The 269,210-nt window shown below is 36.2% G+C and overlaps 3 protein-coding genes across 7 annotated transcripts; all 3 read left to right on the top strand.

Annotated features, from left to right (window-relative positions):
* The first annotated feature begins 26,263 nt into the window (after positions 1-26,263).
* Positions 26,264-27,101, top strand: LOC118004596 (proteolipid protein 2-like). Its single transcript, XM_034996011.1, has one exon. It carries the CDS (start codon positions 26,341-26,343, stop codon positions 26,749-26,751), a length of 411 nt encoding a protein of 136 aa, XP_034851902.1. The 5' UTR covers positions 26,264-26,340; the 3' UTR covers positions 26,752-27,101.
* A 12,446-nt stretch (positions 27,102-39,547) lies between these two features.
* On the top strand, positions 39,548-192,097 carry ROCK1 (Rho associated coiled-coil containing protein kinase 1). Of its 5 annotated transcripts, none has more exons than XM_034995979.1 (33): positions 39,548-40,510; positions 73,777-73,858; positions 94,695-94,795; positions 95,347-95,484; positions 98,245-98,420; positions 99,211-99,295; positions 100,557-100,701; positions 101,031-101,169; positions 103,179-103,270; positions 116,609-116,768; positions 120,735-120,795; positions 124,746-124,834; positions 127,255-127,303; positions 132,840-132,975; positions 134,115-134,206; positions 134,306-134,552; positions 144,467-144,573; positions 145,769-145,919; positions 151,476-151,636; positions 152,781-152,965; positions 154,730-154,799; positions 156,384-156,478; positions 163,320-163,485; positions 164,435-164,528; positions 164,947-165,035; positions 175,410-175,598; positions 176,684-176,843; positions 184,131-184,201; positions 184,406-184,494; positions 187,668-187,746; positions 188,119-188,380; positions 189,083-189,290; positions 190,543-192,097. In XM_034995979.1, the coding sequence occupies exons 1-33, from the start codon at positions 40,418-40,420 to the stop codon at positions 190,547-190,549; spliced, it is 4,068 nt and encodes a 1,355-aa protein (XP_034851870.1). In that variant the 5' UTR covers positions 39,548-40,417; the 3' UTR covers positions 190,550-192,097. The 5 variants fall into 5 exon arrangements, with proteins under 5 accessions (XP_034851870.1, XP_034851871.1, XP_034851872.1 ...); XM_034995980.1 differs by having other exon boundaries at positions 190,546-192,097; XM_034995981.1 differs by having other exon boundaries at positions 124,749-124,834.
* A 33,805-nt stretch (positions 192,098-225,902) lies between these two features.
* On the top strand, positions 225,903-267,253 carry USP14 (ubiquitin specific peptidase 14). Its single transcript, XM_034996086.1, has 15 exons — positions 225,903-226,064; positions 228,593-228,625; positions 239,103-239,207; positions 240,265-240,368; positions 247,042-247,100; positions 250,172-250,302; positions 251,498-251,578; positions 251,955-252,040; positions 254,030-254,144; positions 256,613-256,678; positions 256,835-256,927; positions 258,657-258,785; positions 265,115-265,175; positions 265,747-265,854; positions 266,501-267,253. The coding sequence occupies exons 1-15, from the start codon at positions 225,903-225,905 to the stop codon at positions 266,650-266,652; spliced, it is 1,485 nt and encodes a 494-aa protein (XP_034851977.1). The 3' UTR covers positions 266,653-267,253.
* The last annotated feature ends 1,957 nt before the right edge of the window (positions 267,254-269,210 follow it).

The following is a 269,210-nucleotide window of genomic DNA, read 5'->3' on the forward strand; positions in this document are numbered from 1 at the left end:
TGAGCCACACAGGAGCCCCAATAAATAAATCTTTAATAAAAACCCAATGCTCTAGTTCCATCCATGTTGTTGCAAATGGTAGGATTTCATTCTTTTTGATGACTGAGTAATATTCCACTATATATAGACACAAACACACACACACACACACACACACACCCTGCTTCTTTAGTCAGTCAGAGAAAGACAAATATCATATGATTTCACTCATAAGTGGAATTTAAGAAACAAAACAGATGAACATAGGGGAAGGGAAGGAAAAATAAAATAAGACAAAATCAGAGAGGGAGACAAACCATAAGAGACTCTTAATTGTAGGAAAAAAACTGAGGGTTGCTGAAGGGGAAAGGGGTGGGAGAATGGGGTAACTCGGTGATGGGCATTAAGGAGGGCACTTGATGAAATGAGCACTGGGTATTATATGCAACTGATGAATCACTAAACTCTACCTCTGAAACTAATAATATACTAATGTTAATTAATTGATTTTAAATTAAAAAAACTATTAGCCTTTAGGTTTTTTTTAATTTTGATATGTATATTATGCAAAATTTATTATAAAACTTTATCTACTTAATAATTCTATGGAGAGAGAAACCAAAAAATGGAATAAAGGCAAATTGATATAAAAATGAATTATAGTGTATTCCATATCTCATTATTTTAAGTCACAGTACATAGCATAATTAAGCCCTTGTAAATAAATGGGAAAATTGATTAAGTATTAACAAGTAAAATATAATTCAAACTAACTTTATTAAAATAGGCTAGAATATTCCCAGTTACCCAATTTTTTCCTGAATCTCAGTCTGGATCCTACTAAAATTTAGCGACTTTCCCATGGATTTTCCCCTTAAAACACATAAGGGAGAAAAAGACTAGAAATGCATAGGACAGAATAAGGCAAAGGAGTCTGGTGCAAGCCATGTTTATTCGGCTAGATACAAAGGATTGGTAATAAATGTGTGCTGAGTCTGAATACTGTTGACCGTGGCACAGAGGTGTTGGGAGTAGGATTCCTGGCACATGTGGGTCCAACAGGTAGCATTGCTAAAGCATAATACATTTGGGCCAGTTTCCATAAAATGGATCTTCCAAATTTCGTTTATCGACGTTCCTTTCAATTCTTCTCTCTAGCTTTATTAGCTAATATCATTCCTAGAGTTCTTTTTTTTTTTTAAGATTTTTATTTATTTATTTGAGAGAGAGAGAATGAGAGCACATGAGGGGGGGAGGGTCAGAGGGAGAAGCAGACTCCCTGCCGAGCAGGGAGCCCGATGCGGGACTCGATCCCGGGACTCCAGGATCATGACCTGAGCCGAAGGCAGTCGCTTAACCAACTGAGCCACCCAGGCGCCCACGTGTAGTCTTAATACCCTAATTAGCTGAGGACTGATTATACCTGAGGTATATTGTAACATACAAGGGAAATGAGAAGAATATGCAATCAAACAGTGGAAATCTCAAAAGACTTCATAAAAGGGGGATGGCTTTAGTATCAAGAGATGGAAGGAGACATTGCAGAGAAAGAGAACAGAACAAAGGAAACAGGCAGGAAAATGTAGAACAATAAATAGATCAGTGAAAGCACAGCTTGGGATCAAGGGGGAGATTATAAAAAGGGTTTTGAGCCTCAGGTTACAGGATTCAGATTTACTCTAAATGTGCGAAGGCCCAGGTCAACAACCTTTTCCTCTAAAGATCCAGATAACAGATACTTTAGGCTTTGCAGGCCAAGAGGCAAAATCAAGTGTAGTATGTAAGTACTTACACAACAAGAGAGAAAACAAATTCTCACAGTGAAATTCAAATATAATAATGATGATAAGAAGAAGAAGAATAGAGTACTTTCTGTAATATAGGGCTACAGTACAAAACTTTTTGGGGGATCACATTTTGGTTAATTGGGGTTCAGAGTTAGTGTGCCTTGCAACAAATACATTACAAACACTCACATGTAAAAACCATTCTTAGTTCACAAGCTGTACAAAAACAGGCAGCCGGATTTGATTCAGAGGCTATAGTTTGTTGACCTCTGCACTAGGGAACAATTTCATGTTTTTGAGAAGGGAAGGCAATCTGATTATAATGTTGGTTGCATGAGAATGAGACAAACTAAAGGCAGTAGAGTATAGGCAAGAGATCATAAGAACCTAGCTTACAATTCCATGGGCTTCGGTGGTCATGTTCAGGAAAGCAACTAAAGTGGATGGAGCAAGAAAGGATCTTGGGTCAAGTCAAAGTCAGATGGAGTAGCATTAACTACTCAGATGGATAAACCCTAATCCTAAGGAGAGGTTTACTCCCTTTTCTATACCTGACATGTGTGGGACCTCTTATTTGTAGTGGGGAAGGAGTCCAGATGCCCTTAGGCAAGTCTTGCCCCTGATTGAAGCAGAGTAAAAAAAACTAAGACAACCTCCGAAATAAAACATGTGAAAGATGAACTTACTGGGCAAGAAGGGATGCTCTTTGAATTCTATTTTCAGGCCCTGCAGAGACCCTTTAAAAGCTGGAGAATGATCATTTCTCTATGAAGTGTTTTTGTAGCTACAGTGAGTCATGATATCTTTGCAATCCATTGTGCTTGGTTATATAATCTTGTCAACTGTGTCAAACTCTCAGTTAGCCAATAGATATAATAATAATCAATAGCTTTTAATACCCACATATTGGAGATACGGTATCAAGTGAACATGCTTTCCAAAGAGTGGAAATTATGTGCTGTTGAAGTTTCATCTTGAACCTGAACCTCATTCACCTAGAATCCAAAGTGAATATATGTGCATGTTTTAAGGAGCAGTGTTTGGGCTGTGGAAGTCTGTTTACATGAAGAACCAAGACTCCTGCTTGGACAGTCAGTGTTGGGAGTGAGGGATAGTTCTGAATAAGGCAGTGTCTGTCAATTAAATTGTTCTCCAGCCCAGTTCCCACAGACTTATGCTTTAGTCATAGGGTACTGGGGAGACAATGAAGGAGGGTGTCAAAACTGAGTTAGGAGATTAAGAACCCTTGGAATTAGTGATTTCATCAGTAGAAGGAGACTTGCTCTTGACGTAGACCTTGGCACACTTGACTCAGGTATTTACCACCTTTGGGTAGATGTTGGCAGCAGAGTACTTGCATGCCCCTGAAAATGGGGGTCTCCGTAATTTTTGTGCCTAGGCACCGTCGTTGCAGCCCTGGTTAGCAATCATAGAGAGCAGTGGTAGCAATTTCGGTGACAATTAGATGCAAGCAGGAGGGGGAAAATGGTGAGTTCTGTTGGAAACCATCACGTGTAGGTTTGAAAAACTCATAAAAAGACAGTCACCCCAGGGGCGCCTGGGTGGCTCAGTTGGTTGAGCGACTGCCTTCGGCTCAGGTCATGATCCTGGAGTCCCAGGATCGAGTCCCGCATCGGGCTCCCTGCTCGGCGGGGAGCCTGCTTCTGCCTCTGACCCTCCTCCCTCTCATGATCTCTGTCTCTCATTCTCTCTGTCTCAAATAAATAAATTAAAAAAAAAAAAAAGGCAGTCACCCCATATGCACTTGTAGAATAAATCTTGGGGTGGCTTCAGAAACTGTGCATTGTTGCCTCACATCCTCTGTGGCACGTGGGGGGCTATACATATAAAAATGACTCAAACAACCACATAAATATTTTATTACATAATGAAGACTTAGATAGCGTATGGGTATGTGAATTCTCCTTCCACAAATCAAATTATATTTGGTGTATCGTATTTCTCCTGGAAAGCTACAGAGAAGTTGCAGACATACAGCTATGTTATTTCCCACTCAGTGTTTGCTTTATAATGAAGGAAAATAAGCTATTTCTTAAGGAACAGGTGTAGTGCTAGTTAGTCAAGAGAATAGCAAACAGCAATGGGCTGCTGCCCTGGAAACAGCCTGGTGTCCTAGCAACAAGCCCATTCATTTGCCTGGCCTGCCTTGTGGAGTTCTGTCAACACAGGTAAAGGGCTTACCTACAGCACTTAAGTGATAGCCTTTCTATTTCAGAGAAGAGCAAGGCCCATATACGTAAACCTGGTAGTGAAGGAGAAAACAGGTCATTCTGCTAAGCAGCCAGCGATTTGGAAGGTAAAAGAACAGCAATGTGGGAGTTAAATGTATTCACATTTACTTTTCTTCTAGATGGGCTGGAAGTAAGTTTCTTTAACTGTTGGCTCTCCTAAAGGAAGGATCAAAACTTTGGTGGAAGTAACTAATGCTATGACCTATGGCTCTGCTCTCGCTGCCTTCTTTGGGTTAAGAAGTGCAGAATTTTCCCAAAACTTTATTTGACCTCTGCCTCCATGAGTAGCCACAAGGAGTAGGAGAAAGAGGACCGGACATATCCTGGTGGTGATTTGAAAGTTACAGCTTCCATTTTTCCACTTATTTCAATTGTAATCTCTAAATTCTATGAGAATACTTGAGATTTTTGATTGGAAAATGTTCAAAATATCTCCTGAGACCCATAGGAAATTTCAAATGATTGGAACTAGCCATGGTATAGCATATAGGGTGAATTTTCTGAGGCCAGAGCAGAAACTCGATAGGATTTGTATCTGCACTGAGTGCAGAGTCTGATGCAGGGCTTGATCTCAGATCCCTGGGATCATGACCCGAAGGGAAATCAAGAGTCAGATGCTCTACTGACTGAGCCACCTAGGCACCCCACGAAATCAAATACTTAAATAAAACTTCTATTCCTTTAGAATGGCTCGACCCTTTTATTAGTTGATGTCTAGTCTAGTAAGTCATATACATACATACACAAAATATTTTTAAGTTTTTCATAACGAAATCACCAGAAGCAAAAAAAAAAATCATTTTAATAATGAATCTCAGGTCTTAGTTTAGTTTCTAAAGGAGGTTCAGTTTTTCATTTTGACTTAAAGTGATGATACAAAGTTCTAGGAATTGGTAAAAACTAGCACAGGAGAGTAATGAAACAAATCAGAAAAGTAGTTTAAAAATTCACGTGGATGCCCAAAAAATGTCTTTGGTAACTGTGGAGATAATTGTTTGTAACAAAGAACATGTTGAGTAACTATATTGTTATCATTATGACAACATAGGCTTTTAGAATGAAGCCTTACACAGAGGGAAATAATTTCCTACTTCCAAATTGGTGACCAACCAACCAATTTAGAGATTAAAACTACAAATGAATTTCAGTATTATATTTCAGTTGACTACATTTAATTAATCAGTAAAAGGAAAGCACAGATGAAAGAATTTTTTGTAGTATGATTGATAAGGAAAAAACAAATGATGCTGAGTGATGGTATGAGGCAACTTTCAGCAGAGCACATGGAGAAAGGAGGAAATAATCACAAATAATGCCCATCAATATAAAGACAGAGAGTCTTGAAGAAGACAACAAGAACGTTTTTGTTAAAAGTGAATACAGATATGTTGTACATCTGAAACTAATACAATATTGTATGTCAAGTATGCTTCAGTTAAAAAAGTGAATATAGAGAAAGTTATATATGTGTATGTTGCTGATGGCTTAAAGAAACACCCAAATATGTTTTATTTTAGCAATGCCTTTAATTAAGCATAACAACAAATTCAGTAGTTATGTCAACTTCTATTTTAGTAACATGTTTCAAGCAGATTACGAATCTCCTAGTAACCATGGAGTCACAGTTCTTCGTGAAAAAAAAAAAATTGTTTCTCTGCAGCAGTTTGCTCTGAAAGGCAATGTATTTGTAGAAACCAATTTTAACACCAAGAGGTACTATTTTGTAGGCAAAGTATGTGAACTTCGACTTGGAGTATGCTCCTTGAAGTGCATTTAATTTTCTAAAGGATGTTTTTCCACAAGGTTAAACAAAAGGTTTAACAAAAGTTTTAAAGTCCTGTTAAAGATTTCCTAAGAGTTCTCATCTCACTTGCTTCCATTTTACTTCTGCTTCTCTGTGGTCACTACTGCTGCGCAAGAAGCAATTTTGTAAGCATTTATATGGCTGTGAGCCATGTATGAGTCAATTAGATTGCCTATTTTTTAAATCTCTCTAACAGTTTATAGAACAGATTAACCCCTTCTCTCACACTGCATCAGGCCTGGATTCTGCCCTTTTGAGGAAGAATACATTAGACCAAAAAAAAAAAGCATCTCAATGAGATAAAAGCAGAAAGAGTATCAAACTCTTCTCTCTCTCCTCCTTTTAAAAATGACATACGAGGGGTACTTGGGTGGCTCAGATGGTTAAGCATCTGCCTTTGGCTCAGGTCATGATCTCCCGGTCCTGGGATCGAGCCCTGTGTCCGGCTCCCGGCTCAGCGGGAAGCCTGCTTTTCCCTCTGCCTCTCCCCCTGCTCATGCTCTCTCTCTGTATTTCTCTGTCTCAAATGAATAAATAAAATCTTTTAAAAAATGATACACAAACGCCTCTTGAGATCTATTTGAAACACATGTGCAATGCTTAGAAAAGAGTAATTCATTAGTAACAGGGCTCAACAGATTCCCCCATCCCTAAATAGCCCCACCCCAGTCCCTTATTCTTCTGTATTTGTTTGTTTTAGATTCATTAAGCCATGTTGTTTACCAAAATTGCAAATAACTTCCCATGAGAAACCCATTTTCTATGAATACGAGTCTCTGTAGATAGAAGAGAAAGTCAGCAATGTGAAACATAGTCTGTTCAGTATCACTCTAGGCCAGTATTCAACTGAGCTAAACATAATGGACTAATAAAAAGGGTAGCATGGATAATGCATATGAAAACAGGAGATAGAAAAAAATGTTTTTAATCGCCTCTGGGGCCAGAAGACTTGCCTTCCTTCCTCTTTTCTTCCTTCTGCCCTTCATTTCTATGTCTGATGAAGCTAATATTAACATTAGTTTGCCTTTCTTGAGCATAGGGCAGATGCCTAGGCCACTAGTGATGAGAAGTGGGCTCATATGTGCTGAAAAAGAATTCAACCTGGAATTTCTGCTTCATGTGTTTGCATCTTAAGAATTACTTGGTCTGGGGCGCCTGGGTGGCTCAGTTGGTTAAGCAACTGCCTTCGGCTCAGGTCATGATTCTGGAGTCCCGGGATCGAGTCCCACATCGGGCTCCCTGCTCAGCGGGGGGTCTGCTTCTCCCTCTGACCCTTCCCCTCTCATGCTCTCTGTCTCCCACTCTCTCTCTCAGATAAATAAATAAAATCTTAAAAAAAAAAAAAGAATTACTTGGTCTGTCTTGATAAGCTAATCAGATGCTACTTTATTCTACATATATATTCCGTACTAGACAATACAGCCCTTGGTGTTGGCCATCAGCTACATAGGACCAGGGACTGGACCTCTTTGTGCTCATCATTACAGCCCAAGAATCCAGCGGAGCATGGCACAACATAGGCTCTCAATAAATATTGAGGGATAAAGTGGCTTTGGCTTAGTTTTTCTAAACATTTACAAATGCTGAAACTATTTGCACTTACCCAAACACACCATGTTCTCCACATCTCCCGGTATTTTGACCCATGAATAACTCAGTGTAGAATTTCTTTTAATTAGCCTTTTACCTATAGGTTCCTGCCTAGTCCTCAGGTTTTAGATGGAAGAATAATGCTCTTGTGATGCTTGGGTGGACTCCTCTGTTTTGTGATGTTTCTTCCTACACACAGCACACAGCATCTTGTACATGCTGCTCTCTTCTGGCATTGGGATTGCTTATTGGCTTAAAAGCTTGCCCCTCTCTAAGCTGTGAATTCCTTAATGGAACATATCTTTCATCATTGTAACCTCAACCCTAGCATGGGTCTGATTTGTTGGGATTCAGGCAATGTCAATTCACTGAAAACCATTTCCTTTCACATCCCAAAAGGCAAAATCTGACACCTAATCAAGCAATTGGGATAAAATCTGATGCATCTCATAGTAGAAACATGATACAAAAAGGCCCCTAAGAGCACAAAGGAGGGAATGCTTATTCTTTCCTGGGTATTGGGATTAGGTTCTCCAGAGAAGGTAACATTTGACCTGTCCTTGGGATAATGAGAAGGAGTTCACCAACTGGATAATCTAGAAGATAGAATACTGTGAGCAAAGACATCAAGATGTAGAAGTCCAAAAAAAAAAAAAAAAAAAGATGTAGAAGTGCACAGCGTAGCATTGGAATTCTGCTTTCCAGCTAAGATGGAATAACAAGAACCAGATTTATCCTCTCATCTGGACCAACCGTAAAACCAGATAAAATATATGAAATGATGGTTTCAAGATATTATACACATGTAACAAAGGACAAAGATGCAAGGTGGAAAACAAGTAAAATGAGCCCTATGATTGTCCCACCTTACCCAGAGGCAGTTTCTGGGCCACGGCTCAGGCAGAAGGAACCTCGGCAGGACCAGCTTATCTCTCTGAGTCAGGACTCTCAGGAAACCAGGGTGCTTATTGTCTACAAGGAAAAGTACTGGAGCTTCAAAGAGAAAGAACCCCAAAGACTAAAGAGGTTTCCCCCTGGAGACTTCAGCTGAGTACTGATTAACATGTACATGTAAGAAACTACCTGAGGCTAGGGAAAGAACAATGAAAAGGTTTAAAAGAAATAATCCCTGGAGTTAATCCATTGATGGTTCCTGTACCTGTATCCAGAGTGGAAATCCTCGTAATTCACAGAATGTTGGCCAGAAAGGTTTTGCCTCAATAGTGGGACAAAATTAGCCATGGACTCAAAGCTGTTCTAGTCTCACCTACCCCAACTCAAAAGCAGGAACTGTGTATTAGTTTTCTATTGCTGTGTAACAAACTGACACAAATTTAGCAGTTGAAAGCAACACTAAATTTATCTCCCAGTTCCCATGGGTCAGGAGTCCTGGTACAGGTTAGCTGGTTCCTCTGTTCAAGGCCTTACTAGGCAGAAGTAAGGTGAGGATGTTGGCTGGGGCTATGTTTCTCATCTGAGGCTTGGAGTTCTCTTTCAAGATAATTCAGGTTATTGGCAGAATTCACTTCCTTGCAGCTGTAAGACAGAGATCCCGCTTTCTTGCTAGGTGTTGGTATAGGACCATTTTCAGTCCCCAAGGGCCCTCATAGGCAACAGACTAGTGGGAATGTGGTCTCTACTGTTTCATCATCTGTATCTCCTTTTAAAGTCTCCTCTGATTTGGTCAGGACCACCCTGGATGATGTCTCAATGCCTGGTGTGGTTCTAAATGTATGTAAAGGAAATATTTAAGATAATTACATTAAAAACGGGAGGGTAAAGGGATATAAAGATAAGCATGGTTTCTTTATTTGAACTGGTAAATTGTCAACAGCAGTAAACTGTGATAAGTTGTACATATATAAAACGTAATACCTAGAATGATGACTAAAAATCTACACAAAGAGATATATGCAAACATACCATATAAAACATAAAAACAGAATTATAAAAATTGATCAGGTAACCCATTAGAAAATAGAAAAAGGAACACAGAGAAGCAAAAAAGACATTAAACACAAAACAAAAAATAAAATGGCACACTTAAGTCCTAAAATAACGATTACATTGAATGTAAATGATCTAAAACACCAATCAAAACTCACTATGGAGCTAATATAACCAAGACAGTTTGGTATTGGTAGAAAAATAGACAAATGGGTCGATGGAATGGAATAGAAAGCCCAGAAACAGACTTACATAAATACAGTCAACAGATCTTTGACAAGGAACAAAGGCAATAAAATGGAGCAATGATTGTCTTTTCAATAAATGGTACTGCAACAACTGGACAGCCACACGCACACAAAAATGAATCAGGACACAGACCTTACACCCTTCAAAAAATGAACTCAAAAAGGATCTCATATAAATATAAAATGTAAAACAATAACTATAAAATTCCTAGAAGAGAACATAAGAGAAAATCCATGATCTTGGTATGGTAATGAGTTTTTACATACATCACCAAAGGCATGATCCATGAAATGAGTAATTGATAAGTTGGGCTTCATTGAAATGAAAAACTTCTACTCTGAGAAAGACAATGACAACAGAATGAGCAGACATGTCACAGAACTGGGAGAAAATATTTGCAAATACTTTGCAGAATATCTGATAAAGGACTCTTATCCAAAGTATACAAAGAATCCTTAAAACTCAACAGTAAGAAAGTGAACAATCCAATTTAAAAGTGAGCAAAAGGGCGCCTGGGTGGCTCAGTTGGTTGGGCGACTGCCTTCGGCTCAGGTCATGATCCTGGAGTCCTGGGATCGAGTCCCGCATCGGGCTCCCGGCTCGGCGGGGAGCCTGCTTCTCCCTCTGACCCTCCCCCCTCTCATGTGCTCTCTCTCTCATTCTCTCTCTCTCAAATAAATAAATAAAATCTTTAAAAATAAATAAATAAATAAATAAATAAAATAAAATAAAAGTGAGCAAAAGACCTAAACAGACACCTTACCAAAGAAGATACCCAAATGGCAAATAAGTATATGAAAGATGCCCAACAGCATATGTCAGTAGGGAACTGAAAATTGAAGAAACGATGAGATACCATCACACACCTGTTAGAAGGGCCGAAATGGGAAACACTGACAGCGTCAAATGCTGATGGAGAATATAGATCAACAGGGGCTCCCCTTCACTGCTGGTGGAACTTTGGAAGACTGTTGGCAGTTTCTTATAAAATTAAACCCACTCTTAACATATAAACCAGTAGTTGCACTCCTTGGTATTTACCCAAAGGACCTGAAAACTTACGTCCACACAAAAACCTGCACATAGATGTTTATAGCAGCTTTATTTATAATTGTCAAAACTTGGAAGCAGCCAGTATGTCTTTTAGTGGGTGAATAGATAAACTGTAGTACATCCAGGCAATGGAATATTATTCAGCACTTAAAAAGAGCTATATGGGCCCGTGGGTGGCTCAGTCAGTTAAGTGTCCCATTCTGGGTTTGGGTTCAGGGTCATGAGATCAAGGCCCAAGCAGGGCTCCGCACTTAGGATTCTTTCCCTTTCCCTCTCCCTCCCTTTCTGCTCCTCCCCTCATACCCACACAGGCACGCACACGCCCTCTCTCTCTCTCAAATATATAAATAAATAAAATCTTAAAAAAAAAGAGCTATTAAGCCATGGAAAGATATGGAGGAAAATTAAATGCATATTACTAAGTGAAAGAAGCCAAACCGAAAAGGCTACATACTACACTGTTCCAGCCATATGACATTCTGGAAAAGGCAAAACTATAGAGACAGTAAAAATGTCAGTGATGTCAGTGGTTATGGGGGAGAAAGGCATGAAGAGGCACAGCACAGAGGATTTGGAGGGCAGTGAAACTACTCAGTATGACACTATTATGGTGAATACATGTCATACATTTGTCCATACCCATAGAATGTAAAACACCAAGACTGAACCCTAATGTAGACTATGGACTTTGGATGATAATGATGCGTCATTGTTGGTTCATCAATTATAACAAATGTGCCACTTAGGTATGGGATGTTAAGTAGAAGAGCCTTTGCATTTCAGAAGCAGAGATATATGGGAACTTTCTGTACTTTCCATTCAACTTTGCTGAACCTAAAACTATTCTAAAAAATAAAGTCTATTAAAATTCTTTTCAAAAATGGAGATATTTAGAGGTGCCTGGGTGGCTCAATAGGGTAAGTGTCTGCCTTCAGCTCAAGTCATGATCTCGGGGTCCTGGGATAGAGCCCTGCATCACGCTCCCTGCTCAGCAGGGAGTTTGCTTCTCCCTCTCCCTCTGCCCCTCCTGACCTTGAGCACATGCTCTCTCTCTCTCAAATAAATAAATAAAATCCTTTTTTTTTAGACTTTTAAAAAAATTTATTTATTTGACACACAGAGAGAGAGAGATAGCGAGAGCAGGAACACAAGCAGGGGGAGTGGGAGAGGGAGAAGCAGGCTTCCTGCCGAGCAGGGAGCCCGATGTGGGGCTCGATCCCAGGACCCTGAGATCATGACCTGAGCCAAAGGCAGACGCTTAACGATTGAGCCACCCAGGCGCCCAAATAAAATCCTTAAAAATGGAGGTATTTAAAACTGCTCTTTGTGAGTTATTTAGTATGTTTTATAGCATGTCTAAACTTGATTTCTCAGCCCTCGAATGGTTTGGTTTTTCAAATTTTTTCATACTTTTATAACGTTAAAGGATACCATACTTTTTTTTAAAGATTTTATTTATTTATTTTTTAATTTTTTTATTTAAGAGAGAGAGAGAGAACAAGCAGGGGGGAGGAGCAGAGGGAGAGGGAGAAGCAGACACCCCATTGAGCAGGGAGCCCAACGCAGAGCTTGATCCCAGGACCCTGGGATCATGACCTAAGCCGAAGGCAGATGCTTAACCAACTGAACCACCCAGGCGCCCCAAGGATACCATACTTCTATTAAAATATCAGATAAGAATATTCCTTTGAGGCAAAAGAACACAAAAACATAAATATACTCACGAGATATGCAGTGTAACTTTACACACCATGTTTTTGAAAACCCTTAAAAATTATATAAATATTTGGTCCTTCATACTAGATACTAGAAAAAGGAAATTTTTTTTAGCTTCCTCTTTTAATACAACTGAAAATAGTACAGAGTCTTTACTTGTATATTAAGATAGACACACATACACAAATACATTTAAACACATGCAAATTCACAGACTATGAAGTCAGATACCTTGTTCAAATTATGTTTCTGTCTTATACTGGCTTCCTGACATGTATAAGTTAATTCATATTCTGAGGCTTAATGTCTTTATCTATAAAATGGAGATATGTCATAGGGCTATGATAATTAAAATGAGATAATCAGATAAAAGTCTAGAAATATACAAGGCACACAGTAAGGGCTTAATAAACATTGATAAATATAACAAATATTCATTAAAATTATAAATATTAACTGTTAATACGTTCATCTAACACATTTCTGATATTTTATTCCATGTAACTTATAAACTTTTAAAATAAATAGTATATCTTAGTGAAAAACCTGTATTTGTCTCCTTATGGAAAGGGTTAAAAGTACTTATAATTAAAATTTCTAATCTTTTGGAATGCTTCTATTTAGAAATCTGATCATTATATAGTAATAGTGAGAAACTGAATAATGAAATGAACAATCCACTTATAAATAATTCTTTTTTTATCTTTCACAAATGCCAATTCTTGGTCAATATGAATGCATTCTCCGTTTCCCAATTGCCTGTTCAGTGAAAAATGCATAAAACTCCAGTTTATTTAGAGTACAAGCAGTTGAGATAATCAAGTAATTGAAAAAATTTTACACTTCAAATTTGCAAAGAAAATCCCAATCAAAATTAATTCCAAACAGGCAAATTGATTTGGAAAACTTTTTTTTTTTTTTAAGATTTTATTTATTTATTTGACAGAAAGAGACACAGTGGGAGAGGGAACACATGCAGGGGAAGTGGGAGAGGGAGAAGCAGGCTTCCCGTGGAGCAGGGAGCCCGATGTGGGATTCCATCCCAGGACCCTGAGATCATGACCTGAGCCGAAGGCAGATGCTTAATGACTGAGCCACCCAGGGGCCCCTGATTTGGAAAACTTTTTAAAAAATTATTTTTATTTTTTTTGTAACTATATTCCTTAAGGCTGTATTGATTTCAATTTTTATTTTAAGTTTTTATTTAAATTTTAGTTAGTTAACATACAGTGTAATATTGGTTTCAGGAGTAGAATTTAGTGATTCATCACTTACATATAACACCCGGTGCTCATCATAAGTTAAAAAAATTTAGATTATGCTTTCAATAGTGTTCCTTATAGCTTCTATGAACAGAGTTCACATCAATACATGGTGTTCAAAAAGATGATGCTGAACCCACTAATTCTGAATAATGTAAACAATTCATTATAATTTGTGCTAAATATTTTAAAACATAATTTTTTGTACTTTAATTTTTTTCGTCAACCTCACCTATTTCAAAACCACATATACTACCTGTGCAGACTTTAAATCTATGTTTTGCAAGGGGGCGCCTGAGTGGCTTAGTTGGTTAAGCAGCAGACTCTTGATTTAGGCTCAGCTCATGATCTCAGGGTTCTGGGATTGAGCCCCACATCAGGGTTCGCGCTCTGTGCTCAGCAGGGAGTCTGCTGAAGATTCTCTCTCCCTCTCCCTCTGTCTAGCCCCCTGCTTGCACTCTCCTTCTTTCTCTCACTGTCTCTCAAACAAATAAATAAATCTTAAAAAACAACAACAACGACTATGCTTTGCAGGGTATAATAGGTGAAGAGGATTAAGAGGTAATAAATTAAGGAAGTCGTAAATTAAGGAAGTCATGGGGATATAATATACAGCATAAGGAATATAGTCAATAATATTTCAATAACTTTGTATGGTGACAGATAATAACTAGACTTATCATGGGGATCATTTTGTAACGTATAAAAACATTGAATCGCTATTTGTACACTTGAAACTAATGGGATATTGTATGTCAATTATGCTTCAATAGAAAAAAAAATACTATGCTTTTCAGAGACTAAAACGCTGGATTACACAGTAAGAATATATTCCAGCTGACCTTATCTGAAACAGAAGTTATATATATACATATCTTGAGCTGTAGTGATGATTGAATATGAATTCTGAGAACTTGAAGACTGGTATTTCAGGGTGATATATTTTAGAAATAGCTGAGGAAAGATTTTTAGCTTTTCAAATTTAGTCTTTAAAAGCTAAGATGTACCATGTATATTCATGGAAATATTTTGTTTTCCTAAAATACCTTTAAGTGAACATGGATTCATTGAAAATAATATGGACAGATTGAATCATCTTGTTGAAAATAGAAAGCAGAGGAATTGATATAAAGGATAAAGGACTTTTAAACATAATTTGCTTGTGGGATGCCTGGGTGGTGCAGCTGGTTAAGTGTGGGACCCTTGGTTTTGGCTCAGGTCATGATCTCAGGGTCGTGAGATCGAGTCCCATGTTGGGCTCCACACTCAGCGCTAAGTCGGCTTCAGATTCTCTCTCCCTCTCCCTCTGCCCCTCCCACTCATGCTCTCTCTCTCTCAAATATATAAATAAATCTTTAAAAAATAATAATTTACTTGCAATATATATAAGTCAAATCATTATGCTATATGCTCAAATATACAATGCTGTATATCAATTATATTTCAATAAAACTGAAAGAAAAAAATTTGCTGAAAGAAATATAAGCTAAATAAAGGCATCATCTTTCCCAGCTAAAACTAAATTATTAAGGTGATAAGTCTTATTGGTAGTATAAAAGCAGTATTAGTAACTAATATGAGAGTTTGACAGTTCATTAAATTATTTCTTATCGATTATCTTATTTGTTTCTCACAGCAACATCTGATGCAGGCATTATCATCATTCTCATATTCCAAGTGAAAAATTTTAGACTCAGAAAGGATACTAGGCAGTAAGAGTTGTTTTCTGGTCTGTAGTGATTTTTTTTTTTTTTTAAAGTCCCACGCTGGGGAAATCACAGTCATGTATAGGTGGCAAGGCGAAACTATTTCCTCTCCCATTGACACAGCAAGCTCTGATGGCCAATGCTGCCTTGTTAGGACTAAAAACAACCTAACAAAACTCTCCACTATTTTGAGATCCAGAAATAGATATCAAGTCAATCCTGACTCCCTCAGGAATTTAGGTTGGCATTTAAGGAGTGGGAGTGTGTGGACTCTGGCATTAGGGGTTACTCTGATGTTCAGTCCCTCTGATGTTTACTAGAACACAGTTTTGGGGAAAAGAGGACAAGAAAACAGGCTAGAGATCCCAAAATGTAAGAAAAAAAAAATGAAGTGTTCCATACAGAATTTTAATTCTTTCAAGCTATTATTTCAACTAACCACCATAGAATGCTTTCTAAAATTTTTCTCTTTTGCTAATGTGAGATTGCCTTGTATTTGGAGGGCATATGTTTCAGTCACTACACAGTTCTCAACTTGTTCTGAAAGCCAAATAGTTCTGTTTTTAGAAACATGTAAACTACGTAGTTATCTGACAAAATTAGATTAAGATATGTGACTGGGGAGTGTGAAATGGAGTACTTCCAGTTTGTGAATTTGGAGAGCTTATATTGAAAAAGATTTGGAAAAAGAAGTATTAGCATGGATAGAGACATTGCATAACTATAAATGGGTAACTCATCAAAAAGATGTGAACAATCCTAAATGTGTATGAACCTAAAAATAGGGCTTCAAAATATATGAAGCAGAAACTAACAGAACTAAAGGGAAAACTACATTTATACAGGGAGGTATCAGTACTTCTTTCTCAGAAATAAATAGAACAATTTAATAAAAAACCAATAGAGTATGAAAGAACAATACTTTCAATCAACTTGATCATATTTACATTTATAAAATACTCTGCCACCAGCAGAATACAAATTTTTTTCAAATGCACATGGTCTAAGATAGACCATAGTCTGGGCCATAAAGCAAATCTTAACAAATTTAAATAATTAAAACCATACTAGAATAGGCAAACTCATAGAGACAGAAAGTAGGATACAGCTGCAAGGGGCTGGGAGGAAGGAGGAGGTTTTTGTTTAATAAATGCAGAGTTTCTATTTGAAATAATTAAAAAGTTCTAGAAATAGATAGTGGTAATAGTTACACAGCATTGTGAATGTGTGGAAAGCCATTGAATTGTACACTTAAAAATGATTAAAATGGTAGATTTCATATTATGTATCTTTTACCACAATAGGTAATTGGAGAAAAATTATTAAACATATTAAAAAATATGTTATCTAACAGAACAAAATTAAACAAGAAAACAATAGAAAGATACCAGGAAAATCCTCAAATATTTAGAAATTAAACATTACATTTCTCTCTTTCTTATTTTTTTTATTTTATTATGTTATGTTAATCACCATACATTTCTAAATAAACCAGGTGCCAAAGAGGAAATTTCAAGAAGAGTTAGAAAATATTTTGAACTGAATGAAAATGTAGCATAAAAAAATTTGTGGAATGTAGCCAGTACTTAAAGGGAAATTTATAGAAGCAAAGCTTATGATTAGAAAAGAACAAAGGTGTAAAATCTATAGCCTAAGATTTCAACTTAAGAATCAAGAAAAAAAGGAGGGGTGGTGCCTGGGTGGCTCAGTCTTTCAAGCATCTGACTCTTGATTTGGGCTCCAGTCATGATCTCAGGGTTGCTTGGGATTCTCTCTCTCTCTCCCTCTCCCTCTATCCCTCCCCCACCTCTCAAAAAAAAAAAAAAAAGAATCTAGAAAAAGGGAAGCAAATTAAATGCAAACCTTGTAGAAGGAAGGAAATAATAAAGATAAGAATAGAAATCAATCCATTTGAAAACAGAAAAATAATAGAGAAAACAAAAAAATCCAAATGACCTTGAAAAGATCAATAGAATTGAGAAACATCTAGCCAAACTGACCAAGAAAAAAGAGAAGATACCAACTACCCTGATATTAAGAATGAAATAGGATTCATCACTACAAACACTACAAACATTATGAGGACAATAGGGGAATATGATGAAAAATTTGATTTCCAGAAACAAAATAACTTAGGTGAAACAAAACAGTTCTTTGAAAAACACAAATTAATAAAACTCCTTCAAGAGGAAATGGATAACCTAAATAATGGCTTAAAACTTCCAACAAACAAAACTCTAGTGAGTTATACCAAATATTTAAAAATATATCAATTCTACACAAACTCTACCAGAAAATGGTAGGGAAGGAACACTTCCCAACTTATTGTATGAGTCTAGCATTACCATGATAATAAAACAAGCAAAAAAGAAAAAGAGAGAAAGAAACATAATAGAAACATAGACACACAAAAAAAAAACCTTTAAAATTTTAGTAAATTGAATCCAGCAATATTTAGAAAGGATAACACCTCATGATAAATTTGGGGTTTAGCCAAGGAATGGAATATTGGTTTAACATTTACAAATCTGTGTAATTTACCATACCAACAGAATACAAAAGAAAAACCACATAATCATCTCAGGAGATGCAGAAAAAACATCTATACTTGAATTTTTAAAAAGCTTATCAAACGAAGAATAAAAAGAAACTTCCCCCATTTTAGTAGGAACACCTGTAACTAACATAATGGTGAAAGACTGACTGATTTTCTTTAAAATCAGGCACAAAAAAGGATGTCCACCCTCACTGCTTTTATCTAACACTGTACTTCAGGGCCAAACCAGTGCAATAAGACAAGGAAAAGAAATATTATAAACAGATTGAAAAGAAAGAAAACTCTCTCTATTAACTGACAACAAATAGAGAATCCCAAAGAATGTATAAGACAGCTACTGAAGATAATAAGTGAATTTAGGAAAGTCATAAGATTCAAGGTCAATATACAAAAATCAATTCTACTTCGATAAAGTAGCAAAAACTATTAGAAATTGAAATTTGAAAACTATATGATAGTGGGGCCCCTGGGTGGCTCAGTTGGTTAAGCGTCTTACTTTGGCTCATGTCATGATCTCAGGGTTCTGGGATCAGCCCCATCTTGGGGTCCCCCTCAGTGCAGAGTCTGCTTGTCCCTCTTCTTCTGCCCCTCCCCCCCTGCTCATGCTTGCTCACTCTCTCTCAAACAAAATCTTTTTTAAAAAAAGAAAACTATGATAGCATAAAAATATGAAATATTTAGGTATATGCTAGCAACATATATGCTAAAAATTATAAATCATTGATGTAAGAAATAAAAGAAGACCCAAATAAATGGAGAGTATACTATATTAATGGATTGGAAGGCTTTTTAGAATATCAGCTCTCCCCAAATTTATCTATACTTTTAATGTAATCTCCATTGAAATCTCAGCAGAATATTTTGCAGAAATTAGCAAATTGATTCTAAAAATTCATAAACAGAGGACTTACAATAGCCAGAACAACTTTGAAATGGGAAAACACACACACTACTTGATTTAAACTTACTATAAACCTATGGTTATCAAGACAGTGTAGTACTAGTAAAGGATAAACATAGAAATCCACTGAATAAAACAGAGTTTAGTGGGGCGCCTGGGTGGCTCAGTCGTTGAGTGTCTGCCTTTGGCTCAGGTCATGATGCCAGGGTCCTGGGATCCAGCCCCACATCGGGCTCCCTGCTCAGCGGGAAGCCTGCTTCTCCCTCTCCCACTCCCCCTGCTTGTGTTCCCTCTCTCGCTGTGTCTCTCTCTGTCAAATAAATAAATAAAATCTTAAAACAAAAAACAAAAAAACAGAGTTTAGTTTCATACAAATTGGCCAATTGGTTTTTGACAGGTTTGTCAAAGAACTCAGTGGTGAAAAATCAGTTTTTCAGCAACTGCGATCAAACGATTTGACACCCATATGCAAAACTAAAAGAGAATTATCTTTCTGTTGTTGATTTATAATATTTTATTATGTTCAATTAACATACTTTGTATTATTTTAATTTATTTGAATTTGTCAAGATTTGTTTTTGCTTTCAGGTATTTTATGTCAAGTCTCATTATTAGGTGTGTACCCATTTAGTATTGTTATGTCTTCTTGTTAAGTGACCATCTTATAAATCTTAATGTCCTTTTTAATCCTAATAATATTCCTTGTTCTGAAGATTACTTTGTCTGATATTAAAATAGCCACTCCAGGGGCACCTGGGTGGCTCAGTTGGTTAAGCATCTGCCTTCAGCTCTGGTCATGATCTCAGGGTCCTGGAATCAAGCCCTGCATCAGGCTCCCTACTCAGCGGGAAGTCTGCTTCTCCCTCTTCCTCTATCCCTCCCCCAACTCATGTGTGGGAGAGAGAATCTCTCCCTCTCAAATAAATAAATAAAATCTTTAAAAAAAAATAGCTACTCTGGCTTCCTTTTGATCATTGTTTGCATAATACATCTTTTCCATCCTTTTATTTTTAACCTGTTATTATATTTAAACTAGGTTTCTTGAGAAGAGCATGTAGATTTTTTTTATCCAATGTGACTACTTTGATCTTTTAATTGGTGTGTTTACCATATACATTTAATATAATTATTTAGTATAATTATAATATAATTGGTATGGTTGGTTTTAGGTCTACTATTTTGCTACATATTTTTTTGTTTGCCTTTTCCCTCTTTCCTGCCTTCTTTTGGATAGTTAAATGGTTCTACTATTATATTCTATTGTATATATTACATTTTGTTATTCTCTGTCTGTCTGTCTGTCTCTTTTTCTGGTTTTTCTAGGTAAGATTTTCTCAATATCAATACTATTGATATTTTGAATTAGATAATTATTCTGAACAGTGTAGGATGTTTAGCAACATTTCTGATCTCTATTCACCAGATGCCAGTCACACATTTCTCCCAGTTATGGCTGTCTCATGATGCCAGTTGTCCCCTGGTAGGCAAAACTACTGCAAGTTGAGAACCACTGCTCTTGTTAGTACAATGGAAATATTTAACATTTCAGAGTCTACTTAGAGTAATGTTTTAATTTTTAAGTAATATCTAGAAGTTTACAACCACATAAATCCCTTACTCTTCCCTTTATGTTACAGTTGTCATGTGTTTTAAATGAACATGCATTTATTTTTTAATTTAATTTTTAAAGATATATTTATATATTTTAGAGAGAGAGAGAGAGACAGGGGGAGGGAGCACGAAAGCAGGGGAGGGGCAGAGGGAGAGGGAGAGAGAGAATCTCCAGCAGACTCCCCACTGAGCATGGAGTCCAGCTCAGGGCTCCATCCCACAACACTGAGATCATGACCTGAGTCAAAATCAAGAGTTGGATGCCTAACTGACTGAGTCACCCAGCTGCCCCTAAATTAACATGCATTTAAAACCCCATCAGACAGGGGCATCTGGGTGGCTCAGTTGGTTGAGCATCTGCCTTCAGCTCATGGTCCTGGGATTGAGCCCCATGTCAGGCTCCCTGCTCAGTGGGAAGACTGCTTCTCCCTCTCCCTTCCCACTGCTTGTGCTCTCTCTCTCTCAAATAAATAAAAAAATAAAAATAAAACCCTATCAGACAATGTGAAAATTTTTCTTTCAATAATTACACATATTCTGGGGGTGCCTGGCTGGCTCAGTTAGTAGAATGTGCAACTCTTGATCTCAGGATCATGAGTTCAAGCCCCACATTGAGTGTGGAGCCTACTTAAAAAATGCAAAAAAACCAAAAAAAAACAAAAAACCCCACATATTTTAATTTACTTTAAAAAAAGTATTCTATATTTACCCAGATATTACCTTTTTTATTCTTCTTTTGTTCCTAAAGTTCTAGGTTTCATCTGGTGTTATTTTCCTTCAGTCTGAAGAACTTTATCATTTCTTTTATTGCCATGTGTTCTTTTAGTTTGTCTTCATCTGAGAAGATTTTTATGTCTCCTTCATTCCTGAAGGATAGTTTTGCTGGATATAGAATGCTGGGTTAACGGTTCTTTCCTATCATTTTTAAAATGTTTTACTGTCTTCTGGCCTCCATGGTTTCTGATGAGAAGTCCACCATCATTATTAACATCATTGTTCTCCTGTATTTGTCTTTTTTTCCTTAGCTACCTTTAAGATTTTTTTCTTTATGTTTGGTTTTCAGTAGTTTGATTATAATGTGTCTGGGTATGATTTTCTTTGAGTTTATTCTGTTTTATGTTAACTTCTTGAATATGCAAGTTAATGTCTCTCACCAAATTTAGGAAGTTTTCAGCCTGTTTCCTCAATTTTTTTTTCTGCATCAGTTTCTTTCTTTCTTTTTTTTAAATTTTATTTTATTATGTAATGTTAGTCACCATATAATACATCATTAAGTTTTTGATGTAGTGATCCACGATTCATTATTTTCATATAACACCCAGTGCTCCATGCAGTACGTGCCCTACTTAATACCCATCACTGGGCTAACCATCCCCCCACCCCCCTCCCCTCTAAAACCCTCAGTTTGCTTCTCCAAGTTCATAGTCTCTCATGGTTCATCTCCCCCTCTGATTTTCCCCCCTTCATTTTTCCCTTCCTTCTCCTAATGTCCACAATGCTATTCCTTATGTTCCACAAATAAGTGAAACCACATGATAATTGACTTTCTCTGCTTGACTTATTTCACTTAGCATAATCTCCTCCAGTCCCATCCATGTTGATGTAAAAGTTGGGTATTCATCCTTTCCGATGGCTGAGTAATATTCCATTGTATATATGGACCACATCTTCTTCATCCATTCATCTGTTGAAGGGCATCTCGGCTCTTTCCACAGTTTGGCTATCGCGGACATTGCTGCTATGAACATTGGGGTGCCCATATGGCCCTTCTTTTCACTACATCTGTGTCTTTGGGATAAATACCCAGTAGTGCAATTGCTGGGTCATAAGGTAGCTCTATTTTTAATTTTCTGAGGCACCTCCACACTGTTTTCCAAAGTGGCTGTACCAACCTGCATTCCCACCAACAGTGTAAGAGGGTTCCCCTTTCTCCACAACCTCTCCAACATTTGTTGTTTCTTGCCTTGTCATTTTTTGCCATTCTAACTGGTGTAAGGTGGTATCTTGGTGTGGTTTTGACTTGAATTTTCCTGATGGCTAATAATGATGAACATTTTTTCATGTGTCTGTTAGCCGTTTGTATGTCTTCTTTGGAGAAGTGTCTGTTCATGTCTTCTGCCTATTTTTTGACTTGATTATTTGTTTTCTGGGTGTTGAGTCTGAGAAGTTCTTTATAGATTTTGGATACCAGCCCTTTATCTGTAGTGTCATTTGCAAATATCTTCTCCCATTCTGTGGGTTGCCTCTTTGTTTTGTTGACTGTTTCCTTTGTTGTGCAGAAGCTTTTTATCTTGATGAAGTCCCAAAAGTTCATTTTTGCTTAGCCTTTGGAGATGTATCTTGAAAGAAGTTGCTGTGGCTGATGTCAAAGAGGTTACTGCCTATGTACTCCTCTAGGATTTTGATGGATTCCTATCTCACATACAGGTCTTTCATCCATTTTGAGTTTATCTTTGTGTATGGTGTTAGAGAATGGTCGAATATCATTCTTCTTCATGTGGCTGTCCAATTTTCCCAGCACCATTTATTGAAGAGACTGTCTTTTTTCCATTGCATATTTTTTCCTGCTTTGTCGAAGATTATTTGACCATAGAGTCGAGGGTCCATATCTGGGCTCTCTATTCTGTTCCATTGGTCTATATGTCTGTTTTTGTGCCAGTACCATTCTGTCTGGTGATCACTGCTTTGTAATATAGCTTGAAATCAGGCAACATGATACCCCCAGCTTTGTTTTTCTTTTTCAACATTTCCTTGGCGATTCGGGTCTTTTCTGATTCCATACAAATTTTAGGATTGTTTGTTCCAGCACTTTGAAAAATGTCATTGGAATTTTGATCGGGATGGCATTGAAGGTATAGATTGCTCTGGTTCGCATAGACATTTTAACAATGTTTATTCTTCCAATCCATGAGCATGGAATGTTTTTCCATCTTTTTGTGTCTTCAATTTCTTTCATGAGTGTTCTGTAGTTCCTAGAGTATAGATCTTTTACCTCTTTTGTTAGGTTTATTCCAAGGTATCTTATGGTTTTTGGTGCTATTGTAGACAGATCATCTAAGCGGAAAATCAACAAAGAAACGAGAGCTTTAAATGACACACTGGACCAGATGGACCTCATAGATATATACAGAACGTTCTACTCTAAAACAACAGAATACTCATTCTTCTCAAACACACACGGAACTTTCTCCAGAATAGACCACATACTGGGGGGTCACAAATCAGGTCTCAACTGATACCAAAAGGTTGAGATTATTCCCTGCATATTCTCAGACCATAATGCTTTAAAACTGGAACTTAATCACAAGAAAAAATTTGGAAGAAATTCAAACACTTGGAAGCTAAAAACCACTCTGCTCAAGAACGTTTGGGTCAAGCAGGAAATCAAAGAAGAACTTAAACAATTCATGGAAACCAATAAGAATGAAAACACATTGGTCCAAAACCTATGGGATACTGCAAAGATGGTCGTAAGGGAGAAATACATAGCCATCCAAACCTCGCTCAGAAAAATAGAAAAATCCCGAATTCACCATCTAACTCTACACCTTAAAGAACTAGAGAAAAAACAACAAACAATGCCTAAGCCACACATTAGAAGAAAAATAATTAAGATTAGAGCAGAGATCAATGAATTAGAAACCAGAAACACAGTAGATCAGATCAACGAAACTAGAAGCTGGTTCTTTCAAAGAATTAATAAGATCGATAAAGCACTGGCCAGACTTATCCAAAAGAAAAGAGAAAGACCCAAATTAATAAAATTATGAATGAAAGGGGAGAGATCACAACTAACACCAAGGAAATAGAAACAATTATTAGAAATTATTATCAACAACTATATGCCAATAAGCTGAGCAACTTGGATGAAATGGATGCCTTCCTGGAAACCTATAAACTCCCAAGACTGAAACAGGAAGAAATTGACAACCTGAATAGGCTGTTTCAAAAAATAGGAACAGAAGGATAACTTCCAAACTCATTCTATGAGTCCAGCATTACCTTAATCCCCAAACCAGGCAAAGACCCCATCAAAAAGGAGAATTTCAGACCGATATCCCTGATGAATATGGATTCCAAAATCCTCAACAAAATCCTAGCTAATAGGATCCAACAATACATTAAAAGGATCATCCACCACAACCAAGTGGGATTTATCCCTGGGATGCAAGTGTGGTTCAACATTTGCAAATCAATCAATGTGATAGAACACATTAATAAGAGGAGAGAGAAGAACCATATGGTCCTCTCAATTGATGCAGAAAAAGCATTTGACAAAATACAGCATCCTTCCCTGATTAAAACTCTTCAGAATATAGGGATAGAGGGAACATTCCTCAAGTTCATAAAATCCATGTATGAAAAACCCACAGCGAATATCATCTTCAATGGGGAAAAGCTGAGAGCCTTTCCCTTAAGATCAGGAACATGTCAAGGATGCCCACTCATGCCACTATTGCTCAACATAGTACTAGAAGTCCTAGCAACAGCAATCAGACAACAAAAAGAAATAAAAGGTATTCAAATTGGCAAAGAAGAAGTCAAACTCTCTCTTTTCGCAGATGACATGATACTTTATGTGGAAAACCCAAAAGACTCCACCCCCAAATTACTAGAACTCATCCAGCAATTCAGTAATGTGGCAGGATACAAAATCAATGCACAGAAATCAGTTGCTTTCTTAGACACTAACAATGCATCTGTAGAAAGAGAAATTAGAGAAATGATTCCATTTACAATAGCACCAAAAACCATAAGATATCTCTGCATCAGTTTCTTTTTTTTTTTTTAAGATTTTATTTATTAATTTGAGAGAGAATGAGATAGAGAGAGAGCATGAGAGGGGGGAGGGTTAGAGGGAGAAGCACACTCCCTGCTGAGCAAGGAGCCCCATGTGGGACTCGATCCTGGGACTCCAGGATCATGACCTGAGCCTAAGGCAGTCGCTTAACCAACTGAGCCATCCAGGCACCCCTGCATCAGTTTCTTTATAGGACTCCACTGTTACAAATAATAGACTTTTTTTTTTTTAAAAAAAGATTTTATTTATTTATTTGAGAGAGAATGAAAGACAGAGAGCACGAGAGGGAAGAGGGTCAGAGGGAGAAGCAGACCCCCTGCTGAGCAGGGAGCCCGATGTGGGACTCGATCCCGGGACTCCAGGATCATGACCTGAGCCGAAGGCAGTCGCTTAACCAACTGAGCCACCCAGGCGCCCCAACAAATGATAGACTTTTGATATAGTCCCACAACTCCCTGAAGTTCTATTCATCTTTTTTCAATTTTTTCCTCTTTGTTCTTCAGAATGAATGATTTCTATTAATCTACAAGTTCACTGACCCTTTTCTCTGTCATCTTCATTCTGCTATTGAGTTCAGCCAGTAAAATTTAAATTTCAGAGATTGGATGTTTTAAAACTATTTTGTTCTTTTTTTATAATTTAAATTTTTTGCTGAGTACTTTTATCTTTTTATACATTTTATTTAGTGTGTGTTCACCTTTACCTCATGGAGCTTATTATAGCATCTATTGTTTTAAAGTCTTTGTCTTATAATTTCAGCATCTGTGTCATCTTACGGTTTGCACCTGTTCATTGTCTTTTCACTGAAGAATTCCCAAAGAACCACATTTCTTGGCTCTTTGCTTATCAGGTAATTTTGGATTGTATTCTGGGCTTTTTGAATATTAAATTGAGTAGATATGAATCCTGTTAAAATTCTCTAAGGGATATTATTATTATTATTATCATCATCATCATCATCATCATCATTACTGTTTTAGCAGGTGGTCAACCCAGTTAGCTTCAGACTGCAAGTTTTTAAAACCACTTTTTAGACAGCAAGCAAAACGACTGGGTGTGCAGCATCCTGGAACCCTCCATCAAGTGTGCAGATCCTTTGTGTCTCCAGGAACTCCAGGCCTCGCCATGGTGGAGTCTGAGCGCCTCTCAGCCCGTGGCTGCTGGGCTGCCTTCACCAACTTCTTATGCACCAGAAAGGGAACTCTCCTATTTGCTGAGATTGTGTTGTGCCTGGTGATTCTAATCTGGTTCAGCCTCTCAACACCAGGATACTCCTCTCTGTCAGTGGTTGAGATGATCCTTGCTGAGATCTTCTTTGTCGTCTACATGTGTGACCTACCCACCAAGATACAATCCATCAACTGGCCTTGGACTGATTTCTTCCGATCCCTCATTGCAGTCACCCTCTACCTAATCACCTCCATTGTTGTCCTTGTCGAGAGAGGAAATCGCTCCATAATCATTGCAGGGGCACTGGGCCTCGTTGCTGTTTGCCTCTTTGGCTATGATGCCTACATCACCTACCCCTTGAGGTAATAAAGACATACAGCAGCCCTGACTGACTGTGCAGATGATCCATGTTGGTGGACTCCCTTTATTTCTCTCTGAGACCTGGTTGGAGGTTTAATTCTTAGTTCAATTCTCAAAGCTTTTGCTAGGCAGTTTTGGGTCTGTCCTCTGCACATGCAGCTCAAGAGTAAACTAGGGCCTGTATAGTTTCTTACACAGTATTAAGGCATTCTCTTAGCCTCACTTCCTGCCAGGTTTGCTCCTCTGCCCTCTGCCCCACAAAGGCCCCCTTTCCCAATTCTTCTATGCTGAAAGGTGAGGTTTCTTTTTAGAGTTTTACCTGCTCGTATCACTGCTGCTGAGCAGCTCTGCATGAGGAGCCTGCCCTTGGGGCAAAACCACAAAACAGAAGAGGGGAAAAAAACAGAACACTCATTCTCAAATGTGTTGCTTCTTCAAGTTTAGACTCCACTCCACAATCTGCCTGATTTCATTTACTTTTTTTAAATTTAATTTTATTATGTTATGTTAATCACCATACATTACATCATTAGTTTTTGATGTGGTGATCCATGATCCATTGTTTGCGTATAACACCCAGTGCTCCGTTCAATACGTGCCCTCTGTAATACCCATCACCAGGCTAACCCATCCTCCCCCCCCTCCCCTCTAGAACCCTCAGTTTGTTTCTCAGAGTCCGTAGTCTCTCATGGTTCATCTCCCCCTCAGATTTTCCCCCCTTCATTTTTCCCTTCCTACTTTCTTCTTCTTCTTCTTCTTCTTTTTTTTTTTTTTAACATATAATGTATTATTTGTTTCAGAGGTACAGGTCTGTGATTCATCAGTCTTACACAATTCATAGCGCTCACTATAGCACATACCTTCCCCAATGTCTATCACCCAGCCCCCCCATCCCTCCCACCCCCCACCACTCCAGCAACCCTCAGTTTGTTTCCTGAGATTATTTCATTTACTTTTAAGAGTCCTCGGGTCATTGTTTTTGTGTATTTTGTCCAGAGTTTTTAGTTGTAATCAGAGAGATAGGTCATAGTGTATGTACTCTAACTTGATCAGAACTGGAAGCCACATTTTGAGAGTAGATGTAAGAAAAAAATTTTAAAGGGTGTTTGTGTATTTTGTCCAGAGTTTTTAGTTGTAATCAGAGAGATAGGTCATAGTGGATGTACTCTTAACTTGATCAGAATTGGAAGTCACATTTTGAGAGTAGATGTAAGAAAAAAATTTTTAAAGGATGTTTAAAGGATATCTTAAAAAAGATATATAAAATTAATATAATGGAAGAGTAAGGTCTTAGAGATCATACAGCCCAGTGGAATTCCCTCAGTAATTGCCTGGGGTAGGAAGGGGGTAAGAGTGCTAAGTATAGACAACACCAATCAAGTGTATTCTTAAAATAACTGACCAAAGTCAGACCTCAAGCATTCTAGTTATGCTGAGATATCTTGATGCCCTTTCTCATACTCTTCTTCAGTGGGTAACTTGCACAAACATCCTTTAGTGATGTCTAGAATAGTGATTTAGAAATTATGCTATTCAGAGCTCTAGGCATTCCATGGAGCCCATTCAGGACCAAAAGTAGTGCAGAGAGGGTATACTCTCTGGTACCACTCCCTGCTTCAATTAGAGCGGTCCACTTTTTTTTTTTTTTTTTAAGATTTTATGTATTTATTTGAGAGAGAGAGAGAGCATGCACACACACGAGTGGGGGGGAGGGGCAAAGGGAGAGGGAGTAGCTCAGCTGGGAGCCTGATTTTGTGTGGGGCGGGGGGAGGGTTGATTCCAGGACCCCCAGATCATGACCTGAATGAAGGTGAACACTTAACCGACTGAGCCACCCATGTGCCCCTAGCGCAGTCCACTTTTATCTGTTTCTCTTATCGGACTATGTCATAACACGTCATAACAACTAAGATTTACATTGGTAAAAAAAAAAATTGCCAGTTTGCAGTAAAGATCCTGGGATTGATGAGCAGTCGGCCGTATGTGATGGTGCTTTCCAACTCTTCTCTGATACTTATAAAGTAGTTGGGATACTCTAGATAGGAAGTACTGAGGACTTGTCAGGGATTGCCCCGGGGGACTAGGGAAGGTTCAGGGCAGTAAAAGTGTTTCTGCTTCCCTAATTTAAAGTGGCGGTCTGAACCCTGGAAAATACAACATTAGCTGTCATGAGCTTTTGTGCTTCACTCCCTCACTGCCAGAGCAAACTAGCTTTGCTTGATGACTCTAAGTTGTCAAGCCAAAATGATACTGACCTATTTTATCCATTTGGAGAATATTTGCATTTCATGAGGCTCCTGACAAGGGCAAGTACTTAACACAAATAAATTGTTTTAATACTTTCATTTAAGGAATCAGGCTAGTGGGGGAAGAGACTCTTCCTTGAGTATCTTATAATACCCAGATTATATAAAGGAAGTTAAATGATCTTGGACCCACACTTTAGGGTTAGGATGATGGCTGAGTAATAATGGCATTTAATAGTTCTCCCAATTTCTATTAAATATTCACTAAGTAGTACCAAAAGATGAAAATGCACAACAAACTCCGAAATAAAGAATAAAAGTCAATCATAAAAGAGATTTCTGGAAATATTTCTATTATTAAGTTATCAATAGTGCCAAATTAAGAAACAGAATTGATATCTCAGGCATGCAGCATCTTCTGAATCAGGAAAGCACAGCCAGAAAATAGGTAGAAAGAACTCTGTGTCATAACTTCCCCATGATTCCCCTCATTGCTGCCCATAATTTGGGAACACAGAGCTTCACGAATGAGAAAGGTAGGCAGGCATGGCCTTCACTGTGTGGAAACAGATTTCTGAACAATCAGAGTGTCCCTTCCTTTCATAACAATCTCTCTTAATCCCGTTTCTACAATCCACAGCACATTATAGGCTAGGATAAAAAGAATGGGGCCTTGGTATATGTAGTCCTCTCAAAGGTGAAGAATTTCAGGTGAGGTAGAGGAACATTAAAAGTAGTGAAAACTGAGGGAGGGGTAAAGTTGTTATGCACCACTCAGTGTCATTAAAGAAGAGTAAATACAGTTAAGTTCTGTAGGTTAAACATCCTCTTTCTAATAATCAGGAAGTGATTCTATTTCATTTCAAAGGAACTACACAAGATAAATGCCTATTAAGCAATAAAAACTGGAATAAGCCTGTGCATATCAAATCACAGAATATTAGAGGAGAGTCAGTCAGTACCTAAGTTAGATGGTGAGGGACTAAACAGCAAAACTCTGCACTTTATCTTTTTTTCAAACTCTGAGTCTAGATATTTTTCTCCCAACTCCAAGTTGAAAAAAATAGGGAGGAAGAAAGTGCGATGTATGAAATGTATTTATGCCTGCAGTAAAAGACAAGAGAAAGAATCTGTTTTTAAAAAGTCTTCACCTTCATCTAATACTGATTTACTACAGGAACAGGAAGAAACATTAGAAAGCTTTAAAAAAAACTACATGTTCATTGACAGATGAATAGATGAACAAAATGTAGTATATATGTACAATGAGATATTATTTAGCCTTAAAAAGGAATGAAATTCTTATATATGGCACAATTAGATGAGCTTGAAGACATGCTAAGAGAAATAAGCCAGACACAAAAGAACAGATATTACATGATTCCATTTATATGAGGTATCTAGAATAGTCAACTTCACAGAGACAAAATATAGAATCGTAGTCACCAGGGGCTGAAGGGATGAGGGAATGAGAAGTAGGTATTTAATGGATACAGAATTTCAGTTTGAGAAGGTGAAAGTTCTGGAGATGGATGGATGGTTGAACGATAATGTGAATATACTTAATGTCACTTTACTGTACACTTAAAATGGTTAAAATGGTAAATTTTATGTTATATATATTTTACTACAATAAAAAAGTCACAAAAATCTTGAAAAACTAAAAAGTCAGTCACAAAAAAGTATATACAATATGATTCCATTTCTGTGAAATTCTGAAACATATAACCTAATCTAATGGTGATAGAACCAATCTATGGTGATAGAAATCAGAATATTAATTAACCTTGGTGAGGGATTTATAGGTAGGGAGAATAAGAAAATATCTGGGAGTGTTGAAAGTATTCTACAATTGATTGGGGTAATGTTCATATGAGTGTATTTATACGTACAAATCTACTGAGTTGTACACTTAAGGTTTGTGCATTTTAATAGATATGTTATATCTCAAATCCATGTCTATGAAATACAGGCTATTAAAAAAAAAAGAAAGCAGGCTAAATTGAAATGAGAACAGATTATGAAAAGAAAACAAGCTAGAAAAGGCTTTAAGGAACCCAAAATTTAGAAATGCAGCAACTCAAATAAAATCCATTCGGGAGGCAGTATATAGCAGACTTCTTGATGCAGAAAATCAGTGTTTCAGAATACAAACTTGAGAAGCTTTCCCAAAATGTAGGAAAAAAGAACAAAGAGAAATAAAGAGAGGTGAGGACAAAGATGAGATCCTAAGTATTACTGATAGATGTTCCTTTAAAAGAAGGTGAGGAGATAAACAGATCATGTGCAATAAACTAATATGTATGAAAATTTTACTGAGGTGAAAAAGACCCAAGTCTTTTAAAGAGTTCCCTTTTTTAGGAAAAAAAATGACAAGAAATCCACCTCTAGGATTATCCCAATGAAGTTTTTAAATTTCAGAAATACACAAAGAAGCATGCCTTGGTGGCTCAGTCTGTTAAGCGTCTGCCTTCAGCTCAGGTCATGATCCCAGGGTCCTGGGATGGAGCCCAAATCAGGCTCCTTGCTCAGCAGGAAGTCTGCTTCTCCCTCTCTCTCTGCCCCTCCCCCTGCTTGTGCTCTCGCGTGTGCTCTCTTTCTCACACTCGCTCTCAAATAAATAAATAAAATCTTAAAAAAAAATACACAAAGAATTCTACAAGAGCTAAGCAAGAAAATGTTGCCAATAAAGGAGCAAGACACAGGTTGGTCTTTTAATTTTCTCAGTAGCACTAAGTCTAAAAAAGATAATGGAGCAAATTTAATGAATTTTTAGAGTAAAAATTTGTGGACCCAAAAATATGCCTATCGATGTTTTCATTGATGTGTGAGGACAACAGATGTTCTTAGAGATATGCTAGATCTCATCTAAGTATTCTTCATTTTAAAATTATTTAAGGTTTTACTTTAGACCATCACTCAAAAATGAGTAAAAATTAAAATGTGAGAAAACAGATTCTCTACAAGGACTGGAAGCAAATATAGAAATTAAACATACAGGGCGCCTGGGTGGCTCAGTTGGTTAAGCGACTGCCTTCGGCTCAGGTCATGATCCTGGAGTCCCTGGATCGAGTCCCTGGATCAAGTCCCGCATTGGGCTCCCTGCTCAGCGGGGAGTCTGCTTCTCCCTCTGACCCTCCCCCCTCTCCTGCTCTCTGTCTCTCATTCTCTCTCTCTTAAATAAATAAATAAAATCTTTAAAAAAAAAAAGAAATTAAACATACAGATATAAATCTATTTGTTAACTGTAATTTAGTTACAAACCTGAATGTAATATTGTCAAACTTGAAAGAAAAGATTATAGTGTTTTTAAAAAAGAAGGGGGAAAGATAAAGTTGGGCAGAAAATGTGCTAAGTTTCTTGTCCAAATAGAAAGTTCTCAAAAGTTATAGTCTTATTCTTAAAATTTATAATCATAAAAATGCATATTCGACATTGTTTATGGTTTTTTAAAAAAAGATTTTATTTATTTGAGGGAGTCAGAGGGAGAGGGAGAAGCAGGCTCCCTGCCATGCAGGGAGCCCGATGCAGGACTCCATGTGGGGCTTAATTCCAGGACCCTGGGATCATGACCTGAGCCTAAGGCAGATGCTTAACCGACTGAGACACCCAGCCACCCCTCAACATTGTTTATGTTTAAGGATAACTATTAGTTTAAGGATAACTATCAACTATTCTTGATAACTATCAAGAAATCTTTATTCCAAAATCCAAATCATTGCAGAAGCAAAAGGAAAAATAAGCTCAAGGTTATATAGAAAAATATAGAAAGCAAAGACCATGGCTAAGTAGGAATTTTTAAAAAAAGAAAAAAAATAATGAAAACCACAGTACCTATGAGACCTTTTAAAAAAAAAATACTGAATGAAGAAACCATTTAACTGCAAGAAGAATCAAAATAAATAACTGAGGAGGCACTTGTGCATAAAAGTATTCATTACAGCATTGTTTGGAATAGCAAAAGGTTGGAACCAACTTAAATGTCCATTAGTAAGCTACTGTTTAAATAAATTGTTGTGCATGTAAAAAGTGAACTACACTATAGCTGTTAAAAAGAATGAGACAGTTTTATATTTACTGATACAGAACAGTCTCTAAGGTACATTGTCAAGACAGGGAGAAAAAACATGGTTTAGAGAAAAGTCTATGTGACAAATATAAATGATTGTGTACTTAGGGAAAGTGAATACAAGAAACTGAATGATTCCTTTTTGGGTTGAGGAATGAGTGGTTTGTGGACAGAGGTGGGAGGAAGAATTACTTTTCATTATGTATCATATTGTATCTTTTGGATTTATATGTCATATGCATGTATTAACTGCACAAAAAATAATTTTGTAAAATTTGCAGAATATGGATTAGGAACACGAACTACTTCTTGACCTCTGTAAGGACTTAAATTCACTATATGTGTATGATGTCGAAGTTGATATATTTGGCTTACATACAGGGAGAAGTAGAAAGAATCAGCTCAAGGACAGAGGAAAAAGAATAAAATAGACCCACAAGAAGCAGAGATGAGAACCATTTTGGCCTGGAAAGACTGAGAGAGTATTATTGGTTCCTCAGAGTTTCTCAACTCTTTTGTTCTGTTTTACTTTTTCATATTTTCCAAAATCTTAAAAATAAGTATGTACTATTTTTATAATGAAAAGAAAAACATGATTATTGCTTTTAAAGTCCTAGCCTAAGCCCTAGGGAGTGTATAAAACAGCAGTGACAAGAACACATAAACAAAAACAAATGTATAAATTCAACTAGCAGAGTATTTACACTGTCTGCAAAAAAGGGGGGGGGGCTAAAGTGCATGAAGTGTCATGGTTATTAAGAAAGAATATATAGAGTGTATATGGGTAATATTTATATGTTGATGGGTAGGTATGAGGAATCAGTACCTCTCTTCCAGTTACATAGATTTTAGGGAAGATGTTATATATCAGGAGGTCTTTGGATGATGGAAGGGAGATCAAAATAGTGCAATGTTGGAAGCAGACATTTTTCTCTTTTCAGGTATGGAAGTCTTTTTTTTTTTTTTTTTAAAGATTTTATTTATTTATTCATGAGAGAGAGAGAGAGGCAGAGGGAGAAGCAGGCTCCCAAGGAGCAGGGAGCCCGATGCGGGACTCGATTCCAGGACCCTGAGATCATGACCTGAGCCGAAGGCAGACGCTTAACCATCTGAGCCCAGGCGCCCTCAGGTATGGAAGTCTTAAAGTTGGGACTGAGATGGGTGATAAAAGTTGTGATGAATAAAAAAGGGAAGTAGATATTGGGTGATGAGCCTGTTGCTGCCAAAAAAGGCAATTCTTCAATGTAAGGGCCCTGAAGAGGAAGATGTAAGAACCTAAAAAGCAGTGGGTCAGAAAGCACACTAAGTCTTGGGACTTAGTGGAGTGGTACTGGGTAGGAGGGGGAAATTTGGATGGGAGGCTGTTGCAAAAAATGGGAAAGAGTATGTGACCATCTGTATGTATCTGTTATAATCTCCTTGATCTGGGCTTCCCTCTCTAACTGTGGTCATGCACCCACCATCTCAGGGGTTCCACAAACGTAACAGTCCTCATCCTTGGAAAAAATTGTACTATCAGTGGTTTGCATGCTTGGGCTTGTGAGTGTGGCATGTGAGTAGGGTCCCCGAGATGGCAATGACATAGAGCAGGAAAGTAAATTTTTTACACAAATCTGTTTCTTTCTATTTCTCCATTCTGTTTCTAGGGTCAATGCAAGTATTTTTGCAGTTGAATGGAATAGCAGCTTCTAAGAAATAAAAAACAGATGTTGGAGGAAGGCATTCAGGGTGAGTCAGGAGAAGCCCTCAAGGCACTCTGTGCTCACGGCTTGCCCTACACTTTTCCTTGCTTTAATCTTGATAGACGCTGAAATTCCCAACTATGCTTAGGCAGCACCAAGGCTGTAGTGGATCTAAAAATGACAAACTACACTGACTCCCAAGCCTGACTGTCCTGTGGAAAGAAAAGAATAGCTTGGCTGATCTCATAAAGAGTCCTCTCAAGTAAAGGAACATATTCTTCCTGATTCACTTCTCAGATCTAGAAAAAAATGTACATATATACTATTTTGGGGTAAATATTAATCATATAAAACCAAGCTCTTAAAACTGAACCTAAATTTTTATAACTGTCTGTTCATTAAAGTTGTTTAGGATCAAGTGAAGTGGTTCTATATTAAAAAATTTTAAGAAATGTTAGCTAAAGTTTCTATAGGAACTTAGCCACATCACATTCTTAAGACATTTGTGGTACGCATTTTGGAAATTACATGTACTTTATGGTACTGAATTACAATTGATATGTAATTTACAGTGTGTACCTGAATTTTTAGTATATTTTTTAGACAGAACAGACATGATTATGCACTAAATTGAGAAAATATAAAAGTACAGGTAAAAATGTGTTTTTAAAATTTTATTTTATGTTATTTTTAAAAAAGATTTTACTTATTTACTTGAGAGAGAGAGAGCAAATGAGGGAGAGAGTATGGGGGGGGGGGTGGAGCAGAGGGAAAGGGAGAAGCAGAATCCCCACTGAGCAGGGAGCCTGATGTGGGGCTCAATCCCAGGACCCTGGGATCATGACCTGAGCTGAAGGCAGACGCTTAACTGAGTGAGCCACCCAGGTGCCCTAAAAATGTGTTTATATGGGAGTATAACTTCATAATATTTTTTAAAATCTGGAAGCATTCCTTAATTTATTTAAAAAGCTTTTACATTTCTTTTGAATAAAGGTTTTGTTGAAGACAGTAAACATGAATTAATTTGTCATTCTTTTACAACACTCCATTATGGACAGCTTTCTTATATAGTGGGTAATACCAAAAAGTCTAAAAGGTACTCCTAAGGGGTGCCTGGGTGGCTCAGTCGTTAAGTGTCTGCCTTCGGCTCAGGTCATGATCCCAGCGTCCTGGGATCAAGCCCCGCATTGGGCTCCCTGCTCCGCGAGAAGCCTGCTTCTCCCTCTCCCACTCCTCCTGCTTGTGTTCCCTCTCTCACTGTGTCTCTCTCTGTCAAATAAATGAATAAAATCTTAAAAAAAAAAAAAAAAGGTACTCCCAATATATATCTATATACATATTTATAAATGATTTTTTTCCTGAAATCCAGCTGTTTGGGTTATTTATTGCTGAGAAACTACCCCAAAACTTGGTGGCTCAAAGTAGCGATCACTTTGTTATTTCTTCATGATTCTACTGTGTGGGCAGTGCTTGGATGTGGCATCATCTGGGTGTTTCAGAGGGCTAGGGTCTGCTGGAACGGCTTGACTTGGATCATAAGTCTGCAGTCTCTGTTCTCAGGGCCTGCTGGATTCCTCTGTTGTCCTCCATGTGATCTCTTCCTGTGGTTAGTAAACGTGGGTTTCCTCACACCATGGTGACCTCAGTTTAGTTGGATATCCCAGAGCACTAAACTGTTGGTTGCCAGGCAAACTGTCAAAGTTGGGCCCAATACTGGAACAGCGCCATTTTTGCTACATTCTATTGGTTAGAACAGCTCACAGGGCCCCAGCCTAGATTCAGTGTAGGAGGGAACTCCAGAGGCCATGCATACTGGGAGACATGGTTCACTGGGGGCCATCTTTGGAAGCTAGCTACCACATCAATGTTTATGAAAGAAATTCCATAAACATTAAACTGAGTCTATTTCCTACCAAATAACCAAATGCTTAGGAATGCTGAACTTAATTGTCTTTCACTATTCATAAGTCTACACCCAAATCTTTCTTATTTTTCCATGATCTTTCCCAAATATGCCTCATTCAAATTCTTTCAGCCCTGCAGTCTCTTCATTGGGTCCTAGCATGAGTCTCATCTAAATTAAATGTTTCCAGATGTTTGAATTCCCAAAACCAGAAAAATTAAGATATAGCTAACTTAATCTATGTATTTGCATAGAGTTGCTAACTCTAAGTTTTAAATTTCCAAGTAAGAACATTAAAAACTATACCATTTACTATTACTCTTGCTTCTAAGATGAAAGTACATTTAATTTTTTAAAAATGTAGTAAAGAGAATTTCAGACTGAAAGACAGTCTTAAATTAGAACTGCTTACTTTATGAAAACATGTAATAATATATCTTTATTCCCATTTTGATGCAGGTCAGGAAAACTCCACTAAGGAGTACCACTGGTTCTTGGACCCAGTGTTTGGAAACCTCTAGTAAAGCCACTGTTTTTGAACATTGTGAAGGTCCTTTTTATTCTGAACCTTGCTAAAATCATTTCACATCTTTCCCTAGGAACTATAATCATACTGATCACATCGCAAATTTTATAATTCCCTCTTTCACATAGAATCATTTAAATCTGTGCTAATGTAAATAATACAGTTGTGATATACTTATTGTACTAGGATTGGATAGTGTTAGCATACTCAGCTATTAAGAATGGGGACTCTGGAGTCTGACTCTGTTCCAATCTGGATCTGTCATGACCTTGAACAAGTAACATATCTTTCTGCACCTCAGTTTCCCCATCTATGATGTAGGTATAATCATAGCAGAATTCTTCTGAAGTTTTAATTGGATTCCATGTATAAAATGCATACAATAATGCCTAGCATATGGTAAATGCTCAGTATGTATAATTAATATTATATTCTTATTCATACAAATCAGTATTTTGCAATTGCACTTAGAATTTTAATATATACTTTAAGTGTGATCCCAAATATCCACAATGCTGTTGAGGAGATTAGCCATAACTAGACAATAGAATTTAAAAGTTGCAAAGGAACTTTAACGTCATATGATTCCACCTTATGACAGGTGAGGACTTCTTCATTTTAAAAAAATTGATATAGAGTCCATCTATCTTATGGTAAAAGACAACTTAGTAGTTGGGGGTTACAATCATCAGCTCAACCTTGCAAAAAATTAAAATATATAGGCCTCACATATATTTCCAGTAGCCTTGATTGGTTTTCAATTCCACTTATATTTATCAGTGCCACTCATGTATTGTCTTAGCTACCTGCACTTTTTCATGTGTGTCCAATGGAAAGCAACATAATGCTCACAGTTCTCTGAGAAACAACAAAATTCCGAAGAATACCTAAAAATGGTAATAAAAAAGGACAAGCAGAGTTTCGGAAATTTACTTTAGGGCAACTGCCAGATTTATTTTAAGCCCTATGCTTAAAAATAAATTTAATTCACATGACCAGCCTAAAATACTGGAGCCAAGAAAAGTCACTGCAAAAGCATTTAATAAAATACCTGAATTTTGTCTAGTTGTCGTCTTTGTTATGATTTTTGTGAAGACTTACTTCCTATCCTGATTTATACAGTGGTTTTTGTATCTAAATATTTCTCGTATATAATAAAGTGAAAATAGAAGAGACATTTTTCAAACAATATAACATTTTCCTAACCTCTGACTCACACCATGTGGTAGACGCAGAGCAATGTTTTTTACATAGGAAGACAATTGGTTCATCCGTAGCATTTTCCAGTGTGGGGAAACACATCCACGTTTTCTATTTCTAGCAATCTTTAATTTGACCTATGAGCAAAACTGAAGATTGATTAGAAATAAATTAAGGTAGATTTCCCACTGACAGCAATGAAGAACATTATCAGCAGATTGAGTAACAAGTCTTTCACCCTCTCACACCACAGTCAATGAAGCAATTGACTTAAGAGGAAATGCCCATAATTTTCATATTCTACATTGGTTCTGTTAAAATCACAATTTTAAGTTTCACTGAGCTTTCTGAAATCGAAACGGGCAGGATCACACATGAAGAAAACTACAATTGGAGTGATAACGGTGTGGACGAACTAGTATGAGTAACTTAAAAATATTGATTTTTTATGGGTTTTTTTTTTAAACAAATTGAACTTGATTTCTATGGACTATATCTTCCGGAATCAATATTTTAGTGCTCCCCTGACACACACGCTCGGCTTAGAGGAGAGTTGAGTACTGCATTGCTTCGTAATTTTCCCATGGAATCGCAGACGGTTTAAACATTGTGGCGCTCCCGGAGGGTCAACGATGAAGTACTACTGAAAACTACCCTCCGCTGGTGCTAAAATGCTGCTGCCTGCCGGCAAAAAGGCATCTCGCTTAGAAAAGAACCTATCTGCAAAATAACAATAACAAGCACCCTTTCTTTCTGGTCAGAAAGCTCCGGACGACTACAGCCCAGAGGAAGCAGAGTTGAGGCAGCTACTTAGGAAGCGACCAGAGACAGAAAGAGCTCCGCGCCCCCATTCGCCGACCCCTCGCCAAACCCGCCCCGACCTCCGCTCCAGCTCCAGAGAGCTACTTGGCTCCTCAGAGCCAGCCGGGGCGAGGCGGTGCCGGCCGCAGCACCCTGTCCCCTCCTCTCCGCTACCAGCCCTCCCCGTCCGCCGGCGAGGCCCCGTGCGCGCCCCGCCTTCCGCCCCGCCCCGCCCGGCCCGGCCCGGCCCGGCCCAGCCCAACCCTGCGGAGGCGATGGCGTGCGCGCGCGCGCGCGCGTGGCGCGGGACCGATTCTCCTTCCGAGCGGCCGCGCCCCGCATGCGCAGTCCGCGCCGGCGGTCTCCGTTTGTTTGAACAGGAAGGCGGACATATTAGTCCCTCACGGCCCCCCTCGCCCCACCCCCCCCAGGCATTCGCCGCCGCGACTCGCCCTCTCCCGAGCAGGGGACGCAGCCCCTCCCAGAAGCTCCCCCATCAGCAGCCGCCGGGACCCGACTCTCGTCTTCCTCACCGCCCGCTCTCCAGCCTTTTCTAAGTCTTCATCGGGCACCGACCTCGCCCTGCCCCGCCGGACAGCGCGGCAGCACCCCAGTAGCGACGGGACAAAATGGGAGAGTGAGGCTATCCCGCGGAGACCAGCTCTTAGCAGAGTCGGATCGGTGCGTCGGGCCGCGCCAAGGAAACCCGGGGATGCGGGGCTAGACCGCCTACAGCGCCTGTGAGCGGAACGGGTCGGGCCCGTGGCCCAAGCGGCGGCGGCAGCTGGCACAGCTCCGCACCCGCCCTTCGCTTTCGCCTTTCCTCTTCTCCCTCCCCTGCTGCCCGGAGCAGTCTCCACCCTGCTTCTCTTTTTCTCCCACCTCCTGCCCATCTCGGGACGGGGAACCCTCCATGGCGAAGGCGGCTGGGGCCCGCTAGGCTGAAGCACCTCGCCGGAGCAACGAGGCTGGTGGCGACAGCGCTGTCGGCTGTCGTGAGGGGCTGCCGGGTGGGATGCGACTTTGGGCGTCGGAGCGGCTGTGGGTCGCCGTTGCCCCCAGCCGGGGGTCTGGAAAGCGGAGATCCCCTCAGTGAGGGGGAGGAGGGGGAACCGGGCGCACCTGGTGACCCTGAGGTTCCGGCTTCTCCACCCCGCGGCCGCGAACCCACCGCCGGAGGAAGTTGGTTGAAATTGCTTTCCGCTGCTGGTGCTGGTACGAGGGTATTGTCACAGTAGCAGCAACATGTCGACTGGGGACAGTTTTGAGACTCGGTTTGAAAAAATCGACAACCTGCTGCGGGATCCCAAATCGGAAGTGAATTCAGATTGTTTGCTGGTGAGTAGCGCTGTTGTCTTTTGCTTGTCTGGGGTTCAGTGTGTATTTGCTTTTCCTCTTGCTTTCAGTCTAGTTATTTGCAAAAGAAAGTTTCAGGTGTGCATAATCTTGGAAAACACCAAAATCTGCTGTTTCTCCTGAAGAGTTTTTGGAGCACCACTAAAATCTCATGCCGTGGCCTTATTTATCTGTGGACTGGCCCTGTACTAACTAGTCTCTGAACTTTTAGCTCTGGCTCAGTTGACCATTATACAAAAGATACTTAGAAACCTCTACTGCAGGCATCACATAAAAAGTTATCACCTTAGTTATTTCTACATATATAGTTTGTTGAACGACGATCTTAGTAATATTAATCTTTTTGATCGGTTTGACAGTAATACTGGAAAGACTACTTTCCACTTAGAGCGATTTAGCTCCCAAGGGCTTAGTTTTTAGACTTGGAAGTGACAATGGAGAATCGATATTGAGGAAGTGATTTTTGAGCCAAAATGTCATAGGTGATTTGAGTGTGGGGGAACTTGTTGCTGGACTGTTAAGTGTAAGGACCTAAGATCACTGATAGGTCATCACATTATTAACTCTTTTACAGTATTGTAGATTACACAAGTACCATACAGATACTTTATCATAACTGCCTTTTTTGGTGCTGGTGTGCTTACCATTGTCACTTTTAAAACATTCTGAAGAAGTTTTATGAAATGAAAGGCCAAATTCTTAAAGATCTTTCATTGGTTACAGTTATCTGTAAATAATTAGTTTTTAAGTTTTGTCTGTTTTCCCTGATACTAATAGTTGCAAACTCTGTAAACGAGTTTCTCCTTTTACTTTACTGAGCAACTAAAAGTTATATAATAATTCTATTTTAGTCCAAACAAAACTGCATAATCTCTAAAGTTACAGGGAGTATGTATATGAATACTTATTTACAGCCTCCTCAGAGAATTAATGTTACATGTATACAATATTTGGGATTAAGATTTAAGTGAACAAAATAATGCCATTAAGAGAGGTAATATTTAAAAATCTCATGTTGAATCAGGAAAATCATGTAGATCATTTAAAATTAACATGCATTTTGTTACTCTAAATATCTGTGTATATTTTTAAATGTGTACTGTTTTACCAGAAAATTTCTCCCCAAAGCTTTCAGAATTACTTTTAGCATCCTTGACTGTGAAAGGAGAGTCTTGTGGGTTGTGTATTTGAAATGTCTCACCTACATTAGGGATGCTCTTCATACTGAGAAACAGCAAGGATGGTGGATGCTTAATACAATTTAAAACGTTTTATTGAATGAGAGAATGGGAAAGAATTTGAACACATCTTTCTACTAAGAATTTCTGTTACTTTTGATTCTGTTTTGATTTTTGATCTCCTAGTTCCATAAAGCAGCGGTATAGGGAGGGTTTAGTAGCTTTTTTTTTTTTTTTTTTTTTAGGTTGTATAGCCTCTTGCCTTAGTTTCATTGGTGGGAACCTCACAGATTTGTTGAAATGTGGAAGATAACAAAGAAATATAAGGCATGGAGACTCTTTACTTGAAAGTCCGATCTATTTAGGAAAACAAAGCAGAACACTTTACAGCCTGAAAAAAATGTGTGATAGATTTCAAATAATTGGTGTAGGTGATACATGCTCTTGGTTATTGAAAATAAGAGTGTGTTGAGAGGGCCGGAGTATGCTTATGACGAGTGGATAGGATTTAGATAGAGGGCATTCAGAGGAGTAGAGGGTAACATGAACAGAGGATGTGATTGGCTGTGACATATTTAGGGGAACAGGATAAAGTTGGAAACATAGATTGGGGCTAGAATGTGGAGGATTTGATTGCTGGGCTATAGAGTTTAGATTTTCTAAAGTATGTTGTGGCTATTAAATATTTGTAAACGAGACTGTGCCAGGATGAATGAAGATGAATCTGGTAGTTGTATGCAGGGTGGAGTGTGTAAGAAGAGATTGGGGATTTAACAAATTAATAGTGCAGAAATTATTGAAGCCCCAAATTGGGGCATTATAATGGGAAAGGAAGAATTGATGGCACTTGATTGGCAGGGTTGGGGAGAGGGGGGAACCAAAGTGAGAGAAAATACATGATGCTAAAAAATTTGAGGCTAGATTATAGGGAGACTGTTGAAAACAAGCAGTCAGGTTTGGAAATCTCTTGGGAAGAATAGGCAACAGATTAAGTTCGATTTCAGGTTGTGTTTCAAAGGATAGTGGTGGGACAACCACAAAGAAATGACCTGTAGACTGTTGGAGATAGGAAACTGAGCTCATAATTAAAGATGACAGTTTGGAAATCATTTGCACAGACGTGCAAGTTGAAACTGATAGAACGATAAAGGGTAAAAGATGAAAGTTGAACAAAGAGGAAGAGTCAAGAAAGTCGGCAATCAGAGCCTTTTCAGAGTTAGGACAGCCAGGTATCTTGGAGCCTAAGACTTGGGAAAGAACATTTCGAAAAATAGTCAACAGATTTTCCCCCCCCTTATATGTAGTCTTATAGTCTTGACCCTCTTTTCTGTTTGGTTTCATAATTATTGATAGCTGTTCAGATTTTATTACCATATTAATCTGAACTTGATAAAGATTGAATTTTTTCTTTGGAGACAAATCCTTTTTTCAGTTTTGTAGTGTGTAGCGTGATTTTTCTTTGCATGGTATTTTATGTTCATCGTTAAGTATTCATTCATTCTACCATTCAGAATGGCCTATCAGGTAACTTTGCTTTTTTTTCAGTGAGTCTGTTCTTACTCTTTCCTATCTGGACTTTGGACATCTCCTGTAGGGATGATACCCCTTCTAAGTTGGTTGCCTTTCTTTATTATTTTGGCCATTGTTGATTTATTTAATTGATACTTACTGAATATATATTAATGTGCCATGTGCAGCACTCAACTTCTAGGGTGTGTGTGTGTGTGTGATATCAAGAAATAAAATCAAGCATTTACTTGAGTAGATCCACTCTTCAGAAATGAAAGTTCCCAAAACTTTTGGTTTCACAAGAGTCTGCTGGCAGATCTCTCTCTTTTTTATAGATTTTATTTTATTTATTTGTTTGAGAGAGAGAGAAGGAGAACTTGCGAGCAGGGGGAGGGGCAAACGGAGGGAGGTAGAGAGAGAGAGAGAAGCTCAAGCGGGTTCCTTGCTGAGCGTGGAACCTGAGGTAGGGCTCGATCTCATGACCCTGAGATCATGACCCCACTGGCAGATGTTTTCTAAAGAATCCAACCCACAAAACAGCCTTTTGTGTTGAGCTCCTAATGATGAGTTTTAGTAGTTATAAAATAATGTAGCTGGAAGAAGCCTTGGTTAAGTGGCTATCCAACCTTTTCTCATATAATTTAAGAACTAGTTAAGTCTGTTTTTCATATTGCAAATATAAATGCTAAAATAGTCTGCAGATAATATTATGGTAACTATTCACTTATTTTCTAGATCATCCAAATCACTCAACCTTGGGTTTCTGTAAGTCACATTCTTTCCAGTGTCTTAATGGTTCCCTTACTGTCCATGTTATAGTTTATAGTGATTATCACGAGCTGTTTTCCTTTTCCCTGCCTTTATTTTAAGCTTAAAATTATTTTATCTGGGGCTTATTAACAATTTCTCAATAGTTTTGAGTACCTCTGAAAACAATAAGCTCTAGAGTTTAAGTCTAAATTTCCAGAGGAAAAAAGGCGTATGATTTGGAAATTAAAAAAGAAAAACAGGGGCACCTAGGTGGCTCCGTCGGTTAAGAGTCTGCGTTCGGCTCAGGTCATGATCCTGCGGTCCTGGGATCAAGCCCCACGTTGGGTTCCCTGCTCAGTGGGAGCCTGCTTCTCCCTCTCCTCTCGGCTTGTGCTCTCTCTGGCTATCTCTGTCTCTATCTGTCTCTCTCTCAAATAAATAAATAAAATCAAAAAAAAAAAAAAAGAAAAACAAAGGTAGTTGGGTGGGAGCATTAGGTATATATTTGTCTTGAAGGATGACATACATTTCTTGAAAATATAGCTGTCTTGGGACGCCTGGGTGGCTCAGTCGGTTAAGCGTCTGCCTTCAGCTCAGGTCGTGATCTCAGGGTCCTGGGATCGAGTCCCACGTCAGGCTCCTTGCTCAGCGGGGAGCCTGCTTCTCCCTCTGCCTGCCACTCCCCTTGCTGTGCTCTCTCTCTCTCTGACAAATAAATAAATGAGTTAAAAAAAAAATAGCTGTCTTGCCTTTAGCTTGTTTAGCATACTGCTTCAGGATGCCAGTTAAGAGCATAACCTTTTTTTCTAGTTTTGTGTAGCTGGTGGAGGTGTAGCAGTAGTGGGTAAAATGGAGGGAGGAAGGGAACCAATATTAGTTGAACAGTGCATAACTGAATTCTAACATTGCTGTCCCCTTTATACGTATTTGTTAACTGTCATTTTTCATTAGTCAGTTTTTCAGAATGTAGGAAGCATATGTAAATGAAGTTTCAGGTGTTCTGTTTTTTAGTTTTTCTTCCTTTAGATTCTCTTTTCTTGGACTTCTTAACCCAGTGCTTTCCCATTTTTTCATTGCTGACTTTTTTTTCTCTCAGTCTCAATCTTTGGTCTTGTACTTGGTACTTACCTTTTTATTCACTCTCTTGAAAATTCATCCATTTTTACACCTCCAACTACTGTCATCTCTATGCCCACAATATCCAAGTCTTTATTTTTTAGTCTTTTTTTTCTGGTTTTCAATCCTAAATATCAGGATGCATCTGCCTTTGGCTCAGGTCCTGATCCTAGGGTCCTGAGATAGAGTCCTGCATCAGGCTCTTTGCTCAGCGGGGAGCCTGCTTCTCCCTCTGCCTTCCGGTCACCCTGCTTATTCTCTCCCTCTCTCTCTCTGACAAATAAATAAGTAAAATCTTAAAAACAAAATCCTAAATATCTGACTGCTCACTAGGCATTTGTACTCGGATGTCATGTTATCACTTAAATTTCTCATATTCTAAAAATGAGCTTTCTTCCATATACTTCCTTGTCATTGACACCACTATTCTCCCTGTCACTAACCTGGAATTTTTGTTGTGAACTTTAACAATTCTGTGCCACATGTTGGGTTATTTCAACAGATTTTGGCTAGTGTTCCCGATTCAAGATTATTACTGTATAATTCCTCTGTGCATCCTACTAGTTGAATTGATCACATTTGGGGTTATATTAGTGAAATGAAAAGACCTGAAGTCATTAAATCTTTGAGCCTAAAATAGTATGCCTGCCAGTGTTCATAATTTATGGGTTAATGGGTGTTACCAGTCAATTGCATATCTGGTTAGTTTGGACTAGACTGTTTTGATGAAACCAAGTTGCAAGAATTTTTTTAAAAAACAAATTATTCCACTCATTCATTCAGTGAATCTTTTGTAGGCTCTAAACTTGGATTCAAATGTAGGCTCTGCCATGTACTTGCAAGATGATTTTAGGTGAGTTATTTTAACCTGTCAGTTTATTTCATCTTCAGAAAAGTGAGGGGATAATAGTACTAGATTGTTGTAAGGATTAAATAATACAGACAAAGCAATTATCACAGCATATGGCATTTAGTAAGCATTTGTTAATTGGTAATTATTATCTTTGTCATATTTATAGTATTCCTGTTGTATGCGAGTCACCGTTTAAGCTGGAGGTTGATATTTATTATCTTCTGTAAGTGCAGAATAATGATGGCACCTCAAGCCATGCCCATAAATTCATAATCCAGCAGTATTTTACTGAACTGTCTGAACCAGTTGTAACTAAAAACGGAGACATTTAGATGGGATTGAGTAGAATGGGGAGGGACTTTTGGAGACTATTTATTTAGTCATGATTTATAACATACGTACTTTGTGCCAGGGGTTTATAAGAAAGGCAGTTGGGAGCTGGTTTGCGGAGATTTAGTTGTTATCTTGTCCTGTTTCTGTATCTTTTGTACTTTCAGTATGTGTTCTGTAAATAGGCCCTCTTACACTAAAAGAACCCTGTGGGTGTATAGAGAGGTGGCTCAGAGTAACAGCTGAGACATGAATTGGGCCATTCATTAATCTCTTGAGTCAGAAATGTTTTTAATCTAGAAGAAGGAACCACATAAAAAAATTTGTAATGAACAAAGAGTAAATTCTCAGTTTTAGATTAGTTTTTGCATAACTTTACAGTTTAGTTTTATTTCATAATTGTAAGTTTTATGTGTATATATGGTAAAAACAAGAGAATCTGTTTTCATATTTAGCCAAAAACCCCACATGTCAGTAAATACTACATATGGAGTTCTATTGCTGAAGATAGTCAATTAGCTCTACTTCCCCATTCCTATCCTCACTAAAAAAGAGGTACATCCATTTAGTTTAAGTACAGAGCATAGCTAATGTGTGCCACACTCGTGTGTACAAGATAAACAGTGCTGCATTTCACAATGGAAAATATTTTTTGAAACATGCCATTTGCATGGTATAGTAAAACAAAACAAAAACCTCTGGATTGAAAATTGAGAGCATTGGCATAAACTTGTTTTGCTGTTAATTTCTCTCTGTGACCAAGTAAATCTTTTTTCTTATCTGGGCTTCAGTTTCCCCATTTGTAGAATGAAGAGTTGGTCTATACAGTTGCTGATGTCCCTTGTGTCTCTAAAAATTCTATGAGTCTTTGTTTATTATACTTCTGTAAAAACTTAAAAAGTTGTGTCATTGATTCATTACTTAATAGAATTTATTATTATTATTATTATTATTTTTTTTTTTTCACGTAAGCTGCTCGTTTATTACTTAATAGAATTTAAAAGTTAAATGGTGTTGGGGTAGAGATGTAAGAATAGGAACCATCTTTGGTAAGTGCTATTTTTGGAACTAGTTCTATATAGCCTTGGAAGATCATGCTAAACTAATTGTTAATTGTTATACTTGGCACTTTTTTATTTTTGCATTTGTGACTTGTGTCCGTAAGTGTAGAGGTTTGCATTTATTGAGCAGAGGAGGCAGTAGTTGAGTTACTCATTTGCATATCCATTAAAATGTATACATGTAGTTTACTTCTCTAATACACCTGGCCTCTCTGTTTGGGATTGTGAAATATAGGAGTACATTTTCATTGTAGTTTCTAAGCAGTTAGTGGGACATTAGATGTTCAAATTAATGTCCAAAGTTGATGTCTCAGAGGGTTTAGAGGTTGTCTTATACTTGTGTCTTATTTTAAAAGGTATGCTAACCTGTGCCCCCTCTTTATTCCTAGTTTATTTTTATTTTACTGTTTTATTCCCATACTTTATAGTCTTTATTCCATACTCCAAATTGACTTTTGGAAAGGAATTGAAATTTTATCTGAGAGGAACTCCTTTTGAAATAGTGGACCTCATTTAACTCTTCCTTTTTCTCTTTGCTGTTACTCATTCAACAAATGTTTATTTGGTGTGTACTGGGCACTCTGATAGGCACTGGGGACACCATGCTGAGTACAAACAAAAAGGGGTCTTGCTTTTGTAGAATTGGTAGTCTCAGGAAAAGGGTAAATTTTGAGCAGATAGGAATGGGGTAAGGCTCGAACGGGAGGTAAGAGATATGATCATGCCTTTCCTTTAAGGTTTGGGATATATTTAAAGACTTGTGGTAAAATAGTCTAAGTGTATAATTTTCAGCTATGTGTCTGTAGATTCTCTGTATCAGATTCACTTGAGGACTTGTTAAAAATGGAATCTGGGCCCATGCCCAGACAAACAAAATCAGAATTTTTTGGGATGAGTCCTAGGATTCTGCATGAGTTGGGATTCTTATTTTTGTTTTGTTTGATAATTTTGTAAATGAAAAATTTCAAACATACACAGAAGTAGGGAAAATAGTATAGTGAACCCCCATTACCCAGGTTCTGCAATTTTCAGGATTTTATCACGCTTGCTTCATCCATCACCCTTTTTCTTGCCAAAATATTTTATTTTTAAAAGATTTTATTTATTTATTTGACAGAGAGATAGCACAAGTAGGCAGAGGGGCAGGCAGAGGGAGAGGGAGAAACAGGCTCTCTGATGAGCAGGGAGCCCGATGTGGGGCTCTATCCCAGGACCCCGGGATCATGACCTGAGCCGAAGGCAGCCGCTTAACCGACTGAGCCACCCAGGCACCCCTCTTGCCAAAATATTTTAAAGTAAATTCCAGATATTATCATTTCACCCCTACATACTTCAGTAAGTATCTCTGAAAAAAACCAGAGAACATTTTCTTCATTAACACCATGGCCATTATCATGTCTAACAAAATTAAAAGCTTCTTGGTACCATTAATTCCCAGTTTTATTCATATTTACCTGGTGTATAAAACAGTGTGTTTTTTTACAGTTGCTTTTTTAGAATCTGGTTCCAGACAAAGTCTACGTGTTGCTTTTGTTTGTAAGGTCTTTTAAGTCTCTTTTTAGTATAGTGCAGTCTTCTCCCTGTATCTTATTTACCCTCACATTGTCTTGTTGAAAAAACTAGGTCATTGGTACTGTACGGTGTTTCACATTCTGGATTTTTGTTGTTGTTGTTTCCTTGTGAAATCATTTAATTTGCTCCTCTATCTTCCATATTTCCTGTAATTTGGTAGTTAGATCTAAAAGCTTGATTTAATTATAAATTTTTAGTCATAGATTATGTTTTCTTTTGCCTCACATCACGAGGCATATAATACCTGGCTAGCCCACCCTTAGTGATGCTAAGGTCAATCAGTGTGTTCAGGTGTTAATTGTCTGTAATAATTTCCTTTGTAAAATCCTTCATCATTCTTTCATCTAATGGTTCCATCCACTTATAATCTTCCATTGAATCAGTTATTTCATTAGGGATAGCAAAATAATGACTTTCTAATTCTGTCATTCCTTTCACATTTATTAACTATAATTCTTCTATTAAGAGAACTTAAGAATTTAAGAACTTTTACTCATCATCAATAGGGCTGTTTGCTCACCATGAAATACAGTTTATAAAATACAGAATGAATATTTCGGTTTTTCTCTTTAATTGCCACTTTTCCGAATAAGCTACTTTGGAGCCTTGGTGTGATAGATGTGGCACAAACTGAGGTATTTTAGAGAACTTTAAGGAAGGGACTATTTACAAAGTTATAGACAGTATTTAAGGAAATCAGTACAATCCCATCTGATTTGTATATGACTCTAATAATCTTTGATAGAGCTTCCTTGGGTTTGTTTGTTTTTTTTTGTGTAAAAGATGCCCAGGCTCATCTTGTACATTTCTTGCCCCAGCCTTGGAAGCCAGCCATTCCTTTCCTATTAGTTGGGAATGGTAGTCTGAGACCACAATAGGGATTCTAGGGTTATTCATTGTGGCTGGGTTGAAATTGCTTCTTGTTCTTGTTTAATGAATAGAACTATGAGTTTTTATTTTTGGAAAGAAGAAGAATATACTGATAATTCCAGTTTCAGTTTATCATCACTTTTTTTTTTTTAAGATTTTATTTGAGAGAGCGAGCGAGAAAGAGAGAGAGGGAGAGAGAAAGCATGAGCAGGGGGAGGGGCAGAGGGAGAAGCAGGCTCCCCGCTGAGCAGGGAGCGTGATGTGGGGCTCAATCCCAGGACTCTGGGATTATGACCCAAGTCAAAGGCAGATGCTTAACCAATGAGCCACCCAGGCGCCCAGTTTATCATCACTTTGAGTTTGTATTGCTTTTACAGGAAAAATCTTAGTTCTAACAACACTAACAGAAGTACACTTTTGTTTGATTTCTAAGAACGTGGGTATGATATAGTTAAAGAAAAACTGAGCTGAATGGGATGGGGTTGGAGGATCTGAAGCCTTGAATGTACTCATCTGATTGACTCTGTAAATAATAAATTGAAAAATTATATGGCCTTGTACAGATAATATCCACTTTCTGAACTTTGGTTTTCTTTAGAAGTATAATAAAAAATTCACTAATTGAAACCATCTCCAAATTAATTTGTCTTTAGATACAAATTTACATTTCCAGCTTTATCAAGAAATTCTGTTTTAGATATATATCTCCTATTTGTTCTTTCATTGATTGCTTAAATTTTACTACTTCTTCAGCAGTAGGTCAAAGAAAATGTTTCTCTGATTTTTATCATCCACTCTAAAAGTGTTTACTCATCTCAGCCTAATTGTATTTCCTTTGCTTATTTCTAGTAATCTGTAATCATAGAGGCAGTATTGCATAGTGGTTAAGAACATGCTCTGGAGTCAGACTGTCTGATTTTGAACCCTACCAGGTCAGCTATTTATTAGCCTTGTGGCTTTTTTTTGAGCGTAGTTGACACACAATGTTACATTAGTTTCAAGTGTACAACTTAGTGGTTATTAGGTAAAGTTCTTAGTTTTTTTTAAGACTCAAACACATCATCCTCAAATAAGATTAATCATAGACTCTTATAGGGCTGTTAGGAGTATTAAATATGATAATGCATGTAACCGTGCTTTGCATAGTTCCCAGCATTTAATGGATGTTAGCTATCATTATCATCATCATTGTCATCATTATATATCTTTGTAATTTGTTCTGGGAAAAAGGACTTTTGTGCTGACCAAGTGTGTTATTATCCACTCCCCCACACCACAGGCCAGCTTTTTATTTAGTCGTGTGATCTTGGGCAAGTTATCTAACTTCTTTGACCCTGAATATATTTAATCTGCCAAATGAGAATCATGATAATATATACTTCATAGATTTTAATTATGAGGATAAATGAAATAATTTATATGTAGGTGCCATAGTTTCATCCAGATGTTACTAGTTACTTTTTTCTTTACCTTTATGTTATAGATCTGATGAAGGTTCCACTGTATTTAGCAGTACTGCTTAGAAACTTGGAATAAGAGTAGAATGGGATTCTTCTTTTGAAATATGTTTTTTAAATCTTATCTTTGCTTTCTGTTATGACTGCCCTACCCAAGTCCAAATTTTTAACCCAACATTCTTGGATTAGTGGGACACCCTAGCAGTTTGCCGATATAATCCATATTGTGTCTTTCTTTTTCTTAACTTTAGTACTTTTTGTCATGTGGTCTTAGCTTACCTATTTACTTAGCCTTACTTCCTGTTACTCTCCAAGGTAGACTGGCCCAGGTGATTTTCTCAGTTTCTACAGCATGTTGCCTGCTTTTCCCTACCTTTGCTCTCACAGTTCCAGGCCCTATTTTTGTCTCAGATCTGAGTTTTCCTCTATATTCTCCTCACCAATTTCCTTTCTCATCTTTATATTCTAACATAAGTCACAACTGTGTTATACTTTTATTTTCTTTTTCGAAGGCTTACAGTATTTGTAATTGTCTCATGTAGTTTAGAACTTAATCACCACTGTCTTGTATGAGTCTGTCTTGAGTGTTGGTATTATTACCTCTCTAATGAGAATTCCTTGAGGGCTTATTATAATTTTGGACACTATTATTCAATTAATACTTGTCAGTTGTTGTGAATGATTATCGCCTCACCCTATACCCCCGTTCTTTCCCTCTGAATTAGTTAGGATTCTTGACAGTTATACATGATAGAACTCAACTTGAATTTTCCTAGGCAAAAAGAATTTATCGATTCAGGGAAACCTGATCTCAGAGATTCAGTTGAGCTTCAGTAAGAACTAGAACTTGGGCCTCCAATGCAAACAAGGTGCTCTCCCTGTATTTTCTTATTCTTTCTTTGTGTTATTCTCTCTCATTGTAGACTGGTTTTAGTCACTTGTGGAAAATATGGCTACCCAGAGCACTGGAGCTTTATATCTAACAGCTTCAGCTTCAGCCACTCTTTTCAAGTCTTTGAGTCTTAAATCCAGAGAGCTCTGGTGCAAAATGAGTCATTAGTGAGGCTTGGGTCAGGGTGCCAAGGAGGGTAGGATCACTTGAGAACTCTGAGAATGGAGAGGCAGTTTTCAGGAAAACAAGAGCAGTGGGACAGGGCAAACAATAAGAGATGTTCATTATTCCACCCCTTCCTCCTTTCTTCTTTTCTTTGACCTTGGATAAGTCAGTTAAACTTTTTTACAACAGCCATTTCCTCAAACTATAAAATGGGGTTAATAATAATTTACTTCATAAGGTAGTGGTGAACATTAAATGTGATGATCTGTAAAACAGAGTTTGAAATCTCACAAAAACAATACTGTAAGCTGATGATAAATGGCTGCCCCGTGGTCCCTTTTGCCCTCATGCCCTGTGCTCATCTGGCCTGGCCCCAAAGCTTTTTTGTCTGTAGGTGCTTATCTTGCCACTCCAGGTTGCTAATTGGCTTTTTGGCATTACCCTATTCAGGTGCATCCCCCATAGCTTCTACCATCTTTCTAGTAGAAGGAGGAAGTTATTAGCCTCACATAGTTTTTCTTGGATAGTTTTAGAATAAATTATTTATTATAACTAAATGAATTATGATTATAATCTAAATAAAAGCAGTGGGCTTATTTTGTAATTGTAGCATTCAAGCTCAGTCCCTGCCCCTTTCTTCCTTCTTGTAATAGTTGGAGAGTAGCCACTAGATTTAGTGAGTTGAAGGCTAAGGGCCTATAAAGATTTGTATTCCTTTTTACCTGTATTAACTAGGAGTCTTTTGATTATAAAGGACTGAAAACCCAAACCAAATTAGCTTAAGTGATAAAGAACATTTATTGACTCTGAATACTTTATAGGTAGATTCTAGCTTCAGGAATGTCTTTTTTTCAGGGCTTAAATGATGTTACTGGGTGCTGGTTTTCCAGATCTGCTTCCTTAGTATTGTCTTCTTTCTCAGATAGATAAATTATTGTGATTGTAGGATGATTGCCAGTTTAGCTTCCAAGTCGACTTGTTCAGGTACAGTCGAAAGAAAAAACCTTTTCTAACCTTCAAATAAAGTTTCTAACTGATTTGGCCAACTCAGGTCATGTGCCCATACTTGAACCAATCACAGTAGTGAGAAGAATGCTATGCTGATAGGTTTAGGCCTTCATCATGTGCGCCACTCTCAATACTGAGGGTGAGACAGCTTATACCAAGATTAATATTAGAGTTGCATGAGGAAGGGGTAGAAATTGGAGTTCAGTTACCACAAGAAAGGGAAATGACATCTGAGCAGTTCCAAACAACAAGTATCTACTACGTTAGGTAGAGACTCCTCATCAAGAGAATCCCAAGTAATGGTAATTTATTTTTTATATTTTTTGGAGATGAATTTTTTTTTTTTTACTGAATTGTTATCTGACACTAGAATTAGAATAAGTATTGCCAGCTAGTTTCCAAAGACTGCCAACTTAGTACTACAGCTGGGACAATATCTGATCCTTTAATGGAGGGATGCCTGTATGGTGCTTTGCCCTTTTTTCTTTTTTTTTTTTTTTAAGATTTTATTTATTTATTTATTTGTCAGAGAGAGAGAGAGCAAGCGAGTGAGCACAAGCAGGGAGAACAGCAGGCAGAGGCAGAAGCAGGCTCCCTGCTGAGCAAGGAATCTGATGTGGGACTCTATCCCAGGACCCTGGGATCAAGACCTGAGCCGAAGGCAGACACTTTACCAGGCGTCCCAGTGCTTGGCCTTTAATGATAAATCTTTGGGTGACACATTGAAAATTTTCCAAATGCCTGTTCATGAATCAAACACATCAAGACCAAATACAGATTCTTGTAGGCTTCACCATAGCCCTACTATATGAGAATTGGAGTTAGGAGATATAAGTATGCTGAAGTATGTATTCTTAACAGGGCCTAGGTGATTGCATAGCCAGGTTTGGGAAGGACTGAATTAATTGCCAGGTAGCTAGACATTATGCCTCCTGCATATATCTCATTTTGGAATCTGCTGTGAGGAAAACAAAATAAAGTAGGATTAGATGGAAAAACTCACCTCCCATTTAAGAAGTTCTTTTCTTTCTTTTTTTTTTTTTTTAAGATTTTATTTATTTGAGAGAAAGAGAGAGCGTGAGCAGAGGGAGGGGCAGAGGGAGAGGGAGAAGCAGACTCCCCATGGTGCAGGGAGCCCAACCCCGGGCTCAATCCCAGGACCCTGAGATCATGACCTGAGCTGAAGGCAGACGCTTAACTGAGCCACCCAGGCACCCCGATTTTCTCTTTTTTAAAAATAAGGTTTAAGAAAAAACAGGTTATATGAAAGAGAGTGAGCAGTTTCTGAAAAAGCTGGTTTTGTTTTGTTTGAGCTGATTTTTGGGCGGGGGGGAGGAGAGTCAAATTTGATAAAGAATCAAATAAAATGTTACCCTCAATCATCATTTTAACTCCCCAGTACCTTGTTCCTTTGCCTGCCAAAAGGAAAGGACCTGCTATTAGGGACTTATGAAGGAATTGTTTAGATGTGCAGAGGCTATAAAAGAATAGTTTACCATTTACAAAACAGAATTTTTATTTTGACAAATTCAAAAGAGATTATAAATTTCCTGTTCTTATGAGATTAAATTTTTTTTTCTAAATGAAAACACATTTTGATTTGTGAAAACACATTTGATTACTTAAATAGCTCTTGGGCTTCTGAGCTATTATATTTTAAGATCTTGATGCTTAACATGTAAGCTCCATGAGACCAGGTACCTGATTGTCTTGTTCACTGATGTGTCACTAGTTCTTGGAAGAGTGCCTGGCATATTTTAAGTTTTCAATAAATATTTATTTATTGTTGAATTACTAGAGAAGGTTTCTGTGATAAAAGCCAAGAATGACTGACATGATATTAAGAGATATGATATAATTGGTAATTTATTCAAATCTAAGCTATATCTGTTCTAGGGGGATAACATTTTAAAACTACAACTGGTCTGTATAAAGATATAGGTGGGTTTTCCCCCCTTGATACATGAATTTTGGATGAGGGACCAAAAGTCTGTAATAATCATTTTTATAAGACTTTACAAATTCATTATTTAATGTTTACAACAATCCCATGTGCTGGGTGAGGCATATATTATTCCCACTTTGTAAATGAAATTAAACCTTAGAAAAGGTAAATGAATTTGCTTAATGGCATATAGCCAGTAAGTGGCAGACTTTCTGATACTTAGTCTGTACTGTAGGGGAAACACCAGAGTTGTAAATAACCGTGACACAAAGAGAAGTGTTTTCATAGCCTTAGGAGGGTGCTTTGTACAGAAAATACACTAAGTGAAAAATATTTAAATTGACAGAAAAGTATGGGGATTGGTAAATAATGAAGTGGGGAAGATGAGGTGGGAAGTAGTAGGGGAAGGATCTTAATAAGTATTGACTGGGTTGGTGGGGAAAGTAAGTCCTATAATATTTTATCTTAGAAGCAGTGATCTGGAACTTGACTAGATGAGGGATAGGAGCCAGTTCTTTGATAGGACCTGCAATGGATTGCAAGATTCAAATAGCTGCCTGCTAAAATATATCTTTGTGCGATTTGACATGTTTGGAAAGTGAGTGTTGGCAATCTAAACTATGAAACATTGGTGATCTGAAGTAGAATAAAATGCATAGTTACAAGTAACACTATTGTGCATATGGTTAACAGTAGACAACAGTAATATTTTTGTGAATTGGTATGAAATAACATATGGGATGACTTTGGGAAAATGTTAAAAAGATTAATATCCCTGTATTTGGATTACTGTCCTGTAGAAGAACTGAACACTTTTCAGGGGCTGGGGATGGAATAGGGGAGGTACGAGAGAATATTTAGGGTGGTGGAAGTTTCTGTATCTTGATTGTGTTGATGGTGGTGGCAGTTATGCAACTGTGTCAAGATTCATAGAACTGTATGAAAAGGATGAATTTTACTTTACATACATTATACCTTGATAAAACTGAATTTTAAAAAAGGAAAAAAATACTTGGTGAAGGGATTAACCCATGTCAGAACTGAACATTTACTTGGTACTTTCAGTAATAAGATGGCCTTTGAAGATGAAGGATGTGTCTTTGTGTGGCTTTACTTATGTGTATGTATGTGTCATTGGGGAAGAACCTGTGCTAACTGGATTTTGAAGTATGATGGTTGGAAAACAGCTGATAATATTTGTGGCCAGTGATAAAATTAGAGCTTTTAGGTGAAAATTAGAATTTTGGAATAATTGTATCTGCCACCCTGACCTTGACAGCTTCCCAGTGCCTAAAGACTTTTTTGTGAGACTGGTGATGACATTAACAAATGTGATTTTTCAATATTGTATGATGAAATGTGTCAGTATTTGGAAGAGCTCATAATTCAGTGAGCCAGTATATTCTAAATGACCAATGCGTGATGTTATAAAATCATTTATGAGAAAAGATCTCAAAGTACAAGATAGACCAATACATTTTAATATTGCAAAGTGAGCGCAAAAGATTCCATATTGCAACTAACCTTTTAGAAACACCACTTGTCAAATTTGGTGTTGTAGCAAAGAATTTGCACAATTACCTGAAAATGCTATTAAAATACTCTTGGGGAGGCTGGCTGGTTCGGTTGGTAGAGCAGGACTCTTGATCCTCAGGGTTGTGAGTTTGAGCCCCATGTTGGGTGTGGAGATTACTTAAAGATAAAATCTTAAAAAAAACAAAAACAAAAAAACAACTTTACTTTTCCAGCTCATAGATACATGAAGTCAGATTTTCATACTTCAACCAAAACAATGTATTGCAACAGATTAAATGCAGTAGATGAGAGCTGTCTTCCAGTAAGCCAGACAAAAGAGATTTGTAAAAATGTAAAATAATGCTATTTTTCTTACCAATTAAAAGTTTTCACAAAAATGTTATTTATACGAACATGTAATGGATTTATTTTTAAAAATCCATTCTGACGATCTTTTAGTGCATGTTAAGTGTGTTAATATTCATAGTTAATGTAATAATAATAATAATAATTAATTACATTAATATGTTGGGGTTTAAGTCTTTCATTTTATAATTTGTTTTGTGCTTCTTCCCTTTGTTTCTGTTCCTGTTTTCTCCTTCTTGCCTTCTTTTGGGTTGTTTATACATTTTTTAGTATTCCATTTTATCTTTTGTGTTTTTGATTATATCTTTTGTGTAGTTTTTTTTAGTGGCTGCTGTTCTAGGGATTTCAGTATATGTACTTAACTTTCCACAGTCTACCTGGAGTCAGTATGCTACCACTTCATGTGTAGTATAAAAACTTTACCACTGTATAGGCCCCTTTACCCTCCTTTTTTTGTTGTAGTTGTCTTATGTTATTGCAGCTATAAACATTGAAAACCCCAACAGAAAATGTTAAATTTTTGCTTTCAGCAAACATTTTAAATAGCTAAATAGGAGAAGAACAGATATCTATCATTTCTATTGCTCTTCTTGCCTCATGTTCCAAGTTTCCTTCTATCATTTCCCTCTGTCTAAAGAACTTCCTTTAGGGCTTTGTTTTTCCCCCACGTGTAGCTCTTTTACAGCAGGCAGGTCAGCTGGCTATGAATTCTCTTATTTTTCTTCCTGTCAGATAGTTTCTGGTGGTAAATCTAGTTGTCCAGCTCATTCTTCTTCTGTAAGTAATGTGCCGTTTTCGTTTGGTTGTTCTCAAGGTATTTTCTTTTGTCTTCAGTTTTTCAGCAGTTTGATTATAATGTGTCTGGAAGTGGATTCATTTGGATTTATACTGTTGGTTTGTTGAGCTTGCTGAATTAGTAGGTTTATGTCTTTCTGTAAATACAGGAAGTTTTCAACCTTTGTTTCCTCAAATATTTTTCTGCACCATACTCTTTCTTCTGTTCTTTTGGGACTCTGATGACACAAATGTTCCCCCTTTTGGTGTCATCCCCCAGGTTCTAAAGGCTCTGTTCATTTAAAAAAAATTTCTTTTTCTCACTGTTGTTAAGGTTGGATAATGTATCTTCAAGTATAGGGAGTCATCTCCATGCTGCTATCAAGTTTATCAGGTGTGTTTTTTATTTTGGTTAGTATATTTTTCCATGCTTAAATTTCCATTTAGTTCTTTATTGACTACACTGTCTGTCTTTTCATTAATTCCAAGAGTATTTGCCTTTATTTTTTGGAGTGTTTTAATAATAGCTGCTTTAAAAATCTTTGTGAGATAATTTTAACCTGTGTGTTATTTTGGCATTGGTATCTGTTCAAAACTTTTTGTTTTGACACAATTACAGATTCATAGGAAGTTGCGGAGAGGTCCAGCACACTCTTCACCTAGCTTCCCCCGGTGGTTACATTTTACATAACTGTAGTACAGTATCAAAACCGGGAAACTGCAATTAATTCACAATTGATTCAATGTGTGTGTATAGCTTTGAATCATTTTTTCACGTGTGTGGATTTTTTTTTTTTTTTTAAGATTTTATTTATTTATTTGAGACAGAGAGAATGAGAGAGAGAGCACATGAGAGTGGGGAGGGTCAGAGGGAGAAGCAGACTCCCCGCTGAGCAGGGAGCCCGATGCGGGACTCGATCCAGGGACTCCAGGATCATGACCTGAGCCGAAGGCAGTCGCTTAACCAACTGAGCCACCCAGGCGCCCCGTGGATTTCTATAGCCACAACTGCAGTCAAGATACAGAACTATTCCATTACTGCAAAGATCTCCTTTTTGTTACCCCTGTATAGTCATTACACCCTCCCCCCCCCCACATCCCTAAACCCTGGCAACCATTAATCTGTTGCTTTAGAGATGGGGATCCCTAATTTTATTCTTTGACAAATGTTATTAGAATGAAATCATACGGTATTTTTTAATAACAGTATTATTCCACGGTATGGATATACTATGGTTTTTTTAGTTATTCACCTACTGAAAATATTTTTGTCGTTTCTCTTCTTTGGCTATTAGAGATAACGCAGTTATGAGCATTCATGTACAGGTTTTTGCATGGACAGTATTTTCATTTCTCTAGGATAAATGCCCATGAGGGCAAATGCCAGGTCATATAATACTTGCTTCAAAACAGTTTTTCGGAGTGGCCCTACTATTTTAAATAGCCACCTGCAGTGTATGAGAGTTCCAGTTTGTTTGCATCCTCATCAACATTGGAATTATAACTTTTTTCATGTAAGCTATTCCAGTGGGTGTGTAGTGATATCTCATAATGATTTTAATTTACATGTATTTCATGGCTAATGATGTATCTTTTCATGTGCTTATTTGCCACCAGTATATCCTCTTTGGTGAAATTCTGTTCATATTTTTTGCCCATTTCTTTTTTTTTAAGATTTTATTTATTAGAGAGAGCATGAGAGACAGAGAGAGCATGGGGGGGGAGGAGCAGAGGGAGAGGGAGAAGCAGACTCCCTGCTGAGCAGAGAGCCCACTACGGGACTCAATCCCAGGACCCTGGGATCATGATCTGAGCTGAAGGCAGATGCTTAACTGACTGAGCCACCCAGGCGCCCTCTTTTTCCCATTTCTAATCAGATTGTTTTTATTGTTGAGCTCTGAGAGTTCTTTACGTATTCTAGTATATGTGGTTTTCAGATTATTTTCCCCAGTATTTGACTTGTCTTTTTATCCTCTTACCTGAATCTTTTGCAGAGCAAAAGTTGTTAAATTTGGTCAAGTCCAGTTTATCAATTTTTTTTTTTAATGGGTCATGCTTTTTGTGTTCCATCTCAGAAGTCTTCAGTAAGTTGTGGGTCTCAAATATTTCACCCTGTTTTGTTTTTTTCCCCTAAAAACTTACTTTTTAATTCAAAAAGATACATACACTCCTATGTTTATTGCAGCATTATTTACAATAGCTAAAATATTGAAGTAACCCAAGTATCCATCAATGGATGGAGGGATGAAGAAGATGTGGGGTGTGTGTGTGTGTGTGTATGGTGTGTATTTGTGTGTATATATATATATGTATGTATATATATATGGTATATATGTTTATATGGTATATATACATATATCTCTCTATATACACGTATATCAGATGTATACGTACATATATACACGCACACACACATATATACATATATTTACCATATATACATATTTACCATACATATACACACACAGTGGAATATTATTCAGCCATAAAAAGAATGAAATCTTGCTGTTTTGCAACAACATGGATCTAGAGAGTATAATGCTGAGTGAAATAAGTCAGAGAAAGACAAATGCCATATGATTTCACTTATATGTGGAATGTAAGAAACAGAACAAATGAACAAAAAAACAAGAGACAAACCAAACAATAGACTTTTAACTAGAGAGAATAAACTGATGGTTACCAGAGGGGAGGTCGGTGGGGGGATGAGTGGAATAGGTGAAGGGGATTAAGAGTATGCTTATCATGATGAGCACTGAGGAATGTATAGAATTGTTGAATCATTGTATCGTACACCTGAAACTAATGTAACACCGTATATTAACTATACTGGAATTAAAATAAAACAAAGTGGAAAACACCTTACTGTTTATTGTTTAAATCAGTGATCCAGTTTGAGTTAGTTTTTGTATGAGGTATGAAATTTAGATTGAGGTTCATTTTTAGGGATATCCAGTTCTTCAGCAACATTTGTTGAAAAGGCTACTTTCCTCCATTGAATTGCTTTTATATCTTGTTAAAATCATTTGGCTATACTTGTCTGGGTCTATTTCTGGGTTTTCTGTTCTGTTGCATTGATCTATATGTCTGTCCTTCCATGAATAGCACATTGTTTTTATTATAGCTGTATAAGTCTTAAACTTTGATGTAGTTGTTCTTCCACATTATTCTAGAAATTGTTTTAGCTTTTCTAATAAAAAGAAAAAATTATAGAAAAATTTTGCCTATATCTACAAAAACTTGCTGGGATTTGATAGGAATTGTGTTAAACCTATGTGTCAACTTGGGGAGAATTGATGTCTTACTATACTGAATCTTCCAATCCGTGTCTCTCCAGATCTTTTTTCTTTCTTTCATCAGTGTGTTTTGGTTTTCAGCATAAGTCCTATACATGTTTTGTTAGATTTTTACCTGAATATTCCCTTTTTTATTTAAGTAAATGTAAATGGAGTTATATTTTTAGTTTTGGTTTCTTCATGTTCATTGTTAATGGATAGAAATACAGTTGATTTTTGCATGTTGATCTTATGTTTTATGACCTTGTAGAACTTACTTATTCTAGGTGTTTTTTGTTTTTGTTTTGTAGTATCTTGGGACTTCCTGCATAGGTAATCATATCATCTGTAAATATGGACACTGTTATTTTTTCCTTTCTGATCTGTATACCTTTTATTTCCCTTATTTGCTTTATTGAACTGGCTATGAATTTGAGTGCTATGTTCAATCAGAGTGGTGAGATAGGACATCCTTGCCTTGTTCTTGTTTTTGAGGGGAAACATAGTCTTTCACTATTAGGTATGATATTAGTTTTAAGGTTTTTTTGTAGATTTTTTTAATAACTTGAGGAATTTACTTTGATTCCTAGTTTTCTGAGAGTTTTTCTCATGAGTAGGTATTGGATTTTCTCCAGTACTTTTTCTGCATCTGTTGATACCAGATTTTTCTTTAGTTTGTTCATGTGAATTATATTGATTTAAATTTTTTAAAATTTTATAATTGACATATATCATGTTAATTTCAAGTGTATAGCATAATAATATTTGTATTGTGAAATCACATTAAATCTAGTTAACATTCACTACCACACATAGAATTTTTTTCTTACGCTTAGAACATTTAATTAAGATTTACTCTCTGAGCGGGCGCCTGGGTGGCTCAGTCGGTTGGGCGACTGCCTTCGGCTCAGGTCGTGATCCTGGAGTCCCGGGATCGAGTCCCGCATCGGGCTCCCTGCTCAGCGGGGAGTCTGCTTCTCCCTCTGACCCTCCTCCCTCTCATGTTCTCTGTCTTTCATTGTCTCTCTCGCAAATAAATAAATAAAATCTAAAAAAAAAAAAAAAAGATTTACTCTCTGAGCAACTTTCAAATATACAATACAATATTATTAATTGTGGTCACCATGCTGTATATTACATCCCCATCACTTATTTCATTACGGAATTTGTATTTTTTTTTTTTTTACCACCTTCACCCATTTTGTCCACCCCATCTCTTGCCTCTGGCAACCACTTATCTGTGGGGTTTTGTTTTTTAGATTCCACACATAATGTGAGATCATAAGATATTTGTCTTTCACTGAACTCATTTGACTTAGTGTAATGCCCTCAAGATCCATCCATGTTGTTGCAAATAGCAAGATTCCATTCTTTTTTATGGCTGAATAATATTCCTGTGTGTGTACTTTTCATTTTCTTTATCCACTCATTCATTGGTGGGCACTTAAGTTGCTTCCATGTCTTGGCTATTGTAAATAATGCTGGTTGATTTTTGAATATTCAGTAATTCTTATTTCTTTGGGATAAACCTTTGTTGGTTATGGTGTATAATTCTATATATTACTGAATTTTGTTAAAATTTTGTTAACTTTTGTGTCTATATTCATAAAAGATGTTGGTCTGTAGTTTTTTTCTTCATACGTTGTCTGATTTGGTATCAGGGTACTATTAGCTGCATAAAATGAGTTTGAAAGTATTCCTTCCTTTTTTTTTTTCTGCAGGAGACTGCGTAGAATTGGTGTTAATTCTTTAAACATTTGGTAGACTTCTCCAGTTTGAAACCATCTGGCCCTGGAGATTTCTCTTTTGGCTGCCGTTATATTATTGAAATTAATGATACTATTTAAATTATCTTATTGATACTGGGTTAGTTGTGGTAGTTTGTGCTTTTTAAGGAATTGTGCATTTTATTGAAGTCAGATTTATATGTAGAATTGTTCATAATATTTCCTTATTACCTTTTATATAGCTGCAGGATCTGTATGATAGTGCCTATTTCGTTTTTGGTATTGGTAATTTGTGTCTTTGTTGGTCTTGCTAGAGGGTTGTCTGATTGATCTTGTCAAAGAACTGGCTTTTGTTTAATTGAATTTTCACTTTTGTTTTTCTGTGTTCAATTTTATTGATTTTTGTTTTTATCTTTATTAAATGCTTCCTTTCTTTTATTTGCTTTAGGTTTTTTTGTGCTTTTCCGGTTTTTTGAGAAAGGAGCTCAGGTTATTCAAATTCATGCTTTTCTAATGTAAGTGTTTAGTGCTATACATTTCTTTTTCAGCACTGCTTTAGCTGTGTTCCACAAATTTTGGTATGTTGTACTTTTATTTTTATTTCCCTTGAGACTTTCTTTTTGACCATGGGTTATTTAGAAACATGTTACTTAGTTTGTAAGTGCTTTGGGGTTTCCCTACTATATTTCTATTCTTTGCTCTAGTTTGATATCATCTTGGTCAGAGAACACACTGTATGATTTTAATTCTTATAAATTTGTTGAGGATTGAGGTATGGCACAGGATTTGGCCTATCGTGGTAAGTTTTCTGTGAGCACTCATAAGGAATGTGTATTTTGCTGTTGTTGGGTGGGATATTCTGTAAATGTCAATTAGATCCTGTTGGTTCATTGGTGGTGTTGAGTTCTTCTTCTTGCTGATTTTCTGTCTAGTTCTAACAACTGCTGAGAGAGGAGTGTGGAAGTATCCAACTAAAATTGTAGATTTGTATATTTCTTTTCATTTCTATCCATTTTTGCTTCACATATTTTGTAGCTCTGTTGTCTAGAACATAATCATTTAAGTTTGCTATGCCTTCTTGATGGATTGACTCTTTTATCATCACGTAATTTCGCATTCTCTTCCCAGTAATTCTCTTTGCTCTGAAGTCTACTTTGTTTCGCAATAATATATCCATTCCAGCTTAGTTTTGATTACTGTTTGCATGGTATATTGTTTCTTATCCCTTTATTTTTAATCTACCTATATTGTTATATTTGAAGTAAGTTTCATTTCTGTAGATTGGTCATGTTTTGTTTATCAGCTCTGATAATCTGTCTTTTAACTTGAATTGTTGCTTCAGACTATTTACATTTAATATAATAGTTTTTTTAGGAGCCCAGTGTGGGGCTTGATCCCAGGACCATGAAATCATGACCTGAGCTGGAACCAAGAGTTGGCCGCTTAACCGGCTGAGCCACCCAGGTTCCCCCTTTTATCCCAGAGTGATCAAGATCTGGATGGAGTGCCTGGGTGGTTCAGTTGGTTAAGTGTCCAACTCTTGATCTCAGCTCAGGTCTTGATCTCAGGGTTGTGAGCTCAAGCCCTGTTTTGGGCTCCATGCTGGGCATGGAGCCTACTTAAAGAAAAAAAAACCTGATCTTATGAAAATTTTTATAGGAACTTTAAGAAGATAACATTAGCTGTTTTTTTTTTTTTTAAATATTGTTATACTGCTGCTAAGTAAAGAACATATGACATCTATTTATTTTTCCCCAAAGGGAAAAAAAAAACCCAGTCATTTGAAAGAGTACTTTGAAAAACAACACTTTCCCAAAGAAAGATCAAATCATATGAACTTTTTCATTTATTCGTACCATGAGAAAGTCTAGCTTCTGTTCATCCATACCTGTACACTTGTAAAGTGATAGGGAGGAAAATCCTTTTTGAAATTATCCATGAGTATTTTTCTGTGACTTACTAGGATATATCAGGTTCTTATAACAGCCCTGTGTAGTAGTTATTGTAGTTATCTTTGTTTTACAGATGAGAGCATTGAGGCTGTGAGGGGCTAATAACTTGCTAAGATCATGAGACTATTAAGTGTTCTAGATTAGCATATGACTCCATGTCCTTTTGAGAGGATACTATTTACGTAGAAGTATTTTTCTTTTTTTTTTTTAAAGATTTATTTATTTATTTGAGAGAGCGAGAATGAGAGAGAGTACATGAGAGGGGGGAGGGTCAGAGGGAGAAGCAGGCTCCTCGCTGAGCAGGGAACCCGATGCGGGACTCGATCCCGGGACTCCAGGATCATGACCTGAGCCGAAGGCAGTTGCTTAACCAACTGAGCCACCCAGGCGCCCAGTATTTTTCTTTTTTACAAGGTTAATGTCTCATCTTTGTTTCTTCATTCTGTACTCCCTAACATTTCTTGGACCCTCACTTAATTATTTATCTTCTATAAATCTATATCTCTTCTACCTACTAGTATTCCATCAAGTTTAGGTTCTAATCATGCAGGCTTCTAATCTGTCTCCTTTCTTTTGGCCATTATTTGTTCATTTTCCATTAACCTTTTTTTTTTTTTTTTTTTAAAGGGAGGGAGTGTGCACACTCACTGAGAGTGTGGGGGGTGGGGAGGGGCAGAGGGGAAGGGAGAGAGAATCTTGAGCAGGCTCCATGCCCAGTCTCAGAGCCCCGAGATCATGACCTGAGCCAAAATCAGTAGTCAGAGGCTTAACCAACTGAGCCACCCAGGTGCCCCTCCATTAATTTTTCTACCCACTAGAAGCTGGTTTATGCCATTCTATTAAAGATTGATAGTGACCTTTTCTTTTTAATTTTTCAAATAGTTTCATTGCAGTTTCTCCTCTGGGGCTAGATGGTCTATTGTACATTTCTACTATAATCTCTTGTCTCGGGTGTCTATGCGTATTGTAGTTGTTTTGCAGCTTTTATAAGCAATGCCCACTGCTTTTTTTTTGCCTGTGTTCCAAGTTATGCAAAACAGATGAGGTCCTTGCCTTAGTCTTTCAGGAATTCCCCAGACAGTTTATAACAGATATATACAGTAAGTTACCAATATGGCTTTACTGTGCTTCCTCTGATTCAAGATGGGGGAAGTGGGAACCAATCTGCTGCCTGCTCAAGACTAAGCTTGCCCCCATTTGGAGGAAGTGGGATAAGAGTGAGTAAAAATATCACAAAACTTTCTACCATTTGAAGATGGCTTTTACTTAATTGGACATTTGCTTGACTGCTCTAAACCTTTGATTGTTTTTCTAAGTTGCTGCAAAGTTCGTTCAGAGAGCTTCTGGGATTTTTTTGTTCTATTTTGTATCAGTGGGGAATGAGAGCTTGGAGTTTACTAATCCACCATTTTGTTGATGTTCAGTAGTGACTTTTTAAAAACAATTGTAGTAAAATATATAAGATGAAACTTAGCATTTAAATTATTTTTGAGTGTACACTTCAGTGGAATTAAGTATATTCACATTGCTGAGCAACCATCTAACCATCTTAAACCATATTTAATTACAAATTATTTGGCTTCTTTTGCTTTTTTCATTCTATTTGACATCTCTGTGGCATTTTACTCTGCTTTTAAGTTATAGAGTTATCTCAGCTTTCATGATGCCTTTCACCTCTCTGACTGCTTGTTAGCCATTTTTGCTCCACTTACCTCTCCGATGTTAATGTTCCCCAGGGTGATATTCTTTACTCTTTTTCCATTCTCCCATTGTTTATACTCACTGGGTAATTGCATCTGTTTTCATGGATTTAAGTGGGTTCTCATGACGTACAGATTTGTATCACAGCCCAGTTACTCTGTTGAACTCATACTCATTTTCAACTCCCATCTCATTAGCCATAAAATGGTATTCTACAGGAACCTCAAATTTTATATCTAGAATATTTATCTTTCCAAAAAATTGTTTCCAAAAAAAATTATATTATCTGCCTTGGTTAATGAAGTCACTACTCACCTAAAATAGAAGATATAAATAATTTTCTAATCACATAATCATTCTTAACCCTTCCTGTTTCTCTTTTGGTCACTCACCAGGTTCTTTTGTTTCTAATGCTCCATTCTTGTTGCTCCAATTTATTTTTTTATGATTTATAAAAATTTTTTAAAAGATTTTATGTATTTATCAGAGAGTGAGAACATGAGCGGGGTGAGGGACAATGAGAGAGAGAGAAGCAGGCTCCCCCCTGAGCTGGGAGCCCAGAGCGGGGCTAGATCCCAGAACCCCGTGATCATGACCTGAGCTGAAGGCAGATATTTAACCGACTGAGCCACCCAGGCTCCCCCTTGTTGCTCCAATTTAGTTCAGACTTTCATCTTCTTGTGCTTTTGTTACCATAGTGTTCTCCTAATTCCTAATTTCTATACCTGTCTCTTGCTTTTCAAATTTATCATCTTTATCCTTGCCAGGCTTTAGTAAAATAAAAACCAGTCATGTCACTCAACTCTCTTTCCCCCCAAAATTCCTGTGGTTCCAAATGGATATCAGAAGATAAATACTCAGATTCTTAGCCTGGTATGTTACACCTTTAATGCACATTCTGTAACCCATCTTCACAGCTTTGTCTCCTTCATTTCCTCCTTCTCACCCTTCTAGGACCAAAGCATCCTATTCTCATTTTCTGAATTCTCCTTGCCTTTCCTCTCTCCTAGATTGCCTTGCCTACCTCTATCTTATTCTTCCTTATTTGTTTTTAAGGATCAGCTCGAATTTCATCTCCTCCTTGAAGCCCAATTTCGTTAAACTGTCCTTTCTCTGTTCATGTAGTACCTAGTTACAACACTGAGGATGCTGTAATACTACTTTTTCTACCTAACCAATGAACTCCCAGATACAGGAAGTATTATTATTACTGTTGCTACTGTTATGTCTTTTTTCCTATAGAAGAGAAGGGAGACCTATAAATAATTACAGTATAACATACAACAATTCCTATAATAGGGAGCACATAGGAGGTCATCATTAACATTTTCTCAGGGTGTTGGGGAAAGAGTACAAAGTAAGCAACATTTGAGGCAATTTGAAGTACTGTTCACATTCCAGCTGGAGAAAAGAACAAGCGTAAAGGCAGTGGGGTAGAATGAGCACGACCTATTTAGGAAATAGCTGGCGCACACTGTGGCCCAGGACTAGATACTTGCATGTAGAGAAAATGAGGCTGGAAAGGTATAGCTGAAGACTGATTGGAAAGAGCCGTTGTATGTTTTATTAAGTATTTAGAATACATAATTTTTTTGCACTGTAGTTGTCCTAGGGAGTATTGGCATGTGTGTAGTAATGTCACACTAGTTAAACAGATTTTAATCATATTTAATATCAGAAGTTGTTAAAATTTTGAGGAAATTCTGTTTTCATTTTCATATCAGTGCTTAATTTTGAGAAATTCCTTCCCTCTTTACCTGGTGAAGAGATCAAAATATACCCAAACATTTTCTTTAAATGGTATATTGTCTGTTATCAAAACATCCTTTCCATCAAACAAATGGAAAGATACACCATGTTCATGGATTGGAAGAATTAGTATTGTTAAAGTGTTCACACTACCCAAAGCAATCTATAGATTCAGTGCAATCCCTTTCAAAATACCAATAGCACTTTTTTTTTTTTCAGAACTAGTACAAACAATCCAAAAATTTCTATGGAACCACTTAAGACCTCAAATTGCCAAAGCAGTCTTGAGGAAGAAAAACAAAGCTGGAGGTATTATAATCCCAGATTGCAAGGTATATACTACAAAACTGTAGTAATCGAAACAGTAAGAGTACTGGAACAAAAATAGATCAGTGGAACAGATAGAGAGCTCAGAAGTAAGGCTATGCCTGTATGGTCAGTTAATCAACAACTGAGGAGGCAAGAATATACAATGGGGAAAAGACAGTCTTCAATAAACGCTGCTGGGGAAACTGGACAGCTACATGCAAAAGAATGAAACTGGACTTTTCTTTACACTGTACACAAAAATAAACTCAAAATGGATTAAAGACCTAAATGTGAGACATGAAACTATAAAACTCCTAAAAGAAAATAGAGGCAGTAATCTCTGGGACATTGGCCTTAGAGCATATTTGTGGATATGTCTCCTCAGGCAGGGGAAATAAAGTAAAAATAAACTATTGGGACTACACCAAAATAAAAAGGAAAGGAAACCATCAACAAAACAAAAAGGCAGGCTAGTGAATGGGAGAAGACATTTGCAAATGATATATCCAATAAGGGGTTAATATCCAAAATATTATGGCTGTTAACTCCTTGTCAATTGTTTTTGCACTTGGAGGAATGTTAATTTCTGTTAAGATCCTGAGTTCTGGCACTAGAATATGGACTTTAGGAAGTGGAGAAGTCTTATTCATTATTTACAGAACTTTAGAGTGTTGAATAAAAGTCAGAATTCCTTCCCCCAATTTATGGTTGGAAATAGACATTCCTTGTGTAACTTATCCACTGCATGAAAATGGAAGCCTGCATCACTCTCCTCTACCACAGTGTCTTGACTCCCCATAGCCTCTGTTTTGTATATGCTTTAGATTACACTAGATACCTTTTTGTTCTTATTTCTCTGATAAAAGGCATATAAATTTTGCTTATGGACAATCCTGAAAAGCCATACACTATCTCATACTACTATAAAATTAAAAGTGTATGGTTATAGGTCTAGACACCTAGTCACCATATACAATTAGTGGAGACATCTAGTTTTCCATTAACAAATGTGTTATCGAATTCTGTGGCCAAGTGAAAGTCAGGTACCTGGTGTTAAAAAAAAAAAAAAATCATAGATGTGGATTACTGTGTTGGAGAAGGGTTTATAACATAGTGACCTAAGATTTACTCTTAAGAGTTTTTTAACTGCATGACTAAAATGTCTATATTTCTCTTTATGTCATTTCTAGCAATAGTGAGACTAATTTGTAAAACTTTCAAATGTCAGAGAAATAAAGGAAAGGGGGGAAGTGGGACCATTAAGGGTCACTTTACATAATTCACTCATTTAATTGTCACAAATCATTGTGAGTTGTAGGTAGTTATTATCCTCATTTTACAAAAGAGAAAACCTCAGGAAGGCTATTTGACTTGTCCTCCCAGTAGTAGCATGCAAATATACTATGTTTTTTTCTTTCAAAAAATGCTTTTGCTTTATATCCTCATGGTTGAATTCTTTTGGCCCATCTGGAATTCATTTTATTATTAAGCATGACTCAAAAATCATTCGTCTTCATGGTTTGTCCAGTTATACAAACATTTACCAAAGAGTGACACTTTTGTTAGTGACATCTTGCCCCTGTCGTTACTATTGAATGGGCAATTCTCTCACCCTTTCAGTGCAGCAAGTCCCTATAACTCATGCATTGGTTAATGCTATTTCAGTTCAGTGACATTTATTGAGCCCTTGTTATGTATTTTAGTTAGGATGCTTTTAAGTTATAAGAAATAGAAAATCCAATGCAATTGAATCAGACAGTTCATTATCTCAGGCATGGGTAGAGTGGCTCCAGAGTAGATTAATTAAGTGATTGAACAAACAATCATCAGGGACCCAGGTTCCTTCCATCCTTGGCTCTGTTGCCCTCATTGTGCTTAACTTTGTCATCTACCAACTTCTTTGAGGCTGCAAAATGGCTGCTGTTTTAGGTGTCATGCACAGACATGACAATTTCTCTTGAAAGGAAGATATTTCTTACATGTATCACTTTTTAAGAGAGAAGAAACTTTCCCCCAGAATCCTTCTGTAGGTTTTCCCCTCATGTCTCATGTGACAGATTATTACCATGTTCCTGTACTTAAAGTGAACACTGGCAAGACTAATGGGCCATGATGTTGGGTTTAGATTAGACTATTTAGAACCAACCTCCTGAAGCTGAGGAAAGTCTTCCCACTCCTTGAAAGCTCATGGAGGAAGTTGGGTGGCTTGAACAAAATTCACAGTTAAATTAGGAAGGTGGAAAGGGGAAATAATTGTTGAATTAGGAGAGCCAACAGTTTTATCTACTATATTATGAGTAAAATGGGATGATCAGTTCTGGGGCTTACCTTACTGAAGGCATTTGAAATCTAGCTTGAATATTGAAGTAAAAAATAAGACAGGGGAAACTGTTAGTTTTTATAGGTAGTTTAAGGAAGGTCATGCAGAAGAGGGAGTAGTGGTATAATAAAGAAAACAGATTTGAGTCCTAGCCAGTGTCCTTTCTAGTTATAATTAGAAGAATGACTTGTGGTTTTCCAATAATTTTTGAACAGTACAGCTTGAGTTTAAATAGACATATTTATTCTCAATTCCTACCTTCATTTTTAAGAGATTCAGGATTTTTTCAATCATGTTTTTATCATGGTCATGTTGTATCTTTACTAAACTAAGAGTTAGCATTTTGATTTTGATACAGCTTACTAGCCAGTATTGGGACAAGTCAGTTAATATTTCTGATTGCTACTTGATAGGTTGTTCAACAAGGTAATTTTTGAGGTTCTTTTGTGCCTAACATTTAGTAATTAAAAAAAAAAAACTTGAGTAAGATTGGAAGCAGTTGTTTTCGATTATTTACCAAAGAGAGCATGTGGGTAAAATTTAATATATCTTTCTCTTACTTTTTAAAAATAATTTAAGCTATTATTATTATTTTTTAAAGATTTTATTTATTATTTGAGAGAGAGAGATTGAGAGAATGAATAGGAGGAAGGGCAGAGGGAGAAGCAGACTCCCTACGAAGCAGGGAGCCCCGCATGGGGCCAGATCCCAGGACCCTGGGATCATGACCTGAGCTGAAGGCAGATGCTTAACCGCCTGAGCCACCCAGGTGCGCCCCAATTTAAGCTATTATAATTTAGTTCTGAATCTTTTAAAATTTGCAAGTGTCTTTGGAAGTAGATGTTTACTAGGAACTCCTAAAATAATAGTTATTGTAAAATATATATTGAGATTATATTCCAGACAACTTTAAGGTACCAAAATTTTGCCTAAAAATTTTCTTGTGTCGTCAGTAGTACTTGGACTACTCTATAGTCTAATTTTGGGGAGTGACCCGGTGCACTGAAACTTTTAAGAAAAATATTTCTTGAATAATGTAATGCCATTGCTGTTGAGCATAAATATCACTGGCTTGATGTACATTTTATGCCTACTAGTTCAGTCATTCTGAATAAGTTGTGGGAAAAAATGAGATATTAACTGTGGTGTCTGCCTTAAAGAACTTAAAGATCTTTTTTAAAAAAAATCATATTTATCTTTTCCTAGAAAATAGTGAGTTCACATATTTATTGGTTTGGTTTTCCCCTTTTTTTGAAGATTTATTTATTTATTTATTAGAGAGTGAGACAGAGAGCACGAGAGGGGAGAAGGGTAAGAGGGAGAAGCAGACTCCCCATTGAGCAGGGAGCCCGATGTGGGACTCCATCCTGGCATTACCTGAGCTGAAGGCAGTCGCTTAACCAACTGAGCCACCCAGCTGCCCTTGGTTTGGTTTTCCAGTTTAGAATAGAACAAGCATCAGCTGGTCTTTCTAAAAACCGTGTTTTCATAAAAAAGGTTCTCATCTTTTTTTCTGTACAAAGAATTACCAGAAATATTCAAATTTTTAGAAGATTCTAGGAAATATATCTTAAAGATAGATAAATTTGCATTAGTGGAGGAGCTTTTTCTTCAGATCTGCACAAACTGTGAATTTTGAAAAGCCAGTTACTGGGTGGGTTGGTCTCTTCAAGCAATCAACAGCATTAGTATTACCTATTTTTCCATGTTCAGTTTCCAACTCATGCAATGATATATATTATATATATATATATTTTTTAAGATTTTATTTATTTATTTGAGAGAGAGAGAGAACAAGCAGGGAGGAGGGGCAGAGGGAGAGAGGGAGAGAGGGAGGAGCTAACTCCCTGCTGAGCAGGGAACCCGATGTGGGACTCAGTCCCAGGACCCTGGGACATGACCTGAGCCAAAGGCAGGTGCCTGCAATTATGTATTTTAAAGCGTGTTTAAGTTTGACTCTGCTTTCTGGTTTCCTAGGGAAATATTTTAAATACTTGTATTCTAAAATAGCTGAGTGGTCACACTTACCCTCTGGCTTTAATTTTTCCTCCAACCTTTGGCGAACGTGACTGTACAGGGTCTGCAGAAGGTGTGTCTTCCTCTGCTGCTTCTGTTTTTATTCTTGGGCTCCGCTGAATTTCCCCAGCTAAATAAAATGAAGATTACTTGGGATTATCTGAATGTTCCTCCTCTCCTGCCACAAGATATAAATGGAATAGATGCATTCCTACTTCAACACTGATTGGTACACCTTCACATTGTCCTACACTTACTTAGATAATATTTAAAAATCCACTTAAAAGTAGAAACCCATGTTTGTCCTTTATTAATGGTTGTCCTATAAAGTGCTTCAAAGAAAGAAATAAAACCCTTATGAAACCCCAATGTGTTTTCATAATTAAAAAATGTATCTAAATGCAGAATTTATTTTATACTACACATATTTTAGGCACTGACATTTAGCTACTACCTTGTAAAATACTGATAGTCACAAATACAGGCCATTTGTTTTTGATGAGTGTGAAATAAAGATAAATGTAGTAGTCGGGGAATGAAAGGGCATGGAGGGAAAGGGCATGCATTGAAGTCATGTGTAGCCAATTTGCGGTGATTTTGCTGCTTCTCAGACTGGGCAATTTAGAAGGTGAAAAATCTATATATAAAATAAATAAAAACAGATTTTATCTTTTTGTGGCACCCATGTAACCTTGCAGAAGGTGTTAAGTGAATGCAAGATATATGAGAGAGGGCAGATTAAATGTTAAAGCATATGTTTTATTCTTTACTCATAAAAAAGAAAAGTGTTCATAGTGTGACCCCAAAAACTAACTGTTTTGTTTGTTTATTTGTTTAGGATGGATTGGATGCTTTGGTATATGATTTGGATTTTCCTGCCTTAAGAAAAAACAAAAATATTGACAACTTTTTAAGCAGATGTAAGTAATTTTTTGTGGAGGTTAATGACAGACTGTATATAACAAAATCTTGACTTAGAGAATTCAAGCCCATCTTTTTTTTTTCCTTCTTCTGTCTACTCTTTGGTTATTTCATCTAAAATTCCTACATAAAATGAGCAGGAAATTGAGGAGATAGGAAAGAAACAATATTAATTAGTTTATTAATTTGAGTGCCTTATAGGAGAATATTTTATAAAATATTTTGCAGAAAAGGGAATGAGAAGTAATGGCTAAAATAAGTATGTTAAAATAATAATATACATACATGCACATTGAATTTCAGTAGTGTTATATTTATCCTCTATTTTTCTTTTGTAAATCATTAGCTATTATATTTTAATACCTGCAGGTAAGAACAGCTTGCACATGAAAAGCCCTCCTACCATTGAGATAAGGAGAATTTTCTCCATGAAATCTGGCTTATATTTAGGCTTTACAGACTTTCTTTTCTAAAAACCTTTTTAGATTTTGATACTTAGATTTTATCACTTAAAATTTGATTAAAGAATTTATTAAGATAGTTTCAAACTTTTAATCTTAAAAAATGATAATAAAATTTAGATCATGAAATCTTTCCCACTCCATTTCTTTATTTCTGTTTCTAAACCATACATAGTGATAACATTTGAGTTGGGTTGGTTTTGTGTTACTCAATTTTGGTTGCATATGTCTTGTTAGAAAAGTTTATTTTTCTAGTATGATCTTTTTCCCTGTTGTATTTTTCGTTTTTACACTTTGAAATCTTGCCTTAGAATTTTACTGATCAATTTAATTTTTTTAAGTGTCTCTGTTTTTTATAAAAATATTTATTCAACCAAATTTTATTTTGGAATTGGTGCCAGAACCTGAATTGGGAACTTTTTAACTATAAATTTTCTTAATTTCTCACATCTTACTGAAATTACAGGAGAATTTTATCACTGCTTACATTAGTTTACCAACCTACTTAAAAATAGAGCAAAAGAACTAAAAAGGTGGAGAATCTTGACCATTTCTTATTTGATGAGAGGCAAAGAATAAATGCTCATTGGTACAGAGGAGGGGCTGTGTGATTCTGTAAAGTAGGCAGGAAAGATGGGAACACATGCTTTCTTAATTTATTACTCATTTTACTATGCAGCATTACTGCTTTCATAATATAAGTATGCCTTTATATTACATTTTAAAATAGGAATATCAATAGCCACAGTAGAAATAAGTAAAATAAAATGAAAGTATAAAGCCTAAAGTAAACTTTTAACTGAAAAATGTGTAAGTTTAGTCTAGTTTTTAAATTGGAGAAAAGTACAGAGAGTAACATAACAAAATTTTAGCAAATTATATCTAGCATTATGTAAAAATTGTGATGAAGGAGGGTTTATACCAAGATTGCATTGTAAAGTTAGTTCAAGGTTCAAAAATCAATTAGTGTAATTTATCACATTAACATATTAAAAAAGAAAATCCATAATACCATCTCAGGAGATAAGAAAAAGCATTTGATAAAATTCAGTATCCATTTTTGATTAAAAAATATATCTCTGCAAACTAGGAAATGAAGGAAACTTCCTTACAGTGATAAAGAGAATCTACAAAAAACCTACAGTTAGAGTGTATATAATTGTGTATGACTAAATGCTTTCCCCTTAAGATCAGGAAAAGGCGGGCCTGTCTTCTGTTATTACCACTTTCATTCAACATTGTCCTGGAAGTTCTAGACAGTGCAGTAAGGTAAAATAAAGAAAAATCATGTAGATTTAAAAAGGAAGAAGTAAAAAATTTTTTATTCAAACAGCATGCTTTTGTATAAACAAAAATGTTAAGATTCTACCCAAAAAGCTGTAAGAACTAGTTAAGTTCAACAAGACTGCAAATTAGAAGATTACTATGCGGAAAGCAATTGTATTTCTATATATTAGCGACAAGCAATTTGAAGTTGATGTAACAAATATAGCACCTAAACATTTACAACAGAAGCAAAAACATGACAAATTTAGGGATAAATTTGACAAAATATGTATAAGACTTGTATACTGAAAACCACATAATATTACTGAGAAATTACAGAAGACCTAAAAAAAAAAAAGTAGATATTCAATGTTCATGGATGGGACAATTCAATAATAAAATGTTAAGAGTCCCCATATTAACTTATAAATAGAATCTATGTATTCTCAGAACCTAAGCAGGGTTTTTTTTTTTTTTTTTGTATAAAGTGACTGGCAATTCTAAAATTCGTATGAAAATGTGAAGGATCTGGAATAGCCAAAGCAATTTTAGAAAGTAAGAGCAAAGCTGGAGAATTAACACTATAGGATTTTCAAGATCAAGACAGTATAATATTAATGAAAGAATAAACATAAATAAATGGAACAAAATAGAGAATCCAGAAATAGACCCATACATATGCAGTCAACTTATTTTCAGCAAAGGTGACAAGGTAATTCAGAATTCGAACCTTACTTCACACCATATACAAAAAGTAACTCAAAATTTTTCATAGACTAGACTTAAGAGCTAAAATAGCACTTCTAGAAGAAAACACAGAAAATATTTGTGACCGGTTAGGCAAGACTTTCTTAGATGGACACAAATAACACAAACTACTTTTAAAAGAAAATAGATTAGGTTTCATCAAAATTTAAAACTTTTCTCTTCAGAAGATATTGCTAGGAAAATGAAAATATGAGCCATAGACTGGGAGAAAATAGTTGCAAAACATGTGAAAGGGGAAAGAATAATCTTTTCAATAAATGGTGCTCAGACAACTGGATATCTATACGTAAAAGAATGAAGTTGGATTCCTACCTTACACCATATACAAAATTAATTCAGAGTGTAAGAACCAAACTATAAAACTCTTAGAAGAAAATGTTGGCATAAGTCTTTATGCTCTTGAATTAGTTTCTTAGATATAATACCTAAAGTACAAGCAACAAAAGAAAAATAAATAAAATGGACATCAAAACTAAAAACTTTTGTGCTTCAAAGGACACTGTCAAGAGAGTGAAAAGACAACCCACAGAATGGGAGAAAATGTTAGCATATCGTATACCTGATAAAGGATTGGTATATAGAATATATAAGTAAGTCTTACAAGTCAACAATAAAAAGATAACCCAATTTAAAAATGAACAAGTGATTTAAATAGACATTTCCCCAAAGAAGATACACAGCTGGCCAATATGCAGCATGTTTAGTCATTGGATACTTTCAAATTATGGCCACAATGAGATGCTATTACACATCTATTAAGATAACTAAAATTTTAAAAACTGACAGAATCAAGTATATGTGAAAATGTGGAGCAACTGAACTCTGGCACATTGCTGGGTGGTTTGTAAAATGGTAAGGCACTCTGGAAAACAGTTTGGTGTTTTTCTTATAAAGTTATACATGCTTTACTTTATGAACCAGGAATCCCACTTCTGGGTATTTATTCAAGAGAAACGAAAGCATGTGTCCACACAAAGACCTCTTTGAGAATGTTCAAGTGGCTTTATTCAAAATTGCTGTAAACTGGAAGCTACTTGAATGCCCATCCGTTGGTAGTGGATAAACAAATTGTGGTACATCCATATAATGGAATATTTAACAGTAAAAAGGAGTAAATTAACTGATATGTGCAACAGCATCAATAAATCTCAAAAGCATTGGGACTTGTAAGTGGAAAAAGCCAGGCACAAAAGGGTATATACTGTATGATTCTGTTTATATGACATAACATTCCCCTTCCACTCAAATTATATTTATGTAATACTTCACACAGAGTAATAGATCTTCATAGAATGATAGGATTTTATATTCTGCTAAAATTCAATTATATGGATATTTATAGCTTTCATTAGTAAGTACATTAGAATTTTTTTACTGAAGGTGAATGTTTGCTTTGAATTGCTTTTTCCTGACATACCAGATATAGTGATCTAAGGATACACCTGACATGGGATAAAATCTTTCTCTTTAGTAATTCAGCTGAAGTCTCACTAGAGTATAACAACTTTAAAGTATAGCAGTTTGAAATATTTTAAACTTCAGGCCTAACTGTATTACAGACTGTTAATTTTCATCTCTTCATGTTGAAGAATGTTTACAGACTGAAAGGGAAATGAGAATCTGTGACCATTTGACTGAATAATTAGTTAAATATAAAGATTTGCTTTTCTGGACTCCGGTCTATGATACCTGAATAATAAGGACTACAAAGAAAATGTTTATCATCCTCATGTAACTAATAAAGATTTTAAGGTGAATTTTAAGTAGGCGTTAGAGATCCAGATAAAATGGTGGGAGTTAGTCACATTTTAGAAGAAACCTGTTTGGGGGAGTGATTGGAAGGAGGAGAAAGGGAGAATTTGGGAACAGTGATTATGACTGTATATGTTTGTAAACCATTATGAATGTCACTGAAATTTGGGGTACAGGATTCATAATTATGTTAGTAGAAAAGCAAACTTATTAAACAAATATAACCAGTCTAAAAGAAGATAATAGAGGAGGGAAGAGTATTGTATGAGAAATTCCATGAACCTGAGAGTAAAAATGTGGTAGAGAGCATTTGTTTGGATAAAAAAATAAACCCTGAAATGGTATTTTATGGTAGCATACTATAGCTTTCCTTATAGATTACAAAAGTGGCATATTAGCTCTGGGAGTGATGGTGTAGCAGCTATCTACTTATAAAAGCATATTAACAGTTAACAGACTTTTTATTTGCTTTGCCAATTATTTATTGAGAAAATAATGAGAATAATTAGCTATTCTGAGTTTAATTGTGACCGAAAAGTCTGAATTGGTTAGCATTTGGGATTTGACAGAGACCTTGAGACAAAGCATTCAGTTCATTTTAGACCAGGTTTTCTCAGAAGTGGCACTGTTGGGGCGCCTGGGTGGCTCAGTCGTTAAGCATCTGCCTTCGGCTCAGGTCATGATCCCAGGGTCCTGGGATCGAGCCCCTCATCGGGCTCCCTGCTCTGTGGGAAGCCTGCTTCTCCCTCTCCCACTCCCCCTGCTTGTGTTCCCTCTCTCGCTGTGTCTCTCTCTGTCAAATAAATAAATAAAAAATCTTAAAAAAAAAAAAAAAAGAAGTGGCACTGTTGACATTTTGGATCAGATAACTCTGTTGTGGGGAGGGGCTGTCCTTTGCATTGTAGCATATTTAGTAGTATCCCTGGCCTCTACCTTCCAGATGCCAGTAGCATACTCTTCTTCCCTCTGTTGTGATAACCAAAAATGTCTTAAGACTTTGCCAAATGTCCCCTGGGCATAAAATTGCTCTCAGTTGAGAACTACTGCCTAAGACTTTATATTAATGAAGGAAAGAAATTCTGGGCACTGTCAGGCACGTGCTCCAAGCTTAGGAGATTTAATCAAATTTATTTAAAAGATAAATCATATTAGTAGTGGTTCCAGGTGAAGGCTGAATTTCAAAAAGGGGTAAATATAAGAAAGTTTTAGCTCAAGAAATCAGGGTTATTCCACAGAAGTTCTTAGCTCAGATTGAAACAACCATATCAAGTATGAGTATATATCCAGAGATAAATGTGAAAGAGTAGCATAAATCTATAAAAATTGGGTTAGGCCAAAAGCCTGTGATGAGCTGAGACTTGTGAGAAGTTCTTAGGACAACAAAAGGAACTTCCCCCACTCTTCCTTCTCCATTTAGAGTGATGGGTTGAAGATGTATGAGAAAGTGATAAATTTACTACACACCACCACCATTCATTCATTTTTGAGAGAGCTGGGGGTGATGGTGGGGAGGGGTGGTGGTGGGGAGGGGCGGAGGGGGAAAGAGAGAATCCCAAAGTGGGGCTCCATCCCACAACTGAGATCACGACCAGAGCAGAAACCAAGTGTTGGATGCCTAGCCAACTGAGCCACCCAGGCACCCCTGCGAGACCATTTGTTCTTGAAATATTTTTTTCATGTCCAGTCGCTAAAGACATGAAGAATAAGACAGTGTTTTTCTTTAAAATTGTAGATCTTACCATCTTGTGAAGGGAAATACAGGAGCAAATAGTAACTTTTATATATATATTTTCTATATATATGTACTTTTATAGTTGAACTTTGTAGAGAATGTAATGATACACAGATCTTGAGGTAGTAAAGAAAGCCTTAAGAAGGAAAGTAATATTTGAGTTGAATCTTAAAAGACCAGGCTAGATTTCTTTTTTTTTTTCTTTTGAAGATTTGTTTATTTGAGAGATCATGACCTGAGCCAGACCAAGAGCCTGCTGCCCAACTGACTGAGTGACCCAGGTGCCCCCAGGCTAGATTTCTTAATTGAGGAAGAACAATTCAGGCAGAGAGGGAATAGCATTTGTTAAGTCAGAGAGCAATCTAAAAGTATGATGTCTTTGAGGAACCAGGAATTTTATTTAAATTGAACTTGATTGATGATGAGTGGGAAGGGATAAGGAGGAGGACAGATGGCAGAAAAGACTGAAATGGCAGGTTGGGGCTTTTGGCTTAATGGATGGGATGATAAAGAATTACTTAGTAAAAATAAGACTACTTTTTTTGTTTTCATTGTTCTCATGATTTTTAAAAACTTAAAAGAATTGAAGTTCAGAGAAGGAGAAGAAATTTGAGCTCTTCAAATTACTTTACATTCCCAGATCTAGGCAGATTACACCCTAGAATATTGAATGAACATGCTGATGTGTTGAGGATCTTTAGAAAACCTTTGCAGAAGGAAACCGTCAACAAAACCAAAAGACAACTGACAGAATGGGAGAAGATACTTGCAAATGACATACCAGATAAAGGGCTAGTATCCAAAATCTATAAAGAACTTATCAAACTCAACACCCAAAGAACAAAGAATCTAATCAAGAAATGGGCAGAAGACATGAACAGATATTTCTGCAAAGAAGACATCCAAATGGCCAACAGACACATGAAAAAGTGCTCAACATCACTCGGAAATCCAAATCAAAACCTCAATGAGATACCACCTCACACCAGTCAGAATGGCTAAAATTAACAAGTCAGGAAACGACATATGTTGGCAAGGATGTGGAGAAAGGGGAACCCTCCTCCAGTGTTGGTGGGAATGCAAGCTGGTGCAGCCACTCTGGAAAACAGTATGGAGGTTCCTCAAAAAATTAAAAATAGAGCTCCCTACCACCCAGCAATTGCACTACTGGGTATTTACCCCAGAGACACAAATGTAGTGATCCGAAGGGGCACCTGCACCCCAATGTTCATAGCAGCAATGTCCATAATAGCCAAACTATGGAAAGAGCCTAGATGTCCATCAACAGATGAATGGATAAAGAAGATGTGGCATATATACACAATGGAATGTTATGCAGCCATCAAAAAAAAAAAAAAGAAATCTTACCATTTGCAGTGACATGGATGGAACTAGAGGGTATTATGCTAAGCGAAATAAGTCAATCAGAGAAAGACAATTATCATTTGATCTCACTGATATGTGGAATTTAAGAAACAAAACAGAGGATCATAGGGGAAGAGGGAAAAAAATGAAACAAGACGAAACCGTAAGAGACTCTTAATCATAGGAAACAAACTGAGGGTTGCTGGAGGGGAGGAGTGTGGAGGGATGGGTGGCTGGGTGATGGACATTGGGGAGGGTAGGTACTTTGGTGAGCGCTGTGAATTGTGTAAGACTGCTGAATCACAGACCTGTACCCCTGAAATAAATAATACATTATATGTTAATAATAATAATAAAAAAAAACCTTTACAGAATATTGGAGCTGCCAGAAAATTAAAGATAAACAAATGCTCTTATTATAAACTGAAGAAAAGACCCGTGAATGTAGATTTTGGTCAGTAGCAGTCTACAGACGGAGGCTTGAACTTTGTTTTCTATTACAGCTATTTTTGTTCATGCTTCATCATCTCCATTGATTGATCTTAGTAAGTCTTCTATCTACTCTCAGTTTATCTGTTTTTCCGCATTTACGGTTGGTTATCTACATTGCTGCCAGAGGATTCTTTTTCAACTGCAAATTGCTTAAGTCAAATCTCACTCCCAGCCTTTCATACAATTTGCTGTATAACCTTTCAAGTTACATTCTTACCTGTACTGCTACTCCTTTGTTTCCTTGTACCTCCACCATACGGCTTATACTTAGTTCCTAGAAAGTACTCTGATACCTTCTCCATAATACTTTTAGATGTTGTTTTCCTCTTTCTAAAATTCCTTCTAACCCCATCCAATTTAAAGGAGTCATCCTTTAAATTTCAAATAAGCATTCACTCTAGTTTCCTAGCCCCTGGAGCTAGGTCAGATGTACTGCTGCTGGGTATGTGCTTTCATGGCCTCTTGTGCACTTATCACAGTTAGGTAATATTTATTTGTGTGATTATTTGATTGGTCTCCATTCCTCTTCTCCTTTGCCCTCATCACTGGAATGGAAGTGTCATGAGACCAGGAGCACTTGTATTTGTGTTGTGAAACCTGGCTAAATATTAGGTACGCATTAAATATTTGTTAAATGTATTAGAGGTTGAATGCTGACTTGTTAGAGTTGATCTAGAAAGTATTCTTTTGTTAGTAGAGTTTGGATATGATCATTGTTTTTTTTTAATTTTTTTATTACCACATATTTCAAATGAATTAATATAACATATCTGTGTATCGGTGATCACAATTAAATTAGTAGTTAACATTTTGCTCTATTTGCTTCTGGTCTTTTGTTCAAAATAAGATGTTAAGTTACAGTCTACGCCTTGGGCCTCATGTCTTTCTCTTCCAGATGTAATCACTAGCCTAGAATTGATGATGTACATATTTAGTCCTTGTTAAACTGTCTCAGAATAGTGATTTCTAAAAAAGATAGCCACCCGCGTAAAATCATCAAATCAAGAACAAGCATACAGATAAATCAACGAATAAGCCACACTTGGCAAGAACAAAATAATTTCAGTTGAGATGTGGAAAATAAATTTTTTCCAAAGTTTCTTTTATCATTTTAAAGGGTAAATCATATTAAATCATTATATTAAAGAATTACATTTATCATTGTAAAAGGGTTGTATCTTAAAGTTTTTGTTTATTTTTCCAAGTAATTATATTTGGTAACCAATCATACAGTATTTTAATGTTTCATAAAATGGAGTTTAACCTTTTCTCCAGTGGATACTTTCTTAATCTCCTTCCCAAAATGAAATTTAATGGATTACAAACATTTAATTAGGTATTTGTTTTTATGTAAACAGGCAGTAATGGTCATTAGAAAGTTTATTCCTCTTTCCACTGTCTTGAAGTTTTAATGTCATTCCATGGCAGGTTTCAAAACATAAAATGCTTTTTCTCTATACTTTTAAAATCATAAAATCATGAAACCTTTTTACTTATTAAATGATTACTGTGATAGTTGAATGTTACTGTCATCTTTAAATTAGCTATTCGTTGGTTGGTGATTAAAATCAGTAAGCATTATCTTGTATTAAAAATGTGAAGGAGAGGGTGCCTGGGTGGCTCAGTGGGTTAAGCGACTGCCTTCGGCTCAGGTCATGATCCTGGAGTCCTGGGATTGAGTCCCGCATTGGGCTCCCTGCTCGGCAGGGAGTCTGCTTCTCCCTCTGACCCTCCCCCCTCTCATGCTCTCTCTATCTCATTCTCTCTCTCAAATAAATAAATAAAATCTTTAAAAAAAAATGTAAAGGAGAAATGTTATTTTCAGTTTAGCATATTCTGCTGATATCATCAAAGAATCCATTTACTTCCATCCAAGGAAGTAAAAACAACTTGACTGTGTTTGCCTTAGCTCCTTGTAGAATTACACAAAAGGTACATATTGCTCAATAGAAAAGGGAAGACTTTTTCTCACTTTAAATTAAGGTCATAATAATCATTCAAAGAAAACATCACAAGATTTTATGACTTGTAGAAAAGCTCTCATTTTAATGTTTGTGACTAGTTTCTCCTAAGAGTGTCTCATTACATACTGTAATATTGAAGATGCGTATTACGTTATCTCTAGTAAAACTAAAGATGGTTTTCACCTACTTGGAATATAAAGTTTGATGGTAGTTAGAGGTCTATACTTTTTCAGGAATTCTAAGGAGCAACAATTCTAAAAGCAGAATTTATGTACTACCTATATGTACTGTTCTACATTTAAAAAGGATAAATTTCGGGGTGCCTGGGTGGCTCAGTTAAGCGTCTGACTCTTGGTTTCAGCTCAGGTCGCAGTCTTAGGGTCATGGGATCAAGCCCTGTGTCAGGCTCCACCCTCAGCAGGAAGTCTGCTTGAAGATTCTCTCCCTCTGCCACTCCCCCACTCTTGCATGTGTGCTCGCTCTTTCTTTCTGTCTCTCAAATAAATAAATATAAAAAAAAAAAAAAAAAAAACCTCCACAGCTAAATATTAAGGTACATGTAGGAGTCTGCATAATGTGGGATATATTCCAGCCAGAAAGCATTGAAATGTAGTAAGGTTTTGGCAAGCTTGAGTTTTTTGCATATTAGGTCTATAAATGGCTTGCATAGTTTGGTAACTCTAGCACTTGAATGGTGAATGTATTTCCATTTCTGGAAGGTGGGGACAGGATTGTAGTCATAATATATTGGGATTAATTCTTCAACTGTATACTGAAGTATAAGAAAAATAGTACTTTCTTGAAGGACAGGAAGACCAGTAGATTATCATAGAAGGTGAAGAAGCATACTTTTTTATTATATGAAAATTTGATACAAGCTTAACATGACATGTCATTGGGGAGAAGGTAGATTTTTCAGTAATTTGTATTGGATGTCCATATGAGGGAAAACGAATTTCAGTCTGTACTTCATAACGTATTAGAAATGTAAAGACATAAGGTACTAGATGAAATTATATAGTCTTCAAGTTAGGGAATGTATTTTTTTAAAAGGAGGAATCTAGGACTAGCAACTGTCAAGGAAACATTGACAGATTTTTGCCTTTTCAAAACTATGTATACGGAAAGACAAATATATAAAGAACATTGACAAACTGAAAAAAATTATAATATATAAAAAACTTATATTTCTAATATAAGAAGAGACTTGTAATCAATAAGAAAAATAATTTTTTAAAATGGACAAAGTAGCTGAATATGTAGTATAAAAGGGAAAAGAAATAAATGACCAGTGAACAGTTAACAGTTGAACAAATGTGAACAAATGTATTAATATTTCAACAAATATGGGTTAAAATAAGAAAAAGACACCCCCCCATCTGAATGAGAAAGGTAATGTACCTTAATTTTAAAAACTTTCTGTAATGGTGGACACTCAGATTCCTTCCAGTTTTCCACTAGTATAAATAAGGCTGTGATGAACATTCTTGTGCATATAATGTGGTACATACTTGCTGCTTCTTTCTTTGGAGTGAATCCAGGAATTGCTGAGTCAAAAGTTGTATCCAGCTTACATTTTGATATATAGTGCCAAATGCAGTTTATCACAGAAGGTAGTATAAAAGTTGGGATTTTAAAATGAAGCCATAAAATTGAATAAATTATGCAGTATGACCTAGGATATTACAAAAGCTTGTTTGAAGTTATTACAAATAAAATACCACTGAATTAGATTTTTTAAATAGAAATGTTAAGTATCCTCTTTATTTATTTTTAAAATAAATCATATAAACTCATGGGGAAGTTGTAAGAATAGAGATTCCTGTGTATGCCGTTTACCCAGTTTTCCCTAATGTTAACATTTTATATAACATGGCACATTGACAGAACAATGTCAGTAATTTTAACAAATTAAAATTGGCCTATTACTGTTAACTAATTACATACTTTAGTTTTTCCATTAATTTCTTTTGGTTTTGGTTCCAGAATCCAATGTAGAATACTTCATTGTATTCAGTTGCCATTTCTCCTTAGTCTCCTCTAGTCTGATAGTTTCTCAGTCTTTGCTTTTTTTTTTTATGACCTTGACAGTTTTGAAGATTAGTGATCAGGTATTTTGTAGAATGTCCCACAGTTTGTGTTTGATGTTAGACTGGAGGATAGGTTTGTGATACCATGATTTATCAATGGTAATGTTAACTTTTATCACTTGGTTTAAAATAGTAGTCTGCCAGCCTTCTCTGCCAGAAAGTTACTGTTTTCCCTTCCATACCCTACCGTTTGGAATCTGATCAATAGTTCAGCCTACACTTACGGGCACGGGGATCAATAAGCTCCACTCCGGACTCAAAAAGTTTGTATATACTGTCTTTCACACAGCAGAAGTTTTTGATTTGATAGCCTAATTTATCAATTATTTCTGTTATGGATTATGCTTTTGATGCTCTATATTAAAATCATTGCCAAACCCAAGATTGATTTGTTAAATAGCTTTGTTGAGATATAATTTATGTACTATAAAATTCACCCATTTAAATTATATAATTCATTGGTTCTTTGTGTATATTTTTAGAGTTGTGCGGCCATTACCAGTCACTTTTAGAACATTTCATCACCTCATAAAGAAGCCCCATATGCATTAGCAGTCACTCCCATATTTCCCTAAGCTCCCCAGCCCTGGCGAATGATTAATCTATTTTATTCCAGTATAGATATGCAATAGATAATGGACATTACCTATAGATGGAATTATATGTGTGGTCTTTTGTGACTAACTTTTTGAAATTAGTATGATGTATTATTCAAGATTTATCTATATTGTAGCACATATTCTTTTTAATTGCCAAGTAATATTCCATTGTGTAGATATACTTACCACATTTTGTTTATCCATTCATCTCTTGATGGACATTCGTATTGTTTCTACTTTCTGGCTATCATGAATACTGCTGCGATGAACATTTGTGTGCAAGTTTTTATGTGGACATATGTTTTCATTTCTCTTGGGTTAATACCTAAAAGTGGAATTGCTAGGTCATATGGTAATTCTATGTTTAGCATTTTGAAAAATCCAAGATTGATTTTTAGATATATACTTTCATTGTTTTGGAGTAAATAAAAGTGACTGGCTTTTCTGTTGTTCCTGAATAGTTAAGAGCTGCATGTAGTTGATTTGTCTCCATTTATAAATAATATCATTAAATGTTTTTAATGTTTCAGTAAGTATCATTGAGCATGTATGTACATCAAGAACATATCCATGAATGAAGTGTGGTCTCTAGAAACATAGCTATATAAACAGTTTCAGTCCAGAGTGGTAGATGAAATAATAGAGAAATTATGTTTGAGAGGAGAGGAAGTTAGCCCATCTGCATGAGGAGATCAACAATGGCTGAAGAGGAGATACAGGATTAGATCTTGTTTGATAGTAAGTCGGTCAAATAACGTGGGGCAAGTCATTTTAGCCTGATGATCAATATCTGCAAAGGTATGGAGATTTGAAGCAGTATGGTAATGTGAGCAATTGCAAATAACTGGGCGTTGGTAGAGCATGTTGGGGAGAGTATCTAGAAATGAAAGACTGGAGAACCGGACAGTAACAAGGTCTAAAAGCCGTTTTATGCTATGTTAAGAATTTGGATTCCTCCCCCCTCCCCAATCAGTTTCTCAAACTGGATTCCTCTGTGTGTGTGTGTGTGTGTGTGTTGTGTGTACACTGGCAAAACATGGCACATCTTCCTGGAGTTTGAATTTTATTTGAAGATTTGGACATAAAATAATTTTTGCATTAAAACAGATTTTTATGGAATTGAATATTATATTGTAGATTTTCTAGATAAGTTTTACGTAATTTTAGAGCTTTTTAGGGATACTTTAAAAGTATACAAGGTATACTAGGTTTCCTTAGGCAAAGAGTAGCAGTATTTTGGTCAAACAGTGTATTGTGCATAGCTTTTATTACTATATTTCATCCTGACATTTAAAAAAACTTACTTAACAATTAGGATGTGTCTTACAGTCTGTGGTGGTACATAAAATTATGGCCACTTTATAATCTCAGGTTTTAGACTAGGCAGATACATCTTTTTCTCATGAGAAAGCAATAGTTATTATAGAAAATTTGAAATGTATAGAAAATGTGAGGAATAAAATAATCTGAAATCCCACCACACTCAGAAATGATTACAAGTATTATTTTGCTGTATTTCCTTATGGTCTTTTTTCTCTTCACACATACCAATATATATTTGTGTTTATATATTTGTACAGTTTATTCTGTTTATCTGCTCAACATTATATGTTGAATATCATTCTATGTGATTATTCTTTCTAATTTAAATTCAGTTAATTAACATATAATGTACTATTGGTTTCAGAGGTAGAGGTCAGTGATTCATCAGTCTTATATAATACCCAGTACTCATTACATCACATGCCCTCCTTAATGTCCATCACCCAGTTACCCGATCCCCCCACCCCCGCTCCCCTCCAGTAGCCTTCAGTTTGTTTCCTATGATTAAGAGTCTCTTATGGTTTGTCTCCCTTTCTGATTTCGTCTTGTTTTATTTTTTTTTAACACAATTTTAAATGTTGCCTAATACTCCCATTATATGTATGTAAAATTATTCAATCTGTAGAATTTACTGGATATGAATTGTGACTTTTTTTTTTAATGATTCTTAAGAAAAATTATCCATTTGATTTCTAGGAAGTTAGGTTGAAGAGTCTGTGTGATTGAAATCATTTTGAATTGTTGGTAACCCTGAAACTATAAATTATCAATCTTTCTCCCTCTTTTGCTAACTGATGATTATTTAGGGACTGATTAGCTAGTTAGTGGCCAGTCAAGACTTATGGTGTCTTTTTGTGACTCAATTTACCCATTTCATTTTTTGCTTACTGTGCTGTGGAGTAATATCTCACTTCTCTGAATCTTAGCTTTCTGTCAGCATCACGTAGCTCAACAAAGTAGACATTCAGAAATTGGTAAAATGGTCTATGGTTACGTAATCCTATTTATTGGTCTTAGAATTAATGAGGGCTTACCAAATTTATAATTTTGCATGAAACAAATTCTATAATGACAAAGAAGTTGTTACTTATTATGGGAAAAACATAGAACACTGTAAGAAGGATTGGAAGTTTTGAGAATTCTGCAGTTTTAGATAAGGTGACTAGTTTGGGACTCACTAAAAAATGATATTTGAGAAAATCGTTGAAGTACTTGAGAGAATTAGCCAAGCAGATGCTTGAGGGAAGGGAATGGCATACAGAGGAATAGCCAATGCGAAGACTTTGGGAAGAATATATCAGGCATGTTTGAGAGGCAGCAAGGAAGAAGCCATTGTGGCTGGAGAGGATTGAGCAAGAAGAATAGTAGGATGATGTCAGAGAAGTAAGGAAAGAGGCTAGGTCATGTAGAGTCTTGTAGGCCATTGTAAGATCTTTGACTTTTGCTCTGGCCGAGATGGCAAGACATTAGAGAGTTTTAAGCAGAGGAGTGACATGCTCTGACTTGTGTTTTTAAGAATATCACCTAGGGTTAAGAATAAAATATGGAGAGGCAAGGATAGACATCAGTTAAGAAGCGATCGTAGTAATCCTAGGAAGAGATGATAGTGGCTTGGTCCAGCATGTTAGCAGTGTAGAGAGTGAAAAGTTATCAGATTGGAGATAATATTTCAAAGGTAGAGCTAGCATATTTTCCTGAATAATAGGATGTGGTGTGTAAGGAAAAAAAAGGAGTCAAGCATGCTCCCTAGATTTTAGCAAAATTGAACTGTTAACAGAAATATGGAGATCATAGGTAGAGGTTTTGGGTGAAAACATCTCTTCAGTTTCATACACATTAAATTTGAGAGGTCTGTTACCCAAGTAGATATATTCTGTAAGCAATTGATTATATAAACCTGAAGCTTAAGAGAGAGATCTGGACTAGCCATAAAAATTGGTTGACATGTAGGTGGCTTTTAAAGGCCACCAAAGAAATAAAGGTAAACAGTGAAGAAAACACTATGAAAGATTAAGCCTTGAGATGCTCAGTGTTAAGAACTCTGGGAGAGGAGGAGCCAGCAAAGGCAACTGAGAAGTAACTATTGAGGTTGAAAAAATATCCTTAGCATTGTTGGAAGAATGTGGAAGTCAAGTAAAGAAAGTATACCAGCAGAGAGGGACCAAACTGTCAAAAGCTGCTGATAAGTCAAGATGAGAACTGAGAATTTGTCATTGGATTTAGCAACATGGTGGTAATTTGTGACTTTGACAAGCAGCTTTGATAGAAAGGTAGTGGCCAAATCCCTCCTAAATGGACTTAAAAGCAAATATGAAGAAAGATATAGAAACAGAGGATAGACAACATTTGAGGGATTTTGCTGTAGTGAAGTTGAGTAATGGGGCAGAAGAAGCTGGTGAGAGAAATGGGATGAAGAGGTATGTTTAAGATGAGAATGAAAGTAAGCATGATAGGATCTGGTTAGAAAAGGGGAAACTTAAAAATACAAGAGAAAGAGGGTAGTATTGCTGGAGCCATGTCCTTGAACTAGTGAAAAAGGATGTGACATCACTGGTGGAAAGATTGGTGTAAAATAGCAGTATTCTCCTGTAGTAGAAGGTGACCAAATATACCTGCACATTCTGGCAGGTGTGTGTGTGTGTGTGTGTGTGTGTGTGTTATATCTGTGGCAGTTTTCTTCTGATTGTTTTATTTGATTCCGGATGGTAACCAAAAATGTCTTAGCTATGAATGAGGATCAGTGGGAGAGCTGTGCAGGGTTTGAGAAGAGGGAAGAAAATGTACAGGACAAGAGCATTGAAGGAGAGAAGTTAAAGGTATTGAGAGGCCAGGATATTAGAAGTGTCGTCCATGGATATAATAAAATCCCTAAGAATTAAAACAGGTGAATATTGGAGAGGTCAGTAAGCCAGGAACTAAAATTTTCTGACAGTGAAATGTGATGACCCGCGAGTCAGTGGATTACAGCAATAATGAGAGGTAGTGAGAAATAGAACCTAATAACATGAAAATCAAAGCTGGCAGATTCAGGATGGGGCTATAGAGATAATAGTGGAGTTCACCTGTCCCACTTTCAGGGCCAGTGGTATAAGGCATATGAGTGAAGGTAAAGGTCACCACCTGAGAGCTGCAAGGGAAGCAGTGTCCTTTGTGGGGAGCTGGGTTTCAGTTAGAGCAGGGGTTGGCAGACTGCAGCCCACAGGCTAAATCAGGCCCACCACCTGTTTTTGTATGTCTTATGAACAAAGAATGTTTTTTATATTTTTAAAGTGATTGATGAAAGGTCAAAAGAAGAAAACTATGTCATGACGTGAAAATTATATGAAATTCAGATTTCAGTGTCCATAAATAAAGTTTTACTGGGACATTGCCACATTCATTCTTATGTATTGTCTTGGGACTGGTTTTGTGCTCCAGTGGCTGAATTGAGTAGTTGTGACAGAAATCATACATGACACTGTTATTGGTTCACACTGCTACTCAGCTAAATCAAGGTGGTACAGTTAAAACGGAACAGTGTTTCATGTGAATCACCATACCACAACATTTTATTTTTTATTTCCGGTGCATACCCGTTGTGTCAAAAAAAAAAAAAAAGAAGGAAAACCGAACTTTGAGTGTTGTCATTTTGAGGCACAGTGAACTGTGGATTATTTTGTGAAATTAAAAGGCAAAGCATTGTGTTTATTTTGCAGTGACATTGTTGCTGTGCTAAAATAATATATTTGATGTTACCAGAGTGAGTCCTCATCATAATATTCCCAACTCACAAGAAAGCAACAGTCAGAAAAAATAGAAAACTTGAAATGGAATATCTCATCACAGAATTTTCTTCACAAAAATAAAAAAGGAATGAGGCTGCGACCTTACATTAGTTTATGAGTGGCTTATTAGCCGAACAGGGAAAGCCATTCACTAATGGTGAGTGTTTGCAGCAGCAAAAAAAAAATATGTGGAGAGAAAAATTGCCTTAAGACTATTAGCTTTTTGGCAAGAACAGTTGCTCAAAGAATTGAGGTCATCGAGAGCAACATCAGTAGACAAAAAATAAGACAAACAACTTTGATTTTCCTTGACTCTTGTTTATTTGAGGAGTCAGTGCTGAGTTTGAAGTAACTAAAGAATTACCCTCTCTATGTGTAGTCTTCATGGAGCAAGTACAGGCAAGAATATTTTTAAAGCTTAACGAGGAGTCTGCTGAGGTGGGTTACAAGTGATAGTAGCTAAAATTATGTATGGTACAGAAAAAGGCTTAGTTGGACAAACTGACAAAGCTTATGAAAACACAAGATCTTTAAAGCCTGTAGTTATTTTGTATTACACATCAGCAGGTACTTTGTGGAAAATATTTGAATCTATCATGTTTTATTGAACCACAGTGTCAGTGGTACACACATCACTCACTCTCATGGACTTACATCATCAGTCCTGTAAATTTTTGTCAAATTGAAACTGAACATCCAGTTTATCTTAGTATAAAGTAAGTCGATGTCTTAGCAGTGGTGCTGTTAATTGTGTTTTTTTTAAGGACTGCTATGGACTAAATTGTGTGTTGACCCCTTAACCCCCCCATTTATATGTTGAAGCCGTAACTCCCAATGACTGTATTTGGAGATTGGGTCATAAGGAGGCAGTTAAGGTTACTGAGGTTATAAGGGTAAGGCTCTGATAAGATAGGATCAGTGTCCTTACCTTGTCACACACTAGGAAGAGGTCATGTGAACACACAGAGATAGCAGCTGCCCACAAGCCAAGAAGAGAGGCCTCACCAGAATCAAACATGCTGGTCCCCTGATCTTGGACTTACAGACTCTAGAACTGTGAAAAAAAAAAAATGAATATTGTTTAAACCACTCAGTCTATGGTATTTTGTATGGCAGCATGAGCTAAGACAGAGACCAAGATGAAGGTTTTTAGAGCCACTCCCAACTGTTACTGCATTTTCATTAAATACTGATTGACTTTGGAAGTTAGTTTTTGATAGTTTCTTAACCTAAAATTAAAAGGCAAAACAGCACTTAAATGCCATTCTTAATGTAATAAAGTCATTCTGACAACTAATGTTGTTTGAATCACATATCAAGCTGCTTTATACACTTCCTGTGCTGTTAGAAATTAAAGCAGGAAGCAAGATCATCATTCCCACATAAATTTGCAGCAGATATATTTTCTGGGCTCAAACAACAGACTTTTCAGCCTATTTATGGCTCTCAACCTCATATAACCAGAGCTAGGGATCCTTTCTCAACCTCACAGGCTATTATTATATAACACATCCTGGTTCAGGACTTTCTTAACTCTCATCTGGAATATTACAGTACTCTTAAAATTCTCCCCACCCCCAGTCTTGTCCTTATTGAGTTCATCTTTTTACATATTTCCCAGAGTGGTTTAGCTGAACTGTAAATTTGACTGTGTTGTTTATCTGCCTGATTTCTTTTCATGGTGTTTCTCGGTTCCCAGCAGATCCCACAGGACTCTCAGGGGCTGCTTTATGGAAGAGTATAAAGTAGATGAAACTCCAGCCCCTCTCTGATATCCTGACCACGGCACCACTACCCTCCTGAAGCAGAGCACTTTCTTTTCTATAAAATTGAGTTGCTTTAAATTTTATTGTGAGAAAATATTTTTTATGATTAAATACTAGTTTTATAACGACTTGCCTACATGCAAAGTTCAAGCTCCTTAACCAGTTTGGGACTCTTCAGCGTCTCCTCTGAACCTTACCACAAACTTGGTACTTCAGCAGCACAGAGCTGCCTGTATGTAGTTCCTCTGTGCCTTTGCTTATATTGCCCATCTGCCTATAGTGTTCTCTTTTCTTCTCCCCACCTGGCTAACTGCTGTGCTCCATTTTAGACTTGTTTTAGGTGTTACCATTTTCAGAAAGCCTTTTCTAGCCACCTCCTTCCCAGGCAGGTTTGGGTTAGGCGTCTTCCTTAGTTTTCTACAAACTCCTTAACCTCCTCATAGCTTTTTCTTTTCCTTTTTTTTTGTTTTTTGTTTTTGTACTTTTTTTTTCATTGTTTGTTTCTGTTTCATTTGCTAGAGTTTGAACTCCTTAAGAGGAGGAACTATGTTTTAAAGTTATCTTTATATATCTACAGTGATTCTATAGAGACTGCATGGTAGACACAAATAATTGTGCAGTATATTGATTATTGTCTGTATCTTTCTGATGCATCTTGCAATTGATATGTAACCTAAAATTAAGTGTACTTATGTTATCCTTGTGTAGAAATTTGCTTTCTTTTGCATGTGTTTATTGGTCATAATGTATATAAACACGAGTTTAAATGTGCTTTTAAAAAGAAAGACAAGAATATAATACAGAGTTTTTATTAGGAACTAGAACTTAAGTTTAATAGCTGTTCTGTATTTTGTACACTCTGAAATGTGAAGCTTTTCCATGTAATCTCATGCCAGTGTTGACCCATGTGGATTAAAATAGCCCTATTTTAATCTATGACCAAATTAGGAATTAGAATATCTGTCCAGTGGGGATTTGTAAATTATTGTAGTTTGTAGCATGACAGGTTTATATAAATAATTGCAGTGATTCCCACTGTGTGTTTTAAGTTAAAATCTAGGTTCAAATAGAGAAATGTATTGATATAAGTATATGATTTTTTTCAACGTTGGATATCTTCAATTATTTATATCTTCTTGGAGGGATTATCAAAACTGACTTGATAAAAAGAAAATTTTATTTCACTAATCTAAAACATATACCTATGATCCTTTAATTCAGATTTGCTCTGGACTTAACTGTTTGTCCTCCATGTGTATTAGTAGTATATTTTCTGAAATATCAAGTTAAATTTTAATAGCTAGAGTGAAGTCGTTCCAGAATTTATTTAAAACAATTCTTAATACATTGAACATTTCTCCTTTATAAGTGTATACTATGAAGTAATGCTTAATACTTTTTTTTTCAAGGACTTGAATGTAAAATAATAAAATAAACGGTGTTAGTTATAATGCTTCAATGATTTAAAATCACAAACTCTTCTTTTCATACAGATAAAGACACAATAAATAAAATTAGAGATTTACGAATGAAAGCTGAAGATTATGAAGTAGTGAAGGTGATTGGTAGAGGTGCATTTGGAGAAGTTCAATTGGTAGGTTATTTTAATGAGATTAAAAACAATAAAATTAAAAATCCATTTGTGTGTTTTACATGCATTATTTGGGATGATATTGTTTTTATAAAATTGTTGCTTTTAATTGCTCTAGATAGTCTTGCCATAGGATGTGAAAGCCTAGAGTCAAATTCAGCAGTAGTATGAAATACTTTCCTCAGGCATCCATGGATAGAGAAAAGGTTTCAAGTGTCAGAAGAGAAATTTTTACTTGTAATATTAGACTTCTAAAATGTTATGGAATCCTAAATTTTATAAATAGAAAGCAGCATGCATAACAGGGTGGAGAAAGGGGAGTGTGCTATTATATAGGGAGTAAAGATTCTTTTCTAACATTACTTGCCTTCTGGTAATTGAAGCCTTGACATTATCTAATTGGGATAAATCAGCAGAAGAGATGGAAGAAAAGCTAGAACAGTGATGTTATATTATTTAACAAGGTGTTAAAATCATTTGGTAAATTGTTCTGGTAAATGCTGAGCTTTAAATGTCAACAAAAGGTTCATTATTTTCTGTTTTCAATTTTAAAGGTAAGGCATAAATCCACTAGGAAGGTATATGCTATGAAGCTTCTCAGTAAATTTGAAATGATTAAGAGATCCGATTCTGCCTTTTTCTGGGAAGAAAGGGACATCATGGCTTTTGCTAACAGCCCTTGGGTCGTCCAGGTATGATTTTGCTACTGTTTCATTATTGCTGTAGTAGTTTGTAACTAAACATATTGGAGAAGCTTAGTTTGTTTTTTAGAACAGTAATAGGGAATTTATTGGCAATTACATAATTGTCTAATGTATTGTTACTTTTTTAAATCATAAAATTTAATTTTATTGAATTGTCTCTAGGAGGAAAGTAAGGCCAAAGCAAAATAATTATGTGTCTGTAGACTTTAAATATTAGAAAATTTAAATAATCTGGGACGCCTGGGTGGCTCAGTCGTTAAGCGTCTGCCTTCGGCTCATGTTATGATCCCAGGGTCCTGGGATTGAGCCCCACATCGGGCTCCCTTCTCCATGGGAAGCCTGCTTCTCCCTCTCCCACTCCCCTCTGCTTGTGTCTCTCTCTGTCAAATAAATAAGTAAAATATTAAAAAAAAAAGAGAGAGAAAGAAAAAGAAAATTTAAATACTCTGATTTGGGGGAAGTCATATATTATCTTCTATGTAGATACTTTAATATTGAAATTCAAGTTTTTTTCCCAAATATGAGACCTCTTATTCTATTTAACCATCTGTTCGTCTATTTGTGTCTCTTATTTTGTGGAGAGGAAGGAATGGGAAAATTAAGGAAGAGGTGAGTTAAGGTAGGCCTTCAAATAATATTGTGTTGGCTTTAGGTTTTTCAGTGGGAAGAAAAATACACTAGAAGTCAGTAGTTGTAAGTTCTAGTCTTAACTATCAAAAACCTATTGGTGAAGCTGTGGCCAAGTTATTTACATCTCTGGGCCTGAGTTTCCTTGCTGAAAAATGGGGAAGTTGGCTTAGATTGGTTATTTTCACCTGTGGAGAATACCTCAAGTGAAGTCATGGGGACAAGCAGGAATTTGAGGAGGTTATAATTCTGGGTTTTCTATTTCTGCCTCAACTAGAGTAGCTCCATATTTTTTGTGTCTTACGTATTGGGGTTATGTAAGAATGCATATGGGGGAAGTAAATCTTCTGGTTTAAAAAAAAAAACTACTGGGTTGACTAGACCATTTCTAAATTCTTAACATGAATTTTATGACTTATTAATTTACAATATATAATGAAGAGTATCCTAAATAAGCGCACTAGTAATTGGAATAAAAAGGATATGGAAAATGTTTGAGTGTTACGGATGACTTTTTATACTTGAAATATCTGCTCTGTTTTTATCAGCTATGTGGAGCAGGGATTTGGGGGCTTGGTATTATTGACATTTTGGGCCAGGTAGTCCTTTGTTTTGAGGGTTGTCCTGTGTATTATCAGATTTTCAGCAGCGTCCCTGGCTTCTACCCAGTTGATGCCACTAGCAGCTCTCCACAGCCTGCATACCATTTGTAACAACCAAAATTGTGTTTAGACATTGTTGAATGTTTACCTGGTAGTAGTGGGAGGGGGGTAGGTGGCCAGGGGACAATTGTTTCCTCTGGTTGAGAACCAGAGATACAGAAAATCTTCAGTGTTCTGTAGATAGTTAAAAGACATAAGACATAATTTTTAAATTTACAACTTAGTACTTGAAGCTTTGCTTTTCTTGATACATTGTCTATAAATATGGGAAACTGCCACCAAATCAACATTGTTTCTTTAGTTGTGGTGCCAGATGATAAATTGTATACTTTAATCTGGGCTAGCCATGAGATGCCACTTAGTTTCTTATCTGTCCCTAAAACATCTTTTTAAAATAACTAAATCTGTAACTAAAATCATTAAACACTGTTGAAAAAATGAAACAAAAAGATTTTAAGACAAATGACTGTGTAAATAAGGTACCATTTTTTCTAGGGCTTTATTTTAGTTTGATTCTGATCTTCTCATGTTACTTAAAATGTTCTTTTGTAAATTTGCTTTTTTTTTTTTTTAACTTTAACCCATGTCACATAATAAATACATTTATGCCTGCTATTCTTTCCAGTTTTCTGTCAATGGATTTCACTCTTCCTGCTTGACTCTAGTTGTTGCCCTCTTCCTGTTAGTTGTTACTGCTCCTCCTCCCATTGACTGCTATTACTTTCGGGGCATCTGTGGTGCCAGGTGCTTTCTACATTCACTAATCCTTTCAGCAACTCTGAAAGGCAGTTAATCCCTATTGGTATATCTCCAATTATAGATTAATTTATGCTTCTGTTGATTAGACATTTTTAAGCATTTGAAACTGCCACTACTAGGTCCAGACTGTGACCTAGCAGCAGGTATAAAAGTGAAACAAGGTATAGTCCCTTACATTTTTCTGGAAAGGATTATAGTGACAGGGACTTAGGGAGATTAAATAAATTGCCCAATCACATGGCTAATGGACAGCTGAGCCTGTAGTTCAGTTTTTCAAACTTCTTGAGATTTGTGGTATTGATATAAATTTAACAGTAGACCTCACAAGAGCACACATTATATCAGAGTCATATATTTCTTTGCTTAGGAGACTTGTATATTCTTTATTGGAACTACTGTAATTTTTAAAAATTCTCACTGTAAAAAATTGAGTTAGTGTAGCAATTAAATTGAATTAGTGTAGCAATGTATAGAAAAGAAAGTTTCCATCTAACTCAGAAATAATCACAGTTCCTTTTATATTCAGGGGCCTTTGTGATATTTATGTTTGTGTGTTTTGTTTTTTTTAACAGTGCTATAGTAACTACAATTTGATTATTTTAATTAAATCTTACATTAGTATTTTTGTCATTTTTTTAAAAGAAACCGTTTTTGCTTAATCTTACTGATTTTTTTTTGTATTTTTTTTGTATTTGTATAGCTTTTTTATGCATTCCAAGATGATCGTTATCTCTACATGGTGATGGAGTACATGCCTGGTGGAGATCTTGTAAACTTAATGAGCAACTATGATGTGCCTGAAAAATGGGCACGATTCTATACCGCAGAAGTAGTTCTTGCATTGGATGCAATCCATTCCATGGGTTTCATTCACAGGTAAAGATAAAAATGCTTTAAATTTTTTCATTTGTTGAAGGGGGAAGCTGAAAAGTACTTAAACGTTATTTGATTGGCATTTCCTACTCAAAATCCACCTATTCTCCTTCATGTGAGATAAGTGGTATTTCAGAATTTAAGACTTTGAAATTCATAGTTTTATTATGTCAGTTTAATGTTGATGTAAATGGTCCCTTAATCTGGTTATATACTTTTATTTGGTGTTCTGAACAATAAAAATTATAAGCTCTTTTCTGAGGTATGTCCTAGAGTTAAACACTTTTAATTTTTTTATATACAAATCAACTTGCTTTTAATTAATGAATAGATTATATTTATTTGTTAGAAGAACAATTTCATTTGTTTTACGAACATTACTTGAATCCAGTGCAGTTGCTGTGCTAATTAAGTGCCAGGGTTACAAAAATGAATGTGATTTAGACCCTGTCCTGGGGTTATTTATGTACTTAAGTTGAAAAGTGTGTTTCAGTTATGTTTTATGTGTATTATGTTTTTTATGGTTATTCTCTCTCAGATGGTTTGCTTTCCCCCTTGGAAGAATCAAACTCTTTTTAAAAGAAAAGGGAATATTAAATGTCTTTCTCTGAGGCATTAACATATAAAGGAGTTTCCCTGCTAAAGTTCAGTTTATAGATGTGGATAGAGAGAGCACATATGGATCAAAAATGGCCTTATCTACAATGAGTTAGGATATAGGGCCTAAAATAACTGCCTCATAGAATTTTTCTCAGTGTCTGGTTTTAGAAATACTCTTTTTTTTCTCCCTCAGAGATGTGAAACCTGATAACATGCTGCTGGATAAATCTGGACATTTGAAGTTAGCAGATTTTGGTACTTGTATGAAGATGAATAAGGTTAAATAATTTTTGCTAATTCAAGATAGCTGCTTTTTAGAAAATGCTTTAAGAATGTACTAACCACAGCTAGACTTGTAACAGAATTGATATGACCTGTCTTATTTGTTGAAATAGGTGCCATGATTTCAATGTTGATTAGTAACTTGTAAGTGATTTATATTTTTCTCTCTACCTAAGGTAAGTGTTGATTGCTGCACTTAGTAAATCCTTTATAACAACAATGTAATATACAGTACTATTAGTAACTAGGAATTGAACTAGTCACTAAATACTAAGACCAGTGTTAAAATTAGACTTTCATAAAAACTGGATTTCAGTGATGTGTGTATTTTTTAGTGTTTTACTTAGCCTTCTGTTAACATGTAGACGATCTTACTGCTTATTTTGGGAGTCAATCTTTAAAGATACTATCTGTCCTCATTATTTACAAAATAAATAACATATTTATAGCTGAAGTGGCAAGTATGCTAATTTGTTTCAGTTGAAACAGTTTATATTCTTGGAAACTTATCACAGAACAATAGCCAAAAAGTTGTATTATTTTAAAAGGAAAATTATTGCTTAGAAGGAAACATTATATGAAAACGTTTACGTGAACATTTAATTAATTATAATTCTATTGCATTAATACCAGCTACAATTAGTAATAGGTATGTATAGCTTTTGCATTTAGATTTAGGGATTTTTTTTTTTGGAGAGTTAAAATGCATATTAAATATATGTTCAGTATGCTCAGTACTATTACACCCTTTTCCATTACACATACTTCCCCATTTTATATTTGTACAGTTAATTCTTGTATGTTTTCTTTACAGTTTCAAGCATGGTTAGATTGAATGGCTATTTTAGTTAAAAAAAATTAAATCAGCATTTATATATTAATGTTATCAAATGATTCATCCTGTCCCTCAATCTGTTTGAATTGGCTTAAATACTTGTTCTCTGCAGTTATGATGAGGTCATTATACTGCCACAACTGGTTGGCAGTGTGTCTTTCTAATGAGTAATATTACAAAGTAAAAGTCACTGACGTATCCACACACACAAGCACACACACATATTTCAGATGTATTGTGTATATAATATGTATATGTGATTAGACTATGTGTTCATTTTTGTCAAGTTTGCATTAGGTTTTGATATATTTTATAGGCCAAAGACTGAGAGGTCTACAGGTTTTTTTGGAAAGTCCTTTTAAATCATTCAGAATTTATATTTGTATTCTAATTAAAAAGTTGACCTGCCACTCTTTTTTTAGGAAGGTATGGTACGATGTGATACAGCAGTTGGAACACCTGATTACATTTCCCCTGAAGTATTAAAATCTCAAGGTGGTGATGGCTATTATGGACGTGAATGTGACTGGTGGTCAGTTGGGGTCTTTTTATATGAAATGCTTGTAGGTGAGTAAAGGAGAATTTTGTATACCTCTAACATAGTTGTTCATCCTAAAACTTAGCCATTTGGCTTCTTCCAATAAGGTATTATATTGCATTAAGCAAAGTTAATTTTGTGTGTAGAAAACAAACTGATCCAAACCTAATTTGTGTGTTTTTAAAAGTTATTTAGAAGCCTAAGCAACTTTGTGATGTGTTATTTTTTTTTATATATTAAGTATATGTCTTTAATGCATATGTAGTAATCTTTAAACATGTAACATTGACTCTTTTCCTTTGAAACTGATTTTTTTAATGTATCTTACTTGCTTTTGTTTTTTCTATCAATTTTTCAGGTGATACACCCTTTTATGCAGATTCTCTGGTTGGAACTTACAGTAAGATTATGAACCATAAAAATTCACTTACTTTCCCTGATGATAATGATATATCAAAAGAAGCAAAAAATCTTATTTGTGCCTTCCTTACTGACAGGTAAATAATCTTAACATTGAACTTTAATTTATTCTAAGGAAATTCCCATTTTGCTGCTTAGTATTTGAGGTCTGTATCTCAGCTCCTATATTTGAACTGTTGGGATAAAAATATTACTAGTCCCCAAATCATTAATGATAATGAAATATAATATTTTGTGGTATTCTGGATGACTTTCTGGATCTCAAACCACTTGCCTTACCTAAGAAATTGGGGTAAATTCTTTTCTAATGGCTAGACCAGATGATTTTTTAAATTTCATTGTTGAATTTTTAACTTGGTTAAGTATAAAAATTATATTTTCTTGAGTCTGAAGGTTTTTTTTTTTTTTTAAACATGTAACATCTCTGAAATTAGAGTGCATCTTACAATGTCACGTATTAATTTAACTGGGAACATTTTTTTCCTAGTGATGGAAAAATGATGCATCTTCTAATTGATGCCATTTAAGTTAATTCAGTATTGTATAATTGAAATTTGCTAAGAGTAGAATTTAAATGTTCTTACCAAAAAGAAAGGTAAATAGGTGAGGTGATAGATGTGTTAATTCCCAATGGGAGAATCCTTTCACGATGTGTACATATGTCAAAACATCACTTTTTACGCTTTATATATCTCAAGATTTTGTCAATTATACCTCACTAGAGCTGGAAAAAAGATTTAATTATATATGATTATATTTTGTTGAAATTAAGTAAATAGTGCAGAGCTATATCCTACCTCCTTCCCTTTGGAAATGGTCATTGGTATGATGTCTTTCAGATTCAGTAAGCATTTTTATAAATGTATATGCATGTATATGTTTTAGAAACAAAAATGGTATATTATGTGTACCCTTATGGTTTACTTTTTAAATTTATTTTTTTAAATTTAAACATGAACCACATGGCTTACTAAGATTATGTTTAATATTTATGTTGTATATTGTTAATTTAAATATTAGGGAGGCCTAGTACCTTTAGATATGTTTCAGTGTCAGATTCACTTTAATTAATATAAATTTACCGTCCTTCATATATCCTTTAGAGCCTGAAATGTAGTCTTTCATATTTTTACATTTTAATATATACTTTATAAATATAAGTACTATGCTGTGTGTTAGGTGCTAGGGATATAGAAATGAAAAAGATACACAGCCACTGTTCTCCACTAACCACCTACTCCTTTGAGGGAAACAGACAAGTGAATGAGATGTTTATTGTACAGAGAGATAAGTACTCTGAGTTAAGTACTGTCTGTCTGCCATAGAACCATGGAGAGTTCCCTGATCCAGTCTGGGAGAGTCAATGAAAGCTTCTTCAAGAAGGTGTCACATTGTATCAAAAGCAATTTATCTTTTAACTCATGAAAAAATTTGGAATTCAGGTTGTTCTTGTTGTTTATAAGCACTAAAGTAGAAAACAGAAGTTGCTAAGTTCCCCTTTCCAAATCCACTAAAGGCACATTTTTAAACATTTTATCTCTATGCTCGTCTAAGAGGCCAGGAATCCCATTAAAACTCTCAGTTTTGTAGTAATGTCAAGAATTAGTTGTCATTGGTTTCTGATAGGTCAAAAATATTTATAGTGTATAAAGTAGAGATTTTAAATTTAGGATGTCTTTCTGAGTTTTTGTTAGCATTTGGTGTGAAATAAAGTTGTTGATTGCAAAAAATGTATAGCTACCACAGTGTTTAAGAGCTGTCAAGAAAATTCATTGTGTTTTATTCATTATGCTAATGAAACAAAGGGAGTGATTTATTAGGATTTTCATTGTCGATAGAAAAGTCATGGAGTATCAACAAGTCTGTTTTTCATATATATTTTTCTAAAAAGTCTTCAATATTCTATCTTCAACTTATTTTTTATTTAAGTGGAAAATTATCCTGAAAACCAATATAATTTCAAGGTGACATAGAACTATTTTTGTCATTATGCACAGACTTAGCATTATGCCCACAAATATATCTGGACAGGTTATAATAATAATATCTTAAGTGATTAATAACTTTTTTCTTTTCCTCTATTCAGAGAGGTGAGATTAGGGCGAAATGGTGTAGAAGAAATCAAACGACATCTCTTCTTCAAAAATGATCAATGGGCTTGGGAAACACTCAGAGACAGTAAGTTATTTTTTCTTGAACATTACAGTGGATATTTGAAAGTAGTTGTAGTAAATACAGTCTTTTGAAACTGCCTTGCTAATATATGTGTATATTTGATGAAAATCTAAAGTACACAGATGTGGTTATGGATATTATCCTACTCTAATTAAAGAGAGAATATTTCATAATACTGGGAAAGCTGTACTGCTACTTCTCTGATATCTCATTTGGGAGACCAAGATGAACTACCATATACGTGAGATGGAATTGGGCTCAGCAGTCATAATTTGATATTTGATCTTTGTTGAATTGCCTTTTGTCTTATATTTGGTATCTCAATGTGAAGAAAGTCAATAAATAAAGGATAATTAAGGGGCGCCTGGGTGGCTCAGTTAAGCGGCTGCCTTCAGCTCAGATCATGATCCCAGGGTCCTGGGATCGAACCCCGCATCGGGCTCCCTGCTCAGCGGGAAGCCTGCTTCTCCTCTGCCTGCCACTTCCCCTGCTTGTGCTCTCTCTCTCTGTCAAATAAATAAATAAAAAATATCTTTTAAAAAAAAGGGGAATTAAAATGTATTTCCTGTGAAGAGACAAGTTATTATCTTGTTTTTACTAAACAAAATATAAAATATAAGGTTCTATTATTGATAAATACCAGAATTTAATTATGAAAATACAGGAAATTACGGTATACTTGATTCCATCAGACTTGCAGTTTGCAATTCAGACATGAAAATATGTAGTATGCAAGAAGTTATTTTTAGTCCGTTTAGAACATTTCCCTATTTTATTTTATTTTTTTTTATTTTTTTATTTTTTTAAAGATTTTATTTATTTATTTGAGAGAGAGAATGAGAGACAGAGAGCACGAGAGGGGAGAGGGTCAGAGGGAGAAGCAGACCCCCCGCTGAGCAGGGAGCCTGATGTGGGACTCGATCCCAGGACTCCAGGATCATGACCTGAGCCGAAGGCAGTCGCTTAACCGACTGAGCCACCCAGGCGCCCCATTTCCCTATTTTAAAAAACAGTTAAAATCATGAGATGATTCACAGAAAACCTTGTTCAACACAGCTGAACCAAAATTACAATGGTACCGAATGTGCCCAACATCTTTGTGGATTTGGAAGGCCAAGAATTCATCTTTCTCCTGTTGCAGTCTCAGGATTTTTTTTTTCTGTTTTCACAGAAAGGATAGTGTATACCAGTTCCTAACTTCCTGCTGTAGCAACAGCAGTAAACCTTAATAATGGAAATGAATTCAGCCATGTGGTTTTAGAAATTAAGTAGGTAGTATTTATCTTAAGGACTGCCTATCTAGTTGAGACTGTGCAGGAAAGTTCAGGGAAAGAATCTTGTTAATTTTAAAGAAACAGATCGTAGTTTTCCCAATATTAGGGAAGTATCTTAGTTATCAAATATTTTTAAAAAAACAGGTATACTGCCTTCAGGTATAGCACATGTACTGTGTACAAGCTATACAATTGACTGAGAAGGGAGAAGAGGAAGTAAATTCTTGGGGAAATTAAGAAATTACACTGCTACAAAGAATGACATTGAATGACCTGCTATCTGGGAAAAGCTACAGGAACGGCTTGACCTGGAGAGAATTTATTAGCAGTTATACACTGGGAAATAGAGAACTTCCCTATAAATAAATGTGACATGATTGTTGTCTTCCCACTCCATGAGAAACCGTTGCAAAGACAGAGATGAGTAGAGTGAGATGATGAATGGTTGCACTGAAAAACTTTGTGGGGTTTTTTTTTTTTCAAGCTGTGCTCTTAGAAGTTGAAGAAAGCTGAAAACATACAAATATGAATATAATCTGAAGAAAATTTGAAAGGCTACTAAAGAAAATACAAAATATCTTTTGTATTGGTTTAAATTCTTTCTCAAAGTGAAGCAATGTATAAATAACTATAGAATAACCACAGAGTAAAGTACTCTCAAAAATAGGGAAGACGTATTTCCTTTTGTGTATTGAAAAACTAATAATAATTAGGAGAGGAGGTAACCTAGTTGTTGGTATTTTAGGGGTGGGAAGTGAATACTGAACACCTGCTATATATGCTGAGCACTGTTCTATTTCAGGCACTAGGAAAACATCAGTGATCAAACCAACAAAAGTTCTTTACCTTGCGGAGCTCATAGTCCAGTGGAATTGGGGAGTCCAAATCAATGGCATTTTATGATATTGTTATACCTCTTCGATGTAACTTTTTATTAATTTAAAAACGGGTAAAGTGAATTACTTTATTATTTTAAACCAACTTTTAAAGGATTTCTAGGGATGCCTGGGTGGCTCGGTCGGCTAAGCATTTGCCTTCAATTCAGGTCATGATACCAGGGTCCTGGGATTAAGTTCTGCTTCGGGCTCCTTGCTCAGCAGGGGGCCTGCTTCTCCCTCTGCCTGCTCTGCCTGCCACTCCCCCTGCTTGTGCTTTCTCTCTGTCTGACAAATAAATAAATAAATGAATAAAATCTTAAAAAAAAAAAAAAAGAATTTCTATGGGGCGCCTGGGTGGCTCAGTTGTTAAGTGGCTGCCTTCAGCTCAGGTCATGATCCCAGGGTCCTGGGATTGAGCCCCACATCTGGCTCCCTGCTCAGCGAGAAGCCTGCTTCTCCCTCCCCCACTCCCCCTGCTTGTGTTCCCTCTCTTGCTGTGTCTCTCTTTGTCAAATAAATAAAATCTTAAAAAAAAGAATTTCTATAAGGAGGTAATTTTATTAGTATTATTGATATTTCTTTTTAAAATTTATATTATCTATGATCTTGCTGTACTGTACTTAGATTTAACATACCTATAAACATTTTTATATCTTTTCCTAATCCTAATAGCTCCTATTTTGTGGTTATTGTTAAAAAAAGAAGAAAGAAAGAAAAAAATTGAAGTCTGTAGAACTTACTGTTCTCTTCTTCCCCTTTCCTCTTCCTACCCTTTCTTCACTTCCCACCCCTAAAATACCAAGAATACTTTTATTGTGAACTGACCTCTCTGACCTGCTAAGCTTTTAAAAATTATATAACAGTTATAATTCTTTTAAAATTTTTTTGACTCTCCAATTTTCTTTGGCAGAATTGTTTACCTTTTCCAAATAGTATTCTTTTGGTATTTTACCACTTACATGTCTATAAGCTACAATGGCAGTTAATCTTCACCATCTGTTCCTTGGTGGTGTGGGAGCAGTGTACAAAATAGCTTGATTTTTGGCAGAATTTCCATGAGCTTCCTGATCTTATTCACTCTTAATTTAGAGGCACAGACTATTAAGATTGTAAAATTACTTTTTTACTCACTTGAAATAGAATTGAAGAAATGACAGGCATGAGATTAGAGAAAGGAATTAAAGAAGGAATGAAAAGACCTAAATAACCTGCTATAGGTCACATTGCTAGTAAATGACAGTGTCAGGATTCAAATCTGTCTGACTCCAAAGCCTTAGATCTTCTGGAATACCATGTGCCATTTAAGTAATAGCATTCAGAATTATACAAAGTAGAATGTAGTGAATCAACATTCTTGGCAGTTAAATTTTGGGGAAAATAAAATGGTAACATTTGTTATATGTAACAGATACATTATTAATAATACTATGTTAAATATAATAATGTAATTTGCAAAACACTTTGCCATTCATGATCTCATTTGAGATAAGATATTGCCATTACCTAATCCACCTATAGCTGGTGGGAAAAGACACAAGATGATAACAGGAGTAACTGTCAGCTCATGTGGTAAGTTTTCCATTTATTTAAAAACAAACAAAATGCATTGTTTGTAAGCGCATATATGCTATTCCAGGTTCTGTGGATTAATTAAGTCTAGTGTCCTCTCTTTCAGAGTTGTACATTCTCATGGGAGAAATTATCAATGTAGGCTTCATGGATAAAGAATTGAGGGTCTAGCAAGTTTCAGGGTCATAAGAGTTTAGACTTTCCCAGTATTATGTTCGGGTCATGTTTTAAAAACAAACTTTAAGAAACTTATCTTTTTGTTTTGGTAAAGTATATATAACATAAAATTTACCATTTTAACCATTTTTAACTGTATAGCTCAGTGGCATTAAGCACCTTCACATTGTTGTGCAGCCATTACTACCATCCATCTCCAGAACATTCTTATCATCCCAAACTAAATTTGTTCACACATTAAACAATAACTCTCTGTTCTCCTTTAACCCCAGACCCCAGTAGCTACTATTCTACTTTCTGTCTCTATGAGTTTGTTCTGGTTACCTCAAATAAGTGTAATCATACAATATTTATCTTTTTGAGGTAGATGTATTTCATTTAGCTTGTCTTGAAGGTTCATCCATGTTATAGCACATATCAGAAATTTGTTCCATTTTAAGGCTGAATAATATTTCACTGCATATATACCACATTTTTCAAAAATCTGTTCACATATTGACAGACACTTGGAATGCTTGTACCTTTTAGCTATTGTGAATAATGCTTTTCTGATCACTGGTGTACAAATAAATGTTGGAGTCATTGCTTTCCATTGTTTTGAGTGAATTTTTGTATATGGTGTTAGGTAGAGTTTACATTCTTTTGCATGTGGATATCCAGTTTTCCTACTATCATTTGTTGAAAAAACTCCGTTTTCATTAAGTGGTCTTGCACCCTTCTCAAGTCACTTAACCACATATGTGAGGCTTTATTTCTGGGCTGTCTCTGATATACCATTGAGTTGTCTTTATGCAAGTACTACACTGTTTTGATTGCAATAAATTTGTAGTAGCCTTTGAAATCAGAAAGTGTGAATCTTTCAGCTTTCTGCTTTTCCGAGATTGTTTTGGCTGTTTGGGATCACTTGAGATTTCCGTATGAATTTTAAAGTGGGTTTTTCCATTGGGGTCTTGGTAATGATTGCATTGACTATGTTTCCAATGAGAATGCCTTTTGTTTCATATATGTGCCTAATTGCTCTGACTGGAATTTGTAATACTGTGTTGAATAGCAGTTGTGAGATGGAGTCCTTGTCTTGTTCTTGATCATAGCCGGAAAGCTTTCAGTCTTTCACTAGTTGAGTATGACATTGGCTGTGGGTTTTTTATTATGCCTTTTATCATGTCGAGGAAGTTCTCTTTTCCTTGTTGACTGAGTATTTTTATCATGAAAGGGTATTGAATTTTGTCAAATACTTTTCTGTGTTAATAGGGATGATCACATGGGTTTTCCTCCTAATTCTGGTAATATGATATATTACACTAATTGACTTTCATATGATGACCCACACTGGAATAAATCCCACTTGATCATAGCATGTAATCATTTAAATATGCTGCTACATTCAACTTGCTAGTATTTTCTTGAAGATTTTTGCATCTGGAGGTGTTGGGGTTTGGGGGGATGTGTGTGTGGTGTCTTGATCTGGCTTTGGTGTCTGAATAATTCTGGCCTCATGGAATGAATTTGTCTTCCTTCTATTTATTGGAAGAGTTTGAGAAGGATTGGCATTAAACCTCCTTCATATGTTTGGTAGAGTTCAACTGTGAAACAGTCTTTTCTTGGATTTTTTTTTTTTCTTTGTTGGGACATTTTTGATTATTGATTAAATCTCTTGTAGGTCTCTTCAGATTCTCTTTTTCAAATAAGTTTTGGTAGTTTGTGTGTTTCTAGGAACTTATTTAATCTAGGTTATCTAATATGTTGATGTACAATTGCTTGTAGTTTTTTCCTTTTAAAGATTTATTTTTTTTATTTTAGAGAGGAGAGAATGCAAGCGGGGGAGAAACGGAGGGGGAGAGGGAGAGAGAGAGAGAGAATCTCCAGCAGACCTCCCCCGCCCCCCCGCTTGAGCATGGAGCTTGATGCAGGGCTTGTTCTCATGACCCCAGCCAAAATCAAGAGTCAGACACTCAACTGACTGAGCCACTGAGGAGCCCCTGTAGTTTTTCCTTTTATTGTTTTTATTTGTAGAAAGTCGGTAGTTATATCCCTACTTTCATTTCTGATTTGTCCCCTCTTTTTCCCCTTAGTCTAGTAAAAGATTTGTCAATTTTGTTGATCTTTTTAAAGAACTAATTATTTCCCTCTCTCGCTGTGTCTTTCTCTGTCAAATAAATAAAATCTTTAAAAAAAAAGGGGAGGGGCGCCTGGGTGGCTCAGTCATTAAGTGTCTGCCTTCGGCTCAGGTCATGATCCCAGGGTCCTAGGATCGAGCCACACGTCGGGCTCCCTGCTCTGCGGGAAGCCTGCTTCTCCCTCTCCCTCTGCTTGTGTTCCCTCTCTCGCTGTGTCTCTCTCTGTCAAATAAATAAATAAAATCTTCAAAAAAAACCCCAAAACTAATTATTGGTTTTGTTAATTTCACTATTAATTTTCTATTCTGTATTTTATCTGTACTCTAATCTCTATTGTTTCTCTCCTTAACAGTAGCTCTGGGCTTAGTTTGCTCTTCTTTTTCTAGTTCCTTAGTATGTCAGCTGGGTTATTGATTTGAGATCTTTCTCTCTTTTTTTTTAATGCAGGCATTTACAACTAAAATTTTTCTGAGTACTGCTTTCATTGAATCCCCTAAGTTTTGGTTTTTGTTTTCATTTTCATTTGTCTCAAAGCATTTTCTCTAATCTCCCTTGTGATTTCTTCTTTGACTTATTGGTTTCTTTTAAGAGCATGTTGTTTTCACCACTTTGACATCGGCCAGAGCAACTTCTTACTAGAATACATCTCCAGAGGCAAGGGAAACAAAAGCAAAAATGAACTATTGGGACTTCATCAAGATAAAAACTTTATGCACATCGAATGAAACAATCAACAAAACTAAAAGGCAACTTTCAGAATGGGAGATGTTTGCAAATGACATGTCTGATAAAGTGTTAGTATCCAAAATCTATAAAGAACTTATCAAACTCAACACCCAAAAAAGAAATAATCTAGTTAAGAAATGGGCAGAAGACATGAATAGGCATTTTTCCAAAGAAGACATCGGATGGCTAACAGACACATGAAAAGATGCTCAGTATCACCATCATCAGGGAAATACAAATCAAAACTACAATGAGATACCACTTGACACCTGTCAGAATGGTAAAAATTAACAGCACACGAAACAACAGATATTGGTGAGGGTGTAGAGAAAGGGAAACCCTCTTATACTATCAGTGGGAATAATGCAAACTGGTGCAGCCACTCTGGAAAACAGTATGGAGGTTCCTCAAAAGGTTAAAAATAGAACTGTCCTATGATCCAGCAATTGCACTACTAGGTATTTACCCAAAATTTACAAAAATACTGATTCAAAGGGACACATGCACCCCGATGTTGATAGCATTATCAACAGTAGCCAAATTATGGGAACAGCCCAATGTTCATCAGCTGATGAATGGATAAAGAAGATGTGTGGTATATATATATGTAGTGGAATATTACTTAGCAAGAACAAAATCTTGCCATTTGCAATGACATAGATGGAGCTAGAGTGTATTATGCTAAGTGAAGTAAGTCAGATAAAGACAAATACCATACGGTTTAACTCATATGTGGAATTTAAGAAACAAAACAAAGAAAAATAGAGAGAACTATAGAGAACAAACAGATGCTTGCTGGAGCGGAGGTGGGTGGGGGGTGTTTAAATGGGTGATGGGCACTTGTGATGAGCACTGGGTGTTATATATAAGTGAATCACTAAATTCTACTTCTACAATTAATATTACACTATATGTTAACTAACTGGAATTTAAATAAAAACTTGAGACAAAGGAGTGTGTTATTTTCCAGGTATTTGTGAAACTTCCAATTTTCTTTCTATTATTGATATCTTGTTTTATTCCATCATGGGCTGGAGAAGATACTTTGTATGATTTCAGCCTCTTTAACTTTATTAAGTTGTTTTTTGGCCTAACATAAAGTTTGTCCTGGAGATTGTCTCATGTACAATATATGTATTCTGTTGGTGGTGGGTTGAGCTTTATATGTCTGTTACATCTAGTTGCTTTATGATATTTTCACATCCTGCATTTTCTTATTCATCTTTTGTTTAGATGTTCTGTTCATTTATTGAAGGTGGGTTATTGAAGACTCCAACCATTATTTTAGAACTATTTCTCCATTTATGTCATTTTTTATTATATATATTTTGGAGCTATGGTGTTCATGCATATATGTTTATAATTGTTCTGTCTTCTTGAGGAATTGACCCTTTTATCAATATCATCAATATGTCCTGTTTTTTGCTATTTTAATGGTCTTAAATGTCTATTTTGTCTGATACTAGTGTAGGTACCCCAGCTCTTTTTCCCATGGAATATCTTCTTTCATTCTTTAAATGTATTTATGTCTGTAGATCTAAAGTGAGTCTCTATATACTGCATTTAATTTGATCAATTTTATTAATCCATTCTTCCAGTCTCTACCTTTTAATTAGTGACTTTAATTCATTTAAATTTAAAGTGAATACTGTATGTAAAGACTTCTGCCATTGTTCTGTTTTCTGTATTTTTTCTTTCTGTTCCTCAGCTCCTGAGTTATTGCCACCTTTTTTGTTTACTGGATTATTTTATAGTGTACTGTTTTGATTCCCTCTTCAATTAGTTTTCTATATATTATTTAGTCATTTTCTTATAGTGATTACATTTAGTATTCTAAACTGATAACAATCTAGGTTGAATTGATACAATTTACTGTCAGAAGCATATGAAAACTGCTTCCAGGAATGCCTGGGTGGCTCAGTCGGTTAAGCATCTGCCTTTGGCTCAGGTCATCCCAGGTTCCTGGGATCGAGTTCTGCATTGGGCTCCTTGCTCAGTGGGAGCCTGCTTCTCCCTCTGCCTGCTCTGCCTGTCACTCACCCTGCTTGTGTTCGCTCTCTCTCTCTCTCACAAATAAATAAAATCTTAAAAAAAAAAAAGTTTCTCTACAAATCCATTTTCTTCCTTTATGTTGTTATTGTCACAAATTACATCTTTATATATTCTGTGCTCATTAACATAAATTTATAATTGTTTTATGCATATTTCTTTTAAGTCATATAGGGGGAAAAGTGGATTTATAAAGCAAAAATACATAATCTTGGCTCTTATATTTACCTGTGTAGTTACCTTTATTTCTTCACAAAGCTTTGAGTTAGTGTCTAGTGTCCTTTCATTTCAACCTTAAAAAACCCTAACAATTCTTGTAGTGTGACTAGCAACAGTCTCTAATCTTTCCTTTACCTGGGTAATCTCTTTAATTTTTCCTTCATTTTTGAAGAATGATTTTGCCGGATGTAGAATTCTTGCTGAACCGTTGTTTCAGCACTTCAAATACGTTGTTTCACTGCCTCTGGCCTTCAAAGTTTCTGCTTAGAAATAGGCTCTTAAGGAGAGCCTGGGTGGCTCAGTCAGTTAAGTATCTGACTCTTGATCTCAGTGCAGGTCTTGATCTCAGGGTCGTGAGTTCAAGCCCTGTGTTGGGCTCCATGCTGGGCGTGGATCCTATTTTATTAAAAAAAGAAATAGGCTTTTTTTTATTACTTATTTTTTAAATTTATTTTGCTTTTCTTTTCTTTTTTATTAACATGTATTATTTGTTTCAGGGGTACAAATCTGTGATTCATCAGTCTTACACAATTCACAGCGCTCACCATAGTACCTACCCTCCCCAGTGTCCATCACCCAGCCACCCCATCCCTCCCACCCCCTTTCACTTCAGAAACCTGCAGTTTGTTTCCTGGGATTAAGAGTCTCTTAGAGTTTGTCTCCCTCTCTGGTTTCATCTTGTTTCATTTTTCCCTCCCTTCCCCTATGATCCTCTGTCTTGTTTCTCAAATTCCTCTTATCAGTGAGATCATATGATACTTGTCTTTCTCTGATTGACTTATTTCGCTTAGCATAATACCCTCTGTTCCATCCACGTTGTTGCAAATGGCAAGATTTTTTTTTTTGATGGCTGCATAATATTCCATTGTATATGTATACACCACATCTTCTTTATCCATTCATCTGTTGATGGACATCTAGACTCTTTCCATAGTTTGGCTGTTGCAGCCACTCTGGAAAACAGTATGGAGGTTCCTCAAAAAGTTGAAAATAGAGCTACCCTATGACCCAGCAGTTGCACTACTGGGTATTTACCCCAAAGATACAAATGTACTGATCCGAAGGGGCACATGCACCCCAATGTTTATAGCAAGAACTAGGCTTTTAATCTTATCGATTCCTCGTATATGTATGACAAGTCACTTTTCTATTGCTTTCAAAATTATCTTTTTGTCTTTTCAAAGTTTATTATAACGTGTCATGGCGTGGATCTAAATTTTTCTTACTTGGAATTCATTGAGCTTCTTGGTTGTGTAGATTCATATGTTTCATCAGGTTGGTTAGTTTGGAGCCATTATTTCTTTAAATATTCTTTCTGCCCCTTACCCTACTTTCCTGGGACTTTCATACTGTGTATGTTGGTATGCATTATGGTGTCCCAAGAGTTTACGTTTTCATTCCGTTTTCTTTCTTTTCCTACGCTTGATAATATTAGTGGTCTTATTTAAATTCACTGGTTCCTCTGCCTGCTCAGATTTGCTGTTGAACCTTTTTAGTGCATTTGTAGTTTCAGCTATTGTACTTTTCAGTGCCAGAATTTCTATTTCGTTCCTTATTCTATCTCCTTATTGGTGTGTTGTATTTGTTAAGATACCATACTCCTGGTTTCCTTTAGTTCTTTGTCCGTAGTTTCCTTTAGCTCTCTGAGCACATTTAAGACTGTTTAAGGTCTGTTTAGAAAATCTAATGTCAGTGATATTTTCTGACATTTTCTTTATTCTCCATGAATAGTCCATACTTTTTCTGTTTCTTTACATGCTTTGTAATTTTTTTTTGAAAACCGGACATTTTGAACAGAATAGTGTAACTCTGGAAATCAGATTTCCCCCTTCCCAGGTTTGCTGTTGTTGCTTGTTATGGGCTTCAGTCATGCATTTGTTTAGTAACTCTTTCAAACTATTTTTACAAAATCTGTATTCCTTGTCATGTGTGATCACTGAAGTCTGTTTTCCATTATTATGTCATTGGTCAGCCAGTGACAATTCCCGAAATGCCAAAATTTAGTAGCTTCTTTCTTCATTAAACACTCCCCTGCTTGTTGTCGGTTTTTTCTTAGATTTCAGAGTTCTGAAAAAGTTGCTTCTGATAGTTTGTGCCAGCATAATGGCTACTTCGGTGAAAAGGTGGCTTCTTAGAGCTTCCTACTCTACCATTTTTTTTTTTTAATATCAGCTAGATTCCTTTTTATGGAACATGATTCCTGTATTACCAGTTATTTATGGAAAGGTAAATTTTTATAAGTGGATTACTCTATATATCAATGATAATTCTGTAAAGCTATCTTTATCCTTATTCTTATTTATTAGTTCTGACATGATTATGTGGTATTCTGTAAAACCTAAATGTCTTACTTTAAATGTAGACGAAGTATTATTTTTATAATTCGCCCAGGACTTCCCCTACTTGTATCTCAGAATTTAAACAGAATTTGTCTCATTTTAAAACTACTCTAAAATGGTATATAGTCTATAAAAAGACTAGATTCATCTGAAACAGCAGGAGAAAATTCACCAAACATGCTCTGTTTCCTTTTAAAATCGATCTTATATGATAATTTTAAAGTAGAGTTTTTTAGCCTGAACACTAGATCAGCTAAATCTTTTTTGTGTGGGCTGTTCTGAACTTTCTTGGATGTTTAGCAGTATCCCTGATCTTTACCCACTAGATACCAGTAGCACACCTCCCCCAGTTACGAGAGCCAAAAATGTATTCAATCATTGCCACATGTCCCCCAGGGGAGCAAAATTGTCTCAAAATTGAGAACCACTGTTTTAATAGAATTTATGCCAAGACCATAATTGATTTATTTGCTTCACAAGGAGAGACAACTTCCCCCCTCCTCCCCATCATTTTACAAATTAGGCAGTTAGTATTATTAGGAAGCTAGAACTGTCTAGTCAGGCAGTTCTCCTGGTCATTAAGAAAAGAGAACGGTGGAAAAGATCTTTTCTCATTCATTGTTAGTATTATAGCTTCTTTGGGTTAAATTGTTGTTTCATTCCCAAATTCATCAAATAATTCACTGTATCTGAGATGCACAACAATAGTCATTTCTTGTCTGGAAAACCCAGATGATTCAATAGAAAATCTATTCCTTTCTATAAGAGATTAATACCATGAAACCAGGTCAGTTATTTTTTGTTGCTCATCTTCATCTTTTTTTTTTTTGAGGCAATATGACATGATTGTATCTAAAATAATTATTAAATATTTTGTTGCTATTTTTGTTTTTTTTAACACTATATCTTTAAACTGAAACACATTTTTTCTAAATTTTGGATGACTCTCTGTAGCATATTCAAGCTTCAAAATAAGATACTAGTAGTATTACTCTCAAATGGTATTTTCTCCCGTATTATGAAGTTTTAAGCATTGCCATATATGGTTTTACTTAATTAAGTAAATATGAGCCTCACTCTCCATCAAGTTTATAACTCTTGAAAATTGTGTCCATGTTTTAAATCTCTGCCCTCTTTTCCTAACAGCCATTTCATAAATACCTCCCTGAGTCTTCGCTTAATGACTTGATTCAGGGAAGGTGGCTAGTCTGAAAATACAATTCAAAATACAGGGGCGCCTGGGTGGCTCAGTCGGTTAAGCGACTGCCTTCGGCTCAGGTCATGATCCCGGAGTCCTGGGATCGAGTCCCACATCGGGCTCCCTGCTCTGCAGGGAGCCTGCTTCTCCCTCTCCCACTCCCCCTGCTTGTGTTCCCTCTCTCGCTGTGTCTCTCTCTGTCAAATAAATAAATAAAATCTTTAAAAAAAAAATACATTGCTCCTTGTGACTTAATATTATAAAGATATTGAGCTGGGGGAGTGAATATAAACCATCTAGATTTTAGATGAATAAATATATTTCAATACCAAATTGTTCTATCCAGGGCTGTGAAGACATAAGCTTGATTTCTAGTTTGATATACAGCAGATTAACAAACAAAATATTGTATTTGAAACCAATCACCTTTGAATCTTTGAGTACAATTTAGTATGCTATGGTTTCTGAAAAGTCTTTTCTGTAGTCCTAACTGCTTTTGCATATTTTATATGATATATTCTAAAACAGACCTTAATACTTGTAATATTCAAATTAAACTTGAAGTATAGATGATAATTATAGGTGATTTTGAAGGTGGTGTTTCATAGAATTATAATGGTCAATATCAGTTGATTAATAATCCTAATAAAATTGACTAAAATAGGATTCAACCCATTTGGAATCTGTAGTTTGCAACTTACTTATATATAAGAAACATTTAGTAGTTTGTATGGAATCTTTGCTTTATTTTCATATTAAATTTGAAGCAACTACTAATTTTGTTTCCATTTTTAGCTGTAGCACCAGTTGTACCGGATTTAAGTAGTGACATCGATACAAGTAATTTTGATGACTTGGAAGAAGATAAAGGAGATGAAGAAACATTCCCCATACCTAAAGCTTTTGTTGGCAATCAGTTACCTTTTGTAGGATTTACGTATTATAGCAATCGTAGGTGAGTATGTTAAGTGTTGATTTTAGGGGTGGGTAATAATTTTGTTATGGTCTGTTATTTTCTTAGGGGTATCTAAAAATCCCTTCGAGAACATTTTTTTTTTTTTTAAGATTTTATTTATTTATTTGAGACAGAGAGAATGAGAGACAGAGATCATGAGAGGGAGGAGGGTCAGAGGGAGAAGCAGACTCCCTGCCGAGCAGGGAGCCCGATGCGGGACTCGATCCTGGGACTCCAGGATCATGACCTGAGCCGAAGGCAGTTGCTTAACCAACTGAGCCACCCAGGCGCCCGAGAACATTTAATGGTATATTAAGAGATATCTTAATATGCCATTTTTCAGTGATGCATGGTATTTGTGTTATTCCATATTTCATTTCTTTTAGACTCATCCATGATCAAGATACTGTGTTTCAGAAATTGTTTGCTGAGGGATGCACTATATGTGTTCAAGTTACAGCAATTAATAAATTAAAAGATTCTATCAATACTAATATTTTGGTTAATCTCATTACCCAAAGAGCTCTGGTTTTATAATACATTTTGGAAGAACAAAGAGTTTTCTAGCATTACCATCATTATATTGATGTTACAAAGGCCTATAACTTTTAGTAATGCAAAAATTAAGTGATTCCTCACCAAAAATCACTAAATGAGTTTACCATGTCTTACATCATGTAAGATCTTGTGACCTTGGGCAAATAACTTTAACCTTTTATGCCTCCATTTCCTCAAAAATAGGGATGATGATGATAATAATACTTGTCTCATAGGATTTTTGTAAGGGTTAATTAAATCAAAACAGTAGGACATTTAGAACATTAGCACTCAGTTAATGTTAGTTGTTATTAGTATGAGCTAATGTTAGCTTTAGTCTTCAAAAGACGAGATGTAAATAAAACGTTTAACATTATTTCAGTATGCTGAGCATTCATTCATTCATTCATTCATTCAACAAACATGTTTGCCAACTTATTTTTTGTCAGATAGATACTAAGCACCAAGGTGCAGGGAGAAAGATGAATAAAATATGGTTAGTACCTTCTTTTAAGATGTTCGTATCCTAGTGAGGAAATGGATATATTTTAAAGTGAAGCATTTTGTCATTATAGTCAAAACTTTTTTATAAGAGCCTATTCAGGTCAAGTTTAGAAAACAGGAATGCAATTTAATCCTGCCTTAGGAAATTTCTCCAATAATCCAGCTGTAAGACAGTACTGAATATTTTTTGTTGCAACAAATACTACAAGTAATACTTGACTATTGACTTTTAGTAAAGTCCAGTATTTTAATCCTTCCCCCCCCCAACACCCAGGAATATAATATTGTAGGTATTTTATATTGAAGTACACCGACAAGTTTCAAAGTGGTTTTTGCTAAAAAAATCTTTCCTTCCTTCCTTCTCTCCTTCCTTCCTTCCTTCTCTCCTTCCTTCCTTCCTTCCTTCCTATTTTTATCAGTTATTCCCTGGCTTGGTTTCTGAAGCACTTGAAATGTTGATATAAACAACTCACAATGTTTTTGGATTTTCTGTAGTTCATAGCAGTTAATGACTTTATTTAGGTTTATCTATACAAAAGTAATCTTGAATTAAACATATATACTATTTGTAGTACATTGTCTTGTACTTGATTATGTTCTCTGGTTTTTCCTTGAATCTATATGGTGCATATCCCAAACTAATTTCTAAGTTTCTCAAAAGTAGAAATTGCACTCTATTCTTCAGTACCACTGTCTTACTGAATAACATAGTGTTGTTTAGTAATTGCCTATTACGTGAATGGTTGAAGGTATGGTTGATCTTCAAGAATCAGCAAAATACGGATTGGTTTTATGATAATATGTAAGTATAATTTTGAGTTACTGGATGAAATAGAAAACTTCTGAAATTCTTGCTCCTGAAATCCAAACATACCTTCAATTACTAAGGTTAGAGATCTTTATTGCTGAAATACAGCTAAATGAAGAATGATTTTTAACAGTTTAAAGGTTAAACTTCTGGCTACATTTATAATAATCTAAAACCTCTCATAAAAAGTTACCTAAATTGGGGCGCCTGGGTGGCTCAGTCATTAAGCGTCTGCCTTCGGCTCAGGTCATGATCCCAGGGTCCTGGGATCGAGCCCCACATCGGGCTCCCTGCTTGGCGGAGAGCCTGCTTCTCCCTCTCCCACTCCCCCTGCTTGTGTTCCCTCTCTCACTGTCTCTCTCTCTCTGTCAAATAAATAAATAAAATCTTAAAAAAAAAAGTTACCTAAATGACCAGATTCTATATGAAAGCAGCAATATAATATATAAAATAACTTTGAAAGAAAAAAGAGGACAAAAAGTGGAAGAATGAATGGATATGTACAAGTGGTGTCCTTATATTTCCAATGCTGCATTCAGAGAAAGTCATATTATTAACTTTGCAGAGGCCAAATATTAACTTCAATTTATATAGCGTATTACAATTTAGAAGATATCTTAGGGATCAAATGGTCTGTTTTCCTATCTAATTCAGATTCCACTGGCATTGCTATATGCTTTTCTTTACATTACATGATGTGGAATCAATCTCACACTGAATTTCTGAGACATTCAGTAGTTAATGGAATGAAGATGTACTAAATCTAGAATTTGTCATTTGTTATATGGAACGTTTTCTCTACAAACCTGTTACTTAGTGCCTGTTACTGCCTCCTGATTATTTGATTCTCTAGTTGATCTGAATAATTTCCCAAGGAAAATATAAAAAGTGACATATTTTCCTGTTTTTGTTTTGTTTTGTTTCAGAGCACTGTTATATGTGTTTAATGGTACTTAAAGGAACTTCTGTTTTTTCACTATTAATAAAAATGTAATGACTTCATACGTAACGAATATGTAGCTGATGACAGCTGCCCTATAACAGCTATGAAGTGTGTAGTAGCTATTTGATACCTTTTTGAGGGTGTTCTTCTGATGAACCAAGGTGGTGACTGTAGTGGTGGCGATGGTGGCAGTATTAATAGTGGTGGTTGTAGCTTGTTAAAGGCAGTAGCAGAAGCGGTAGCAGAGGCAGCCATAGTACCTTACCTTCCTCTGACATTTGAGAGCTTAGGAAATTTTTTTCATATGGTCTGTTTAGATGTGTTTGATAATCTCATGATTCCTAAAGGTCACTACTATCTTATGTGTAATTGTAACTTTATACTGACTTTAAAGAAAGAACCCTGTAAGCCTTGGAGTCTCAAAAGATTAGCAGGCATCACCTCACCAGAACTTTAGGTTATGTTAACTCAACCACTTAAGGCAAAAACTCTTTTTTGCCCAGAAAGGCAATGTCATTTTGGCTGAAGAATAATTGGGGCAGAGAGAGAAGTTGTGCTCGTGTCTTTACAAGTCAACACTTCCTTATCCCCAGTCCCTAATCCAAAAATCTCTAAAAACTGGGGCGCCTGGGTCGCTCAGTCAGTTAAGTGTCTGACTCTTGATTTCAGCTCAGGTCATGATCTCAGGGTTGTGAGTTCAGGCCCCGTGTTGGGCTCCATGCTGGGCATGGAGCCTACTTAAAAAAATAAAAATAAAAAAATAAAACCATAAAGCTCTAAAAACTGAAAGCATTTTTCACTAAAATTTGTTTGGTGGCAAAAGCTGCCATAACGTGCTCTCATGGCTAAAAACCTAATCTGAACTAACTTGAGGCTATTTATGGTTTTTATTTATCCTACTTGGTATGAATATTCATATGTTTTGCTGCAGGAATAGTAAGGTATGATTACAGAGTGCTGCTTCTGACCTAACGGGGTTTTATTTAACATATGTATCACTTTTGTACTATGTTTCTAAAATAAAGAATTATGAACTTGCACTCAATTTTTAAAAAGCATAGCAAGTACAATACTGAACAAAAAAAATAAGCATGTAGTATATATTACAGGTTGTTATTGAATATTGAAGAGTCTTTTGTTTTTTTTTTACCTTTAAAAACTCTTTTCCTCTCAGATACTTATCTTCAGCAAATCCTAATGATAACCGAAGTAGCCCCAATGTGGATAAGAGCTTGGTAGGTATTTTCTTATTATTTTTTAAAAAGTTGTTTTATGGATGGTGTATTTTGTATACATGATATTAAGTAAACATGTGTTGCATCTGAATGTGTAGTTAGTGAACTTGAATTTTGATAACACTTTTTACTTACTGTCTCCTTCTAACTTGATTTCTTGCCTGAATATCAAGTGGAGTATTTTATGTGGAGGTAATTAGTAAACTATAAATTGCTACACATATTGACAGTGGCAGTCTTTCTGATCTTTGGAATTAGGCATTTATGATACATCAGTTTGTCAGTAAGGGTCTTGACAGGAAAACAGATAACACATTCAGAAGACTTAACTAAAGAGAGTTTTGTGTGTGTGATAAAATGTACATAACATAAAATTTAATTTTTAAGTGTACAGTTCAGTGTCATTAATCACCTTCACATTGTTATGTAACTACCACCATCTGTCTCCAGAACTTTTTCTTCATCCCAGACTAAAACTTTGTGCACATTAAACTCTCTATTCTACTCCCTGCAACTCTGAGTAACCACTATCTTACTTTCTCTGTCTCTATGAATTTGACTGTGCTAGGTACCTAATGTAAGTGGAATCATACAATTTTGACTTTTTGTGATTGACTTATTTCACTTAGCCATAATATCCTCAGGTTTTATTCATGTTGTAACGTGTATCAGAATCTGATTCCTTTTTAAGACTGAATATTCTAGTCTATGAATATATCACATTTTGTTCATTCATTAAGAGAGTTTAGTGAAAGGGCTATTTACAGTGCTATGAGCAGGGTCAAGGGGAGCAATAAATAAAGGGTGCAAAAGCACCCGTTGATTAACAACAGGGGGGAAGCTATTGTCCCCAGTCTGAAGGGACAAAGAGAGACAAGTATTGTTACCACAGCTCAGAAAAGCCTTACCATCATCAAAGAGGAACAGAATATAGAACACGGTCAGCACCACAGTATGGCAATAAAAGGGTGGGGAGAATAGTACTTTGTTTCTCCCACCTTCTGATTCCTGCTGGTGTCTCCCATATGTTAAAACGAACCCTAAAATCACAGGACAATAGAATCCAGGTAATGCAATCTGTAGATTGCAAGGCAAAAGTAGGGCAGAGGATGGATTTCATGGCTAGAAAGGGGAGGGAGCAAATGGAAGAATAAACAGTACAGTCAGCATCATCTAATTTGTCCACTGAAAATTACTGTTATAAGTAAATATTAGAGACAGGAGGCCTTTTTATTGTCCATATAGCTCATGTTCATGAGACAGGGGTTAAAAAAAAAAATCTTACTTAGACTTCAGAAGGTCCTTTTGGGTTGACCAGGACTTTTCTTAAAAATATTAGACGTAATTGGGGTGCTTGGCTGGCTCAGTTGGTAGAGTGTGAGACTCTCTATCTCAGGGTTGTGAGTTCAAGCCCTATGTTGGGCATAGAGCTTACTTTAAAAAATACTAGAAACAATTATTTGGCCGTCGTTGGAGCATTCTTTGAACTCTTGTACTGTAGCCTACAACATATTAGGGGGAGGGGAATAGGTAGCAATCATTTGTTAAAAGCTGATGTAATTCTTTCTCCTTGATACATTTATTCTTAAATTAAGAGAACATGCAATGTGAAGGGAGAGTGGAAAAAAGGAGAATGGACTGTGTGAGGACTTGTTAGCTGTTCTGACCATCTCTCTTTTAAATTCTCATCTCACCAGAGCTGTTTCCCAAGTTACATAGTTAACGGGCTCAGAAATCTTGAGAACCTTTGACCTAGGGAAGGTGACGATAAGGAGCTACTATAACCCACCTCCCACTGTATTACTTATCTGTAGGATTAGTGGTACATAGGACTTTAAAAAATATTTAGTGGAATCATGTTTTCTTTGGGCTGATCTCGTTCAGTGGTGATTGCCAGAAGTTCCTTTCACTGGCTGCTGCTACCTTTTATCTTTTCTCCAGGAAGATCACAGGGCGAGTAGACAACTTTGGTGTCTCCACTGTTTCTGTTAACGTAGAGATAAATAGAAAAGTCGACAAATTTAATTTTCAACTCTTCCTTTAAAGCCTTCCAGCAAAGATGCTAATGAACAGCTTTGCAATTGACAAATAGAATGAATAAATTTCATTCCTATCTTAATTTTCTTTTTTGCTGCAAATGACACTGATTAATCCCTCCTCCTTGGAACTTCCATAACTCTTTCATGTTCCCATTATTTCCTTCTGTTTTCTTCCCACCGCTTTAGATTTTATTTTCAATCCTTTGTGCAGGATCTCTTCCCCTTCTTCCCTCCCTCCCTCCCCTTTAGTTGTTAAATGTTTCTCAAGATGATTCTGATCTTTGCTTTCTGCTCATTTTCTATAGGTAATCTTGTTTATGTGCAGCTTGTTCCTCTAAATTCCAGACCTGCATCTCTCCTCTCTCTCTCTCTGACTGGATTTCTCTTCTTGTGCTTCTCAGTTCTTAACCTAGGCCAGAGCTAAATTCATAGTTCTCCTCTCTCCATCCCCTCCCCAGCAGTTCTTACTGTGTTCCCTATCTTTTGTATGGTAATCTGTTGCTCTCTTCTTTCTTTTTCCTTCCTGCCTGCCTGCCTTCCTTTTCTTTCTGCCTTTCTTTTTTTCTTATGTTGATTTTTTTTTAATAATCCTACTTTGGTCTTTCAAATTTTTGTATTATTGAAGTATAGTTGACATACAACGGTACATTAGTTCTAGGTATACAACATAATGACTTGACAATTCTATACATTACTCGATGCTCACTACAATAAGCGTAGTTACCAACTGTCACCATACATTGTTATTATAATGTTATTGACTATATTCCCTGTGCTGTACTTTATCATCTCTTATTTCTAATCAGTTGTTAGGTTATAAATTCTACCTTCTGACTGACACAGTTATCCATTTCCTCCTCTTTGTTCCTGTAGCCTCTGCCTCATATCAAACCTATATACTCTTTTGCCTGAACTGTCTCAAAAGCCTGTTAACTGGTTACTTTGATTAGAATTTGTCTACCCTCTACTCTGCTCACCTAACTGTTACTGAAGTGATGTACTATGTTGTTTCCTTTTTAAAATGCTTATAGGTTGGAGCACCTGGGTGGCTCAGTCGTTAAGCATCTGCCTTCGGCTCAGGTCATGATCCCAGGGCCCTGGGATCGAGCCCCGCATCGGGCTCCCTGCTCTGCAGGAAGCCTGCTTCTCCCTCTCCCTCTCCCACTCCCCCTGCTTGTGTTCTCTCTCTCGCTGTGTCTCTCTCTGTCAAATAAATAAATAAAATCTTTAAAAAAATAAAATAAAATGCTTATAGGTTAAAGTCCCTAACTACAATTTTTGCATACAAAAATCATGGTCTCACTCACCTTTTCAGATTTTATGAGACTCATTCTCTCTATTACGTTCTGTGCTCTTGATTTCTTCCCATTTACAAAATATATCATGTTTTCTTCTGCTTCTCTACTTTTGAACTCATTCATTCTGGCTAAAATGCATCTTTTCTACCACCTTCTCCACTTAGTAAATATCTTCATCTTGTAGGTCCAATCTCAAACATTACATTTTCCTGGCAGAATTCCCTTCTTCAGGACACCTCATATATAACCTTATCATCACCACATTATATTCTAATATTTGTGTGTATGTCTTTGGATTATTGTATGTTCTATTCCTCCTATTTCTATTCCTCTATGCCCCTCTATTTAATTCTTAGCTTCACGAGCACAGGGACCAAATCTTCTTAATTTTTTATATTACTAATGCCTACTATAGTGCCTGACACATTTCTAGGTGTTGAGAAAATGCTTATTAAGTTAATAGTAATTTCAGATAGAAAGAAAAAGGATAAGATTGAACCAGGTAACTCCCTCTTGAACAGATGTAGAATGGTAACATAAACTTGTTATTTTTAAGTTCTCTATGAACATTCTTAGTAGGATGAGTTTTGTTTTGTTTTGTTTTTAATTAAAGCAGGAAAATTTGCAAAAAACAATTTATAAGCTGGAAGAACAGCTGCATAATGAAATGCAATTAAAAGATGAAATGGAGCAGAAGTGCAGGTGAGAGTGTACTTTATATGTTTTTAACATTAAAAATTGTATAGCACATACTTATTTAAAAATTTGCCCTCTATAAAACACTTGAAAAGTAATTGGAAATGAGGTGGAGATACAAAGGTTGCTGCTTATACACATTCAATGAAGAACGTCTTGGCTAGAATTGGAAAGTAATATTCATGTTGGCGTTAGTTATAGACATATTGTCCTCAGAATATTTAAAGTGCATTTGCTTCTGGCAGTCTTTATTAAAAAACTATAATGCTGATTCACTTAATGCCTGATTTATTACTTTTCTCTGCCATTTTAATTAGCTGACTGAAAGGGCAAATTAGTTTACATTAAATAAAGTGCTTTCTAGGGTCACCTGGGTGGCTCAGTTGTTAAGCATCTGTCTTCGGCTCGGGTCATGGTCCCAAGGTCCTGGGATCGAGCCCCACATCGGGCTCCCTGTTCAGCAGGAAGCCTGCTTCTCCCTCTCCCACTCCCCCTCTCTAGCTGTGTCTCTGTCTGTCAGATAAATAAAATCTTTAAATAAGGTGCTTTCTAAAATGTAAATGTTATTAAATGTTAAAATTCATTAAATCTAATAAGAATCTGTATATTTATGAAATATATAATCAAAATTATTTGAAATAACCTAGCACAATGTTGAGTTATTTATTAACTACAAACAACTTTTATATTTTTGTGGGTGGTATTACAGAGGTAATGCAGAGATTAAGTATTCAACAAATGGAATTGGGAAAACTGGCAATTTTGTGATTGGGCCAAGGAGGAAACAAGTAAAAGTCTCATTTCATACCATTCCTGATAGATTAAATACTTAAGTATCTAATACAAACTTTTCTCAGAAAAACACATATAAGCAAATTTCTAGAATTTCTAAGTATGAAATACAGAAATAAGTGGAAGAAATGGAAATAAATATGTTGAGAAGTTTCTTCATCCAAAATTAAACTAGTGATAGTGGCAGTGTAGGGTATCGATTCGAGGAAGAAGTAGGAATGGTCAAAGTGGCCTGTAATGGTAGGAGAGTGTTGGGGAGAGAAGGGAAGCCTGAGATGGGGGGTGGTAAGGTTGACAGAATCTAGGTCTTAGAGGACTTTGTTTTTGACAAGCTAAGGAATTTGGAATGTATCCCAAAGATGATGGAAAAACCTTGAAAGTTATTAAACTAAGTAAACTGATAACATTTTCTTTTTAAAAAGAACTCTGGTTAGTTGGCAGCACTTCACATTTATTCAACTTAATGGAAATGAAGGAGGAAGATGAGTCAAGGATGATTCCTAGGTTATGTCCTTTCTTAGGGATACCTAGAGTAAAAACAAACTGGTATTATGGGTAAGGGTGTGGAGCAGAGGGAATAACATTTTGGGCATGCTGAGTGAGGTATTTGAAGCATCCATGTAAAACGTTGTACATGCAGATTTGAAGTTTAGGGTTGTGTTCAGAGCCAAAGAAAACAAATTGTGATGGAGATAATAAATACACTTTCAATTTATCTCAACTTTTTGACTAGGTTGTTCCATGATACATTTCCTCCCAGTTATATATGCCACCTTGCCATTCATTATTTAATCTTGTATAAAGTTTAAATAGCTAATTTTTGTTTATTATCAAGTATTGCATGAGTGATTCAGGGATCCTTAACCTGGAATCCATAGACCTCCTCCAGAGGGTGCATGGATGGAATTCAGGGTTCTTAAACTTGGATGAGAAAAAGTGAGTGTTTTCCATAACGTATAACGAAAATTCAGCATTTCCTTCCACTATGAACAAAAGCAATAATCTACATTTATTAGCAGTAGCTGTGAATTTTTTATTACTGATACCATAAATATTTTCATGTATTTTGGTTGTTATCTCTAAATATCATTTGTGCTCATCACTACTTTGAAATTACTACCGCTAGATCTTGTGGTTTAATGAGTTAATAAAGAAACACACATATTACTGAAACATACATTTTATTTATTTATTTATTCATTCATTCATTTATTTAAAGGAGAGAGAGCCTATGTGCGAGTGTGGGGGGTGGGGGTGGTCTTAAACAGGCTCCATGCCTAGTGCAGAGCCTGACACAGGGCTCAACCTCACAACCTTGAGATCATGACCTGAGGCAAAATCAAAAGTCAGATGCTTAACCAACTGAGCTACCCAGTTGCCCCCATACATTTTTAAAATTTAAGACTGAATTTTAATATATTTTTGGCTTGTTTTTAATCCTATATTTTATTTTACGTTTTAAAATATATTATTCTGAGAAAAGGCCATAGGCTTCACCAGACTGCCAAAGGAATCCACAGCACCAAAGATGTTAAGACATCTTAGTTAAATGGGAAAGTAAGGAATGTGGTGTTCCACCACTGGGCAATAAAAAATAAACATATTTCTAATCTATACTGCTTTTGTTTTTACAGAACTTCAAACATAAAACTAGACAAGATAATGAAAGAATTGGATGAAGAGGTACTTTTTGTTTTCTAATCAGAAGTTTCCTTTTTTGAGAGTTTTTTCTTTTTTCAGATTGTTTTGTTTTCTAAGAAAATTGCATTTAAACTTTATAGGTTGAAATAGAGAGTCAAAGAACTGTGATGAAGGCCTTACTTAGGAACTGCAGGTTTAAATGATACAGATTAGATTAGATTTTAGTTTCCTTTGTATATGTACTTTTATTCTAGAACCATGTTGAAATTTTAGTACATAAATTTCATTTCAGTGGTTCTTAACATTTGAGAAAGGAGCAAGAGAATCAAATGGGATCTGGAACTACAGCAGAAAAAGACAAATAGGAAAGAGGAAAGAGTACAATTTTAAATTGTAAAAAAAATCCTTTTTAAAAGGACTGACATTAACATAATGTTATGTGATGAAATGGGAAATGTATTGATTTTAGAATTACTCATGTTTTCCATGGTGACCTAGCAAGAAGTTTTTTGTTTTGTTTTTTTAAAGATTTTATTTATTTATTTGACAGAGAGAGACACAATGAGAGACGGAACACAAGCAGGGGGAGTGGGAGAGGGAGAAGCAGGCTTCCCATGGAGCAGGGAGCCTGATGTGGGGCTCGATCCCAGAACTCTGGGATCGTGACCTGAGCCGAAGGCAGATGCTTAACGACTGAGCCACCCAGGCACCCCACAGGAAGTTTTTACTAGGGAAACATATCATGATTCAGATGTTTGTTTGCAAATATATAATACATTGTCTTCCTTTTGATCAGCTTATACTGTCTTTCCACTATGTGTATGAAGAGTACCCTGAAAAGAAATATACTTTCTATAGCCTTATTGATTTCTTCCTTTTTTTTTTTTTTTTAGATTTAGTCTTTCTAGTGGTTTTTGTGCTGTCTTAATTTTCTCTGTTCTTAAGGAATAGTATTTGTCAATGTCTTGTTTTTTGTTTTTTTCATTTGTAGCTTTGGATATGCATATACATAAAATACATACAAATACATACATACATACACATGTAATACAAATATGTGTATTTCACCAACTTGCGATTGGTCAGTGTGTACTTAGCACTACTTATTTAGCTCAAAGTATGTAAGAAATCCATTTTGCAAATCCTCAGCTTTGGATATTTCATTTCTAAAAAACAGATAAAATTCTGGTATGCTAGATTAAAGTTAAGATCAATCCACTAAGAAGACGTAGCATTCATAAATTTGTATCCACCAAATAGCAGAGCTACAAAATATGTGAAATAAAAGCTGATAAAACTGAAAAGATAGACAAATCCACAATTACTGTTAGAGACTCCACTATCACTCTATAGACAGAAAATCTGCAAATATACAGAAGAACTCAACCACACCATCAACCAACAAGATTTTTTTTTTTTTTTTAAAGATTTTATTTATTTATTTGACAGAATGAGAGAGAGAGCACATGAGAGGGGGGAGGGTCAGAGGGAGAAGCAGACTCCCTGCCGAGCAGGGAGCCCGATGCGGGACTCGATCCCAGGACCCTGGGATCATGACCTGAGCCGAAGGCAGTCGCTTAACCAACTGAGCCACCCAGGCGCCCCCAACAAGATTTTTTTAACAGTTCTAGAACCCTGCACCCAACAACAGTAAAATACACATTCTTTTCAAGCACTCAAAGAATACATACCAACATAGAGCACATCCTGAACAAACTTCTACAAATTAAAAAAAAAATTTAAATCATAGAGTGTGTTCTCTGACCAAAATGTAATCAAACTAGAATGACTAACAGATATAGGGCAAATCTGCAAACATATGGAAACTAAACAACACAGTTCTAAATAATCCATAGGTCAAAGAGTAAGTCTTAAGGGGAGTGAAAGAATATGTTGGAATGTTAATTATGTCTCATAAAGTTTTTTTTTTAAGATTTATTTGTTTATTAGAGAAAGCATGAGCAGGAGGAGGGGCAGAAGGAGAGGGAGAGAAGCAGACTGAGCCACCCAGGTGCCCCCTCATAAAGTTATGTTAAAGAGTTATGGCTTATAAAAAGAATGAAATCTTGCCATTTGCAACACCATACATGGTCTCAGAGGGTTTTTATGCTAAGTGAAATAAGGCAGACAGAGAAAGACAGATACTATATAATTTCACTTGTATGTGGAATCTAGAAAACAAAACAAAAAAACAGACTCTTAAATACAGAGAACAAACTGATGGTTGCTGGAGATATGGGTGAAGTAGTAGGTGAAGAGGATTAAGAGGTACAAACTTCCAGTTATAAAATAAATAAATCATGAAGATAAAATGTATGGCATAGGGAATATAGCCAGTAATATTGTAATAATGTGTATGGTGACTACACTTACATTGAGAACTGTCAAATTGCTGTGTTGTACACCTGAAACTAACATAACATTGTGTGTCAACTATACCTCAATAATAAAATAAGTTATGGTTCTTCATCTTTAAAAAAATACTTGAACAATAAAAATAAAACATCAAAATTTGTGGGATGCAGCTGACATAGAGTCCCTACAGATAATCAAAAGGATTATAAAGGAATACTACAAACAATCCTAAACATGTAAGTGTGAAATTTAGGTAAAATGGACTAGTTCCTCCAAAAGTACAAACTACCACAACTCAGACAATGTGAAATAGATTATTTGAATAGCCCTATATAACTATTGAAGTGAATTCATAATTTAAAAGTTTCCCAAAAAGTAGGGGTGCCTGGGTGGCTCAGTGGTTAAGCAGCCAACTCTTGGTTTTGGCTTATGTCATAAACTCATCATGGGTTGTGGGATTGAGCTTCACGTGGGGCTCTATGCTCAGTGGGGAGTCTGCTTGAAGATTCTCTCCTTCTGCCTCTCCCCCTACCAGGTCGCACGTGTGCACGCTCTTTCTCTCTCTCTCTCTCAAATAAGTCTTTAAAAAAAAATAAAAATAAAAAAGTTTCCCCAAAACTAATCTCCAGAACCAGGTGGTGTTATTAGAGAGTTTGACCAAATGTTTTAAGGAGAATTAATACCATTTCTACACTATCTGTTCCAGGATATATAAAAGAAGGGAACACTCCCCAGTGAGTTTTATGAAACTAGAATTACCCAGATAACCAAATCTCACCAAGAGAGTACTCCAAAGAAAACCACAGATTGGTATCCCTCATTTACAGCCTACTGATTTTTTTTTTTTTAAAGATTTTATTTATTTATTTGAGAGAGAGCACATGAGAGGGGGGAGGGTCAGAGGGAGAAGCAGACTCCCTGCTGAGCAGGGAGCCCGATGTGGGACTTGATCCAGGGACTCCAGGATCATGACCTGAGCCGAAGGCAGTCGCCTAACCAACTGAGCCACCCAGGCGCCCCAGCCTACTGATTTTTTACAAAGATGCAAAAGCAATTTTTAACAAGTGGTGCTTGGAGTAATTAGATATTCATAGACCAAGATATGAACCTCAAGTCTCACATTTTATGTAAAAATTAACTCAAGATGGGTCATATATTTAAAGGTGAACATAAAAACAAAACTTTTAGGAAAACAATAAGTGAAAAATCCTTGAGACTTACAGCTTGGTGAAAAGTTCTTAGACATGACACCACAAACATCCACATAAGGAAAATAATTCAACAAATTGGACTTCATCAGAATTAACAGTATTTATTCTGTGAAAGACCATGATAAGAAGATGAAATGACAAGATATAGATTGGAAAAAAAAATTTGCAAACTACGTATCTCACAAAGGAATCTATTTAGACTATTTAAAGAACTCTAAAGCTCGACAGTAAATAAACAAATAATCCCATTTGAAAATTGGCAGAAGACAGAGTGGATAAAAAGCACATGAAAAGATGCTCAACATCATTAACCATGAGGGAAATGCAAATAAAACCACTATGAGATATCATTTTATAATCATTAGAGCAAGTAGAATAAAAAATAGCACAGTACCAAAACTGGCAAGAATATAGGGAAACTGGTTCCCTCATACATTATAGACGGGAATGTAAAATTGTACAGCCAATCTGGAAAGTATTTTGGCAGTTTCCTAAAATACTAAACATGCAACTACCAGGCGACCCAGCAATTGCACTATTGGGCATTTATCCCAGAAAAAATGAAAACTTATATCCTCAAAAAACCTGTATACTACTGTTCATAGTAGCCTTATTTGTAATAGCCAAAAACTAGAAATAATCAAAATGTCCTACCATAAGTGAATGGTTGAACCAACTTTGATATATCTATACATTGGAGTACTAGGCAGCAACAAAAAGGCATGAACTATTGGTAAAACACAACTTGGATGGATCTCATGGGCGTTATATTGAGTGTAAAAAGCCGGTCCCAAAAGGTCCATACTGTATGATTCCATTAATATAACATTCTCAAAAAATGACAAAATTATACAGATGGAGGCCGGGGATATGGCTGGTGGGAGAAGGGTGATGTGTGCAGCTGTAAGTAGTGGCTGGCTGGAAGGAGTTGGTTGTGCTGATAAAACAGTTCTGTATCTTGACTGGTGGTGATGGTTACGTGAATCTGTACAGGAGCTGAAATAACAGAACTACACACACTTTAAACCCCTCCATTTTGTTACTGTACTGTTGTTACATAAAATGTATCTGTTAGGGGAAACTGAGTGGAAGAGTACATGAAACCTCTTAGTACTATCTTTGCAACCTCCTGAAATGTGTAATTATTTCAAAATTTAAAAATGAAAAAAAAGTTAGATGATAAAATCTTAGAATTGGGAAGACCTTGGATGATCTCCGCAAATTTTACTAAATCTAACAGCATTTTACTTAAAACATGAGCTTTGCTTGATGATGGGAAAGTCCAGAAAAACGCAGTAAAAGGAGGTTTTCCCAGTGTGGAATCTTAAAGATAAAAATGAAGCATCAAAAGCAAAATGTGCTAGAAGTGGTAACTCAGAAACAATATAAATTTTTAAGTTGTGAGGGTTGGGTATTTTTTTTCTTTAACTCTCCCCTCTCATGTGGTTTCATGTTCTAAAATAAGTATTTCCTTCATTACTTTTTAATATGCATTGGTAGGTAGATACATAGAACATTTTAAAAAGGTAAGTTGTTGTTGAGACAGGAAGAGGATTAAGGGAGACACACGGAGACTAATGAACTTACTGCACACACTAGCATTTGGTACCATTTGAGCTCTACACCATTTAGTTATCAAATGTGTAAGTATTATCTTTCATATTTATATCTTTAGGATTGTAAATCAACCAAAATATTGGTAATATAATGTAATCTGGTCATCTTAAACTAATAAAGCAGCTCTCTGATAAGATTTGTAAGGTTGTTTTTTATATTCATGGATTTAAAAATCTGAAAAATTTACATATCTGGTTTGAATAGGGGGATTCTATCTTCTTATAAGGCTAGCTAATTCTATTCTTAGAAAGTTGTCGTTAGCAGGTACTTTCTGATTTTGAAACAAAAAAATCCATTTTAAGTCTTTGTGTGTTTTATTCTTAAAGTACACAGTATTCCTCTAAATAAATGAAGAGTTTAATTTGCAATGGTCACTTGTATCCTCATGTTTTCAGGGGAATCAAAGAAGAAACCTAGAATCTACAGTGTCTCAGATTGAGAAGGAGAAAATGTTGCTACAGCATAGAATTAATGAGTACCAGAGAAAAGCAGAACAGGAAAATGAGAAGAGGAGGAATGTAGAAAATGAAGGTGAATTGTTACAATTTTTGAAAAGCACTGGAATTTCTAACACTGTCCTTGAGGGTCTTTGTCGTGAGGTTGTCTTAAACTTAGGGCCTGTGATTCATTTTTGAAGCCACAGCCCTAAGGCACCGCTGAGCTAATTACCCATGTCCCAAGATAAATGTCTAGCATATTGAAGTCAGTAGAAATCACACTAGAGAAGTGATTTTCATCCTTGCATGCATCTTGGAGTCTCTCGGGAAGCTTTAAAGACTCCTGATGCCTAAGCTCCGGCAATTCTAATCTAATTGATCTAGACATGTGGCCTGGGCCTTGGTATTGTTCATAAGCTCTCTAGGCACTTCTGTCTAACAAGCAGCCATTTGAGAACTATTAACTAAAATTTCATGTGTTTTCATGTTAGTGTTAGAAATACATTTAAAATAGTTTTCTATACCCTTTGATCCAGTGATTTCATTTCTAGGAATTTATTTTATGTATGCACTTGTGCACATGCACACTGATACATAAACAAGATATTTATAGCATTATGTCTAAGATGTATCTTTAAGTGAAAAAAACAGTACAGATTGTTTAAAACGAGTGCTTATCTAGACATGCTTAAATATGTGTGTGTGTGTATAGAAGTGCATGTGAAAACTTATTAATGTTTGTGTTTTTATGTTTTAGGGTATAGATATAGACACTGTCTTAGGAAGAATATGTAAGAATTAAGTAGTAGTTGTTTCTTGGGGAGGAGAGGTAGAGGGACTGAGACCAGGGAGGGAGGAAGGCATATTCTACACCACAGACCCATTTGGTACCTTTTGAATTTTGACCCATTTTTTCAGATATTGAACTTTTCAAAGATTTGTGCTATTCAAAAAAATAAATAATACTAATAAAACTGGGTTTATAATGTTTCACTAATGGATTGACCTCATTAAGGGAATATAAAAATCTGAAATAACACTGGAAACAAATCTGTTACATTCTCTACTGTTGAATTTAAATATAAGTACTTCCATGATGAAATTTGACTTTGGGAGTGGACCTAATATAGCTGACTGTGGCCTAAGACTAAATTTCGTTTTTTTAAAGGGATTTATATGTTTCCTCTTTGATAACTTTCTAATTTCTACATTTTTTTCCCCTTCATTTTCTAGTTTCTACATTAAAGGATCAGTTGGAAGACTTAAAGAAAGTAAGTCAAAATTCACAGCTTGCTAATGAGAAGCTGGCACAATTACAAAAGCAGGTGAGTTTTTGGAATAAGATTTTTTTTATTATAATTAATTAAAATAAGTTGGTATTTTGGTCAAAAACCTATTTTCTTGCTCTCTTTTTTTTTTAATAGCTAGAAGAAGCCAATGACTTACTTAGAACAGAATCAGACACAGCCGTAAGATTAAGGAAGAGTCACACAGAGATGAGTAAGTCAGTTAGTCAGCTAGAGTCCCTAAACAGAGAATTGCAGGAGAGAAATAGAATTTTAGAGAATTCCAAGACACAGACGGACAAGGACTATTACCAGCTGCAAGCTGTATTAGAAGCTGAACGAAGAGACAGAGGTCATGATTCTGAGATGATTGGAGACCTTCAAGGTAATATTTTTTCTTACTGTGGTAAAATATACATAACATAAAATTTACTCTTTTAGCCATTTTTAAGTGTGCAGTTCAGTGGCATAAAGTCCAATCACATTTGTGTGCAACCATCGCTACTATCCATCTTCAGAACCTTTTTATCATCCCAAACTAAAACTCTATACCCATTAAATAATAACTCCCCATTCTCCCTCCTTTCAGCTCCTGGTAACCACCATCCTACTCTATTAATTTTACTGTCTCATAAAAGAGGAGTCATACAATATTTATTCTTTTGTATCTCTGTTTTTTCCCCTTAGCGTAATATCTTCAAGATTCACCCATGTCGTAACATGTATCAGAATTTTCTTCTTTTTTAGATGTGGAGAGAAAAAGGATCCCTCCTGCGCCTCTCCCACCTTTGGTGGGAATGCAAATTGGTGCAGACACTGTGGAAGACAGTGTGGAAGTTCCTCAAAAAATTAAAAATAGAATTACTAGGGGCACCTGGGTGGCTTAGTCTGCTGGGGATTCTCTCTCTCCGGCTCCCTCTGCCCCTTCCTCTCCCTCTCCCCCATGCTTGCTCTCTCTTTCTAAAATAAATCTTAAAAAAAAAAAAAAAAAAAAAAAAAAAAAGAATTATTATATGATCCAATAATTCTACTACTTGGTATTTACCCATAGAATACAAAAACACTAATTTGAAAAAGATATATGTGCCCCTGTGTTTATTGCAACATTTACAATAGCCAAGATACGGAAGTAACCCAAGTGTCCCTCCGTAGATGAATGGATAAAGAGGATGTGGTGTGTGTATATATATACACACACACAATGGAATAATTACTCAGCCATGAAAAAGAATGAGATCTTGGCCATTCGTGACAAGATGAATAGACCTAGAGGGTATAATGCTAATTGAAATAAGTCGGTCAGAGAAAGACAAATACCATATGATTTCACTCATATGTGGAATTTAAGAAACAAAAGAAGAAACGAAAAAGAGACAGACAAAAAATTGGCACTTAAATACAGAGAACAAACTGGTCGTTGCCAGGGGGAGGTAAGTGACATAGGTGAAGGAGATAAAGAGCACACTTACCAATGAGCACAGTAATGTATAGAATTGTAGAATCATTATATTATATACTGGAAACTATTATAACACTGTAATTATACTTCAGTTTAAAAAATTAAAATTTAAAGAGAAAGAAGAATTTTTCTTCCTTTTTAAGGATGAATAATATTCCACTGTGTGCATACCACATTTTGTTTTTCAATGGAAGATAGTTTTTAAAAGTTAATTTTAATGTGGCTAGAAACATTTACCATACTAATCATTTCTAAGTGTAAAGTAATATATATATATATATATATTTTTTTTTTTTTTAAGATTTTATTTATTTGACAGAGAGAGACACAGCGAGAGAGGGAACACAAGCAGGGGGAGTGGGAGAGGGAGAAGCAGGCTTCCCGCTGAGCGGGGAGCCCGATGCAGTGCTCGATCCCAGGACCCTGAGATCATGAGCTGAGCCGAAGGCAGACGCTTAACGACTGAGCCACCCAGGCGCCCCTCTAAGTGTAAAGTAATATATTTTTGATGATATTCTCAAAGAAAATGATCTTGGGCGCCTGGGTGGCTCAGTCCGTTAAGCATCTGACTCTTAATTTTGGCGCAGGTCATGATCTCAGGGTCATGAGATCGAGCCCTGCATTGGGCCCTGCGCTGGGTCTGGAGCCTGCTTGAGATTCTGTCTCTCCCTCTCCCTGTAACCTTTCCCCTCACATGCACTCTCTCTCAAAAAAAAAAAGAAAGTGACCTTGGTGAAACTGGAAGTGGTTTCTTTCTCTTTCAGGATAATGCTTGCTTTTCTATCACATTGTAAGTTCTTCACTCTGACAGGCACCCCTCTGAGGTCGGTAATATGGTATTTCCAATTTTATGGCTGGATTACTGAGAATTTTAAAACGTGCCTAATTCACAAGAGTCTTACTCAAAGTGGGACTAATCCAGAGAGAAGATTATCACTATTGAAACCTGGGAATTCCTTTTGCATCGTTGGCAGAAATAGAAACTCAATTACAGAAATAGAATCCCATTACGAGTAAAGGATTAGGTTCTTGGGAAGGTTAGGACTACAGATATCAGCAGTCTTTATGAATCTAAAAGGAAAAAGATTGAATGTAACTAATAGTAAAGGAACAATTTTGGTAATGGTAATGTAATCAATTTATTGTTTTCAAAAAGATGCCTGCCTCTACCAACTTCTCACATATTTTTCTGTTCCTATTAGCAACAGCATTCATACTACCTAATCAAAACATATGCAGGGAAGTTGCCAGAACTCTCAGGGGAAGATTGGGGGAGGGGTAGTCCTTTTAACCTTAGTCACAGGATGGGAACATAGTTTGGGGTCTCATGGGGCTTGATGATTAGCTATAATTCTGTGGAGAGAGGTTAGGGTCAGTTTCTGTGACTATGGAAACGGAAATTAGGATCTCCCGTTGGTTTTTAGCTGAGTGTTGTGCAGTCTTATTTCTCAGGGACTAGGCTTAAAATAGATCTGAATATAACCAAGAAAGTAACCTCATTATATGTATTAAAAAAGCTTCATACTTGACTTCCTTAAATTGCTTCTCTAGGCTTTTTTTTTTAAAGATTTATTTATTTATTTGAGAAAGAGACAGAGTGCAGGGGGTGGGGGGTCAGTGGGAGAGAGTGTCCCAAACAGACTCCACGCTTATCACAGAGCCCAAGGCAGGGCTGGATCCCAAGACCCTAAGATCACGACCCCAGTGGAAACCAAGAATCTGACTGCACCACCCAGGTGCCCCTCTAGGCTTTTTTATATACAGCTTATTACCTGTGTGAAAGTCACTTCATCTGCCTTCTGTATCTATAAACCAAGGAAATTAGAATAGGTGACTCTTACATATCATTCCAATTTTAAAATTCTTTAAGTCTGTGATCTGGGTATGACTGAACTTTGAAGTGCTTTTGCTTTCAAGGAAGAGACCATCATCCGTATGTTCATCAGAAATGATTTTAACTGAATCTAATTTTTAGATATTGGTGAAATTAAGGAAAATTTATAGCATGCTTTATTGTTGATGTTTATACTTTTTCAGTGCTCCCTTTACGGCTTGGTTTTTAATTTATTTAAATGTGACTCAAAGCTCATATGCATTTAAAAATGCACACGATTTACATGAGGTTCAATATACATACAAAGATGCATCATGGTAGAAAAAGAACTTAGTTTCTACATTAATTTTTTATGGTTCATAAGGAATTACAGGACCCTCAGGTATAAATTTCTCATAATTTGTGATGCTGGGCTTCTGACAAGGTCATGATTATTTCTTAGTTGAAGGTATTCCATGTATACATAGTGGGCAGAAGCTTCTTTGTATGTATGGAAAATGACTTCTGAAACATAATTAGGTAGTAAATATTTTAGGCGTTGTGGGCCACATATATATCTCTGTTACATATTCTTTTTTACCTTTTACAACCCTTTAAAAATGAAAAAGCATTCTTAGCTTCATGTCTATAGAAAAACAGGCTGAGGCTTGATGCCAACACCTGGACTAGTATTTCAAGAAGGCTGCTGTAACAGACAAAAGCTAGCTTCCAAAAGTCTAGGATGTAGAGGCTTAAACAAAACAAGTGGACAAAAATTGAAATGTCCTGAAGGAATGAAAATTTTAAATGAAATGGTAAGCTCTTCATCTCGTAAGTTAATGATTCTTAGATTGAAATGCAAAAAGATCAATTTTTTAAATTAACCATTTTAAAAAGATTTTAAAACTACCATTTAGTTGATTTCTTCCTTAATTTTGTAATTTGGAAAATTTCAGACATATACCATAGTAGAATATTATAATGACCCCTGTGTACCTAGCATCCAGCTTCAGTAATCATCTAACAGCCAGTCTTGTTTTGTTTATACCCCAGACCTCTGACACTGAATTATTTTGAAGCAAATCTCAGACATTACTTTGTTTAGTTTATAAGTATTTCAGTATCTCTTAAAGATTCTTTAAAAAACATAACCACAATATTATAAAACCTGGAAAAAAGATGACAGTATTGTAACATACCTAGTCAGTGCTCACATTTCTCCAGCAGTCCCATAATCTCTTGCTGTTCTTGTATTTATTTTGTTTGAATTTGGATCCTACCAAGGTCTGCACATTGCATTTCATTAATGTGTCCCTTAGGCTTCTTTTATCTACAGGTTTGCCCTCCCTTTTTTATTCTTTGTAGTTTGTTGTTGCTGTTATTTGAAGAAATTAGTTTTTTTTGTTCTATTGAACATCTGAATTTTGCTGATTCCATCTACTGGTATCAATTACCATGTTGCTCTGTCCCTTCTGGTACTTTAAGCTGGGACTTCTAGAGACTTGATCTATTTCAGGTAGGGCTTTGGCAAGAATACTTGTAAGCAGTATTATTTAGGCACCTGGAGGCAGGTAAAGTCTGGCTGTCTTGTTTTGTGATGTTAGTAGCCATTAATGATTGTTGCTTAGATCCTGTGTCTATTGAAGAGTTTTCAACTGTGATGATCTATTTTTATCATTCCTCATTCATTTGTTACCTGGAATACTGCTATAAAAAATAAGCATTTCTCATCATTTATATAATTACATAGAGGTACAGCTTATAAAAGAAAGGTTAAATACTTGATTCTTTCCTTTTAGCAAAGTATCCTCCATCCTCCAAAGATGACCAGTGACACTTTTTAATATATTTATAAACTCCTGGATTTTAATATATTTGATATGTGTTAGTCCATTGCAGTATTTTTATTGATGCTCATTTGAGGCAAGTGATTGCTTGTTTTTTAACTTTTTATGGATAGAATCATGCAGTAAACACTCTTTTGCGTCTGATTTATTTGATTACCCTTATGTTTATGAGATTTGTCTGTATTGTTGTATAGGCAATAGTTCTTCTTGCTGTGTGGTATTCCGTTTATTATGTATGACCACTGCAGTTTATCATTTATTCTGTGGTAAAACGTGTATACTGTAATTATTTCCATTTGGGGGCTATTATGAATAGCATTTATAGGAATTTTCTTGTACATGTTTTTTGTTAATCATACCTATGCATTTTGTTGGTATGCACTTAGGAGTGGCAGAACCATAGAATATGTTTAGCTTCAGTAAATATATCCCAAGTATAGGCATACTGTGTTTTATTGTACTTTGCTTTTTAACACTTTGATAATACTGCATTTTTTATAAATTGAACATTTACAGCAGCCCTGCACTGAGCAAGACTTTTAGCACTATTTTCCAACAGCATTTGTTCATTTCATGTCTCTGTGTCACATTTTGGTAATTCTTGCAATATTTCAAACTTTTTCATTATTATTATATTTATTTTATAGTGATCTTTGATCAGTGATCTTTGGTGTTACTACTGTAATTGTTTTGGGGTGCCATGAACCACACCCATAAAAGACCACAGACTTAATTGATAAATGTTGTGTATGTTTTGACTGCTCCACCTGTCAGCCTTTCTCCTATCTCTCTCTCTCTCCATGGGCCTCTATTCTTTGAGACACAACAATATTGAAATGAGGCCAGTTAACAATTACCAACAATGACCGCTTAAGTATTCAAGGGAAAGGAGAGTTGCACGTCTCTCACTTTAACTCAAGAACTAGAAATGATTAAGCTCAGTGAGGAAGGCATGTTGAAAGCCATGATAGGCTGAAAGCTAGGCCTCTTGTGCCAAACAGTAAGCCATGTTGTGAATGCAAAGGAAAAGTTCTTGAAGGAAATTAAAAGTGCTACTTCAGTCAACACATGAATGATAAGAAAGCCAAAACAGCCTTATTGCTGATACAGAGAAAGTTTGAGTGGTCTGAATAGAAGATCAAAGGAGCCACAAAAGATCCCTTTAAGCCAAAGCTTAATCCAGAGCAAGCCCTAACTCTCTTCAATTCTGTGAAGGCTGAGAGAGGTGAGGAAGCTGCAGGAGAAAAGTCTGAAGCTAGCAGAGGTTTAAGGATAACATCAAAGTGCAAGGTGAATAGCAAGTGCTGATGGAGAAGCTACAGCAAGTGATCCAGAAGATCTGGCTAAGATCATTACTGAAGGTGACTACACTGAACAGCAGATTTTCAATGTAGATGAAACAGCCTTCTGTTGGAAGAAGATGCCATCTTGGACTTTTCACGATTAACAGAGGAGAAGTCAGTGCCTGACTTCAAAGCTTCAAAGGACAGGCTGGCTCTCCTGTTAGGGACTAATGCAGCTGGTGACTTTAAGTTGAAGCCATATTCATTTAGCATTCTGAAAATCCTCGGGCCCTGAAAAATAATGCTAAATCTACTCTGCCTGTGTTCTAGAAATGGAACAACAAAGCCTAGATGACACCACGTCTGTTTACAAGTAGTTGACTGAGTATTTTAAGCCCACTGCTGAAACCCACTGCTCAGAAAAAAGATGTCTTTCAAAATATTACTGCTCATTGACAATACACCTGGTCACCCAAGAGCTCTGATGGAGATGTACAATGAGCTGAATGTGGTTTTCATGCCTGCTAACTCAATATCCATTCTGTAGCCCATGGATCAAAGGGCAATTTTGTCTTTCAAGTCTTATGATTTAAGAAGTATGTTTCATAAGGCCATAGCTGCCATAGACAGAATTTTCTGATGGATCGGGGGAAGGTCAATTAAAAACCTTCTAGAAGGGAGTCACCATTCTAGATGCCATTAAGAACATTCCTGATTCATGGGAAGAAGTCAAAATATTAACATTACCAGAAATTCAGAAGTTGATTCCAGCTCTCATGGATGACTGAGGGGTTCTAGACGTCAGTGGAGGAAGTCACTGCAGATGTGGTGGAAATAGCAAGAGAACCAGAATTAGAAGTGGAGTCTGAAGATGTGACTGAATTGCTGCAAGCTCCTGATAGAATTTTTACAGATGAAGAGTTTCTTCTTATGGATGAGCAAAGAGAGTGGTTTCTTGAGAGGGAAACTATGCATGGTGAAAATGCTGTGAAGATTGTTGAAATGACAATAACGGATTTAGAATCTTTCATAAACTTGGTTGAGAAAGCAGTGGTAGGGTTTGAGAGGATTGACTCCAGTTTGGAAAGAGGTTCTGTGGGTAAAATCTATCAAACAGCAGCATTCATGCTACAGAGAAGTCGTTTGTGAAAGGAAGAATCAGTCGATGTGGCAAACTTCATTGTTGTCTTATTTTAAGAAATTGCTACAGCCACGCAACCATTAGCAACCACGACCGTGGTCAGTCAGCAGCCAAAACATAGAGGCAAGACCCTCCCCCCAGCAAAAAGACTGACTCACTGGAAGCTCAGATAATGGTTAGTGTTTTTTAGCAATAACAAATTTTAAAATTAGGGTATGTACATTTTTAAGGCATAGTGCTATTGTGCGCTTAATAGGCTATACAGTATAGTGTAGATGTAACTTTTATAGGTACTGGGAAACCAAAAAATTAATTTGATTACTTTATTGAGATATTCCCTTTATTTCTGTGGTCTAGTAGAACTCAAACCGCAATATTTCCAGGGTATACCTGTATATCAAAGTAGCTACCCCAGTTTACATTCACCAGGAGTATATGACAGTTCCAGTTGTTCCACTTTCTCTTTAAGAACAATACTCAGTCCCCATTGAGTTTTGTCAGCATTGATGTTTTAGCCATTCTAATGGGGTGTGATGGTATTTCCTTATGGGTTAATTTGCATTTCCCTGGTGTCTAAGATTGAGCGGTTTTTCATGTTTGTTGGCAGTTTGTGATGTGCTGTTCAAGTCTTTTGCCTCTTTTTTTTTTTTTTTATTAGATAGTTTCCCTTTTTCTTACTGGTTTGTATAACCACTAGGTGTTAGTCGTCTATCAAATAAATGTATCGTAGTTCTTTTCTCCCTCTCTTTGTTTTGTCTTTTAATTTTTAAATGCTGTCTGCTTATGAACAGGAGGTCTCACTGTTGTTATTTTTAATGTAGTCCAGTTTATATTTTTTCCTTTATTGTGGCCTGTTGAATTGTTTGATTAGATCATGAAGGTATTCCCTGTTCAGTTTGGGTTATGATACCTGATATTTTGGTTCTTAATCCTTTCACAATATTTTTATAAAATTTTGTATAGGAGGGTTCTTTGTTTTTGTTTTTATATATTACACAAACATGTTACATTTTCTTAGCATGTTTTTAAAAATAGAATAAAGAAAATAAACTATATTTTAATAAGTCTTTCATAGGCTTATTAGGATTCTATGTAGGATTCAACACCTATATTTTTCTTACTTTTTCTTCTTAGGAGTTGGTTTATATAATCTTATTCTACATGAAAAATTCAGTTTAACCTGAATTTACTATCTTTGTACAGATACTTAAAGCCTATTATTTATTTTAAATACCGAAAGAAGCATTTTTTTTGCTAGCACTTCAACATTTAAACATATTGCCACATTAGCTTTATTTCTGTCCATACAAACACATACATAATTTGTATTTTTTGCTCAGCCATTTGAAAGAAACTAGCAGGTGTTTCTCCTACATGAACATAATTCCAGTATTGTCTGTAAATTTGTGTGTAAATAAATTTGTTTCATTGCTCTCTGGATCCTAGAACTAGTCCAGCAAAGCATTATCAGGTGCCAAAGATGTAATATTCATTTGTTCATTAAAGAACTAATTCAGAAACACTAAAATATGGAGGCAGGTAGAATACATTGAAATCTCTGGCAGGTCCGGCAAGTTAAACACTGAACTTAGAGAAGTACAGAATTTTTCCTGGTCTTTTTGGGTGCTTTATCCATTTCCCTGTTGAATCCTAGGTTGCTTTGAATCACAGAATAAGAAAATAGGTTCTTACTTGCAATATAATTATAATACTAATATTAGATTCTGTGGGACACCTGGGTGGCTCAGTCGGTTAAGCGGCTGCCTTCAGCTCAGGTCATGATCCCAGGGTCCTGGGATCGAGTCCCACATTGGGCTCCTTGCTCAGCAGGGAGCCTGCTTCTCTCTCTCTCTTTCTCCCTCTGCTTGTGCTCTCTCTGTCAAAGAAATAAAATCTTTAAAAAATAAATAGTCTATTTAAAAAATAGATTCTGTGTATTAAATCTGTGTTTGTTAAATATTTATGCATTAAAAACACATAAGGCCTCAAGCATGTTCTAATGAAGAGAGTTACCAAATATATGAGTTGCTACCATTGCATGGCATGAGCCTGAGGTGGTAGGTTAAAACTAAGCTTTGTTAGAGCACTTGAGTTCCTTAAATTTCAGCTTCCTATAAAAACAGAGTATGGCTTCATTAAGTTTAAGAGTAATTAAAGGCTTTTCAGAATGTCTGGCACATAAAGAATACTGAAATACTTGCCTTAATTAACTAAAGGGTCTTACTCTTAATATGCTAGAAAAGAACACTTAATAAAATGACTATATCTGATTTCTGGACCAAGCTCAGGCTCCATCTCTTTGACCATTTGTGAAATGAGGAATATGTACTGGATGATTTCCAATTAGCATTAACATTTTTATTACTGCATATTGTAGTTATTGTATATGTTACCAAGAAAATATCAAATAAATTAATTATAAATAAAAATATTTTGATAATAAAAAATTAATAATACTTCATAATTTAATAAATTCTACCTAATCAGGAAATTTAAAACTTCTTGGCTTTTTTAAAAAGATTTTACCTATTTATTTTAGAGAGGGAGAAAATCTCAAGCAGACTCCGTGCCAAGTGTGGAGCTCGTCTTGGGGCTTGACCCTGAGATCATGATCTGAGCAAAAACCAAGAGTCCAGTGCTTAACCAACTGAGCCACCCAAGCGCCCCTAAAACTTTTTTATCTTAATGATCATGCTGAAAAAGAAAAACAGACTTTTCTTTTGATGACTTTGTTACTTGAACTTCTCACTTCATAGCTCGAATTACATCTTTACAAGAGGAGGTGAAGCATCTCAAACATAATCTTGAAAGAGTGGAAGGAGAAAGAAAAGAAGCTCAAGACCTGCTTAATCACTCAGAAAAGGTAAATGATTTAACGTACCAATTATGAGATATTGTGTACTGGCTATCAAATATTATAATGTATTTTTATAAAATAGCTTTCATTCCTAATGTTTATATACTTGCATTTCTAAAAGTTTTTATGGTTGGTGGTGGTTTTGTGGGGGTGTATGTGTGTCTTATTTAGTGCTTTTTATTGTGTTATTTTTGTTTGTTTTTAACCTTGAAGGGTACCATCTAGATGTTTGATATTATCTGATTATCACAAATTACTTTGGTTTGGAAATATCTTTTCATGTAGAATTTTTCCTCCATGTTTTTGTACTTGGGTAAGATGAAGGTGCTGAACCTTACTAGCCTTATGAAAAAAGAAAACAAAGGATAGGTGTATGATAGACCGTGAATGCTTTTTCCATTTTATTGGTAAAAGTTAGCAAAGTAGAAAAGAGCATATATGTTTGGCCTTTGCATATAGTTCTCTCACTAATCAGAAATGTCATTGGTTATCCTCTGTCCTTACCTTGCTGAGAAAAGGATTAAATAGATAACATGCAGATCTAGCTCTCACATTTTCAATTCCTCCCTGAAATATAGGTTTACTAGATCCTCAGATAAAGGATCAGAAAATGCACCACTTATTTTGTCCTTTGGACAGGTTTTGTGATAATCAGAGCAGTATGTCTAAGCCTGATGTAAATGTGGATGTAGGATGAAAGATGGAAGAATAGAAGATGCACCCAATTAGAAATGGAATACATTTTGACTTGTCCTTTTGTCAAGGCAATGTAAATCTAGGTGTAGATTTAATTTAATCATAATTTAATGTAAACTAATATAGATTTAAATCTAAATTTTTTTAAAGTGGCAGCAAATTTTTTTTTAATGAACCAAAGAATTGTCCTTCATTTCTGATCCTAGCAGTGAGCCCTCTTGAATATAACCACCACCACAACCCTATTGGGGGGGGAGGTGATATTTTGCTTTTAATTGTATGTGCTTATCATGATTTTTAAAGTAAGACATTATAAGTAATATGAAATATACAAGAAAGCATAAAAAATAAAATTATGTCCTAAATAAAAATATTTAAGTAAATATGGTGTCACATTTCAGGTCCATGTGATTCATATATTATCTCTTATAGAATATTAAATAATGTAAGATTTAATCATGTGTCTTTTACATAGTGTATTACATAATTCATTTCCATTTTACAGGAAAAAAATAATTTAGAGATAGATTTAAACTATAAGCTTAAATCATTACAACAACATTTAGAACAAGAGGTAAATGAACATAAAGTAACCAAAGCTTGTTTAACTGACAAACATCAATCTATTGAAGAGGCAAAGTCTGTTGCAATGTGTGGTAAGTGTCAGTTTTAATATTTTCTACATGATTAGTTTTTAAATAATGCCTACCAAAAAAATTTATTTAAAATTTCATTTTATAATAGTATAAATGCTTAAAAATTATAAATTGTGATCTAGTAAAAAGATACTTCTCTTTTTTCCTCTTTTGATACCTTCTTTTTTTGTTTTTTGTTTTTTTTTTTTAAGATTTATTTATTTTAGTGGGGGTGCAAAGGGAGAGAGAATCTCAGGCAGACTTCCCGCTGAGCATGGGGCCTAATCTCACAACCCTGAGACCTTGACCTGAGCCGAAATCAAGAGTTGGGACACCCAACTTGAGCCATCCAGGCACCCCAATACCTTCCATTTTATTAAATTTCACCTTCTATTTCCCTCATTCTGTTATCCTCCATTTCCTATACATGTCAGTGGAATCTCTCTTTGGTCCCAATTTTTTTAGCCCTTTCCTTTATTTTCTTCCTGATCCATTCTGGAACTCATTGTCTTTTAGTTCATCTGCTTTCTTGCTTTGTACCCTCAATTTTCTGATTCCTCTGTATTTCCACTATACTGGGTATGCCTCTAAACACAACCTTAGATCAGACCAACCAACTACTTTCTTCACTTCAAGTAGTTCTTTAGATGGGGCTTAGCCCAGTGCATTAGAGCTTTCAGTTTTTAATACATCACTCACTGTTCTTCTCTCAGAAGGACATTTTTGTTCTCAGACTTCTTTGCCATTCCTTTATCACTCCACTTTTAGGTGAGCTTTTCTCCTATTTCAAAAAGAAATAGGGCGCCTGGGTGGCTCAGTTGGTTAAGCGACTGCCTTCGGCTCAGGTCATGATCCTGGAGTCCCGGGATCGAGTCCCGCATCGGGCTCCCTGCTCGGCAGGGAGTCTGCTTCTCCCTCTGACCCTCCCCCCTCTCATGTGCTCTCTCTGATTCTCTCTCTCTCAAATAAATAAATAAAATCTTTAAAAAAAAAAAAAAGAAAAGAAATAGTGAAAGCATAGGTGTGAACTCCTCAAAGTCTTGTTCTCTTAATCAGCCTGTCCTATTTCTTTACTCATCTTCATTGTCTTTCCTCTCTTCTTAGAAGATACTGATCCTCCTCTTGTTCTGGCTAATATGTGCTAGCTGTACTCAGATCTAGTCTCTTCTTATCTCATCTTCTCTCTTTTTCTCTTCTTTATCCTTAACCTTTCCCCGCCACTGAATCCTTTCTTGTTTGTTTGGTTTTTTTTTTTAAGATTTTATTCATTTATTTGAGATAGAGCGAGAGCGAGTGAGAGAGCTAGAGAGCACGAGCATTGGGGCGGGGTAGACGGGGAGAGGGAGAAGCGGGCTCTCCACTGAGCAGGGAGCCCACCGCGGAACTTGATCTCAGGACTCTGGGATCATGACCTGAGCCAAAGGCAGACGCTTAACTGACTGAGCCACCCAAGTGCCCCTGAATCCTTCCTTGTGAACATGTGCAAGTCTCTTCCATTTAAAAAGAAAAAAAAGGGTGGGCACCTGGGTGGCTCCGTTGCTTTTAAGTGTCTGCCTTGGGCTCAGGTAGTGATCCCAGGGTCCTAGGATTGAGCCCTGCGTCAGGCTCCCTGCTCAGTGGGTAGTCTGCTGCTTCTCTCCTTCTGCCCCTCTCCTGCTTGTGCTCTCTCTTTCTCCTCTCTCAAATAAATAAATAAAATCTTAAAAAAAAAAAAAAGATAAACCCCTGTAGTAATACATGATCCTTACTGCCACTATTTTATTCCATCCCTTTAGAGCCAGACTTTTAGAAAGGAGTTCTCCTTTTTTCACCTTGCACTTCTTTGTAACTGGCTACAATCTGGAAGTGTTACTTGACACTTTAAATTCAGTTCTTTCAAGGGATGCCTGGGTAGCTCAGTCAGTTAAGCATCTGACTGTTGATTTCGGCTCAGGTCATGATCTCAGGGTCATGAGATTCAGCCCCATGTCCCCACGTCTGCTCTGCGCTCAGTGGGGAGTATGCATGAGATTCTCGCCCTCTGCCCCTCCCCCCCACTTGTACACTCTCTCTCTCAAAATAAATAAAATCTTTTAAAAATATAATAAATTCAGTTCATTCAAGGGAAAGCTTATGATTTTATCTGTCAAACCTGCTCTAATCTCTTATTCTCACAATACTAGTTAATGGCTATATAGTTTTTAGGAGCCCAGGCTTGGAATCAAACAAATCTGTTTTGCCTCTTAGCTATACTGTGACTATTAAAAAGATACTAAGTGAACAAATGTATGTAAAGTGCCTGTACATAGAAAGCTTTCAATAAATGGGGGGCTCCTAGGTGACTCAGTTGGTTAAGCATCTGACTAACTCTTGATTTCAGCTTAGGTCATGATCTCAGGGTCCTGGGATCAAGCCCTGCATCGGGCTCTGCACTCAGTGGGGAGTCTGCTTGAGGATTTCTCTCTCTCCCTCTTCCCCTTCCCCTCCCCCCACTTGCACACTCTCTCTCTCAAATAAATAAATAGAAAGTAAGAGAGAAAAGGAAAAAAAAAAGCTTTCAATAAATGGGAAAAATTATTATGGTTAAAGGTGGTGATATTCAACATCCGGAACCCAAGCCGGAAGTCTGGGAATCATTCAGCATTTCTGCTTCCAAATGATATATACAATATATTCCTCTTTTCCTTTTCTCTTTTAGTTCATGGTGATGTCATCACTTTGCTTGATTTATTGCAGTAAACTTTTAATTATTACTATGCCAGGAATTATTCTACTCATCGATCTATTGTTCCCACTTAGGCCAGAGTGATCTTTTTGAAATTTAAATCTTACTGTGCTGGTCATTCTTAAAATCCTTTTGTCTTTTCACTATTTGCAAGATACACGTCAGACTTCTCATGACATAAAGAATCTTTGAGTTAGCACTTAACCTGTCTTTATAGTCTTACTGCTCTGCACTTTCTTATGTGTATCTCATGATGTAGCGATATTAAACTACTTTTATTTCTTTCACATATGTTAATTATTGACTGTCTACCATAGGCCAGGCATACCTGGGAATATATACCACAGAGTAAGACTTACAAGAACCCTACCTCTTAGAGATTATATTCTGATGGTGGAGATAAACAAAAAAAGCAAATAAATGAAAATAGGTATAGATTGTAGTCATTAATATGAAGAAAATATCATGTGATAGTTTCTAAGAATTGCTATGTTAGATGGGGTTCTGAGGAAAGGCCTCTCTAAACTAATACTATTTGAATCAAAATGAACCTCCATTGAAAGAGCAGAGGGAAGTATGTTCCAGGCCGAAGAGGTGATAAGTTCAATACCCTTATTCTAAGAATAGTGGATAGCCATTGTAGTGTTTTGAGCTGTGCTGGAAGGTATAATTTATGTTTTTAAAAGACCACTTCTACTACTGTGTGGAAAATCATTTTGAGAGAGAACAGTTTATTTATTTATTTTTTTAAGATTATTTATTTATTTATTTGACAGAGAAAGACACAGCGAGAGAGGGAACACAAACGGGGGGAGTGGGAGAGGGAGAAGCAGACTCCCTGCCGAGCAGGGAGCCCAATGCGGGACTCGATCCCGGGACTCCAGGATCATGACCTGAGCCGAAGGCAGTCACTTAACCAACTGTGCCACCCAGGCGCCCGAGAGAACAGTTTAAATAGGGAAATCAACTAGAAGGCTCTAATCTATAGGCATTGGTGGGTAGTAGAGCTAGAAAGAAATGGAGATACAGAAGGCAAGAGTTGGTAAGGAATTGGATGGAAAGAGGAAAAAGAAGGAATCAAGAAAGACTCAGGCTTTTTAATTTTTTTTTTTAAGATTTTTATTTATTTATTTGACAGAGAGAGACACAGAGAGAGAGGGAACACAAGCAGAGGGAGAGGGAAAGGGAGAAGCAGGCCTCCCGCCGAGCAGGGAGCCCGATGTGGGGCTCGATCCCAGGACCCTGGGATCATGACCTGAGCCGAAGGCAGACGCTTAACAACTGAGCCACCCAGGCGCCCCTCAGGCTTTTTAATTTTGACAGCTGGACAGATATTAATATGTTTTGACATTGAGATGACTGAGATAGGAGGGATTTGGGAGGGGAGGGAAATAAAATTGTCTGTTTAGATATGTTAACTTTGAAAAGCATATTAGATATGTGGGTGGAGATGTCAAATAGTCAATTGTTATATAAGTCGAGCTAAGAGGAGAGGTATCAATTCAGGAGTCACACACATAGAGCTGTATGCAGAACCTGATGAGATCAGCTAAGGGAAGAATAAAGGCAGAATAGAAAAGGAATCATAAGGAGCCCTTAGGTAGTCGTAACATTTGGAGGTCAGATAGAAGAGGAAAAACCAGCAAAGGACACCAAGAAAGAACAGCGAGAGGGGTCACAGGAATGCCAAAAGAGTGTATGGTATTAGAACTCGAAGAGTATTGAAAAAAATGAGGAAGTTGTTCAATATATTGAATTCTATTAAGGTCAGTAAAGATGAAGACATGAACATTGTGTGTCCTCTGCATTTTACAAGATGGACATCATTGGTTATCATACGAAGCAGTTTCAGCAGAATGCTGGAGATAGAAGAAATGGAAAGTAATAAATGAATAGTAGATGAGGCACTGGAGACAAATGTAGATAGCCCTTTCAGAAGTTCGTCAACAGAGATGGATGGTAGCTGAGAAGGAATATGAGATCAGTAGAGGATATTTTAGGAGGAGAGATAATAAATTAGATTATTATGTTGATGAGAATGATTCAGTTGGGAGCAGGAAATTATTGAGGCAGAGAAGAGATGAAATAATTGAAGAAACAAAGTCCAAAACAGAAGTGGATAGATTTATGTTTGAGTAGAGACAGGAATTAAGAAGTAATGATTATTGGTGTGGCTAAGTTTGTAGGTTTGGGAGGAAAGATGAGGAAGTTCTATTCTGTTGGTTTCTATTTTGTCACCTGGAGGGCAGTCTCTGAGGATGGAAAAGCAGACTCAAGTTTGAGTCATTTGGTCCAACTTACTAGTTGCCAGACCTTGGAAAAGTTAACCTCTCAGAACCTTAGTTATCATATCTCAAAAAAGGAGCCTCACTGTAGACTAGTAAGTTCTGGTAATGATTAAAGTAGGTATTATACTACCATGGAATCTTGTTTATCTGAGATGCATAAATCAGAATTCCTATCAGCCTTAAGTCCACTGTTCTGGAACAGTGCAAGGTATAGATTAATAATCACAGCCTTATTTTTCTGCTTTTATCTGAACTACCCCCATTTTTCTTATTAGTTCACTTTTTTCCCAGCTATATTTTCACCTTCTGGTCTGAAAATGGCACTGAATAATCTCATATCATTGGGCATGGGCTGGATTTAGAAGATTTTATTACTTTATTATATTTTATAACTACCTTCATTTAGAGATCCTACTATACAAATAATTCAGATAACCTTAGGACTTCTATAGTGAATAGCTCTATTAGAATCCCAGGATAAAAACAGTAGGGATTTTTGGCACCAATTTGTCTTATACACCAATTTGTCTTATACATTTGAAAATGAAGTATGTATGTTTGTAACTCTTTTTTTTTCCCCCACAGAAATGGAAAAAAAGCTGAAGGAAGAGAGAGAAGCTCGAGAGAAGGCTGAAAATAGAGTTGTTCAGATTGAGAAACAGTGTTCAATGCTAGATGTTGATCTGAAACAATCTCAGCAGAAGCTCGAGCATTTGACTGAAAATAAAGAAAGGATGGAGGATGAAGTAAGAAAAATAGTACTGGTTTTGTTCATCTTATAAAAGAAACAATCATAAGTTATGACTGAAAAGTCATTATCTGTAATTTAAACAACATAGAGGAGATTTGAATAAAATAACCTGTATGTATATGTTCACTGCTGTAAGGCCACCACTATACCCTTACCTCCTAGGATTTTCATCCACAGATAGTTAGTGAACATTCACACCGTAGGTTCTATGCTATTTTGCACTATGACAGTACAACTCTGTAGAAGTGTTATAGATCCTCCCCTGAAGAATCTATCTGCTTTTTTTTTTTAAGATTTTATTTATTTATTCTGAGAGAGAGTACGCACATGAGAGAGAGCACAAGCAAAGGGAGAGGGAGAAGCAGACTCTCCGCTGAGCAGGAAGCCCAAAGCAGGACTCACTTCCAGGACCCCAGGATCATAACCTGAGCCGAAGGCAGACGCTTACCCAACTGAGCCACCCAGGCACCCATGACCATCTGCTTTTTTAAAAAACAAAAACAACCTTTATTGTAAAGTTACCCAGTAATCCCAAAGAGGAGCAATTGCTCTTAGATTTCAAGAAAAATGTTAAACCACAGAGTCTTGACTGGTTTAGATTGATTGATAGCACAGGGTACACTTTTAGAAAGCAGTAAATAAAAAGATAAAATGATACTATATCCTTGTGTTTTATTATATGTATTTTAGAAATCACTTATAAGATTTAAAATAATAATTCACATATATAAGTTAAAGAAGGGAGAGAGAGAAGACCAGAATAGTCAGGAAAGACTTCTTTAAAGGAGTGGATGAGATACTACCATTATTTAAAGGTTGGGTAAGACCTCAAAGGTTAATAGTTTGAGAGTCAGAAGCCAGAGTTGGTAAAGGGAACATTATCAGTGATGATGATAATAAAAGAGTGATTAATGAGAGAAGATAGGTAAGTGAAGGACAAAAAAGGACTTGATACAACCAGAGAAAAGACATACTGAGTAGTCATGGGAAACTTGGGGACCAAAGTATTCATAAAATTACCTCTCTCCCTTTGCCCCCTACACACCCCCTGTTCTCTCTCTCTCTCAAATGAATAAATAAGTCTGTCTAAATAAATAAATAGTGAGATGTAAGATCCCAATTACTTTTCTCATTCATAGGTTAAGAATCTATCCCTTCAACTGGAGCAGGAATCAAACAAGCGACTGTTGTTACAGAATGAATTGAAGACTCAAGCATTTGAAGCAGACAATTTAAAAGGTTTAGAAAAGCACATGAAACAGGAAATAAATACTTTATTGGAAGCAAAGAGATTATTAGAATTTGAATTAGCTCAGCTTACAAAGTAAGTCTCAAAAATAACATTTTTCTTTCTTTTTTGTGTTCTGCATTTGCTTATGTTTGATATTTTATGTGTGTGGAAATAATGTATTTGGAGTTAGTGAAAGGAAGACTTTAGAAAAATTCATTTAGAAGTGAAAGAATTTACAAAGGTTTGCAAGGGAGCCTTAGTAAATAAAAAGTAGAGATCTTTAAGAGGAGAAAAAAGGAGATTATCAAGGCTACTTACTGACTTTACCATTAAACTGAGAGCTACAGTTTTGTCATATGATTTTCATACCCACAAGTCATGTTTCTTCACACTAGAATTACAAAAATCAGGGATAAGATTCAGTACGTTACGGGAAATGTTCAGTGTTTCTTTATTTTAGAAACTAGAGTTAGACATGATGACCCTGTATTTGTCTTGTTTCTTTGGTTCATCTCAGAATGCAAAGTACCTTTTTTCTTCTACTCTGAGATGTGATGTGTTCGCTTACTTGAAGTAGAGACAAAGCAAGGTGTTGTTTGTACTTTCAGAATTGGTATAAAGACATGCTTCAGAAATTTAATGTCAAAGATGAGTGTATCTTATGCCAAGTCATGTGTTTTTATTTCCTCTAGATTTATGTTACAATATCTTCATTTGCCACCTTCATTTACAGCATAGTGATTCTTGAATAAAATTATTGGTTTTTGTTTTGTTGGATTTATATTGGCAAAATTCTTTTCCCCCTTTTAGAGCCATCATTTTCACGTAATGTGTTTCATAGTTTTCTTCTCCCTAAATAACTTTCACTTAGCATTCAGTGAACATCTGTTATGTTCTTTTATCAACCATATGCCTTGGTAGATGCTGAAAATACAAAGCTATTACTATCTAATATGAAAATCTAGCAGATGCAGACAGAATTGTTTATCCTTGAGCATGTATGTTTGTGGGTTGCATTGTCAGATAACAGATAACTGTCTTATCTGTTTCTATGTGAATTGTGTTCCTGTGTGTATTGCATATATATGTAGATGTGTCTGTGTTCCTCCTCCTTTGTCAGTTATTGTTCTTGCCTCCTTTCTTGTTTCTTACCTGGTTTTTCATTTCCAGCCCCACCCCCAAGCTTTATTGGCCATCATGTATAGTATTATATGTATATATAATGTATAGCATGTATAATATTCTTAATATTTATTAAATATTTTCATGTCCCCTCTTTTTATTTGCTTACTTTACTACATAAGATATTTAAAATGTATCCCTAAAGGACACCTGGGTGACTCAGTCGACTAAACTGCCTTCGCTCGGGTCATGATCTCAGGGTTCTGGGATCGAGTCCCTCATTGGGCTCCTTGCTCAGTGAGGAGTCTGCTTCTCTCTCTGCCTGCAGCTCCCCCTGCTTGTGCCCTCTCTCTCAAATAAATAAAATCTCTAAAAAATAAAATAAAATAAAAATAAAATGTATTTTAAGAATGCTTTTCTCTATTAACACTTACCAAAAAAGTATCATTTTTATTTTTGCAACTTGGATTAATCCACAATTAATATTCTCCTGAAAGTCACGTTAGAAAACAGTTCCCTCTGCTTTGCACAGTATCATTTTATAAGGAGTAAAATGGAACCAAACAGCATGACCTGATCAAATATAATAAAGTAATACTGTGTAATGAAGTATGATTTTTAAAAACAAAGGTCATTTTAGTAAACCTTTTTGTTTTTAGCAATTGTAATAAATAAAGAATAATATAAAGCCTAGTGTAAATAGCATTCATTTACGGTTTTCTCTTTTACCTGAAGACAGTATAGAGGAAATGAAGGACAGATGCGGGAGCTCCAAGATCAGCTTGAAGCTGAGCAGTATTTCTCGGTAAGAATCATTTTTAACACTTGGCTTAAAACAAAGTATTAAGATTTTTAATGTGAACTGTGACTTTTTTCCAAATGACCGTGAAGTAGTTTTCTCCCCCTTTATATATCCCCATCTCTACATTTCATTTCTGAATCTGAGTTCATGATCTGTGTACGTTATAAAGAAATGACCATTTCTGTGAAATATTTCTAGAACTGCCATCAAACTAAAGCTATATATAAGACTTCGTTAAGGGTTTTGTTTGCCTGGTAGCAAGCTTGGGTGCTTGGAGTGTCAGTATTTTCATGCATGGTTCATGTATGCACGTTACATTTGTAGGTGTAACTGCATACAGTTATAGATATAGTTAATGCTCAAAAGCTTTGGTCTTGTTTTAGCTCTCCGTATGCACTTCATGCATCTATTTTGCTTTTTTCTCCATAGAAGTCATTCTAACTCTTACTGGCTGCAGGGCAGGTTATTTTCACTACTACTTTAACATTTATAGCCAGTGCTTTGAGATGTTACTGAAGCCTCTGCATTTTTTGTTTCTTTTGGTTGCCAAGTTTATACTCCACCATTTCAACTTAACATTTACCTAGCTTCTCCATTACTGTGAACACTAGCAGCCGCTTTTCTTACAAGTCTTAGTGCACTTAAATGAGAGAGTTTGAGTTGTGCTGGTGAACATGCCCTAGAAATCAAGTGAACAATATTGGAAATAATGATTTCCTAAATAAAGAATCTGAACACTAGTAGAGCTCTACAGAACTTTCATGTGTTCAGAGCTTTATGCTGTACTCTGCTCATCTCCTAATAAACATGGTGACTTGGTATTTTTTGCCTATTTTTTTCTTGGCTTGTTAGACTATCAGTGATTTTAATTTTTAAAAAAATCAGTATTGTTAAAAAATCTTTCCCTGGGTAGAGATTAACCTTAACTGTTCAAAGTGTTATAGTACTGACTTCTACAGAGTGGTCTATAATATCATGCACACTTTCTTGTCCATATACTTTCACAGAGTAATCATCTAGTACCTCTTTTATTTACATGCCCATTGAAATATTTGTATTTTTCCCCTAGAGAAGTGCTATTTCTTAGAGGGATAAGTAAGTTTACAGTATAAAAGTAATTCTTCACAGCTATTTGCTGGTTCTTACTATTTTTTTCTCCCTTATCTTTTATATGAAAAAGGATAGTTTACAAAAAAGACTGCAGAACTAGAAGTTTATTCTGTAATCACAGCATCTTAACACAATATGGATCTAATGCTTACTCATAGCATATTTTACTCAGCAAAATATTTTTTAGGTGTATCATGTCATTTGTATCAGCAGTTCATTCCTTTTTATTGTTCAGTATGAATACTCCACAATTTTTAAAATTCATCTGTTGATGAACCTCTGATTGTTTACAATTTGGGATAATGCTGCAATGAAAATTCATATATAAGATTTTGTGTGGATATATGCTTGCATTTGTCTTGGGTAAATACTTGGGAGGAGAATTGTTGGGTTGTATGTTGTTTAACTTTATAAGCAGCTACCAGACTTTTTAAACTCCTCATAAACACTTATTTCTTCTAATCACTTATTTTGCAGACACTTTATAAAACCCAGGTAAAGGAACTTAAGGAAGAAATTGAAGAAAAAAACAGAGAATATTTAAAGAAAATACAAGAGCTACAAAGTGAGAAGTATGTCCATCCATTTTTCTTTACAACAAGACTCACTATTACAACATAGCATTCTTTTAAGTTTAAAAATAGAGAGTAGATGTGCCATTATTCTGATGGGAATGGTATAGCAAATCTTATTAGGCTAATTCAGAACAAATCAAACTAAATTTAGATTAATTTTTCTCTTTATGGTGAAAATGTCATACAGTAACGCTATGGCAATTATATAGAGATTCACTAAACTGTGATAGTAAATTGTTTTCAGGGGTCTCCCAATCTTTAAACATCTATTTGTATATAAATATTTCATACTGTACTTGCAAGTCATTATTTTATGCTAGGTAAAGTTATTTAGGGTCTCCCTCTTAGTATTATTAGGCAGGTTAAGTTCCATTGCATGTCTGCTTAGGGTCTTAGAAGAAGACCTAAAGCTATTTAAGTGTAACAACTTCTTATAGCTAGGTGGAACAGACGTTAGAACTAGTTTTCTGACATTTTTATGTTCTCTTTCCATATAGAAATTTAAAAAATTTAACCATTTTATTGCTGAAACAAAGAAATACATTAAATATTTTATCATGCTTAGTTTTATGAATTATATGACAAATATCATTAGAATTACCACCCATGAAAGAGACAGACTTTTGCTATCCACTTTAGAAGCCCACTGTATTCCCCCTCCGGATTATGCCTTCTTCCCTCCCCACCACTGAATAATCACTATCCTGACACTTACTTGTTGACGGAACTGGATCATTTTTCTTGTATAGTTTTCCTCAGTTGTACTGATTTTATTGATCCATTTCCACAGTTAGTTGGACATTTTTGTCCTGTGTTTCCTGCAAATCTGTAGTTAAATCTAGAACTGTGCTATCCAGTATGGTAGCCCCTGGTCTTATGTAGCCATTTAAATTTGAACTTTAATTTATTTAATTTATTTAAGTGAAGTTTAAAATTTAGTTTTTAAACTAAATTTTAAATTTTAGGTGCTCAACAGTCATATTTGGCTAGTGTTTACCATATTTGACAGCACAGGTATACAGAACATTTCTATCCTCCTAGAAAGCTTTATTGGACATACCTAATTGAGAGTCTTAGTCATATTCAAATCTGATTTTTATTTTATTTATTTATTTATTTTTTTAAAGATTTTATTTATTTATTTGAGAGACAGAGAATGAGAGACAGAGAGCATGAGAAGGAGGAAGGTCAGAGGGAGAAGCAGACTCCCTGCTGAGCAGGGAGCCCGATGCGGGACTCGATCCAGGGACTCCAGGATCATGACCTGAGCCAAAGGCAGTCGCTTAACCAACTGAGCCACCCAGGCGCCCTCAAATCTGATTTTAGAGGGGTGAAGACTACCTCATACATAACCTTGTACTGTCTGGTTACTTCTTTGTGTTGTTAGCAACCATGGACACTCAGTGCTTGGATCTTTAATATATTTAGTGGAGTCTAAGGTAGGAGCAAAGGTACATTTCCTGGTTAGTCTCTGTGAGAGTGATGGACTCCTGTTGTAGTCTATTGCCTATCATTTGTATGGTGTCTGCAGTGTAATATGCAATCCCATGTTGTGTGCATTCACTGTGAAAAGGGCACCCAATCCTCTACATACTATTGTTCTATAGGGTTGATATGTTTGCCCTTGTTTGATCTGTTTAAAAGAAACATATCACCACTAGTGTGCTAAGTACTGTGCTTCATGCCAGTGATATAATTATTAGTAAGTTATGGTTCTTACCCTCAAGTACTTCAGAATATAGTCAGGAGACAAATATAATTAAGGTATGTGTCTATGACAAAGTGCTAGGGATTGACAAGATGGTGTCTTAGAAAGCTTCATTCTTTAGAGTGAAGAATGGATTGGACGCAAAACTGGTGGATACAGGAAGTTGAATTATGTAGCCATTGGGAAATCTAAATGTAAAGTTATAGTGGAAGTTGACAGTAAAAGGAGAGGCGAGTACACAGGAAAAATAGGAAGTAGAAGCAATTGGACTTGTAGATTTGGGAGTGTGGGGATAAAAGTTGGGGGAAATTTCAGGTGGGTTCTCAAGTTGCTGACCAGGGCAGTTGGGTTGATGGTAGCACTGGTCCCTGAGTTAAGGAATGCCAAGTTTGTGAAATGAGGGGAGACAAGATTTTTTCCATTTCAGACCTATTGAGTTTGCGGTGCCTATGGGTTGTCCAAAGAGAAATGGTTCTGAAATTGCTTCAGAGCTCAGAGAAAAGATAAGGACTTGAAGCTGATTTGACAGGCATTATATACTGAAACAGAGATAGATGAGATTTGTAAAGGTGATTGTGTATATCAGAGTTTATAAACTCATGAACCTATAGTACCATACATGTAACTGATTTGAAGCTAGTTGGGTGTGTTCATTGTGTGAGTTGTGAGTATTATATAACAAACTGAAGAATTCATCTCAGTTCTAACCACTTGCTGCCACATGGTAACACTGATCCAGTATTTTAAGGTCTGGTTTTTCAAGAGAAGCCAGAAATCTGAATTTTTATGTAAAATGTTGGCCCAAATTTATTTTAATTGTATGTCTGGAGGGAGATGGAGATGGACTCATTTGACCCTCTTAGGTAACAAATTGTAACCCCTAGTGTAGGATGAGAAGACATAAAGGCTGACGATAGACTACTAGTGCCTATACTTCTAAAGAAAGGGCAGAGGAAGGGAAAATAAGTCACCAGTGATATAAGGAGAAACGTAGAGTAAGATCACAAAAGCTAGGGGAATAGAATACTTCAGAGAAGACAAGTGATTTAAAGTGCCAAATACTCAAAAAGGTCAAGTAAAAAATAAATTGTCCGTTATATTTAAGGTTGTTAGTTATCTTGTTGAGAACAGTTCCTAAATGGTAATGAGAATGGATACTAAAGTGGATTGAGACGTGAATGGTAAGGGTAGAAGTGGAGACCGAGTGTAGACAGTAGCCACATTTACCTCCTTACAGTTCAATAAACTGGTCAGTTACTCTTCTGCCTCAGGGCTTCTGGACTTGCTCTCCCCTCTTCCTGGAACATTTTCCTCTGAGTATCCACATGGCGTGCTCCTTCACCCTCTTCAGGTCTAGGTCTAAATGTCATCTCAGAGGGGCCTTCCCTGAATATCCTTCTTAAAATTGTGCAAACATCCCCCACCCCATTACCTTGCTGCCCAGTTTAGTACTTCCTTAACCTGTTTTACTTTTCTCTGTGGCACTTATCCCTTCCCAATATATTATAGAACTTGCTGACTTATTTTACTTACTGTTTCTCTTTCTACTAGAACTTAAGCTCAGTGAAGGAAGGAATTTTTAAGTGTTTTGTCCTTAACTCTGTTTCAGTACTATATGGATAGCTCCTGGAATTGTACCTAGAACACAGTAGATGGTCAGTAAATACTCGTTAAATTAAAAAATTCAAGAAATGTGGTTGTTGAGGCGAGGAGATAGAGCAGTAGCTGGAGGAGAAGTTGAAAGAGAGCCATTTTTAAAGATAGCAGAAATTTGAGCATATTTTAATGAGACATGGGAAGGAAATCAGAGTGGGAAGAGTTGCACATCTATTCATTGATTGAAACAAAAATTTCTGAGCACTTTCTATGGGCTGGAGACTTCTGGGCATTTTGAATACAGCAGTGAACAAGAACAAAGCTCCTGCTTATAATCTTATATCCTAGAAGAAAAAGGAGTGGTTCATAAATTGATTTCATTAAGGAGAGAGGAGAATAAAGGTGATGGATTGGCTTTAGGCATCAGTAAAGACAGATCTTTAATTTATGGAGAGTTGTGAAGGAAGTCTGGATGGTTATAGTTGCATAGTTTTACCCTGAACCATCTCATTGTTCTTGCTTTCTCTTGCACAGTTGCATAGCCAGGGATAGAACTATAATTGGGGACAAATAGGTTTTCTGGCATTTTAATATATAACTTAGATACATTTATCTGATTTTGATAAAAGCAGTAAGCCCAGGTAAGAATATGTTATCAGTCTCAAGCCTTTGTGATATAATAGCTCAGAACTACCCCTAGGATCATAGACTTAACATTGGCAGTACTTCCTATCTTTTCCTGATGTACTAACTTCCCTACAATTTGAGACAGCTATTTTGTATCTTCTCCTTTCTCCTCAGATCTTCAGCAGCCTCTCCTCATCCTCACACTCAACGGATGGCCTTGCTTCCTAGAAGTACTCTGTCCCACCCTCACAGCTACTAACCTATCTGCCTCTGTACCTATAAACCCTGCCTTCCTTCCCACTGATGTAAATGAACAAAATGTTCTTTTAACCGCCTCGATCCCATCCCTTTCTGCCTACTTAAGAATATGACTCCAGGAATCCTCACCTTTCCTGTGTCCATTTTTTTCCTTTGTATAGTCATTCTTACTGTTATGTAAACATACAGGTAAACATTTTTATAAAAAATAACCATCTTTTAAGTGCATTTTACTTCCAGCTACTGTCCTATTTTTCTGCTTCCATTTGTAGCAAACTTCTTTGAAAGGTGACATACCATTTGTATTCAGGTCCTCTTCTCCCTTTCTTTCTCTAGCTCATTCCAGACTTTTCCACTCATCACACTACCAAAATAACCCTTCTCAAGGTTACTGATGAGTTCCTAATATTTAAATACAATAGTCAGTTCTCAGTCCTTACCTCATTTAACAATAGCAGGTGACATCGTTGATTACTCTCTCTTGACAAAATTTCTTCATTTGGCTTCTGTGACACCAAATGGTATTTTTTCTTACTGAACTAGCTACTCTTAACCTCCTTTGCTCCTTTGTCCCTTCCCCTCTTTGAGACCTTTAAAATTTGGAGGGCCCAAGGGATCATTCTTTCCTTGTTCTCATCTAGCCTCATGGCTTTAAATAGCATCAGTGTACAAGCACATTCTCCCCTGAATTCCAGACTTGTATGTCCAGCCGTCTGCTTGATTCCACTTGAGTGTTTAATAAACATCTCATTTTTAACATGTCCAGAAAAAATTCCTGATTCCCTTACCTTGCCAACCTTTCCCTCCCTGTTTTCCCCATTTCAGTATTAGCAGTTCTCTTGTTTCCAGTTGTTTAAATAAAAAACCTTGAAATTATCCTAGACTTCTTTTTTTCCTTATACTGTCTATGCAGTCCATTAATAAATCTTCCTAGCTGTAATTTAAAAGTATATCCAGAATCTGATCAGTTCTCACAACTTGTACCATTTCCCAGCCTGATCCATACTGCCACCATCTCCAATTTTGGTCCTTTCATTAGTCTCCTAGTTGATATCCTTGCTTCTGCCATTGTCCCCCAACAGTCTGATCTTAATACTGCAGCCAGAATGATCTTTTTAAAACAGAATACTCAGAGTAAAAGCCAAAGTTCCCTATACTGTCTTAGAAAGCCTTACAAGGTCTGTTCTTTCTCCCCACTTCTCTTAATACATTTCTCACAACTTTCCTTCATCTCTCAGTTCACTGACATTAGCTTCTTTCAGACAAACTTAGGGCATTTGTTATTAGATGTTTCTTTGACCTTATCATTGTATTTTCAGATACCTGCATAGCTCACTCCCTTACTTCTGTCCTATCTCTTCTCACATGTCTTAGCAGAGAGGCCTCCTTGATCACCCTGTGTAAAATATCACATTCACAGCCTCTTCTACCTTTTTTATTTTATTGTGTTCTCTGTGGCATGCTATATATTACTTGTTCATTTTTTTTTAATTGCCTGTTTCACCCCACTAATATGTGCTTCCTCAGGGCAGGGACTCTGTTACTACTGTATGTCTTAATTCACTTAACAGATAGTAACCACTTAGGTAAATGTTTGTTGGACAAATGAATGAGTTTGTGGGTTTTGTTTTTTGTTTTTTGTTTTTTTGTAGTTAGTATATGTTTCCCTCCTTAGGTTTGAGACAGAAAATTTCATTTGTATTATTCCCTTAGTAAAAAATAGATGGAAGTCATTCACTCATTCACTTAGCAAACATTTATTGAGCACCTACTGTATATAGGGGAGATACAGTTATGACTCAGATAGCTTATTGAACAGAAGTTCTTTAGGAAGAGCAAGCAAATTGGAATGATCTGGTCCTGGTCTGAATGTCAGTTCCAAAAAGCTTTAAAGTATAATTCCCAAGGAACATTTCAAGAATAGTTTATAGTGGTTACAAATCTATTTATAAGTCGTCATAATCTCATTACATTTCAGAACTGAAAGGGACCTCAAAAATCATTTAGTTTAAGTCTCTCATTCTACAGATTTGATTTCATTGAGCCCCAGGAAATGTAAGAGATTTTCCCAGTGTCCTTACCCAATTAGTGAAGAACAGGGATAAGGGTTAAGGTCTGGCCTCCTGGTTTAAAAGCCTATTACTTTTCCTCTGTCCCATGCTACCTTCCGTTGTAATACAGAACAACTTCCTTTTCAAAAGTAGACTGCTGGGGCGCCTGGGTGGCTCAGTTGGTTAAGCGACTGCCTTCGGCTCAGGTCATGATCCTGGAGTCCCGGGATCGAGTCCCACGTCGGGCTCCCTGCTCGGCAGGGAGTCTGCTTCTCCCTCTGACCCTCCCACCCTCATGCTCTCTCTCTCTCTCATTCTCTCTCTCTCTCTCTCTCTCAAATAAATAAATAAAATCTTTAAAAAAAAAAAAAAGGTAGACTGCTTGCCATTGCTTTACCACGTTTTCTTAGTTAAGCATAACAGCAGGTACAGGATTAAAGAGTTCTTTACTTTTATAGTTTATCAAAGTGTTAGAGGTGCAATTTATTACTTTTATAGAATTTTTGCTTTGGATTCAAATGGATTTTATTTTAAGCAACAAAATGCTTCTTATTGTTTAAATATAGTTGTCTTCATTTCTCTTATAAATCTATTGCAGGGAAACTCTTGCTACTCAGTTGGATCTAGCAGAAACAAAAGCTGAGTCTGAGCAGTTGGCTCGAGGGCTGCTGGAAGAACAGTATTTTGAATTAACCCAAGAAAGCAAGAAAGCTGCTTCCAGAAATAGACAAGAGATTACAGATAAAGATCATATTGTTAGTCGGGTAAGTGCGATTGTCAGGTAAGTTTTATGACTGAAATTTATCTAAATCAAAATAGGTCACATCTTAAAAGTGTTAGGGTGAGTATGTGTGCATGTGTATTTACTTTGACTTTACTTATACACAGTGGTCAGTCTATACTTACGTATAAAATAGTTTATATAATCCAAAACCATTGTTAATGACTGAAATTCTTATTCAGTGTAGTATGTTTTTTCTCTTTCTGGCTATAGATCTTAACTTATTTTATGTGAAGAAACGCTTGGGTTAAATTCATTTGTTGTATTTTCTTAATACATTGCAACTGACTTTGTGGCCAGAATTCTATAAAACTCAGACTATTTTGGGATGAGAAATTCTTTATGGATATCTACAAATTAATTTTAGAAAACCAGTACTATGATTACCTATTCCTGAAATACTATTGTCTATATAGATCATGGGGATTGAAAGGAGAGTTAGATTTTTCTTTTGAAGTTACCATCCAGTGCTCTGGTGTAAGTAGTCTTGGGTTTGAATCTTAGCTGTGCCACTAAGATGTTACATGGTCTTGGCAATTTATGTTACTTCCTTAAACCTCGGATTCTTCATCTATAAAATAGAAGTAATACCAGGGTGCCGGGCTGGCTCAATCAGTACAGCATGCGACTCTTGATCTTGGGGTTGTGAGTTTGAGTCCCACATTGGGGGTAGAGTTTACTTTTAAAAAAAAAAAGGAAAGAAAGAATACCTATTCCACAAGATTCTTACGACGGTTAAATGAAATATATTTTAATATAAGTGTATCCACATATGTTAAACCAGAAACCAGGCATTTTTATTATAAAGCAGTGTCTGACTTGTCCACATCTATGGAGAATGCAAAGTTGTTTTTTTTTTTTTTTAAGGTTACTGTTTTAAATACAAGACTAGCAAAGTGAATGTAACTTAAACCTTTGTGTGTTTTGTTAAGCTTGAAGAAACAAACAGCATGTTAACCAAAGATATTGAATTATTAAGAAAAGAAAATGAAGAGCTAACTGATAAAATGAGGAGGGCAGAGGAAGGTATGTAAGGTTATTTGTTTTTTTCTTTTTTAATCATAATGTTTAATCAAGTTCAGAGGTAAATCTTGAGATATTTATATTGTGTGTTTTTAAAATATTTGTTTTCATATGTTAAATAACTTCTGTAGCCTTAAGAATTATCTTTGTAGAACTTAAATGTGAGGTGATGGATGTGTTCATTAACTCGATGGGAGAATCCTTTCGTAATGAATACATGTATCAAATCATCATGTTGTACAGCTTAAGTATCTTACAAATTTATTTGTCAATTATACCTCAGTAAAGCTGAACAAAAAGAATGGTCTTAATGAAGCTACTAAAAATTATGTAGTGTATACTAATTTGAATAATTAAGAACATGTTAATTTGGAACGCAATTTAATGTCATATAATAACACTTTATATAATTTATTAACAGAATATAAATTGAAGAAGGAGGAGGAGATCAGTAATCTTAAGGCTGCCTTTGAAAAGAATATCAATACAGAAAGAACCCTTAAAACGCAGGTATACATACTCTCTCAGCCTTTTCCATGTTTGTATTTGAATATCATATATTCAGAAGTTAATATTTGTTTTCTGAGTACTTTTTCTTAAAACTTAGGTTATAATGTTCAAACTTTTCATTGGAACAAATGATGTTATATTCTTTCTTCATTAAATATAAAAGACTTTCAGGAAATTGGATTTCAATTGAGTTAAGAAAGAAGATGTGGTATAGATAGATAGATATGGAATCGTACTCAGCCATAAAAAAAAGAATGAAATCTTACCATTTGCGACCACAGGGATAGAACTGTAATGTATTATGCTAAGCGAAATAAGTCAGTCAGAGAAAGACAAATACCATATGATTTCACTGATATGTGGAATTTAAGATATGAAACAGATGAACATAGGGGAAAGAAAAAAAAAGAGAGGGACACAAACCATAAGAGAGACTCCTAACTATAGAGAACAAACTTAGAGTTGCTGGAGAGGAGGTGGGAGGGTGGGCTAAATGGGTGACAGGCATTAAGGAGGACACTTGTTGTGATGAGCACTGGGTGTTATATGTAAGTGATGAATCACTAAATTCTACTCCTGAAATTAATATTACACTATATGTTAACTAACTAGAATTTAAATAAAATCTTGAAACCAAAAAAAGGAAAAAGAAAGTAGATTGTCTAATCATTTGACTAGTAAGAACATATTTTAGATTGTCCAGAAGACCTGTATTTGATAATAGGAGAACTTAATGAAGAGAAAACACTTGACTAAAGCCAAAAGAGAAGAACTGGGAATAAATAAGAAACTATAGGGGTGGCTCTATCATTTTGCTGTGTATTTAATAATGTAGCTAGATCAGATTTTTACACTAAAACTTGATGTCTTATCATTTTACTAAGTTAGTTTAAATTCTTCATAAGGTATTGTGTACCTCAGTTGATTTTTTTGGTAAAATAAATATTTTTTACCTTTTTTGTTTGTTTTGTTTATTCGCCAAAGAAAGAGAGAGCATGCATAAGCAGGGGGAGTGGCAGGCAGGGGGAAAAACAGGCTCGCTGCTGAGCAAGGAGCCTGACACCAGACTCAATCTTAGGACCCTGGAATCATGACCTGAGCCGAAGGCAGACACTTAACAGACTGAGCCACCCAGGCGTCCCAATATTTTTTACTTTTTTTTTTTTTTTAATTTATTTATTAGAGAGAGAATGAGAGAGAGCACATGAGAGGGGGGAGGGTCAGAGGGAGAAGCAGACTCCCTGCCGAGCAGGGAGCCAATGCAGGACTCGATCCAGGGACTCCAGGATCATGACCTGAGCCGAAGGCAGTCGCTTAACCAACTGAGCCACCCAGGCGCCCCTATTTTTTACTTTTTTATTTAAATGATTATAATAACTTCTTTACCACTTAACTACTCTCCTTTTCAGCAGTTTTTCATGTTGCAACCAGATTAATCTTTCAAAAATACACTTAATATCTGTTGAAAATCCTTCAGTGGAAGTTCTACTTACCTTTATATTCAGAGACCATGAAGAAAAAGATTGATGTTTATTACACAAAAATTCAAGTTTCTGGAGTCCAAAACAACTTAAGTTGGAAGAAAAAAACTAAGTAGAATATTTATAGCAAATATAGATAAATATAAAGAGTACCTACAAATTTTAAAAAGGCAATTTAATATGGAAAAAAAAAGTAAGGGGCATTTGAGAGAAAAAGAAACAGTAAAGAATTTTAAAAAGCTCAACCATAACAATAAATAATTAAAGTAATTAGAGAAATTTAAGTAATAGAAATTAAAGTAATAGATAACTTTTTGACAAATGGGCACATTTAAATGAGATACAGTACTCGTATTTGGCAAGAACATGGGTAAAGTTTGTATAGTTTTTGAGGGAGTAATCTATGAGAATAATTAACAAACTAACACATTTTAATGTGCATATTCTTTGACCTAGTAACTGCACATTTAGAAATTTATCCTATATAAAAAAAACTCCATAAGTTCTCAAAAGAAATACATACAAATGTAATTACTGCAACAACAGTATTTTTAATGGTTTTGAAAAGTAAATTTAACCCAACCACCTACCAGCCTAGTATTAACAAATCATAATACATCTGTGCAATGCAAAGGAGTCATTAAAAATAAATGAAATAGTTGATACATCTCTAGGAATGCATCCATTTCTTCCAGATTGTCTAATTTGCTGGCATATAGTTGCTCATAATATGTTCTTATAATTGTTTGTATTTCTTTGGTATTGGTTGTGATCTCTCTTCTTTGATTCATGATTTTATTTATTTGGGTCATTTCTCTTTTCTTTTTGATAAGTCTGGCCAGGGATTTATCAATCTTCTTAATTCTTTCAAAGAACCAGCTCCTAGTTTCGTTGATCTGTTCTACTGTTCTTTTAGTTTCTATTTCATTGATTTCTGCTCTGATCTTTATTATTTCTCTTCTCCTGCTGGGTTTAGGCTTTATTTGCTGTTCTTTCTCCAGCTCCTTTAGGTGTAGGGTTAGGTTGTGTACTTGAGACCTTTCTTGTTTCTTGAGAAAGGCTTGTATTGCTATATACTTTCCTCTTAGGACTGCCTTTGCTGCATCCCAAAGATTTTGAACAGTTGTGTTTTCATTTTCATTTGTTTCCATGAATTTTTTTAATTCTTCTTTAATTTCCTGGTTGACCCATTCATTCTTTAGTAGGATGCTCTTTAGCCTCCATATATTTGAGTTCTTTCCGACTTTCCTCTTGTGATTGAGTTCTAGTTTCAAAGCATTGCGGTCTGAAAATAGGCAGGGAATGATCCCAGTCTTTTGGTACCGGTTGAGACCTGATTTGTGACCTAGGATGTGATCTATTCTGGAGAATGTTCCATGGGCACTAGAGAATGTGTATTCCGTTGCTTTGGGATGGAATGTTCTGAATATATCTGTGAAGTCCATTTGGTCCACTGTGTCATTTAAAGTCTTTATTTCCTTGTTGATCTTTTGCTTAGATGATCTGTCCATTTCAGTGAGGGGGGTGTTAAAATCCCCCACTATTACTATTTGTTGTTGATGTGTTTTTTTTTTTTTGCTTATGGCTTATATAATTGGCTGCTCCCATGTTAAGGGCATAGATACTTACAATTTTTAGATCTTCTTGTTGGATAGACCCTTTAAGTATGATAGAGTGTCCTTCCTCATCTCTTATTACAGTCTTTGATTTAAAATCTAATTTGTCTGGGGCGCCTGGGTCGCTCAGATGGTTAAGCGTCTGCCTTCAGCTCAGGTCATGATCCCAGGGTTCTGGGATCGAGTCCCGCATCGGGCTCCCTGCTAGGCGGGGAGCCTGCTTCTCCCTCTGCCTCTGCCTCTCTCTCTCTCTCTGACTCTCATGAATAAATAAATAAAAAAAAAACATCTAAAATCTAATTTGTCTGATATAAGGATTGCCACCCTAGCTTTCTTTTGGTGTCCATTAGCATGGTAAATGGTTTTCCACCCCCTTACTTTCAATCTGGGGATGTCTTTGGGTCTAAAATGAGTCTCTTGAAGACAGCATATCGATGGGTCTTGTTTTTTAATCCAGTCTGATAGCCTGTGTCTTTTGATAGGGGCATTTAGCCCATTTACATTCAGGGTAACTATTGAAAGATATGAATTTAGTGCCATTGTATTGCCTGTAAGGTGACTGTTATTGTATATTGTCTATGTTCCTTTTGGGTCTGTGTTACTTTTAGGCTCTCTCTCTGCTTAGAGGACCCCTTTCAATATTTCTTGTAGGGCTGGTTCCGTGTTTGCAAATTCCTTTGGTTTTTGTTTGTCCTGGAAGCTTTTTCTCTCTTCTTCTATTTTCAGTGACAGCCTAGCTGGATATAGTATTCTTGGCTGCATATTTTTCTCATTTAGTGCTCTGAATATATCCTGCCAGTCCTTTCTGGCCTGCCAGGTCTCTGTGGATAGGTCTGTTGCCAGTCTAATGTTTCTACCATTGTAGGTTACAGATCTCTTCTCCCGAGCTGCTTTCAGGACTTTCTCTTTGTCTCTGAGACTCGTAAGTTTTACTATTAGATGTTGGGATGTTGACCTATTTTTATTGATTTTGAGGGCGGTTCTCTGTGCCTCTTGGATTTTGATCCCTGTTTCCTTCCCCAAATTAGGGAAGTTCTCTGCTATAATTTGCTCCAATATACCTTCTGCCCCTCTCTCTCTTTCTTCTTCTTCTGGGATCCCAATTATTATAATATTGTTTTGTCTTACAGTATCACTTATCTCTCGAATTCTGCCCTCGTGATCCAGTAGTTGTTTATCTCTCTTTTTCTCAGCTTCTTTATTTTCCATCATTTGGCCTTCGATATCACTAATTCTCTCTTCTGCCTCATTTATCCTAGCAGTTAGAGCCTCCATTTTTTATTGCACCTCATTAATAGCCTTTTTGATTTCAACTTGGTTAGATTTTAGTTCTTTTATTTCTTCAGAAAGGGTTTCTCTAATATCTTCCATGCTTTTTTCAAGCCCAGCTAGTATCTTTAAAATCATCATTCTGAACTCTAGTTCTGACATCTTACTAATGTCCATATTGATTAGGTCCCTGGCAGTCGGTACTGCCTCTTGTTCTTTTTTTTCAAGTGATTTTTTCCATCTTGTCATTTTGTCCAGAGGAGAAGAGATGAATGAGAGAACAAAATGCTAACAGGGTAACAACATCCCCAGAAAATATACACTAAACAAATCAGAAGAGACCTGAAATTGGGGGAAAAGAAAGGGAAAGAAAGAAAAAAGAAAAAGATAAAAACAAACAAACAAAAAAACAGAATATGATCAAATATGATCAGGCTGGTGCATAGATCAGTGCCACACACTAGATTTTGGGCGTATTTTGGTCTGTTAGAAGAAAGTGCCTCCCAAAATTTTAAAGAAAAGCTTATATATGTATAAAAATAAGGGTTGATACGATGATGGAATATGACTGTAAAGATGGAAATTATAAAAGACTTTTTAAAAGGAATTGATAAGAAGTTGGTTGAAAAAAGAAAGAAGAGGATTTAAAAAAAAAAAAAGAATGTGATTAGGCAGGAGACTAGAACAAAGCCATACACTAGAGATTTAGGGTATATTTGGGTCTGTTAAAAGAAACTGTATTCCAAAATTTTAAAGCGAGAACAACTTACATATATATACCAAAAATAAGGTTAACTACTATGAAGGGATAGAATATGACTCCAGAAATGAAAAATAAAAAAGAATTTTTAAAAAAGGGATTGATAAGATGTTGGTTGAAAAAGGGAAAAAGAAAAATTAAAAAAAAAAGGAAAATAAAAAAATAAAATTAACTTTGAAAGATGTATCAACTACCAAAACTGAACCAGGATGAAATAGAAAACCTGAACAGACCTATAACCACTAAGGAAATTGAAGCAGTCATTAAAAATCTCCCAACAAACAAAAGCCCAGGGCCAGATGGCTTCCCAGGTGAATTCTACCAAACATTTAAAGAAGAATTAATACCTGTTCTTCTGAAACTGTTCCAAAAAATAGAAATGGAAGGAAAACTGCCAAACTCGTTTTATGAGGCCACCATTACCTTGATCCCAAAACCAGACAAAGACCCCATCAAAAAGGAGAATTACAGACCAATATCCTTGATGAACATGGATGCAAAAATTCTCACCAAAATACTAGCCAGTAGGGTCCAACAGTACATTAAAAGGATTATTCACCACGACCAAGTGGGATTTATCCCTGGACTGCAAGGTTGGTTCAACATCTGCAAATCAATCAATGTGATACAATACATTAATAGAAGAAAGAACAAGAAGCATATGATCCTCTCAGTAGATGCAGAAAAAGCATTTGACAAAGTATAGCATCCTTTCTTGATCAAAACTCTTCAGAGTGTAGGGATAGAGGGTACATACCTCAATATCATAAAAACCATCTATGAAAAACCCACAGTGAATATCATTCTCAATGGGGAAAACCTGAGAGCTTTCCCCCTAAGGTCAGGAACACAGCAGGGATGTCCACTATCACCACTGCTATTCAACATAGTACTGGGAGTCCTAGCCACAGCAATCAGACAACAAAAAGAAAAAAAAAGGCATCCAAATCGGCAAAGAAGAAAACTCTCACTGTTTGCAGATGATATGATAGTTTATGTGGAAAACCCAAAAGACTCCACCCCAAAACTGCTAGAACTCATACAGGAATTCAGTAAAGGGGCAGGATATAAAATCAATGCACAGAAATCAGTGACATTCCTATACACCAACAACAAGACAGAAGAAAGAGAAATTAAGGAGTTGATCCCATTTACAATTGCACCCAAAACCACAAGATTCCCAGGAATAAATCTAACCAAAGAGACAAAGAATCTGTACTCAGAAAACTATAAAATACTCATGAAAGAAATTGAGGAAGACACAAAGAAATGGAAAAATGTTCCATGCTCATGGATTGGAAGAACAAATATTGTGAAGATGTCAGTGCTACCTAGATCTAGCAATCTGCACATTCAGTGCAATCCCTATCAAAATACAATCCACTTTTTTCAAAGAAATGGGACAAATAATCCCTAAAATTTGTATGCAACCAGAGAAGACCCCGAATAGCCAGAGGAATGTTGAAAAAGAAAAGCAAAGCTGGCGGCATCACAATTCCAGACTTCAAGCTCTATTACAAAGCTGTCCTCATCAAAACAGTATGGTACTGGCACAAAAGCAGACACATACATCAATGGAACAGAATAGAGAGCCCAGAAATGGACCCTCAACTCTATGGTCAACTAATCCTTGACAAAGCAGGAAAGAATTTCCAATGGAAAAAAAGACAGTCTCTTCAACAAATGGTGTTGGGAAAATTGGACAGCCACATGCAGAAGAATGAAACCGGACCATTTCCTTACACCACAGACAAAAATAGACTCAAAATGGTTGGAAGACCTCAATGTGAGAGAGGAGTCCATCAACATCCTAAAGGAGAACATAGGCAGCAACCTCTGACCTCAGCCGCAGCAACTTCTTCCTAGAAACATCGCCAAAGGCAAGGGAAGCAAGGGCAAAAATGAACTATTGGGACTTCATCAAGATAAAAAGCTTTTGCACAGCAAAAGAAACAGTCAACAAAACCAAAAGATAACCAACAGAATGGGAGAAGATATTTGCAAATGACATATCAGATAAAGGGCTAGTATCCAAAATCTATAAAGAACTTATTAAACTCAACACCCAAAGAACAAAGAATCCAATCAAGAAATGGGCAGAAGACATGAACAGACATTTTTCCAAAGAAGACATCCAAATGGCCAACAGACACATGAAAAAGTGCTCAACATCACTTGGCATCAGGGAAATCCAAATCAAAACCTCAATGAGATACCACCTCACACCAGTCAGAATGGCTAAAATTAACAAGTCAGAAAACGACAGATGTTGACGGGAATGCAGAGAAAGGGGAACCCTCCTACACTGTTTGTGGGAACGCAAGCTGGTGCAGCCACTCTGGAAAACAGTATGGAGGTTCCTCAAAAAGTTGAAAATAGAGCTACCATACGATCCAGCAATTGCACTATTGGGTATTTACCCCAAAGATACAAATGTAGGGATCCGGAGGGTTACATGCACCCTGATGTTTATAGCAGCAATGTCCACAATAGCCAAACTATCAGAAGAGCCAAGATGTCCATCGACAGATGAACGGATAAAGAAGATGTGGTATATATATACAATGGAATATTATGCAGACATCAAAAGGAATGAAATCTTGCCATTTGCAACGACGTGGATGGAGCTGGAGGGTATTATGCTGAGCGAAATAAGTCAATCAGAGCAAGACATGTATCATATGACCTCACTGATATGAGGAATTCTTAATCTCAGGAAACAAACTGAGGGTTGCTGGAGTGGTGGGGGGTGAGAGGGATGGGTGGCTGGGTGATGGACATTGGGGAGGGTATGTGGTATGGTGAGCGCTGTGAATTGTGTAAGACTGTTGAAGCAAAGACCTGTACCTCTGAAACAAATAATACATTATATGTTAAAAAAAAAAAAAGATCGCAGGAAGGGAAGAATGAAGGGGGGAAATCGGAGGGGGAGACGACCCTTGAGAGACTATGAACTCTGAGAAACAAACTGGGGGTTCTAGGAGGGAGGGTAGTGGGGGGATGGGTTAGCCTGGTGATGGGTTTGAAGAGGGCACGTACTGCATGGAGCACTGGGTGTTATACGCAAACAATGAATCATGGAACACTACTCAAAAACTAATGATGTAATGTATGGTGATTAACATAACATAATAATAAAAAATAAATAAATAAATGAAGTAGGGGCACCTGGGTGGCTCAGTCGGTTAAGCGTCTGCCTTTGTCTCAGGTCATGATCCCAGGGTCCTGGGATCAAGTCCCACATCAGGCTCTGTGCTCAGTGGAGAGCCTGCCTCTCTCTCTCCCTCTTCAGCTACCTCTGCTTCTCTCTCTCTGTCAAATAAATTTTTTTTAAAAAAGTAAATAGATATATACATAATGACATGGGGAAATATTTCCCATGATATATGATATTATATCAAATTTAAAAAACAAGTCGCAGCATAGAATATACAGCATGATTCTGTTTTTAAATTTAAATATATTTTTTTGTTGTTTTTTTTAAGATTTTATTTATTTATTTCACAGTGAGAGACAGCGAGAGAGGGAACACAAGCAGGGGGAGTGGGAGAGGGAGAAACAGTCTTCCCACCGAGCAGGGAGCCCGATGTGGGGCTCGATCTCAGGACCCTGGGATCATGACCTGAGCCGAAGGCAGACGCTTAACGACTGAGCCACCCACGTGCCCCTAAATTTAAATATATTTGGAATCAGCTTATATACCTAGGGAAAAGTTTAGAAGGATATACACCGAGCAGATTGAAAGAAGAGATTTTAGCAGAGGTGCTCTTTGATGGGTGATACTACAAGGGCTTTTTTCACTTTCTTCATAATATATTTCTGTATTTGATTTTTCTTGTAATAAATATGTTAGATTTACTATAAGAAAAAAAACAAATACGCATTATGAGTTCAATGAAGTAAGTTTTTACTGCATTAAAAAATTTATGGGCTCCTCCTCCTAGATAGGATCACATCTTCATGGAAATGATAGTAGCTCAGGCTTTTTTCTATTTTAATGGAAAAAATCTTTGTTTTTTTTTAACATCGCAGAAAATACCATGACTTATGTTCTAGTTTATGTAGCTTAATTTCACATGCTTTTAACACTTCTGTCTCATTTTGAATATATTCTTTCCTCTGGCAAAAGGGGTTAGCCTCGCCTAACACATATGTTCCCTCTCACATTCGAAAGGGTTCGAAAGGGCCTCAGTATGGCCTAGTCCGGTACCCTGTCTGCTTGCTTTTCTACTTGTCCAAAGGAAAAGAATTGTGCCTTATTGCCTGTGTATTGTTTCATCTGACTGTAATGCCATTCTTGGCTGTCCATGACTCCCCTCTTTAATCCTGTTTCTTCTTTGCTTATCCAACTCCTGTTTGTCTTTTTAAGAAACACATGTGAACACACATGCAAGTACACCAGGAAGCTATCTCTGACCTCCCAAGTCTTAGTTAGCATCCTTTCTTGCCTCTTTTCTTTTTACTCACCACACTATACTATAATGCTTGCTTGTCTGGCTCCTCCATCAGACTAGGATGCCTTTGGGGCATAACTGTATATTCTATTTTTTTTTTAAAGATACATTTATTTATTTGAGAGAGAGAGCATGAGCGGGAGGGGCAGAGGGAGAGAGAATCCCGAGCAGACTCCACACTGAACACAGAGCCTCAACATGAGCTCTATCCCATGACCCTGAAATCACAACCTGAACCAAAACCAAGAGTCAGAGTCCCAACCAACTGTGCCATCCAGGCGCCCCTGTATATTCTATTTTTATATCTAGTGCCAAAGTGCCTACATACAATATAACAAGTGCTAAATAATTGTTGAATGATAAATGGATTTTTGCAGGCCTATTTGGTTCTTACATTTGAATGAGATAAAACAATAATAGTTACTCATGCTACTAGTTATCATGTCTCAACCTTCATTAGGTTTGTATTTTCACACACGGAGTCCTGCTTCCTGATTTTGAAGGAAAAAAAATACATTTTAGTGGATATTTAAATTAGATGGCTACAATATAGATTTTTTTTTTTAAGATTTTATTTATTTATTTGACAGAGAGACACAGCAAGAGAGCCACAAGCAGGGGAGCAGGAGGAGAGGGAGAAGCAGGCTCCCCGCTGAGCAAGGAGCCCAATGCGGGACTCGATCCCAGGACCCTGGGATCATGACCTGAGCCGAAGGCAGATGCTTAACCATCTGAGCCACTCAGGCGGCCCTACAATATAGATCTTTATTAATAATACTTTAATATTTTAATAGGCTGTTAACAAGTTGGCAGAAATAATGAATCGGAAAGATTTTAAAATTGATAGAAAGAAAGCTAATACACAGGATTTGAGAAAGAAGGAAAAGGAAAATCGAAAGCTGCAACTGGAACTCAACCAAGAAAGAGAGAAATTCAACCAGACGGTAGTGAAACATCAGAAGGAACTGAATGACATGCAAGCGGTAAGGTTTGTGTGTGTGTGTGTTTGTGTGTGTAGGATTATTTTCTTAATTTGACATTGCTATTTATACCTATTATCTATTGATCTTACCTAGTTTTTTTAGTATAAAAATGCATATTCAGGTTTGTAGTCTCCACAGTTTGATCATTATTACTCTAATATGAACCATGATCTTGAAAAACTAGAGGGATACTCTGTTGCCTATTAACCATGGTAATTTGAATAATTTTTTACTCATTAGCATTTACTTGATTAGATGCTGCTTTGAGAGAAACAACCAAGGGTTTGCCTCTTTGGCTTTAGACTGAAATAGAGATATGACTAGGATAATATTAAGTGTAGTTGAGATAGAGGATTTGAAGTATTGTAGATTTTTTGTTTTCTCTAACCAGGACTCACTTTTCAGAAATCAAAATATCAAACTTAATTTTTTGATATTTCCTGGGTTGTTAATAGCACAAAATTGAGAACATAGTCTCTGGACCTAGACTGACTTGGATACAAGTGCTGACAATCATTTGTGCTTTTACCATCCTGAGAAGCTTTCTGTACCTTTTAAACTATTTCATTTGGAGCCATAAAAGCATTTCCTATTGTTTTAACAGGTGTTTGGTGTTTGTTTTTTGATGCTTTATATTTATTTATTTATTTTGAGAGAGGGAGGCGGGCCCAGCAGAGGAAGAGGGAGAGAGAGAGAATCTTAAGCAGGCTCCATGCCCAGCTCAGAGCCTGATGCGGGCTTGAACTCATGACCCTGAGATCATGACCTGAGCCGAAATCAAGAGTTGGATGCTTAACCAACTGAGCTACCCGGGTGCCCCAGCTGCTTTGTATTTAAAAAATAAAAACAAAATAGTTGTTTAAAGCAGGGAGAAAAGGAGTTTACCCAAGCAATGTATTACTGAGGAAGAGAACTTGCATTTTTACAATTGTATCAAAATCTGTAGTTGTGAGCACTCATGAAGTTCACAGTAATTTTTTAGTAAGAGCAACTTTAGATTCTTTATCATTTATAGTTCCATTCTCAGTTTCTTAATGTTGGAAATTTGATACTGATTTTTTTGTATTGGTATTTTTCAAAAATAGCAATTGGTAGAAGAATGTACACATAGGAATGAACTTCAGATGCAATTGGCTAGCAAAGAGAGTGATATTGAGCAATTGCGTGCTAAACTTTTGGACCTTTCGGATTCTACAAGTGTTGCTAGTTTTCCTAGTGCTGATGAAACTGATGGTAACCTTCCAGGTAAGAATATTTCTATTCATTCAGGTTTGCTTAAATGTCATGGAAATTAATGTATGTTTCTTTCATTTAGCTTTCTACCCTTTGTCATTTTTTTCCATGGATCCTTAAGAAATTTGTTTCTGATAGCCAAAGTCTGATTATGTTTGCATTTTACAGAATAAAAGCAGTCAAAAGAAATCTTAGGCTATTAAAATAAATCTGAGAGGCTGTACCTGAATAGAAATCTGAAGAACTTTATGAATCTATAAACACCTAACTCCATGGTGAAAGTCGAAGCTGCTGCTTACACCTTTCACTATTTAAAGAAAGTTACATGTTTTCTTGAGTAGCAGCTCTTTAATGTTTATGTTTTTGTTTTTATGGTTTTTTTTGTGCAAAAACTAAGAACTATGCTTAATAATCAGAACCACAGCAGCCTATATAGAGACCTTTCTAATGTAGTAGTGATAAACTTTGGTCAGACTTTAAGTTTCAAATTTAGAGACATAGATAAAAAGGATTGAGAGATGCAGTGAGGGGGCAGAGTTGATTAAAGGCAAAAGTGAGTAGGATTTCAGACTTTTTTTCTATGTCTTTTTTTTCCAGTAGAGAATAAATTAAAAAATAAATACCCATTCTTGGGTTTACTGTAGTATAAGTTATAGTACATTTATATCTTTTTAACAGAGGTAAGCAGTACACATAAGTTCAGTTTGGGAATGAATAGGTTATAAATATTTATACACACACACACATTTGACAAACTATATATCCTTCGTTCAAGGTTTTGGAAGTTTTGTTCACATGGCCATAAACTTGAAAGTCGATTTTATTTGTGTATTTCCTGAATAATGTGTTAGATTTAACTCTTACTTGTATACCATATAATCCCTGCCCTCCTTTTGTGTCTTTGCTAGCCCCAAATCAGATATCTGAGAAGAGCAGGAAGTAAAATTTCTTATTACAATGGTCAAGGAGTTCCTTCTGTTTTCCCATTATTGGTTCCCTGAAACCTCCTGCCTCTTGAGAATCTTGTAGGTGCATGTCCTTTATCAGAGGACCACTTTGGATTTAACAAGAACCTCTTGCTTCAGCTGTTGTTTGAAAATCTTTCAAAAGTTAGATTTAATCATCAGAGTATGACTTTTAGGGGTGTTTGGCTACATTCTTTAAATTGTTGAACTGAAATTGTAGCTTAGAGCCCCTCTTCGTTAACCCCAAGCTATTTCTTTCTTTTTTTATTTTATTATGTTAGTCACCATACCATGGTGACATAACACCATAATGTTAGTCATCATTAGTTTTTGATGTAGTGATCCACGATTCATTGTTTTCGTATAACACCCAGTGTTCCATGCAGTACGTGCCCTCCTTAATACCCATCACCGGGCTAACCCATCCACCTACCCCCCTCCCCTCTAAAACCCTCAGTTTGTTTCTCAGAATCCATAGTTTCTCATGGTTCATCTCTCCCTCCGATTTCCCCCCTTCATTTTTCCCTTCCTTCTCCTGATGTCCTCCATGCTATTCCTTATGTTCTACAAATAAGTGAAACCATATGATAATTGACTTTCTCTGCTTGACTTATTTCACTTAGCATAATGTCCTCCAGTCCCATCCATGTTGATGTAAAAGTTGGGTATTCATCCTTTCCGATGGCTGAGTAATATTCCATTGTATATATGGACCACATCTTCTTCATTCATCTGTTGAAGGGCATCTCGGCTCTTTCCACAGTTTGGCTATTGTGGACATTGCTGCTATGAACATTTAACCCCAAGCTATTTCTTGAGTTATTTAGTAAAGGAATTCTTACTCTAAAATAATACTGGTGGCCGTTCTTCATTGCTATAAAAGGAGACCAGTCAGGTATCCCTTTTTCTTATTACTGTGCTCTTAGTCTTAAAACTTCACATACAAAGATCTCTGTAGTGCTAACTTTCATACTGTATGTAGAAAGTACTGGATAATCTTTATCAGTGTTTTTTTTAACCCCTTTTTGTGTCAGATGTTTTGCTAGTAAATTGAAAATCTGTACTAAATCTACCATTTACTAGATACTTAAAGATGGACATTGGCAGATAAAGTTAAGGTTTTGCAGTCATATCTGGGAAGAACTGTTAAAGAATTCTGATAGTCGCTCTTAAGAGAGTTACATATGATTCAAGTATCTAAAGTTTTTGAAGATAATGACTAATGATTAATTTTACTTAGTTTAGAAAATTAAAATACAGGCTGAAAAGGGAGAACTTTGAATGGAATACATTTATTCAACAGTGAAAGGCCTTTTGAAATATGGATCATAATTTTAGCCCAGTGAGATTTTTTTTTTTTAAGATTTATTTATTTATTTTAGAGAGAGCATGAGTGCACATGCAGGTAGAGAGCAGGGGGAAGGGCAGAGAGAGAGGGAGACGGAGGTGGGGCTCAGTCCCAGGACCCTAAGATCATGACCTGAACTGAAACCAAGAGTTGGATACTTAACCAGCTAAGCCACCCAGGCGTTCTGAGATTTTTTTTTTTTTTTCCCTCAAGAAGTTGAGTGGATCGGGGCATGTGGGTGGCTCAGTCGGTTAAGCATCTGCCTTCGGCTTAGGTCATGATCCCAGAGTCCTGGGATCTAGCCCCATGTCGGGCTCTCTGCTCAGAAGAGAGCCTGCTTCTCCCTCTCCTTCAGCCTGCTGCTCCCCCTGCTTGTGCTCTCTCTCTGTCTGTAATGACTTAGTTATAGATTTCATCATTCAATATAAAGATTCTCATTTAATTATCATGTATATCTAGAGCTAAGCCTCTATAACCTTCTTAATGGGCATCTTGTCCTTAACTAGATGAAATCTCTTAATTTGGGGTGCCTGGGTGGCTCAGTCCGTTAAGCGGCTGCCTTCGGCTCGGGTCATGATCCTGGGGTCTTGGGATCGAGCCCCGCATCCTGCTCCCTGCTCGGCGGAGAGCCTGTTTCTCCCTCTCCATCTGCCTGCCACTCTGCCTACTTGTGCTCGCTCTCTCTCTGTCAAATAAATAAATAAAAATTAAAAAAAAAAAAAATCTCAAGTTTCCCAATTCTAAAAAACTTAGAAAAAAATTATCTGTTGCACAATCCTTTGAAGTTCTTAAAATCACTTTTATTCTCCTAATTCTTTTATGTCTTTGTCCTCCTTTTGATTCTGTAGCAGGTTGTATCTCAGCACACTATAAATATAAAGGTTACACTTGGGTTAAGATTAGCCTATTGCCTCGACAAAAAGACTAACATGATAGCTGCCTCTCCTCCCTTGTTCTTTCTCTTTACTTCTTTTGGAACCATTGACCTAATAATCTGAAAAGAATATAAAAGCACAGGGTGTTGGGGCGCCTGGGTGGCTCAGATGGTTGAGCGTCTGCCTTCGGCTCAGGTCATGATCCCCCGGGGTCCTGGGATCGAGTCCCGCATCGGGCTCCTGGCTCAGCGGGGAGTCTGCTTCTCCCTCTCTCTCTGCCTCTCCCACTGCTCATGCTCTCTCTCTCTCTCTCTCTGTATCTCTGTGTCTCAAATGAATAAATAAAATTTAAAAATAAATAAATAAATAAAATAAAAGCACAGGGTGTTCTATACAAACAATGAATCATGGAACACTACATCAAAAACTAATGATGTACTGTATGGTGACTAACATAACATAATTTTTTAAAAAAGAATGTAAAAGTAATTGAAGCACTAGGAAAAACACTTGATATCAACACTCTATTAATATTCATTATCTCTTATGGATTATCTGCATCATTCTCTTTGCATCTAGCTTTATCTCAGTCTATGTAATTTAAACCTGTAAATAATGGATTTCTTTGTGTGTTTCCAAGTTTTTGAGTATATGAGAGCTTCTGACTTGCCCAGATCTAATCGGTGGTTTGGAGATAATGCATCTGAATTCTTGAGCATTAATTAATTTCATTTTTTATATCACTTCTGAATATAATTAAAATATTTTAGGATGGTTCCTTAGTTCTGGTTCTTAAGCAGTATGTGTTTATCCAGGTAAACTTTGGTAGCCTTCAGCAGTTAGCTTTGATGTTTAAACTGGCTATATTGGATATTGATTTATATATAGTTAGCCTCTTTGTCTCTTATTTGGGTAAAGGAATCAAGTGTTGATATTGCAATAATACATATCTAAATTTTTTTGGTAAGTTAAAATTGCTCTACAAACACATAAAACCTGGAGCCAAGTTGCTTTGTACTTTGTACTTTCGTAGCATATTATTGATGATAATCTGGAGTTAGAAGTCCTCAACATTTATCAGGAGAAGCTGAATCCTGTGTTTGTGATGTAGAAGATAGACTTTAAAACATTATACTTTCAGATTGCCACACAGGTCACATGTGTCATGGTTTTAAAGGAGGTTTATATATATATTAAAAAAACAGTATGTTTTCTTATATCTAAGACAGGAGTAAGTAAAGGAAATAGAGGAGAAGCTAGTATGTATTTTTTAATTTATCCCTAAGCTTAGTTCATCTGTTTCTCTGAAGGGAATTTACCAGGAAAAACTAAAATTCTCTCCTGTAACACCAGTGTTTTAAATTGGCGAAAACCTTCACATATCCTGAGCACCTTTTTTCAAGTTCCAAATTTCTTCATTTAATTTAAATGAGAGCAAATATAAAATTGGGCTTATTTGGATTCATAAAATGCCTTTAACATGCAAAATTTTTGTAGGAACACTGAAATGACAAAGTCATAACCTACAACAATCCATTGAAAATATATTAAAGAAAACACTGGCAGGTTAATCCAAACCTAGAGCCATAAAGCATAAATAATTTTGGCATTCTCATAGAGAAATAACTGGGGGATTGGGGGTATTTTGGCATACACAATTTTATATAAATGTCAAGATTTCAGTAGCGTTCACATCTTTTTTGTGAGGAGTTACTTGTATTAAATAGACTTAGGAGGAGTAAGAGCTGCAATTTGGGGCACACTGAAGGGAAATTTTCCTAGCAATAACTTGTTGCTTTTGTAAGATAGAATATTTGTGAGTGATTAGCAACCTTCTGCATGTTATTTATTATGAAACTGCCCTTTGGTTTTTAAATTATAACCATTATTTACAGAGGATGACTGGCTAATTCAGGAAAAAAAAAATTGCAAAATAATCAACAAATATTTGTCAAGTACCTACCTACTCTTGTGTGTCAGATGTCTTGGGATATATAAAAATAGTGTTATGATATGGTCCCTGATCTTACAGAACTTACCAAGGAACTACCTAAGGAGACAAAATAATTATTGCTAAACTAAATAACAGCAACCAAGAAAAAAATTGGGAGAAGAGAAGGATCGTTTTGAGCTCAGGTTTCTCATTATTTTCTCCACCTTAACAACTACAATTTAGATGAAGGGGAATACCAAAAGCAAAGGACATTTGGTGCATGGAAGAAGTTGGAACAAAAAGAATATTACTTCTGATTCAATTAACTGCAAAGCTTTTTAGTTAAAGGACAGAGTAGCATTGTGTTCTAGGAACACAAGCTCAGAAATTAGCCTACCAGGGTAAACTCTACAGTTTTGACAGTTACTGATAGAGTATACCCTTGAGCAAGTCCGTTTACTTTCTTTTTTTTTTTTTATTCTTATGTTAATCCCCATACATTACATCATTAGTTTTAGATGAAGTGTTCCATGATTCATTGTTTGTGCATAACACCCAGTGCTCCATGCAGAATGTGCCCTCCTCAATACCCACCACCAAGCTAACCCATTCTCCCACCCCCCTCCCCTCTAGAACCCTCAGTTTGTTTTTCAGAGTCCATCGTCTCTCATGGTTCATCTACCCCTCTGATTTCCCCCGCTTCATTCTTCCCCTCCCGCTACCTTCTTCTTCTTTTTTTTTCCTTAACATATATTGCATTATTTGTTTCAGAGGTACAGATCTGAGATTCAACAGTCTTGCACAATTCACAGCGCTTACCAGAGCACATACCCTCCCCAGTGTCTATCACCCAGTCACCCCATCCCTCCCACCCCAGTCCGTTTACTTTCTAAGCCTTAGTGTCTTCATTTGTAAATGGAGAATGATAGTAGAAGCTATCCTATCCTGTATTCATAGGAATATATCGTATATTCATGGGATAATAGGTAGATTAAATGTGAGATGTTACTTGGAAAGCACATTCAAGCCATAAATGTTCAGTGAATGTTACCTATTGTTGTTATAATTACTCTAAGACTTAGATGTTTTACAGCAGTTTAAGTTATGTGGAGGAGGGCATTATATATTCCCATTAGGGTCATGATTTGAGCATTATACTTGAAAACTGGCTACTTTTCTATTTTTTGTGTCTTAAATAAAATAGATAGAGAAAACAATTAAATGCTCTTATTTCTAACCTGATATAAAATAATCATTTCTAACAGAATACTCTTTTTCTCCAGATATTTCTAATAAACATTAATTATATTTAAACAGTAATGATACTTATTTTAAAATGCCTTGTTTGAATTTGTCAAGGAATTTCTGATATGCACAAACTGGTTAAAATATTAGCAGCTGACCAACTCAATTCTGTGTTCTTTTGCTGTTTATCAAAGTCTGGTATAACATACTTAAAAGACTTTATTTACATCTCTTTAGTTTGGTAAGAATTCCATTTGGACTTAACTCTATAATTAAGTACCCCCCCCCCCAAAACCAGATTTGGACAGTTTTATTGAAATTATTAGAGGTGTTCTACCAAAAAGTTTATCAGAATATTGTGCTGAGAAAACACAATATTAACACAAAATAAAACACAAAATAAAATGCTTGTCTCTTATTCTTTATATCTAGTTGATTCTGCCTGCATTCCTTATTTATTTATCTTCTATTCTTATGTTCTGTGAGTAATAGGACACTTCTCTGTACTTATGCTTGCTCTTTCTTGTGTAAATCATTGCTCTGATTTGTTCCACTTGCTGCATTTTTTTTTTTTTTTTGCTAAGTATTTTTATGAATGTTAAATGATATTTAAAGTCTTCTGTATCATATCCCATTTAAGCTGCAATCCATTCCAGTCTTGCCTGGCTCTTAAGGGTATTGTTTTACTTCATACTTTTATAATTGAATACTAAATGTTAATTTTATGGGAAAAGTGGCTTGGGATTTTTTTCTGCAATATTTGTATGGCCATTAAAGTTGATTTGTGTGATTGAAGCATGGAAGAGCAAATTGTAGCACTTATTCATTTAGCTGTGTTCAAATGCTTGTTGCTGCATGCTGTCAGACAACTTGTAATAGCTTTTCCTCTTGTTACAACTTAAGACTGAAGACTACATATTCTTTTTCTCCTAGAGTCAAGAATTGAAGGTTGGCTTTCAATACCAAATAGAGGAAATATCAAACGATATGGCTGGAAGAAACAGGTATTATATGCCTCATTTTTTCTAATTGATATTCTGTTACATATTTTACTTTTAAAGCATAGAACTTGTATTAACTGCTCTATTATTAGCATTGATCTGAGATTAATACATTACACTTTAGACATAAATGTCAAGTATTGTGCTTATCATTTTAAACCAAGTTAATATTGCTCGTATATATCTTCCCTTTTTTTCTCATTTCAGTATGTTGTGGTAAGCAGCAAAAAAATTTTGTTCTATAATGATGAACAAGATAAGGAACAATCCAATCCATCCATGGTATTGGACATAGAGTAAGTTGCCTTTGGTTGAATTTTAAATCAGTTAAATGTTAACTTACGATAATTATTTTTAGACTTATAATTTAGGGTTTTTTTTTAAAGATTTTATTTATTTATTTGAGAGAGAGAGCGCACCAGCAGGGGGAGGGGCAGAGGGAAAAGCAGACTCCCGCTAAGCACATGGGGCTCCATCCCAGGACCCTAAGATTATGACCTGAGCTGAAGGCAGATGCTTATCCGACTGAGCCAACCAGGCGCCCCTAGACATTTAGTTTATATTTTGTTATTTAAAAGATGTTACCTACTTTTCTTAACAAACTTTAAAACTTTATATTAAATCTTTAGCAAAAGGTGAGAGGGAAAATTTTGCATAGTTGATTCATGTATTCTAAAGACAAATTTTTTATTTCAAGTGTTTATTGGTTTTAGGTTCTGAGAACGTCTCCAAAAGTACTGTATATAATTATGCAGTCATTGTTAAGGAAATGTAAATATATCTTTTATTTTTAATAGAGGCCTTTAATAAGCTTTGGGTTTTTCCTTTGTATTCATTCTAAAACCATTTCTTAAGCACTGCTGACTGTATTATCGTGGGTGCTATAGATCATACAAAGATGAGTGAGCTGGTTCCATTTTTAAGGAGCTTACAGACTAGTAGTAGAAAAGGTAAAACATGCAACAAAATATAAATCCAAAGTGAAATGTGTTGGTTGCTATTCATGAAAAATATAAACTTACAATGAAGTACTGCCATTCCTTTGGAATTAAATATTTGTGAAATCCGTTAGAGCTAGAATATCAAAAGAATTAAGCAACTACCAAAGATTACTGAAATTTTATTTCCCAATTTTTGTCTTTTTTTCAAGTATAATTAATGTGCCCCTCCTCTGCCCATTTTTAATTGGATTATTTTGGGGGGGTTGATGTTGAATTGTATAAGTTCTTTATATATTTTTTGTATTAACCCCTTATCGCATATATCATTTGCCGATATCTTCTCCCATTCAGTAGGTTGTCTTTTTATTTTGTTGATGGTTGTTTTGTTTGTTTTTTTTTTTTTGCTTTGTAAAAAGCTTTTTTTGTAGTCTACTCCCAATAGTTTAATTTTGCTTTACTTTCTCTTGCCAAAGGAGACCTATCTAGAGAAATGTTTCCGTGGCTTATGTCAAAGAGATTACTACCTATGTTTTCTTCTATGAGTTTTATGGTTTCAGGTCTCATATTTAGGTCTTTCATTCATTTTGAGTTTACTTTTGTGTATGGTGAAAGAAAGTGGTCCAGTTTCAATCTTTTGCATGTAGCTGTCCAGTTTTCCCAGCACCATTTGTTGAAGAGACATTTTCCTGTTTTGTTTTTTGCCTCCTTTGTCATAGATTAATTGATCATAAAAGCTCTGTATGCTCTATATGCTCTTCTGTTGATCTGTGTGTCTGTTTTTGTACCAGTACCATACTGTTTTGATTTCCTAATGTTTTAAAGAAGTATTAGTTGTGAAAATTTAAATAATCAACTTAAGTGGAATGATACATAAGCACTAATGTTGAAGACATCATCTTTCAACTTTCAAAAGTTCAGTACTTTCAGATTGATGAAAGTTGGTTGTTTTACCTTTTTATTGAGGCATAATTTTTTTTTAAGATTTTATTTATTTATTTGACAGAGAGAGACACAGCAAGAGAGGGAACACAAGGAGGGGGAATGGGAGAGGGAGAAGCCGAGCAGGGAGCCCGATGAAGGGCTCGATCCCACCCAGGACCCTGGGATCATGACCTGAGCCGAAGGCAGACGCTTAACGACTGAGCCACCCAGGCGCCCCGAGGCATAACTTTTATGTAATAAAATGCACACATCTTAAGTATTGTGTTCACTGACTTTGGACAGTTATAAACACCCATGTCATTGTTACCCGTGACAAGATAATATTTTCATCACCCTAGAAAGCCCACTGATACTTCTCAAGCGGAAAAAAAAAAGATCATCTGAATTTTATTACTGAGTTTTGCCTATTCTCGAACGTCATATAAATTTATATGTGCCTATTCATTTTCTTTATGGTGTCTTTTAATGGAAGCCAGTTTATCAATTTTTTAAAAGAATTATAGCCTTTTGTAGTCTAAGAAATTTTGCCTTCTCAAAGGTTGTGAAGGTATTCTGTATTTTCTTTTAGGAGCTTTATTGTTCTAGGCTTTACATTTAAGTTATGATTAATCTCAAAATTTACTGTTGTGTTTGGTAAGGGGTTGCAGTTGAGGTTAGTTTTGAATGTGTAGGTGTGTGTTTTTCCACGTAGATATCTGGTTGTTCCAGTACTATTCAGTTTTATATATTGATCTTGAATCCTCTAATCTTGCTGTTTACTTACTAGTTGTATTGGTTTTTTGGTGGATTCCATAGGACTTTTCTACAAATATAATCATATGCTTTTATCACAACGTATGGATTCATATGATCACCACCAGTTACAGAGCAGTTCCATCACAGGGACCCGTCTTGCTACCCTTTTGTAGCCATAACAAGTGCCCTTTCTCCATCCTTCTCTAATCCCTGGCTACCTGTTCTCTGTTCTCCATCTCTGTAATTTTGTCATTTCAAGGATGTTAGAATGGAATCAAATAGTATGTAACCTTTGAGATTGGCTCTTTTCACTCAATATAATTCTCTTGAGATTCATCCAAGTTGTTTATTTCTCTTTATTGTTGAGTAGTATCCCATGGTATGAATGTACTGCAGTTTAATCATTCATTTGGGTTGTTTTCAGTATTTGGCTATTATAAATCAGACTGCTGTGAATATTCATGTACAAGTTTTTGTATAAATATAAATTTTCATTTCTCTGGAATAAAGGCCCAGGAGTGCAGTTGCTGGGTCATATGTTTGTTTAGTTTTGTAAGAAACTGCCATCCTGTTTTTCATAGTGGCTCTGCAGCTTTTACGTTTCTGCCACAATTGTGTGAGTGATGTAGTTCTCTGCATCTTTATCAGCATTACTATTTTTAGTTTTTAAATTTTATAGGTGTATAGTGATACTGTGATTTTAATTTGCATTTCTCTAATAACTAATGATGTTGAACATCTTGTCATGTTCTTATTTGCTATCTGTATGTCTTCTTTAGTGAAATGTCTGTTTGTCTTTTACTGTAGATGAGTTTTTATAATAGCTTATATCATACTTATTTTCGTTTTAGTAAATTGTTTCACGTTCGACCTGTAACCCAAGGAGATGTTTACAGAGCTGAAACTGAAGAAATTCCTAAAATATTCCAGGTAAAAACCATAAATTCTAATTTTAGAAGATCTTTTACTTAAGTACTAAGTGCATTTTTTGAAGTAAATGCAAATACACCAGTGCTTTTTATACATTTGGAACTTTTATGTACAAATTAAAACTTTTTTTTTTTTAAAGATTTTATTTATTTATTTATTTGAGAGAGAGAATGAGATAGAGAGAGCATGAGAGGGGGGAGGGCCAGAGGGAGAAGCAGACTCCCTGCTGAGCAGGGAGCCCGATGCGGGACTCGATCCCGGGACTCCAGGATCATGACCTGAGCCGAAGGCAGTCGCTTAACCAACTGAGCCACCCAGGCGCCCACAAATTAAGACTTTTTAAAATCTTCCTTTTACCATTCCTGAATGTAGATACTATATGCAAATGAAGGTGAATGTAGAAAAGATGTAGAGATGGAACCAGTACAACAAGCGGAGAAGACTAATTTTCAAAACCACAAAGGCCATGAGTTCATTCCTACACTCTACCACTTTCCTGCCAACTGTGAGGCATGTGCCAAACCTCTCTGGCATGTTTTTAAGCCACCTCCTGCCCTGGAATGTCGAAGATGCCACGTGAAGTGCCACAGAGATCACTTGGATAAGAAAGAGGACTTAATTTCTCCATGTAAAGGTAAGGCATAAAAATTATTCCTACAATTTATAAAAAATTAGAAAATGAACTCCCATTTAAATAACTTCTTTAACTTCTTCAAGTGTAGCATTTTCTACACCAATTTGAAAAGAGATTGTACGAAGTAATTATTGGACGTGGTGGAGCAACAGTGTCAGAGCTGACATTTTACAGTTACAGATTTAGCTTTGAACATAATGTGTTTAAAGAGAATTACCCCCTTAGAAAAAATGTACCTCTAAGAGATTATTCTCAATTAGAGAGAAGGGCTGTAGGTGAGTTCCACTGTATTATTCCTCCGTGAGTTGTTAGTTTGTGCTTGTTTTCTTTTTGTCTGGTTTTCACTGTCTAGACCAACATGATTGATCAGAGACAAAATGTCCTCTAGGTTAGCAGAGGTAACCTGACGGAAAGAATACAGGCAATAACTATTTTAAGATAAGAAACTTATGTCCTAAGAATACATTGATTTGTTTCACTTCTGCATTTTTTTTGTATTTCTGTTTTTACTTTATTTTTCTTAATAGTTTGTGACTAATGTTTTCTTTTTAAATGTTCAGCCTTAATTAAGGAGAAAGAGATATTGTCCAAGCTTAATTCAGCATAGTAAATCTTTTAAAATTTTAGGAACTTATGAAATTATGCTTCAGTAGAGCCGTTTTAGGTATTGTATGACTTTAATTGTGTCTTTTTTTAACACAGTAAGTTATGATGTAACATCAGCAAGAGATATGCTGCTGTTAGCATGTTCTCAGGATGAACAAAAAAAATGGGTAACACATTTGGTAAAAAAGATCCCTAAGAATCCACCATCTGGTTTTGTTCGTGCATCCCCTCGAACGCTTTCTACAAGATCTACTGCAAATCAGTCTTTCCGAAAAGTGGTCAAAAATACATCTGGAAAAACTAGGTAAGGATTGCAGTGTTAACGTCTTTGACAGTGTGAAAGTGATTGATTAATATCTATTAAAATCTAAAATCTAATTGTTCTTTTCCCTATAGAAGGCATCATTTGTAGCTAAGTATTTAGAATGTATGACTTTACAAATTAGTTTGATTCCTGTTTGAAGTTAATAATATTTATAAATGTCATATTTAGTTCCAGGTCCTTGTCAAATTTTACTGTCATTGGTTGGTATACATGACACATACTTAGCCCTTAATGTTTTAAATAACTTGCGGTTTGCCACCCTTTTTAAATGTAAATAGATTCATATAAAACTTTGCTCTTCTTTAAATTTAACTATGTTGGCATAGATGTTTTTTTAATCAAAATTATTTGGTATCAGTGATGATGGTGTTGCAAATAAACTTCCCAATTAAATATTCCCCTCTTTTTTGAACTGGTTTTGATAGAATTTTTTCACAAAAATATTTATATTCTATAATAAACAATTACAAGACATAATTAAACCCTTTCCTGAAGAGAGGTTATGATAGATGTCTCATTAAGTTCTCATTTTATACGTGAATAAATGAGTCCCAGAGGAATTAAGCCACTTGGATGCTGTCACACATCAAGTTAGTGGCATAGTCGGGTTGAAACCTATTTTTATCCAATTCTAAAGCCTAAGTTTTTTCTCCTGTACCAAATACCAACTTTCCTAGAGTTTAATCCTTCTATTAAGAGGAACGTTTTGATCTAGAAGCTGAGACCTAACGTTGATTTGCCTCTCTGTTAATGTCACTCGAGTCTTCCACTCAGACTTAAAACCATTTTTAATTCATCCCGTTTCTTTACTCCCTATTATCAAGAACCAAGTCTAATTCTTGAAATGATTAAAAGGCATTACACCTTCCGTATTCTTCAGCTGCCATACTATTCCATTGTATTATCACCTCACTCCTGACTTACTTCTGTAAAATCCTATTATCACCTCCTATTATCACTATCTCCTGTATAGGATAAAGCTGTATCCAAAATTATTTAAAATTGAATTATAGCTTTGTAAAAAAAAAAAAGAACACCATATGTTTGAAACAGAAGAAGAAAATAATGCTAAGTATATTTTTCCTTTTCCTGTTTTCTGAATTTTGTGTATTTGTTAATCACATATAAAAATAATGTATATTTACCTTTCCCTGCAATTTTTTTTCTTGTATTTTTAAACTATTTCTTTAATTACAATTTTTTTCTTTCTCTGCCCCCCTTCCCTCCTCAGCAGTTAACCATGTGACCTAACACCTTGTGGAATCATGTGGAATGCTACCTGATAAACCAGGCTTCTTTAACCATGCAGAGCAGACAGGCTGTTCCTTTGACACAAATATCACAGGCTTCCGGGTTAAGATTGCTGTTATTCTGTCCTTGCTTTGGCACAAAAGCACACTGAGGGTTTTTTTTGGTTTGTTTTTTTTTTTGTTTTTAATTGCGGGTTTGCCTACAGGTAGATTAGATTAATTATTACTATGTAATGCAAGAACAATTGGGGGAAAGCTTAGGTAGATATATTTTTTAAAAAGGTGATGCCTTTTTGAATTTCTAAGAAAACGCCTGTCAATCATGATAGAACACAGTTTTCCTCATATGCGTGAGAGGAAGGGACTTTCACTTTCAAGTGGAATGGCCATCACTATGAAGATCAGCTCATGGAAGGAGTAAAGAAAATATCTCAAAATGAGACAACTGAAATTCTTTTAAATGACTTCAGTCTTTGTGCTCTTGCAAGACTATACAAAACTATTTTAAGAAAGCAGTGACATCACTTGACTTCAGTGCCCTCACTGTAGAATTTAAAAGCCTCACTTTTGATTGCCCGTGGCGGACTTAATGGAGAATAAATATTTTACATTATGCTTTACAAAATACTGTATATGTTTCAGCACGTTTATAGATTGGGGAATGGGAGAAGGCAAAAAAAAAAAAAATTTACATTTAATCTATGCATTTTTGCCAAGCCATATTGAGTTATTTTACTACTAGAGACGTTAGGAACTAATTGTACAAAAGAACCAAGTTTTAAAAGCATTTTGTGGGGTACATCATTTCTGTAATTGTATAATGTATTTCTTTGTGGTTTTAAGTGATAAAGACATTAAGTTAACAAACATATAAGAAATGTATGCACTGTTTGAAATGTAAATTATTCTTAGAACACTTTCAATGGGAGTTTCATTGCCCTTTTAGTGCCTTAATTTGAAAGAATTATTTTACTGCCATGACTAAATATAGAAATTTCAAAAGAACATATTTTCAAAAAATTATGTGTCAGTGGGTTTTTCATTGATAATTGGTTTAATTTAAAATATTTAGAGTTTTGTTGGACTTTCACAAATTGAGTACAATCTTTGCATTAAACTACCTGCTACAATAATGAATGACTTTATAAAATTCTGCAAAATATGTAGGTTACATCAATATAAAAGAAAATTATGGCAGTACATCTGTGATGTTTTCCAGTTAACATAGGAATTACCAGATAAATACTGTTAAACTCTTGTCCAATAACAAGAGTTGATTCATATGGGCAGTATGATTTATTGTTTATTTTTTTAACCAAATACCTCCTCAGTAATTTATAATGGCTTTGCAGTAATGTGTATCAAATAAGAAGCACTGGAAAACTGATTCGTCTCTAGGATGATATGCATGTTTCAAGTGGTATTGAAAGCCGCACTGATGGATATGTAATAATAAACATATCTGTTATTAATATGCTAATGACTCTGTGCTCATTTAATGAGAAATAAAAGTAATTTATGGATGGATACCTTTAACAATGACTGGTGTTTTCTCGTGGCTGAAATGAATAGAAACCATGTTAGAAATTAGTCCCTGACTGTACACAAATGTTTGTTAAATTCCATGATTAGATTAAAGTGAATTTTTAAAAGAAAATCTGGTTTGGGCTCTAAAACTAGTGGCTACAGTTCAAAAGTTGACTGCGGTCTGTTGGGAAACAGTTCTCCGCGGGTCTCTTGCATTTCTCCATGTCTTATGAGCAGTGGCTCTGACAGCCTTAGTTCTGGACTATCTGTACCAAAGAGATTTGTATAGTCAACAATCATGTCTCCTCAAGAGAAAGACAGGTTGTTTACTGTCCAGTATAATAAAAGGTAATATCTCCCTCTAGACCAAAGTGGGCAGATTTGCTTGTGCTCCTTATAAAAGATTCAGATACCCTAAACTCCACGTTCCTCAGCTGTAATGCAAGCCCACTGCGTGCTCAGCACCCGCCCTGGGCCACTCTGCATCTGCATCTCCTCGGGGGCCCGGGAGAACTGACAGGAGTGTGAAGCTCATGCTGCTTGCTGTATCGTTGGTATACACTTGTTTGGTTCTGTACAAGGTCCAATGAAGTGCAGAGAACAGTTAATTCTAATTAGTTTAAGAAGGAGAGGACTTAAAAAAAAAATTAATCTGAGCATGAAACTCTTGAGAACTAACAGATTTGAGGAATGACTCTAAATGCCGCATTGTAGAACCAGGTCAGCCAAGAAAGCTGCTTCTCTTCTAAGTTCAGAAAACCACTTTAGGGGTGCCTGGGTGGCTCAGTCGGTTAAGCATCTGTCTTCGGCTCAGGTCATGATCCCAGGGTCCTGGGATCAAGTCCTGCATCGAGGTCCCTGCTCCGCGGGGAGCCTGCTTCTCCCTCTGCCTCTGTCTGTCTCTCATGAATAAATAAATAAAATCTTAAAAAAAAATAACCTAACTTCATTTAAAATTAAAAAAAAAATCTAAACATGGCAATCAAACTCTGATAAAATATGTTTTCATTTTCATAATCATTAGATACTCTATAATAACCCGGGTGCCTGGGTGGCTCAGTCGGTTAAGCGCATGCCTTCAGCTCAGGTCATGATCCCAGGGTCCTGGGATTGAGCCCCGCATCGGGCTCTCTGCTCAGGGAGCCTGCTTCTCCTCCCTCTGGTTCTCTACCCCTGCTTGTGCTCTCTCTCTCTCTCACGAAATCTTTAAAAAAAAAAAAAAGCCCATTTATTTTACTCATTATACTCATAATATTGGTATTTTTAAATCTGCAAAAGAATACAAAATGTATTTTTATATCTACCATCCAGAAGCAGCAAATGTTATATTTATATTTGCTTCAAATTGCTCGTAAAAAATTTAATCAAAGATCTGTTTGTTCCTCCTCCCCATTCCTATTCTCTTCCCTTCCTCACAAAACAGTAACGACCATTAATTTGATGCGTATTCTTCTCATTCATATTCCAGCCCTTTACTGAATATGCGTATATCCACATATACATACAAAGTTGTATGTGGCTTTTACATTTATATAAATGGCTTTATATTTTTCATGTGCAATATTCTGTAACTTGTTTATTTCATTCATCATTGCTATTTATGGTGTCTGTAAGTATTTACTTCATTATAAGAAATAATAGCATTAGAACTTTCTATAATAAGTTGTCTCCCAAATTTAAACATTTTATTTATGTAAATCTTAATGTACAAACCCCTTGTAATTAGTTTTGAGTCAGCTTCACTATATTTGATTTTCTAAGCAGAAGATCTATTTATGCAAAAATAACATTGTTAAACTATAGTTAAAATCTTTTCTATCTTATTGGCATAAACATACCAGCCAGGCTTTCAAGAAAGTGCATTTGATAGAATAGAAAAATTGGACCATCTTCATAATCACATACTTAAAATTATATTTCTCATTGGTTCACGTTTCATTAATTAGTTTGTTAAATTAATCCACACTTGCACCACAAATGCTCAAAAAGTTAAAACCACATACTATCATATCAACAATTACCATCTTAACCACATCATTTTTATGAATTATTTACATAATAACTCCTATTTAACTATAAGAGTGGTGCGTCAACTTAGAAAAAACACAATTAACAAGGAACCATCAGACTCCAGAACAAGACTAGGATTCTTACTATTGAACCTTATTCTGAGGATCCTAACATACAACAGATAAGAGAAAGAAGTAGTATAAATACTGAAAGGAAGAAGTAAATCTGTATTTGCTAGTTATATGATTGCTTACCAAAAATGTTTGAAATAATCAACTGGAAAATTACAAGAACAAGAGAACTTAGTAATACTCAAGCCTTCATAATTGTTTTGTTAGACTCACTGTTTTTAAACTTTGTTTAGTTGCTGATTTTTAAATTGGAATATTTCAGTTAAAACCTGATTTCCAGTAATTCTTTGTCAAGAGTAAGTTTGCTTGAATCATGCACAGAAGCAATTGCCTACCCATTTTTGATAGGGCATATTCCAGTTCATCCAGTCCTACCTGGGCCACTTCACCTAATTGTGTTATTTGTCTAGTTTAAAACCATCTGAATTTTCAACGATGCCAAAAATGTAACATTTAGCAGACTTGATATATGAAAATGTAAAGGTCTATATGGTCAAAGACTCCCGGGGCAAAATTAAACTAAATGACACTGGAGAAAATATTTGAAAAATAGAAGATTACTTTTTTTAAGGATTTTATTTATTTATTTGACAGCACAAGCAGGCAGAGAGGCAGAGGGAGAGGGAGAAGCAGGCTCCCCTCTGATCAGGGAGCCTGATGCGGGGCTTAATCCCAGGACCCTGAGATCATGACCTGAGCCGAAGGCAGACGCTTAACCAGCTGAGCCACCCAGGCACCCCAGAAGATTACAATTCTAAAAATCCTGCCAACAGTTTAAAAAACAAGAAGGAAGGAAGGAAAGACAGAGGGGGAGGTGGAGAAAAGATACTGTAGAAAAATAAGCTAAAGGTAATGAATAGAAAATTTATTTAAATATACAAATGGCTAATAAACTATAAATTAAAACCAACGTAACCATTTTTTTGCCCATTAAGATTATGCTTTTTAATCATAATATCTAGTACTTTCAAGAAATGGGAAAATAGTTGTTATTGGGTGAAATTTATTTTGGCAGTATTTATAAATATTTTAAGTATATACATGTATATGACATCATCAAGATGCAGAATAGGAGGACCCAGCCTTCATACCCTGACAAACACCAATTTAACAAATACCCATGGATAAAAAGTTCCTCTATGAGACCTCTGGGCTCTAGTTGAGAATATCCAGAATCCCAGTGGTGCACAAAATCCAAGAGCAGCTGCATTGAGAAGGGTAAGAACTCTTTAAATTTAACTGTTCACACCCCTCCCCCAAACTGGCACAGCTCAGCACTGAGAGAGAGACTTTTGGTGCCTGATTTCTCTACAGGGGAAACAGAGAATGATGTGAGCATCCAGCTTCCCCAGCCTTTTGGGGAACTGCTCAAGAGGTTTGCTTCTGGTTCACCTCACTAAGAATGCTAAGGGAATAGATACGGCTAAATAACCTGGGGGCAGCTAAGAAAAAGGGTGAGGGCTCAAAGCCTTTGGTCAATGACCCCTCTGGGGACCAGCTGAGCCCACAGACCCCAGTAGTCGCCTTGACTCTGTGAGATTGGGAGAAGGTGCACAACCCTAAGATTGTTCCTTCAGGAGAGAGGGAAAGCAGTGAAGCTTGTGCCCATCATCACAGCATCTCAGTGCACTGCCCTTAGGAAAAGGAGTGGTTGACTCTCAGCACTTGGCACAACACTGTAGTGTAGGGAGAAAGCACACAATCCCAAGACTTCCACATCAGGAAGGAGTAAGAGGAGTGGAGCAGCTGTATTCATAAAAATTTTGAGAAACTTCAGAATCTCTAGTCTCTTCTGAAAGCTAGTCAATAAAGGCTAGGTGACTGCTTCTTCAAATGCACAGACACTAATGCAAGGCTACAAGGAACATAAAGATTAGGGAAACAACACAACTAAAGACAAAATAAACTTCCAAAAACTAATCCCAAAGAAATGGAGATCTATGAATTGCCTGGCAGAGAATTCAAAATAATAATCTTAAAGAAACTCAATGAACTGCAAAAGAACACAGACAACTAAATGAAATCAGGAAAGCAATAAACAAAATGAGTAGCTCAACAAAGAGAAACCATAAAATAAGAACTGAACTGAAATTCTAGAGCTGACAAATACAATAAATGAAAAATGTAACAGAGCTCTAAAAGTAGATTCAATCAAGCAGAAGAAGAATCAGTGAACTCAAAGATGGATCATTTTATTTATTTATTTATTTATTTATTTATTTATTTATTTATTTATTTATTTTAATTTATTTTAAAGACATCATTTTAAATTATCCAGTCAGAAGGGAAAAAGAGGAAAGAATGAAAAAATTGAAGAAAGGCTGTAGGACTTAAGGCATAGTATCAAGAAAAACAATATATGCATATGGGAATCCCAGAAGATCTGAGAAAGAGAAAGGTATAGAAAGCTTGTTTAAAAAAATGTTGAAAACTCTTCAAACTCTTCAAATATAGGGAGGGAAATGGACATCCAGATGCATGAAAATCCCAAGACTGGCGGAACTAAAGAGGTCTACACTGAGACACATTATAATTAAATTGTCAAAAGTGAAAAAGAGAGAATTTTGAAAGCAGGAAGAGAAAAGGAGCTCATTGCCTACAAGGAATGCCCATGAGACTATGAACAGATTTTTCAGCATAAACCTAGCAGGTCATGAGAGAGTAGGATGATATATTCAAAGTACACAAACAACAAAAATAACAGCACACTGCCAACCAAAAATACTATACCTGGCAAACTGTTCTTTAAAAAAGGAGAGATAGATGTTAGACAAGTAACACTGAGGAAGTTTGTCACCACTAGACATGCCTTACAGGAAGTGCTAAAGAAAGTTCCTCAAGTTGAAATGAAAGAATGCTAAAGAGCAACACAAAAGCATATGAATGTATAAATCTCACTGGTAGGGACATCTGGGTGGCTTAGTCAGTTAAGCATCCCTTCAGTCCTGATCCCAGGGTCCTGGGATCTGCTCGCACGGAGCCTGCTTCTTCTTCTCCCTTTGACCCTCCCCCTCTGCTCATGCTCTCTCTCTCTCTCTCTCTCAAATAAATAAAATCTTAAAAAAATAAAAATAAATAAATCTCACAGGTAAAGGTAAATATATAGACAAACACAGAATTATGTAATACTGTAATGGTGGTGCATAAGTCACCTTTAACCCTAGAATAAAAGTTAATAGATAAACGTGTTAAGAATAACTATAACTAAAAAATCTGTTAATATATACATAATATAAAAGATATAAATTATGACATCAATAATATAATAATACCAATAACATCAATAATAAAGTGTATGTGTATGAAGTAAAAGTGTAGAGTTTCTTTATGCAATTGAAGTTTGGTTATCAGCTTTAAATAGACTGTTATGTTTTATGTAAGCATCAGAGCAATCACAAAGAAAATACCTAAAGAAAATGTACAAAAGAAAAAGGAATCAAAACCTATCAATATGAAAACTCATCAAATACAACAGAAGATAGCAAGAGAGGGAGAAAGGGAAAAAAGAACTATAAAACAGACGGAGAATGATTAATGAAATGGCAGTATGAAGTCCTTACCTGTCCATAATTACTTTAGATGCAAATGAATTAAACTCCCCAACTAAAAGACATAGAGTGGCTGAATGGAGAAAAAAAATTAGATGGAACTACATGCTGAATAAAAGGAACTCACTTTAGGGTGGTTGAGTCAGCTGATCGTGGGACTCTTGATTTCAGCTCTGGTCATGATCTCAGGGTCAGGGGTTGAGCCCCCAGTTGGGTTCTGTGTTCATCTTGGAGTCTGCTTGAGATTCTCTCTCTTCCTCTGCCACTCCACCCCCACTGGTCTCTCTGTCCCTCTCAAATAAATAAATAAATCTTTTTTAAAAATTCAAAAAATAAAAGGAACTCACTTTAGATTCACATATAAGACACACATAGGCTAGGGGCACCTGGGTGGCTCAGTTGGTTGAGTGGCTGACTCTTAATTTCAGCTCTGGTCATGATCTCCCAGTCCTGGGATCAAGCCCAGTGTGGGGCTCCACACTCAGCAGGGAGTCTGCTTGAGATTCTCTCTCTCCCTCTGCCCCTCCCCCCACTACTGCTGTCTCTCTCTCTCTCAAAATAAATAAATAAATCTTAAAAAAAAAAAAAAGACACACAGTGGCTAAAAATGAAGGGATGAAAAATATTATTCCATGCAAATAGTAACCAGAAGAGAGCAGAGGTGGCTATATTTACATCAGACAAATAGACTTTAAGTCAAAAACCAACAAGAGACAAAGATAATGTGTTATATTATATATATATATAATAAAAGGGTCAATTATATAATATATCATTATATAATGATAAAAGGGTCAATTCAATAGGAAGATATAACAATTATGAGTATGTATGCACCCAACATCAGAGCATCTAAATATATAAAGCAAGCATTAACAGATATGAAGGGAGAAATAGACAGCAATATAGTAATAGAAGGAGACTTCAATACCCCACTTTCTTTTTTTTTTTAAGATTTTATTTATTTGACAGAGAGAGACACAGCGAGAGAGGGAACACAAGCAGGGGGAGTGGGAGAGGGAGAAGCAGGCTTCCCACGGAGCAGGGAGCCCGATGCGGGGCTCGATCCCAGGACCCTGGGATCATGATCTGAGCTGCAGGCAGGCACTTAACGACTGAGCCACCCAGGCGCCCCAACCCCACTTTCATTTAAGGGTAACATCCAGAGAGAAAATCAATAAGGAACAGCAGAACTGAATAACTTTACAGACCAGATAGATAGACCTAATAAGATATATGCAGAACATTTCATCCAACAGCAGCACAATACACATTCTTCTCAAGTACATACAGAACATTCTCCAGGATAGATCCTTGTTCAAAGACAAACAAATCTTAACAAATTTAGCAAGACTGAAATCATCCCAAATATTTTTCCAAACACAATGGAATGAAACTAGAGATTAATAATGCAAGAAGATGAGAAAATTCATAAATATATGGAAATTAAATAACACACTCTTGAATAACCATTGGGTCAAAGAAGAAATCAGAGGGAAATTAGAAAATATTATGAGAAAACAAAAAGAAAAAACAACATACCAAAAATTATGGGATGCAATGAAAGCGGTAGTAAGGGAATTTTATGGTGAGAAATGCCTACATTAAAAAGAAGAAAGATCTGGGGCACCTGGGTGGCTCAGATGGTTAAACGTCTGCCTTCAGCTCAGGTCATGATCCCAGGGTCCTGGGATCGAGCCCCGCATCGGGCTCCCTGCTCGGCGGGGAGTCTGCTTCTCCCCCTCCCACTCCCGCTGCTTGTGTTCCCTCTCTCGCTGTGTCTCTCTCTGTCAAATAAATAAATAAAATCTTTAAAAAATAAAAATAAAAAGAAGAAAGATCTGAAATAACAAGCTAACTTTACACCCCAAGGAACTTATAAAAAAGGAAGAAACCAAGCCTAATTAGCCAAAGAAAAACAATAAAGACTAGAGCAGAGGGGCACCTGGGTGGCTCAGTTGTTAAGCATCTGCCTTCGGCTCAGGTCATGATCCCAGGGTCCTGGGATCGAGTCCCGCATAGGGCTCCCTGCTCAGTGGGGAGTCTGCTTCTCCCTCTCCCACTCCCCCCTGCTTGTGTTCCCTCTCTTGCTGTCTCTCTGTCAAATAAATAAATAAAAAATCTTAAAAAAAAAAAAAAAGACTAGAACAGAAATAAATGAAATAGAAAATTCTACAAAACCAAGGGTTGGTTTTCTGAAAAGGTTCATAAAGATAAGCCCTTAATGGGGCCCTGGGCTGTATCGGTCAGTAAAGCATGTGGCTCTTGATCTTGGGTTTGTGAGTTTGAGCCACATGTTGGGTGTAAAGATTACTTAAAAATAAAATCTTAAAAAAAAGACAAGCCCTTAGCCAGACTAAGAAAAAAGAGAACACTCAAATAAATAGAAATGAAAGAAGATATATTACAACTAATGCCTCAAATAAAAAAAAAAAATCAGGGACTATTATGAACAATTATTTGCAACAAATTGGATGATCTAGAAGAAATCGATAAGTTCTTAGAGACAAAAAATGTGCCAAGGCTGAATCAAGAAGAAATAGTAAGCTGGAAGAGACCAATAACAAGTAAGAAGATTGAATCAGTAATTAAAAAAAAAAAAATCCCGGGGCGCCTGGGTGGCTCAGTCGTTAAGCGTCTGCCTTCTGCTCAGGTCATGATCCCAGGGTCCTGGGATCAAGCCCCACATCGGGCTCCCTGCTCGGCAGGAAGCCTGCTTCTCCCTCTCCCACTCCCCCTGCTTGTGTTCCCTCTCTCGCTGTGCCTCTCTCTGTCAAATAAATAAATAAAATCTTTAAAAAAAAAAAAAAAAACTCCCAAAAAAGGAAATCCCAGTACCAGATGGCTTCACAGTTGAATTCTACCAAATATTTAAGGAAGAATTAATACTAATCCATCTTAAACTGTTGGTTCCAAAACACTGAAGAGGGGGAAGGCTTCCAAACTTACAAAGCCAGCATCACCCTGATACCAAAGCCAGTTAAAGACACCACAATAAAAGAAAAAATCAAATATCCCTAATGAACATAGATTCAAAAATCCTTAACAAAATATTGGAAAATTTAATTCAATAGCACATTAAAAAGATATACATAACTTATCCTTGGGATGCAAGGATAGTTCAACATAGGCAAATCAATCAATGTGATACGCAACAATAAAGGAATGAAGGATAAAAATCACATGATCATCTCAATAGACGTAGACCAAGTATTTGACTAAACTAAACACCTTTTATGATAAAAACTGTCACTGAATAAGATATAGAAGAAATTTACTTCTTCACAACCTACCACTAACATCATACATACTCAATGATAAAACACTGAAAGCTTTTCCTTTAAGATCAAGATAAGACAAGGATGCCCCCTCTTGACACTTCTATTCAATATAGTACTAGAAGTTTTAACCAGAGAATTTAATCAAGAAAAAGACAAGCTATCTAAATCAAAACAATCCCAATTCCAAAAGTATCAAAAAGAATAAAGTATTTAGGGAATGCCTGGGTGGCTCAGTTGGTTAAGCATCTACCTTTGGCTCAGGTCCTCAGGGATCTGGGATCAAGTCCAGCATGGGGCTCCTTGCTCAGAGGGAAGCTTGCTTCTCCCTCTGCCTGCCACTCCCCCTGCTTGTGCTCTCTCTCTGACAAATAAATAAATAAATAAAATCTTAAAAAAAAAAGAATAAAATATTTAGGAGTAAACTTAACCAAGGAAGTGGAAGATTTGTATACTGAAAACTATAAAACATTGATAAAAGAAATTTTTAAAGATACAAATAAATGGAAATACATTCTATGTTCATGGATTGGAAGAATTTTTATTATTAATATGTACATACAATCCAAAGCAATGTACATATGCAATGTAGGCATTGCAACAGGCAACAAAAGCAAAATAGACAAATGGAATTACATCAAACCAAAGCTTCTAAACACAGGAAAGGAGACAATTAACAAAGTGAAAGACAACCTATGGAACAGAAGAAAATCTTTGCAAACCATATATCTGATGAAGGGTTAATATTCAAGAAATATTGGTAATTCAAACAATAGTGGAAACAACCAAATAACTTGATTTTAAAAATGGGCAAGGGACCTGAATAGATGTTTCTCCAAAGAAGATATATAAATGGCCAACAGGTATTTGAAAAGGTACTCAATATTACTAATCATCAGGGAAAAACAAATTAAAACCACAATGAGATATCACCTCACATCTGTTAGGATGGCCATTATTAAAAAAGAAAAAGGCCGGGGTGGGGGGTGCCTGGGTGGCTCAGTCAGTTAAGTATCAGACTTTTGATTTCAGGTCATGTCATGATGTCAGGGCTGTGAGATCCAGCCCTATGTCAGGCTCACCGCTCAGTGCAAAGTTCGCTTGAGATTCTCTCTCCCTCTCCCTCTCCCCCTGCTCTCGCTCCCTTTCTCTCTAAAATAAATAAATAAAATCTTTAAAAAATATGATAGCAAGTGTCAGTGAGGATGTGGAGAAAAGGGAACCTTTGTATACTGTTGGTTGGAGTGTAAATCAGTGAAGCCACTATAAAAAATAGTATAGAGGTTCCTAAAAAAAAGTAAAAATAGAAATATCATATGATCCATTAATTCTGCTTCTGGATATATATCCAAAGGAATTGAAATTAGTATCTTTAAGAGATATCAGCATTCCCATGTTCTCTGTAGCATTGTTCATAATAGTGAAGACATGGAAACAACCTAAATGTCCAACAGTGGGTGAATGGATAAAGAAAATGTCGTATATACACACAATGGAATACCGTTCAGTCATGAAAAAGAAGGAAATCCTGCCATTTGTGATCAAATGGACAAGTCTGGAGAACATGATGGTAGGTGAAATAAGCCAGATCCCAGAGAACAAATACTACATGATCCCATTTATATGAGGGATCTAAAATAGTTAAACTCATAGAAGCAGAGAATAGAATGATGACTACCAGAATCTGAGAAGAGGAAATGGGGGGGTGTTAATCAAAGGGTACAAAGTTGCAGTAATGTAAGATGAAAATGTCCTAGAGACTTACTGTTCAGCATAGTGCTTATAGTTAAAAATACTGAATTGTATACCTAAAAATTTGCTAAGATGGTAGATCTGATGATGTTCTTATGACACATACAATTAGTAAATAAAGAGGGTGGGAAGACTCTTCTGGAAATGAGGGATATGTTTACAGCATTATGGCATTAATTGTGGTAATGGTTTCATGTATGTATACTCATCTTCTAATTAATCAAGTTGTATATGCTAAATATGTACAGCTTTTTCCATGTCAGTCACACCTCAATAAAGTGGCTTAAAATATGGGGCGCCTGGGTGGTTCAGTCAGTTAAGCAACTGCCTTCGGCTCGGGTCATGATTCCAGGGTCCTGGGAACAAGTCCCACATTGGGCTCCTTTCTCAGCGGGGAATTTGCTTTTCCCTCTGCCTGTTCTGACTGTTCTGCCTGCCACTCCCTCTGCTTGTGCTCTCTCTCTCTCTGACAAAAAAAAAAAAAAAGTGGCTTAAAATATGTATGTGCCTTTTGATAGGAAATTTCACTTCTATAAGTTGATCCCATTGAAATGCTTGCACATATACACCAAGATATACATACATAAGGAAATTTAATGCAGCGTAAAAGTCATTACCAAGATATTAGTGTCCCCTCATCATCATATTTGTGCTTCAGGGCCCCCTGGAACATAACTCCAACACAGGGTTTATCTTGATTGGTCAGTGTCCCTAAAGGAGAATTCAGCTGGATGGTATAATGGAGAAGCAAAGAAAGTTGGTGCTGTAAATTAAGGGAGGTTGGGGTGGTCTAAACTAATCCAAGATGGGGAAGGAAGGTGGAGAGGGTGAGAAGAAGCCTATGGAGGGTCCAGGACCTCAGGGGGATCTCATATGGGGATTGTACAGGGATGGCTGTGTGAGTACCAAGGGGGACTAACCACTAAGAGCCCAGGCTCTGGGGACAGTTTCAATGGTAACAGAAGGATTAGCAGTATTAGCGGCAACCTCTGTGGATTAAATTCCAGATGACTCCCATCTTCCTGGATCAAGATAAGCTCCTGGATTTCAGTGCCATCTAGTGGAGATTGGCAAAGACCCCAAATAATCACTGATAGTAGAGTGACCCCATATATTGGAGAAACTGAAAAAGAAAGGGGCTTAGTTATACCAAGACAACCAGTGTAAACTGGGAGAAATGGTCATTGTAGTAATAATAAATGTCTTATCTACTTTGGAAAACAGGAGAAAATATACAGGCATACCTCATGTTATTGCACTTCACAGACACTGCATTTTCTACAAATTGAAGGTTTGTGGCAACCCTGCATCAAGCAATTCCATCAGTGTCATTTTTCCAGCAGCATTTGCTCGCTTCCTGCCCCTGTGTCACATTTTGGTAATTTTCACAATATTTCAAACTTTTTTCATTATTATTATTATATTTGTCATGGTGATCTGTGATAAGTGATTTTCTTTCAGTGATTTTTGATGTTACTATTGTAATTGTTTGGGGGCACCATGAACCACCCCTATAATATGGCCAACTTATTCAATAATTGTGTTTGGGTCACCTGGCTGGCTCAGTCAGCAGAGCATGTGACTCTTGATCTCTGGGTCATGAGTTCGAGCCCCACGCTGGGCGTAGAGATTACTTAAAAACAATAAATAGATAAAATAAATGTGTGTGTTCTGACTGCTTCACTGATCGGCCTTCCCCCTTATCTCTCTCCCTCTTCTCAGACCTCCCTATGCCCTAAGACACAACAATATTGAAATTAGACCAATTAATAACCCTCAATGGCTTCTAAGTGTTCAAGTGAAAAGAGCTACATGTCTCACAATTCAAATTAAAAGCTAGAAATGATTAAGCTTAGTGAGGAAGGCATGTCAAAAGCAGACATAGGCTCAAGGCTAGGCCTCTTGTGCTAAACTGTTAGCCAAGTTGTGAATGCAAAGGAAAAGTTCTTGAAGGAAATGAAAAGTACTACTTCTGTGAACACATGAATGATAAGAAAGCCAAAACAGCCTTATTGCTGAGATGGAGAAAGTTTGAGTGGTCTGGATAGAAGATCAGACCAGCTACAACATTCCCTTAAGCCAAAGCCGAATCCAGAGCCAGGCCCTGCCTCTCTTCAATTCTGGGAAGGCTGAGAGAGGTGAGGAAGCTGCAGGAGAAAAGTCTGAAGCTACCAGAGGGTGGATCATGAGGTTTAAGGAAAGAAGTCGCCTCCACGACATCAAAGTGCAAGGTGAAGCAGCAAGTGCTGATGGAGAAGCTGCAGCCAGTGATCCAGAAGATCGAACTAGAACTATGGATGAAGGTGGCTAACTGAAGAACAGATTTTCAATGTAGATGAAACAGCCTTCTATGGAAGAAGGTGCCATCTAGGACTTTCACAGTTAGAGAGAAGTCAATGCCTGGCTTCAAAGCTTCAAAGGACAGGCTGACTGTCCCTTGTTAGGGGCTACTGCAGCTGGTGACCTTAACTAGAAGCCAAAGCTCCTTTGCCATTCTGACAATCCTAGGCCCTGAAGAATTATGCTAAATCTACTCTGCCTGTGTTCTAGAAATGGAACAACAAAGCCTGGATGACAGCACATCTACTTATAACACGGTTTACTGGATATTTTAAGGCCACTGTTGAGATCTGCTGAGAAGAAAAGATTCCTTTCAAAATACTACTGCTCACTGACAAAGCACCTGGTCACCCAAGAGCTCTGATGGAGATGTACAATGAGCTGAATGTGGTTTTCATGCCTGCTAACTCAACATCCATTCTGTAGCCCATGGATCAAAGGGCAATTTTGTCTTTCAAGTCTTATGATTTAAGAAGTATGTTTCATAAGGCCATAGCTGCCATAGACAGAATTTTCTGATGGATCGGGGGAAGGTCAATTAAAAACCTTCTAGAAGGGAGTCACCATTCTAGATGCCATTAAGAACATTCCTGATTCATGGGAAGAAGTCAAAATATTAACATTACCAGAAATTCAGAAGTTGATTCCAGCTCTCATGGATGACTGAGGGGTTCTAGACGTCAGTGGAGGAAGTCACTGCAGATGTGGTGGAAATAGCAAGAGAACCAGAATTAGAAGTGGAGTCTGAAGATGTGACTGAATTGCTGTAAGTTCCTGATAGAATTTTTACAGATGAAGAGTTTCTTCTTATGGATGAGCAAAGAGAGTGGTTTCTTGAGAGGGAAACTATGCATGGTGAAAATACTGTGAAGATTGTTGAAATGACAATAACGGATTTAGAATCTTTCATAAACTTGGTTGAGAAAGCAGTGGTAGGGTTTGAGAGGATTGACTCCAGTTTGGAAAGAGGTTCTGTGGGTAAAATCTATCAAACAGCAGCATTCATGCTACAGAGAAGTCGTTTGTGAAAGGAAGAATCAGTCGATGTGGCAAACTTCATTGTTGTCTTATTTTAAGAAATTGCTACAGCCACGCAACCATTAGCAACCACGACCGTGGTCAGTCAGCAGCCAAAACATAGAGGCAAGACCCTCCCCCCAGCAAAAAGACTGACTCACTGGAAGCTCAGATAATGGTTAGTGTTTTTTAGCAACAACAAATTTTAAAATTAAGGTGTGTACATTTTTTTCAGACATAATGCTATTGTGCACCTACTAGACTACAGTCTAGTGTAAACATAAGTTTTATATGCATGCGGTATCAAAAGTTTCTTTTGACTTACTTTATTGCAATATTGGCTTTATTGCAGTGTTCTGGAACTGAACCTGCAATGTCTCTGAGGCATACCTGTATGTTGATGTCATTGTATATAGCAAAACAAATGCTACATTTCTTATATTTTGAGTGTCATGTGACCATTTATATCATTGCCTTTGTCCCAGTAAAAGAATTAAAAATCAAAATAGTTTATGAACATCTGAATTATAAAATTCTGTATGCACATGATATAAACTGAAATAGATTTGTATGTACAGACATGGAAAGATAAGTACAATGTAAGAAAATTCTGAAAGATTCCTTGTGGTTTTGTGTTGTGTCAACTTGGTTTTATACTGGAACTATGGTTTCCATAATTCCACCTTCTTATGATATTGGATTAGAGTTGGCCAAAAGAGAAATGTATTTCAGAGTTAGTTAGGATGTGGAAGTTAGTTAGGATGCATCAGACATTACTCTCTGAAGGTCCCTATTGTTAGATAGGGAGTCTTATCTCATTGTTACTAGTTTTAGGGTTATAATTTAGAAATCCTAGCCAATCATTAATTATATTTCAATGTTCATGTTATATTTTTTCAAGGAAAATATTTTCAAAATCACCAGACACCAATGGTGTAAACAAAACAAAACAAAACAAAACAAAAAACCCTTCTTCATTATAGGATAGTTTCCATTATTGTCTTTAAAGCATTTTTTTTTGCAAGCTTCTTCAGAGTCTTTTTTTTTTTTTTTCCAGTATAGTCTACTCCCTACCTCAGAGAATGGCACATAAAATTGCCCACAATCAGTAACTCATCCCTTAATAATGCCCCTTGAAATAGTATTTTTATTGGCCTCAGGTATATTAATCACATGTGTTCAATATATTATTTTAGAATCCAAAGGTAATTACAATTAAGTTTTATACACAATTAGAACACAATTTATTATAATTGCTTCAGGTGTTACTGTACTTCTGTCTAGATGGCATTTTTAACCTCTTTTCCAATTTCTGAGGGAATTTATGTAATCACAATTTAAGTTTCAGGATTTCACAGCTTCCACCTAACTATCAGTCTCACTTTTATTTTTTTATTTTTTCCAGTCTCACTTTTAAAATCGTTATTTCTTCTTTCTTTTTTTTTTCTTTTTCGTTATTTCTTATTTCAATTGCAACTTCTTTTCACATAAAATAAGCTCAGGCTTGAAGAAGCTTCCTGTTACTAAACTTCTGTACATGTGGCTCCTTTTCGATTCTGGCACCATTGCAGGCCATATATTTTTACTATTAAGTAATGAAATTGACATCTAATCAACCAAGCTTAGAAAAATTTGGAGAAAAAAATGATTGTATGAATTTTCTGTATTAATACAGTGCGAGCCTTGGGGTGCCTGGGTGGCTCAGCCGTTAAACGTCTGCCTTCGGCTCAGGTCATGATCCCAGGGTCCTGGGATCGAGCCCCGCATCGGGCTCCCTGCTCGGCGGGAAGCCTGCTTCTCCCCCTCCCTCTGCCTGCCACTCTGCCTACTTGTGCTCTCTCTCTCTGTCAAGTAAATAAATGAAATCTTAAAAAAAAAAAAAAAATACAGTGCGAGCCTCAATCTTAGCCTGCATAACCATCATAATATAATTTTGCCTAGTCTCCATTACAGCATTAGTCAGGAGAGGCTGGATGATGCTGGGCTACCAAACAATTCCCCAAATCTCAGTGGTTTACAAAAACAAAGGTTAATTTTTCTCTTGCACTACGTGTCCATTATGGGCCAGCAGCAGCTTTGTTACACATCCTATTCTCTCTGGAACCCTGGGTGAGCACCCTTCATCTGGAACATCGCTGATTATCACGGCAAAGGAAAAGAGAACACGTGACCCACGAGCAAACTCTTCTGCCCAGACACAACACGGGTCAGTTTCATTCATAGCTCATGGCCAAAGCAAGTTATAAGGCCAAACCTGCCATTAAGGGGGTGAGGATACGTAACAGTCCAATAGGGAAGGGCAGGAAATACTGGGGAACAATAATGCACCCTACCACAGTTTTTTCCTTTGACCAAAAAAATCAAAGTTTTTATACATGAGCACCTCAAATTAATACCCAGTTTTACTGAAAGAAAAGTGTTTCTTCTTATCTATTTCCTCCTGTTTAATATAGTCTCTTCCATTTTTCCCCTCTGGGCTATATTTCTAAGAGCAACGAAATTTTAATGTTGGAAGTGCCTTTGGGACAGTCCGACTCAAGCTACTTACTGTATCAATACCCAGGGAGGAAATTGCAACATGTTCATGTCCTAAATTGCAATTAGACACAAAATAGGATAGAACCTAAGTTTCCCAGCTCATAACTGGATGCTTCTACCACATATAGCTTTGTTTCCAAAACTGAATTATTAAAATGGCGTGATTTTTAATAAGTTAGAGTACATGGTGTCATTCAGTACATAAAACATAATTACAGAAACATTTAAATGTGTGTGGGAAAGAAATGTAAAGATGGAACTTGTGTTAGGATATCATTTTCACAACATATGCTTTTGTATAAGGAATCCTCTGCCTGCAAATAGAAAACCCAATCCAAACTGGCTAAAGAAGAGGAAATTTATTAGACTCCGTAATTAAAAAACTTTAGTGGAAAAGTTGGCTTTGAACATGAATCCAGGGGCTCAACTGATGTTACCAGGATCCTTGTATCTTTAGCTACTTTTTCCTCTGGGTTGACCTTCTACTCACACAGTCACTGAAGCACCAGGCTTACGTTCTACAAGTGTGGTATCTCAGCCAAAAGCCTAGTCGTTCCAGGGACCTGGGGAAATCCTCTCACGGCTTGTCATAGGTTTATCCTTGAGTCCATCACGCCGGCAGAGGGAAGCAGTGTTCTGATTGGTTATGGCAGGTCATGTGAGGTCAGAGCCACATACACCACCCGCACTGAGAGGGGAGGAGAGGTTGGTTTGTAAAGGAAAAATCAGATTGCTCTTTCCAGCAGAGGCAAGAGGCAAAAGCAACACACGTTCCTCGTAGCTACTGGTTGCTCTGGTTCTCCATGGGGAAGAGCAGGAAAGTTTGGCAAAATTTATTAAAAAAAAAAGAGTAAAGGGCGCCTGGGTGGCTCAGTTGGTTAAGCGACTGCCTTCGGCTCAGGTCATGATCCTGGAGTCCCGGGATCGAGTCCCTGGATCAAGTCCCGCATCCGGCTCCCTGCTCGGCAGGGAGCCGGCTTCTGCCTCTGACCCTCCCCCCCCTCTCATGTGCTCTCTCTCTCTCTCATTCTCTCTGTCTCAAATAAATAAATAAATAAATCTTAAAAAAAAAAAAGAGTAAAAACCATAAAATGGATTTGATAAATAGGTGTATGGTGGAAAATAACATGGGAATGATTACTACAAGAAATATTAGCATAAACATGGTGAACTCTTCTGTGGGATCAAAGAAATCTGAATATGAGGATCAAAAATAAATTGGGAATGAAAATATATGATTAAAAGAGTCTGTTTTCCTTTGGGAAGTGTCTACATATTTTTCTCCTGTATCCCTCCCAAACACACCACCCACCATCAATCTTTGTTAAAATATGTGTAGGTTTCTCGGAGAAGAAAAATTTCTAGTTTTGTTGCTATGGTTCCCAGGTGAGTTGCTAGTAGGAAAACAAGAACACCACTGTGATTTTTTGACAGTATATCCTGTCGTACCAAGAAAACACTTGAGAGCAAATGAGCAGTTTTAAACCACTGCTTCTGTTATTACAATGCAGTTTTCCACTTTGATTTTCTGCTTCAGTGTTCCAGAAATTATCCTCCAAATTACATGATATACAAATAATTATTTAACTTATTGTCGATTTGTTAAAGAGAATACAGTAAAAATTTATACTTTCAGGTACACTATTCAATCAATAAAATGAACTTCAGGATGTATGTTGATATTTAAAACAAAAAAAGTGACTGAAATAAAAGTTCCTTATATCATCTTGTTTTTTTTTCTTTCTTTCTTTTTCTTTCTTTCTCTTTCTTTCTTTCTTTCTTTCTTTCTCTTTCATCTTGTTTCTTTCTTTTTCTTTCTTTCTCTTTCTTTCTTTCTTTCTTTCTTTCTTTCTTTCTTTCTTTCTTTCTTTCTTTCTTTCTTTCTTTCTTTCTTTCTTTCTTTCTTTCCTTTCTTTTGAGTAGGATCCATGCCCAACGTGAAGCCCAATGTGGGGCTTGAATTCACAGGCCTGAGATCAAGACCTGAGCTGAGATCAAGAGTCAGATGCTCAACCAACTGAGCCACTCACGTGCTCCAGAGAGGGCAACTATTTATTGAGGATACTGGTAACTTGGAAGTTTACAAGAATCTCAGACTTTCATTTCAAACTAGTCTAGAGAGAGCATAGACATTTCTGTACTGGATAATGAAATGTTTCTTCCATAGTCACCTGATTTATTTTCCAGAACAAAATAGATGGACCCCACCTCACTGTAAGAGCTGTGAAAGCAAATGTCCATTTCATAAATTTTGTAGATAACTTTTCACATTTAAAACTCAAGTTTACTAGATAGCCTAGAACTTTAATATGTTAAATAAGTAAATATGCATGGGCATCAGTTTTAAATATTAAAGGGATACCTGAATAATTATTCTTCAGTAAAACCTTATCAAAAATAGTTTGCTTATGGGTGCCTGGGTGGCTCAGTTGGTTAAGTGACTGCCTTAGGCTCAGGTCATGATCCTGGAGTCCCTGCTCAGCAGGGAGTCTGCTTCTCCCTCTGACCCTCCCCCCTCTCATGTGCTCTCTCTCTCATTCTCTCTCTCAAATAAATAAATAAAATCTTAAAAAAAATAGTTAGCTTATGAGAATGATACCAGGAATATCATACTTAAAAATTGTTTACATAATTAAAGATGAGTAATGAAAGAGCAGGAGCTGGGGTTGTAATAAGAAGTGATTGAAGGGTAATTTGCTCATTCCACGGTAATGGTATTACTAGACTTGTCTAATATCAATATCCTTGATTGCAACATGTTTTTGACCAATTTTACATGCTTTTGTGGAAAAAAAGTGTTGGTGAAGGTTTGGTGTTATTTTGGTTATATTATATTTAGTTATTTTAGTCTCTTTTGATCAAAGCCAAAGACTCACTAAAAGGATCATGTGTCAGATGCCACCTCCTTACCCTGCCTTGCAAAGAACCCCACAAGTCTCTAGAAAATGGACCTTAAAACTATGAGAAATGAGTCAGGATTAAGCTTGAGTTTTGGAAATGCATAAGCAATCTGGAATAGAAGTCAGCGTCAATGTAAATTTCTTGATGAAGAAAGAAAGAAAAAGAAAAAGAAAGGAAGGAAGGAAGGAAGAAAGGAAGAAAAAATCAATTGTATATATGTGTATGGACTATTTCACTCTGAGTGCTGCTTAACCAGAATTTAGTTAAACCTCTAGAGCTAATTTTTTATTTTTACAAAAAATATGAGGTATAAAAGAAAACAAATGATGTCACTAAGAAGCAAACCAACAACTCTCAAATATGGGACATTTTATAGTATGGAACAATTTACCTGGCTTTTTAAAAAGTCAATAAAAAAATAAAAAATAAAGGGAGGGAGGGTAAAGGGGGAACTGCTTTATTTTAAAAGAAACCTAGGAGAAATAACCCAATATAATATACGGATTTCATTGAATCCTGATTCTAGAAAGAACAAAATAGACAAACAAACAAACAAAAAAACACTTTAAAGTCAATTGTAGAAGTTTGATTATGGTCTCCATTATTAGATGTTTCCAAGAAATTATTTTGTTAAGTGCCATTGTGGTTATATAAGAAAAATCCATGTATTTTTTTTTAATTTTTTATTTATTTGCGAGAGAGAGAATGAGAGACAGAGAGCACGAGAGGGGGAGGGTCAGAGGGAGAAGCAGACTCCCTGCTGAGCAGGGAGCCTGATGTGGGACTCGATCCCGGGACTCCAGGATCATGACCTGAGCCGAAGGCAGTCGCTTAACCAACTGAGCCACCCAGGCGCCCAAAATCCATGTATTTTTAAAGATGCTTACCTGAGGCTCTTAAGGAAATAAACAGAGGACAAGGTAGATGAAGCAATTAAGTAAATTTTGAATTTTTGTTAAGTCTGGATACTGGTAATATAGAGATTCATTGTATTATGCTCTACACACCTGGCATTATGATTTTATTGTAGATTAATTTAATTTTATAAAGAAGCCTTTAAAGACTTTACAATTAGGCTGGGTAATTGTTCGAAATTGAAGAGCATAACACTAAATGCAATCAATGCATGATCCTGGAGTGGATCCTGGACTAGAAAAGAACTGCTATAAAGGACATTTTGCACAATTTGAGGACTGCCGATACATTAGGTAATAGTATTATTGTATTAATGTTGAATATCCTGATTTTGGTAATTGTCCTTTGGTTATTTGAGTGTCCCTATTCTTAGGGGACACATACTGAAGTCTTTAGGCCTAAAGGGACATCATATCTGCAACTTACTCTCAAGTGGTTCAGAAAAGGCAGGAGAGCATATTTAGATGATTGATGGGTAGATAAAGTGATATGGCAAAATATTAACAACTGATGAATCTGAGTGAAGGGTAAATAGTTCTTTGTATTATTCTTGCAAATTTACTGTAAATTTGAAATTATTTCAAAATAATAAGTTGTCATTAAAATAGTCATGACAACAAAAGAATTAGTATGAATGAAAGAATCCTATCTTCTTAGGGCACCTGGGTGGCTCAGTCAGTTAAGCGTCTGAATCTTAATCTTGGCTCAGGTCATGATCTCAGAGTCATAAGATTGAGCCCTGTGTTAGGTTCTGCGCACTCAGTGCAGAGTCTGCTTCTTCCTCTGTCCTCCCTCCACTCATTCTCTCTCTCTTTCTCTAAAATAAGTAAATAAATAAAATCTTTAAAATAAAAAACTTTAAAAAAAGAACACTACCTTCTTTAAAAAGACCAATAAATTATGAATACAAAATAGGCAAATATTACACAAGTCATGATAAAAAACTATGAAAAAAAGCCAATAAGTAATCCTGAAAATGCAAAATATAATCGTTAAAATATAAAAGATTATATGGGTAAAACTGTAGACTAGGCATAATCAAAGAAAGAATAAATGATACAGAATACAGTACTTAGCATTCAGATGTAGTTTACCACAGAGAGAGAAAGAGATTAAAAATATGAAAGACTAGATAAAAGAAAAGAAGGATAGGGAATTTATAACAAAACTGCTATTGTAATTCCAAAAGAGAGAATAGGTAATATTCAAAAATGTAAGTCCTTAGTTCAAAAGTTTACTCCTAGTATTGGGAAGGATAAATTAAAAGAAATACACACCCAGCCATATTGTAAGAACAAGAATAAATTTTAAGAGTTACCAGAAAGAAAAGACAATACTTACAAAATAACAATTAAACTAAAAAATAAAGTCTCATCAGCAATACTAGATGATAGAAGACAATGAAAGAAAATCTTCAAAGTGCTGAGGGAAAATTATGTCAATTTGCTAATCCCAATTCAGCTAAGATATCATCAAGAATAAGATTAAAATAAAGATATTTGCAGCCAAATATAGAATAAAAGGATTCACCATTTTCAGAAACTTACTGGAAAAAATGTTAAAGCTGTACAGATCTTAAGTAAGAGAGCTCATCACCTACATAGTGGTGGTGGAGATGAGGCGGAGGTTATATAGGGTAGAGGTTATAGGCGGAGACTAAAAGGATTATTAATTGAGTTGATATTAACCATATGATGAAAGAATTCACTCATCTGAGCAGCGGCATCTTGAGCGGACTGTCATTGCCATCCCGTCTTTCTTGTTTCCCAGCCCCCTGGAGTTACCCTGGGTTTTGTCTGTTTCTTGTTGATGCCATAATATTCTTAGTTTCTGTTGTTGATAATCCTTTACTATGGAAGAGTGCGGTGTGGCTGGAAGATACTGGAAAGTGAAAAGGGAGATTCGAAGGGGAAGCGAGAAGTTCTACTTTCCTTACCTGATACGGTTGCAGTCAAGAACCCGCCTAGGGTCTCATGGAACAAGAAACGGAGGTTTAAGTAGGTGACAAATTTTAAAGTGAACAATAAAGGGACTAAAACTTCTAACTGTAAAAATTGGGAGAAGGAAGGCCAAGGGGAGGAGGAGGTAGATATGTCATAAAAAGCTACATCCTCATATTTTACAAGGGGGTTTAATAGATGTTGCTTAAACTTGATAAATAAACAAATAGGATTATAAGCCTATTATTTAGAATTAGGGAGGTGACCACCAGGAAGTTCTAAAATCATAAAAGATTAAAGTCAGTTGCCTGTGAGAAGTAGGTTTGGGGGTGGGATGGGGAGAGAGAGTTTTATTCTTCGTTAAATATTTTCCTGTTACTGTTGGAATTTTAAACCTCGTACACGTATTACTTTACTAATTGTAGAAGTAGAAAACAGTAAAGTGGCGTTTCTGCCTCGACGCACAGAGATCCCTATGTAAGAATCCTTGACAGGTCAGATCATTGCTTTGGAATGAGAGATAATCTAGGAAAGTCTAGCATATGGAAATTTCAGTATTACTTTCTTGTTTGTGGTGACTAGTGGCTTTAAGGAGATAGAAAATCCCACTTAACTGAGACCAAACGTTTTATCCTGGCACTCAGGCTCTCTATAATCACATCCCATTTTACCCACCCCACGTTATCTATTGCCACAGCCCCGTGCGTGTCTTCTGCTCTAGTTCAGCCTGTCTCCTTCCTACCCGCCACATGCAGTTATTACTTACTTTAATATTATTCTACATTTTCTGATAGGCCATGAGCTCCTGCAATGCAAGGCCCATGAGTAGACCATCAATAAGAAATTGTTAAATGAATGAATTTGATTGCTTTGAAGTTTTCCCGTTTCTCTAGAATTCTTCTGTCCTCAACTGCCTCTCACTTGCTTCAATTTCTTTCTGCTCTGAATTCCTATCAACAACACATGTAATCCACTATTGAGCAAATATCTAAGACACCTACTCAGTGCTGGGTCTGTGCCAGACTTTGAGCATATAGAGATGAACAAGAAGGATGTAACTGCTGTCTAGATATGAAGTAGATAATACACAGAGAGTGATCTAATTACTTCAGAGTACACTACGATTCTGAATTCTCTAACTGAATTAACTATCAAGTATTTCTGAAGGAGGTACAAAGAAGTATTCACAGCCTAGATGGAAGGATAAAATATATCTGCTATATACATATGTAAAAAAGACAATAAATATTAAATGTTAAATGAATTATGCAAAAAGCAATCGCTCAAAGAGACTTTGTAGTTTGTGAAGTTTAGAAATGTATCATGGAGGTGAGATGTGAGTAAGTAGAGAGGAGGTGGGGAGAACTTGATTTCCAAAGTAGGGGTTGGTGACAAAAAATGGAAGGCAAGAAAGAACAGTGTGTTCAAGCATAATTGAATTTAATTGCAGCAGAATGTATAGGTAGGGAAATATTGGGCCAGAACTGTTTGTGTCTGGTTGTGGAGACTTTTGTTTTTGAAAGAAACCTTTTTTTATTATTAATTTTTTTTTAAGATTTTATTTATTTGTTTGAGAGAGAGAGAGAGAGCACACCTGAAGTGGGGCAGAGGGAGAAGCAGACTCCCCACTGAGCAGGGAGCCCAATTCGGGGCTCAATCCCAGGACCCTGAGACCATGACCTGAGCCAAAGGAAGACACTTAACTGACTAAGCCACCCAGGCACCCTGAAAGAAACTTGTTGACGGTGAGGATTACAATTCATTTGCTTCTTCTGTTTTGGGTTCATTAATTAAAACTTCTGGAGCTGAACTTAGCCTAGAGGATAGATGTATAAACATATCAGTGCACCTGGTATTTGTTCTGTTCTAGATCAGCTCTATTTGGTCATTATTCCCAACATATATGCACTCAGCTAATGATTTAAATCTTACAACAATGAGAGCATCCGGAGACAGATAATATAATTTTCATTTTACGGGTGAGAACACTAAACACGTGTTTAGTGTTTAGAATTTTGTCACGTGTTTTAAGAAAACTTCATAAGCTTTAAGATTACTTGTAAAGGAATTCAACATTTGCATCCAGTGATTGTTGGTTTTCTACCAAAGTCCATTTTCTCCTTCTTGCATAATGGTAGAGTGTAAGCTTGAGTAATATCCCTGCCCTGTTAGAGACTACATTTCCCAGACGTCCATGCAGTTAGGCCATTTAACTGTTTTCACCAATGATGAAATGTGAATTGGAAGTGATTTATGCACATCCCTCCCATTACTCTTGCTTAAAAGGAGATTGCTGCCCTGTGCTTTTTTTCCCCTTCTATTTCTTCTTCCTGGGAGCTGAATCTCAGATGTGCCTGCAGTCCATCTTCAACCAAGTAGAGAAAGACAAGTCCCTTAATGCCTTACTGCTTAAAATAGTGATTTCCTGAAAGCTTGTTAGTATATTAAATTTCATCCAGGACCTACTGAATCAGAATCTGCATTTTAACAAGCTCTCAGGTGATTTACATTCTCATTAAACTTTGAGAAGCGCTTCTTTTGGGGATAGCAGAAGAACTTTATGGGTGGAATGTTGGTCTCTGAACAACCTCATGAAGTAGAGATATTGTTCTTCCTCCACTCCTCCATAATCTGTTATCTTCTTTGAGCTATTGAATTTTGGGGCTTCTTTGTTATAGTAGCATAGGATTCACCCTAATATAATTTGCCTCATCTGTTGGCCCAAAAGTAGGGCATGCATTCATTTAGGAAATACTTATTGAACACATTTTATAGGCAAAGGACTGTTCCAGGATATATTTATATGTATAAATATATACAAATATATAAAATATTATATACATATATATAGTAGATATATAAATAATTTGGATTTTATGCATATAAATATGTATTTATATAAAAATAAATAATTTGGATAATATATATTTATTCCCAAATTATTTAAGGCTGGGCTTTTTCCCTCGAGTTTATAATTTAGCAGAGGAAAAAAGACATAGGAATATAAAAATTATAGTTGCTATCAGAAAGTGTATTGGATATTGTTGGTTTGGGTGGGTTTTTTTTTTTTTTTGGAAGACAGAATAATGCTCCCCCAAAGATATCCATGTCCTAATCCCCTGAACCCATGAATGTGTTACCTTATATGTCAAAAGGAACTTTGCAGAGTGTGATTAAGTTAAGGATTTTAAGATGAGAAGATTACGCTGGGTTATCCAGGTGGAACCAATGTAATACAGCATCCTTATAAAGAGGGAGGCAGAGGATCAGAGTCAGAGGCAAAGCTATGAGGATGGAAGCAGGGGTTGGAGGGATGCCTTTGCTGGAAGGGGGCAGGGAGACGGAATGTGGGCATCCTCTAGCATCTGGAAAAGGTAAGAGCTGGATTCTCCCCTAGAGCTTCCAGAAAGAGTACAGTCTTGCCAACACCTTAAGATTGAGACCACTGTTGTACTCTGTCTGCTAGAAAGTAAAATGATACACTTGTGTTGTCTTAAGCCACTAAATTTGTGATAATCTGTTAAGCAGTGATAGAAGACAAATATACAGCTCTTCCATTTGGGGCAGCTCATGCCCTATACCCCAATATGTCTACATAGGAGGCAGAGCCAGACACTCCTTTCCTCATCATTAGCTAATTATATATTCTTTTTTTTAAAAAAAGATTTTATTTATTTATTTGAGAGAGATGAGAGAAGGAGTGCGAGGAGGGGAAGAGGGAGAAATAGACTCCCCACCAAGCAGGGAGTGTGATGCGGGTCTCTATCCCAGGATCCTGGGATCACAACCTGAGCCGAAGACTGACGCTTAACTGACTGAACCACCCAGGCACCCTAATTATATATTCTTGATCAGGACACAGAATCTTGAAGGATTGAGGTGGACAAGAAATTAGAAAGTACTCCTGGATGTTGTGACCGGAGTGGCCAGACTGTTTCTGTGACATGACCTTGCCTATGTTCCCTGCTGGCCATATCCCTTGGTTCTTGTTCATTATCTGTGCTTGGTTCACAGGTTTTCCTACTGATTCTGTTAGCTTACCGTATATTCTACCAATCAGTCCGTTCCATTGCTTACAGCCAAGAGCTCTAATTCAGAGAGCCGTGGAGTTAATTTGTGCATATTTCTTTCTTTTTTTTAAGATTTTATTTTTTATTTTTTTTTTAAGTAATCTTTACACCCAACGTGGGGTTTGAGCTCATGATCCCGAGATCAAGCGTCTCATGCTCTACTGAGCCAGTCAAGTGCCCCTCCCCAATTTGTACATATTTCAATATTCCTAGTAGGTTCTCAGTCTTATTGAGGGCAGGATCTTTGATTCATCTTTGTATTCAGAGACTCTATGTTGAGTGTCTTGCACTTAGTATGTACTTGTTGAATAAGAGGATCTAACAGTTACAATGTAATACTACTTGATGGAAAGGGGTAATTGTAGGAGGAGGCTTTAAGAGCATAGGAAAGGGGCGCCTGGGTGGCTCAGTTGGTTAAGCGACTGCCTTCGGCTCAGGTCATGATCCTGGAGTCCCAGGATCGAGTCCCGCATCGGGCTCCTTGCTCGGCGGGGAGTCTGCTTCTCCCTCTGACCCTCATGCTGTTTCTCTCTCTCTCTGTCAAATAAATAAAAATAAACAAAACCTTTAAAAAAAAAAAAAAGAGCATAGGAAAGAATTGCCATTAAATGGAGACCTTAAAATTGGATAGGATTTCTATTGGCCAGATGAGGAGTGGGCATTTTAAGTAAGCAACCATAGGTAGTTCACCAACTAAAAACTTTTCTGATACTTGTCTACATTTCACAAACATTATTTGTTTATTTATAAACATGCAGGTTAAGATATTACTAATATATTCATTATTTAAAGAAGTCAACCTTAAGGGGTGCCTGGGTGGCTCAGTCATTAAGCGTCTGCCTTCGGCTCAGGTCATGATCCCAGGGTCCTGGGATCGAGCCCCGCATCAGGCTCCCTGCTTGGCGGGAAGCCTGCTTCTCCCTCTCCCTCTCCCCCTGCTTGTGTTCCCTCTCTTGCTGTGTCTCTCTCTGTCAAGTAAATAAAATCTTAAAAAAAAAAAAAAAAAAAGTCAACCTTAAGCAGAAGATCCCATCCATTAGACACATGTAGACGAGGGCTTAGCCACATATGGTATATAGGGCAAGGTTGCTATCATCTACAATTCCTGCTGACAACCAGGAAGGTTAGCTATGTAAATTTCCTTTGACACTTCCTTTTAGTTGCTAGTACTGGTCCACATCCTCACTCTCTTCCATTTGTCTTAAATTCAGGTACTTGATCCTGCAACCAGGCTAGAAGTTAGTCTTACTGAAACGTTGCTCAGTGTGAGCTGAAAACAGACTTGTTCTGGAAGACTCTCTGGGCATGTATAGCATAAGTAAGTTCAAAATCGGTTGCTCTCACATCCGGTTCTCACAGCATCAGATAAACCCAGAGTGCCTACTGGACAGCCACGATTTCTGTTTATAGTCTGGTGGGGGAATATAGACATTAAAGAAACATAAGTTTGATGAAAGTTACTGGAGGGGAAAACAGGGTACAATAAGAGCACAGTAGAGAGGATGATTTGCAGGGTCATCCTTCCATCTTTAGGGCCTCCCTTACTGGGAACGTCATACAGGGCAACAAAGATTTTTCCTGTAGAGGATCTATCCAATATGTTTTTAAAGATATATTTTAGGAAAAAGAAACAAGCCAAGAAAGAGACTCTTAACTATAGAGAACAAAGTGATGGTTACTAGAGGGGAAAAGGGTCAGGAGTGGGTGAAATAGGTGATGGGGATCAAGGAGCACACTTGTGATGAGCACTGTGTGCTGTATGGAATTGTTGACTCACTATAGTGTACATCTAAAACTAATACAACACTGTATGGTAACTATACTGGAATTAAAATTAAATAAAAAGATATATTTTATAGAAATATATGACTGAACATTTGGAAAATAGAGAACAAAGCTACCCATAGTCTGCTCTAACCATACCCTATAAAATCCCTCTGGAGTTTTTATTGTGTAATCTGTAATAGCTATTTGTGGCATACTAGGTTCAATGCTCTGTGCTAAGCATCTTCTATATGTAATCTTATTTAATCTTCATAGGAATCCTATAATGTAGATATTATTCTTGATTTCATAGAGAAGGAACTGAAGTTGAGAGGTCACACAGCTGGTAATAACTGGATTCAGACAAATCTTTATGACCAATAATTTTAATTTTACGTACCTGCCATCAATGCTCATTAAGTTTGATATACCCTTTCCACTTAATATTACATACATCACTTTGAAAAATATTCTACAGCATCGTTGTGCTGTTTCGGTCACATTTTGGATCCTATTCTCATAGGACTTGAAGTAGCGAAGGGTGAAAATGACTCCTGATGTATATTCATGAAATCGGTCTCTGAATGGGTTGTAGCGTTTTGAAATGCGGAAAATTTTTGTCTTGAAATATGGACAGTTTCAACACTTTTGCAGCATTTGGGATCAAAATAAAGCCTCTATAAGGTAAGAAAGTACCTCAAATTTGACTTGAATTTCTTTGAAATTTCTCCTTTCACTTATAGGTTCTACTTCTCATCTAGAATGCTTGAATTTACCTTTCCCATGACAATTTAGAGTTTGAAGAGGCCTCAGAAACCATCCAGTTGAATTCTCTCTTTTTCCAGATTGGGGAAACAGGTCCAAGACAAGTAAGTGGAGAGCTACGGGCAACACCCACCAACGCAGGGCATTTTTTTCTGCTATCTTACAAGATCCAACCTCGAGTCCGAACCGGTTGTTAGGTAGAAACGACAGTAATACATTACAATCAAAGCAGGCCTATCTCTGCAGTATTCAAAGCCTTTTGACTCGCATTTTGTCACAAAAAAGAGCTGGGTATTTTTTAGTAAGTAGACAGACCCAGGTGAGGGGTGGAGCAGGGCCTCTCTGAGCTCTTCTACTGGCTATATTAACAAGAAAAAAAATGCCCAGCTCGAATGGAACCACTCTTTCGGAAGAAAGACTTTTTTAAAAAGACAGCTGAGGGGTACCAGGTCAGCATCCAGCGGGGGCCAGGCGGGGCCGGGCCAGGCCCACTCGGCGGCGGGAGTGCTGCAGCGCAGGGCACTGCGCAGGCGCAGGCGTGCACCTGTACTGGTGCAGGGGCCGCGCGCCCGCGCTTGGCGGCGGCCTCGCGCGGCTTCCCCTCCCACCTCCCTCAGCTCTCCACCCTCCAGGCCCCGCCTCGCCGGCTCAGCGCGCCGGGTCTTCTCCTGCAGTCGCCCTGTGGCTCTGCAGGCGGGCGAACTGCGTGTTGCTGCGTCATCGCCAGTGGCCGGTTTGAATGAGACTCTCGTCGCACCCGTGCTGCCGCCACTACCGCGCCTCTTCCTCGGCTGCCGCGGCTGCTTCATCGCGTCCCTTTCCCTTCGACGCCCTTGCCAGGCCCAGCCTTCCTGCACCGCCGCCGTCTCTTGTGCCGCCATGCCGCTTTATTCCGGTGAGCTCCTTCCTCGCCCTGCAGTTCTGTCCTGCGCTGGGCCTCTGAGTAGGCCGGGCCTGCAGGGCAGACACCCGGCTGAGCACGGGGCGGGGGAGGGGACCGGGCAGGCGTGGGTGGGGGGGACTGCGGCGTGGCGATGACCTGGCCCCTTTCTCTCTGCCTGCTACTTCCGAGCTCTACAACCGGAGGGATCGCTGCCCCTTTTGGCCCGGGTGGGTGGGGAGTGGGGATGGGGAGCACGAGTCAGCTCCTCGGAGTGGTGACTCTGCAGAATAGTTTCTGTCGCTGTCCTAGTGAGCCAGGAGAGGTGAGGGTGTGTCCTCAGGCACCCGGGACCAGGCTAGAGGTGTAGTGGGATTTTCTTGGACTCGTTAGTGGTAGCTGTGGAAGGGGAGGGTCAAGGAGGGGGAAGCCTGAGGTAAGGGAGGGATGGAAGGACCTGGGATGGAAGGTTAGCTTTCGTGGTGTTTGGGGTTTCCCTTAACAGCTCCCCATAGCTTACCCCTTGCTGCCTTTGGCTCAAACACCCATTTTGTACCAATTTCAGTTTTATCCCGAGGTAGATTGTGAACTTTACGCTTTGTTTTCATTTCATCAAGCGTTATATTGGGTTTCTACGTCTGAAACATAGTGTTAGCTTTGAGACTTAGGTGAATGCAAATGCCCGCAGGCGTCATTTCCTTTTAAGAGCGTTTGACAGTTTTTATTTTATTTTGCTTGAGGCAGTCCAAGGTATTAGCCAGGGATCACATTTTCACTTAGTTAATGGACCTTGCTGTTCTTAGTCTTACTCAAAATGGCACCTAAAACGTATGTGGTGACTTTGGTTCACTACGGATGTATGATTCATTGGCCATTCCTAACTCTATCATAATTCTTTTATTGAAGATTCAGCATTTTCATAGAATGATATGAAACAAAGGAGTAATGTTTAATTTCGAGGTGGATTCTTGGTGTTCTAGAATCTTGAATTGAGTGCTTTAATGATATAAAGCCAAGATTAACAGTAGAATGGTACTTGAAATTTTCTATTTATGCAGTGTAGAATTGAGGGGTTATTAATGAGTGATGGCGATAAATACCAGTGTATGCTAATACTTAAACACACTGGTAGACTCAACATACAACACCACAAACCCACTTCTTTATTCCCCTCAAAAAATACTTATATTCACCAAACTGTCTATGTTAACATTAAGTTTTATCTTCAATATTTAACCGTATCTTTTCCTTATTTCCAAAATGAGAGAATTGGAGTAGATGTCTCAGGTTTCTTCTTTGACCTTTCCATATTCAGAATTTATATTTTCAGGTTCTGCAAAAACCCCTATATTAAAATGAGAATATTTTAAGTACCATTTCATAAGTTTTAGTAGAAAATTAGTCAGATTCGTATATGGTTAAGGATAAGTGCTGTAAAAATTAATGAACACCTGTATATCTGGCACAAAGCTAGTGTTTTTATACATGTTGCTTTGTTTTAATCTTCAACATAATCCTGTGATACTGGTATAATTCTCTTTGATGGGTAAGCAAAAAGTTTAAGTAACTTGCTCATGGTGACACAGCTAAATCAATTTCAGATAGGTTCCTCTTCATTATTTCTAATACTGTTTTGGTTTAGTCGTATCTTTTACTTGTACATTGTTCTCTATTCCTAGTTTATTTCAAGATTACAGTTGTACCCTCTTCAAGCCCATTTTTCCCAGCTGCTGCTAGAGTGATCTGATGTTCAAACCAGCCTAAAGTGGCCTTTATGAAAACCTTTCACAGATACTGCATTTCTATAACATAAAGCCCAAAGCCTGTTATGTTTTACCATGACTTACGTTATCTTTTGTGACTTGATCATTCACCAGCTTCTAGTTTCAGCTTCCTCCCCTTCTCTCAAGGAATTACTTAAATCTCAGAACACATAATGTTTATGCTTTTGATGTTTTTCTTATCTTTTCCAGGAATGCTTATATTTTAAGTGTCTGGCTAACACCTAATTTTTTTCTTTGAGACTCAGAGTTGGTAGAACCCAAAGTTACCACTTCCTCCAGGGAATCCTTCACTCATGAAGCATTCCTTTGTGATCCTGTAGCATTTATAATATTTATATTGTATTGTTAATTATTTCGACCTTTTCTCCCCCTTTTCTCTCTCTTATAAGATTCTAAGGTCATAGCATCTTCCCAGTGCTTGTTCTGGGGCTTATTGAATGAATGCTAAACACATTAATTGAACTAGTGAAGGAGTTGGGATTTGGAGTAAGGATTAGTTTTTATATTTTGGTTTTATTAGGAAAACAGGGGCGCCTGGGTGGCTTAGTCTTTGAGCATCTGCCTTCGGCTCAGGTCATGATCCCAGGGTCCTGGGATCGAGCCACACACTGGGCTCCCTGCTCAGCGGGAAGCCTGCTTCTCCATCTCCCACTCCCCCAGCTTGTGTTCCCTCTCTGGCTATATCTCTCTCGGTCAAATAAATAAATAAAATCTTAAAAAAAAACCAAACCAGAGAACTGTTAGTTGTGAGATTCTCATTTGAGTAGGTATGAAGTTTTCAGTGGAAATAAGCTATGTATATCCTTGTTATTTTTATGTATTTCAAAAGTTAGCTATTTCATGAGGCCAATTGAAATTTTTTTATTATATGGTAAAATATATGTAACAAAAAATACTGTTTTAACCATTTTTAAGTGTACATTTTTGGCGATAAGTACATTCATATTGTTGTGCGACCATCCTCACCATCCACCTTCGGAACTTTTTCATGTTCCTACACTGAAACTCTGTACCCATTGAACAGTAACTCTCTGTTTCCTCTTCCTCCCAGCCTCCTGGCAGCCACCATTCTACTTTCTGTCTCTATGAGTTTGACTACTGTAGGTACCTCACATAAGGGAAATCATAATGTTTGACTTTTTTCATCTGGCTTATTTTGTTTAGCATAATGTCTCCAAAGTTCATCCATGTTGTATAGCATGTATAAGAATTTCATTACTTTTTAAGGCTGAATAATGTCCATTTTATGTCTGTACCACATTTTGTTTATCCGTTTATCTGTTGATGGACACTTGGGTCACTCACATCTTTGAGGCTTTTGTGAATAATGCACTATGAACAAGGGTATACAAATAGCAGTTTGATTCCCTGCTTCACGCTTTTGAGTATATACTTAGGAATTGCTGGATCATATGATAAGTTTAATTTTTTGAGGAACCACCATACTTTCTTCTGCAGTGGCTGTACTGTTTTATATTCCCATCAGGAATGCTCGAGGGTTCTAGGTTTTCTACATCCTCACCAGCACTTGGTATTTTCTTCTTCGTCGTCGTCTTTTTTTAATAGCCATCCAAATGACTAAAGTAGGAGTTCTGTATTTTTTAATGATTTAGTTGTATCTTTGGATTCTTAATATTTAACCACCTCTTGCTTAGGAACCACACCTTTCAATTCTCCCATTGAACCTTTCTTCTTATAATTCAGTATAATTCAGTATTCCTTAAACTGTTTTAAATATGCTTTATTTTTCCAAAAATTTTTTTATTTTTTAATTATCTTTTTAACTTTACTCTTTCTATTCCAGCAGTATGTACTGATTTTAATAATTGTTAAACACATTTTGAAGTCTGAACCTTATTCTGGAAAGTATTTCAGAGTGATCATATTTTTCTGAGATTGTTAAGAGTAGGATTCAGAAGGCTTGAATATTTACCAACTAGTTTTGTGACTAGTAAATCAATCATCTTCTCTTAAGACTCCGTTTATCAAATGAGAAGTTGGATTGGATTCAATTAAATTTTATTCAGGACCTACTACATTCAAGTCACTCCTGATTAGGTAGACATTATGAGCATATAAAGAGGAATGGCGTAGGCTAGTGCTTGAAAGCCAAACTAATGGGTCCTCTAGGGATCTTCTAAATCTGAAGTCCTTTTGTTTTATAAATGAAAAAAATAAATTATGGTTTTGTTTGCAGTTACCGTGAAATGGGGAAAGGAGAAATTTGAAGGTGTAGAATTGAACACTGATGAACCTCCAATGGTGTTCAAGGCTCAGCTTTTTGCATTGACTGGAGTCCAGCCGGCCAGACAGAAAGTTATGGTGAAAGGAGGAACATTGAAGGTAAAATTTAGTCCAGATTTTCATTCTATACTATTATATAATTAGTGGAAACAAACACCAGAAAATGTAGCACTTGAGGGTTTTTTTATTTGGTGAGAGTATATAGTCTATATGAATTTAAAACTGTCTTATTCATGTTAGGGTAGGAAGGAACATTGTAGCCATTTCAAAACACTGTATTATAAAAGCATCATTAAAATTTTTATTTTAAAATGCATTGTATCAGTGACTACTCCTAGGAGTCAGGGGAGTGAGGAACTTTCCATTTATCTCGGTTGGATTTTTTTCTCTGTGAGGGTGTGTTAAAAGTATTTTATTTTGTTTAGATTACTATAAAAATCTATATATTCTTAGTAGTTTTCTGTTATAGGGGTGGAGAGAATTTTATCTCTGTTAAAAATATGGAACAAAATGGTAGAAAAAAAAAAATGACCACAGAAGGTATTTTTTTATGTGTATTCAAATGTTGAAATTCAAAATATTTCAACATCTTTACCAAAGCCCCACTTCTGGAATACTGGAAAATTGTTAATTTTTTCTTTTGGCCTGTTACATATTCTACCCATTAAAAAAGGGCTCCTATCACTTAGGGTGTAATCACTGCGTAAAACCTGTTTGGAGGTGGGAGAAAAAAATTTGTGTTTAAAAGGAGAACATAATTTTTCCTTTAGTTTCCTTGGAATGGTCATATTGACTACAGTTAGGAGTCTATAAACTTACTGGCATCATTGGTGACGGGCCACGAAAAGATGCAAGTATTATTGTTTGTAAAACTATGGAAGTATAGTTTTAAAAAAATATTACCCTCAGGAGTTTGGTGTGAAATGCCACAGAGCTGTAGTTAACTTTAGAGATACGGCTTGGTTGCCCCTGTCAGCTGGGCAGTAAAATTGATGTTAGTGAAGAAAACATTGTTTCCCCTTCAAGTTGCAGTATGAGCTTTTTAGTCATTAGTGAACTTGATAATTGAATTTGTGATGAGCTGTATATGGTGGTGATGTACTGTGGAGAATTACAGAGACATGGTATGTAAATGAAACTGACTACTAATAGCTATCACTTATTGAATAATTTTCTGTGCCAGGCTTTTATTTTAATTCTCAACTCTTTGTTTTTTAAAAATGAGCGTAAATGTATTTTATAATTTCATAAATGAGAAAACTTAGCTTCAGAGAGATTTAAGTAACATATAGTAAGGTACCAGAAGAGCATGTGATTTACAAGTCAAGCAGATCTCGGTTCATTTTTCAGCTTAGTGTGACCTCAGATAAGTGATCTGAGGGAGCATATATAGTTGTCATTCCTTATGATTAATAGAAATGGCCCTTAAACTGAGAAGGACATTTAGGAAGTTACTGTTGCACTTTGAAGCAGGATGTCCAAAGAGATAATTAGTGGCACCACCAAATGGAAAAGCATATTGCATGCCTGGCATCTTGTGTAAGAAAGAAGTAATGTGGAAATGACTTTATCCTGTGAAGGGAAAGGGCTTAGCTGCAGTAGGCCAAGATATCTGGGGGCCAGTCATGGCATTAAAAAAAAATTGTTTTAACTGAATATATTGAAGTGAAAGTAATTACTTCATAGATATGAAATTTAGGACTTTAAAAACATTTGTGGACACAGCAAATGTTATGAAGGGTTAGTTTGCTTCTGGTAGTCCTGGTATAATTTAAAAAAAAAAAATTTTTTTTTAAAGATTTTATTTATTTGACAGAGACAGCGAGAGAGGGAACACAAGCAGGGGAGTGGGAGAGGGAGAAGCAGGCTTCCCGCTGAGCAGGGAGCCTGATGTGGGACTCGATCCCAGGACCCTGGGACCATGACCTGAGCCGAAGGCAGATGCTTAATGACTGAGCCACCCAGGCATCCGGTCCTGGTATAATTTTTAATAGCACTTTCATTTTCAAGAATCTCCTGCTTTGGGGGCACCTGTGTGGCTCAGTTGTTAAGCGTCTGCCTTCGGCTCAGGTCATGATCCCAAGGTGCTGGGATTGAGCCCTGCATCGGGCTCCCTGCTCCATAGGAAGCCTGCTTCTCCCTCTCCCACTCCCCTGCTTGTGTTCCCTCTCTTGCGGTGTCTGTCTCTGTCAAATTAAAAAAAAAAAAAAAAAAAAAAAAGAATCTCCTGCTTTGGATAGTAAATTATATAATCATTCTAATTATGTAGACCTTATTTCATAAGTTACTCTTCATTCCTGTCACATAAGCTAATTATTAGTTTTGCTGGTTCCATACATGTAACACACATGCAAAAAAATTAGTATCTGTCATTAAGTGTTTTGTAGTCCTTTGGTACGGTTAGGTTTATTGTCTTTTAGATTGTGTCTTTTGTAGTTTAAGCAACTGTAAGACTTACTGACTTTAAGACTGCATTTTTAAAAAAATACTTTTGATTATAGTAATTTTAAGTAAAATTGCAAACAAAAAATTTATTCTATTTTGGAGTAGCTTAAATTCATTGATTATTAGAGTATGTTCAGAGTATACAGGAGTGGTTAAATGTTTTTCATTTGTTTTTAAAACAGGATGATGATTGGGGAAACATCAAAATAAAAAATGTAAGTATTATCATAAAAGCACTTAATATAATTCAGTTTCTTAATTATTAGAAATGCATTCCAAATGCCTTTTTTCCGTATATATATCCAGTTGTTCCAGCACTATCTATTGAAAATACTCTCCTTTTCCCATTGACTTGTCTTGGAATCTTTTTTGAAAATCCGTTGTAGGTTTACTTTTGGACTCCTGTTTCATTGATACATTTGATTATAACTTATGCTAGTACACCTGGTCTTAGTGATTAAAGCTTTATAGTAAGTCTTGAAATGAGATAGTGTAAGTTCTCCAACTCCTGCAAGAATATCTTAGCTGTTTTAACTTCTTTGCATTTCCTTATAATTTTAGAATAAGTCTGTCAATTTTTACAAGTGGACTCTTGGAATTTTGAGATTGTATTGGTTCTTTGTTCAGTTTGGGGAAAATGGGCATTTTAACAGTATTGAGTATTAAAATCCTTAAAATGATGTACTCTGTTTAGGTCTTTATATTCTCTTAAACTGAGTTTTGTAGCTTCTTAGTGTAGGATTTTCATGGTTTTTTAACAAAAAAATTAATGTGGAAATGACTTTATCATGTGAAGGAAAAGGGCTTAGCTGCAGTAGGCCAAGATATGAGTCTCTGAACTTAAGGTTTCGTGGCTGTTAAACAGTATTTTAAAAAATTTTGTTTTCTGGTGTTCATGGGTAGATTATAAAAATACAGTTCCTTTTCATCCTGTAACCTTGCTAAATTCACTTAATAGTTTCATTAGTTATTTTCTAGATTCCACTGGGGTTTTCTTTTTATGTACATGAGCATGTTATCTGCAAATAGAGGTATTTTTACTTCTTTCTTTCCAATTTTATGAGTTTTATTTCTTTTTATTGCCTTGTTTCCTTGGGCTATATTATTTTTAATAATACAGTGTTGAATAGAAAGTGGTGAGAATGGGCATCTTTATCTTTGTTTTATCCTAGCTCGTTCACTCTAAGACCTTTTAAATTAGGAATGGCTGTTGAATTTTGTTAAGTTATTAAAAAGATCATATGATTTTCCTACTTCATTCTGATAATCTAGTTAATTTCATTTATTTTTATTTTTATTTTTTTAAAGATTATTTGAGAGACAGAGTGTGAGTGCATGAGCAAGGGGGGGAGGAGCAGAGGGAGAGGGAGAAGCAGACTCCCCACTAAGCAGGGAGCCCGATGGGCTTGATCCTAGGACCCTGAGATCATGACCTGAGCCAAAGGCAGACGCTTAACTGACTGAGCCACCCAGGCGCCCCTCATTGATTTTTTAATTGTTAAATGGTACATTGCTGGGATGTGCAACTCTCAAATTTTTTGGTTTTTGCAGCCCCATTTAAACTCTTAAAAATTACTGTTTTTAAACCCCAAAGGGTTTCGTATATATTAGTTGTATCTATTGACATTTACCATATTAGAAATTAAAACTGAAGTTAAAAAACCTATTTATTTAGAAATAACAATGACAAACCCATTACATGTTAATTTTAATATTTTGAAATGTTTTCCCAAAAATATCGTGAAAGGATGGCAATGTTCTATATTTTTGCAAATCTCTTGAAAATCTAGCTTAATAGAGATACCTGAATTCTCATATTTGCTTTTGCATTCAGTCTGTTGTGATATGTTGTTTTAGTTGAGGTATATATAAGAGATCTGGCCTCACAGTTGGAAAAGGGAGGTTATCTTTTCGGATAAAATTGTGAACATTTTTCTTTCATAGTACATCCAAACTCAACATGTAATAGCTTATCATTGGTTAGTTTGTGGTAGAAACCACATCAGTGACCTTTTGTGCATAAAAATCTATTTGTCTGTAACAGGAAAGGTGCCAAGTACATAGTGATGGATATAAAATTCTAATTTTCTCTCAAAGCTCTAATTTTGTCATTGGCAACTATATGTAGTCAGTTGTTTTTCCTAAGGCAGCAAGCTCACTTCATTTATTTTTGAGAAAATGTTGGCTAAATACTTGATTATAAAAACGCATAATTTGTAGTTTTAAGTAAAAATGATATTCCATTGAAAAAGCAACTAGTCCAGTTTGCAACTCAGACATTTACACAAGCTTATCCTGAAGAAAATGATCATATTTGGTATGCAGATGTGTTATTTCTTGATTATTTTCATATATATTTTATTGACTGATTTTTTTTTTAGAGAGAGGGAGGTGGTAGGGGCAGAGCGAGTGAGAGAATCTTAAGCAGGCTCTGTGCTCAGCAGGAGCCTGACACAGGTCTCCATCTCACAGTCCTGAGATCATGACCTGAGCCAAAATCGAGTCAGACATCAAGAGCTAGATGCTTAACCGACAGAGCTACCCCAGCGCCCCACTGATATATATATATATTTTTTAAAGATTTTATTTATTTATTTGAGACAGAGAGAATGAGAGACAGAGAGCATGAGAGGGAGGAGGGTCAGAGGGAGAAGCAGACTCCCTGCTGAGCAGGGAGCCCGATGCGGGACTCGATCCCGGGACTCCAGGATCATGACCTGAGCCGAAGGCAGCCGCCCAACCAACTGAGCCACTCAGGCGCCCCCCACTGATATATTTTTAATAGACTTTATTTTTTAGAACAGTTTTAGGTTCATAGCAAAAAGTGAGTGGAAGAAACAGAGCTTTCACATATATCCTCTTCCCCACACATGCAGAGCCTCCTCCATTACCAACATCCCCTACCAGGATGGCACATTTGTTATAATTTTTCTTTTAAAGAGTTTGTCAGAGAGAGTGTGTGCACGCGAGCTCACAAGCAGGGGGAGCGGCAGGCATAGGGAGAAGCAGGCTCCCTGCTGAGCAAGGAGCCCGATGTGGGACTTGATCCCAGGATCCTGGGATCATGACCTGAGCCGAAGGCAGAAGCTTAACTGACTGAGCCACCCAGGTGTCCCACATTTGTTATAATTGATGAACTTACATTGACACATCATTGTTGCCCAAAGTCCGTGGTTTACATTAGGATTCACTCTTGGTGTTGTATATTCTGTGGGTTTGGACAAATGTATGATTACATGTATTTACCACTATAGTATCATACAGAGTAGTTTTATTACCCCCCAAATTCTGTGTGCTCTGCCTGTTCATCCCTTCAACCCCCTGACAACCATTGATATTTTTACTGTCTCCATTGTTTTGCCTTTTTCCAGAATGTCATGTAGTTGGAATCCTACAGTATGTGCCCTTTTCAGATTGACTTCTTTCACTTAGTAATATGCATTTAAGTTTCCTCCATGTCTCTTCATGGCTTTGATAGTCCAGTTCTTTTTAGTGCTGAATATAGTCCATTTTCTGAATGTACCACAGTTTTATTCACCTACTGAAGGAGATCTTGGTTGCCAGGACAACTAAGTCTTTTTTGAATGGGTACTTCCCATTTCATAACACAGAATATCACAAAGAAATGTATTCAGAGGTTGAGATTTAATAAAATTAATCATTTTAACCAATTTATTTGATATCATTACTTTGATATGTGCTAAACTATTAAAATTTTTAGCCTCAAGTGATTTTCCACCATTAGTATTATGAAAATAGTTTTGATCTTGCTGGCCCTGTGAAAGAATTTCAGAGACCAATAGGGGTTCACAAACACTTTGACACCTGGGACAAACCCATTGAGTCATGATGTATTTATCTCATTTATGTATTGCTGGATTTAATTTTCTCATTTTTTAAAAAAGATATTTATATATGTTCATGAGGGGTATTGATATTTTTATTTGGGGACATATTGCCCCATTTATTTATTTATCTCTTTATCTATCTATTTATCTATATTTATCTACCTATCTATCTACCTATCTATCTGTCTATCTATCTATCTATTTATTTATTTGAGAGCACAAGCAGGAGGAGCGGCAGGCGGTGGGAGAGGGAGAGGCAGACTCCCCGCTGAGCAGGGAGCCCAATGTGGGACTCGATCCGTTTTCTACTTTACTGATAACTACTCTATTTCCTTTTTTTTCTACCTTGGGTTTAAAATTGCTTCATTTTCTTTTTAAGGTGTGTGCTTAAATCATTGTTTGTTTTTTTTTTTAATAACCTCTTTCCTTATTTAGGCGCTTAAAATTCTCTTTAATCACTTGTAGTTGTAGATACAACTTTAGATGTGCTATGTTTTTATTCAGTTAAATATTTTCTTATTTATGTTGTGGGTGTTTTGTTTTGTTTTGACCCATGGATTGTTTAGAACTATGTTGTTTAATCTCCAATTATTTGTGTCTTTTTCTAATATATTTGTGTTACATATTTCTAATTTGATTCTGTTGTAGTCCCATAACATACCAATGTTATTTTGGTCGTCTGAGATTTATTGACCCTTTTTTATGGCCCAGAAAGCCTAAAATATTTATTATATGGTCCTTAATAGGAAGTTTGCTGACTCTTGGTATAAAGGGTGCTAAGATGATGAACTGCTGCTCTAGGATTTATATTCTATATCTTTAATTTGTCATCCTCTGCCTTAAATAACCAATGACTTCAGGTATAGTATGAGATTCTTAAAATAGTATACTTCCATTTCCTTGGTCCTTGGTGCTATTGTTGTCGTACAGTTTACTTCCACATGTTAGAAATCTTATACTTCATTCCTATTTTTGCTTTAAATAGTCAATTATCATTTAAAGAGATTAAAAATGTTTAAAACTCATATTTACCATTTTTGGCATTCTTCCTTTGAATCCAAATAGAAATTTCCGTCAGATATCCTTTTCTTCTGTCTCAAGAACTTACACATTTCTTGCAGAGCATATCTATGGATTTTCTTTGCTTTTGTTTTTCTGAAAAGCTCTTTATTTCAGCTTTATTTTTGTTTTTTTGTTTTGTTTTGTTTTTTAAAGATTTTATTTAGTCATTTGACAGAGAGAGACACAGCGAGAGAGGGAACACAAGCAGGGGGAGCGGGAGAGGGAGAAGCAGGCTTCCTGCTGAGCAGGGAGCCCGATGCGGGGCTCGATCCCAGGACCCTAGGATCACGACCTGAGCTGAAGGCAGACGCTTAATGACTGAGCCACGCAGGCACCCCTCACCTTTATTTATGAAAGACATTTTTGATAGGTATAGAATTCAAGATTAACACTTTTTCTTTGAGTAAATGAAAAATGTCTTCTGATCTGCATAGTGTGGTCATTCTTTGTTCCTTTGCATATAATGTGTTTTGTTCCTCCTGATGCTTTTGAGATTTTTCTCACAGTTGCTTTTCAGCAATTTAACTACATGTTTTGGAGAGGTTTTCTTACGTTTATTCTGTTTGAGCTTCTTGGATTTGTGGGTTTATAGTTTTTACTAAATATGGAAAAGTTTCAGCTATTTTAAGTTTTTTTTCTGTGTGCCCTTCTCTCTCCTCTTTTTTGAGACTACAATTACAGATGTTGAGTAGTTTTGCCCATTGTAGAATTTTGGTCCCTTTTAATTGTGTGTGTGTGGTGTGTGGTGTGTGTGGTGTGTGTGGTGTGTGTGGTGTGTGTTGTGTGTGTGGTGCGTGGGTGTGGGTGTGGTGTGTGTTGCGTGGGTGTGGGTGTTGCATGGGTGTGGATGTGGTGTGTGTTGCGTGGGTGTGGTGTGTGTGGCGTGGGTGTGGGTGTGGTGTGTGTGGCGTGTGTGTGTGGGTGTGTGTGGCGTGTGTGGCGTGTGGTATGTGGTGTGTGTGTATGGCGGGTGTGGTGTGGGTGTGGTGTGTGTGTGCGCGGTGTGTGTGGTGGGTGTGGTGGGTGTGGCGTGGGTGTGGTGGGTGTTTGTGTGTGAGACTTCTGTTTTCTAAAACTGATAAGTTTTAGCTTTTATACTTAGGTATATTATCTGTTTTGAGCAGACTCTTGTGTTTGTTGTTAAGTAATGGTTGAAGTTTATTTTTTTTTCATATGAGTGGTCAGTTGTATGAGCACATGTAAGTTTGTTTCTGGATTCTGTTCTTCTGTTGATTTGTATATGTACCTTTACACCAATACCCACTCCCACTGTCTTGATTATTCAAGACTTGAAATCAAGTAGTAGGAGTCCGATTGTTCTTCTTTTTCAAAACTATTGTCTATTCTAAGATCTTTGCATGTCCTTTGTACATTTTAGACTCAGCTTATTTTCTACAAGAGTCTGCTGGGATTTTGATTGGAATTACATTGGTACTATATATCAAATTGGAATGTCTTTTAAAAAAATTTTAAACATTTTTTTGAGAGCGAGCTTGTGTGCCTGAGCGGGGGGAGGGGCAGCGGCAATAGCAGCAGGAGAGGGAGAGAGAATCTTAAGCAAGCTCCACGCCCAGCATGGAGCCTGATGTGGGGCTTGATCTCACAAGCCTGAGATTATGACCTGAGCCAAAATCAAGAGTTGGACACCTAACTGAGCCATCCCGGACCCCCAAATTGAGACATCTTAATATTGAGTCTTCTAAAAAAAATTTCTCACAGCAGTGTTCTGTATTTTTTTTCTTTTTTTTTTTTTTAAAGATTTTACTTGAGAGACAGAGTGTGTGTACATGAGTGGGGGGCAGGGGGGAGGGAGAAGCAGACTCCCTGCCAAGCAGGGATCCCGATGCAGGGCTTGATCCCAGGACCCTGGGATCATGACCTGAGCCAAAGGCAGATGTTTAATTGACTGAACCACCTAGGGTCCCTATTTTCTTTAATTTCCTTTGCCTTTCCCCCTTCCCCCTTTTCTCTTCAAGATTTATTTATTTGAGAGAGAGCGAACATGTGTGCGCACTGTGCGCGTCAGGGGAGGGGCAAAGGGAAAGAATCTTCAAGCAGACTCCCTGCTGAGCATGGAGCCCAAGGGGTTTGATCTCACGACCCATGATCCATGAGATCATGACCTGAGCTGAAACCAAGAGTTGGATGCTTAATCGACTGAGCAACCCAGGCACCCCTTTTATTTTCAATACAGGATCGTACACATGTTTTTTTTAAAATGTTCACTCTCTCGCTGTGTCTCTCTCTGTCAAATAAATGAATAAAATCTTTAAAAAAAATAAAATAAAATGTCATTAAGTATTTCATGGTATTTGATGCTGTCATAAATGGTATTTTTTAAATGTCATTTTCCAGTTGTTTGTTGCTAACATGTAGAAGTAGAATTAATTATTGTATATTGATCTTGTATCCTGTGATTTTGCTGATTTTTACATATTAGTGTTTAGGATAATGTAGATAGGATACAATCATGTTGCAAATATGAAATTTTTTTTTTTTTTTCTTATTCAGTCTCCATGCCTTTTATTTCTCTTTTTCCTTTATTGCACTGGCTAGGATGTTCAGCACAATATTGAGTAGAATTGGTTGACAGTGGGATTTTTGCTGATCTTAGGAGAAAAGTCTCTAGTTTTGGTTGGAGTTGTTTTACAAATGTTCACCATTAGTTTGAGGAAGTTCTCTATTTGTAGTTTGCTGAGAGTTTTTATTCATGAATGGGAGTTGAATTTTTCAAATACTTTTTCCATATCTATTGCAAAGATCATTTTTTATCCTTTAATCTGTTAATGTAAAATACATCGACTCTTTTGAATAGTAAACCAACCTTTCATTCTTGGGATAAACCCCACTTAGTCATTATGTATTTTCCTTTTTATATATTGCTGGATTCTATTTGGTGGTATTTTGTGAAGGATTTTTGTATTTCTTTTTGTGAGAATTACTGGCTTATAGTCTTCTTGACTAGTCTTTGTCTGCTTTTGCTATCAGTGTAATCCTGGCCATATACAGTGAGTTAGGGGATATCCCCACCTCCTCTTTTCTGAAAGAGATTTTCTTTAAATGGTTCATAGAATTCTCCAGTGAAGCTTGGAGCTTTCTTTGTGGGAAGACTTTCATTTAGGAATTTAGTGTATTTAATAAATGTAGGATTATTCAGATGTTATATTTTCTTTGATACCTGTTTTGGTAATTAGCATCTTTTAAGGATTGTCCTTTTAATTTACAGTCTTATCAACTTGATTGGCATAATACACTCTTATTCTTTAATTCTGGAGTCTCTAGTGCTGTTTTCATTTCCCCCCTCCCCCCCGGTATTGGCAAATTGTGGTTTCTCTCTCACTTTCTTCATTATCTACCCAGAGGTTTGTCAATTTCATTGATTTACCCCCCCCCCCAAAAGAATCAACTTTTGCTTGTTCATTTATTATTTTACTGATTTCACCTCTTTGCTTTATTTCATTTACTTTGGTTTTAATGTATACTTTTTCTAGCTTCTTATGGTAGCTTTATTTTAAGCCTTTTTGTTTACTGTTTATATCTTTTGTCCAGTTTTCTGTTGTGTTCGCATTACTGTTTTTTTTTTACGTGCTTCTACATAGTGTAACCTTTTTTCCGTTTTTTCCTTTTAAATTTTGACTGGTAATGTTTTACAGACGTTTTCAAGGTATATGTGATAACATTAGTCCTTTCATCTTTTATGTCAATTTTAGAAAATATTCCAGCAAAGCAAGATTTTTTTTTTTTATTCACTTACATGTTTTGGTAATTGTATGTTTTACTTATTTATTTTAAAGGACTTTATTTTAGAGAGAGCGTGAGCACATGTGTGCAAGTTGGAGGAGGGGCAGAGGGAGAGAATCTTCAAGCAGACTCCTGGCTGAGTGTGGAGCCCATGTTGTGGGGCTTGACCTCCCCACCCATGAGATCATGACCTGAGCTGAAACCAAGAGTCAGACGCTTAACCCATTGAGTCACCCAGGCGCCCTTTGTTTTATTTTTTAAGTCTTTAATTTGTAATTTATTTTGGGTAGGGCATACCATGGGGTGGAGAACTGATGATATTTTTTTCCTAAATTATCCAGTTTTTCTCAACATTCTTCATTGTATAATCTATTTTCTTACCTTAAATGGCATTGTTTTAGTCTTTATTCTTTTTTAGAAATTTCTTAGCTGTTATGGGTATAAACTTGGTACATGAATGAATCATTTTGTAAAGTTTCAAAAAAGAATTAAATTTATTAATTTGGAATCACATCTTTACAGTAATTTTTCCTGTCTAGAAACTGTTCATAACTTTTCAATTTATTATTTAGGTGTTTTTTGTATTCCTAAGTAAAGCTTTATAGTTTTCTTATTAAAGTATTACATATTTTGTTATGTTTACTCTTAGATATTTACTGATATTCTTTCTTTTCTATCATATTTCTAACAGACTATTTGCTAGTACGTTGTTTAAATATTTGGTTTTCCTGAGAGAGTAGTCTTTGGAATAAGATTCTTCAGTGATGGTTTAGTATTCCTGTGCTATTATCTCACAGAAAGTTTAAGTAAAAATAACAGGTGATAGAATAAAGGTTATTGGATTTCAGCATAGGTGCTCTCAGGACTGAGTTTGTTATCCTTATTTTCTTCTAAAAAAATTTTTTTCCCAGATTTTATTTTTAAGTAATCTCTACACCCAACATGGGGCTCAGACTTAAAATCCTGAGCTCAAGAGTCCATGCTCTACTGACTAAGCCAGCTGGGCGCCCCAACCTTATTTTCTAATTTTAATCCTCATCTGGAAATTTTTATCTTCTCTTACTTTTTTCTTCTTAAATCTCCACTTCTGGCTCTTTTTTTTAAACCTCCCTACTCTTTTCTTTGTGTTCCGTGTTTATGTCTTCCAGAGTAAGATATTGTTAACATTTCAGGATTATGTGATTTAGGGGACAGTGTCTTCTTCATTGTTGTTCTGTTGTATGGAATGTTACATATGTGTTGAATATGAATATTCCCTTAGGTTAATAATGTAGAATTATAAAATTGGATATTTTGAGCTAATTTATGTGTTTGATGTGATGTTTTCCAATAATGGAGGGTTTGGTGCTCTTAAAATAATTCTATTCATTTGTAAATAATTGTTACAGTTATACAATAGACATTCACAGAAAGAACACTGCGTTTTGTTTGTTATGGGGAGAAGTGATTCCACTAAATGTTAATGATCATTTCGAGAATTCCCTCCCCTCCAATATTGTAGCATTCTCAGCTGTCTTTGTGACAGTATTTATTTTTCCCCTAGCTTCATTGAAGTATAATTTATATGGATTAAAATTCACCTATTTTTTGTGTACAGTTTGGATTTCGTTAGTTTAATACAGTCACGTAACCACCACCACACAATCAAGATACAGAAGATCCACCATTCTGAAAAGTTTCCTTGTGCCCCTTTGTGTATAAGCAGGTGACCTCTGGCCTGGAGCAGCCACCTCAGTACTTTTTTTTTTTTAACTGTTAGTGATTTTTAGTATATTGACAAGATTGTGTAACCTTCACCACAATCTAATTTTAGAACATTTCCATCACCCCGGAAAATAATAGGTGTCTGTTTAAAGTCACTCCCTCTTCCCACCTTTAGCCCTAGCAATCCCCAGTCTACTTTGTGTCTCTGTATATTTACCTTTTCTGGCAAATATAAGCATACAATATGTTTTATTATTCTGTGTCTGGCTTCTTTCATTAGACGTAAACATTATCAACTTTTGAGCATTTTTATGAAATTAAATTTTTTTTAAAACAGGGAATGACTCTACTAATGATGGGGTCAGCAGATGCTCTTCCTGAGGAACCCTCAGCTAAAACTGTCTTTGTAGAAGACATGACAGAAGAACAGTTAGCATCTGCGGTAAGATATACCACGTTTCATATATTTGATTGCTACAGGTACCAAGATGTCTTTCAGAAAGTAGCATCTAAATGTTTTAAAGATTTGGGGCACCTGGGTAGCTTAGTCAGTTAAGTGTCTGACTCTTGATTTCGGCTCAGGTCATGATCTCAGGGTCGTGGGATCAAGCCCTGTGATGGGCTCCACCTCTGAGAGGAGTCTGCTTGAGATTCTCTCCCTCTCCCTTTGCCCCTTCCCTCCGCTCAAGTGCACACACTCTCTCCCTAAAATAAATAAATCTTTAAAGTAAGTGTTTTGAAGATTTAATCGGCAATATCAAGATGTATGTTTTTGTTTATTTTAAAGATTTTATTTATTTAGAGAGAGCACATGCGTGAGTTGGGAGGGGACAGAGGGAGAGGGAGAATTTCCAGCAGACTCCACACTGAGTGTGGAGCCTGACCTGAGGCTCCCCAATATGTATGTTTTAGAAGTAAAAGGTTTTATTTTTGAAATTGGCTTTTGAGGAGTCCTTGTCAGTGTAAAATCAGTCAGTGTCTTTAATAAGTATTGGGCAGTGCTAATAGTGCTATTATTTTATGGGAAAAGAGGCTTATAGAGGATAAGTAGTTTAAATGCTGGGATGTTAAAAGTCTTAAAACTTTGCTGAAAATACATACAATTTATCTTTAACTGCAACATTGGTTTAGAAAACTGGTCAACACACACTTGTCAAATGTTATTTTTTTACCATCTAGCATTTTTATAGTATTATTTTCTTTTTTTGAAGTGTTTCTATGTATACTTTGTACCCCATTCTAGTGATAACCCTTCAAAGGCGGGGGGCAAGACTGATTTGATTGATCACTTATTATTTTTGAGAAGGGAATTAAAACACAGAATGTTTCTCAACATAATGCAAGTGAACATTTCTGTTAGGAGTATAAAACATTGTTACTTTTGGGTAAAGTTGGAATAAATTGGTATGAGTTGGTAAATTATACTTCAAAGTGTGAACTTTAGTGATTTTATATGCTATGTCATTTTATAAAAATGTGTTAATCCTTGTCCTTATCAGATGGAATTACCATGTGGATTGACAAACCTTGGCAACACTTGTTACATGAATGCTACAGTTCAGTGTATTCGTTCTGTGCCTGAACTCAAAGATGCCCTTAAAAGGTAAGACAGGAGATAAATGTTGTGAGTCCTTTTGGTGGGTAAGGGAGGCTCACATTTGGATGAATAGTGTTTTGTATATAAATGTGTATATAATTTTTTAGCAGCTTTACTGAGATACTCATTTATTGTACAATTCATCCATTTAAAGTATTCAGTTAAATGGTCTTTATTCAAAAGGTTGTACAACTGTCACCACAGTCTAATTTTAGGTTCTTTTCTTACCCTCTGAAAGAAACCTTATGTTCACAAGCAGTCACTCATTTTACCCTTCCCACCTCCAGCTCTAGGCAACCAATTTTAGTATATGTGCTGCTGAAGCGAGCAACCATTTATCTACTTTCTGTCTTAGAGATTTGCGTATTCTGGACATTTCATATAAATGGAATCATACAGTGGGTGACTTTGTGACTGGTTTCTTTTACTTAGCATAATATTTTCTGGGTATAGTCATGTTGTAGTATGTATCAGTACTTCTTTCCTTTTTATGTCTGAATAATATTCCAGTGTTAATGGACATACTACATTTTGTTAATCTGTTCATCTGTTGATAAACATTTGATTTGTTTCCATTTTGTAGCTCCTTTGAGTAACGTTACTGTGAACATTCAAGGACAAGTTTTTGTGCAGACCAGTTGTTTCATTTCTTTCCGTTATGAGTGGCTTGCTTGGCCATATAGTAACTATGTTAAACAGCATTTTGAGGAGCTGCCAAACTGCTAGGCACCATTTTCTGTTCTCACCACCATTGTAAGGGAGTTCTAATTTCTCCACCTCCATGCCAATATTGTTATTGTATGTCTTTGATTATAGTCATCCTAAGGGTGAAATGGTCTCTCATTGTAGTTGTCATTTGCATTTACATAATGACTAGTGATGTTGAGCATCCTTTCATGTGCTTACTGGCTTGTATATCTTCTTTGGAAAAATGTTTAAATCCTTTGCCTGTGTTTTAAATGGTTCCTCTTTTTATTATTCAGTTATAAGTGTTCTTTATATATTCTGGATACAAGTCCTTTTTCAGATAGATAATTCATAAATATTTTCTTTCATTTTGTGAGTTGCCTTCACTTGATGTTGTTTTGTAACAAAAAAGTTTTTATTTTTTGATTAGTTTAATTTTTCTCTTGTGTGTGTGTGTGTGTGTGTGTGTATTTTATGTATAACACCATTACCTAATCCTAGGTCATAAATATTTACTCCTATTTTTTTAAGAGCTGTATAGTTTTAGCTCTTAAATTTAGGTCTCTGATCCATTTTTATTCTGATCCATTTTCAGTTAATTTTTATGTATAGTGGGGAGTTGATATCCCGTCCTATTCTTTTGCAAATAGCTATCCAGTTTTTTGAGTACCATTTGTTGAAGACTACTCTTTTCCCTGTGGAATTGCCCTAGCACATTCATTGAAATTCATTTGGCCATATGATGTATGTAATAAGATTTATTTCTGGACTCTTAATTCTAGTTTGGAAATAAATACATTGATTTGTATTGACTTGTCCTAATGCTAGTGAGTAATGGTTTTACAAAGAAGTAAAACTTTTATACCATTATACAAAAGAAAAAAGAATAAATATCCATGTTTTGATAGCCTATGAAATGGTCTATAAATGAGAATCCCTTCTCCTCAGTGAGTATAAATATGTAACTTAAAATATATAACTTAAGTCTGACTAAATTTATCACAACTGTCTTGGTATATACATTGCCACTTCTTAACGTAGGGTAGAATTATAAACTGCAATTTGGATTCTTAGCCAGCTTTATGAATGTTGATTTTTTTTTTTTTTTCCTTAGTGGCTTGGGAAAAGCTTTGATAGAACTGAGCAGTAGAGAGGAGAAAGGATTTTGCAGAAACCTGAGAGTAACTGAAAGTTTTCTAAATTTCTCTGAAATGAATACTTGTCAGTTGCCTAGATTGTAGCTGATGTAATTAGTGTACAAGACACAGGACCTGTCTTCCAGGCACTTGGTCTTAATTGAATTGAGAAAGGCTGTCAAGTTTGGTACTGTTTCAGAACTGCTTTGATGGGAAATGTTAAAGTCAAAGTGACTTCCTCAGAGGTTTATAGTTACTTCCCCACTATTTTCGTGTGCCCATAGTTACTGATGAGAGATCTAATATCAGTTTCATTTCTTACTCTTTTCTTTTAATAACTTTTAGGATTTTTTTCTTTATTTTTGTTTTTCAGTTTTCCAACAGGTTAAGTGTGGGGTTTTCTTTCATTTATCTTATTTAGTGCTGAGTGAGCACTTTTTTTCTTTTTTTTTTTTTAAAGATTTTATTTATTTATTCATGAGAGACAGAGAGAGAGAGAGAGAGGCAGAGGGAGAAGCAGGCTCCCAAGGAGCAGGGAGCCCGATGTGGGACTCGATCCCAGGACCCTGGGATCATGACCTGAGCCGAAGGCAGACGCTTAACCATCTGAGCCACCCAGGCGCCCTCTTTTCTTTTTTTTTTTAAGATTTTATTTTTTGAGAGAGAGAGAGCGCATGAGTGGGGGAGAGGGGCAGAAGGAGAAGCAGACTCCCCACTGAGCAGGGAGCCCAATGTGGGGCTCTGTCCCAGGACCCTGGGATCATAACCTGAGCCGAAGGCAGACGCTTAACGGACTGAGCCACCCAGGTGTCCTGAAGGAGCACTTTGATTCTAAGGACTCTTGTCCTAAACTGTGGACATTCTTGACTTATTTCTTGAGAAAATGCTTCTCTATTTTATATAACTTCCGTAATATTCTGAATAATAGAATTTCTGGATCTATTTTTCATGTTTCTTTTTTTTCTTTGCACTTTTTAAAAATTATTATGTGCTGTGTTCCAGGAGAGTGCCTCAGTTCTGTTTTACATTTCACTGATTTGTGCATTAGCTTTGTTTCACAGCTGCTTATTTATCACAGCCTTCCTTTCTCTAATCTCCTGTTCTTAATTTTGGATGATTCCTGCTTTTATTTCTCCGAGGCTCTGACTACTCTTATTTAAACACTCTCCCCCGCCCCCCCCCCCCCCCACCAATTTGGTCCTTTCAGTTTTAACTCGGTTCTCTTTAGATGTAAGGATTGATCTCTCATTTGTTTGAAGATTGTGTACTTAGATAACCACTTTCTCTTCCTTATGTCCCAATTGCAAATGATCTAATGAGCAGCTTGCTGGGCAGCTCCCTGCCCTAGAAGGTAGCTACTGGCACAGACTTGTCTTTCTTCCAAGAATTCCTCTGTACTTTTTTCATCTGGGATACCTTCTAGCTTCTATTCCAAAGAGAACTCTTTCATGTTTTGGAGTTATTTCTCTGAGTTTTGTATAAGGAGGGGAGATTTCATCCTGTTGATTGAGTTTTCTTGAAACCAGATGAAGTATTTTTTGAATGCTAAGTTTTTATAAGAGGTTGGAAACCCTTGTACTAAACTAACTTAATACAAGAGGACATGGATGGGCTGTATGTCTTTGGAAAAATGGCATTAACTGATAAAATAGGAATGAAAGAAGAAAATTTCTATGGAAGGTGTTTTACAGCTGGTGATGCTGAAGCTCATCCTTAAATACTTAAGGATTTTTATTTGGCAGGTTCTGGAGAGTGAGATGTATTTTATAAAGGCTAGAAGGAAAGTAGATTGGGTTAGCTGAAGAGGTAATGAGGGCCAAGAACCAGAGCTGCAGGTAAAATCTGGTTTGCTTATGCTGCCCAATAGTGGAACCTCATGATAATGTAGGAGTTCTGAATTTAGAACTTAAAGTGTATATAATAAAAATTACCCTTAAATTCTATGAATTACTTACAAAAGACAGCATCTCATGGCCATATTCTTATCTTACTGGAGATTGGCAATGCACCTCTTGGTAAGTACCACATAGTTTTTCATTAGCAATTACTAGATTGCTATTCTACTTGCATTTTCAAATTTGTATAGGAATGATCTGTTCTTGATAGAACTTCACTATAAAATTGGTTGGACCCAGCCTTTTTTTTTTGCATTTTAAAGGTACATTTTCTGTGTCTTTTAGAGTTAGTTTTTAAAATTTGTCTTCCTATGAATTTGTCCTTATGTCTTTAAGATATTTTAGCATAAGAGTTCTCTATTTTGGACCTGTATTTTCCCCCATTTTCATTTCTTATTTGCTATATATATAGAAATTTATATATATAAATTTCCCCTTGATTATCTTGTCAGAGGTTTGTATATTTTATTTTTCACAGAAATCAGCTATTAGATTTATTCAGTCACTTCTTTTCATTGTCTGATTCATCCTACTTTTGTATTGATTTGTTTGTTTTCCTTAGGCTGCTTTATTTTCTTAAGTTTTATTTTCTTAAGTTGTATGCTTAGGTCATTTATTTGTTCTTGTGTATTAATGAAAGTACTTAAGTAGTTTTGAGTTTTTGCCTCTATTCCCTATTCATTAGATAAGGCTGTTCAGGTTTTGTTTTTTTTTTTAAACACTATAAAATCTCTTCCTTTGACCCCAAATTTGTTTTTAATTATTGACATACAGGCATTAACATACAGAAAAGTGTACGAACGAATTATCCCAGAGTGAACACATCTGTGTAACCAACACAAACAGAACCGTATCAGCTTCTAAAAATCCCCTCACGACTCTCCCTTCCTGATCGCTACTCCACCTTTCTGTTCAAAATTGTTAATACTAGTGTGACTTTTAACCTCATAGATTAATTTTGCCAATTGGAACTCTTCATGAGCAGAAACCTAGATTGTGTTCGTTTGGGTCTAGTTCATTCATGTTCATGCTACATAGTGTTCCACTGTACACTGTACTACCAAATAATTACCCATTTTTCTGTTGATGAATGTTTGTGTTGAGCTGATGTATGATTGATGTATTTCACAGATGATAGAAAAGTCAAGGCATACTCTTTTTGTAGGTGATAACGTATTAATAGATATTAAGTTGATGAATTATATTCAGATTTTCTATATCATTACTTAATTTTTACATATTATTGACTTGATAAAGACTAGAAAAAATACTCTTTTTTTGGGGGGGTTCTGTAAATCCTCTCAGTATTTCTGTTCTATTTCTCAGTACTCTTGTCAATTCCTCCTTTCTAACAGTTTTTCTTTGTAAAGTTAAGTTGTTAATGTTACTTGGTTTATTGGATGGTTTTATCTTACTTAGGAATTAAATGTTGTAACGAGAGTTTTTTTGGGGGGGGATGGTATTAAATCACTCATGGTTTTCCATTCTCAGTTATTAAAAAAAGATAATTCATTAGTGTAGCCTTTGCCATAAATGCAGGAATAGTTACTTAGCAATGTCACCCTGTAACTAGGAGAATCAGTAACAGCAGCAGTGTGTCATTACATACTTCACTGATCTTTTGGGATACACTTGCTTTATTAGTGCTTTATTTCAACTTCAGAAATGCCTTTTAGGTAGGTGTAAACTGAGTGGGAAACTCTTATGATTTTCACTTTTTAAAATGAACATATGTAATTTAGACATTATTATGAATTGTATATTGAAAAATTAAAAAAAAAACTTGAGTCATAGCAATTTCCAAAAGATCTAAATAAATGAAAAAGAAAAACAGAACTTCTTAATTGGATATAATTTAACATATTTTCTGACCTCTTTCATTCTACTTATTTAGTGCAGAGGTTTTTTTGTTTTTGAAATCGAAATATTTACATATAGTAAATATCAAATATCTTGTGTTTGGTGTGATCAGTTTTGATAAATGCAAATTCTCTGTTACCCATTTTACAAACTGTAGAACATTTCCCTCACCCCAGGATGTTTTTGTACTTGTACCTTTTCCCAGTCCTCGTCTCCTCCACCACCCAACTCTGCAAGCAGCTACTGATCCCTTAATAGTTTTGTGCATTCTGGAAGTTAAGTGTACAGAATGTAATTTATTTTTGGTTTGGCTTAGTTCACTCAGCATGGTCTTTGAAGTTTACCCATGTTATTGATGGTATGGATAGTCTGGTTGCTTCACATTCTTGCCAGTCTTGGTTGATTTCAGTCTCTTTCGTTTTAGTCCCTCCAGTGGGTGTTTTAATCATAGTGAATAGGCAATCATTCCTCTACCTCTCAATGTTTGATATTACCTGAATGATAATTTCCGATCCTATGTCATAAGACATTGTATGAGTGAATACTATCGTTTATTTCCTTTGGATGGCCAGTCCTTTGTGCTGTTGTAAATTAAATGAGAATTATAAATTGAAAGTGAATTTAGAAGTATTTAATAGAAACACTGCAGTATATAGGTAGCAGATGGACTTGAAAATTAACTGCCTTATTTAACGTTACATAGCAAGTTAATGCTGAATGTAGGTGTATTGACTTTGATTTAATGTTTTTGACCTAAAGCTTTTTTTTATTTCTGAAAGTGTATTTTATTTGTAATAATGGACATTAAGAGTGTACTTTTTTGTTTCACACTGTTTTCAGGAAATTTTTTTTTTTTAAATAAGTTAGGAGAAAATTTAAAACAGGCTTCATTCATCTAAATTCCCTTTTTTTCTTAGTGTTCCTTTTTTACCCATGTCATGCTTAAGGGAATAAGACCAGAAGAGAAGAAAATAGAAAGATGGGAACAACTGTGATAAAGTTGCAGTTGAGGGTGTCATCATAAGCTCTTTTAATTAGTTTCTTCCCTTTTGAGTTTCAGAATGAATTAAATCCTATTTAATTCTGCCTTAATGTTCCCAGGTATGCAGGTGCCTTGAGAGCTTCAGGGGAAATGGCTTCAGCACAGTATATTACTGCAGGTCAGTATCTTAAATATACTCCTTTTTTTGACAGGACAGTGTAGTATTCAATAAATGTTATTTTTCACTCACTGGTAGCTTTCTGTTTACAGAATGTGTTTTATAAAACATCATTTCATTAAAATTGGAGTATTTATACTTAAGCAACTTAAGGACTTAAATTATAAACCAATGATGTCTGTCTTTTCTGAAAAACAGTCTGGATATTTTTGGATTAAAGTTAATTTTGGCTTTAGGTTCTGTTAGTAAAATACATCTCTGGGGACATCCAGAGATAGGTTTTATTGTAGTTGATGCAATCATTATAAGAGAGAGGCTTAGTGAGTGTTAGTGTAAGGAAATCATGAATGAGGTATTAGGAGAAACTGAAATTCTTAAAGGCTAGAAATAACTTACTTCTTCATTACATGGGACCATGTATTCTGTCCCCATTTGTTTTGGGCTAGTTTTACAAATGAATACTCTTCAGGGTTAGGTCGATAGGGTATTTTTATAGCCATGCCATTTTTGGGGCAGGGGGTGGTAACAGTTTTATTGAGATACAATTCACAGCCCGTATAATTTACCCACTTAAAGTGTACAATTCATTGTCTTTTAGTATATGCAGAGCTATGCAGCCATCACCACAGTCAATTTTAGAAAGTTTTCATCAACTTGAAAAAGAAACTGTAACATTTAGCACTCATCCTGTTTTCTCCTCACCACTCCCAGCCCTATGCAATCACTAATCTACTGTCAGTCTCCATATATTTGCCTATTCTAGACTTTTGACATAAATGGAATTATACAGTATGTGGTCTTTTTTGACTGGCTTCTTTCACTTAGAATGTTTTCAAGGTTCATTCACATTGTAGTATGTATTAGTACTTTATTCCTTTTTATTGCTGAATGAGATTCTGTTGTGGATATATCACATTCCATTTGTCCTTTCATCCCTGATAGACATTTGGGTGGTTTCCACTTTCTGACCATTACAAGTATTGCTGAAAACTTGTGCAAGCATTTCTGTGGACATAATGTTTTTATTTCTCTTGGGTATGTATCTAGGAGTGGAATTGCTGGGTCATATGGTAACTATATTTAACCTTTTGAGGAACTGCCAGACTATTTTCCAAAGCAGTTGGCATCATTTTATATTTCTCCCATGAATGAGGGTTCCAATTTCTCTTGATAATACTCGGTATTGTCTGTCTTTGATTATAGCCAGCCTAGGGGTGTGAAGTGGTATCTCATTGTGGTCAGCTGTTAATTTGTAATGCTATATAAACAGTAGGTTTCTCTGTGTCATTTGGAGTTAGAGATTTTCCTTTGACCTTTGTTTCCTGAAAGTAGATTTATTTGTTGAAATGAAGTTTTTAATGAGAAAAATGATCACTTATATCTAGTTTACTTGATTGCTTGTGTATCTGAGAGTAACTCAGAATTTCAGCAATTCTTCAGTATCCTATGAGTCTTGTAGTGAAGGGATAAAAGATACTGTTCTTCATTTTTAAATTTTAGTTTGTGCTAAATTATAAGAACAGTTCCAAGAATCCACCAATTATTAACTTTTTGTCACATCTGGCTCATCATTCTCTATAACCATGTTCTTTTTTTTCTGAACCATTTGAGAGTAAGGTACAGACATCCTGTCTCATTCCTAAATACTTCAGTATGTATTTCCCAAGTATAAGTACATTCATAACCACAAGAAAATTACCATTTTTCAAAATCTAGGAGTTTAACATGGATAAAGTATTTTAAAATACAAACTACTTAAATTTTGGCAGTTGACCCAATATTGCCCATTATAAAGTTGTTTTTCTTTTTTGCTTTGGGAGCCAGTTTAGGATCACATATTGATTGCATGTTGTCATGTCCTACTAGTCTCTTTTAATATACAGTGAGTGCATTTTTGACTTTATTTCAAACTAAAGAAATACTTTGAGATGCTCTGTTTATGGGATATGTTAAATCTTAAATCATTTATTTTGAGTAATGTGTACCTTAAAGTGTTAATTACAATTTAGCCTTTTTTATTTTAAGAAACATTAGATTGGTAGTGATAACGTGATTTTTAGCTGTCCCTCCCCCCCAATTTTTTTTTAAAGATTTTTTTATTTGTCAGAGAGCACACATGCACACAAGCAGCGGGAGCTGCAGAGGGAGAAGGAGAAGCAGGCTCTCCATTGAGCAGGGAGCCTGATGCGGGGCTCGATCCCAGGACGCTGGGATCATGACCTGAGCCAAAGGCAGACACTTAATGACTGAGCCACACAGGCGCCCCCCCCAAAAATATTTTTAAACACCATGTTTAGTTGTCTTATTTGGGAACATTTTATTAAACACTGGCTTTGTGCTGAGATATAATATTTGCTGGACTTCGGTTTGAATAATAATGGTAGATAACATTTCACATATTAGTTAACAAAATAAGTTAAGATAGGCTAGACTAGAATTTTGCCGTACATGAAGTAAGGGCAAGGTGTGATAGCTAGGAAGTCAGCAGAGGAAAAGTATTCTGAACTCCCAGGGCAGGGCTGAGTCTATGACCATGAGATTTATGAAGATGAGAGAGGATAGTGGAGGAAAGATTTTGAAGAAGGTTTTTAGCTATCACTAGAGTCAGGAAGTATGTTTAACAGATTTTAAAATTTAGGAGTTGAGTAGATGGGAACCAAGTACAGGCTTAAAGGGAGGTGGGTTGAGAGTGGTGACCTGATGGCCTGATAATGGCATAGTACCAGAGCAGTAACATTAGCCTGTTTGATCCCTAGACAGAGGTTATGTGTTCTCTCTGGTGAATGAATATGCCCTGCTTTGGGAGACAAAGGCTGGCAAGGAGAGAAAGACTGAGGGGCAGGACTCAGAAGTTGTTCATAGGTAGTGATTACATTATAAAGTCTGGTCAGTTCTTCAAGATTTAAAAACAAATCTTTTTCTTACTGGGAATTTGACAGCTACGAAAGGAGTAGATATGCTTAAAAATATTCCTCAGCAGTTTTTGTTTGTATTAATCTAGAATTAATTTACAGTAACATGTATTAAATATGTCACTCTTTTATTAAAGCAGTGTTTGCTTTGTTTTTAAGCCCTTAGAGATTTGTTTGATTCCATGGATAAAACTTCTTCTAGTATTCCACCTATTATTCTACTGCAGTTTTTGCACATGGCTTTTCCACAGTTTGCAGAGAAAGGTGAACAAGGACAATATCTTCAACAGGTAAACAGGGCAAGGTTCTATGGTTTTCATTTTGTAAATGTAAAACTTAGGTGCTGTACACTAACCATGTTTATTTGTATTTCCAAACATACTCCCAATTATCAGTCCTTTCTAGTTGACAACATCATTGTTTCTGGTCCAGAGTGGTCTGTTAACTATTACCTTGCTTCTGTTTTTGTCCTTCTGCAGTGTTTCTCCACACAGCCTCCCGAGTCCTTTATAAAATGTAAATAGGATTATGTTGGTCCCTTGTTCGTTACCTCCTAGTGATTTTCTATCCCCGTCCTGAGTAATCTAGCTCCTGGCTCCCTATCTGAGCTCCTCATGTGTCACTCTCCCCCTTGCTTACTTCTTTGGTTCTCAAACACACTGGCTTCCTGGTTATTTTTTAAACCCTCCAGTATCCACTTTCGCAGGATCTTTGCTCTTATTTCTTTGGCTCTCAGATAAGTGTATGGCTTGCTTCCTCACCTCGTTCAGGTCTCATAGCTCAAATGTCAAGGCATCACAGAAGTTTTCTTGACTATCCTATTGAAATAGCACACTTCTTTCCCCTCATCACTTTCTGCTCCCATATTGCTTTTTTTTATTCATAACTCTTCTCTTTAGATGAATTTGTTATATTTTGTTTATGTCCCCATTGAGAACTTCTTCTGTTTTGGTTACTGCTGTTTATTCCTGTGTCTAAAAAAGAGGATAGCAGGAAGGGAAGAATGAAGGGGGGGAATTGGACGGGGAGACGAACCATGAGAGACTGTGGACTCTGAGAAACAAACTGAGGGTTCTAGAGGGGAGGGCGGTGGGGGGATGGGTTAGCCTGGTGATGGGTATTAAAGAGGGCACGTACTGCATGGAGCACTGGGTGTTATACGCAAACAATGAATCATGGAACACCACATCAAAAACTAATGATGTAATGTATGGTGATTAACATAACATAATAAAAAAAATAAACAGTGGTTAGCTTAAGGAGGAACTCAGTAAACATCTCTTGAATGAATGAGTATTCTGGAATCCTCATTGTTTTGAAGATCCTATAATATCTAATTTGACTTAATATTTTTAAATTAAAAAAAAAAAAACAAACCAGCTTTCTTCCCCTGCCCTAAGGAAGCAGCAATTCTTTTGGAATGATTTTGTAGATAAAACAGTATCAACAGCCAGGATTATTTACTTTGTCATTTTTAAATTACAGGATGCTAATGAATGTTGGATACAAATGATGCGCGTATTGCAACAGAAATTGGAAGCCATAGAGGATGATTCTGTTAAAGAGGTAATTGACACATGTGTGTGATTATAGATTTTTATTATACCTTGATAAGTATACCCCGCGGCCCCAAAAACTTGAAATAAATTCATCCTAATAGACATGCACTTGAATACTTCAGATGCTCAATCTATAGTTGGAATTTGAAAGCTTGCATCTGATACTTGAATTCATTGTATTATTTATTAAGCTTAATTGATATTATTGAGCATCTGTAGTCTTTTGGTAATGTTTTTTGAACAGTAGAAGGATTTTACAGAAAGGGATTACATTTTAAAAAGCTTAAATATGTATTTACTAAACTGGATTGTGTGAGGAAAAATCTACATTAGTACCTATATGAAGTAAAATTGGAATTTTTATTTCATTTTAATTTTTGCAGACAGATTCTTCATCTGCATCAGCAGTGACACCTTCTAAAAAGAAAAGTTTAATTGATCAGTTCTTCGGAGTTGAGTTTGAAACTACGTATCCTTATGAGCCAAGATTTGTAGAGACTACTCATAACTTACTAGAAGTGAATTGGTATCAGTAGCATTGTTGACTGATTGGAGTGGTGGGTGGGGTATGTAGAAAAAATCTTCAGAGGCATTTATGCCTAAAAGATAAAATGAAACTTAGGAATTTGTAAAAATACCCCATCAGAGTAATCCTGAAGTTCAGGTAAATGTACACTTTAAGGGTATTATTTTTTCCTAAGAATATCTTTAGCAGAGTCAGCCTCATTAATTCACTTCATAGGGAATTAATTTTTAATTGTATGAAACAGTATATCAGCCAGATTATATACATGAGATTGAACCAATTCATAAAACGTGAATTCAGAGGAGGACTATTTTCTAGGTCATGGGTAGAAACTGAAAGATTTCTGTTTATGTATCTTTGTGTTACAACCATTTTAAGACTGTGTAAATACCAACTTATATTTGTTAAGAGTTTGTCCTTTTATTATTCATTACTCATATTGTTGGTAAGTGCATGAAGCACTTTAAAGTATGTTGAAACAAATGTGGGAAACCAAAATATTTAAAATACCAATGAACGATGCTATTAATTTTATTAATTCCAGTATAGTTAATATACAGTGTTATATTAATTTCAGATATACAATATAATGATTCAACAGTTCCATACATTACTCAGTGCTCATCACAGTCAGTGTACTCTTAATCCCCATCACCTATTTCACTCATCCCCCACCCACCTCCTTCATTCTTGTTGAGAATGGAATCATATGGTATTTGTCTTTCTGACTTATTTCACTTAGCATTATATACCTTGGATCCATCCATGTTGTTGTAAATAGCAAGATTTCATTCTTTTTTATGGCTGAATAATATTCCATTGTATATACCCCCCCCATGTGATCTTTATCCATTCATCTATCGATGGACACTTGGGTTGCTTCCATAATTTGGCTATTGTAAATGCTGTAATAAACATAGGGGTGCATATGTCTTTTCATGTTAGTGTTTTTGTATTCTTTGGGTAAATACCTAGTAGTGGAATTACTGGATCATATGGTAGTTCTATTTTTAATTTTTCGAGGGGGTTCTATTTTTAATTTTTTGAGGAAAATCCATACTGTTTTCCAGAGTGCCTGCACCAGTTTGCATTCCCACCCACAGTGCATGAGGGTTCCTTTTTCTCCTATATCCTCACCAACACTTGATTTTTTTTTTTTTTTTTTTTTTTTTTTTTTAAAGAGGGAGAGAGAGGTTGGGGTGGGGAGAGGGAGAAGGAGAATCTTAAGTAGGCTCCATGTCCAGTGGCGGAGCCTGACATGGGGCTCAATCTCACAACTCCAAGATCATGACCTGAGCTGAAATCAAGAGTCAGATGTTTAACCAACTAAGCCACCCAGGGGCCCTAACGCTTGTTTTTTGTGTTTTTGATTTTAGTCATTCTGACAGGTGTGAGGTGACATTGTGGGTTTTTTTTTTTTCTAAATTTTTTTTCCTTTATTTTCTAAAGATTTTATTTATTTGAGAGAGAGAATGAGAGACAGAGAGCATGAGAGAGAGGAGGGTCAGAGGGAGAAGCAGACTCCCTGCCGAGCAGGGAGCCCAATGCGGGACTCGATCCTGGGAGTCCAGGATCATGACCTGAGCCGAAGGCAGTCGCTCAACCAACTGAGCCACCCAGGCGCCTGACATTGTGGCTTTGATTTGCATTTCCTTGATGATGAGTGACGTTGAGCATCTGTTCAAGTGTTGGTCATCTATATGTCTTTGGAGAAATGTCTGTTCTCTTTGTCTTCTGCCCATTTTTTAATTATTATTATTTTGGTGTCATATAAGTTCTTTATATATTTTGGATACTAACCCTTTATCAGATATCATTTGCAAATACTGATGCTATTAATCTTAATACCATTAGGATAATTTATTTTATTCAACATATTTATTATAGCAGATTGATTACCTGTTGGTATATTCCTTATCTTATTTCTCAAAGCATGAAATGCACAGAATCTGAAGAAGAAGAGGTCACTAAAGGAAAGGAAAATCAGCTTCAACTTAGCTGTTTTATCAATCAAGAAGTCAAGTATCTTTTTACAGGACTTAAATTGGTAAGATCAATTACAGTTGATCCTCATTATAAATTCTGTATTTGCAGGTGCATCTACTTGCTAAAATTTATTTGTAACTGTAACAACAGTACTTGGTGCTTTCATGGTCATTTGTAGACATGTTCCGAGTGGCAAAAATTTTGAGTTGCTAGACACAGTCTCACCGGAGGTCCAAAAAAGTGATGCTCTGCCTTCTTGTTTCAGCTCATACTGTTAACAAGTGTCCTTTTACTGTAATTTTAGTACCACAACTTTCTGCAATTTTGTGCTTTTTGTTGATTTGCTGTTTAAAATGGCCTTCAGGCATAGTGCTGAAGTGCTATCTAGTGTTCTAAGCCTGAGAAGGCTGTGTGTGAATGTTTATTAGATAAGCCTTAAGGAGAAAATCATGTTTGATAGATAAGCTTCATATAGGGATGGGTTATAGTATAGTTGGCTGTGAAGACAATGAGTTGTCATTAAATAGAAACATACATGACACAAGGTTGTGTATTGATAGGTTGACAGAAGTGTTGTGACCAGAGGCTTGCAGGAGGCCTCTGAGGGTATTATAGTGAGAATTTATTAGTAATAATGAGGTATAAACTGGGATTGTACTGTGTAAATCAGGCCACATAGGCCCTCTGCCTTTGCACAGTATTGCACCTGAGGTCCTGGAATGTAAGTGACTTCATTGCTTTGTCGCAGACCTGGGTCTAGAACTTGATTCTCTCATTCGCCAGTTAGTACTCTTTCCCCATTTTCATACTACAGAATGCACTCTCATAAGCAGATTGATAAAATACAACAGTTTTGCTTGCTAATTTAGTACTTTGATATGGTTTGGGAAATACGTACATGTTTTGAAGGATAGGCAATGAATTGGGGCAGGGAGTGCATTGATAAACAAGATAATTTGTCATCAGGGAGTTCCCATCTACAGTTTGGGGTAAGATCAGTTAGGGGAGTGGTTGGTAAATACAGACATAAGAGGCAAAGGGAGAAAGTAATATTCTCTGTCCTGTGATACTGGGCGGGGCGGGGAGTGTAGTGAGGCATACTGGCTTTTAAGAGAAGTTCATTTTAAAAGCTTAAAAATAATGGCTAACCACTAAGAGTCCTATAACAAATTATGACGTGCAAGTTTCAGGACATCAGAACATGAAGCATAAATGTAATTGGAGAGTATTGAATGGAATGTTTTGGCAGGGACTCTTCAGGATGATATTTTTTCTTCATAATTTTATAAAATTCCAGAAAAGCTAAATGTACTTGGAGCTTCTAGGTGATAGTGGATTGGTGATAATATGTATAGCTTACCTGATGAATAACATCACACCAGATACATGTTCTTGAGAAGCATGTATTTATGAGATGTATTGTCTTGCCCATTGTTTAGATGCTTTATCATCATTTGTTCTGATTATTCTAGAGTAATTTGGCTCCATATTTCTTTACCTTTTTGCTGTTGAACAAACTTGATTAAATGTTAAAAAGCTACACGGTGATTCCTTTTGTAATGAGATTAGTAATTTCTGAAAACTAAAAAAAAAATTTTTACACAAGTAACATGCTTATAGTGAACATTAACAGTAAATTTTTTACTGTAATTTCTTGTGTATTAATGTTCTTACAAAGCAGAGCACATTAGTAGTGCTTTTTTTAATATTAGAAATAGTAGCTTATGTTCATTAAATGTAGAATATATGCCAAATGGTTGTCCATGTTTTTTTACAGGTACTAACTTATGTAGTTCTAACAACAGCACTATGTTATATAGATATTATCATCATTTCCATATGATGCCCAGAGGGGATAACTGTCTTGTTCAGTGTCACATAGGCTGTAAAAAATGGAAAGGCAGACATGATGGTTAAGATATGTATAGTGGCTAAAGGCTTTTCCACATTTGTTAGATTTACAGGTTTTCTTTGTGATGACTTTTCTCAAATTTGAGAATAATTGGTTCTAGAAGCCTTTTATACATAAAGGATAAAGAACAAGGGTTTCCTACATTCTCATAATTGTCCTTCTGTATGAGTATTCTAATAATCTGTATGTAAGCAGAAGCCCTAAAGGCTTTTTTATGTTATATAAAATACAGTGTAAACTCAGAATCTGAGCAACATTTGGGTCACAATTTAAAACTTCAAACATTACTTACATTCTGAGGAGTTCACACCAGTATAAATTGATAACCTTTTAAGAACTGAATCATATCTAAAAGCCTTCCTACATTGTCTTCATTGAAATTATTTTTCAGTGGCATGAATCCATTGATGTATATTGTCTACTGAGGAGTACTAATTTTTAAAAGAACTAAAAGTGTGATTCTAGGGGCACCTGGCTGGCATGCAGCTCTTGATCCTCGAGGTCATCAGTTCAAGCCCCACTTTGGCTGTAGAGCTTACTTTAAAAAAAAGTGTGATTCTGTATTGCAGGAAAAATTCTTTAAAAATGTTTGATCTTCTGTTATGTTCTTTTTTTAGCGACTTCAGGAAGAAATCACTAAACAGTCTCCAACATTGCAAAGAAATGCTTTATATATCAAATCTGTAAGTTTTTCATTCCTTTTGAATTTGAATCCATTTTGATGAAAGGTTTCCAGTTAGTTAATTTTACCCAGTCTTTGTTTTTTTCCCAAACCAAGCATTAAAAACTTCTGTGGTATTTGCATGTGATAGGATTTCTTGCATTTTTTTTCCCCTCAGTCTAAGATCAGCCGACTACCTGCTTACTTGACAATTCAGATGGTTCGATTTTTTTATAAAGAGAAGGAATCTGTGAATGCTAAAGTTCTTAAGGTTAGTAATGAACTTCAGTATAATAAAATATTGTAATTCTTTGATGGCAATCCCTAATTCACAATAGATTTCTTTCTTCCTTTAGGGATAAACTTTCTTTGAAATATTATAAGTAGGGAAGTTATTAACATTAGACAAGTGGTTCTTTGTTTGTTTGTTTGTTTGTTTGTCAGAGAGAGGGACAGCATGCACAAGCAGGGAGAGCAGGAAGCAGAGGGAGAAGCATGCTCCCTGCTGATTAAGAGCCCCATGTGGGAATTGATCCTAGGACTCTGGGATCATGACCTGAGCTGAAGGTAGATGTGTAACTGACTGAGCCACCAGGTGCCCCTGTCCTTTTTTTTTTTAAAGATTTTATTTATTTGACAGAGATACAGCGAGAGAGGGAACATAAGCGGGGGGAGAGGGAGAAGCAGGCCTCCCGCCGAGCAGGGAGCCCGATGTGGGGCTCGATCCCAGGACCCTGGGATCTGACCTGAGCCGAAGGCAGACGCTTAACGACTGAGCCACCCAGGCGCCCCATCCCTGTCCTTTTTATTTTAAATCATACACATGCCTGACTTTCACTACCAGCCCACCCCTAGCATTTGATTAAGTAGGGCCTGAAGTCCTAAAAATTTTTCATAAGATTCACAATTAGTTCTGATGGATGCCCTCCACTCCCCAGAAATACTGCTCTAGACCAGATCCTCAACTCCACAGATACTGACCCAGCAGGTTTAGAGGATGGGAGTGTGGGGTAGGAGGCATGCTGCACTCTCCAGTATGGTAGCTGTAATCTCTTGAGTAAGAGCCAGCCTTATGATGTAGCTGTTTTGTAGAACTGTAGCTCTGCTACATATCCACAGTCCGTGATCCCTGGGAGAGCTATATATAATTCTGTCCTCTTGAGCTGAAATTCATAATACAATTTCAAATATACTTACTGTTATATGATAAGGTTAAATGTAGTTGGAGTATTTACAATTGTTAACTTTATGTATTAATATTAGTTTTGAACTGTATCACTATTATTTCTTTGTAAAGGTGTATTTCAAATTACAAAAAGTCATTAAGTGACCCCATTTGTAAATTGATTCCATTGTCAGTTTTAGGTATCCATTATTTTCACAGCAACTGATGTGCTGTTTCTGAAATGCTTCTTTTGTCATATAAATTTGGTAACTCTTCTGTGGTCAGAGTCTTGGGTTTAATTGGAAAAAAAAGCTAAACAAATTTTTTTAATCTTAAAAAGTTAGAACCAGGGGTGCCTGGTTGGCTCAGTCAGTAGAGCATGCGACTCTTTATCTTTTTTTTTTTTTTTTTAAGATTTATGTATTTTACAGAGAGAGTGGGAGACAGAGCATGAGCAGGGCGGAGGAGGAGGCAGAGGGAGAGGGAGAAGCAGGCTCCCCACTGAGCAGGGAGCCTGATGTGGGACTTGATCCCAGGACCCCTGGGATCATGACCTGAGCCGAAGGCAGACGCTTAACCGACTGAGCCAACCAGGTGCCCCGTGATTCTTGATCTTAGGGTTGGAGCCTATTTAAAAAAAAAAAAAGTTGGGACCACATTGAAAATAAGCACTATGATGTTTTCAGCTGCATAGATTTCCAAGTGATTTTTATGAATTTTATTTTCAACTTCATTTGAATTATGAAAGTACTACTGTAAAAGTATGATAGATATTTTAAATAAGTACCTTTATAAGGGTGTTTACACATACTCTTTCTTTTTGGTTTGTATATAGGATGTTAAATTTCCTCTTATGTTGGATGTGTATGAACTGTGTACCCCAGAACTTCAGGAGAAAATGGTCTCTTTTCGAACAAAATTCAAGGATCTAGAAGATAAAAAAGTGAATCAGCAGCCAAAGACAGTAGGTTCTTATTGCTGATTTTCTCATCTTAATAGTTTAATCTTTAATCAGTGTTCAACAATTACTGTTACTCTCTTAGTAATTACTTTGTTAATCTCTCAGTAAAAATGGATGAACCTTTATTTTATTTAGCACATATACAAAGTTTTAGGTGTATTTTAGCATAAGAAAAAGAACTCTAGTTAGGGTAAATAGGCCCTTTATGGTAGAGTAAGCTTAATATTTTCTTTTTGCCTGTAATCTGTAGCCTATATTCCTTTTATATTTATCTCCTCAAAGCATTTCACGTAAAGTGTTGCCTAGTATTTTCAGTGTATTTTATTGTTTTCCTTGTAAGTCATGGAATTATTTCTATTTTTAGATGGAATTAGTGGGATAGAATCCTGGCTCATCTATGCCTATAGTGACAAATAAGTTGTATCTTTTTAATTTGTTATTTAATTTTTATTTAAATTCAAGTTAGTTAACATAGAGTACAGTATTGGTTTCAGGAGTAGAATTCAGTGATTCATCACTTACATACAACACCCAGTGCTCATCACAACAAGTGCCCCCCTTAATGCCCATCGTCATCTAGCCCATCCCCCACCTGCCTTGTTCCAGCAACTCTCCGTTTGTTCTGTATGGTTAAGAGTCTTTTATAGTTTATTTCCCTGTCTCTCTCTCTTTTTCCCCCCTCTCCCTATGTTTATCTGTTTTGTTTCTTAAACTCCACATGAGTGAAATCATATGATACTTGTCTTTCTCTGACTGACTTCACTTAGTGTAATACACTCTAGCTCCATCCATGTCATTGCAAATGGCAAGATTTCGTTCTTTTTGGTTGAGTAATATTCGTACGTGTGTGTACACACATGTCTTTATCCATTCATCAGCCGATGGACATTTGGGCTCTTTCCAGAGTTTGGCTGTTGTTGATGGTGTTGCTATCAACATCAGGATGCATGTGTCCCTTCGCATCTGTCTTTTTGTATCCTTTGGGTAAATACCTAGTAGTGCTGTTGCTGGGTCGTAGGGTAGCTCTGTTTTTAACTTTTTGAGAAACCTTCATACTGTTCTCCAGAGTGGCTGCACCAGCTTGCATTCCCACCAACAGGGCAAGAGGGGTTCCCCTTTTTTCTGCATCCTCACCAACACCTGTTGTTTCTTGTATTAATTTTAGCCATTCTGACTGGTGTGATAAATTGTATCTTTTAATAAGTGCTGCTTGTATGCCTGCCTATAATTGCTAAAATCACAACCTTAGGAAACTTTATATTTAATAAGTTGTATCATTTTAGGTTCAGATAGGGTACAGCTGACCTGTGTTGGATTTTTTTTTCCCACAATGAAAAAGATCTTTCCTGATAACTAGAAATATTTCCAGTGTGATACTATATATCATTTAAATTCTGCAAATTACTGTGGGTGTGTAGTGCGTGTGTGTAGTGCGTGTGTTAAATGGTTTTTTTTTTTTTAACATTAAAATTTATTTTGAGATAATTGTAGAATCACATGCATTTATAAGAAATAATATGAAGAGGGGCGCCTGGGTGGCTCAGTGCATTAAGTGACTCCTTCTGCTCATGTCGTAATCCCAGCGTCCTGGGATTGAGCCCCCCATCGGGCTCCCTGCTCAGCTCCCTGCTTCTCCTCCCTGCTTCTCCTCCCTCTGCCTGCCACTCCCCCTGCTTGTGAGTGCACTCTCTCTCTGTGTCAAATAAATAAATAAAATCTTTAAAAAAAAAAAGAAATAATATGAAGAGATCCAGGTACCTTTTACCAAGTTTCCCCTGTGGTAATATCTTACAAAACAATAACACAGTATCACAACTTGGATATTGACTTTGATGCAGTCTAGATACAGTACATTCTCATCACTACAGAAATTCCACATACTGCTCCTTTGTAGACAAACCCACTTTCCTTTGGCCCCTGCCTCCTCTTCAATTCCTAGCAACTGTTAACCTGTTCTCCATTTCTGTAGTTTTGTCATTTTAAGATACGAAATGGAATATATATATATATAGTACTATATTATACATATACTATATATATATACTATATAAATGGAATCCTATCATATATAACTTTTTGGGATTTTCTTTTCTCAGCATACATAATTCTCAGGAAATTAGCCCAGGTTATTTTGTATAACAGTAGTTCCTTCTTTTTTGTTGCTGAATAGTATTCTGTTATGCATATACCATATTTTGCTTAACCATTCAGCTGTTGAAGGACAGCTGGATTGTTTCTAGTTTCATTTATTTTGAATAAAGTTGCTGTAAGTATTCATGTACCATTTTTTTTTTTTAATATTTTTTATTTGAGAGAGAGCGAGTGTGAGTAGGGGGAGGGGCAGAGAGAGAGGGAGAAGCAAACTCCCTGCTGAGCAGGGAGCCCTGTGTGGGACTCAATCCCAGGACTCTGGGATCATGACTTAAGCCGAAGGCAGATGCTTAACCGACTGAGTCACCCAGGTGCCCCTCATGTACCAGTTTTAGTGTAAACATAACTTTTCATTTCTCTGGAAATAAATACCCAGTAGTATAATTGCTAGATTGCATGGTAGTTGTATATTTAATTTTTAAAGAAACTGTCAAAGGTTTTCCATAGGGACTGTACCATTTTAAATGCTCATTAGCAGTATATGACTGATCCACTTTGTGCATTCTTGCTAGAATTTGGTGATGTCAGTATTCTTTATTTTAGCCATTTGGATAGGTTTGCAGTGATACCTCATTGTGGTTTTTAATTTGCTTTTTCCTAGTGGCTAATGATGTTGAGTGTGTCTTCATGTATTTATTTGCCATCTGTATATCCTCTTTGGTGAAATGTTTCTTCTTGTCTATTCATTTTCTAATTGTGCTATTTTTCACTCTTGAATTTTGAGAGTTTTTTATATTATAAATACTAATCCTTTGTCAGATACATGGCTATCATATATTTTCTCCTTGCCTTTGTCTTTATCTTTTCATCTTCTTTAGGGTCTTTTGCAGAGGAAAAGTTTTTAATTTTTAGGTAATCCAATGTGTTTTTCTTTGGTTGTTCTTGCTTTTGGTGTCCTATCTAACAAACCATTGCCTAGTCAAAGGCCACAAAGATTTATGTCTGTTTCTCTTATAAGAGTTTTAAAGTTTCAGTTCTTCCCATTTAGTTCTTCCCCGGTTTTTGATCCGTTCTGGGTTAATTTTTGTGTGTGGAATGAGGTGCATATCCAAATTCATGCTATTGCATGTGAATATCCTATTCTTGGCCCATTGAATGGTCTTGGTACCCTTGTAGAGGATCAGTTGACTGTAGAGATCTATATATCTGGACTCTCAGTTTTCTTCCACAGGTCTTTATGTCTGTCCTTATGCCAGTGCCACAGTCTTGATTACTGTAGTTTTGTAGTAAGGATGTAGCAAAGTATGAGCCTTTCAGCTGTTCTTTCAAGATTGTTTTGGCTCTTATGAATGCCTTGTATTTCCATTATTTTAGGATCAGCTTGTGTATTACTTAAAAAAAAACAATTGGAATTTTGATAGGATTGCAGTGAATCTGTAGATAATTTGGAAAGGATTGCTGTTTTAACAGCATTAAGTCTTGGCAGTCCATGAACTTGATAATGTCTTTGTATTTATTTGTATCTTAATTTTTTTCACCAATGTTTTATAGTTTATAGTATATAAATCTTGTACTTTGGCTAACTTTATTCTTAAGTATTTTATTCTTTTTTGATGTTTGAGTAAATGGCATTGCTTTCTTAATTTCATTTTTAGATTATTCTTTGTAATTGATTTTTGTATATTGATCTTTGCTGAACTGGTTTATTAACTGTTCTTTTTTTCCTCTTATTTTTTGAAAGATTGTGTAGAACCTAGTATTAATTCTTTTTTAAAGTTTTGGTAGAACATTGGTGGAAAAAAATCAGCCTGGAGATTTTTTTCCAGGCATTTTTAAATTAAATATTTGACTTCCTTTGTAGTTATGGGCTATTCAAATGATGTAATTTCATATTAGGTTTGTTTTGGTACTTTGTTTTCATGGAATTGATCTATTTTATCTAGCTTGTCAATTTTGTGTTGTAGAGTTGTTCCTTGTATTTATTTATTTATTTATTTTTGATGTCTGCAGGGTCTATAATGATATCTGTCCCCTGTTTCATTCCTGATATTGGTAATTTGTCTTTTTTTTTTTTTTCCTTTGTCTTGTTAGAGGATTGTCAGTTTTATGATCTTTTCAGAGAACTGGCTAAGTGGATTTTTCTCTTTTTCTGTAATATTAATGATTTCTACCCTTCTGCTTGTTTGGGGTTTATTTTGTTCTCCTTTTTCTAGGTTCTTAAATTGTGGGAGCTTAGATTTTTGGCTTCAAACTTTTCCCTGATGTATGCATTTAGTGCTATACATTCTCTCTCAGCAGTGCTTTCACTGTGTCCTACAAATTGTTATATTGTATTTTCATTTTCATTCTGTCTTGTATTTTTTTTTTAAAGGTTTTATTGATTTATTTGAGACAGAGAGCACAAGAGTGAGAGAGAGCATGAGCAGGGGTTGGGGAGGGAGAGGAAGAAGCAGACTCCCCGCTGAGCAGGGAGCCCTATGTGGAGCTTGGATCAGGACTTGAGCTGAAGGCAGATGCTTAACCAGCTGAGCCACCCAGACACCTCTCTGTTCCTTGTATTAAAAAAAAAAAAAAATCTCCCATGGGACTTCTCTTTGAATTTGGATTATTTAGAAGTGTCTTGTTTAGTTTCCAAATATTTGGAAATTTATTTATTATCTTGCTGTTACTGCTTCTAGTTTGATTTCATTGTGAAAGAACACACTTGTGTGATTTAAATTCCTTTAAATTTGAAGTTTGCTTTATGGCTTAGGATGTGATATATCTTGGTATATGTTCTGTGGGTACTTGGAAAAAAAATTGTATTCTATGGTTGTTGAATGGAATGAATGTTCTATAGATGTTGATTAGATCCAGTTGGTTGATGGTGGTGTTGCATGTTCCTGTAACCATGCTGTTTTTCTGTCTAGTTGTTCTATCAGTTTTTGTGAGAGGAGTGAGGAAGCTAAAATTGTGGTTTTATGTGTTTCTCCATTCGGTTCTGTCCACTTTTGCTTTGCATAGTTTTGTAGCTCTGTTATTTGGTGCATACACCTTTAGGATTGCTAAGTATTCTTAAGTGGAGTGACCCTTTTTTATTATGCAACATCCCTCTCTGTCCCTGGTAGTTTTCTTTACTCTAAGTCTACTTTTCTGATATTACTATTGCCAGTGCTGCTTTGTTTTTGTTAATGTTTGCATGATGTCTTTTTGTATTATTTTACTTTAAATTTGCCTATATTGTTATATTTGAAGTTTCTTATAGACAGCATAGAGTTGGTTGTGTATTTTAATATACTGTTAATCTCTTATTGCTTTATTTAGACTAAACATTTACATTTAATGTAAGTTGATTTGTTAATTGTGTTATATTTTGCTTTCTCTTTGTTCTGTTTTTCACTTCTTTTTATTGCCTTCTAGGTTACTTGAACATAGAATTCTAAATTGACTTATCTATGATTTTTTAAAAATCTTTTTCTTTGTATACCTTTTTCTATGGTTACTCTAGGTGTCAAATTTTAATACAAAAGGGAATAGTTGACTTAATTGCCATTTTTTTGTTGTGGGGGCCTTTGACTTCTTGTCACTCTAGTGATCTTTAAACTACTTGCATTGTGTTCATTACCATTATAGTTTTCAAGAACTTTGTGCCCATATGCTTAGATAAGTTTGATTTTTTTGTATTACACACTGCAATGAGTTGAGGCAAGGAATTCCCACCAAAGATCTTTGTCTAAAATAGTGAATCCTCTCTTTCAATATTAGGTAAATATTTGCTGAATGAAATATTTCAGCTCATTTAAGCTAAGTTCATTCATTTCATTTGAGCAGGTGGCCATGTCTTAGTAGGTTTAATGTTAGTTCAGTAATTCGACTTTTCTTTCATTGAGGTACCTATTTTTTTTTTTTTAATCCTATGTGGTTTGATAGGATTTTGGTAAAAATATAGAATTGGATTTTCCTTTTCTACCCTAGAGTACTGTTTGTACTGTTATATTCACTGATATGCTGTAGGTTTAGTGGCTTATAGTTGGTCCTAGAATCAGAGAGTCTGTTACTGTGCATACAAGATTGTATATTGTTGAAGTATAGCTCCTTTGGGTTTATAGTTTTATGTTAACTATGGTTATATCGTTTTAGTAATTTGTAAGGTAGTATTTTATATTGTAGTCAGTAAATATGTGTGGAAAGAATATTTATTGAATAGAATACAAATTTTATTTCCAGTATCATGATTTAAAATTAAAATTTTTTCCCCTCAGAGTGACAAAAAGAGTAGTCCCCAGAAAGAAGTTAAATATGAGCCTTTTTCTTTTGCTGATGGTAAGTGGAAAAAAATCATTTCAATTGAGTTACTGTGTGTGTGTGTGTGTGTGTGTGTGTTTAAGGTAAAATTATTGTCTTGGCACTTACCTATTTTTTTTCAGATACCATGCTTTTTTAAAAAGAAAATCAGATTTTTTTTTTATTAAAGGTTTTTTTAATTTATTCATTAGCTACAGAGAGAGGGAGCATGAGCAGGGGGAGAGGCAGAGGGAGAGGGAGAAGCAGGCTCCCTGCTGAGCCAGGAGCCTGATGTGGGGCTCGATCTCAGTACCCTGGGATCATGCCCTGAGCCGAAGGCAGACGCCTAACCATCTGAGCCACCCAGGCGCCCCAGAAAGTCAGATTTTTAAAATACAATTTACCTTAATTAGACACACAGTAAAAATCAGTCTTTTTAGGATGTAGTTCTGTGAATAATATCATACTTCTTAAAATATCTTCCATAAATCCTTAACTTTGAACTGTCATATCTTATTGAATTCTAGTAATAGGCTAACCTATTGCTACCTAGCTGGAGAAATCACGTCTCTTCATTGTCTAATATTGTTGGATTTACATCTTTCTTTAGACATTGGCTCCAATAATTGTGGATACTATGACTTACAAGCAGTGTTAACACATCAGGGAAGGTCTAGCTCTTCAGGCCATTATGTATCATGGGTGAAAAGGAAACAAGGTAAGGATTCTGTTTTTTTTTTTTTTTCCCCCAGTAGTTAGTTAATTTAACAGTTTACTTAGTACAGATTTTTTGCACAGTGGTTTTCAAACTTTTTGGTCTCAGAACTCCTTTACCTTCTTAATTGTTGAGGTCCACAAAGAGCTTTTGTTTATGAGGATTCTCTTTAATATTTACTATAATAGAAATTAAAACTGAGAAATTAACTCATTGGAAACTGACAGGAATAAACCCATTACATATCACATAAATAACAAAGATAACAGTATTTTCCAAAACAAAAAAATAGCAAGAAATAGTATTGATTTGTTTTTGTAGGTCTGCTTTGTCTGGCTTAGTAGGAGACACCTGTTTCTGCATTCAGTCTCTTATCACACATCCTATGACTTCTGGAAAATTCCAAAGCACACTTGAGAGAATGAGGGAAAAAGGCAAATAACACTTTAGTAGTGATATAAAAAAATTGTGACCTTCATAGTACCCCTGAAATGGTCTTGAAACCTGAGTAGCCCCTGGACCACACTTTGAAAACTGTTAGTATGGCAGATGGAATACTGCTGTGCATAAAAGTACTCAGTACCTTTTTTGAAATGGAACTGAGAAAACATGTATGATATTAATTTCATTTTCTTCTCTTGTTCTTTAGATGAATGGATTAAGTTTGATGATGATAAAGTCAGCATCGTGACACCAGAGGATATCTTACGGCTTTCTGGTGGTGGAGACTGGCACATAGCATATGTTTTACTCTATGGGCCTCGCAGAGTTGAAATAATGGAAGAGGAAAGTGAACAGTAATCTTCATTTTAGCTATTTATGTTTAGGTGTGAAATAAATGTTACTTGTTGATCATTTCTATAATCCAGAGCTGTAGAGGAAGATATGTAGGTGGTTTTGTGTTTTCCCTCTCATGTAGAACAAAAGAGGGTGAAGCAGACCACTGTGGATCAACCTAAAAATTACAGAAAAAAAAATTGCCTTTGGACTGTGTGGTCGCAGGAAGACATTTTTAAAAAGCTTATTTCTTGCATTAATTTTTAAAAATTCTGATTTGAAATGCCTTTCAGCCATTACCTTCCATGATAAATTTTTTCTCCCTGCCTTTTTCAGCCCAGGATTCAGCAATCAGATGTTTATTGCACACCTATTACTCTTTTTGTTGTTGTTGTTCTTGCATGGTTCAAACCACCGGTGATTCATAGCTGCCCATCCTTTGCCTTATCTAACAAAAATTTTGCCAGGAAGGTGGAAAGGAAGGACGTGTTGCTCTCATTGTGTTACTCAGTGCTGCTGCCCACATCCCATGGAAACATGGGTACAATCAAGTATTTGTCCAGCCTGACTGTTGCTGGCTTTTCATGACTTTAAAATAAATTGTGATCAGTAATAGTACATTTGATTATACATTCATTATTGTGTCTCTCTGATGTACTATGGTTTGTATGTTTAACTTTGCAATGGTTTTGTAGTAATCAACCTTAAAAAGTTGACAAGCTCTCGTTGCTTATTTTTAGAAAATGAGGATATTTAATAAAAAAAAAAAAAAAAGAGGGACTAACAGCTTCTGACCTCAAGTCTTTTGTCTACTGAGTGTTGGAGCTTGGGTTAAGTTTAGGTATATTTAATATCACGCCTTGCTGCAGGTTGTTAGTTTTACTCTGCTGTTAAGCATCCATTTAAAAATGTTCTCTCTTCTGCCTTCTCACATTATGTTCTGTTTAAAAGAAATACAAAGTTGTAAAAGTAACAGAGTTCTTTGGATGCTGAATGCAACGATGTTTATTGGTCTGTCTTTTCTTTGGCTCAGTTGTTTTTACTCGTCTGTTCCCAAAATCTTAATGTGTATCTCAGAATTGAATAATAGCAATGATTTTTAAAGTGATGGTAAAAGTACCAAGAGTAAGTGGTGTTTCAGTATGGTAGGTTTCTTACATTTTAATACATTCTAATTAATTCCTTATCTTTGTTTCAAGAGCCTTGATTGCTAGACAGAGGAGAGGAAATTAGCTCATTTGTCTCTGATTTTGAGTTAGGTATATAAAATGAAGCTTGGGGGATTATCATGAAATCTCCTCTCTTTACTTACGCTGTTTTCATGCTCTGCAGAGCATAGCACTGGTAACTATTAAATTCCTAGAGAATAATGGCCAATTTCTTCTCAGCTTTGAACAATGTGATAAAACCTGAGAACCCTAGGAGATAAAATAAGCATTTCAGGGAAACTTATTTGTAAATAGCTTCTTCAGCTAAGTGGTGATTACTGGCAATCATTATTCCCTTTGCCTTGGCGGAGGGTGCAGAATAGAATGGGGAAGAGGAGACCATAAGAAGTGTAATGATTCTTAGATAGTGCTATGATGCTTGTGACTCTGCATTTTTTATTCAGTCTGTCTTGGTCTGAACAATTTTGAGGACATAAATTTAGCGATTAGAATTCTGATTTCTGACTTGAATGATGCTGTAGCTAGTAGATGAGGTAGGTTTAGAACAAAGTATATGTCTTGTATGGAGTTAAGATTTTTAAAATTGTAATTCCTTAATTGTTTTAAAAATGGATTTCAGTTTATTTAATCCAAATAAGCATTAGTCCAAAGATTTTTTTTTTTTTTTTTTTTTTTAAGAAATTGGACTTACACCAGTGTTTTAAACTAATAAGGCTATTTTAGAGTTCAGCCTTGCATATAAGGTCTTTGAGAAGGGAGAGTGGTCAAGAAAATTTCTTGATTCCTGAGTGTGCCTTATATGCTGTGCCATGAGCACGGAGGCCCTTTTGATATTAGAGCTGTGCTGTATCACTGTTGGACTAGCCAGTGAAGTTAAGTCCAAGCAAGAACATTTATGGTGTAATATGCACTTAGGTGTATTATGCACTTAGTAGCCTTTCAGGATACAAAACATACAATGATAACCTAATGTTAGAGCCCTACAGGGTAATTATGCTTATGTGGGAATGGGAAAAGTAGATGGTACTGTCCCCAGCCATTATTACATAGTGCTTTGCTGTTTGTAGATCGCTTTCACCTACATATCTCAAACTTCACATCAATCCTGGAAGTATGCATCCCTATTTTAAGGACTTAGGATTTTAGACTTCACCCTGTTTTTTTTTCAAGTTGGGGGCTGGCAAACATTTTCTGTAATGGGTGGGGTGGATAGTACATATTTTAAGTTTCGCAGGCCACAGTCTTTGTCATAGCTACTTAACGCTGTTGTTGTAGCATGAAAGGAGCCATAGATGATACTTAAATCAGCAGAACTGTGTGCTGATAAAATTTTACTTGTAAAAGCAGGTGGGAAATGGGCCAGTGTTTGCTGATCCTCTGCTTTAAGGCATAAATGAGTAAGACTAGAGCAGT

This window comes from Mirounga leonina, unplaced genomic scaffold (assembly GCF_011800145.1).
Source record: "Mirounga leonina isolate KUSES-001 unplaced genomic scaffold, KU_Mleo_1.0 Mir_93, whole genome shotgun sequence".
NCBI classification, from domain to species: Eukaryota; Metazoa; Chordata; class Mammalia; order Carnivora; family Phocidae; genus Mirounga; species Mirounga leonina.

Excerpts from the sequence above, each read along its gene's own strand:
- USP14 (XM_034996086.1), top strand. The coding sequence starts at position 225,903 with ATGGTTTTGTTTGCAGTTACCGTGAAATGGGGAAAGGAGAAATTTGAA. Across the intron at positions 254,145-256,612 it reads TTTTTACAGGACTTAAATTG|CGACTTCAGGAAGAAATCAC; the intron begins GTAAGATCAATT and ends TTCTTTTTTTAG. Across the intron at positions 265,855-266,500 it reads ATGGGTGAAAAGGAAACAAG|ATGAATGGATTAAGTTTGAT; the intron begins GTAAGGATTCTG and ends CTTGTTCTTTAG.
- ROCK1 (XM_034995979.1), top strand. The coding sequence starts at position 40,418 with ATGTCGACTGGGGACAGTTTTGAGACTCGGTTTGAAAAAATCGACAAC. Across the intron at positions 100,702-101,030 it reads TTTATATGAAATGCTTGTAG|GTGATACACCCTTTTATGCA; the intron begins GTGAGTAAAGGA and ends TCAATTTTTCAG. Across the intron at positions 134,207-134,305 it reads TGGCACAATTACAAAAGCAG|CTAGAAGAAGCCAATGACTT; the intron begins GTGAGTTTTTGG and ends TTTTTTTAATAG.
- LOC118004596 (XM_034996011.1), top strand. The coding sequence starts at position 26,341 with ATGGTGGAGTCTGAGCGCCTCTCAGCCCGTGGCTGCTGGGCTGCCTTC.